This window comes from Schistocerca serialis, chromosome 1 (genome assembly GCF_023864345.2).
Source record: "Schistocerca serialis cubense isolate TAMUIC-IGC-003099 chromosome 1, iqSchSeri2.2, whole genome shotgun sequence".
NCBI lineage: Eukaryota > Metazoa > Arthropoda > Insecta > Orthoptera > Acrididae > Schistocerca > Schistocerca serialis.
Window position 1 is genome coordinate 1,106,758,097 of NC_064638.1, and position 288,358 is coordinate 1,107,046,454.

Genomic DNA, 288,358 nt, shown 5'->3' on the forward strand with positions numbered 1-288,358 from the left:
GTATTTCTATGGAGTGTAGCCATGTATGGAAGTGAAACATGGACGGTAAATAGTTTGGACAAGAAGAGAATAGAAGCTTTAGAAATGTGGTGCTACAGAAGAATGCTGAAGATTAGATGGGTAGATCACATAACTAATGAGGAAATATTGAATAGGATTGGGGAGAAGAGAAGTTTGTGGCACAACGTGACCAGAAGAAGGGATCGGTTGGTAGGACATGTTCTGAGGCATCAAGGGATCACCAATTTAGTATTGGAGGGCAGCGTGGAGGGTAAAAATCGTACGGGGGACCAAGAGATGAATACAATAAACATATTCAGAAGGATTTGCAGTAGGTACTGGGATATGAAGAAGCTTGCACAGGATAGAGTAGCATGGAGAGCTGCATCAAACCAGTCTCAGGATTGAAGACCACAACAGTGTTGACGAAGAAATCGAGAATAGGAACCCATGTCCAGAAACGTCATCCAAAGATACTACAGAGCGTCAGAGTTACTGGCACCGGCACCTAACACTAGGCCACCCCTTCGGCAGCAGAATCAACTTTGTACGCTGACGAACCGTAGGCGGAACGTCTCGCAATGTTGTCTGTTATTCAATCATCGGGACTGAATGCCACAATGGACAGTGAAAAATATGCTGGTATCTGCCTCGTGGAAAGACCTTGTCTCCTATGAATACGATGCTCTGTTGCCTCGTTGGATGACGTTTGTAGTCACTGGTTCCTATCGTCGACTTGTTCCGCAAGGCACCCTCTCCAACCCTTCAAAGTTTGTCGAAACATTTCTGGGTCAGCCTGTATTTAGTTGTCACTGACAAATCTAGATCACGCCAAGGTTCGATCTGAGAAGCATTTAACACAATTTGAGACAAATACTTTGACAATGTATGTGACTTTGAATGAAATTCTTTTAAAATTTTGCATTTTCCACAACAGAGGAACAGTGTGACCATAATTAGATGTACCTCATTATGTGAAAACGATGTGACTAGAGTTCTGCAGTGAAGCTTATTCAGTAACCAACAATTTTATTTCGCTTCGGCGAGTACTTTCCTGACACAACTGGCATTCTGAATTATTCGATAATCCATTACATCACTAAGTGCCAAATTCAACCTGTCTCAGAATAACAGCTGTTTATCGCTTTTAAGTGATTCGACAGAAGGAAACAAATGTTTCTGACGCCTCGTTGTTCGTGTATGCATTCATTATCGGTGTTATTATTCCCAAACTCAAAAATATATAAATAGTGTTAAAAATTGAACGATGGAGGATGAGACATGCGTTTTGACAACTATAATCAATTAACAAGACAAAAGACAAAAGAAAATAGAATCAAACCAGTGCTGACGGGAGAACACCGTGGATATTATAATTTCCAACTCAGATTTCTAGGACATTGGCAGCAAGTAGATATGTAGAAACAAAGACAATGATATACGATTTCATGATTGTAGACCACTTCTTACCTGTGGAACAGTTGTCCACAGGAAAGAAAACAAAAACATATCTTTTCTATAAGCTGCAGGTTAATAATATTACAAGTCACCCAGGACTGACAAGTACGCTATTCTGTAGCCTATGATCTGCATGATCTTCCAACCGAGTTTACGAAACCATTCTCGTTCCTTACATACCGACACAATCTCTTTTCAGGAGTGGTGAAAATCGAAAATCATAGAGAAAGACAGATGATTGTCTCTAGCCACACAAATTACACTTTTCTAATGTATTTAGTAATCGTGAAAACTTATTTCTCCAACATCAAGAGTCTAACACGTTTTCACAAGCCTAGCGGTATTACACAGCCATCAGTTGAATTTAGTTCTGCGCAACTGAGCAATTCTGCTATCCATTGACACGGATCAGTATGAAAGTGAACTATATATGTCTGACGTTCCATCTACAACTTTCAGCAGTGAAGAACCTTTCATTCTTTATTCTTACTTCATATTCACGACTGTGTGTTTTCCAGTAACAAACAGCAATAGACTGAGGTTGTTATGGCGTAAAGACAGCGCCGGCACGCCACTTGGGATCGACACGGAAGAGAAGGCTATGAGAAGAGGTCAGCCAATCGCACGCTGACCGACCTCTTCCAGGACGAGAACGCGACAGCAGCGGCTCCTACGTGAAGACGACATAAGCGCCGCGCCCGACTGGTGGGAGCCCACTTCGATAGCAGCTTCAACGTTGGCCACTCTATGTAACACAGACTTGTCTGTTCTGAAGAAGACTGATTATTTTGTGTGTCGCCCTCTGCTTGTCACAAATCTAGCAAAGTTAAGTATTTGTACTTGTCTTGTTTCTAATAAAACTCATTAATACGAGTTTTTTGATTGTTTGTCTAGCGAACCGCGTATACACGATTGCTAGACACAACATTGGTGACAAAAATCATGGGATAGCCATGTACACATATACAGATGGCGGTAGTATCGAGTACACAAGGTATAAAAGGGCAGTTCATAGGCGAAGCTGTCATTTGTACTAAATTTGTTCACGAGAAAATGTTCCTTACGTGCTTATGGCCGTACGACGGGAATTAACAGATTTTGAACGTGGCGTGGTAGTTAGAGGCAGTATCATGGGACTTCCATTTCGGAAATCGTAAGGGAATTCAGTATTCCGAGATCCACAGGGCAGTACCCCTCAGCATGTACGACGCATTTGCCGACGGCCTTCTCTTAAGGACCGAGAGCAGCGGCGTTTGCATAGAGTTGTCAGTGGTAACAGACAAACAACAGTGTGTGAAATAACTGCAGGAATAAATGTGGGATGTACGACAAGCGTATCCGTTAGGAAAGTGCAGAGAAATTTGGCGTTAATGGGCTATGGCAGCAGACGACTGACGTGAGCGACTTGTGCTGACAGCAGGATATCGCCTGTAGCGCCTCTCCTGGGTTCGTGCCCATATGGATTGGACCCTAGACGACTGGAAAACCATGGACTGCTCAGATGAGACCCGATTTCAACTGGTAAGCTCTTACAAGTTGGTTTCGAGCGTGGCGCAGACTACACGAAGCAATGGATGATGATGATGATGTTTGGTTTGTGGGACGCTCAACTGCACGGTCATCAGCGCCTATACAATGTCCCAATCTGTACACAAATGATGATGATGAAATGATGGGGGCAACACAAACACCAAGTCCCTGGGCAGAGAAAATCTCCAACCCAGCCGAGAATCAAACCTGGGACCCCATTATTAAGAGACAGCAACGCTAACGAAGCCATGGGCGCAAGTTGTCAATGAAGCACTGCTCAAGCTAGTAGTGGCTCGATAACGTAGTGGTCTTTGTTTACATGGAATGGACTGGGTCCTATGTTCCAATAATGTTGCAGTAATAAATGGCATTCTTAAAGATACTTCTGCTATCGTACTCATAATTAAAAGTCGTTAAAAATAGTACCTGCAGATTTTATTTGCTTGCAATCTTTCATTTATAAATTTCTATGTTATATATAAAATCCGCAATTGCCGAGTGACAGGAGCCTTCGACCATTCGAGTCATGTGTATACTGTAGACTCAGCAGTATCTGGCTTGTTATGGGGCAACTACGTATCCCAGTCCCTAGACAATGAAACCAGCCAAAACTTTTAATATTTCAACTCTGAGTCTGAGGGTACGTAGTTGAGGGTCCCCACCATCACATCATTTTATTTGAAGGCCCGCAAAATATATTGCATGAGAAAAAGAGCGACGCAAGCAGACGACATGGTTCGATGTCAATACAGTTATATACTTGTATATATAATCGGGTGGTATGTCAGTCGGTAGAGTAGTAATAGAATGTATGGGAACTTCTGGGCACGTGTATCCCTCACCAAGTTCAGGGTCGACCACGTCTCACTGCCAGAACAGAGGATCGCTGAATTGCGCACCGAGCACATTGTAATCCTTTTGCATCTGTACCTTCCATCTGAAAACAAGTAGCAGATTCCCAACACCATTGATCGGAGGCTAGCAGCAGCCGAACCAGGGTTTAGCATCCCGTGCGTTGGCTACCTGTAACAGCACAACAGAAACAGCTACGTTTGAGGAGATGCTGTGACTGGGAAGCCTTGGCTGCTGATGTATGTTGTCGAATTGTTCAGCGATGAATGATGGTTCTGCACTAACCCGGTTGCCAATCGTTGGCAACTACATCGGCGACTAGGGGAGAGGTCCCATTCTTCCAGTGTTATGGAGAGGAGCAATGGTGTTACTACTAATGCCATGGTGTGGGTAGCCGTCGGGTATGACTCAGGTCGTGGGTGCTAGCAATAGAGGCAATTCTGACGGAACAACGGTACCCCAAGGACATCCTGAATACTCATGTGTTACATCTCATGCAACAGCATTGTGGTGCCATTTTTATACATCCACAAGGCAAGTGTCTCTATTAACTGTCTGCATGTGTTGAGGTACCCCTGTGGCCAAAAAGGCGTTCAGATATGTCTCCAAAATATGTGTGGGATCAACTCGGACGTCAACTTCGTCCCAGTGTCAGGATCCTTAAAATCAAGGACCAGTTACAACAATTGTGGACCAACTTGACTTAGCAGAGGATACAACGGCTTTATGACACTCTTTGCCACGAAGTCACAATATGCACCCAGGCCAGCGGGGGTGCAACGGTCTACTGATAAGTGACCTTATACTGTCAAGTTATTTGTAAATATGGCTGTTCTTCTTTTCTTGTACCTTTCTCCAGAACTGCCACAGGGTCACATGGTTAGGAACGTATTTGGCATGGTCTTATTATCAAATTTTCCTCGAGACATTTAAGTCTCATCTTTATCTACGATTATTATGGAAGCTGAATAAGGGAATTAAATTTTGTGCCACGGCCAGGACTTGACCCATGTCTCCTTGCTTGCTAGGAAAGAATGGTGGCCATTACACGACCGCAGCACTATGACGCGCATTGCTGTATGGACTACTCAACTCCTACGCCCTCCCCAACACAAACTTCACTTCATATCTTCAGTTTATTTTACCCCTAAATTGTCACTAATGCCAGGGCTCTCCGGCACTAGAATAGCACACTAACGTTAGACTTAATGGGGAAATCCTGTACCTCAGGTGATCTTATAGAACCTATAATTAAATTTTCCTCGGGACATCTAAGTCTCACCTTTATCTACGATCACGATGGAAGTTGAATAAATGAATTTAAATCTGTGCCCCAGCCAGAACTTGAACCTTGGTTTCCTTGCTTAGAAGGCAGAAATGCTGACAATTACACCACCACAGCACCACAGCCTGCATTGCTGAATGGACTACGTAAGTTGAATTCCCTCTCCCAATACAAACTTCATTTCATATCTTCAGCTTATTCCCCCCCCCCCTCTCCCCCCAAAATCAATCGTCTCGAAGAAAATTAAATTATATTATCTATAAAATCTCCTGAAGTATGGCATTTCTCCGTTACGTCCAACATTGGAGTTCTATTCCAGTGCCAGAGAGACTCAACAGTTGTGACGATTTAGAGGGGAAAATAAACTGAAGATATGAAGTTTGTGTTGGGCAGGGCATTGGACTGGGTAGTCCGTGCAGCAGTGCTAGCCATAGTGCTGCGGTGGTGTGATTGTCAGCATGCCTTCCTACTAAGCAAGGTGATCCGCGTTCAAGCCCCGGTCGTAGCGTATACTGTAGGTCATTTATTTAGCTTCCATCACGATCGTGGATTTGGCATCGTTAGTTTAAGGGGTGGCCTGATGCCCTTTCTGCCGCCACTGTTACCTTCTGGGACGAAAATGCACTCTAAGGCAAACATAAAAAATACCGACGCACCATGAATAAATTAAATTATCCGAATGGAGACAAAATCGGCAGGCGTGATGTACATGCGCAGAAAAACAGATTATTAGAATTTCATAAAACTTGGATGATTTATTCAAGGGACCAGTCAGACTGGTCTCCCACCGCTGGCTGGGGCCACTCCAGACATATCGTCGCTGTTCATCAGGACTCAGTTCGTAGTGGAACTCATCACGAAGACTCCGGTCAATGAGATTCTAGGCCGAAGACGCGTCTGGAGAAGCCCCAGAGAGCAGTGGGATACCATCGTGACTGTCACTGACCGTACAGCCCGACAACCAGGAATGATGGTCTTGGGTGCTATTTATTTTCATAGCAGGCGTCCTGTTGTTGCCATCCGCGGTACCCCTACAACAGTCGGCATCTCGACGATATTCTGCACACCGTTTTGTTGCTCTTCATGCGAAGCCATCCTTGGCTTAAATTTCAGCAAGATAATGCCCGCCCGCATACGGCGAGAGTTTCTGCTGCTTGTTTTAGTACTTTCAAAATCCTATATTGGTCATCAGGGTCGCCGGATCTCTCTCCAGCTGAGAACGTATGGAGCATAGTGCACAGTGCCCTCCAACCAGCCGAAGATTCTGATGATCTAACGCACCAATTGGACAGAATTTGGCACGATTCTCCTCAGGAGGACATCCAACAACTCTTCCAGTCAATTTTAAGCCGAATACTTCTTACATAAGGGCCAGACATGGACCAACGCGTTATTGACTTGCTCAGATTGTGAAACCTATCTCTTGAACATACCATACAATTTTTCACAAACTTTAATCTTTTTTTTTTTTTTTTTTTTTTTTTTTTGTCTATACATCTACATCATATCCACCGATTTTCGTCCCATTTTCTTGCCTTAAAATGTAAGTGCACCTCAAATTGCCTACGTATAGTGTTATTCATGTGAAAGTGAGTGAAAGTCTTCTAAATGTTTCCGAATCGTGTAAGGGGGCGGATCGATCCGGGGCCGCCGTAACTCCCTGTCCCGGAAGCTGTGCTGTAGCTTATCCGGGGATGGAGTGGGGGAGGGGAGTGTTCGAAGTTTCATTTCATTTCATTTCCTCCTCACTTCCTGAGTGTTTCTCTATTTTTATCAGGCAGTGTACTTAAAGTAATAATTTTTACGTGGCTCCTAATCTCTCTTATTCCCACTGTCATTGCGCGAGATGTACGATAGGAACGGCATCAGTGCGCAGTATACATCACATGCCAGTTCTTTTGTATATCTGTTTAACCAAGTGTTCCATATCGTTTTCTTGCATATCAAGTCTCACTCATTGCACAGTCTTGTCTACTACAAAAACTAGACATTAAAATTTAGTTTGGCATTTTTAAGGAAGGTGGCATCACTTCAAAGGATGCCTCAAAGCGACAAAAACTTACTCGTATTTGGCTTCCCACCAGAGATCATATACGTTAGTATGCTTTTATTATCTTCACCGATGGTTGCGATACATTTTAGTAATATTCTCTACACTTTTTAGTTGTTCTGAGCACTCAATCACTATTACGGCTGAAGAGCGACAGTAAAAGGCCATGACATTAGTTAACAAGTGTATACAATTACCGTCTGTAAAGTAGTCAAACACCTGATTTGCCACACCAACGACATTTTAGTGTATGTCTACATTAAAGAAAAGTCCGCCCTGAATAAAACTGACTTTTTTCTTTCTTTTAACCATACAAGTGTAAGTAAATGGTATATGACTATTCCTTTAAATGTCCTTTCAAACTGTGTGTTAAGATTTGTAAAACTCCATTTTTATCAAAATGTTAATTTAGCGACTGCTCGTTATTTTAAGACATATGTTTTTGATTAGGTTTTTCTTTCAATGAGTGAAAGCGTGGTTATTTCAATAAAAGCAAAAAACTTACTACTTGAGTTCCATTTTATGGTGTCTGAGAGTGTTGGAAAGCAATTGCAACGTACTTTTGCTTCTGTCTTTAGTGATTTTTATGCAGTCGTAAATACATTATTGTATATTTGTATATGAAAATTTCACGACTACAGTACTTTCCACGCACTCATGTGAACCGCCATCTAGTTTACTTTGTGCTGAAGGGCTTTTTTTTTTTTTTTAGTATCTCGACAACAAAGTTTGGAGATGCTTGTGTGTGTGTGCAGTAGTATTATTGATTCATGTGCTTAGGAAAGAGAACAGACGCAATTTAGAGTGCTGTGTAGCCATCAATTTGTTCCACCTCTTTCACTACCGATGCTTTATATGCTTTGTATATTGCACGACATAAGAAATACTCGAACAGAAACATTGCCTTTCGCGCGTAATTCTCTTACCGATTGCGCTGTTCAGGCATGACTCAAACTTACCACAAATTTACCGCCCCCCTCACCCCCCCCCCCCTCGAAGCTTACACCTCACCACCTACTGTCCAAGCTCTACAGAATCTCAACTGCATATCTTACTGGACGAGCACTTCTGGGACGAAATGATATTGTAGAATTTCCATATGGCCATATGGCGTCAGTTGTGTGGAATTACCAGTGGTTACTTAACTTAGGAATTCAGTAAGACTATCAAAAATTATATGCTAATAACTTTTTACAATTTATTTGAAGCAAAAAAATATAGTTCACCGTTTGTAGCATTATTTACGTCTGTTGTCATGTCATTTTTAAAGAAAGGAATGAAAGTCGGGCGTACCCTAAGGGAAAGCTGCAGAACTGTACTTTTCACAATATTTATAAATGAACCAGTGGATATCATAACTTCCATGATGCTTTTCATGGATGATACTGTTTTATATAAAGAAATCACAGCTCTAGAAAATTGTTGTGTAATGCATGGTGTGTGTTCCTGTAGTCATGTCCTAGTTCATGAACCACGGGCAACGTATGAGTGGCCAAGTAAGTGGTCCTGACAGTCGGCATACCAGTTACTTTGGAATAAGGCTGGGCATCTCAGACATATTCTGAGTCGTGGTCACCTTTGTGCTCATACGGCAAAGACTACCAAATCCACCGGTTAGTCCCTCAACCGTTAGGGGTAAAACTCAATGGGACCCGGGGCAAGTAAGGCTAGCAACCTGCCTCCCTGGTACTTTAAATATGATGCTGGCAACAGTCAGAGCAAAATCCCTCGGAGTCCCACCTCTAACTGACAAACCAGGGACTCCTAAGATACGACTTGGCAAACAAATGGTAATGAGATGGGGAGCAATTAATATCAATGGGGGTTACTCTGGGAAGAAGGTAGAGCTGGCAGAGGCTGCAAGTAAGATGGGGCTGGACGTTTTAGCTGTTAGTGACATTCGGGCAAGGGGTGAGAAAGAAGAGGAAGTGGGAGAATACAAGGTTTACCTGTCAGGAGTCAAAGCAGGAATAGCACAATGGGGTGTAGGGCTTTACATCAGGAAAGAAATGGAACCCAACGTAGTTGCAATAAGGTATGTAAACGAACGACTGATGTGGATAGATTTGACAGTGTCTAGCAAGAAAATTAGGATTGTGAAGGACAGATCAAGATAAGATGGATAGTTTTTATGAGGCACTCGGTGATGTAGTTGTTAGAATAAAGGACAAGAACAGTGTTCTGTTCATGGGTAGTTTTAACATCAGGATTGGAAATCGAACAGAAGGGTATGAAAAGGTTATGAGTAAATTTGGTGAGGATATGGAGGCCAACAGGAACGGGAAACAATTCTTGGATTTCTGTGCCAGTATGGGCTTAGTAATCACAAACTCCTTTTTTAAACATAAGTACATTCACCGGTATACTTGGGAAGGCAGGGGAACCAGATCTGTCATTGCCTATATAATAACAGATCAGGAATTCAGGAAGGCCGTGAGGGACACACGTGTATTCAGGGGATTCTTTGATGACACTGATCATTATTTAATCTGCAGTGAAATTGGGATTGTGAGGCCAAAGTGCAGGAGGTCAGGTCCATATGTAGGAGGATAAGAGTGGAGAAACTTCAGGATAAGAAAATCAGGCACAAGCCCATAACAGCGATCTCAGAAAGGTACAAGTTAGTTGAATGTAGTCAATTACAGTCATTGGAAAAGGAATGGACAAGGCACAGGGACACAGTACTAGAAGTGTCTAAAGAAAGTCTTGGAACAGTAGTGTGTAAAAGTAGGATGAAGAAAACAGCTTGGTGGAATGACACAGTCAAGGCGGCCTGTAAAAGGAGGAAGAAGGCGTATCAAAAATGGATGCATACTAGAACTCAGGTAGATAGATAAAGTTATGTTGAAGAAAGAAACAAAGCCAAACAGATAACTGCAGCCTCCAAGAAGAAATCTTGGGAAGACTTTGGAAACACGATGGAGACTATGGGTCAAGCTGCTGGAAAACCATTCTGGAGTGTAATTAGCAGTCTTCGAAAGGGAGGTAAGAAGGAAATGACAAGTATTTTGGACAGGTCAGGAAATCTGCTGGTGAATCCTGTGGATGCCTTGGGCAGATGGAGGGAATATTTTGAAGAGTTGCTCAATGTAGGTGAAAATAAGTTCAGTAATGTTTCAGGTTTCGAGGTAGAATGGGATAGGAATGATGATAGAAATAGGATCACATTTGAGGAAGTGGAGAAAATGGTCAATAGATTGCAGTGCAATAAAGCAGCTGGGGTGGATGAAATTAAGTCGGAACTCATCAAATATAGTGGAATGTCAGGTCTTAAATGGCTACACAGGATAATTGAAATGGACTGGGAGTCGGGACAGGTTCCATCAGACTGGACAAAAGCAGTAATCACACCAATCTTTAAACATGGAAACAGAAAAGATTGTAACAACTACAGAGGTATCTCTTTAATCAGCGTTGTTGGTAAAATCTTATCAGGTATTGTTGAAAGGAAAGTGCGAGTAATAGTTGAGGACCAACTGGATGAGAATCAGTGTGGGTTTAGGCCTCTTAGAGGGTGTCAGGACCAGATCTTTAGCGTACGGCAAATATTAGAGAAGTGTTATGAGTGGAACAGGAAATTGTTCTATGCTTTATAGATCTAGAAAAGGCATATGACCGGGTTCCTAGGAGGAAGTTATTGTCTGTTCTACGAGATTATGGAATAGGAGGCAAACTTCTACAAGCAATTAAAGGGCTTTACATGGATAGTCATGCAGCAGTTACCGTTGACGGTAAATTGAGTTCATGGTTCAGAGTAGTTTCAGGGGTAAGACAAGGCTGCAACCTGTCTCCACTGTTGTTCATATTATTTATGGATCATATGTTGAAAACAATGGACTGGCTTGGTGAGATTAAGATATGTGAACACAAAATAAGCAGTCTTGCATATGCGGATGACTTAGTTGTGATGGCAGATTCGATTGAAAGTTTGCAAAGTAATATTTCAGAGCTAGATCAGAAATGTAAGGACTATGGTATGAAGATTAGCATCTCCTAAATGAAAGTAATGTCAGTGGGAAAGAAATACAAACGGATTGAGTGCCAAATAGGAGGAACAAAGTTAGAACAGGTGTACGGTTTCAAGTACTTAGGATGCATATTCTCACAGGATGGCAACATAGTGAAAGAATTGGAAGCGAGGTGTAGCAAAGCTAATGCATTGAGCGCTCAGCTACGATCTACTCTCTTCTGCAAGAAGGAAGTCAGTACCAAGACTAAGTTATCTGTGCACCGTTCAATCTTTCGACCAACTTTGTTGTATGGGAGCGAAAGCTGGATGGATTCAGGTTACCTTATCAACAAGGTTGAGGTTACGGATATGAAAGTAGCTAGGATGATTGCAGGTACTAGTAGATGGGAACAATGGCAGGAGGCTGTCCACAATGAGGAAATCAAAGAAAAACTGGGAATGAACTCTATAGATGTAGCAGTCAGGGCGAACAGGCTTAGATGGTGGGGTCATGTTACACGCATGGGAGAAGCAAGGTTACCCAAGAGACTCATGGGTTCAGCAGTAGGGGGTAAGAGGAGTCGGGGCAGACCAAGGAGAAGGTACCTGGATTCGGTTAAGAATGATTTTGAAGTAATAAGTTTAACATCAGAAGAGGCACCAATGTTAGCACTGAATATGGGATCATGGAGGAATTTTATAAGGGGGCTATGCTCCAGAGTGAACGCTGTAAGGCGTAATCAGTCTTAAATGATGATGATGATGATGATGATGCAGAAGGACATGCAGAGGGTCGACAGTTGCTGCAGAGAGTGGCAGTTGACTCCCACCGTAAACAAACCTAATGTACTGCGTGTAACTGGGTACAAAGACACATTACTGCAGGATTACTCGATAGTAGAACAATTACTGAAAGCAATCGCATCCATAAACTATGTCGGAGTTCGCGTACGGAGCGACTTATATTGGAACGACCACATAAAACTATTTGCAAAAATTTTAAAATCTACGTGAAATCTTATGGGACTTAACTGCTAAGGTTATCAGTCCCTAAGCTTCTCCACTACTTAACCTCAATTATCCTAAGGACAAACACACGCACCCATGCCCGAGGGAAGAGTTGAACCTCCGCCCGGACTAGCCGCACAGTCCACGACTGCAGCACCTAAGACCGCCCGGCTAATCCCGCGCGGCAAAGTATTTGCAGGTATGGTGGATACTAGGGTCAGATTCATTGGAAGAAACCTCAGGATTTGTAGTCACAAAGGAGGTAGCTTAAAAACCCTCGTTCTACCGATTCTTAACTATTGCTCACCAGTCTCGGATCCGCACGAGACGGAAGTAATAGAAGAAGTAGAGAAGAAGCAAACAAGTATAGGACATTCCGTTACAGGTTCATTTAGAATGCGGGAAAGCGTCACAGAGGTTCTCAGCCAACTCCAGCGGAAGACGCTACGAGAGTGGCGTTGTGCAACACGGTGTGGTTTACTAACTAAAAGTCAGAGGGTGTATGACCCTAGAAGAGTCTACCAAAGTAAGTGCCACGTACGCGAACTACAGACGTTAAAGGCTTAACGTGGTTTAATAACAAAATGTGTTAAACTGCTGATGGAACAGAGCTTGCTACAATCTCGTTAAAAAAGCTGGCGAAATGCCGACAGACAAAAGTTAGTAGAAATTCGTGCATCCATAAAAAGGTCGGGGCGCGAAGCATTCAACAATATCCTCCGCCTTAGCTAGCTAAGAGTCGCACAAATCTCTGGTCCTGTGTAAAACCATTAAGTTGATCGAAGGTTTCTAACAGTTAGTCGTCAACAATCCGATGGTGCCAATAGAAGACAGTAAAAGGAAATTTGAAGTTTTTAATTTCGCCAATGACCTTTTCAAGACTATCCACATCTGTGATGTATATATGCAGACTGAAGTGATGAATGAAAATTTGTACCTAGGCCAAGATTCGAACACTGGTATCCCAATGAATGAAAATTTTTACGAAGTCCGTGATTCGAAACCGTGTCTCCCTATGAATGTTAATTTCTGCCAAGAGTGGGATTCGAACCCAGGCTTCTCTCTGCTTTCATTAAAGCACCTACGTCTAGTTTTCAGGGAGGATATCCCGTTTCCTCCGATGCTGAGGTACTCCTCCAATGCAGTTGGAGAACCTCTGCATTGCTGTTCGAGTATAGGGTTTCTATCAAGTGGCCTGAGGTTTGGGGAGGGAAGTGTGCTTGGGAAGTCCGTACCAGTGTGCAAAGCCACCGTGACAGGTGGCGTAGTTGTTAGTTCATCTGCCTAGTGATAAGGAGACGTGGGTTCGAACCCCAGCGTCGAAACAAATTTTTATTCATCACTTCAGTCTGCATATTTACACTTTAACTTCGCATTTAAAAATCATTCACTCAAGAGGATCGTATAGTCATGCCACGATTGACCGTTGCCCAGACTGCTCTATTGAGGACATAGACGTAGGCATCCCAAAATAGTGAAGCACCTGAAAGACTTGAAAACAAATTAGTCTCCAGGTCCGGATGGAAACCCAACCCGGATTTACAAACAGCACTCTTCGTCACTGGCCTACTACTCAGCTTGTATTTCTCGCGAATATCTTGCCCAGCGCAGACACCCAAGCGTCTGGAATAAACGCGACTGACTCCTCTATACAAGAAGGGCAAAAGAATGGAACCGCAAAATTACAGTCCATTTTTCTTAACATCGGTTACCTGCAGGACTCTTGAGTATATCCTAAGTTCGAATATAATAAATTTCCTTGAGACAGAAAGATGATGGCAGCTTGCTCTAAATGTAGAAAAATGTGAGTTAATGCAGCTGAGTAGGAAAAATGTCCGACCTAAGTAACTATGGTTTTCTGCTTGACACCGGCATGTCTATTAAATGTATAGGAGAGCGAAATGAAATGAATCAAGCACGTAAGATCGGTGCTAGGAAAGGTAAATGGTCGACACAGATTTATTGGGTGAAAACTCACCCAACTCATTTACAAAGATGATTGCATATGAAACATTGGTGCGACCCATTCTAGAGAACTGCTCGAATATTTGGGATCCTCCAGCAGGTGTAATTAAGAGCAGACACCAAATCAGTTCAGAGACATGCTGCTAAATTTGTTACAAGCAGTTTCAATCAACACTATAGTGTTACGGAGATGCTTCGAGACCTCAAATGAAAATCCCGGAAAGAAAGACTTTTTTTTCGTGAAGAGCTTTTGAGAAACTTTAGAGAACTGGCATTTGTGGCTGACTTCAGAACGCTAAAACTAACAACGTAATTGTGCATACTGAATTGTCCTTTCAGTATCCTCATATACTTTCTTTGTCTTTTCGTCTTCTGCATGTGACGTTGGCATGACCTAGACTACTGTCGGCGTTGGTTGACTTTCCTATTCATAAAGAATCATACTCTCATTATACGATTTCCTGCTGCTGTGCATTTTATTCTTATTCGTTCCATCAGAACTCCTTATCATCTCTACTGGCCATTAAAATTGCTACACCAAGAAGAAATGCAAATGATAAACGGGTATTCATTGGACAAATATATTATACTAGAACTGACATGTGATTACATTTTCACGCAATTTGGGTGCATAGATCCTGAGAAATCAGTACCCAGAACAACCACCTACGGCTGTAATAACGGCCTTGATACGCCTGAGCATTGAGTCAAACAGAGCTTGGATGGCGTGTACATGTACAGCTGCCCATGCAGCTTCAACACTATACCACAGTTTACCAAGAGTAGTGACTGGTGTATTGTGACGAGCCAGTTGTCGGCCACCATTGACCAGACGTTTCCAATTGTTGAGAGATCTGGAAAATGTGCTGGCCAGGGCAGCAGTCGAACATTTCCTGTATCCAGAAAGGCCCGTACAAGACCTGCAACATGCGGTCGTGCATTATCCTGCTGAAATGTAGGGTTTCGCAGGGATCGAATGAAGGGTAGGGCCACGCGACGTAACACATCTAAAATGAACGTCCACTGTTCAAAGTGCCGTCAATACGAGCGAGAGGTGACCTAGACGTGTAACCAATGGCACCCCATACCATCACGCGGGGTGATACGTCAGTATGGCGATGACGAATACACGCTTCCAATGTGCGTTCACCGCTCTGTCGCCAAACACGGATGCGACCATCATGATGCTGTAAACAGAACCTGGATTTATCCGAAAAAATGACGTTTCGCCATTCGTGCAACCAGGTTCGTCGTTGAGTACACCATCGCAGGCGCTCTTGTCTGTGATGCAGCGTCAAGGGTAACTGCAGCCATGTCCTCCGAGATGACAGTCCATGCTGCTGCAAACGTCTTTGAACTGTTCGTGCAGATGGTTGTTGTCTTGGAAACGTCCCCATCTGTTGACTCAAGGATGGAGACGTGGGTGCACGATCCGTTACAGCCATGCGGATAAGATGCCTGTCATCTCGACTGCTAGTGATACGAGGCCGTTGGGATCCGGCACGGCGTTCCGTATTACCCTCCTGAACCCATCGATTCCATATTGTGCTAACAATCATTGGATCTCGACCAACGCGAGCAGCGATGTCGCGATACGATAAACCGCAATCGCGATAGGCTACAATCCGACCTTTATCAAAGTTGGAAACGTGATGGTACGCATTTCTCCTCCTTACACGAGGCATCACACCAACGTTTCACCAGGCAACGCCGGTCAACTGCTGTTTGTGTATGAGAAATCGGTTGGAAACTTTCCTCATGTCAGCACGTTGTAGGTGTCGCCACCGGCGCCAACCTTATGTGAATGCTCGGAAAAGCTAATCATTTGCATATCACAGCATCTTCTTCCTGTCGGTTAAATTTCGCGTCTGTAGCACGTCATCTTCGTGGTGTAGCAATTTTAATGGCCAGTAGTGTACTTCACTGGCCCCCATTATATCTATATTGAGCCTTTTCATATCTTCTAGCTTTCCTACCACGTTCACTCTGACATTCCACGCTCAGAGACGCAGAATTTTACTCTTTATTTCGTTATTCAGTCTCTTCCTCATGGTCACTACCCGCTTCGCAGTTGCCTTCTGGAGATCCGAGTGGGGGACTAATCCGGAATATTTTGCCAAATGGAGAGACCAGCATGACACTTTTTCAGTTATAGATCCCATGTAAGGTGGATATAATATGCGTGTCTAAAGCAGTGGTTTCCATTGTCTTCTGCAACCTCGTGTCGTTCATCATTGCTGACTCTTCAGCGTTTTAGGGGCAGTTTCCACCCCAAAGACAAGAGAGTGGCCTCAACCGCAGTCCGCTCCTCCGTCCTCTTTGGCAAGGTCGTTGGCATAACGACTTCCTATGCTGGAAATCGAAAAGGAAATGGTCGTGGAAGGACTGACTGAGCTCAAAAAATTCTAAGCAATCTTCAGTACAGCATACTAAAGGCTTCTGTGGGGCGGAGGAACTGTGGGATGACGTGAAATTAGAATAAATCAGACTTGACAGGCAAGAAAGAGTTTTAGAAGACTTGAGATCACATAAGGCAGAAGGGATGGATAACATTCCGCCGGAATTTCTAAAATCATTAGCAAAATGAGAACAAAATGAGTATTCGTGTTGGTGTGTGAAATCTATGAGACTGGTGACATACTATGAGACTTTCGGAAAAATATTGTCCACACAGTTCCGAAAATAGAAATATCTGATATGGGCGAGAACCATAGCATAGTCAGTTTTACAGCTCATTCATCCAAGTTTATGACAAGAATAATATAAGGAAAATGGAAAAGAAAATTGAGGATCTATTAGATGACAATCAGTTTGATTTTAGGAAAGATAAAGACACCAGAGAGGCAGTCCTGAAGTTGGGCCTAACAACAGAAGTAAGACTGAAAAAAAGATCGACGTATTCATAGGACCTGTCGACCTGGAAAAAGCGTTCGACAGTGTTCCAAATTCGAGGAAAATAGGAGTAAGCTATAGGGAAAGGTGGGTAGTATAAAACCTGTACGAGAAAGAAGAGGGATTAATAATATTCGAGAACAAAGAAAGAACTTCTCTGATTAAAAATAGTGTAATAGGGGGAAGCGAGTTTTGCCGTTACTGTTCAGTCTGCATAGAAGAAGCCATGAGGGAAGTAAAACAAAGGCTCATGAGTGGGATTAAAATTCGGGGTGAAAGTATACCAGTGATAAGATTCACTGTCGACATTGCTATCCTCTGTGAAGGTGAAGAATACTTACAGGATCTGTTGGATGGAATGAAGTCTGTTGAGTGCAGAGCATGGATTGAGAGTAAACCGAAGGAAGATGAAAGAACTGAGAGAAGAAATGAAACTAACGATAGACTTAACATCGAATCTGGTGACCACGAAGTAGACGAAGTAAAGAAATTTTGCTACCTTCGAAGCAAAATAACACATAACGAAGGCAGCATAGAGGACATAAAAGAGGACTGCCACAGAGAAAGAGGCGAAACCAGGACATAAGTAGTCTGAAAGTATTAAACACAGGTCCAAATTTGAGCGATGCATTGGAGCACAGCACTGGGTGGTAGTGAATCATCTACTGTGGGAAAATAGGAACAAAAGAGAATCGAAGCGTGTTTGAAATGTGGTGCAACCAAAATTAGGTGAATTGATAAGGTAAAAAACGAGGTGGCCCTCCCTGGAATCGGTGAAGAAACGAGCATATGGAAAACACTGACATGAAGAATGGACAGGGTGATAGAACAGGTGTTAAGATCTCAGGGAATAACTTTCATGATATTAGAGGGCTCGGCAGAGGAAAAAAAACCGTAGAGGAAGAAAAAAATAATAGATGAGACATATAGACAGTCATTTTTGAGTGAAATAGGAGAGGCAAAGACTAGTAATTGAAAAAGGTAAGCTCCCTTTTTGCAGTTTATATACGTAGGTGTACATACAAGAAGCATTAAGTAAGTGACCAAGACATTTTTTCTGGAAGCAGGTTTGCTTGGTTCAGAAGTCCAATAAAACGTATTATTCCACACTTTTTTGGCTAAAAAACCCTCTTTGTCAGTATCATCTTCGTTCAGTGCGACGGCCTTACGCCAGGTTACTGGGAGGTCCTGTATGTCCGCATAGTATCACTCAATTGGTCGAGTCGACACCGGATCCAACGTCTTGCTGCGTTACTGCCTCGCCAGAAGCCAAGTACTGCTTCCCGTGGAGCGTATCCTTCATTGAGCCGAGCAGATGGCAGTCGGAAGACACGAGATCCAGGCTGTAGAACAGAAAGAACAGTCCAATGAAGTTTTGTGAGCTCGTTTCGGGTGTCAGCACTATCAACAGAGAAGTCCAGTGCGCAGCGAGGTGTTTATTATCTATCGATCACATCGAACGAGAGTGTCACCACGTTCCAACACTGTAGGAGTCTTATCTACATACGGAACACTGGTTGGCACGATCTTGTTGCGATGATGGCAGACGTCTCTCCCAACAAAACACCGTGCTTGTTTTGTAAATAAAGCTGCCTTTTCCTGCTGCTAGTTACTTTATCTTTCCCATACGCGTTTCGCCTTAACCTGTTCTAAGGCATCATCCGTGGGATCTGTAACGATACAGTTTTGTTAGTTTTAGATTATTAAACAGTTTAATTCACGATTTTTTTGTAAAAAAATAATTACTTACGACTTTATGATCTGCGTTTCCTCACATCTGGTCTGGAGATCGCACTACCACTTTTATTACTGCGATATAATCACATCTTTGTGTTCTGGCCTTCCTCACACTGTTCACCATGTTTCTCACTCTTTTTTGTGGTGAACTATTGTTCTTTTGTTACTCGATACAACGATTTTGTCGTATACTGTTTTTCACAACATAAATATTGCGACTCCATTACGTGTTTCATCTTCATTGGTATGTTTACCTATTTGTTTCCAGCCTAACGAAGTGTATGTTCGAGACTAACTTCTATTTATGACGTTTATACCGTGTGTGTGTATGAGAGAGAGAGGAGGATACAGCCGACGACATTTTTTTGGGGTGGGGTGAGGGGCGGGGGGCTGTACTAGCTGTTAGTGAGTGGTTGAAAAATTTAGTGACAGCCGATTCGACTTTTCGCTTCAGTATTCTGTGGAGAGATTCATGGATGAGCGAATGTAAAGATAATGGGTTCTATTATTATTACATTCATACTTTTTGCGAACTTTATTCTATTATTTTATCTATTAGTGTAAATAATGAATTGCTTGGCATGTGTATGTCGTCATTCAATAGGATTTTCCCTCTGCTTTGGTTTTCTCTATGTTGCAATTTTCTTGCATGGTTAGCTTATTGTTGATTCTAATTATTTTCATGTCATCTTCTCTAGTGGTTCGTTTGCGGACATTTTCTCTTAGGTGTTCTGCTAATGTGGAGTGGTTTGTCCTGTATTTCCAGGCTCTCATGTGTTCCTTGTATCTGACATCAGATGTTCTCCCTGTTTGCCCTATGTATGTGTCTTCACAAGTGTTACACTGTAATTGATTTATACCTGCTTTGGAACTGACAAAAAAACAGAGACATATACCAGGAGGCAGGTAGTGCGACCTCCAGACCAGGTGTGAGGAAACGCAGGTCAGAAAATTGTAAGCAATTATTTTTTTTACAAAAAAAATCGCGAAGTGAACTGTTTAATAATCTAAAACTAACAAAACTGTTTCGTTATATATACCACTGATGATGACTTAGAACAGGAGAAAGGGAAACGTGTATGGGAAAAATAAAGTAACCGGGAACAGGAAAAGGCCGTTTTATTTACAAAACAAGTATTTATATGCTTGCTGCGGAGGATGGCCACACAAACAAACTTGTTAACACACCTTGCTTTTGTTAGTGCCAGGTCTTCGTAGACATTGTGCAAGCGCTTATGAATATCTGTGATGCTCTTGTTTTCTGCTAGAAGAAACTCAGTAGCAGCCCTCTGCTTGGAACGCGCCTCCACTACAGACGCAATTCTGAAGGCGGCTTATAGCGCCGCCGCCAATCAGAACTTCATGACGTCCCACAGCAAATTCCTCATTTTTACATCCACAACTGGCCGTGAAAAAAAAGTATTGCATTACTTACTGAACATCCCTCGTACATTGCTACCATCGTACCGTTTGTGGTGAAAAGACCATGAAGTAAAATTATAGAGACTCGAGCTCGTTCGGAGGCTTACCAACAATCTTTCTTGCCGAAAACGTTAGTTATTGGAACAGGAAAGGTGAGAAATGACAGGGGTACAATAAGTACACCTCCCGCCCCCCTTCCTCTCTGCAACGCCGGCACAATTTTTTGGGTATTCCCGCAAGAACTAGCAGTTCACCTGCAGCAGTGGAAGGCAGTTGGCTGACGCTAACGGACCAGCATGCCGGTCGCAACATCGGGGCTGTTTAGTCAGCATGAAGTGGACTGGGCCGCACAACACAATAGCACCGCAACAGCCGAACTTCCCTGAAATACCGCAAATTAACAAAGTGGTGTTCTTAGCGGTGATTTAGCTTTTCTTAAGGTCTTCTGAACTGCTCTAGGCATAAGTCACGATGCTTTGCAGTTGACGGCCTTGGGCTAACAGCTTCTCCACTTAACGCAGGCCTGGCCAAGATCTGAGCTGCCACAGCATGCTCGTCCAATCTGCTGAGTAGTCCGGCTTGCCCCACCGCTTCCTTATTCCGAGAGAGTGAGTGAGTGAGACGGCTGTGTTGAAGGCTATACACGCGGGAAACATAGGAAGACATGCTTGAAACACAGTGCCACTACTTCTAACACGACTATTTATTTGCAACACACATTTCAAGCACGATTTTATAACTTCTGTTTATTTTCAACTTTTTACTTTTTTGAAAAAGCAACAGCTTTTGTTACTTAATTAAATAAGTGCATAAGACAGAGCTAAAACGGTGAGCAGAAACACAAAAAACTTTGCATGCAGGCACTTAACATTAAATTGTGATTTTATGAATTTATACGTATTTCTGTTTTAGAGTATTTAACTTATCTGGAACTATGGTTCGCGATACAGTAAAAATCACCCGAACGGTGATGCGACGTCACACAGGAAACAAACGCTCTCACGCAAATGTAGAACCAAACACTAAAATAATTTTATCGGCTTATCCGAGCAGGAGAGGATATTGCCCTTGCGGTAACATTATATAAAACTCTCGTAAATTCCTGGATTGTACAAACAGGTTCCGGCCGGTGTGGCCATGTGGTTCTAGGCGCTTCAGTCTTGAACCGCGTGACCGCTACGGTCGCCGGTTCGAATCCTGCCTCGGGCATGGATGTCTGTGATGTCCTTAGGTTAGTTAGGTTTAAGTAGTTCTAAGTTCTAGGGGACTGATGACCATAGATGTTAAGTCCCATAGTACTCAGCGCCATTTGAACCATTTTACAAACAGGTCTTTGAGCTGTGTCCTACACTGTACGTCTATGAGGTCAAGTTGGAAGTAATGAGCTACATCAATAGCTTAAAGCGAGAACGGTCTGACAAATATTTCGAAATCAACTGTGCAAAGTCTGTGAAACTCTTTCAGAACTCATGATGAAATGTTTCAGTTACTGAACCGTAGTCATGTCTGATACACAAATGACTGACTTGAGTTCGGGGAAATGATCCATGTCATGAACTTTAAATCGATTTCTCCATGATGTTAAGATTTGTTTCACGTAATTAGTCTTATCCGCCATATCTGTTCCCAAAACCTACTCCCCTTTGCATTAGAAGACTTAATGAATTCAAATAATGGTTATGTCGACCATAAAAGATTTTGTCATCACTTACCCTTAATTCAGCTTTTTTCCTAATTGGACACTTACAGCATTCAATGCCGTTCATACACTCCTGGAAATGGAAAAAGAACACATTGACACCGGTGTGTCAGACCCACCATACTTGCTCCGGACACTGCGAGAGGGCTGTACAAGCAATGATCACACGCACGGCACAGCGGACACACCAGGAACCGCGGTGTTGGCCGTCGAATGGTGCTAGCTGCGCAGCATCTGTGCACCGCCGCCGTCAGTGTCAGCCAGTTTGCCGTGGCATACGGAGCTCCATCGCAGTCTTTAACACTGGTAGCATGCCGCGACAGCGTGGACGTGAACCGTATGTGCAGTTGACGGACTTTGAGCGAGGGCGTATAGTGGGCATGCGGGAGGCCGGGTGGACGTACCGCCGAATTGCTCAACACGTGGGGCGTGAGGTCTCCACAGTACATCGATGTTGTCGCCAGTGGTCGGCGGAAGGTGCACGTGCCCGTCGACCTGGGACCGGACCGCAGCGACGCACGGATGCACGCCAAGACCGTAGGATCCTACGCACCGCCACTTCCCAGCAAATTAGGGACACTGTTGCTCCTGGGGTATCGGCGAGGACCATTCGCAACCATCTCCATGTAGCTGGGCTACGGTCCCGCACACCGTTAGGCCGTCTTACGCTCACGCCCCAACATCGTGCAGCCCGCCTCCAGTGGTGTCGCGACAGGCGTGAATGGAGGGACGAATGGAGACGTGTCGTCTTCAGCGATGAGAGTCGCTTCTGCCTTGGTGCCAATGATGGTCGTATGCGTGTTGGGCGCCGTGCAGGTGAGCGCCACAATCAGGACTGCATACGACCGAGGCACACAGGGCCAACACCCGGCATCATGGTGTGGGGAGCGATCTCCTACACTGGCCGTACACCACTGGTGATCGTCGAGGGGACACTGAATAGTGCACGGTACATCCAAACCGTCATCGAACCCATCGTTCTACCATTCCTAGACCGGCAAGGGAACTTGCTGTTCCAACAGGACAATGCACGTCCGCATGTATCCCGTGCCACCCAACGTGCTCTAGAAGGTGTAAGTCAACTACCCTGGCCAGCAAGATCTCCGGATCTGTCCCCCATTGAGCATGTTTGGGACTGGATGAAGCGTCGTCTCACGCGGTCTGCACGTCCAGCAAGAACGCTGGTCCAACTGAGGCGCCAGGTGGAAATGGCATGGCAAGCCGTTCCACAGGACTACATCCAGCATCTCTACGATCGTCTCCATGGGAGAATAGCAGCCTGCATTGCTGCGAAAGGTGGATATACACTATACTAGTGCCGACATTGTGCATGCTCTGTTGCCTGTGTCTATGTGCCTGTGGTTCTGTCAGTGTGATCATGTGATGTATCTGACCCCAGGAATGTGTCAATAAAGTTTCCCCTTCCTGGGACAATGAATTCACGGTGTTCTTATTTCAATTTCCAGGAGTGTAGAAAGACAAATGCATCTTATCGTCTTTTTGGCTGGTGCTGTCACGAAATTCCAAAAAGATTTCAACTGTTCGTAACAGTGCGATGGCGTATTAAGCACTCTGTATGAACGATGTGGCTTCTCCACTCTTTCTTTTTTGGACAACTGCGTAGACGCCGTAGTATTTCTGATGCAGAAAGTAAATCTACACTGAAGAGCCAAAGAAACTGGTAATATCGTGTACGTCCCCCGTGAGCACGCAGAACTGGCGCAACAAGACGTGGCATGGTCTCGACTATTGTCTGAAGTAGTGGTGGAGGGAATTGACACCATGAATCCTGCAGGGCTGTCCATTAATCCGTAAGAGTACGAGTGGGTGGAGATCTCTTCTGAACAGCATTTTGCAAGGCATCCCAGATATGCTCAATAATGTTCATTTCTGTGGAGTTAATCTCAGAAGACTGTTCTTGGAGCCACTCTGTAGCTATTCTGGATGTGTGGAGTATCACATTGTCCTGCTGGAATTTCGCAAGTCCGTCGGAATGCACAATGGACATGAATGGATACAGGTGATCAGACGGGATGCTTACGTACGTGTCACCTGTCAGAGTTGAATCTATACGTATCAAGGGTCTCATATCACTCCAACTGAACACACCCCACACCATTACAGAGCCTCCACCAGCTTGAATAGTTCCCTGCTGACATGCGGGTTCCATGGATTGATGAGTTGTCTCCATACTCGTACGAGCCCCTTCAGTCGATACAATTTGAAACGAGAGCCGTCCGACTAGGCAACATGTTTCCAGTCATCAACAGTCCAACGTCGGTGTTGACGGGCCCAGGCGAGGTGTAAAGTTTTGTGTCGTGCAGTCATCAAGGGTACATGAGTGGCCCTCCGGCTTCGAAAGCCGATATCGATGATGTTGCGTTGAACGGTTCGCACGCTGACACTTGTCGATGGCCCAGCACTGAAATCTGCAGTTGTTTGCGGAAGGATTGCACTTCTGCCACGTTGAACGCTTCTATTCAGTCGTCCTTGGTCCCGTTCTTGCAGGGTCTTTTCCGGCCGCAGCGATGTCGGAGACTTGATGTTTTATCGGATTCCTGATATTCACAGTACACTCGTGAAATGGTCGTACGGGAAAATCCCCAATTTATCTCCAACTTGGAAATGCTGTGTCCCATCGCTCGTGTGCCGACTATAACACCACGTTGAAACTCACTTAAATCTTGATAACCTGCCATTGTAGCAGCAGTAACCGATCTAACAACTACGCCAGACACTCACTTGTTGCCTTAAATAGGCGTTGTCGACCGCAGCGCCGTATTCTGCCTGTTTATAGTCTATCTGAATACCATTGCCTATACCAGTTTCTTTGGCGTTGAGAAGGCGAACATCCAGCTTTAGCTGCATCCGGCTGCAGCACTGCTTTTCGTGTCGCTCCTCACCCCTCAACTTCACTTGCCACCACACACGGAGCGCTAGGTTGAGAACACGGTCAGAGCGCCCGCGCCCGAAGCGCTGTCTGGCTATGCCTGACTTAACGTAAATGAGTGCTTCAACTAAAGATATGTGTTAACATGGTTTTTATCCGAATGATACAACTCAAATTGACCATACATTGGTATACAATATATGAACAAGTGACACTGAAAATGTGCGCACGTTTCGCGGAGCGAACTCAGAATCAGACTATTATCTTGTGAAACGTCCCCTTAGAAAAATTATATATGACTGTGCTTAAACTGACACACAATATTTTTTAGCGCAACGCAATCTGACTTTCAATAATCCCTACTAAAGAATGGCCCTGACTAACATTAACCTATACCTTTCACAAATCACTTACCTCACAAAAATCTTCGTTACTCGAACTACTGCAATACAGCAAGCGCCACTACTGCCAGCTAAATAAAAGATTCAAACTACGGAAGGCACTAACTACTGATAGGCATAGTTAGCAAATGAAAGATTTTAATAGAGAACAAACAACGTATTTACCTTAATAGTCATAATATATATAGCAGTTCATGACACCCAGTCTTACAAATTTCAAAACTCCGCCATCTCTCTCCCCACATCCATCACTGCTGGCGGCTCACCTCCAACTGCGCAACGCTACGCGCTGTTGACATCCAGCTGCCCAACACTACAATGGCAGACAACAATGCAAACTAGCCACAGACTGCACACAGCACAACCAGTGATTATCATACAGAGCGCTACGTGGCGTTACCAATAAGAAAACAGAAACAGCCTACTTACATAGCCCCCATGCTCCCCACAAGAAATTTTACAAATTGTTTTGGGCACTGGCCAATACATATTTGTTAAAAAAAATTTCACAATTACAGTAACAAAGAAATCAAATGCACTTACTTATTGATACAATGTTGGTCAAATGCTAAAATTTTCTCACAGTCCATAAAGACCGTCCTGATCATTCATTACAGTAAAACTGCCATTTCTTTTCTCAAAGTCTGAGCAGTAAATGACAATGCACACAGAAGTAGTGGATTTCCGTGCAGTCTTGAAGAAGTAATGTTGTCCTTCCAACGGAAAGACAGTGCTGACTCTTGACATGCTGACAGGTAATGGGCCACAACAGAGCAAACCCACAGCAGAGTCATTCGACGTTTTGAAGAATATTGGTAGGTAGGTCATCACAAAGCAGACCCACTGTAGTCCTGGTAGAGATTACGGTATTGGTGGGCCACCAGAGGTGCAGACCCACTGCAGTCCTTGTAGAAATAATGGTATTGGTGGGTCATCAAAGATGCAGACCCACTGTAGTCCTTGTAGAGATGGCCAGCAGCCATCTGTTGTGACTGCAGGTACACAATCACCATTGAAGAGTCTTGCGGATAATATAACAAGTCCATAACCACCACTTGTGAACTCACAAAGTTTCTGGACTTGTCCTTAGAACCAGCAATGCTGTTATCCAGTCCCTTGCTCGATTATTAACACACGTGCAAACACTATCAGTCCCTACTTCTCACATATTGTCCATATACTATGACCAACAGAAACGTGTGCAGTGAAATGGACCTTACAAGTTAATAATATGATGAACTGGTGTCAATTACAATTTTATAACATAAGAATACAATTTACAAAGGTAAAAAATACATCATTAAAGAACATAACAATACAGATAACATTTGTAGTACAGGCTTTACAAAAGAATCGAAATAACATATACATCAGTGTTACAGGAATCGTGACATGAGTACATACATAAAAGATCAGAATAACTTTCGAAACATCAACTTCACACATGAGCATTAAAACAAAACTGAACAAATAATGTTTAAACATCTTTATAAAGTAAATAACATAGTATTAGAAAAATTCTACAACATAACAACATTAGCTAAACACATAAAGACAGGAAAAACACAAATGCACAAGGGAACATAAACACATAGTGGGATAACACAAGGAAAGGACAGTGTTTCTTTTACCGCAGTATTTTGCAAACAAAACTTTCTTTACTTCTCGGAGATCTCCCTTCGTTCTTCATTATTTCCAAAAAGTCCTATCTATACCTGCTTCCTGTACTTTTTTCGTATAACTTCTCAATGCATTTCTTCCAATTCATCATAGTTAGTTTCTTGTATAGTCTACCCCCTCTAAAGCTAACTTAAATCTACTGAGCTCAGATATATATACTAAGGGATGAGGCAATGCAGCAGTACAAAACAATTAACACAAACAGCAATGACAAAAAAAATGGAAATTGGCAGATCCAGCAGCAATAAATATAAATTAGCAGAGCAATTGCAATATTACAACTAATATAAGGCACTGTGCAGCAAACAAGAAAAATAAATCAGTAGCAAAACTGGCTTAACAGAGTAATACAAAGTCAAATTCAGTAACACTATGCTCGGAAAACAGCAGCAGCAAATGCTATAACCTATACCTAAACATGACAAAGCTCAAGCAGAAAAAATATTACACAATGCGGAAAAGGGAAACGTCTATTCACATCTTAATATGTATGTCATCAAAGTGGTGCACCACAAAACTAATTCTACAAAAGATATTACCAAGTAGTTGAAAAGAAAATTATGTATGCAGTAACTGTTATTAATCCCTTCTTACTGTTCTTTTCTTTCCAAGTGCTCCTTTTTCGAAGAATGTGGATCATAAAATTATTATTTAATAGATCTGTTGACAGAAAGTGTTCACATTAGCAAATGCATTTAATTTTATTTTATAAAACCAATGCTGCAACACAGATGGAAACCAGATATCAAATGAAATAGGCAACTATAAAAAGCAAAGCATAAAAATATCATTCAACAGTCATGTGACAATTCATAAGTTAGTAGAAATTCTCTCAACTCTTGTAGAAAGACGCTTGTCATAATCAGGTGTGCAGATGTAAGTATCTTCCCAAGTAATGAGTGTGTCGTTTTTGCGATGCTTTCTACAAAGGAATGTCAATAGCGAGGATAATGGCCTCTTTTGTTCTCCACCTAATGGCTTTCTTTTGTCAGACGGCTACCTCTCAGCTGGGCGCCCAAAACGCATTACGTCAAGGTCACTTACCATTCTTACCGAAATATTTACGACATCAGTTTCCGCTACAGTAACAGTCTCATATAAAAATTTCGCAGGTCGAAAATTTGCGTTACAAATGTGTAGAAACAAAATCCTGTAAATATAACAGTGTCCAAAAAATTTTCGTCGGCATTGTGGTACATTCACGCATTTACACACATTTCATAACTCTTAAAGTACGATTCTTGGTTTCCAACATCATTTTTCACAAGTCAGAGTCCGTAACCACTACTCATTATTCCTTATCTTATTATGCATATAAATATTCGTCGACAGTTCTTCAATATTTCATCATAATAAATATGTAGCATAATCAAATTCCTCATATAGCATCAGCTTATTGATCATAAACATACCTCAGCAGCATAATACACATCTTCGTCATAATAATAACATCATAACACCTCAGTCAAATCTCATAATCGTTGCAGCTTCCTCCAATAATTTCAAAACCTAAAAAAAAATTCTCTGCTCATTTCAATAATGTCATCTACCTCAAACGTACTTTAAAAATCATGATCCCATACCAAATACATCATTCAAAGCTCTCATAGCATCACAATGGTTCCGAAAAAATATGAACAGTTCACAAAGTACAGACAAAATACAATTTCTAAGTGTGAAGTTATACAACTGTGTAATTACGTAAGCATGTGTCACTGATGTAGTAAGAAAAATGTTTGTCTCTCTCAGTTAAATGATCAGATAGCTGCATAATTTATGTGTTAGAGAAATATGATACCGATGTGTAAAGTTGTATAAGTAAATACCATATTAGCTACGGCTCCTTGTGCTTGCCAGACACATGGTACACAAAGTAGGCGTCTACCCCCTGAGGATTAATGTAATTATACCCTCAGGTGTTATAGACTACAGCAATGGAATGAAATGTATCACGGAAAACTTTCTTTGTAATTCAAAAATCTTAAAAAATAAATGGTTTAAGTACAAAATTAATCACTCAAATGCGTGTCCTGTAGCGGTAAATGTGCGTCTTGCTGTAAGATAATTATGTGGAAGTGTCGTAGTTATCGTCCTCTGTAAGCAGAGTTCTGCTGAAGTCAATGTACTTACCTCATCATAAATGAAAGTGAAATGTTTGCGTATATATATCGTAGTTATTATGTACCTTACCGTGATCAAGAAAGTACTATAATGTGACGTATTGTTGTGCTACGAAAAAGGCTGTCTCATTGTAGCTATACCACAAAAGTTACTACTAAGACATGTTTTCTTTTCCAGAAGACTTCAGAAAAACTGTGCAGATATAAAGCAGAAACACCGCAAAAGCAACAATGTAAACTGTGTCACATATTAGTAGCGTCGTGATATAGTCATGTAGCTGTCAAATTAACTAAAAGCTAAGTCATCTTTAATCTCACAGAAAGTACTTCAAATAAGGAATATCTTTTCAAGTAAACCAAAATTTAGCATTAAAATCTCATTAGCAGTATAAGTTCTAAGTATGTAAGCCTTATAGTCGTTACGTAATCGTGCAACTAACATGCAAGAATGTACACACATAATAACACTGTGTCGTCTGTTCACTATAACAATGCATTCGTGGTTACTGTCTAAATATGTTCCCTAGGTTCTAGACTGGATAGTTAATTTTAAATCATAGTTGCATGTTAACAGTTTGTAAGTGTGACAAAGAGTACTAGTAACGTGAAGTGAAAGATTTTATGGCAAAGACTAAGTTAAAATCAGATTATCTCTCAATAAACTGTTTTACATATGAAATATGGTGCAATCTTTTACCCTTTCTAGTGCGCAGAGTTTCAACTTCAAAGCAATTATCATGTTGTATACGTCGGTAACGAATGCTAAAATTTTTCTCAAGGTTAGCGTCTATGTTATTTTTCTCTCAGCCAGCCGGCGTATGTGGCTGCCTGCAGTGCGATTCATTGTCTGTCTCGTTGTTGGCGCGCGTCGTTATTGGGATTAGGAGACCTAACTTCTACAAATTCACCTTGATGAGAAGGCCCTGCCCTGTTTGAAGCTCGCCAGTTCTGATGGATTTCAGGTCTGTCGCTTTGTCGGTAGTTTACATAGTTTCTTGTTTGTCGGTCATGTGGTGGAGAATTTGTGCCGGAATCATAACTGCGTGGTGGACCATTGCATCTGAAGTTATTCTGTCTCCCTTGATAGTAATTATTTTGGTTCCCATATTGTCTGTTTCTATGGTTATCTCTGTCATATTCATTACTACAGAAATGCGATCTTTCTCTGTAATTATTACTACTCTGCCAATGGTTGTCATATGGGTGGTGTCTGTTTTGGTCACGATTTGTGTTGTGAGAATAGCCTTGTCGTGTCCAGTTATTATTTCTTTCATCGCGGAATTGTGACGGATGTGACCTGTAATTGCTATGTTCCTGTTTTCGCGTTCCGCAATTGTCAGCATCAATTTCTAATTCTTGTAAGAGTCCCTGAAAAGCTTCAATGTCGTCTTTGCAGCGTCCTGCCAAAATAATATGTCGTAAATGTTCAGGTAATTTGATTAAGCAAATGCGGATGAGTTCTGAGGAGCTGTAAGGGTTTGACAGGTACTGATTCTTGTGCAACATGTCTTCAAAATATTTCACAAGACTGGAAAATTCAGATTGTTCGAAATGTTTCATCATTATGATGCTATGTTTTACTTGGTCTTGTGTAGCTTGAGACCAATATGCTGAGAGTAAGGCATAGAAAAATTCTCCTTCACTGTCACAATCCTGAATGACCGATCGCATTCTTACATCTACATCTACATCTACATTGATACTCCGCAAGCCACCCAACGGTGTGTGGCGGAGGGCACTTTACGTGCCACTGTCATTACCTCCCTTTCCTGTTCCAGTCGCGTATGGTTCGCGGGAAGAACGACTGTCTGAAAGCCTCCGTGCGCGCTCTAATCTCTCTAATTTTACATTCGTGATCTCCTCGGGAAGTATAAGTAGGGGGAAGCAATATATTCGATACCTCATCCAGAAACGCACCCTCTCGAAACCTGGCGAGCAAGCTACACCGCGATGCAGAGCGCCTCTCTTGCAGAGTCTGCCACTTGAGTTTATTAAACATCTCCGTAACGCTATCACGGTTACCAAATAACCCAGTGACGAAACGCACCGCTCTTCTTTGGATCTTCTCTATCTCCTCCGTCAACCCGACCTGGTACGGATCCCACACTGATGAGCAATACTCAAGTATAGGTCGAACGAGTGTTTTGTAAGCCACCTCCTTTGTTGATGGACTACATTTTCTAAGCACTCTCCCAATGAATCTCAACCTGGTACCCGCCTTACCAACAATTAGTTTTATATGATCATTCCACTTCAAATCGTTCTGTACGCATACTCCCAGATATTTTACAGAAGTAACTGCTACCAGTGTTTGTTCCGCTATCATATAATCATACAATAAAGGATCCTTCTTTCTATATATTCGCAATACATTACATTTGTCTATGTTAAGGGTCAGTTGCCACTCCCTGCACCAAGTGCCTATCCGCTGCAGATCTTCCTGTATTTCGCTACAATTTTCTAATGCAGCAACTTCTCTGTATACTACAGCATCATCCGCGAAAAGCCGCATGGAACTTCCGACACTATCTACTAAGTCATTTATATATATTGTGAAAAGCAATGGTCCCATAACACTCCCCTGTGGCACGCCAGAGGTTACTTTAACGTCTGTAGACGTCTCTCCATTGATAACAACATGCTGTGTTCTGTTTGCTAAAAACTCTTCAATCCAGCCACACAGCTGGTCTGATATTCCGTAGGCTCTTACTTTGTTTATCAGGCGACAGTGCGGAACTGTATCGAACGCTGGTTCATTCTCTAAATAGCCACACATAAATTCTGATCTGTGCTCTGATGACCAGTTGGGAGGAAAACAATGAGAGAATTGATGGAGCCACGCTTGTGGATGAATGTCGTTGCCAGAATTCTTAAATGTTTTAAATTTACGTGTAGTAATGAACAGCTTATAGTCAAAATCATCATGTCGGCCAGTCGCATATCGGTCATTGTTACGTCGTTTCGGCGGTTCCATTTCAAAATTCGGTGTACCTTGCCAATTTCTTTCATAATTTCCAAAGTGCCCTGAGTTATTATTTTGCAGCTGTTCCGTATTTCTATGTCCCTCTTCCCGTATTGGAGCGCGAGTGGCCTCTAAAATATGTAATTCCTGTATTACCTGTGTCAACTGATCTTGTACTTCCCGGATTTCTCTTTGGTGTTGCGTATTAATTTGATCCTGATTTTGTTTGAATTTCCTAATTTGTTCGCACTCTTCTGTGTCATTAAAGACTACCGGTTTTGTGTCATTCAGATTATCATCTACCTTCGTAGATAAATTAGTGAACTGATCCGAAAGTTCGGCTACTTTCTCCGATAGTGTACTTATTTTCTCAGTGTGTTTTTCTGAACCAAGTTTCAGAGTATCTACTGCGTCCTTTAAGTTTTCCTGAGTTTTTGCAAGTTGCGTAACTGAATCGGTAGATGCAACTGAGTCAATTTTAGCTTGCAAGGTGTCGTGATTCTCATGAACTATAGTTTGCAGTTCCTTTATGGCTGCTTCGTGATTCTGTAACGCATTTTCATGACGCGAAAAAATAGGTTGGAAATGCTCACAAATTTGTGTTTTTACGTCATTACAGACTTTTTGACATTTCGATCCGATTTTATGTAACTCAGTAGTTAAATCTTCACGTGTTTGTTCAAGTGTGGTGTCTAACTTTTGAAGATTTTGTTCCATTGTGTCTAACTTTTGAAGATTTTGTCCCATTTGTTTCTGATTTTGTTCAAGTGTTGTGTCCAACTTTTGAAGATTTTGTTCCATTGTGTCTAACTTTTGAAGATTTTGTTCCATTATGTCTAACTTTTGTAGCCTTTGTCCCATTTGTTGCATTAACTGTAATAACAATGCACTGGTGTCTGAAACATGTTCCTCAGTGCTTTTCGGCAGTGAAGTTGCACCAGCAACATTCACATTTTGACAAGCAGAAAATGTGTCTTGACTTATTTGAGAAAACGGTGAGGACCCAAAACCTGAATCTGCAGTAGTTGCAAAATTGTGTCCTGTCATTCCCGATTCCTGAGGCGGGCTGTTGCCGACCGATCGATCGATAATGCTTACCTGTTCACTAATTGTTTCACTGTCTACACCATTGTTTGCCGCCCACTCCATTTCCCTATCCACAATTACCAAATTACTACTTTGAACAATAGTTAATTCATTACACGGTGGTGCTAACACACTGCTTTCGTCTTCACTGTCATATCTCAGTTTACTTTGGAGCCTAGTATTACGTTTTTCACACGCCATTATTGTCACAATATTTCACACGACAACACAGAAAAGCACAATTTGAAGAGCACAATAAGAAAACACATTAACATAGCATTTAAAATGATATCTCGTTAATTGCAAGCGCAGCTGCGAAATACTTGGTGCAAATCTACATGCATGCCACACCTGTTTTACTGTACAAGAATGAAAACCTACAACTACAAAGGAAATTCTCTCTACAATTTCGCGCTAGCAATAAACAAAAGCTACACTAATTACACAAACTACAAGAAAAAATCAGAAGATTCCAGTGAGGTATCCTCGGCTAAGGGTCGACATATGAAACGTCCCCTTTGAAAAATTATACCAGGGTCGCCATATGAAACGTCCCATTAGAAAAGATATATATGACTGTGCTTAAACTGACACACAATATTTTTTAGCGCAACGCAATCTGACTTTCAATAATCCCTACTAAAGAATGGCCCTGACTAACATTAACCTATACCTTTCACAAATCACTTACCTCACAAAAATCTTCGTTACTCGAACTACTGCAATACAGCAAGCGCCACTACTGCCAGCCAAATAAAAGATTCAAACTACGGAAGGCACTAACTACTGATAGGCATAGTTAGCAAATGAAAGATTTTAATAGAGAACAAACAATGTATTTACCTTAATAGTCATAATATATATGGCAGCTCATGACATCCAGTCTTACAAATTTCAAAACTCCGCCATCTCTCTCCCCACATCCATCACTGCTGGCGGCTCACCTCCAACTGCGCAACGCTACGCGCTGTTAACATCCAGTTGCCCAACACTACAATGGCAGACAACAATGCAAACTAGCCACAGACTGCACACAGCACAGCCAGTGATTTTCATACAGAGCGCTACGTGGCGTTACCAATAAGAAAACAGAAACAGCCTACTTACACTTGCAACTGCAAAAATGAGGCACAGAATTGCTGCGGCAAACAAGGGAAAAGTAGGGGAATTTTCTAGCGAAATGTAGCCAGAGTCGAAGATAGAGATACGGATTTTGAATATCAGAATAAATGGAAACACAAACTACAGCTAGTGGATCACGTATTGACGTAGATAAAGAATGAGAATGTGTTACGAATTGAGCCGTGGCGCCGTAGAATATCGTTGGTGCCGGCCGGCGAGTTCTCTTTCCAGCTAAGCCATCTTTGGACGCTCGCGATTAGTCGAGTCTTGCTATTTAAGGAGGAAGTTGCCGTTTACGGTGAATGAACTTCCTGGGAGAATCGCGTAGCGGAGAGTGTGCCCGTGCTGTCCGCGAGAGGGCTCCGTCGCTGCGGCGGGGTTAGGAAGTCGTGGCTGAGTAGCGCTGACAAGTGGGAAAGGCAGTTGCGACGCGCTCGCTGCAGCGAAGCCTGGAGCACAGGTGTGTGGATGGTGGACGGCCTGTTATTGCCGGACTGGGCTTAGCAGTGGTCGCTGTAGCAGCCTTGATGTCAGTGGGCCATCTGTGCTGGTACACGCCGGTACGCCCCCTGCAGCCGTACACCATGTCTGATGCCTTCGCAATAGTTGTGGCCATTGGGATCATTCGAACTATGCGACTCTAAGACTGGAAAATTGTGTTAGTCGTCCATGATGATTCTCAATGGAGAGAAGTCTTCCGAAGTATGAGTGATTTCAGGTGTGCCGCAGGGGAGTGTCGTAGGACCGTTGCTATTCACAATATTTATAAATGACCTCGTGGATAACATCGGAAGTTCACTGAGGCTTTTTGCGGATGATGCTGTAGTATATCGAGAGGGTGTAACAATGGAAAATTGTACTGAAACGCAGGAGGATCTGCAACGAATTGACGCATGGTGCAGGGAATGGCAATTGAATCTCAATGTAGACAATTATAATGTGCTGCGAATACATAGAAAGAAAGATCCTTTATCATTTGGCTACAATATAGCAGGTCAGAAACTGGAAGCAGTTAATTCCATAAATTATCTGGGCGTAGGCATTAGGAGTGATTTTAAACGGAATGACCATATAAAATTAATCGTCGGTATCGAATCCTGCCTCGGGCATGGATGTGTGTGATGTCTCTAGGTCAGTTAGGTTTAAGTAGTTCTAGGGGACTGATGACCTCAGACGTTAAGTCCCATAGTGCTCAGAGCCATTTGAACCATTTGATCGTCGGTAAAGCAGATGCCAGACTGACATTCACTGGAAGAATCCTAAGGAAATGCTATCCGAAAACAAAGGAAGTAGGTTACAGTACACTTGTTCGCCCACTGCTTGAATACTGTTCACCAGTGTGGGATCCGTACCAGATAGGGTTGATAGAAGAGATAGAGAAGATGCAACGGAGAACAGCGCGCTTCGTTACAGGATCATTTAGTAATCGCGAAAGCGTTACGGAGATGGTAGATAAACTCCAGTGGAAGACTCTGCAAGAGAGACGATCAGTAGCTCGGTACGGGCCTTTGTTGAAGTTTCGAGAACATACCATCACCGCGACGTCAAGCAGTATATTGCTGCCTCCTACATATATCTCGCGAAGAGACCATGAGGATAAAATCAGAGAGATTAGAGCCCACACAGATGCATGCCGACAATCTTTCTTTCCACAAACAATGAGAGAATGGAATTGAAGGGAGAACCGATGGAGGTACTCCAAGTACCCTCCGCCACACACCGTCAGGTGGCTTGTTGAGTATGGATGTAGATGTAGATGACTTTTCATTCACGGTGCCAGAATTTACAAGTTGTGTGTCATTTTACTCAGGTGTGTTCAAACCAGAATCCTCACACTATTGTCTCTCCGTGTGTGTGTGTTTGTTTCTTTGTGTGTATTTCTTTAGGATAATTCTGTTATCCGAGAAAGGGGCATGTATTTATTGAAAGTGTTCAAAGAAACGTAATCAAAACTTCACTGCTGTATATTAATTGTTATTTTTGGTGGAACATTAAGTCCTCAGTGCCAGATTACGAATCCTAATACTGGACAATCTCTTCCGTGTTGCACTAAGTTGTAGATAAATACATTTATGTTTTTAAATTTATAGATCCACTGGTTTTCTTTTATGTACTTACTTTCCGTTTTATTTCATCACGAGTAGTTAATGGCTTGGAGGTTCAAAATAGCCTCGCCTGTATGGCCATGCATTCTCTTAAGCTAACTGTCCCGGTTTAAAGAGATAGAGTTGTATTCCGCCTAGATAATCCCACATAGCATTGTTTCCTTTCCTTTCTTAACTGTAACGGCTAAACAGTGTCACCTTTTCTTTATTTATAGAGTTCATCTAATTGCCCTGTGTGTATGATACTGTAGCTGGTGTTGTTCCTACCAGAATTGGTATAAGGGCCTCCTTGCTATTGAAAGGCGCATTGTAAGGCGTTCACCACCATAAAATCTTTACTGTTAATTAGTGTTACTTCATTAGTGTTTTTATAATTATAAAAATACTGTGTTTGTTTCCCTTAGAAGTAAGGTTTTTTTTAATAATTGTAAAGATACTGTGTTGGTTTCTCTTTTTTTCTGGCTCTTTAGGCCGAATTGGGTGCAATAGATAATATTTTAAAGGAAGTGGCCTCTGAGCAAAATAAATTAAACATGGTCACTTAGTAAGCTGATCTTTATTCAAATTTATCTCCTTTATTAATATATTTTAAGCATATTAGGGGTGGTGACCCTACTGGCTGGCTCTTGCAATTAAATCAATGATTTGCTCATTGGTTAACATGCTACAATTAATTTGATTCTATGCTTCATTTATAAAGTATTTTGGTGCAGCAATTTGCTGTCAGTTTGTTTAACGTCATTTGAACCACCTATCCAACATTTTGCCATATTGCAGATTTTCAATATATTTGTCTTAATGTTAAATTTGTTCAGGGCACAATTCTTGAGTAATTGCCAGTTACAGCTAATTTATCTTAATGAAATATATGCATGTTGTCACCAGTGTATGGGTTCAATGCTGTGATTTCAAAACTTAAGTGTTAAATACATTTTTTGTCCTCAATTGGGATTACCATTCGAAAAGCCTGTGTGCTCTGCAATCACTTTTCAAGAATAATAAGAGTGGCGAAGGATGTAAAAGGGGAATATAGATTACCTCGAAATGAGGAGTGGTATGATTATGAACGTAGATAGATGGTGCAACAGAAGAAAGAAGCAAGCCTAAAATCTCTCCAACGAAATGTGAAAATTAACCATGCTATGTATAATGAAAAGAGGCTAGAAGAGACGAGGATATTAAAAAGAATGAAAACCCTTAAAAAGAAAGCTACAAGCTATGGAAGACCATTGTAGCAGGAATGAGAGGAGAAAGCCTTATAACAAGTTAAAAAATGAAGAAAATGATATAGACCTAAAATAATACGCTGCAAGGGCAAAGATGGGAACCTGCTGAGAACAAAGTGGAAAGTGATGAGCAAATGGAGAGATACCTTAAAGGAATGCTGGAAGGTGAACGCGCTGATGGGGGGAAACTGATATACCACAGCATAGAACCAAATGATGAAATCAAATGATGGAATAATTGCTGAGCTGTTAAAGAGGGGAAGCATTACTCTACAAGACCGATATATAAACTTATCTCTCTAATCGGGAATCAAGAAATAATTCAAGAATAATGGACTACAGGTGTAATCCGGCCTATAGAGAAGAAAGATGACAAGGCATGTCACTCTAACTATACGGGGATCACTCTGCTGAACGTGACATATAAGGTTTCATCAGGAATCCTATACAGTTGGCTAGTCCCATATGTCGAGGATATATTGGGTGACTATCATTCTGACTTTGGGCCTGATAGATCAGCTGTGGACCAAATATTCATACTGAGAAAAATACAGGAAAGCAAACATATGAATATAACATAGAATACAACAGTATCTACACGGACTTCAATCAGGTCTTCGATAAAACAGGGTTGAGATGTTAGAAGATATAAAACTGATTGGCATGCTATTCAAATATATTTCAGTTATTAAGGCAATCTTGGTAGGTTCCAAGGCAATGATGAGAGTGGGTTGGGAATTAACTGAGTGTTTTAATATCAGTAAAGGAGTCAGACTCCTCTTTCCAGAATGCTTTTCAATTTGATCTTACAAGGAATTATACGGAAACTACAAACATCTGACCACATAGATAAAGAACCTCGCAGTTGGCTGATGACATTACAGTTATTAGTAGACGAAGGATGGCACTGGAGAGAATACTGGTGGAATTGAAAGAAACTGTACTGTATAGGGGACTGGAAATAACGAAGCACAAACTAAATATATGAAATTCTATAGAACAAGGGACACTATCCTGGACAACTGATCAGCAGTAAGTTTTAATTTTCAATGTGATAGGCTAATATTAATAAACTAAATTCCATGTCCACTGAAAGAAAAGCCGAGATTTTAAATGGAAATAGCAATTGTCATACATTTAAAAAGTTAATGACATCTATAATAGCAAACCGACAGCTCTAAATGAGTACATACAAGGTTATAATGAAGCCAGTGATTACATATGAATGTGAAGCACGGACGCTTACCAACACTGATGAAGAACAATTCAGAATATTTGAAACAATAACACGTCGGAAAATTTATGGAGGGATTCGTAATAATGATGGTATATGAAGAGCAAGGACCAATTATGAGTTGACAGTTGATATTTGATGGCTGGAGAGACGGCATCACAGTAACAGGTAGTCTATGTAAATCAGTTATTTGGCCACTGATGCATCGTATATACGAATGGTGGTTACCCTGTCACCATCAACTAAGGCCTGAAGATGGTGCACTGAAGCGCCGAAACTGGAAGCTACACAATGAATGACATCATAAGGACGGCTGTAGGTGTTTCATTATCTTAGCATCATGAGTTGAGCCGCCTCATACGAGTAGGTGATATGGTAAGGCTAAATGAAAGTAAAACTATAGCCTTGCCGAGACATTTCCTAAGGATGGAGGACACAAATACTACAAACAAGATATTCCAAAGGAACCAACAGGAAGAAGATAAAAAGGAAGACCGCTTAAACGATGGCTGGACTACGTGCAAGAAAACATCGGAGCCCCGGGAATGAGAGGCTGGAGAATGAAAGCAAAGGAGAGGGCAGAATGAAAGAAAATTGTTAAGAAGACAAAGACCCACGCAGGTTTGTGAACCCACAAGAGGAAGAAGAGAAGAATATTTTTAATGCTCATTTATCTCAAACATTAACTGCAATCGTCTTTGACAGAGACATTAGTCACTGACAGAACAGATCCATTTGCGTTAATAAAGTTACATACTTGTCTCTGACGTCGTTGTTCTTTCACGTTGTGCTGATGTACTGTCGAGCCAAGGAGACAAGTAACACTTCAAGTTCTACTTGCAGTTTAGAAATGGTGGTGCTTAACATTTAGCATTGACTATAGTAAATATGAAGCAATACTTCAGTCACACCAAATTTTATGGACTGATAAAGAGGAGTCAAAACAAATTTATTTTCGCTGTCAAAGGCAGGTAATAATTAAAGTAGCGTGTAATTGTTTTATCGTAGAAGTTATGTGAAAGTGTAAGATTGATTAACGAAGGGACAGCGACAGAGGTGGCGCAGTAGTTATCAGACTGGACTCACATTTGGAAAGACGACGGTTCAAACCCACGTCAGGCTATCCTGATTTATGTTTTTGATGATTTCCCTAAATCGCTTCAAGTAAATGCCAGGAAGGCTCCTTTGAAAGGGCACGGCCGACAACCCTCTCCCTCCTTCCCTAATCCGATGGGACTGATGACCTCGCTGTTTGGTCCCGTCCCCCAAACCAACGAACCAACCAACGATGGGACAGGTCGCGCGTACTCCACCATTGTATTACATAGCATAGCGCTAGAGTTACATCAACCTATGACGTAAACATAAAAGATTGTGATTACATCTCGCATCATTCTTTACTCTTGTGCCATGTGTAACACGTGCATTACATGCAACAACAGTAGAGACAGAGCAAAGTGGTGAATCAGGTAATTCAATAGAGTCTTATGAAGAAGGGTGAGGTTTAGGGTCATCATGACGATCCTGTTCGATGACGGGTGCAGTCGAGTACCGTTTAGTGCTTAATTTCAAAAGGGTATTTCGTTACAGATGATTTCTTGTTACAGAAAATACAGAAACACCTCACATACTTTATTCAGAGTTGAGCTATAGCGTTCTGCAAAATTTAAGGACGAGACAAATAAGATAAATAACATATTAACAATTCGGTGGAAATAAATGAAAGTGCAGGAGCATGATACTAGAGATTCTATAGTCATGCACAGAAAACTGTATTCCACAAGGTGTGAGATCAGCGTGACTAAAGTGCCCAATTGGTCTGACTCTGCAACATGAAACAGTGGAAGAAACGGAAAAAGTCAATATGTGTCTGTCAGCTAGTGGATACGGTGTTCATTAGAACATAGTCGGGAGACAACATCTGAATGATTTCACACGGGGAAGAATAATGGCAGACAAAGTGTGACGAGCTTAGCCCAGGACTTTGGTATTGCTCACAACTTTGGTTCACGAGAATGAGCAACATTTCAAACAAGGGATACTGCTGCCCGAAGAAGAGGAGGTGGTCGGCCACTGTCAACAATAGCAGCAGATGACCGCAACGTTGTGCAACAGACAAGAAGGGACCAACGTCAATCAGTGGGTGCAATTACAACCACATTTACCAGGACTGCAAGGCACGCCATCTCACACAGTAGCGTACCGACTGTATGGGGATGGGGGGCCCCCCACAGTGATCACAAAAGTTCGGGCCATCAAGATCGAAGACGAACTCCATGGCAGTTACAAACCGTACAGGACGTTCGGCTTGATATCCACTCATGAATAATGAGTATAGAATCAAATTGCTCTAACGGGGTGGTAGGAGCTGTTAAATGTGATAGTATGCAAGTGAATGCACAACAGGCTGTAGTGAATCTTTTCGTGAAACTGTCTATCCTTAAAGGCTTAGCTGCAGATAACGCGATACTATATTTTACAGGTGACGAAAAACTAAACATTCAGATGCAGAACTCCAGTGGTCCCAGGTGGTATAAACTGCAATGTCAAACAGTTTTCAGGAGGGATAGTTTGCTTTAAATGAGTATGATTTTACACACAGACCAAGAAACAAGTAAAAACAAGTTTTTTTTTAATTTTTCTTAAGTTCCTGTGGGACCAAACTCCTGAGGTCATCGGTCCATAGGTTTACACACTACTTAATCTAACTTGAACTAACTTACGCTAAGGACAACACACACACCCATGCGCCAGGGAGGATTCGAAACTCCGACAGAAGGAGCCCCGCGAACTGTGACAAGGTGCCCCAGACCGCGCTTCTACGCACCGCGGCAGCAAGTTATTTGACTAGCTGTTGGCCAAAAACAGTGCTCACATCGTAGTTATAGTTGTCTTACCCCCACTTTCCCACTCTTGCTTGCTGTGACGTAAATATTCCCTACTGCCATTGTACGGTCACGCAGTAGGGACAGAGCACCTCTATCTTCTCGCAGCGCAATAAATAGCCTACCAGCTAATTTATCATCCAGATTAACATTCGGCATAGCTGTATACGAATGCGTTGAGGCATTGATATTAGTTCATCTTGATACAATTCTCTTGGTATCTTTAATTTCCAGTTTTCGGGTCGATTCCGCTGTTTGCTGTGCGTCGTTAAGTTAAAGCTTTGCTCAATATTCCGTTACCTTACGTTCTTTGAATTATGCAGTCATCCACTGCTTCCCTTGAAAACATTGTAATCTATGTCGCATTCAATTTGATGTGCATAACGTAGTAGGTCACTATCACGCACATCTTGTAAACTGTATCTTTTTTTTTTTTTTAATAGGTTGGAGATGATCTCCCATGCATGTAACTATGTTTAGTGCCCGTTCCTCGGACAACGATTTTCCCTTACAACGATTGACTAGAGACGGGATTTGTGGCTCCCTGTCCGACAAGAATGGTGAACTACATAGCTCGACCCAAGTTTCAGAATCACTTTCACTTTGGCACGAATCGTCAACGTTGTACTACTCATATATACAGTCTGCGCAGTCGAGCGTATATGACATCACATGTTCCTTTGACTCAGCTTGTAGAAACAATATTTCATCAGTCATTTGTTTCTCTCTCCGTGAAATTCCTTTCATTTCTTTCTGACGAAATGTCTACTTCCGCAACCGTTGTTATTGATATAACGCAATGTCAGCTTTGTTGATCATTGTGATTGTTCTGCGTTGGATGAACACCACTAGTATTGTAGCACTGTTGTCAGTTACTCGTCGACTAAGCGGTTCATCTAAGCTTCATAACCTCATATTGTTCTCATCATTGGATACCTGCAGCCTCTCTCCTTGTTGTCATTAGCAGCCAATAGTGTGCATGCATGGTAGAAAATATGTGGGACGTCGAATGCCGTAAACATCACTGGCCTTTTGCGACCTCACACTCAAGGGTTTCCTTGTAAATAGTAAAAGCGTTTTAAATTTTCAATTTGTGCGTACATATTAAGTATCCGTGCGTCGCCAGTTATATGAAATTTGTTACTAGCGTTAGTCTCAAGTAAGCTCGTGTTCTTTTCAATATTTGTTTAACGTAAATAGTTACTCCCAGGTATTTCTGTGTTGTAGAATCCATCCAGGACAATTTTCTGCCTATAGACTCCCGATAAATTCTCAGCATACATTCAGGTTTCTTTATAGATGTGAATATACTTTCTTCAAGAGGGATTGATGTAATTATCTTACTTCTGTCAGAAATTGTCTAATACATTTCCCCAATGCTGAATTTCTAATTCAACACAGACAACATTTATAAGCTTTCGAGAGAAGGTTTAGAATAAGTAACAATCTACAAATCATCGGAAAATATAGTACGTGAAAGACCGAATTTCATCACTATTCTCCATAATTTATGTGACTATGAAAATGGAAGTGTGAAGTCAGCAACCTTGGTCCACAAATTTAGTCTGGCCTCCAGATAATCACGTGAATCGTTTTACCCCAAACAAAACGAAGGCTATATATCTGAAGCCATATTTTAAGAGATACCGAATTCAATTATATTAGGTTCAAAACTGCATTAAAAAAAACAGTGTTGCCTTAATTTGTCTCTAATAAATTTCGAATATTTGTCATGGAGTGAAATAATTCCTTCTTTGGATACTATAACTCGTCAAACACTTTGTTTGCATATCTCGAAAGCTAACCAAGTATTAGCGTAGTCTACATTGTTCGATTCCCTGTATATTGCCGTAATGGATGGCGCTTAGCTGCCGGCGTCTGGCTGAAAAAGCGAAGATGGTGATTAGTCGCAAATGAGCGTTGGAGGCACATGCTGTAATCCTTCGTTACCGTCCTCAGCAGGGACCTACTGCAGATATTTTATCGTTGTCGTCGTCGGATGTTTCATTACGTGTGTCAAGTGATTATCTGTAACGTGTCGGTTACTGTGATGATTGCCTGAAGCGTTCTGTGTTGTTCCTGTTTTTATTGATGAATGGAAGGCCGAGGTTGCAAACCAAGTTCCGACACATAGCCTAGTCCTTTCGAATAATAACAAGATGACCACCGATCTTAATGTTTCATCTGACGGACGGATCGTCGACAGCAGTTTCACTTGTCCGCTCTAAATGTGACACGGTGGAAAGGTTTGGAATTGAACTCGGGTCACTGGCGCAAAGTGTGATGGTCAGAAACTGCAGGCCATCGTCTCTCCTGTCCTTGTTGGCCAAGTGCTATCAATAAAATGATTTCTTAGATTTTTATAAGTTACTCACGCTATGTGGTGGGAGCAATCTGTTGAACTGATGAAAAGAAAGTTATTTTGAAGCTAAGATCGCTGAATAACAGTTTCATTTCACGATGACGGATTTCAGCAGAAACTTGTTATCATCATCTGATCTCCGGAAATTTAAAGTACGCTGCTTGACATTACTAAGGAATAGCTTCCAAGTTCTATGGAATAACCGACAACTGCTGCAGAACACCCGACCAACGATAGTGAAAGGAAATGTAGAGGGCGGGACGTGTTGACTATAACGAAGCCTGTGCACGAATACTCTGTATTCATTCGTCAATTTTGGAGTACAGTTTTCACGAAGGTTTTTGTAGAACAAATTAATGCCGTATTCCATGTGGTACGGCAGCATGTCAGTAAGACATCATTTGAATGCTTACGATCGTGGACGAGCAGTTGGAAGGCTCCATGCCGGTCAAAGAGTCAGTACTGTGGCACTGTAATGTGTGTGTGCAGAAGTGTCACTGCGTGATTAAAAGAGGCCACTGAAGGAAGAAATGCTACGCGAAAGTACGGCAGTGGTCGAAGACAAAGTACCACACAGCATGAGGACCGATACGTAGCCCTAGTGACGAAAAAGAACAGACATCTCATTCCTTGGCAGATAGCTGCAGACCTTGCAAGTTACCGGTACACGTGACTCTGCCAAACCACTTCGCGACGATTATATCAGGCTGGTTTTTATGATCAGTCACACCATAGTCGAGAAAGACTTCGCTGGCGTATGAAGTATGTTGACTGGGTCAGCAAGAGGGGTCCAGAGTGACGTTCTCCGATGAGTTCCGCTTCATAGTGGCAATTGATTCTGACCACCAGTTAGTGTAGAGAGAGAGAAAGAAACTCGTTGCACACCGGAGAATGTCAATGAACGTCATCGGTATGGCCTAGGCCTTATAGAGTGGGAAGGCATTATGCACAGTGGCCGAACACTGCTGCGTATCTTCGCGCGATGCATTGTTACAGTACAGAGGAATTGCAGGGATTCTAGATCATGTCCGTGTGTTCAGACTTGCCGTAGGTCCCGACTTCCTGTTTATGGACGGCAATGCCTGCCCACACAGAACCACTGGAGTTTCGGATACACTGAAAAATAAAGATATTGAATGTATTGAATGGCGTGCGCAATTCATAGACCTAAATCCCATATAGCATGCCTGGGACATTCTTTACAGACTTGTTTATCAACGAACACACCCTTCCCGAATCGTGCAGAAACAGAAAATCGCTTTGAGAGAGAATGGCACAATATGCTGCGAAGTTCGTCAACAGTTTGGTAGCCAGCATGAGTAACAGGTGCAAAATGTGCATAAGCGTCCGAGGAGGGCATATTCCTTACTGAGAGTCCGGTATCGACCTTTATGTTGGGAGCCTGACCTGTGTCAAACATGAACGTTGTTTGTATCTGTTAACCTGCTTGCCTATGTGGTGATATCTGTACCATTTTTTGTTGTAAATATATCACTCCACCTTGTAACGAAACATCCTCCTCTAGCATTGCTTTTCCTCAACAGTAGTTGTCGATACCAGTATTATTTTTCGAAGTTTGGATAGGTCAATATTATCTCAGTTGCTTTCCTCAAAACATATATATATATATATATATATATATATATATATATATATATATATATATATATATATGTGTGTGTGTGTGTGTGTGTGTGTGTGTGTGTGTGTGTGTGTTTTTCAAGCTAAAATTTACAAACTGAATTATTTTATAAAATGTTTTGGTCTCGATGTTATAAACATGTAAACGCTTTGAAGAATATAGTTATTTCCGCAAAATGTGAGAGTCGTAAGCATGCCCCTGATGTGATCGGACATATTTTTATATTATGTGCGGACAATGTAATTTCGGCTCTGTTAATGTGAAAAATCAAAAGACTGTACGATATGCTAAAAAGTGAGAAAATAGATTTACATAAAAACAAAAATTCTGCAACAACAACCTTCAAATTTAGATCTATCCAACCATGAGCACCTAAAATGTGACGTTTTCAGCTTCAAGAATCAGACCCCTGGATAAGGAGAACTGGAGCTAACTCCACATGACAAGCTAAGTAAACTAATGTGGACAATGGATGGAATTCGGAAGGAGGGGGAGATTCAACCTCCATTAAGTACGTACTGTTTTTAATGTAGTCCATCATTGTCTGTGATTATTCGTGTCCAACACTCTCTCTGTTCCTTAAGAATTTTCAAGTAGAGTACATGCATCTGATTGATACGTATGCTCTTTAAATTTCCAAAGGACAGATGACAACAGCAAACTTCTGACATAACCGGTCATCGTGAAATAAAGGATTATTCAGAGATCATGGTTTCAAAACAGTTCTCTCAGATTATTGATGTTTTTCTATTTGTTCATCCGAGTTGTTTCGATTAATGAAATGGAAACAACAACTCCACAGCACACCCAGAAGCACATCATTAACTAGTGACAAAATTTTATTTCAAAGAACAGGATTCGATCCTGCGGCCTCATAGTCGAGCGCCAATGCAAAGGCATATCTCAGGTACGGAGGCAGATGCGTCTGACGTCTGTATGTCTTAATCAGACTTACGTTTCTGTCAGTAACAGCGTGAACAACGGATAATGCTAATGTTTCGGGTGCTTCACATACCGTGTAGCTACTTTGTTGCAGAACATACACGAAGCGTTCTTTTTGGATATCATATCATCGACCCCTTCGCAGCTACGTTGATTTATCTTTAGCGAGAATACGATTTTCCTGGCTTATAGTATCAGGGAAGAATAAAACAGGATTCATTAATGTTAAGCGATTAGTTTATTTGATCTAGGTTACAACGGCACCATTAAGCAGAAGAGGCAAGCGATCACGTCCAGGCGTCTCACTTTCCATGGCCACTGAAACAAAGAAAGCAAATACATATCATTGATTTTTTTTTCAAATCTATACCGTTCGATAAAAGTATGTATTTAATGATTTAGGTTACTTTATTTTTCCGTTCAGTTCCTTCGAATACATTGCTATAACGAAATGTAGAGCACATTATGTAACTGTATAATTTTTTATGTCCTACAATATCTATCAGATGACATACTCCTATCGGCGTTAGCACTACTGAAAGTGCGTGATTGACGTTTCAGTCGTTGCTACGCGTCCACGCTTCATCCAAAAATGTATATGTATCCAAAAATGTAATGTATGTATGTGTCTTATATGTTATGAACCTAGCACCTTAAGTTAAATATTGCATTATCAATTTTACGTATATTGTAAGTTATCAATGCATTTAGAATTATCGCTTACTATTTTTGCAGAATACTTTAATATCACAGGATTCCAGCTTAATTTCTGTGGTAGTTGCAGTTGCTTAGCGTTACCAGAATACTTCGGTAATGCCTTTGTAACAGACTAATAAATGGATTGATGTTCCAACTTAGGTTTTGTCCTATCAAGTGGACGAAAATGCATATTCTTGTGTCATAATATAAAATAAGGAGCAACCATCACATTTGATTGTCATTCTTTCAAGCTTTACCTCTAAAAAGCAGTGTAACGTAACACAATAATACTCATAACATAGAATAAGATATTCATTTATGGTGGTTATAATTAAAATTGAGCTATTAATGGATGTCCAGTGTAGGCTTTATCTATCGAATGGCAGCCAAACTTGGTAAATATGCTAGTGCGTTAGTATGGAACCGATTTATGGTGGAAAAAAATTAATTCCAAGTTTAGCCACCAGGAGCATATCTTGCACTGTAGAACGTCTCGCGGACGTCTGCTGTGCTCATACGGGTCGAATTGTGTAAGTGGAGGTTTATAATAAAATCAAAATTATGCCTTTCTCACTTGTTTGACCTTTTCTGCCCATGTCCCATTCCTAATCTGTTACATACTGAAACATTTGTGTACGTCTTCTAGCGCTCACAGCGCCAGATATGCACTTAGTGGGCAAAGATGAAAATAATTTTTCCGTCGTAAATCGGTTCCTCATTAACGCATTAGAATATTTACCAAGTTTCGTTGCCATACGGTAATACAGTCCGCAATGGACCTCTGTGAATAGCTGTACTTTAATTGTAACCACCAGGTAATTGCCATCGAGTGGTTAGAGCTTCTGTAATTATCAAATTGTATGTCCATTAATTTCTATTTCTCAATCACATTCGCAGTTTTTCAAATTACAACAGCCACTACTGCTTTCGATAGTTACTGTCATCATTACGTGGCCTTCTTGCGACTTCATTCCCGTATGATCAGTTCGAAGAAATTTCGCACGTAAAACACAAAGCTGGCAAAGTGCTTCAGGTAACGATAAAGAGGATTGTGACTGATTAATAAATGTGAATAAATTTAGAATAGATAATATTTTGCTTGCGTTCCAGACAGTTCTTCTTCAATATGTTAAGTTATCTGATGTCTGCACAATGACAAATAGTTACAAGCAGAAATAGCGAATGTGTTAAAAATTGCCCCTTTACAGGAGTGAGAGAGATTTATACGGAAGGCAAATAAAACCACTCCGAATGTGCCTTCCTGTGAGTAAGGTTTTTTTTTTCAACACGTCTGTGTCGTTTGTGCAGTAGTATTAGGTGCAGGAACCGTGGGTTCTGTTACTCACAATTTGCCGCCGCCAAAGCCGCCCCCAAAGCTGCCGCTGGAGCTGGAGCTGGAGGCCTGTGAGCTGCTCTGGGAGTGGCTGCCGCTGAGACCGCCCCCAAAGCCGCCGCCCCCGTGGTGGCCGCCTCCGTGGCCGCCCCCGTGGCCGCCGCCTCCGCAAACGTTACAGCCGCCGCCTCCGCGCTTCACACGTGCTGCTGCTTCACCTGCGGGGGCAATCATGTACCGTTAAATGTGTGCGCTATAAATCACTGTGAATGCCCCATAAAGTTACTTTGAACTTCACACTGTGTGAAGGTTTGTTCCTATGACCTTGCCGTTATCTATCTATCGCTTGAGCCTTGTCCCACAGTTACGCAGGGTCAGTCATCGTTAATCGGTTTTGGCGCGTTAATGTTTAAGGGGTGGCCGTATACCCTTCCTGCCGCCAGCCCGTACCCCCCGGGACGGAATCAGTGTACCCCAACTGTCTGCGTCGTGTGTAATCCAGGGAATAGTGCGAAAGTGTTCAGATGCCTGCGAGCCATGTAACTAAGGCAGAACATTGGGACCAGCCCGGTATTCACCTAGCGGGATGTGGAAAACCGCCTAAAATCCACATCCAGACTGGCCGGCACGTCGGCCCTCGTCGTTAATCCGCCGGGCAGATTCGATCCGGGGCCGGTGTGCCTATCCGAATCCAGGAAGCAGTGCGTTAGCGCTCTCGGCTACCCTGGCGAGTGCTTGACCTTGCCGTTATCTTACCTGTGAATTGAACTCATTCTGTTACAGGAGGAAGTGCGTACAACACGATGATTTTTACGTACACAAAGCGCTATTGAAAATAAAAGAAACAAAAACTGAAAAAAAATCCAAGGACCGATTATAAAGCAAACTTCGAATCTTTTGTGTACGTGTGGAGGCTGAAGTGGCGAATGAAAATTTGTACCAAGGTCGGGATTCGGAAATGGGTGTCCTGGTCACATTTCATTCGATGCTGAGGTACTGTTCCACATGTTTTAAATGAACACTCCGCCATTTGACTGTATTTTTTATTTAATTACGACCCAGGTTTCGATGTTTTATGCCATTTTCAAGTGACTGAGTTTATGTCATTAATATACATTGCAAGACATCAAGCTCAAAATTGGCCATGTCCTGCAATATACGTTGATGACATAAACTCAATTTCTTGAAAATGGCATAAATGGCCGAAACCTTGGTTGTAATTAAATAAACAACAATACAGTCAAATGGCGATATGTTCATTAAAAAATTATTGTATGATTCCGGAATGTGGTTTTCACTCTGCAGCGGAACGTGCGCTGATATGAAACTGTGTGCCGGACCGAGACTGGAACTCGGGACCTTTGCCTTTCGCGGGCAAGTGCTCTACCATCCGAGCTACCCAAGCACGACTCACGCCCCCCTCCTCACAGCCTTACTTCTGTCAGTACCTCATCTCCTAAGTTCCAAACTTTACAGAGGCTCTCCTGCGAACCTTGCAGAACTAGCACTCCTGAAAGAAAGGCTATTGCGGAGACATGGCTTAGCCACAGCCTGGGGGATGTTTCTAGAATGAGATTTTCACTCTGCAGCGGAGTGTGCTCTGATATGAAACTTCCTGCGAAGAGCTTCTGTGAAGTTTGGAAAGTATGGGATGAGGTACTGGCGGAAGTAAGGCTGTGAGGACGGGGTGTGAGTCGTGCTTGGGTAGCTCAGATGGTAGAGCACTTTCCCGCGAAAGGCAAAGGTCCCGAGTTCGAGTCTCTGTCCGGCACACAGTTTTAATCGGCCAGCAAGTTTTATTGTATGACTGTTGCTCAGAAACATCAAAAACTGTTCCAATATAGATTTTGTTCGAGTTTAGGGGGAATACCGAGCGGGCTGAGGCGTGAATGGGAATTTTGATTGAGGAGGGAGGCTATCTAGGTTAGTTCATGGGTGCAAAACCTCTGTAGCAGGGTGGCGTAGTTGTGAGCGCATCTGCCTTGTCGGCAGGAGGCCTCGGCTCTAATCCTGGTCTCGGTACAAATTTTGTTTCATCTCTTCATTCCGCACATATATATCATGGGTATTTGAGTCCTGGAACGGTCTACGTGAACCAAATTGTTTCATCTGCCGAACCATTGGATTTATTTCGTATTTATGCCCACATCATTAATTTACTAGGGCTTTCTTTTTTTTCTGGGGTCCTTTTGGTCGCGAAATGGAAACCACAGTGAAACTCACAAATGTTTTATTTGCGACATTCAGCTACACCTTCCAGTTCCGCCCCGACTTAGACATTTGTCGGAGCGTTGTACTATCTTTCCAGTACCTTCGTCATAGAAGGTGGCCGCCTGTGCTCTTCGTCAGTTCCCCACACTGACCTGCACCTCGTTGTCTGTGCCAAAATGCTGGCCTTATAGCCTATGGATTGTGAGAGTAAAGAGATGAAAATCAAAAGCAGCCAGTTCCGGGCTGTATGGTGGTTGATCAAACACTTTCCATTGAAAACGCTGCAAGAACGTCTTTGTTGCAACTGCAGTAAGCAGACGAGTATTGTCGTGATGAAGGACAATGCCTGATGACAACATTCCTCTTAGCTTGTTCTGAACTGCTCTTTCCAGACGATCCACTCGCTGAACAAGCCCATCGCTTGACACTCACTTCCTTCTCTGACCGCTTGCAACAAGAACGTCTCTACGTCCTGCTTCAAAGTACCTGCAGCACTGCCACGCATTGCTGACACGCGTGATCTTTACGTTGTGTGGACGGTCTGAAATCAGTTGGAGACCCTCAGCATGAAGAAAGCGAATGACAGCATGCGCTTCACACTTGGTGGGGAACTCAGTTGTTCTAGACATCTTTACGTGCCCTCTGTGCGCTCAGAACTGAAAAGTGCGATCGACAGCATACTAGAGACACTGCGCAACACACCAGCACAAAGCTTTACCGGATTTTCACTGTGGTTGTTATTCCTCGACTGATCGGACCTTGAGAAAAGAACCCGTCATATAAATAATATTGGTTGTCGTTTCGTAGTTGCCTCGAGGAAGGTAACATTTGTAGGGGGAGGTCTGTTATGAGAATATAGATTCCAAATAGACAATATACCTAGAGTGGATGAGGCACATTACAAAGCACTCCGTACAGTTCCACTCAATACTATATACTCCAAAGGCATAGCATGTTTTTTTACATCCTTTTTATTTTAAAGCCTCCCTTCTTTTCAGCCAAATACCATGTTAGCTGATAGAGCACCGGAAGTGTTCGTAATTGAGAATAAACGGGAGGGTATTTCCAGTTCCAATATTTTTCTTAAATATGACGAACGCCTCCAAAAAACCTTGATCAGAACCGCAGGTTGGAACAATTTGTAAGTTATTTCTGGCACAATATTGTCCGATGCCCCAGACAGAAACAAAAAATTTGTGATATTTGTGTGTGGTACTCCAGACTGTTTGGCTTCCATATTTTATTTAATCATTCAGTAATTGTCTCCTTCAGTTTGTAATGATCGGTACAGTTGAGTATTATTTAATTTATTATAGAAATCATGCCTGACCCATAGCTTGTTTTTCCTGTTACATATACAGCTCTGCTTTGCCTGCAGTAACAGTTACTAATTTCTCCAAACAATTTGTAAACATGTAGTTATTCGTTCTTAATCATACACCTTTAAGTATAGTTTTTTATGCTGTGCAAAATTCATCGGAAAATATGTCTTACTTATGAAGAAAAGTGTACCTAAAGCAACAAATGCAGCCAATAGTAAGTAAAAAAATGAATTTTCACACGTAAAAAACTTTATTTTGTTATGTTTTTGAACTTCCACTGCTATGAATGTGAATCCTGAATTCTTCCTGCTCATGCTGACAAAATTTTATGAATTTATTTGTAAAAATATAGACAGTGGAAATTAAAAGTCCTGTTGTGCCTCTCCTGCTCTACGTCAGCCCGTCTGACGTCCTTAAGAGTTATTGCAGTGCAGTATGTGACTTGTAGGGCCGTAATATCGACACGTTAATAAAGAAACTAAGCAAATCCATCAACAATTTATTAACATGTCGTACCTTCAATCATTTTCAGAATAATATATTGCGTAGTTTCAAGGATTCCTGAGGACATATTCAGAAAATACTACTTCTATTCACATAGAATACAGTTTTGTTAGAAAAAGGTTTTATATAACAGCAATTGGCGAGATTCCGAAGAAGTACATGTCCTTCTCATACAAATTCATGAGACGAAATGCGAGCAAATTATAGGGGAATTCAGTATATCTCCCATCCAAGAAATGATAACAGCAATGAAATGTTCAGGAGATGATATGCTGTAGAATATCTGTTCTCACCAATATCTGTTTCCAAGAGAGGGATGTAGAAATTAGTAATACATGTATCTGTAAAAAGAGTTGTAAGTGTAATCTAGACAGTGTGTACACACATTTACCGTTAGCTTTTAAGCTTACCTTCTGCAGGCTGAAGAGCAGCTGGGACTTCTTCAGAGGGTACCTTCTCTTCGTGAATCTTTACCGCTTCTTCATTGGCGTCTGGCGTCGGTGCAGCATCTAGAAGATTTCATTTGTTATATGGTGAGGAAAGGTATTGAACTAACGACTATAATGTTGGGAAGTATGAGAACTGGAGATGCTGTTCAGATTTGATACCCAAATTAAGAACATAAAAAGTAGTCTCAGACTGAAATGGCGCTATTTCATGTACTCGCAGAGAAACATAACGCTATTCTAAATGTTGCTAAACTGTCAAGAAACAAATACTGTAAATCACTTATTAAGTTAAGTACTGTTTAACTTTTTTGACAACTATCAATTAGTTTCCTGAATTCAAAGCAACCTACTCACATCTTCCTTATTAACACACCATAGCAACCCAGACCCTCATACGAAATGGTGCTGGCGAACGCAGATCCACAAACACAATCACGCACAGAAACACACAAGAGGGTGAATTGTTATATCCTTGCTGAAGTCCTTAAACTGTTTTCCTTGTCTCACAGTACAGTTGTCGGACTGTGTGTATTTGCACTTCAGTGAACCACATACTCGCCTTGAGTATACTTCGCCGATTTGGTGCGACGACAAAGTAAATATAGTCCTTTTCGTGAACCATAAAATAGGCAAAAGCTTAATCAAACTGCTAACGTTCTTGTCACGTCATAAACAGAATCAATTTGATTTAATTAATTAAAGTGATACCCAAACATGTATTCAGTATCACTTAACTTTATTTCTTTACACACATTATTGTGGGCTATGCTTGTAGTAATGTTTCCTCATATTCTACAGGATGTTAATTCTGTTGATTCTCTGATAACTGAACCGTTCACTGACGTTTCTGCATGGCAAACATAAAATTTTCATCCTATCTCTATTAAGCAATAGTGCAATGAAAATATGTACTACGTTCATCATCGTAATTTAGATTATTAGTTAAAAATTACTTGATTTACGTCAAAAATATTTCGTTTCTTCTCTCCTTGCTGAGTCACGGGCCACAGAAAGACGCGTCACTTTTCACAATGCTTCATGACATTATGTTTGCCGACACCTCCATCGGAATAACAGAAGGTTAATACACGGCAAAAAAGATATTATTCGTGACAATATGCTACATTAACATATTTCTTAAATTACTTATTTACCATGTAGAAGTGATTTTAATCATATTGTGTCCAGTGCAGATAACTCTTTTTGGACACGTAGCAAAGCTCCGCCGGCATTGGCAAAGAAAGGAATACATGAGATTCTCTTGCGATCACAGATTCAATAATGACTCTACGTATGACATTGGCAACTGACAGATCACTTTAGATGTACGAGCTTACATCTGACGGATGTTCTGACGCTGCAAAATGTGCGAGTGGTGTAGTGACGAACGCCGATTTTAGTTAGTAGTCATTTGACGTGATCAGTTTAACCCCTTAATACCCTCTTTAACATCGCTCCTTAGCTACACATATACCAATCTTTTTGCATTATTGTTCCAGAAATTTAATAATAATGGTAACAATTTAAAACAAGATATAATTGAAATATGAGAAAGATTGCAATAATGAGATACAACGTTTTCTACTCCTTTCTTGCTAGAAAGAGAAAGGCAGGTTGACAACACCAGCAAACGATATGGAGGAGTCTCATGGGAAATGAGAGTAGCTGTTTCTAACGGAGTAACGGGTACTTTCGAAATCAAGGACGGAAGTCTTTCTGATTTAGGAAAGAAGCCGGTAATCGTCTTTTGACAACTGAGATGTTATTTTGCAGTGTGATAAAGTGAGGAAGATCATTTCAGAGATGGGTGATCGCTGTGAGTAAGGTCTCAGAGAAGGCAGCTGTTTGGTTAAATAGAACAGAAAGTATGTAGCTGTCATGGGATGTATTATTTGGTATATCTGTTTAAACACATTTCATTACTAATGTTCTGCTGTATGGTCTATATGTGACACTACCAGGGCGCACTTATTCGTTAACATCTGAAAATACTATCCGTTTTAATAATAACAATGTTGTATGGAAAATTACGCATTAACATTTTTCTGCTAAGAAGGATTTCGCCGTAATCTTCCACTCGTCACTTTTATTGTTAAACATTTAATATTTTGAGGTACGCAAATGAAAGGTATCTACTGATAACGGAAAAGAAGTGCTCAGAAATATTTAGGCAAAGAAAGTAAGGAGAATTTGTATTCGTAAAGAAAGGTGAAACTCAGTCCCATAATGATTCTGCAAAATACATGTACCGCACTTTAGGTCATTACTAAGCAAACGATGACTACCCGAAAATATTATTTACTCCCTTTGTTCACAAAACTCCTCATACTTTGCGTTACACTGTTTCTGTAAAAACCGTACAAATAATATAATACAGTTTCCCATATATGCCAAGGTACTAGGAAGATAAAACATGCAGTCGTGTATGCTTTTGCGTCGTATAGTATATTGTGGGAACGTCTAAGAATAATTTTTTTCAGTGAGTCTCCTAAACTGCACACAACTGAGGTATGCCATATCGTTAACATGATTCCGCTACTGCGTAACGTAACGCATTTCGAGTTTAGTTAACAATTATTTATTCAGCCTAAGAAAAACAACTACATCCTTTGCACCAGACACGAACGCTATAGGTAGTTCATGCTAAGATCGGATACTATTGGTCTAAATGCTCTTGCTGGGCAACACGTTGAACTCTAGCTGGTGACGTGCACATGAGAGCTCCATCAGTATATAACCTGAACTTCAGGTTACCGGCGGATGATCTGGGACGCCGGGAAAGATAAATATGATTTATAGGCGTTTCCTCTTACCGTTGCAGGCAAACACTGGACAGCTTCCCAATCTGCATCTCAGCAACACAACAAACAACAATAGGAGGATGGCACAGTGCTGAAACACTGGTCTCGTATTCGAAAGGATTCCAAACGCCTTTACAACAATCCAGAGTTAAACATCTTGTTGTTTTTCTAAATCGATTATAGCTGATTTCCTGGAATAGGCACGGCCGACTGCGTTTCCTTTCCTACCCTTAGCTGAGTCTGACTCTGTCTCTACGGAGGTTATCGGCGACGGAAAGCTAAACTCTAATCCTGTCTCTTGCCCTGTCCATTTCATGAAACAAAGCTTATGAGGTTCGATGTTCGATGTACACCAATGTCCCTGTCATTGTCCGGAAATTGGCGGCAAGAAATAAACGTTAACTGAAGGGGGACTAAGCTCTGTCACAAGAATAACTCTATTAAAGGAAAAAAAATCTTATAACAATGGTATATATGTGTTCTTAATCATGATCTCAAATCTCAAGGAGAATCTAGCGTGAGCAGAGCTCAATGTGCAAACATTAAACCAGCGTATGACACTTAAACATGGAATCCAAATGTATGAGGGAAATCATTTTGACAAAATTAGACTGTACATAATTAGAAGGTAAGTTCTGATCGGAATACGAATTAATATTCGGCGTCGCTCAAGAAAGCGTGATAGGACCACTTTTACTCTCAGAAGCTGTAAATGCAAGGTAAGGCGCCTGGAATTGGCTATAGCAGTGTAATCACGTCCATATAGAGCTCTCTCTCCGGGCTCCGTCGTTATATGCAGCAAAAAGGTAAGCCTACGCTGAATTTTTATCTTAGCCCTATTTTATACGATCTAGACACATGATTAGTTACGATTCTCGTAAGTGGAACTATCTGTTAACTTACAGTGGTTTTACTGAGTTTAAGTGAACGTCTTTTGTGGAACAAGTAAACAATCGAAAGGCTTGAAATAACTACGGAGTCTGGCATGGGAGCTGTAGTCGGCAGTGTTTACACTGCAATGGCCGACTGCTGCTGCCTTGCCTTTCAATTGTAGCACGTATGTGGGATACTTTCGTGAAATGTTACGTCAAAACTAAAAAGTGTTTATATATATGATAGAGATTTCAAATAAAAATAGTTTCACGCAGGAAAATAACTTCTTAGAACAAATTAATAGTATCTGTGGAACTAACTATGAAATAGACTGTTAATAAATGTTATTTTTGATCATTTGGGTAAATGGACATAGAAGTCTTAGAAGCAGACTTGGACAGAATCTGATTGACGCGAAACATTGTTCTACAGGCTTCTGTGAATGGATATCTTTTTACATCTACCAAGAATATCTGCGACAGACGTCAAACTGATGATATCTGCTCGCTGTGGGAGGCCTTACCCGTCCAGGAGAGGAGGAGGACGCAGAGCACGGCGGCGAGAGCGATCTGTGTCAGGCACCTCATGTTGCGGACTGTTGTCTGACCACGGCAGCAGCCGGCCTTTTATAGCACGGTCGCGGCGTGCGGCGTCACGCTGCCCAAGAGCGCACACGGGGTGTTGCCCCTCTACTTCTGCCTTTGCGGCGGGCATATCTACAACGACTCTGGCCTTCGACGCCAACATGTGGCCAATTAGGCTCCGCGAACTCGAGTAGTGCTTCACATATTCTGCTGATACAGACGTCAAGGCTGGACCTCGTATTCACGAGTTCCGAGAAGCCACCGTTCCCTAAAATCTTCCCTGTCATGTCGTAGTCGCACGGTCATCGTTTGGGCCGTTCGAGTCGCTGACCCACAGGCTGAGTGCTATCACGACTCAAGGCCAGAACCCGTAACGGTCGCCAACAGAGCCTCCGATTTCCTTCCGTGAATTTCCGGCTGCCAAAAACGAGTGCACTCGACACACAGCCGGCCGTGGTGGCCGAGCGGTTCTAGACGCTACAGTCTGGAACCGCGCGACCGCGACGGTCACAGGTTCGAATCCTGCCTCGGACATGGATGTGTGTGACGTCTTTAGGTTAGTTAGGTTTAAGTAGTTCTAAGTTCTAGGGGACTGATGACCTCAGAAGTTAATTCTCATAGTGCTCAGAGCCATTTTTTTCTACACACAGATTTGCAAGTGTGGCATACCTCAATAAGTATCTGGAAAAATGTGTTTCATGGTACTGAGTGTCACAAAAGTAGCTTACGAATGTACGTAAATGTACTAATACCGTACTGAAGTGTGGGATTCGTATTAAGAAATGTCGAACGTCAGACGTACATGGGATTTTGGTTTCGTCTCTGGAGCTTAGATGGGGTCTGATCTACAGTGTTTATTATAATTAAAAGTGAAAACTAATACGGTGGAACTATTTGATAATGGAAGCAAAATAGTTGCAGTAAGCACGGATCTGAAAACGAGCCTATTGAGGGATTAACTGCGAAAGCGTCATTGCTTCGGCATGAAATATTGTCCTTGTTGGTATATGAAACGATTTTGTCCCACCTAACGGTACTCAACTTCCATCCAATGGACATGCATGATGGGGCAGCATTACGAGGCACCAGCAAATTTTGCTGCTGATATAAGACGTCTAACGCACGAATATGATCCAAGGGCAGCGTCTACACCTCGCCTTCCATGATCGCCTCATCTCATCGCCTGACCTCAATCCCATGGATTTTTATGTCTGGGGTCATTTGAGAAGTGAAATGGACAACTCACCCACTGATGAGCAGCGAACTGTTCAATCTTGTCAAGCTTTACGAAATGATCCGGGTGTATTCGAAATATTTCGTAAGCCACTGCCGAGACGAGTGTACTATTGCACCTCAATGCGAGGACGACGAGTGGAGCACCTGCTTTAACAGGTGTGAGTGTACAGTAAATTGTAACGTGTAGCGTAGTGAAGTAGAATAATTATTTCGTACAGTTCAATGGCCTGGTGCAAGTCTTTCAGTTGGACACCGCTACGGCGACGTGTGTGTCCTTAACCTGTCCCGGTAATACAAGTGGGGAAAGGAGAACTGTAGTGTAATATGGAATCAGAATCCACGTGTCGTTTCTGGCGAATCTTCTCTTCGTTGAGAGGCAGACTGAGAAAATCCATAGTTCGATTGGGATTTGATACCTCAGTCTTTCGGTTTCCAAGCATACCTTTTACTGACTGACCACCAGACCTTACAAGTAAGCAGGCAGTTGCATCTTGCATAACAGCATTCCTTATAGCATATTTCTTCGTAAGTGTAGAAATAAAACACACAGTTATATCGAATGGGTAACTGTTTGGTACCATTTTATAGTACTGTCATAGGATGCAAGTATATCTGTAGCTTCTTTGAACGAGGATACAGATATGACTTTGAAGCACCGTAACTGTCCGTCTGCTGAGCTACGTGGTCAACGTTTCTGAGTGGTACTCGGACCGTGTGCTCTCAGATTCGCGACGTCAGCTGAGGAGCTACTCGACTGAGAAATAGCTATTCATGGTCTGTGAAGCCGAAAACCGGCTGGGGAGCCGCGTACTAACCCCACGCCCCCCTATACCATATCCGAGTGACGCCGAATGGCAGAGGACGACACGGCGGCTGGTCGGTGCTTCATGGCCCGTCTGAACGACGAAGCGGCGCTTTGCTTTTGACTTCGATTTGTCTTTGATTCTTATTCTCAAGAATATTTAGTGTTATCGATTCAGTTCAACGATGGACTATTGTCTTTGAAACTGGCAATTTGGAAGAAGTAGAGGGAAATATAGAAGGTGCGATGTCCTAATTTTTTCTCACATACATTTTCTATTCGTGCCTAGAATGTAGTTGGAGAGGAGTGTAATCTATTTTATTGAATGGTGTGGTCTACTTTAGAGTTATTACTGTGTAAATTTTGTATTTTATAACTCCCTATTTTTATTTTATCGCTAATTTTACCAGTATTGCAATATAATTATGTTTCGCTTTGGTGGCGTTTTCGCAGCACTTTTTCCTTACAAGTGAAGAGACTAAACGCGCAACATTTTCCAAGATAAGTTGTTTCTTTTCCTTGTCTAGCGACATATTTACAGTATTATACCGCTTCCACTGGCCACTTAAAGAATAATTTTGGTGGACACGATACAGATGTCTCGTTGGTTTCATTGTGTGTTTTCGACGGAATAGACTCATTTTTAAATAAAATAGACGGACGACGATAGGAGATGCAGAGTTCGCTCTTCACCAATTTCTCTTTTTCTACATTTCTTTAGTGCCTGTCTTTGGTAAGATTTTATTTATCTTTTTTGGTTATAAGGAAGTAAAGGGAGCTCATTTAGTCTCTCATGACTTTCGAAAAAAGCCAATAGTGTGGCATTCTTGGAAGCTTAAATTCCAACATTTCTTCTTCTTTTCGTTTTGGCTATCTGAGGACCAAGTTCGGATCAGTTTCGTTTCTTCTGGTCTTTCCGTTAGTCCAATGTTCTTTCACACTCACACTTTGCAAACTTCTTCACTCTCCTTTCATTGATAATTTTGTTTTTCGAATTTTTTGTTTAAAAATCGCCCTGCTGTATATCTCTGGGTCCTGTATTCTCATTTCTTCCAGATCTCTTGGCACTTCTTGGATCCAGCGCACTGTTGTTCGTGTGCTAACATGTCGAGGTCTATTCTAAGCATGCGTCCGGAGACAGCGGTCCTTCTTTTCCTGGTGATGTCCGATATTCCCTATGTCTTGGTATACGGTTCGTTGTTAGTTCCTTAAATGACCATCTTCTGTTCTTCGAGATCCCAATATCATTCTGTGAATCTATCGTTCCAGCGGTGTAGTCTCTTTAAGTACTCCCGTTCTTCATATATTAAGAGTTTCTGCCGCTTATAAGGTGAGTTTCATTTAGTATACTTATTTTGTAAGGGGCAGTAATGAGGGCGACGAACAGAACCCCCATTGACTTCAGGCATACCAACTTAATCCGCTATATTTACGGGATCGCCGCTCTACATGTGTGATTAAAGGTAGCATCACTGGAAACAATCCTGTGAGAAGAGGCGTCAGACAGGGAAACACAATCTCAACCATATTTTTTACTAATAGTTCATGGTTCGTCGTCTGACGTGACAGTGTTTGCCTATCGATATTACAACAACCTTGTTGGAGAGTAGCCCCCTGCCACATCTTTGGAATGGCGTTTATACTTACCATGGCAACCAGTAACTTGTAAATGGTTCTCCAACAGGCCCAGAGAGGGCAACCCACATACTGTCGAAACGATTTTCATTTACCTTATATGTTTAATATTTTTACACATTTTATCTGGCAACAGCTGTTGAACCAACTAAGTTCCATGCATTTTTATTTTACTTTCTTGTCATTGTTCTTTTAATTACGAAGATATCATTCCGTCAAAGTGGGTGGAGCCTCCAGTACATATGTAACTTTGCAATTATATATATTTGTAGCCCTCTGATCAGACTTTGTTTTGGACATGAATGTCTGAAAATGACCACAGGCATAGTCGAAACCGGTTACCAGAATACATAAATTTGTGATCAAGACTGATTTTAAAAGTAACTGTTACTAATATTATTGATCACTGTCTGCTCCCACAATGTATCCAAAAGTAATACATTTTTTGCCTTGAATTTGAAGAATATATCTAATAGCCTACCTACGGGACAGAAAGGCATCAACATAGATGCAAAATGTGTCATCTTGCCAGTAACAACGTATGGGCTCGAAACAATGATTCTCAACAACGATCTCTCAAAGGCTTTTGATTGTATAAATCATGAAATTCTGCTAGACAAGCTCAAGTATTGTGGCATGAGTGGGACAGTGCACAAATGGTTTAATTCGTACCTAACTGGAAGAGTGCTGAAAGTTGAAATAAGTAGTTCTCATAATATGCAAAGATCAGCACATTCCTCAAACTGGGGAACTATCAAGAATGGGGTTCCACAAGGGTCAGTCTTGGGTCCTTTGTTGTTCTTAATATATATTAATGACTTGCCATTCTATATTCATGAAGAGGCAAAGTTAGTTCTCTTTGCTGATGATAAAAGTATAGTAATCACACCTGACAAACAAGAATTAACTGATGAAATTGTCAATACTGTTTTCCAGAAAATTACTAAGTGGTTCCTTGTAAATGGACTCTCACTGAATTTTGATAAGACACAGTACATACAGTTCCGTACAGTGAATGGTATGACACCATTAATAAATATAGACCTTAATCAGAAGCATATAGCTAAGGCAGAATATTCCAAATTTTTAGGTGTGTCCATTGATGAGAGATTAAATTGGAAGAAACACATTGATGATCTGCTGAAACGTTTGAGTTCAGCTACTTATGCAAAAGGGTCATTGCAAATTTTGGTGATAAACATCTTAGTAAATTAGCTTACTACGCCTATTTTCACTCATTGCTTTCATAGGGCATCATATATTGGGGTAATTCATCACTAAGGAATAAAGTATTTATTGCACAAAAGCGTGTAATCAGAATAATAGCTGGAGTCCACCCAAGATCATCCTGCAGACATTTATTTAAGGATCTAGGGATATTCACAGTAGCTTCTCAGTATATATACTCTCTTATGAAATTTGTTATTAACAACCAAACCCAATTCAAAAGTAATAGCAGTGTGCATAACTATAATACTAGGAGAAAGGATGATCTTCACTATTCAAGATTAAATCTAACTTTGGCACAGAAAGGGGTGAATTATACTGGCACTAAAGACTTTGGTCACTTACCAAATAGTATCAAAAGTCTGACAGATAACCAACAAGTATTTAAGAAGAAATTAAAAGAATTTCTGAATGACAACTCCTTCTACTCCATAGATGAATTTTTAGATATAAATTAAGGAAAAAAAAATATTAAATAATAAAAAATTAAAAATTAAAAAAAATAAAAGAAATAAAAACACAAAAAATAAAAAAGTTGTTATATTAACTAAAGTATGTTGTTAAATTAACTTAATTATGTCATGTATTGGAAAATTTGACTCGTTCCGCATCATTACGAAATATCGTATTCATGATCCATGGAACTAGTATTAATCTAATCTAATCTAACCTACGAGCAGCACAAATCGCCTCTCGGTCTATCAAAGGGCAACAGGGAGAGCAATTGTTGGAGTGAGTCTGTGCGACAGAACCAAGAACCAAGAAATAGGAAGAATAACGAGAAGATGCCATGGCGTCGAGCGGATTGCGAGACTGAAGTGGCCTGGGGCAGGAAACGTAACCAGAAACAGCTTCAGATGAACCAAAACACTGATTCAGTGGCGTCCGAACGAGTCAGAAAGAGAAAGAGAGGTGCCGGCCGTCCTCTGGAGAGTTGGAGAGACGGCAACCAGCGATATTTGGAGAAAAAAAATTGAATCCGGACCTCCTAGCAAAGATCGACATGGAAATTTCTGGAACAGGCCTATGTCGAGAAATGGATATCTATAGTGTAAAGAAGAAGTAGAAAAAGGAAAAGAAGAAGAAGAAGTGTTTTCTGTGCGTTAGACTCAGTTGGTTAAACCTAAGGTACACTAATCGCTCGTCTGGCATGCTGCTGCATTCTTCAACTATTACGAAACTTCTTTGCTGAGCAAAGACGGTGAGATCATCGTCGAACGCCAAACATGAAGTAAGATAGGGTCACGGCTGGTACATTATAAATATGTTAGAGAGTAGGGGAATTAGTATGCTATCACGTGACAGGTCATTTCTTCGACTTGCCTAGCGACTACTTTGTTTTTGGAAGTCAAAATAGATACCAAGTTCACAAAAACTGTCCAAAGTGTTTTTCGAAAATGTAGTTGGTTGACGGACTTCCGGATACTTTCGTCTTCAGCTGTAACAAACACTTAAGTCAGTGTGTTATCGTTACATTACTGATGCGCTGTCACGCTGTTTGCACAGACGTCGCTTAGAACTGTGACGTAGAGTCTGGAGAAACGCATCCCAGAGTTATCTCCATACCGTTACTGTGAGATAGGTTCCTTACCTGTCCCGTGTTAACTTCACTCGAAGCTAAGCATACTCCACCGAGATATTAATTGATGGGTGAATTAGTTTCACTCGTATTAATAGGAACGTTTTTGGAACCTAACGTTATTTATAAGGTCAACAGTCACAATACAAAGAAACAAACTCCGTGCGACCAGGCCTTGAAGGCTCAACGGTACCGACCGGCCACCATGTCATCCTCACCCTTAGGCAGATACGGATGGGCATGTGGTCAGCACATCGCTGCCGGCCGGAGTGGCCGCGCGGTTAAAGGCGCTTCAGTCTGGAACCGCACGGCCGCTACGGTCGCAGGTTCGAATCCTGCCTCGGGCATGGATGTGTGTGATGTCCTTAGGTTAATTAGGTTTAAGTAGTTCTAAGTTCTAGGGGACTTATTACCACAGCAGTTGGGTCCCATAGTGCTCAGAGCCATTTGAACCATTTGAGCCATCAGCACATCGCTCTTCCGGCCGTTGTCAGTTTTAGTGACCCGTGGCGCTATTTCTCAACCCAGTAGCTCCTCAATTGGCCTCACAAGGGCTGAGTGCTCATCGCTTGCCAAGAGCATCCGGCAGACGCGGACGGTGACCCATCCAAGTGCTAACCAAGCCCGACAGCGCTTGACTTCGGTGATCTGACGGGAAGCGGGGTCACCACTGTGGCAAGGCCGTTGGCACCAGTCACAATAGAAGCCGACTTTATTTACTGCAGGTCCGGTGTCGAGTTTATAACGATTTTGAGATGGTTTGGCATTCAGTTACGTGTTTCAGCGCTCAGCGTTGGAGGTCACTGTTTGAATAAAGAACGACTAATGTGATGATGAGTAAACAGATTCAACTGAAACAACTGGAAGTTCCTAAGCGTTATGTGCTGCGAAGTCTTCTAGTGCTTACATACAGCTAGTGTATCCATGTTGATTCCTAATTATATTCATCATATTTACACGTTAACTGTATATTATAAATCATGGTAAATATTGGTCCTTCCGTGTTATGTTTCCTGTAAAGTAGATATTAACTTCAAATGGTTCAATTGGCTCTGAGCACTAAGGGACTTAACTTCTGAGGTCATCAGTCCCCTAGAACTTAGAACAACTTAAACTTAACTAACCTAAGGACATCATACACATCCATGCCCGAGGCAGGACTCGAACCTGCGACCGTAGCGGTCGCGCGGTTCCAGACTGTAGCGCATAGAACCGCTCGGTCACCCCGACCGGCATATTAACTTCAGAAGCACATACATTCGCGATATCTGACAGGATATCACAGGAAAACAGAGGTTATGGCCAAATACCTTAGATCTAAGACGTTAAAAGATTTTACACATACTGAAACATAACAGATATTACAAACTATGTAAATGCAACTGTTATATATTTATAGAATCACACTGGTATTTATAACATATGTTGTGGTGTCACCGCCAGACACCACATTTGCTAGGTGGTAGTTTTAAATCGGCCGCGGTCCATTAGTACATGTCGGACCCGCGTGTCGCCACTGTGTGATCGAGCGCCACCACAAGGCAGGTCTCGAGATACGAACTAGCACTCGCCCCAGTTGTACGGACGACTTTGCTAGCGACTACATTAACGAAGCATTGCTCATTAGCTGAGCCAATAGTTAGAATAGCCTTCAGCTAAGTCAGTGGCTACGACCTAGCAAGGCGCCATTAGTAACATTGCATGTATCTAAAGAGTCTCACTTGTATCGCCACAATCTCCAGATGTACCAAAAGGATGGATTAAAGTTAAGTATTCCAGAAGCTACATACTTTTCTTTATAGCATTCATTACGTATCCTGTTTCAGACCTCACGCCATCCTGCTTTAACTTAGCGCGTGCCTTTCGGCTTCCTCTCATTGCGTCTAGGCTGTCTTGTCTAGACACGTTTTTGGCGACGAGTCCAAAAAGGGTCTTGTTCTTTCTAATTGCTTACATTTACTTGTGTCATGGCTTCGACAGATGTACTGTCCGAATTTTATCGCTTGCAGAATCAGCAGACGCAGGCGTTATTGGATGCCCTTGGACAGCTCGTCCAGGGTCAACGTGCACTGCAAAACGATGCGGCCGCCGCCGCTTCATCGCTACCGCAGCCACAACATGCAGTTGCACCACCATTCCGTAATTTTCAAGCAGACGTGGAAACATGGACGGAGTGGTCACGCCAGTTTGGATTTCATCTCGCCGCCTACAGAATTCAAGGTAACGAGCGGCAGCCTCATTTATTGGCGTGTGTAGGGGTGCAAACGTACCATGTGATAGTGAAATTATTTCCCCGACGCGACGTAGCGACTCTGTCCTACGAAGAAATTTTGTCGGCATTGGACGCCTATTTCAAAGAAACAGTCAATGTCGTTGCAAAAAGGTATACTTTCTTTCGTACAAAACGTACGGCCGGTCAAACTAATAGGGAGTGGGTTGCAACATTGCAAGGCCTTACACGGGATTGTGCTTTTGAGTGTGAATGTGGACTCCCTTATTCAGATACTATGGTACGTGATGCAATAGCACAGAACGTTTCTGATGTTCGCATATGGGAACAGATTTTGAAACTAGTTAATCCCTCCCTTCAGCAAGTGATAGACAGATTAGATAGACAAGACACACTTGACTTTGCTCAGGACTCATTTGCAACTTCGCCAGCCGTGTGTAAGATTAACCGGCCCACCGGGCGTGCTGCACGGCCCGGTAACCTGCCCTCGCACACGTCCGTGCAGCTGCCACCACGCTCTAAACCAGGTGTGCCACGCCAGCATACAAATGCAGTGAAATCATGCCTGCGGTGTGCTACTAGACATTTGCGTAAAAATTGCCCGTCACGCCAAGCTATTTGCTTTTTCTGTAATAAGAAAGGACATGTTCAAAGTGTTTGCCAGAAAAAGCTCAGATCAGACAATCACGACCATTCCAGGCCCTTTGCTTCGCGCCGGAATCGAACCAAGAATACTCAGGCTCGTGAACCTTCGCCCATGGACATTCATGTAGTTAATTCCACTTCGTCCAGTGCCACTGTCTCTAACAGTGACTGTGTTCGTCCCACACAAAGTGTGCGTCGACGTCGCCGGAAATCACGTCAATTAGCAAGTGATGCTGTACCTGTATCAGTTCAAATTGCACGAGACAGTCGCTCTTGTCGTCAGCAAAACAATAAACTTTTTGTAGATTTGGACTTTAATGGCAAGGTCATACCATTCCAGCTCGATACTGGAGCTGCAGTTTCATTGCTCAATCACGACACATACAAACAACTGTGCAAACCTCCGTTGCGTGCCGCAAATGATCAGTTAAATAGTTATTCAGGTCAGGATATCCCTGTGTTAGGACAGTGCACTCTTCTTGCAACATACAAGGGACAAACAAAACTTGTGTCATTTTACGTTCTTCGTTCTTCTACTGCAGTGAACTTGTTTGGTTTAAATTTATTTCAGTTGTTTAACATGTCTATAGTAAATCAGGTCCTATCAGTGAATCAGACTGTGCCTTCAGACAGTATTTCTCGTCTGTGTGAAGAATTTGCAGACATTTTTGCACCGGGCTTAGGTTGCGCTCAGAACTATGAAGCACATTTGGAACTGAAAGTCAACGCGCAACGGAAATTTTTCAGAGCGCGCAATGTTCCTCACGCATTGCGTGATGAGGTCGCAAGAACATCAAACGATTTAGAATCACAGGGTGTAATTGAACGTGTGCAAGCTTCTCTCTGGGCCTCACCCTTAGTAATTTTGCCAAAACCTTCCGGAAAACTGAGACTTTGTGTGGACTTCAAGGCAACAGTGAATCCACAACTCGTGATTGCAACTTTTCCCTTACCCCGCCCGGAAGATCTTTTTGATAAACTGTGCCCGGGTAAATACTTTTCGAAGTTGGACCTAGCAGATGCGTACTTGCAAATCCCAGTGGACGCCGAATCCCAGCGCGTCTTGGTGGTTAACACGCATCTTGGTTTGTACCGATTCAAAAGACTGCCATTCGGGTGTGCATCCGCCCCTGCCTTGTTTCAGCAATATTTACAAACTGTTTGTGCGTCGGTCCCTACTGCTGCAAACTATCTGGACGATATTGTGATCTCCGGAAAGACAGCAGACGAGCATTTAGCACATCTACGAACATTATTTCAGGTATTGCGACAAAATGGTCTTCGCTTGCGGAAGGACAAATGTGTGTTTTTTGCTCGTGACTTACCATATCTGGGACATGTATTCAATGCCCAAGGCATACATCCGAGTCCAGAGCACCTCCGTGCCATACAAGACTTGCCTTCGCCGCAGAATTTGAAGCAGCTACAGAGTGTGTTGGGTAAAATTAACTATTATCATCGCTTTCTGCGCAATGCCTCTTCCATTTCAGCTCTGCTTCATAGCTTACTCCGTAAGGGTGTTCCGTTCGTCTGGAAGACGGAATGCGAACGCGCCTTTCGCCAGTTGAAATCGGCATTGCTTTCTAATACTTGCCTTACGCCATTCGATCCCCAGAAACACCTTTTGTTGACGGTAGATGCATCGGATTTCGGGATCGGTGCTGTGCTTGCGCACAAAGATGGGTCGCATGATCGCCCTATTGCCTTTGCGTCCAAATTGCTCTCGTCTGCGCAAAGAAATTATTCACAGATAGAGAAAGAAGCTTTGGCTCTCGTGTTTGGTGTTACTAAGTTCCATGATTTCTTGTATGGTCGTCACTTTACCATCATCACAGACCACAAACCTTTGACGTCGCTTTTTCATCCGAGTAAGCCTGTACCTCCGCGTACAGCGCAGAAATTCATTCGCTGGTCTATTTTCCTCTCGCAGTACCGCTACGATATCTTGTATCGGTCCACTGCTAAGCACGGAAACGCCAATGCGTTGTCCCGTTTGCCTGTTGCTGAGGATAGAGCATTCGACTCTTCCGAACTTGCTTGCATGTTCATTGATTCGGAAACCGATGACGTGGTCGAATCGTTTCCGATTGATTTTCGTCGTGTAGCTACAGCCACAGCTGCTGACCCGGTCCTTGCTACCGTTTTGCGTTTTGTTGCTACGCAATGGCCTTTTTCAAAGTCTCGGATCGAGGATCCGTTGGTTCGCCGATTTTTTGCTCACAAGGAGAGACTTTTTGTTCGACGTGGTGTTTTGTTGTTGCGTTCTGATAATGATCCGTCCAGAGTCGTGGTCACACGTTCGTTACAGTCGTCTGTCTTACGGCTTCTTCACCAAGGACATTGGGGTATAGTGCGAACGAAACAATTTGCTCGTCAGCACTGTACTTGGTTCGGAATTGATGCTGCGATTACGAATATGTGCTCTTCTTGCCTGGTGTGTGCCGAACAACAATCCGCACCGCCGCGGAAAGTCTTTGCATTGCCAAAAGCCACTTCCCCTTGGCAACGCTTGCACATCGATTTTGCTGGTCCATTCTGGAATTCTAGATGGTTGGTTGTGCTAGATGCCTTCAGTAATTTGCCTTTTGTTGCCCAGATGTCTTCCACGACGTCATCTGCCACCATCCAAGCGTTGTCTGCTATCTTTTGTATTGAGGGTCTTCCGCAGACTATTGTTTCCGACAATGGCCCACAATTCATGTCCGCAGAATTTCAATCATTCTGCACGGCCAATGGTATTCAACATCTGACATCCGCGCCGTTTGCGCCTCAGTCAAACGGTGCCGCTGAAAGATTGGTCCGGACTTTCAAGTCACAGATGTTGAAGTTGAAAGAGTCGCATTCTCGGGAGGACGCGTTGTTGCTCTTTTTGTCATCGTATCGCTCTCAGCCCCGAGATGGTCGCTCGCCGGCTGAGTTGCTCCACGGTCGTCCTCATCGAACCTTGATGTCTTTGCTGCATCCGCCGCATCAGGTTCCTGTGCAGCGGCAGACTTCTGCTTTTGCTCCAGGCGACGTTGTATTCTATCGCAACTATCGAGATTCACGGCGTTGGCTCGCAGGGCGCATTCTTCGCTGCCTCGGCCGCGCGATGTATTTGGTTTTGGGGGTCTCTGGTGAGGTGCGTCGGCATCTCAATCAGCTGCGCCTCTGTCGTCGCACGGGTTCTGCCGCTTCCCGTCTGCTTTCAGCGACGGTGCCGTCCGGTCAGCGCCCTGGGGACTCATCTACTGGCTCGCCTCATCCCCAGGTGTTACCGACGATGCCTTCCATTTTGCCCCATGGCGACGCGCCGCTGCCGCCTCCGCCGCCGCCGCCTGTCCTCCAGCCGGCGCCGCCCGCAGTGGACGTTTCGCTGCAGCCGCCAAGCGCCTCCCTGGGTCACGCGTCGCCGATCGCTTCCCGTGACCAGCTGTCCTCCGCCATGGAACTCTTGCCCGCTCCGACCACATGGCGTCTTCGCGCGTCGGGTACCCCGACGCAATGGAGGTCGACCCTTCGGCCCCTCCTGTCTCTTTACGGGCTCATACACCGCATGTTGACGTGCACCCTGGACTAGGTTTTCAGGCGTTTCCTAGCTCCCCTCGGACCGAATGGCCGGGTGCGGGTGGCACAGCCTCGCCTGTGGTTAGGATCCCCACCTCATCGCATACGTCAACATGGGGTCCTCCCCACGGCGGGCGGAAGCCTTATCACACAACCGTTCGCCGATTTGCGGGGGAGGAATGTGGTGTCACCGCCAGACACCACACTTGCTAGGTGGTAGTTTTAAATCGGCCGCGGTCCATTAGTACATGTCGGACCCGCGTGTCGCCACTGTGTGATCGAGCGCCACCACAAGGCAGGTCTCGAGATACGGACTAGCACTCGCCCCAGTTGTACAGACGACTTTGCTAGCGACTACATGGACGAAGCATTGCTCATTAGCCGAACCAATAGTTAGAACAACCTTCAGCTAAGTCAATGGCTACGACCTAGCAAGGCGCCATTAGTAACATTGCATGTATCTAAAGAGTCTCACTTGTATCGCCACAGATGTACCAAAAGGATGGATTAAAGTTAAGTATTCCAGAAGCTACGTACTTTTCTTTACAGCATTCATTACGTATCCTGTTTCAGATCTCACGCCATCCTGCCTTAACTTAGCGTGTGCCTTTCAGCTTCCTCTCATTGTGTCTAGGCTGTCTTGTCTAGACACAACATATGTAAAGTTTTCTGGCAACTTGTGTAGCATTGTAACCATCTTTTTACTAGTAAAAAGAACAAAAGTAAAAAATAAAATAATTGTAAAAACCAATGATTACAACGGTATATAATTTGCCAGCAAACAATCTATGTATTATACATGAAAGCGCGGTTCCATAACACGTAACAATTTCATTTTCATACTCTGTAATATCTGTTATGTTTATGTATGTATAACATCTCTGAACGTCTTAGATCTAAGGCCTTTGACCATAACCTCTATTTTCCTAGGTAACCACGTCAAACGTTGCGAGTGGTTCCATAATCACGTAACAATTTCATTTTCATAACCTGTAATATCTCATATGTTTCTGTATGTATAACATCTCTGAACGTCTCAGATCTAACGTCTTTGACCATAATCTCTATTTTCCTAAGTAACCACGCCAAACGTTGCGGGTGTGCGTGCTTCTGAAGTTATTAAGATATACTGTATCAAAGTCTTGGCATGGAAGTACCACTACCACTATTCACCATGACGAATAATATAAACTGAGGTGACAAGTCATGGGATAGCGATATGCCCATTTATAAAAATGGCGGTAATATCGCGTACACGAGGTATAAAAGGACAGTGGTCGAGCTGTCATTTGTACTCAGATGATTCATGTGAAAACATTTCTGACGTGATTACGGCCGCACGATGGGAATTAACAAACGGTAAACAGGGAACGGTAGTTGGAGCTAGGCGCTTAGGACATTCCATTGTTAGGAACTTCAGTATTCTGAGATCCATAGTGTCAAGAGTGTGCCTAGAATACCATATTTCTGGCATTGCCTTCGTCACGGACAACACAGTGGCCGACAGCCTTCAATTAACTGCCAAGAGAGCTGTCAGTGCTAACAGACAAAGGATGCTGCGTAAAATAACCGCAGATATCAGAAGGTGGGACATACAACGTACATATCCGTTAGGACAGTGCAGCGAAATTTGGCGTTAATGGGCTGTGGCAGTAGATGACCGACGCGAGTGCCTTTGCTAACAGCACGACATCGCCTGCAGCGCCTCTCCTGGGCTCGTGATCGTATGGATTGGACGTGAGATGACTGGAAAAACATGGCCTGGTCAGCTGAGTCCAGATTTCAGTTGGCAAGAGCTGACGGTAGGTCCGCCGGGGGCCGAAACGCAAAATAACCCTAGGTTTGGTGTGGGGCGGCGGGGGGTGAAGTGGACTGCAGTAGTCGTCGTGGGGTTGTGGACCACTGCGGCTGTGGCGGAAACGAAGCCTCTCCGTCGTTTCTAGGTCCCCGGTTAACATACAGTGCAATACGAAGCATGACGAAGTGCTTTGTATCGATTCGAAGTCATGTCGTTTGATGATGACCATTGGCCGCAACGCGTGAGAAGAAGCCATTCAACGATAAAACAAATTACGGCGAAAACGGGATAATAGTGTGATATAAACAAATTCGGAAAACTTGCTGATTCCAAAAAAAAAAAAAAAAGAATATATTGAAGGTTAAAAACCATGGTTTCCCCATTGATATAAACATTCGTCAAAATTGAAAATATAGCACACAGAGAGTTGCTTCGACTTTTTAGCCATTTTCAGCTGGTACTAGCATACAGATGAACATCCAGAACATTTATACACTGACTACCTTTTAATTTAGTCGTACATGGGCATCACCAAAAACGTCTGCACTATTACACTGGCAGGCAAGAAGTAATGACTACATTGATAGTCATATTGATGTCAAGACGCATACTGACTCTAACAAAAGTCCTCATTTGTCAGCCTGTTATAACACGTACTACTTACAATGTTACATTCTTCCATTACTTCTAGGCGCACGTGTACGGCATTGTACGTATGCTTAAGTTTCGGCTGATGCAAAAGTGTCGTCGATTCGCATCTGTGTGATGTACTGCTTGACAATGGCTCCAAAACCGAAACAAGCCTGTAGTAGACATTAATAAACTATTAATATTAATTAAAGTTGATAGCCAAGGTGAATTATGGTTGTAACATTCAATAAATTACTATTGACTCTGAAATCTCGCATAAAGAAAGTGGCTCTGGAGAAATTTGGAGTTATGCGATAATTTTGAAATGGGTCTTTAGTTAGAAATTTTACAAACAATGTCGCCTGTCCAGTGGCAGACGTTTACTTCCCCCGTAGAAGAGATTTTATACCTTATTTCGTTTCTTTTCATATCTAGCTTGACATTCAGGAAACTGAGTCACGCTCTAAATGCAACAGAGTTTACACCATGCCGCCACCACACCTTCGTTATAGCTTGTGATTGCAAATAGTCCAAAACGCCTTATATTGGATGCGCATATGCAGAGATATTGGCGCGAAGACAAAGGCATTTCTCCACACATGTCATATTTCAAGCTTCATAGGCACGTTAGGCAGAAAAATGTTCACTTCATTTGCAAAAGTGTAATATCACTTGTAGTCTTAGACCCTTTTCATTTTCCAACAGAGTATCGATTAGTAGGTAACGCCTAACATGTACCGCCCGCTGTGGCCGAGCGGTTCTAGGCGCTTCAGTCCGGAACCGCGCTGTTGCTGCGGTCGCAGGTTCGAATCCTGCCTCGGGCATGGATGTGTGTGATGTCCATAGGTCAGTTAGGTTCAAGTAGTTCTAAGTTTAGGGACTGATGACCTCAGATGTTAAGTCCCATAGTGCTTAGAGCCATTTGAACCATTTGAACCCAACATGTGTACCCGTTTTCTTAATTTGCACAACGATTACTGATTATGCCTCAGTTACAAATAAATCTGAATTTGAGTCACTAGCATTTACTGATCTATAAAGCGCTTATTTATGTGAAAAATTCCGAGTTGTAGTCACAGGGAGCTCTCTTTAAACTGAATGTCCCACCATAACTGTCAATAGCAGTCACTTCGAAGCGCATTGGAAGGCAAAGTTATAGGACCTTCACCATGAGCATGCTTTGTAAAACCTGCGGTGTTCAAAGTAACCCTATCTTTCTTAAGTCCAAATGTTACTGTGACAAAAATTTTCCGGTAGTTGTTTTTAAAGCTTTACAACCTGTAATGTAATCACGTAATATTTGTAGTAATTACTGTAAGGGAAGAATCAAAAAGTTTCCATTCGAAGGCCCTACATTCCTGAATTGGTGTCCCAATGAGACAAAATCGCCGTGAGCATCGAGGCAATCATCCTATCGACGCACCAGGTTGAACATACCCGTTTAGTAAAACAGCAAGTGCTCCTGCGTGAAGGATTCCGTAACTGTCTGCTTCACATCCTCATCCGACGGGAATCGTCGTCCCTTCTAGGCCCTATTTTAAGGGACCGAAGGATTGGTAATCGCATGGGGAGAGATTGGGAAGTAGGAAGGTGCCTGAGTGTCTGCCACTTGAGTTGGCGTATGGCAACGTGCGCCATCGTGAAGTAGTAGCAACCATTGTCCCAGTTTTCCCGAACGTGTCGCCGTAATTGTAGACATGCTGCACCCCATGTAGTCTTCACTCTCCGATGAATGTCTAGCATTGTTTGTCCTTCGGCCACCAAGAAAAGAATAACAGCACCTTGGTCCCGTTTAGAAGCATTTGGCAATAGCTTCGCCATAGTTCACGTTTCCGCATTTACCGCATGTCGGAATGTCACGAATTACACACTAATTCCTTCCTTAAACGTCTGTACTTGTACACTCGCATCGAAGTCACACTACGTTGCATACATGTTGCAGCAACGCCCTAAAACGACAATTTTTTCGTGCCCCCTCCCTCTTATATACGTGTTTTCCATCTCTTGTTTGTATTTCAGAAATATTTCACTTCAAGAAATTCGCTCGTGTTAAATTGTACCTTTATATCACCGTACATGCAAGAATTACAATAGATTACATAAGCATAAATTGTGAAAGCTAGAATATCTGGTGATATTCCAACATGAGCCACAAAACGTTAGTAAACAATCAGAGTTTAGTCTACTGCAATTCTTTATGCAATTTGCGAAACATGAGACATAAAGAAGGCTTAAAAACCACATCAGTGAACAAAATGAACCACCCCACATTCTCATTGGGCTTGATTCACTTTTTTAAAGGTATGCACATTTACTATCACTGCTCAAAAGTATCTGACCGACCTGAATTTCATTCCGCCTGATTTGCTTGCAGCCTACACAACATAGCTGTCTTGCAGGTACTGTAATTTGTTTGCAATACAGTCGTCAGGCTACACAAACGAATACCACAAGGGACCTGTAGAGAATACTGTTCTTAATGACGCCGCGCGTGGTAGCCGCGCGGTTTAGGGCGCCTTACCACGGTGCGCGCGGCTCCTCCCGTCTGAGATTCGAGTCCTCCCTCGGGCATGTGTGAGTATATGTTGTCCTTAGCCTAAGTTAGCTTAAGTTAGATCAAGTAGTGTGTAAGCCTAGGGACCGATGACCTCAGCTGTTTGGTCCCATAGGAACTTACAACAAATATCCACGCTCTTAATGGCAATCTGTCCAGACTATCGCAAATACTAGGAAAAACGTTATTAGAGACGAGACAGCCGTTAACGTTTGTAAACCACACTTTATTACAGCAAGTGATATTTCAAACACATTACCACACTCCTTAGAAACTGAGACCACTAACTTTTGACATAAATCATAGAGTAATCCTTAGACAAATCTCAATATTTTTGTGAACAAGAGATCTGGAGCCAATATATGGAATTCTGAAGTTCTACGACAGTTCGAAGTATTTTTTTCTCTCAAAAATCTTTACCCGTATCTACTAAACGTCGTTCCTGTGGCGAGTGGCAAAAATGGTCCAAATGGCTCTGAGCACTATGGGACTTAACATCTGAGGTCATCAGTCCCCTAGAACTTAGAACTACTTAAACCTAACTAACCTAAGGACATCACAGACATCCATGCCGGATGCAGGTTCAAATGGCTCTGAGCACTATGGGACTCAACTGCTGAGGTCATTAGTCCCCTAGAACTTAGAACCAGTTAAACCTAACTAACCTAAGGACATCACAAACATCCATGCCCGAGGCAGGATTCGAACCTGCGACCGTAGCGGTCTTGCGGTTCCAGACTGCAGCGCCTTTAACCGCACGGCCACTTGTTTAAAATCGATGCAGGTTTCGAACCTGTGACCGTAGCGGTCATGCGTTTCCAGACTCAAGCGCCTAGAACCGCTCGGCCACATCGGCCGGCTATGGCGAGTGGTCTTGCATAAAGTGGTAGTTGAAGTAACGAACAAAAAATAAAGAAAAGAAAAGGATTCAATTGCATCAAGGATCGTCATAGATCAATAGACGTAAAGTGACGTGAAATACCACAATATTAGTTAGAAAATCTGCATTTGAAAATATGAAAATTTTTGTATTGAACTGTGAATCCTGTCAAGACCCTTATTTCCCTGTTGATTAACTACGAAAGATGTTTAATGTAATGTCAAGTAACAAAGTGTGCACTTGTTTAAAATCGATACACAATGACGTGAAGATTTGTGACGGGGATTCGAACCCAGCACGTAATCGGATTATCAACTAAGTAAAATCAGAAATTGGCTATCCTGCTTTTTCACCAGTAGCGAGATGTTCGAATTTTTTGCCTGAGCGGTTTTCGAAAGAGGCATATGACATCGTTGTTTTCAGTCGACGAATAGACATTAGGCATCAACTGTTAGTTTACCAGTAATGAGATGTGCGCGTGTTTGATTAGAAATAACGGAACCAGTTTTACTGTTCACAACACATGAACAGTTGTTAGAAATGAGAAAGATTATTCACTGGTAACTCGGTGTCCACATGCTACGGCTTTGAATGAAGCCATGAATATTTTTGTGCTGAATCGTAATTCGAATCAAGATACGTATCTTTCCTGAAGACTTAAAGGGTTTGTAATTAGGGGGAAACAACGAAATGATCGAACTACATCATTCGGAGAGGTCAAATACCGCGAAAGAGAAGAACAGAATTCGAATCCCAGTCCAGCTCCGAAATTTTCAACGCCACAAGTTGAAGTAAAATGCACGCCCTTTGACCTTAAATGACCATTGGTACATTAAACAAAATAAAATTTATAGTGCAATTTTGCCGGCCGAAGTGGCCGTGCGGTTAAAGGCGCTGCAGTCTGGAACCGCGTGACCGCTACGGTCGCAGGTTCGGATCCTGCCTCGGGCATGGATGTGTGTGATGTCCTTAGGTTAGTTAGGTTTAACTAGTTTTAAGTTCTAGGGGACTAATGACCTCAGAAGTTAAGTCCCATAGTGCTCAGAGCCATTTGATAGTGCAATTTACAACGGTGAACGTCGCCACAAGCGCCGTCACTTGAATTTCCTCCGATGACCAGCAGCTGAAAAGAGTGCGTATTCGCAGCGACGTTCCAGTCTTTCCGCAGAGCGAGGAGGGCACTGGAATGGAAGACGTCTGCATTCGGTCGTGGACAGCGTCTTGGTCGCGGGGGGGGGGGGGGGGGTGAAGACGAGTGTTCTGATTGGCGAAGTGGGGGTGATGAAAGCTGAGTCGGTGGCCTGGGACGAATAGACCGTAGGAAGCTATTGTAGCTCAGCAGTTCAGCATTGGACGTTAGTATTATGGACCTTAGATTTCACTGGGACAACAAGTGAAGTTTAGTCGAGTGTACAACCACCATTTGCTTGAACAGTGGTCTTACGAGCCAGATCTGGTAATAACCTTGACAGCATGGTTAGACTCTTTTTTTACAGTTGCTTTATTAATCCGGTTCGGTTATCCTACATGTTTATTAACAATTACTTGCAGCTCAGACGAGTCTTGGCGTGCAGTACATTAAAGGAGGCCATGTTTACTTTCATGTTATTATAACATTTTGCCGACTGCTCCGAATTTAGTTCTATTAGTGTGACTTTATGATTTTCAGAAGATTAATTTCCATTATCTGATAAATACGTGAATTCTGTCTGCTTCCTAGTCCCGAATTCGGATTTGGCCGTTTAGCACCAGTTGAATAATTCATGGTCGCTTGGCCAATCTGTGGCCAATTGTATTAAAGAACTAACTTATATTGCGTTCTTGATGTTGTATGTATTCAAGCGTAATCGCCTCTGGCGAAGGAATTACTGTAAATATTCAGTTTACTTATTTATTACAAGTTCACCAAAATTTAGAAGTTTCGTTTCAAATTGGGTGGTAAATACATTGCAGATACCTGCGTTGTTATTTGAGTGATTAGTGCCTATTGATCAATTTCCTTATTATACGTTGTTGCGTTCTGTTCTGTGGCTGTACTGTAGTCAGACAACTAACTTACACTGCAATCTTGACGTGGGATGTATTCAAGGATAATCTCATGAGACGAAGAAATCATTCTACATATTTAATTGATTTGTTTTTTTATGTGTTTAGTAATATGTACTCATATGTTCTTATGGAACAATGTTAAAATAATTTTTATTTCTATTTTCATTTGTTTAATCCTGCGTATTTCACCCCAGCTCTACCTACACCCTCTGGGACCGAGTTCTCAGTTTAGTAGCAGAGCCAGGTTTTGGGTTGGTGAGAGGGGCAAACTATAAAATGAGTAGTATAAAGACGTTTGTGGTACATAGTTTACTGTGTTCTGGATTTTTGACATTGATATTTTTGGTGAAGTTTTGTTGTCAGCAGGCGCTACTTGCTTACCGTTGTTTTACAGGATGTCAGCAAGGGAGCTGCCCGGCGTTGCAGATGTACGTAAGGGTGAGGTGCGTTACTAGTTGGCTATCCTGGGCGAGGACGTCAGCGGAAGCGTGGCCCAGCTGACGCGGCATCCACCCTAGGCCGCCGACCGAGCCTTGGTGCCGTCTCACAAGGGAACCTCCCCATCGCAACCCCCTCAGATTTCGTTATAAGTTGGCACAGTGGATAGGCCTTGAAAAACTGAACACAGATCAATCGTGAAAACAGGAAGAAGTTGTGTGGAACTATGAAAAAAATAAGCAAAATATACAAACTGAGTAGTCCATGTGCAACATACGCAACATCAAGCACAATCTGACCTCAGCAGCGCCGTGGTCCCGTGGTTAGCGTGAGCAATTGCGGAACGAGAGGTTCTTGGTTCAAGTCTCCCTAGAGCGAAAAATTTTTCTTTATTTTCGCAAAGTTATGATCTGTCCATTTGTTCAATGACGTCTCTGTTCACTGTAATAAGTTTAGTGTTTGTGTTTTTCGACCGCACCGCAAAACCGTGCGATTAGTAGACGAAAGGACGTGACTCTTCAATGAGAACCGAAAACATTTGATCGCAAGGTCATAGGTCAACCGATTCCTCCACAGGAAAACACGTCTGATATATTCTATACGACACTGGTGACGGTATGTGCGTCACATGACAGGAATATGTTGTCCACCCACATAACTTGTACACTTGGCGAATGGGTAAAAACATTCTCCTACGTTGCCCGATTTAGGTTTTCTTGTGGATATGATAATTACTCCCAAAAAAGTGATGAAAACATCAGAGTTTGTCACATAAACTGCAACAAATGAATCCAACAGTTTCACAGTCGCTCACTTTTCCTTGTGCTATGTCAAAACATATGTTTTTAACGTTTTCAAATTTTTCCGTGTGTAGACCGACAAATACTGCATATGTCCAAGCAAATCTGAACATGTCCTGGAATTTTGGAGAGCGAAGTTGAGTATGTGTGAGTGCCTGAACTTTGATAATTGTCTGAAAATAAAAAATTAAAATTTTCGCTCGAAGGAAGACTTGAACCAAAGATTTCACGCTCCGCAGCTGCTCACGCTAACCACGGGACCATGGCGCTGCTGAGTTCAGTCTGTCCCAGATGTTGTATATCATTCGCATGGATTACTCAGTTTGTATATTTTGCTTAATTTTTCTGAGTTCTACACAACTTCTTCCTGTTTTCTCGCTTGATCTGTGTTCAGTTTTTCAAGGCCTATCCACTGTGCCAACTTATAACTAAATCTGAGGGGGGTGCGATGGGGAGGTTCCCTTGTCAGTAAAATGCGGACGAGGTGAGTGATGCTGCCTCTTCTATTTTTGTTGCTCTGCCCGAGCTCAGTTCGTCAGTGGTATTCTTTGATAGAGCCAAGCCGTTCGGTTCCATTGAATCATATTTAGGGCCTGTGTGCTGAATTAAGGGATTTACGTAGCAACGGCGTGCCGGAATCGGTTTGTGCACCATTGCAGGTGGGAGTGAACGAGTTGATTGCCAAGATACAGGTGTTGGGGCACAAGGTAGTTTAAGTTGGTGGCTAGTAATTTTAAGCAGCAGATGAATGAGTCTTTCGAGAGGGTACAGGATGTGGAGAAGATTATTCGTGAAACGACTCGAGAGGTATCTGACTCCGCGCAGATAAGGAATAACCGTAGGCAGCGCTGCAACTTTAGAAGGATTCGAGGAAATGTCAGCGAAATTTCTGAACCCTTTGATGACACTGTTACGAGAAGGAGAGAAATTATCTATCAGTTCAGCAGAGGAGACCGACCATGCAGTGATTTATCTTTTAACGCTGCAAGACTGTGGCGAGGGACTGAATATGTCTAGCAAGCAGTTATGTGAGTTGTTGGGTCACATGGTTTCTGGTAGATTGGAACGTCTGTTACGACACGCGGCCTATGATCAACATGGTGTTCGTGGACCTTAGGCGAGGAACTGCAGAGAATTTCCTGCCGTCACGTGCACGGCATGAATTAGCTGATAGAATATATTTTTCCGTTCAAGGGGAAAATGAACATTCAGGTGTTGTAATTAGGCTGCGCAACGCCGTGCGTAGTCTCGTTTTGGATTACACCGAGCGGAGGTCGTTGATAATATTGTAGGGGCATGCATACGAATGATATATCGTGGTTTACCTTTTGCAGTACGCTGACGGCCTTTGAACAAGTATCATTTGGTCAGGCTTGGTGAGACATTAAGGCAGACGGACGGAACACAGCCCTATCTTGGTAAAATGCTGAGAGTGGTGGAGGGTGTAAATCTGGATGCAGGGTTGAGGCCTGCTCTTATAGATGCTAGCAGAAGGGGCATCTAGTGAATTACTGTACTCATTCTCGTGCCGGGGAAACATCTGTAGCCAAAGGGAGGGCGCCAGTGCGAGAAGAGGATGCTGTATGCGGATCGTAGTCACGTCCGGTCCCAATGTGACGTTTGTTTGGGCTAAAAAATGGTTCAAATGGCTCTGAGCACTAAGCGACTTAACTTCTGAGATCATCAGTCGCCTAGAACTTAGAACTAATTAAACCAAACTAACCTAAGGACATCACACACAATTATGCACGAGGCAGGATTCGAACCTGCGACCGTAGCAATCGCGCGGTTCCAGACTGTAGCGCCTAGAACCGCACGGCCACTTGGACCGGCTGTTTGGGCTAATTTTAATGACGAGCCGCATTGCACCTTGTTGGACTCAACTAGTTTGTCCAGTTTACTTTAGTGATTCTTGGTATAGAGATAAGCACCAATCTATATATTACCCGATTCTGAGAGAGCTGAAGTATGAACTAAGGTGGCTAATTTGGACAAAAAGGTGTTGTTGGGCAATGTTCAAGTGAAGGCCAGGATACAGAATTTTGCTTGGAAGTTAATGATGAGGATGACGCGTCCTTTTAATGTCCAGTTACCCTGGGGCAGGGCTGATTCCTTATTGGAGTCAAGACAAGTTTTATGTCCGATCTGATGGGGTGCGTCGGCCCTTCTCTCCTTTTGTCATCAGCGTTCGGGCCGACGGGATGGAGAAATGGGTAGACTAGTTGTGACCAGAGGGAAGGGGGAGCTAGAGGCCAAATCCTTGTGTTCCAACATCTGGAGCCGGGAAAGACTAAGATTACGGGGGCTCTGTGAGGAATTTTGTAATGTGTTGCCTAATCGCCTCGTGGAGGTACAGGGAGAGGAATATGAAATCGAGTTAAGTGATAAGCCCCCAGTGAGGTGCTCGCGGTACAAATTTCCTCCCTTCCCCACTCCCCCCCCCCCCCCCCCCCCCCCTCCCGCCGACCATACTTTGTCTGGGGGGCAACATTTGGTTTAGGAATTTTCATATTGCAAACACGAGGGGGAGTGGCGATGGTGGTGGGATGGGGGGGGGGGGGGAGGCGTGTGAGAGAATAGGGAAATTGCTGCCCTGATTTAAGGAACTAGAGCAAATATTGAGATTTGTAACGCTGGTGATATTATTTGTGAAATAAGATAATACTAGCCATATATTGGGGTTGCATTTGTCACACGTGAATCCGTTTCAGGAGGACATAAATCCCGAGGGCAATTAATTGTTTAAACCGTGCCTCATTAAGCGATTCCCAGAGATGTTATTGTGTTTTATCCCTATATTTACTTTATGTTTTAATTAGTGAAGTAGAGCTATAGATCGTAAAGTCATCAGCACTAAGACGCGCTGTTTGAGTGACGAATTGCGCCCTTATTATATTGCGCTCTCCTCCCTGTGAGGAGCTGAGAAGTAGAGTTGTGAGTGTTTAAGGGTTTGTGGCCCCACCCATTTGTAGAGGACCTTAATAAGTGTGAACTAAACTGGTAAAACCGGGAGACTAAGGAGGTTGGCTTAAGTACGCTTCGAGTTCAGTATTGATCTATCAGATGGGTGCTATAGTGGCTGTGGACTTGTTTCCTTACATGCGCCTGCGTGCGCTGCGGGCGAGACCATTCGCGATGGACCTATGGTTGTCATGTCGCCTGCCCCAGGAAGATCCTTTCATGAGGGGGTTGGTGGTAGGAGAGCGTTTGGTGCCACGAACGTCATCACGAATGCCACCACTTGAACTTCCTGCAGTGGCCGGCAGCTGAGAAGAACGCGCCATCGCAGCGCGGTTCCAATCTCCCCGCAGAGAGAGAGGCCGCTGCGATGGATGGCGACTGCAACTAGGCCCTGAGCAGCGGGTCGGAGCTTTCTGGCGTCTTGGTCGTCGTATGTGAAGATGAGTGATCTGGGTTGCGGGGCAGAGAGTGGTGAAAGTTCGTTCGGAGGCTAGGGTAGAAAAAACTGTACGAAGCTTGTGGCTGATTCTGCCGGTATTGTATCGCATCAGTTCAGATTTCACTGGGACAAGTGAAGTTAGCTGAGTGTACAGCCAGCGTACGCTTGAACAGTGGTCTGCTAATAACCCTGACAGTTTGCTTAGATTATTTGTTACAGTTAGGTTTTATTGATCTGTGTTGGCCACCTCACGTACTATTTACAATTACTTTTTGCTCGGACCAGTCGTGGCGCGTGGTGCATTAAGCGTGTCCTATATAGTTTCATATCATCTTATTTTGTTTCATGATTGCTCCGATTTTAGTTGTATTGGAGCAATTTTATGAAATATTGCTATCTTGACAACGTAATCGCCCCTGGTGAAGAAAATATTGTAGTTATCCAGCTGACTTATATATTGTGAGTCTGACAAAATTTGTAAGCTTCATTTCTGTTATGTGATAAATACGTGCTAAATACCTGGTTGTGCTTTGACCAAGTAGCGTGTGCTCATCAGATTGTATATTGTCGCCTTGCCGCTCTGTGGCAGTTTTATAATCAGACGACTACTTTATATCGCATTCTTGACGTAGAATGTACGCAATGACAATCATTGTAGTTATTTAATTGGCTTGTTTATTACGAGTTTAGCATTGTGGGCTTGTATGTTCTTGGAACGGAACGGTGTCGATTGCCTGTAAAATAATAAATATTCTTTCTTTTAACCTGGGTATTTCCCACTTAACCCAGTTGCACCTACGCCCACTGAGATCCTGTTCTCGCTGCAGTAAGAATGTTTGCTGTGACATAGTTTCTACTCCCGGCTACTTCCGCCTCCGCTCCAGATGGTAGTGAAGGGATATCATGTTTAATTCTATGTATATTGAAGATGCAGAGGGGAGCAATGAAGGGGAAGGGATGATTGACTGCATCGGGACATTACACAGAATCAGTGGCTACGGATGAAAATGTGTGCCGGACTGGGATCTCCTGCTCCCCAGGCAGTCGCGTTAAAACCACTGCGCCAGCCGGAACACATTGTTTATCTACACTGCCTCACGACCGACCCACACTCCCTTCCAGCACCACGTATCCACAGTCCTTGTCCATGTTCTCCATTCTCACTAGTCAGAGATTCCCACAGGAGGTCTGACATATTTTTGGATACGCGCTGAAGGAGGTGGATTCGTTGCCCATTCAGGCGAATCAATTATATGAATGCGTGGTGTCTGTTCTCTCGCACACGTGCAAAATAACAGATGCCACACATTCATATAATCATTGTTAATGCTGATTCTGGACTACCATGCAACCCGATGGTCTTCACTTGGCATTTCCACAGGTGAAGGTGACCTGTTGTATTGGAGCAATTTTATGAAATATTGCTATCTTGACAACGTAATCGCCTGGTGTCTGTTAATAATAAATGCAACAAGCAGGAATCGAACCGATATCCCATTCATATTATTTTAGGATCAGTCGGCAAGCGCAGTATATTCAACGTTTGCAGCCGCATTATGTTGCAACGGGAGAAGAGCATTACTGTAAGAGAGGTCTGATCCCTGACTCCGTAGAAGCCTGTTCCATGCATTCATTTCCTTGCTTTATCTAATTTTTTTTGCGACTGCATCGACATTCATCAGCTGCGTCAGGTACTCAGTGCGTGCTTCCATTATGTCCAATACCTGCACAGATCCCACAAATCTATGACTTAAATGCCACCAAAACCAGTTTATAGACGGTTTAACTCTTATTCCGTTACAGTTAAATTCTGACACTAACAGTGAAAACAACTCACAAATTAGAAACGGAGAAGAAGAAGGGCTCTTATTAAGTGGCTAGTTATCGGTGAGGTTCTGACACGGAAACTGTGCCAGCTACATGTCATCGGGATATGAAGACGCTTTTTGTCATCATAGACCCAAGTGGAACCCATTTGGAAACGTTCACTATTTCAACAAATTTCTTAAATCTAGAAATACCGCCATTGATTATAAAGTTACCAGATCAATCGATTATTACTGTCAATATCTCTATTGCTTCCTTCATTCAGCTGATGCTACATGTATGGTTGAAGGAAGAATTTAACGTCTTTTGGTCATTTTTAAAAGCAGTAACAGTTAAATTAATTAGTTCTTTCTATATATAGAGAATACTTTTCTAGTTAATACCGGACATTTCTAATTATTCTTTGACTATATTAAAGCCAAATTAAATGCTGAGGACATTACCTGATAGCCGGCAGCGGTGGCCGTGCGGTTCTAGGCGCTGCAGTCCGGAGCCGCGGGACTGCTACGGTCGCAGGTTCGAATCCTGCCTCGGGCATGGATGTGTGTGATGTCCTTAGGTTAGTTAGGTTTAAGTACTTCTAAGTTCTAGGGGACTAATGACCTAAGATGTTAATTCCCATAGTGCTCAGTGCTATTTGAACCATTTGAGCCATTACCTGACAACAGAAATCACGTTGCATTTGCTCTTAGCAACGACGTCGGTAAAATGCTAATACTGTCAGTACACGCCAATTCAAAAGCTAGAGAATGTTCATTTCATCCGTTAAATACCACGGTCATTCTTTACAGATGACTTGGTTGACGTCACCTATTTCAAGTAGTATAAGAAATAAAATATTACAGAATTTCAACTGCTTTTGTTGCAATGGATTCAAATTTTAACATAGGACGTGGTCAAGGTTCACATTTTCGCAGAATTATTTTGAATTTTGTATCTACTTCAAGAATATAGAAAAATACTGCACAGTTGGAAACCTCACATCCGACTTAGGTTCCTTAATCGCCAACCAGAAATTCTAACTCTGTGGCCGGCCGCAGGGGCCGAGCGGCTCTAGACGCTTCAGTCTGCAACCGCGAGACCTCTACGGTCGCAGGTTCGAATACTGCCTCGGGCATGGATGTGTGTGATGTCCTTACGTTAGTGAGGTTTAAGTAGTTCTAAGTTCTAGGGGACTGATGACCTCATATGTTAAGAACCATAGTGCTCAGAGCCCTCTGACCCATCTAACTCTGTGGAACATGAGTTTCAATAATATGTTGTAGCGAAGACTGTTTGTTAGAGCTCTTTCTCGCCGAAAAATACGCAACTGACTTATTGCTCCTCCAGAACGACACTGTACCAGTAATTTCATCTGCAGGCAATACATATGGATTGAAAAATTTAACCGACCCGTTCCTTCCTACCGTGTGTATGCCTCACCTAAACTGGCCCTGCATCAGTTCACATACCAGGTAGTGCAGCATCATATTGACACCATCAGTGTGCTCTTACTGTCAACGTTTACTCTTCGTTTCATGTGATACTGTAATCACTGAAATCAAATCACATAATTTCCAACACAAGAGATTTCATTTCGTTCTTCCTTTCCTTCTGCCAGATCTCCTCTACGACCAGAGAAATGCGACAAAATGCGCCAGTAATCGATTCACAAACCAGTGTTTCTTTTAATATCCGCCGCAGGTGAAGGCATTTAGTATCCTCTAAAATGCCTTGAGTATCTACGTTCACGAATTTCTCTAATAAGAAAGGCTAGTTGTCCAGGTAGTAAGGAGCTTACAAACAAAGTCGGCACAGTCTGGGACAGGTCAATCGTTTGGTCTGTTAACACTGTGTAAGAATCTTGCCCCAGAGGTATCATATTTCTGTTTCTGTAGCTGCGGAAATCATTAGCTGAAACCGTGTTTAGCACCTAAGTGTATGTATCGTACTGCTAAAACTAGGATACGATTATCAACCGAAGGCTGAGTACATCCTCAAACTGAGGAAAGCCGACCTCAGTCTCCCAGAACAGATACGGGCAGAGATGGAGAAAGTTATTAGGACTAGGAAACCTGCACCAACAACGAAGGTAGCACTGTTCGAAACACTCCATGATACGTGGGAAGAGGTGTTGTAGAATAACAAAGTCATCCGGAAACTTTTTGCGTCCGTTCCCCGGCGGTTAAATGCTGTTGTACAATAGAGGAGGTTGGCAGCTAGAGACGGTACTAAGTCTGTTGTGTTCTAGGGAGAAAATTTCATTTAAGATAACTGAGTGGATTGTTTTCTCTTCAGTTAGTTTCCCGGAACATGTACGTTACTATGAAGAAAAATCAATTCTTTTGTCTTAATCTCTTTTTAAAAAAAATGGTGTAATGTAAGTTAATCACAAATGTTTGTGCTACAGCGGCCGAAATATTCATTTTAAAGAAGAGGACCAAAATATACATTTAATTTTTTCCAGTCATCCAACCGACTGCGGACTTGAAATTATTTTACAACCATGGATCAACAATACTAAGAGCAACATGGAAAAAAATCTTATCGTCTTCTATCAATATTTTTTTTATTTACGAAATGTCTCCATTCCGTCGAAAAGATACAATTTCAATCTACGAGAAAATCGTATCATGTTCCATCAGAGCTGTGATGTAGGTGGCCAGAGGAAACGATATAATGTCACTACACAAGAAACAAATTTTCTTTGGACGCTGTTGTGCGCTTAGCCTCTGCACTTTGGCAAAACTGAAGCGAAAAATCCACCAAAGCAAGACACAATTATACTGCAACACTGTTAAAATCAGAAGTTAGATAAAAATAGGGAGTTAAAAAATTATCGCCTGTAATTACGTGAAATCTTTTAATGTCCTACATCTGATATTCAAGAGCACGAACTGTTACGCAGAATTATTCTGAAAACTTTATCTTTGGCGGCTACGTTATAAGGGAACTGGGAATTGATACTCTTTCGTTTAATCACAATTGCTTTCGTAAAACTCAAGAATGATACTTTTGAACTGCAATCCAGAGTTAGTCTGGAAACAATTCGTATGGTATTTTACTGACCTTGAAAAGAAATGATATCTACTTTCGTAATAACTGCACTCAGAAAAACTATCGGACTTCGAGAAAAATAAATGACTACAGGTTCTAATGAACTTAAAAAATGCAGAAAGTAATAACACAAAATGGTTCTGAAATAATCTCGAACCAAACGAAAAGTTTACGTATTTAATTATTAAATCTATGATGAATGTAGACACTTCTGCTTTCATTATGCTAACATGGAGCTTAAACTTTATTAACGGTACTATGTTTTTTGACGAAAACACTCGTCAGTAACTATTCAATCTTTTGAAATTATTTACTCTCTAGAATTTGTGTTCCGTGCTCTTTTTATCTAAAATGAGACAGAATCTTCCAATAACGTAGTCCTAATACGCAATTAATTTTTTTATCCAATAATGAACATGCATTCTACACACGTAAATCACTCACTTTTATTAGTACACCTCAGCGACAAAGACCTAATTCCATCCAAGTTCTAACGACAAGACAACAAGAGAGCAAGAGCACGAGATAACAAGAGAGCTTTTCTCACTCGTACATATGCTTTTATAATAGTCTAACAACATAATTTTTGCGAAATGTTTCTCACTACTAGTTACAAGGTTCATGCATCGCTGCAATACATATATGTTGGTGCCAATAAAACTAAATATTGTTTCGCTTAAACGTAGTAGACACTGTCATTTAATAATTATTTCCCTTGATATGGGGCAAGCCCATTAATTCAATAATTAATTTAAAAATTAATGGGCACAAGATAGACTTGCTACGTTATGCAGATGATATTTCTATAGTCACGGAGACAAAAGAAGATCTAGAGGAAGACCTCAGAATAATGGAAAAAATTCTATGTAATCAGTATGGAATGAGAATAAACAAGAAAAAGACAAAAGTGATGGCATGCCGTACAGGAGCAGAATATGAACCTCTGAGAATGAGAATTGGAAGAGAGGAGCTGGAAATGATTAAGGAATTTACTTACCTGGGAAGCAAAATCACAAGGGATGGTAGAAGCCGGAAAGAAATTGCGAGCAGAATACAAAAGGCCAAAATTGCATTTAATCGGAGAAGGAACTTACTCACCAGCAACAACATCAGTCTGAAAATAAGGAAACGTATCTTGAAAGGTTTCGTTTGGAGTGTGGCCCCATACGGATGTGAAACTTGGACAATTGGAAGAGAAGAGAGAAGACGGCTAGAGGCCCTGGAGATGTGGTGCTATAGAAGGATGATGAAGATCAGCTGGAGAGACAAAGTAACAAATGAAGAGGTACTTAGAAGAGTACAGGGAACCTGATCTCTGTGGAGGTACATCCAAACAAGAAGATACAAACTTGTAGAGCACATCCTACGACACAACAACATCATTGGAACAATGGCAGAAGGAGCTACTGAGGGAAGGAACCGGCGGGGGCGTCCAAGGATATTATACGTGCAACAGATAATGAATGACGTTGTATGTAACACATACGTGGAAATGAAGAGGATGGCAGACAGAAGAGAGGAATGGCGCTCTGCTGGAAACCAACCTCAGGGTTGAACATCAAAAGAAGATGGAGGAATATCAGCAAAGTCTGGCTGTGACCCCACAAGTGGTTCAATGCGAAATTCTCCTAGCAATAACTCTAAAATAGATCATAGATTTCAATAAAATAGATCACACTCTTCTCCAACTACGTTCCAGGTATGAATCGGAAAAAAGGTGTGACAAAACAAATGCACATCGCGCTTTTTATACCCCCGTCGATCTCAGTTTACAATGTCGAAGATCATAGTCCGTCACTAAATTCAGCCGATAACACAAAATGTTCTCCAGAATTGGCATGACAAATAGAAGTCGTAAAACAGAGCTCCGCGTCGTGGCACTGACGGATCATTCAGCAGCGACCGGCCGCGGTATCATTCTCTGCCATGTTGCCATCTGGAATCATTCGGGTACGGTATAGAGGGCTATGGGATGAGCACACCGCTGTCTAGGTCGTCGTCGGCTTTGTAGACCTAGGAGCCGCTACTTCTCACTCAGGCACCTCCTCAGCTGACATCACGAGGCTGAGTGGAACCCGTACCAGTCCTTCCACCAAGGCAGTACCATTCAGACATGTTGGACACTTATTTATGGAGGCGGACAGTTACAGTTCTTCAAAAGTATAAATTTATACTGGCCAAAGAAGCGATAAATACACTTCCACTCTATGACACTAATCTAAAATGATATAAAGCAATTACCCTTTCGATATTGCTAAGTGTTTAGTTTCCGTACTTGCGGGATGGAAAGACAGCTATCAGGCTTATTAATGAGGCTTGGTGGTCTATCAGTAAAACGTGTGCCTGGGAACTGAAAGAATGGTGGTATCGAATCACAATCGAACTATGGACTTCTTTCAGTTTGCCTTTAACCTAACATTCGCCTCTCAATGATGCGAAGATTCGCCAGAAACATGTGGTCCGGATTCCACTTCAAATTGCAGGTGCCCTCTCCACCGTTGGATATCTCGGATAGGTTAAGAACATGCAAGTCGCCGAAGTGGCGTCCGCTTGAAACATTTGCACCAGGGCACTGAACCACACGAAGTTATTCTTCTTTTTCACCACGTTAGACGTTTAATTTACTATACAGTCGCATCTGTTATAGTAGGTGCTCCACCAGTCGTCCTCGCATTGGGATGCAATACAACACACGCCTCTAGAGTGAGTTACGAAATATTTCAAATATGCCCGGATCGTTCCGTAAATCTTTACAATTCACTACTCATCAACGGGAGAGCTGCCCGTTTCACTATTCAGTTGACCCCAGACAGAAAATTGCAAACGATTCAGGTCAGGTGATCTTGGAGGACCAGATATAGGCTCAGCTCTTGGACCATATTAGCACATCAGATGTAGTCTTAAATCAGCAGCAAAGTTTGCCACTGCTCCATCATATATGCACCGCGTGTGAAATTTGAGTGCAGTTAGACGGGGGCTTGATCGATAAGACTCATTTGGTATACTTTTGTACCGATTAGAACAATATTTCATACTGGTTCTCCCACACATTCGCAGTTATCTCCCAAACGACTTGTATGCAGACACGTGTTTACTAGAATTATTTTTTTCTATTATCGTACAATATCATCGTAGTAGCTTTAGCTGTTAATTATAGTATGCATTATAGATCACACCCAACCTACGAACCAGAGACGAACTCAAAATCGAGTACAGATTTTATATTTAATAATTATTATTGTGAATCCTACAGTGCATAATTATGCTGATGCACTTATAGACATTAACAAACTATTCTTGCGATACCCAGTACCATGAAATAAGTGTTTCCCAAGTACTTTTTAAGATTTCGTATCACACATGCGAGTCTGTGTATCTGCCGTGGCAGCTCTCAGACTTGGGGTCAGCGACTCGAACGGCCCAAATGATGAACGTGCAACCAAAATATGACAGGAGAGATTTGAGGAAATGGAGGCTTCTCGGAACTCGTGAATAGGAGCTCCAGCACTGACGTCTGTATGAGCGGGGTATGCGAAGCACTAATCGAGATCACAAAGCCAAATTGGCCCCAGCTGGGAGTCCAAGGACAGCGACGTTGCAGATAAGCCGGTCGCAGACGCTCGCCCGCCTGCGAGTAGAGGGGAAACACCCCGTGTGCTCTTGGGCAGCGTGACGGTGCAAGCCGCGACCGTTCTATAAAAGGCCGCCTACTGCACTGGTCAGACAACAGTCCGCAACATGAGGTGCCTGACACAGATCGCTCTCGCAGCCGTGCTCTGCGTCCTCCTCCTCTCCTGGACGGGTAAGACCTCCTACTGCGAGCAGTTGTCAACAGTTTGACGTCTGCCGGTGGTATTTTTGCTAAGTATAGGACATTTCTCTGCACAAACCTATAGAGTCTTCCACCAAGACTGCTATGTCCATTTAACCAAATAATCAGAGAGAATGTTTCCCAACAATCTCTCTCATACTTACGTATGGGAATACAGGCTTTTTCGGCGAATCTCGATGATGAAGTTTTCTCAGATTATAAGAATAGTGAAGGCGTTGTACAGAGGCAACTTTTCGACAAGTTTTCTACTGGTCATCTTCAAATGAAGTGGACACTGCGACTGAAGATGACGAGCAGAAAATGTGTCGAAACATTGCTCCAAAATGATACCTTGACGGCTGATAATCCGATTTTATATATATATATATATATATATATATATATATATATATATATATATATATATATATATATATATATATATATATATATATATATAAGGAATTACCATTTGTTTCAATGGAGCTGTATACTTTTTAACGGAATTCTAAAAAGGCGTAACATTGATGAAGAGAACTCTTTAATGCTATTGTAACTCTTATATAATGGTTATAATGGTTATAATGGTATTGTAACTCTTATACAAATTATCCCATAAACATGTTAAAACTGAAGTTCAAGGGTGATGGAATATACCATTACGGCGAAGACACCGCAACCTGGTGATCTCATGACAGGCTCCGTAGCTATATCAGACCTTTCGACTGTCTACTTCTTCTAACAGAAGAGTCTCATTTCAATGTGAGTACGTAAACGTAAGTTAACATTTATTTCCATCTACAAGGATCACAGTTAACAGTGTATCTAGTTCGTATAAAGTAGGGCCACGGTAAAATTCGTTTTATCTTAGTAGCGTGGTCCCACCTTCTTGTTGCATGCGACGTCATAGCCAGGCGTGAGAGCTCAATTTGGTGGTGACTGCATTGCCGTAGCCTACTCAAGGCGCCTAATCATTCATTGGTAGTTACTGGGACTACATGTGGTCCTATCACGCATCCCTGAGAGACGCCGATTGCTATTTCATATTTTAATGCGAACTTACCGTCCAATTATGTGCATTCTAATTCTATCACAATGGTTTCCTTCATACACTTGGATTCCAAGTTTGGACACTATAGCCTGATTCACTCTTTGCACGGTGAACGTTAACTGCACTAGATTTTCCTTAAGATTTCAGATGATGATTAAAAGAGAGTGAATACCAGTGTTACAGCTTCTTCATTCCTTAGAGTTGCTCTTCCGATATAAATCAGTCCCCATACATTCAACACTTAATTCTTGTCACCGAAAAGTCGCGTTTTCTAATAATGAGAGCGAAATTCGTGTAAATCTAAAAGCAATTCTCGTGCGTTTTGTTCCGTGTGCTGTAAAAGGCAGAAGATAATATTAGAGTTCAGCTTTCCATCGACGATGACGTCACTGGAGATAGACCCAAGCTCTAGGAAAGAAAAGGAAAGGCAATAAGCTATGTTCATTTTAAAGGAATCATCCCGGCAATAGCCTTAATCGATTTACAGTAGCAACAGAAAACAATTCTGGGTGGTTGGATGGGTGTTCGGAAGCCCCACGCTCCCGAATACGAGACCAGTGTGTCATCACTGCGCCATCTCCCTGTTATTGTGTGTTGTGTTGCTGCGATAAAGACGGAGAGCCGGCCGAGCGGTTCTAGGCGCTTCAGTCTGGAACCGCGCGATCGCTACGGTCGCAGGTTCGAATCCTGCCTCAGGCATGGATGTCTGTGACGTCGTTAGGCTAATTAGGTTTATGTAGTTCTAAGTTATAGTGGACTGATGACCTTAGATGTTAAGTTCCATTGTGCTCAGAACCATTTGAACCTGTCCTTCATGATTTGTAGCAGCATTTGAACCATTTTTGAAAGATGGGGAAATAGTCCAGCACTGTCCAGATGAGTATGGGGAACCACTTATAAATCACATTCAGGTTTCCCGGCGTACAAAGTCAATAGTCATTAACCTGATGTTCGCGTTATATACTGATGGAACTCACAACTGCACCTCGAAAGGTAGAGGACAATATGTCGCTCAGTACGAGCATTTAGGCCAACAGCATCTGTTCTTTCTGTAAACTGCCAATGGCGTTCGTATCTGGTGCAAAGTGTGTGGTTTAGTTCTTGTTAAGGCGACTAAAAACGTTAATTAAATTCAAAACCCTTAAGTTTACACAATAACCCTATTAAATTAACGATAAACCATATTTGTGTACAGATTAGAAGACTCACACAAATCATTACTAGTTGACACTTCCACAATGCTTTACACAACGCATATACGACTGCATGCTTCATCTTGCTTCAAGTATAACTCTGAATACCGTGGTACATATGGGAAATTATATTCAATTTTTTGCACCGTTTTCACAGAGACAACATGATCCAAAAGAAGTAATCAGTATTTTTGTATAATCATTATTGATTAGCATTGTTCGAAATAAAGTACACTTGTTTTGCAGAATGATTATGGGAATGAATTCTATCTGTTTTTAGGAATACAAATTCCCCTCCATTTTGTCGCCTGAATATGTCTAATTATTACACCATCAGTGGGTCCTTACGTTTCATTCCATACTTGAAAATATTAATTGTTCAATAGCAGACGTGATGAGTAGAGAAACAGGGTTCATTATTCCACAATAGTGAGAAAAAATTTGTACACCTAATTTTCCAAACAATAATGTCATTACCTAAACATTTAATACTTTTAGGTGTAAAAGATTATTTGCTCACTGGTCACACAGATATGCCAAGTGGCAATAAAATGTGGTTCGAAAAAGTACATAGAATCAACTACACATCCCATCATAGCAAAATCCTTTCTGTTTCATTTAATCACACAGCCACCTTCTCTATAATCTTATTCATGGTTGGCACTCAAGTTAAATGATCTCCCTGTATCTATCACACAACAGAAATACAATTCTATCGTCAAAAGAAAACTAATGGCTTATTTCCTAAATGGAAAAAATATCTGTCCTTGATTTTGAAGGCACCTTTACTCCATTAGAATGACTGCTCTCATTTCCTACTGGACGTTTACCATCTCCCTAGGTGGGCTGTTCAACTGTCATTTCTCTTTCTAACAACTTAATTTGCCGTAGTAACTCATTATTATGATTTTATTTTATTTGTGCATTAACATCTTGTTTTAAATCACTACTATTATTAATAAATTTTCTGAAGCAATAAAACAAAAAGAACGGTACGCTTGTAGCCCTGAAGCGATGTGACGAAGTCTGAAAGGCATAAACTGATCATGAGAAATAAATAAATAACCAAAATTAGCTTTCGCCTCTACACTAATCGCGCATTTCCACTGTGTCATAAAATCAAATTTAAGGTCATACTCCTTAAGAGATCTGTCAGTTGCAAATGGCGTTGTAGTCTCATTTTTGAGAATGAGCTTGCATCAGAGTCTGGTGTAGTCCTTCCTGTACCACTGTCGACGGGCCTTTGATGGGTGCCAAAATAAGTTGTCTGCGCTACCACTAACGTGATCTAAAAGTGCGACACGTCTGAAATAAAAAAAAAATACAATAAGAAATACTTTAATGTAGTATACTTTCACGAATAGTATCTTTCTTGGCATGTATTCATATTCTAATATTTCGGTGGAGATGTCAGCAAAGAGAATGTCATGGAAGCATTGTGGGAAGTGACAGGTCTTTCTGTGGCTCAGCAAGCAGAAAAGCAACGAAATATTTTCAATATAAATCACTTCATTTTGTACTAAGAATCTAAAGTAAAATATCTGCGATGATGAATGTAGTACATATTTCCATTCCACCATTACTTACAAGAGGTAGGACGAAAATAATTTGTCTGCCATGCGGAAACGTCCGTAAACGTTTCAGTTTCCAGACAATTAACAGAATTTTCTTCCTGGAGAAATGTGAAGGAACATTACTAAAAGTATAAACCACAACATTTTGTGAAATGAACCAATATTAGGTACTAGTGAAGACCTTTTAGCTATCAGTTTAATTCATTAAATCAGAATGATATTATATGGTTTTTTAATGACCTGATAAGAACATTAGCGGTTTTGTCTGTCACATATTCCATGAAATAGAATACATTTGTTTGGTCATCGCACCAAAATGTCGAAATCTAATCATGGCAAGGAACTGGATCACTACAGTACAAATACACATAATTCGATAACTGTATACTGAAGCGAGGAAAATGGTTTCAGAAACTCTTACACAAGGGCGTGGCCACTCACCCCTTTGTATATTTGCGTGTGTGATTGTGTTTGCGCATTTGCACTCGCCAGCACCCTTTCGTGTGAGGGATGAGTAGTGACATATCCGGCCTGCGTGGCCGAGCGGTTCTAGGTGCTTCAGTCTGGAACCGCGCTACCGCTACGGTCGCAGGTTCAAATCCTGCCTGGGGCGTGGATGTGTGTGATGTCCTTAGGTTGGTTAGGTTTAATTAGTTCTAAGTTCTAGGGGACTGATGACCTTAGACGTTAAGTCCCATAGTGCTCAGAGCCATCTGAACCATTTTTAGTAGTGACATGGAACCTTTGTAAGGAAGACGTGAGTGAAGTACTTTGATTGTGGCAAACTAATTGACAGTTTTTTTTTTTTAATTAAGGGAGCGAATAAGTGGAAAGTCAGTTCGCGGGAGAGACAAATAATAATAATTGATTTATAGAATTTGGATTTTGACAGTTTAGGAACATTTATATTATCATGACGTTCCTTTACGGGTAAAAGAAATTAAGCCATTTCGGTCTTACATGTGCTCATTGCATTCTTAATGTAGGTCTCAAGTTGTCAACAGCGTCTCCCTTTCTCGTTTCTCCTATCATCGAATTCGTTAACTGAATTCACTTCCTCGCTATCTAACTCACTGAACTCGCTGCTTGTCTTCCAGATGCTTCACCGACGCCAGATGTTAATGAAGAAGCCGTGAAAGTTCACGAAGAGAAGGTACCATCTGAGGAAGTACCAGCTGCTTCTCAGGCTGCAGAAGGTAAGTTCGAAAGCCACAACTCTTTTTTACAGATACATACATTAGTTATCTCTATACCCATGGTACAGTTATTGGTAAGAACAGATTCTGCAGTACATATTTTGTTTTCATTGTTGTCAACATTTCTTGGAAAAGAGATATGGTGAATTTTCTGTATAAATTATCTCACATTTCGTCTCATGCATTTATATGAAAAGGGCTTGCATTTCATTAGAATGTCCCTAACTCCTCTTATACAAAATGATCTTTCACCGGAACAGTGCCCGATATCAATAAAAGGAAAGTCTTATGAATATCTCCTCAGGAATCATCGAAACTATAAATGATTGAAGATACGACATAATAGTAATTGTTTGATGGGTTTTATTAATTTCTTCAGTAATTAATATCACCTGAAATCGCTTACTGCAGTGCAGTAGCTTTTAATAGCTATTTTACGAGACTTTCTTTCCGATAGTTGAGTCATACTGTATGCGTCATACTATAAGCGACGAAATGCTTGAGGTAATTGATGCATAGCAAACATGAAATCTCGCATAGAAAATTATTTCGTTATGTCACTAACACCTTGTACTGCAAAACTTTGGACTGATGACCATAGATGTTAAGTCCTATAGTGCTCAGAGCCATTTGCAAAACCTTGCCGCACGCAGTGGCCGCGCGGTTTGAGGTGCCATGTTACAGATTGCGCGGCCTCTCCCGCCGGAGGTTCGAGTCCTCCCTCGGGCATGGGTGTGTCTTTGTCCTTAGGATAATTTAGGTTAAGTAGTGTGTAAGCTTATGCAGTGATGACCTTAGCAGTTAAGTCCCATAAGATTTCACACGCATTTTGAACATTTGATGCGAAGATTCCGTAAACATACGTTATTATTAGTTGTGTCTACAGACCTTCAATTTTCTTCATCAGAGACATTGCATTTTGTGAACTGTCACAATAATTGCATGTTTTTATAGTTTCTTCTCTTTCGCCGTAATAATTCGTATATATGCTGTGGTTTTAATTTCTGCAGCGTGCTGTACCGATAGGGCCAGTTTCAAGGTGCTCTGTAAGTGTAGGGTATTAAATATTACATATTGATTCTTGATCTTTCTCAATATTTTATGTATTAGCCAAATAAGGAGAGTTCTCAGTTTTAGGAAGATAAATGGTCAGATGATATTCCTAATGTTGGAACTATTAGTGTCGTGAACAAAAGTGTTTTGGAGTCAACTATATTTTACACTGCTTTTATGCTACCTCTGTTCTCAGCGGCTGAAACGCTCCTGGAGTGTCTCTGCACTGGGTAAATGATGGCACCTTAAATCAGGCGGCTATTGAGGACATTCTTCTTTTGCTACAAATTATTGTGTGCGAAAACCATCTTTCCCGTGACAGATTATGCTTACTAGTACACTAAAATTTCGTATCGAACATTTGCGTTTCACAAGCATTTTGTCCACAAGGAATTCTAAGAAGGATCAGTTGCTAGAAGAGTTGGTTCGATTCCTCGTTTGTCACACAATTTATATTTGCAGAAGCTTTCACCACACAGCGCAGCAGAGCAAACGGTTGATTCAAGGCGAAGGGTTTCTTACGGTGCTTATATTTAACAGTGTACTTCATAACGACACAGTGACTGAGCAGATGCTCGGGAGAAGTGAGAGGGTACTGGCAGCAAAGCTAACAGGACGTAATAAGTCTGGTACTAAGTGACTTTACGTAATAACTGTTCAGAAAATTCCAGCTGCATTATGTGGAGCCGTAGGAACATGAAATGAGGGAAACAATTTGTTCCAACTATCACTGCATTCTCCATGCCCTATTCCCACAGTATTTAAGGTAGTTCATATTCGATACAGTAAACGGAACTGTTTCATATGATGGAACCCGTGAAGCACTGTCAATATGACTTTTAAACAGCTTTAATGCGTAAGATATTAAAACTTACAGAGATGGTCTATTCAAATCATGCTGAAATGAGTGGCATGTACACGGTATTTGAATCCATATACTGGCATGAGTCCCTATATCAACGTTTCAGTGTTGCAATGAAGGGTTTGAAGCTTCTTGACAGACGCCAGAGAGAAGATAGTAATAAGTCAGTAAGTCATGCATGGAAAAGTGTTTCGCGTATTGTACAAAAAAAAAAAAAAAATTATACGAGGTCAGGTAATCGATATTGGATAGCAGTAACTAAGGTATGTCGAAGTTTTGCTATCGTTAGAAACGTCTGCTACAATCGAAAGATGAGGACACTCAGTTCCTGGAAGATCTGTCAGTTGATTATTAAAGTTTTTGCTGTGATCAGTTATTACGGTTCGAAATTTTGTGTTCCAGGCAAATCACTACGAAGTATTTTTATATTAGTTGTGTTTAAAGATTTTCCGCTATTCCAATACGATGAATGGTGGTACTTCTGCTTACTTTACGCTAAGGCCCCATACGATGAATGTCGACACTTCCGCTTCCTTTATGCTAAGAAGGGACTTAAACTTCATTATCGTGATTATATTTTTTGAGAAAGACACTCGTCAGAAAGTATTGAATTTTTTTTAAATTATTCGTTCTCTAATACTTGTGTTTCATGCTCAACGTAGTTTGCATTCCAATGGCGTATTTGTACCCTTCTATTTTTTTCCTTTTCGTCATTATATCGTTAATCTGACCATCTTATGTTTGTTACCTCTAAGATAGAATAACCTTCGTCCCATCTTCATTATAACCAGAGGGCTGTCATTCGCCTACGGATCCTGTTTAACAGGATTTTGTCTTTTACTTCTTACGTAACAATTTTGTATGATATGATAATTGGCTGGCGACTTGCACGATTTATTAACGGGTGTGATATAAAAATCAGTCATTTGTAACAATTGACAATGGTCTGAAGCTGAAATGTAGATCGTATAATGAAACATACCAAACAATCAAATTGCGGTTGCAACTTTCCTTAAGTTTCACAACAGTTTGGTTTTACTTAAATCTTAAATATGGTGTGCTTATCATTCATTCGACGTTTACTTTAGAGGACAATTTGCATAATACAAAAGTTAAACTTTTACTGTATTGCATTCTATGCTACCCTACTGGTAGATCAGTTTTTCACATACTGATTATGTAAGTTCTAATTTTGTCAGATGACTTCCGCCGTGAACTGAGATTCCAAGTACAAGTATCATAACCCAGTATACTCCCCGTATCTTAAACTTTACGTAAGCGATCTCGAAATCACTTCCTGGTTATTTCCAATTGGGGTCACCTCCTGTCCCTCTACCAGCTAGTCTGGTATTTGGCTGAAAAGATGTTACACTTTAAAATGGGTAGGATCTTGAAAAGCCCACGCTACCTCCTTGGAGTATATAGTTCAGAGTAGTATCTCAAGGAGCGCTTTATAACGTAGCTCATCCGCTCCAGGTATACTATCTGTATGGTATCTATGAGGGACATTCAATAAATACACATACTGATTTAAATGTGAAATCTTTTGGAGGAGTTTTCTACTTTCTTGACTTTGGGTTAGCATCCGTTGGATAAGTTGAGAACAACACTGACGGATAAAAATTATTTTGCTTACAACCTTGCAAATAACGGTGGCGTGTCCTCTTAAAGTACCCACATTAGTTGAAGAATGTTTAGTTATCCGCTTTTGCTTCCTGAACGTGAAAAACCGGCTAAGATCTTTTCTCAAATTATCTTACAGTACGGTGAAAGTTTTACGGACCGCGGAAATTTTTAGTGAGTAGAAAAACCCAGAAGTGGTCGAACCTCATTGACTGGAGAGCCTCTTCCTGACTGGGCAGCTGAAGTGTTAACTCGTTCGCTTGAAACCCGCATTGACGACATCATCCATGAAGGCTGAAGTGTTACAGTTGGACGTATAGCAAAAACAGTTGCTATAGCGGTTGACACAGTCCGTAACGTTATCAGTACCTAGCACAAGTACAGCAAAACAAGTGCAAGGAGGGTTCGGAAAGAGTTAATGTTATAACACAAGTACACGAGACTTAAAGTATGTACGTACCTGAGAGAATGTAATGAAAGGTAAAGTTGCCTTTTCTGAACAATTTTTCGACCTGTAATGAAACTTGGGTTCACCATTGTGAAACAGAATCCAAAAGACATAGCAGTGAATGGAAACACACCAGCTCATCTGTCCGAAAGAAATTCCGAACACGGGCATCAAAAGTCGTCTTAACCGTCTTTTGGGATGCCCAAGATATCGTCTTTTTTGGTTAATTGGAAGACCAGCGTACAGTAAACAATATCAACTAGTCAGACATGCTGATCAATAAACTAAAGCCATCAATAAGAGAAAAACGCCACGGATCTAAAAGAAAAGGCTTGATGTTGCTACACGACAATGCTCGCCCTCGCACTGCCCAGCTGGCCCAAGGAACCACTGAGTTGGGAGGTACTACTTCATCCTTCCTACAGTCCAGATTTGCTTATTTGGATTTTCTTCTGTTTGGTCCACTCAAGGAGACATTAGGTGGAAAAACAACAAGAACTAAGTGGGTCAACGAATTTGTGGGAATGTCGCCCTAACAACACGACAAGTACTTCTTTGTATCAGGTATTAAAAAACTAGCTTATCGTTGGGACAACATTATTGATATAGGTGGGAATTTTTGAGAAGATGTAAAAGTTTAATTATGTAAAAACGCAATTTTTTTCAACATCGTTTTGTCTTTTTAAGTAATTAATGTCTCTCGTGTGCGCTCACTGTAGGCCTTCCCCACTAAAACTGTTTTCTTAGTGGCAGTAACAACGAAACACCAACCAATATTATTTATAAATTATTGACGAGGACGGAAATACGACGCTATGATGGCTGAATTGATTATTACGAAATAAACGCGTAGGTTCGAGGTTTGCTTCATAATCGGTCCTTGGATTGTTTTTCCCACTTGTTTTTTCTTTTAGTTTCGGCATAGCTTTGTGTACGTCAAAAACATCGTGTTGTACCGCGCTTCAAGTTACTCCTCTAACCATTTTCTCCTGTGAATGGATGAGATCAGTTTACAAGTAAGATGACGGCAATGTCAGAAAGAACACCGAGCCAGGAGGCGCGGTGATTAGCACACTGGACTCGCATTCGGGAGGACGACGGTTCAATCCCCCGTCCGACCATCCTGAGTTAGGTTTTCCGTGATTTCCCTAAATAAAAAAAATGGTTCAAATGGCTCTGAGCACTATGGGACTTAACATCTATGGTCATCAGTCCCCTAGAACTTAGAACTACTTAAACCTAACTAAGCTAAGGACAGCACACAACACCCAGCCATCACGAGGCAGAGAAAATCCCTGACCCCGCCGGTAATCGAACCCGGGAACCCGGACGTTTCCCTAAATCACTCCAGGAAAATGCCGGGATGGTTCCTTTGAAAGGGCACGGCCGACTTCCTTCCTCATCGTTCCCTAATCCGATGAGACCGATGACCTCGCTGTTTGGTCTCTTCCCCCAAAACAGCCCAATCCAACCTGAAAAAACAAACATATTCACATAGTGTAACTAGAAACTTTCTGGCGGCATTCAGCTCTGATTTACAGCACAGATCTCTAAGGGCGTAATAAGAGGCGGTTCTGATGACACGATTGCCTCCGCAGGTGAAGCAGCAGCACGTGTGAAGCGAGGAGGCGGCGGCTGCAAGACGTGCGGAGGCGGCGTTGGCGGCCACGGAGGCGGCCACGGAGGCGGCCTCGGAGGCGGCCATCACGGGGGCGGCGGCTTTGGGGGTGGCGGCAGCGGTAGCTACTCTCAGAGCAGCTCCCAAGCCTCCAGCTCCAGCTCCAGCGGCAGCTTTGGGGGCGGCATAGGGGGTGGCAAGCAGTGAGTATCAGCCGTCATAGTTCCTTCGCCTAATACTATATTACAGGTGACGTAGATGTATCGAAAGAAATGCTTGCTACTTACAGGGCATATTAGGAGTGGCTTTACTGATCTTCCATAGAAACCTCTCACTTCTATAGAGGGTCAATTTCTCACACATTCATGCTTCTAACTGGAACCACCCCTTAGAAAAATTTTATAAATGATAGTGCTGGAAAACCTCTATGTTATTTAATTTTCAAACAGCTGAGCAAAACTGAACGTACTCAGAAATTTCTCTCTTTACTTATTCTGATCAGCACTAAACAGACACACAATATTTTTAGCGCAACGCAGTCTGACTTCTAATAATCTCTACAAAAGAATGGCCCTAACTAACAATAACCTATATCTTTCATGAATCACTTACCTCACAAAAATCTTCGTTACTCGAACTGCTGCAATACAGCGAGCGCCAATACTGCTAGCTAAATAAAAGATTCAAACTACTGAAGGCACTAACTACTGATAGGTATAATTAGCAAATGAAAGATTTTGATAGAGAATAAACAATGTATATACCTTAATAGTGTTCAATAGTCATAATATATACTGTATATCAGTTCATGACATCCAGTCTTACAAATTTACTGACTCTGATGTACACACGTCCAGATCAACAGCTCTCAAAACTCCGCCTTCTCTCTCCCCACATCCACCACTGCTGGCGGGTCACCTCCAACTGCGCAACGCTACGCGCTGTTCACATCCAACTGAACTGCACATAGCACAGTCAGTGATTTTCATACAGAGCGCTACGTGGCGTTACCAACATAAAAACCTAAACAGCCTACTTAGATTACTTATAGCTTATTGTCACTGAGCAGTCGTCAGAATTTAACGTAACGCATTAAAGAACAATTGTGAACGTGGTAAGCAGAATGTTACCGATTCTAAATAATAAATATATTCACATTTATTTATCTGTCACAATCCTGTCCTTCATGATTTACAACAGCTTCGCTCCTTTGCGTTTACGTGTGTGACGTCTTTGGACCGATTATGGGCTAATTTAGAAGGATAATAGCACCTAATGATGACAGTAATTATCGAAACCAGCAGTGGCAGTTTTCAATTAAACAAAAAGAGCGATTAGGATTGTCAAATAAAATTTAACTGACGATATACCTGATAATTATTGAAGCTTTGGCCATTTGATGACAAATACAAACAACTGAATATTTTCGTGTTATTTTATACTGATTTGTAGAGGTAAAGCTCGACAGAAAGTCAAGACGTTTGCTCATTAGTTTATATTTTCCGAGTAAAGAAAATTTTAAAAAAAGACGCACCACGAAGTTATTATCTGAGTTTTACGCGAACCAGTAGGTGTGTTGTACATGTAGAGAAAACTATTGATGACAGTTTCAGAATAATTGTATGATTTATTCAAAATAACAATCTTCGCAAATTGAGCAAGTCAATAAAGCTTTGATCCACATCTGGCCCTTATTCAAGCATTTATTCGGCATGACGTTTATTGGTAGTTGTTGGATGTCCTCCTGAGAAATATCTTGCTAGATTCTGTCCAATCGGCGCGTTAAATCGTCGAAATCCCGAGCTGGCTGGAGGGTCGTGCCCATAAAGTTCCAAACATTCTGAATTGGGGAGAGATGCGGAGTCTTACTGGCCGCGGTAGAGTTTGGCAAGGTCGAAGGCAAGCAGTGGAAACTCTCTGCGTCTATGGGTGGGCATTATCTTTCTGAAATGTAAGCCCAGGATGTCTTCCCATGAAAAGCGTAGAGCATCGTTGACTTGCCGCTGTACTGCAAGGGTGCTGCGGATGGCAACTAAAGCGGTCCTGCTACAAACAAAAACAAATGACACTCCATACCATTACTCCTGGTTGTCGAGACGTACAGTGGGTGACAGGTTGGTACCCCACCGCTGTCTGATGTATTTCCACACACATCTTTGCTGGCAATCAGGGCTCAGTTCGTAGCGGGATACATCGCTGAAGACAATTCTACTCCGATCAATGAGATTACAGGCTGAAGATGTTTCTGGAGATTACCCGGATAGTGGTGGGATATCAGATTGACGGTCGCCCGCCATGCAACCGGACAACAAGGAGTGAAAGTCTGGGATGCTATTTTATTTCATATCACCCCTTTGGTTGAGATCCGAGGCACCCTTACAGCACGGCCATACGTCGACGATATTCTACACCCTGTTTTGTCGCCTTTCATGACAACCCCTCCTGGTATTACATTTCAGCACGAGAGCCGAGAGGTCTTACCGCTGTCTTCGTGCTTGCCACACCCTATCTTGCGCAGCAGGGTCCCCGGATCTCTCCTCAGTCGAGAACGTTTGGATGATGATGTTTGATTTGCGGTGTGCTCAACTGCGTGGTCATCAGCGTCCATACAAAGTCCAAATTTTTACTCAGACCAGTTTTTTTCACAGTCCAATCTAGCCACTGTCACGAATGATGATGATGATGAAATGCTACGTTTAGAGCATTACGAGCAGAGCACTCCAACCAGCTAGGATATTTGAGGATCTAACGCGCCAGTGGGATCTGGCACGATATGCCTCAGGAGGACATGCAATATCTCTACCAATGCCAAGCCAAATAATTGCTTGCATAAGGGCCAGAGGTGGACTGGCAAGTTATTGACTTGCTCAATTTGTAAAGCTCTTTCTCTTGTTAAATCATCAATTTTGATGACATTGTAATCACTTGTTTGTCTGTACATGTACATCACACCTACCGCTTTCCGTTGCAATAGGATAATTCCTTCGTGTTGCCTCGTTTTCTTACGTGGACTCATATTAACGATTGAAGCGTCACTGGTACTATCGCCGACAGTATTATGTGATCTGACAGATCTTGTAGGGCCTAACAAATTATGTAGTTACATAATGTTCTCCAAGTTGCACGATGTAGTCAGAGAAGAAAATAAGTAAATAAAGTATAAAATTAAGCTGCTTTTGACGTAAGTAAATTTATGTGACGGTAAAGATTTGAAACACTTTATGTAATATGTATTTACTTTCTTTGTTTCAGTGGACATGGAAAGTGAGAAGCCTGGACGTGATCGCTTGTCTCTGCTGCTCACTGATGCCATTGTAACTTGGATAAAATAAACTTCTTTCTTAATATTACTGGGTCTGTCAATGTTCTTTACTCTGTCCTGATACTGTAAGCTAAGAAAATGTATTCTCGCTAAAGACACGTACTTTAACCAGCCTTCACGAAACCAACGTAGCTACGGAGGGATCGATGATCTGAAATCCAAGAACAACGTATGTTTTGCTACAGAGTAGCCAGACGGAATGTAGAACAGCCTAAACAGTAGCATTATCCGTTGTACAAGCTGTGACTGACTGAAGCTCATGTTTGAAAAAGACATACGTACGTCAGATGTACCCTTGCCCGTAGCTGAGGTCGGTACCCCATGTGTTTGCACTGACGCTCGACTACGAGGTGGCAGGTTCGAGTCTGGTCTTGGAAGTAAAATTTAGTTGGTAGTTAATGCTGTGCTTCCGGATGTTTAGCGGAATTGTTGTTTCTCCTGTATAAACCGAAATAACTCGGCTGAACAACCTGAAACACATTATTATCCAGCCGAGAAAAACTGTGAGATCACTACATCGATAGTACGTACACAGCAAGGGTAAGAGAGATTGTGGTATACAACTTCTGATCATCACGCTTTGCGCTAATGTCCTTAGTTCTGTTTCAAACCTTTCCACAGTGTCTCACGTAGTGAGGACAAGTGAAACTATTGTCAGTGATCCTTTCGTCGGATGGAACGTTAAACTCGGCGATCACCTTGGCGCTGTTCGTAGGAACTAGGCTATGTGTTGGAACCGGATTTCTCCCTCGGCCTTAACTTCATCAAAATAAATAAATATAAATAAAAAACAACACTAAACTGTTTAAATGCACAGCATGTTACAGACGTACAACTGACACCTGTAATGACATACGGGAAATATGATAAACTACCTGCACGAGGTCTTTGCCTGGAAAGGTAATGAAAGATTAATGCATCTACCTTCAACGTTCATTTTATGAGCACTGACCAACTTCGCTTTTAGGCCAGATGTAGGCATCAAAGCACAGTCCATTACAGTAATATACACGGAATCTAAAAGCGTCGACTACCCTCATAAATTTTCGATATCCGTAGATAAAATCTTTAACAAGCAAAGAAGGAAGCTATTTTTCCAACGATAAATATTCGAAATTTTACTAGAGAGAAATTATGACAACAATGTTTTGTTCTAATGCAGCTTTTTTACCTTTTATGATTGAATTCAAGAGAGGATTCAGTTATATAGTCCTCGTAGTTTTTTGGAGTAAAATGTTTCACATAAGTATGTGGGAGCCAGACTAAATTTGAGGACCGAGGCTGCTGACGTCACACTCCTATCTTCACGGTCCTGCAAATTTCGGAGAATCGTGCAGAAATTTAGTCTTTCATATACCATATTTTCTGCTGATTTTTTGATTGCTACTTATATTAATACAAGCGAGTGAGTTGAAAACTCAGCATAGGTGAATTGTGTGAGTCACTTTCCGGCAAAAGTAGCATAATTACAACAATCCTTATAGAAGGAAGAATACTCACGTATACAAACAAATTTGAAAGTACGTTGAGAATTTATCGAGAGCTTGTAGTGAGAACATTATGCTGGAGGTGACTTCATAATTTAGACAGCCAACAGTCAACTATACCCTAGCTACTTATGTTGACAAGGGCCTAAACTCAGTTGAGAGTAACGTTGGTTACAAACTTCTGGTCACTGGCGATACTCGAATACGTAACGTGCATACACGAACTGAAAATTGGAAAGTCTTTTACCACCCAGTAGCAAATTCACTGCAATGTTTAAACTCAATGTTTTCAAAATTTCTACAAAATGTTGCAAAAGGGCGAAGCATGGAAGTTTGGAAGTTAAACATCCAACTGGCAGAGAGGTCGTTGGTGATGAAACGCTAGTTCAGTTGGACAAGGATGGTCAAGGAAACTGCATGCGGTTTACTTAAAAGAATTACCCCACCATTTGTCTGAAACAGTTTAAAGACACAACAGAAATTCTAAAACTCAGTGAATAAAACTGGTTTTTGTTATTGCTTCCACATGTCCTACACCCCTGTAAAAAGAGTTCTACGGATGAATGAAGCTACTACTACTTATACTATCACAAACGTGTTCCTTGCGTTAAACTCGTAGATGTGAAGTACTTAAAGAGCTTACCATCATTCACGGCCACAATGGAGACAGAGAGTGAAGATACATTTCACTTTTCAATGATTTAGTTGGTCGAAAACCGAATATGCGTTTAGCCGCAGTGCGCATCTTATCAGCTTTTACACTTCTCGCAAGAATAGAGCTCTGGAGGGCTGGAAAAAATTAGGTAGGACTCAAAACATTCTGTCTGCACAAAACCAGAATACTTCACGGTCTGAAGACTGTTACGCCAGACAGACAGCGATTGTTATACACCGGTGTGCAAAACTTAACGACGGAAGTCGAGGGCGTGCTCAAAAGTACAGCCTCCGAATTTTTTATGTGAACACCCTTAAAGCTTTTGAAATAAAATTACATTTAATAACATTCTACATCTTTAATCTTCTTGTCTAAACACTTATTTCTCAACAAAGTCACCCTCCCGATGTTCTCCCTTCGAAAGACCAGTTTCTTGATACTGTCACTGTAGAATTTTTGACTCTGTTGACGGAACCACAATGTCACCTCCGCTTGCACCCCTTCACAGCTATCAAAGTGAAGCCTTCGAAGATGTTCTTTAAATTTTGGAAACAGACGACATTCTAATCAGATAAAGTCGGGACTGTATGGAGGATGATCAATAACAGTGAAGCCAAGATGTCGGATTATTGCAGATGTTGCAGCGCTCGTGTGTTGTTTGGCACTGGCTAAAGGAGAGCTTCATCCATGAGTGGAAGATATCTTAAAATTCTAAACTGCACGCTGTTTCTCAGCACACTCATGTAGTTACGTTATATACCGCAACCTTAAACGCTACAGTTCGGCGCCCTCTAGCGGCAGAGTGTCACAACCTGCGTCCGGCAAGTGGTGAAGTCGGCCGACTGGTACCTCAATCGATACTGAGAACAGAATAAGAATTCGGAGGCATTACTTTTCACCATGCCCTCATAACTATTGAACGATGTGTCCACTGCCAAACAACATAGCTCAATGAAACTTGGGACATATGTAGGAGGAACTGCTGCAGTATAGTACAGAAAATAACCGAAAGATATATACAATGAGATGATGGAGATAATTATTACACTGAAGTCACCGCGATTTATTACGATGAACATAGTTTTAAATACAATACGTGATCACCTCGAACGGCATTCCAAGTGTTGCCACGCGCTACCATGCTGGGCACATGGTTAAAAAGGAGTTCTTGTGGTACGACGTCCCACTCCTCGAACAGTGTATTATCGCTGGATGGTCAACGGTGCGTATAGACGTGCTGCAGTACGTCAGTAGGGTGGGTTCGCCATTTGTGGCCGTCCTGAAGGTCATTCCCAGTTATTCTGACCTAGTTTCACTTTTAAGCAACTGCATTCCACTCTCAAAACAAATGTTATGCAATCTAATAACGCTAGTGTTCAAGGTCATATGACGTCACAAACTATTTCTCAACGACACCTAAGCTCTGGAGCTCAAAGGTTCGGGTTCGAACCCCAGTACGTGTAAATATTTTAATTTCCGTGTAATTTAATCGAAACTTCGCGACAACATTTAAGACAGGCAACTGCGCAAAGCTTCACGGTCCCTTAGGTCACCTGCCCCCCAATTTACCTGTCCTCAGGCCTTAAGTTCGAACCACGGCACCCCCAGATCCCTGCACTTCAGGCTCTAAGTTCGACACCTGCATATGCATTTATCGTTATTTTCAGCACAGTGTTTAAGCTTTGATGCCACAAGTAATTACTGTAACAAAACAGCGTATTCCTCTCAGTTTGCCAGCGCTGCAGTTGTACCATACACTACCATACACCGCTAGCTTCCGTGTCTCGACGTCTCAGACATGTGCATGTAACAACGTGTATTGCTTTAAGCTCTAGGGCTTTGAGGTTCTGAGAGCTGTAATTTAATCCGTATATTACATCTATGAGACGTTTCTAATACAGGTGTTAAGATTTTCCCCACTTCTTCAATATGCCTATTATATCCCACGGACCAATACGTGCAACTCGAGATGCATACTAACACATAATCAATTTATGAATAACCATGTACTGTTCAAAAAACTGCACTTCTTTAATAGTATGTGAAGCCATAATGTTTTGCATGAAATGCGATACCATGATACCATACAAGAATACACAAAGGGAATATCAATTGCTTGCTAACTGTTACTAACACACTTTCAGCTTTCAAGGTGTTGCAGTACGGATGTGAAAGTTGTTGTTCTCACCTTTTTATGACAGTGACCCTAACTGCTCTCTCTAGCTCTCTCAACCAATACCCCTCATGTTTCCTTGCATGATGGAACTGGGAGGGTTCCAACGCCCGTAGAGAAAAATGTTTTTATCGGATGTCTCATTCAGACAAAACAATTTCCACTCGCCACATGCCTCACTATAAAATGATTACAACACATCCATTGTAAAAAACAGTAAAGGTTATACGTTAAACTAACAACATCGAGACGACTTCCTGTCAGGCCTTAAGTGATGAACACAGTCTAGTAATATATTTATATGACTGTCAAGCAATGATTTTATAAGCAACATTATTAGTATTATTATTGCATATGATGTTGTGGGATACCCACTTACAATGAGTACACATCCTCAAGCTGAACCATTTCTTCTCTACATCACTACATATTGTTTAAACAGTAATGATCGTAAATGTTCACTCTGCACCACTACATATAGTGTAAACAGCAGTGACATAAAGCCCTGGGCTGTGCGGAGTGGCCGCACGGTTTGAGGCGCCATGTCACGGTTTGCGTGGCCTCTCCCGCAGTAGGTTCGAGTCCTCCATCGGGCATAGATGTGTGTGTTGTCCTTAACGTTAAGTTAGTTTAAATAGTGTGTAAGTCCCGGGAAGGATGACCTAAGCAGTTTGGTCCCTTAGGAATTCACACACATTTGAACATTGGACGAAATCCTGTGACTAAGTTTGTATTCGGACAATACTTTAAAAGCAAAGTGACATTAACGAGTTATAAGTATGGACAGTTCTACAGAAATTTCTCTATAATATCAGCAATTTTCTCTCTAAACGTGGGAAGTATTACACTGAGTTTGGAAAGTCATTCAATGTGCAGAGGTGACTTTCCACACTGTATAAAACTACGTAATAATAATGAAAAACCTCACATGCAGAAAGATACATTACAAAATCTGATGTGCTGTAGTCATGGTATTCAAAAAGCTATGGACCGATAGCTAACTGGTGGCTATATGTAAGTAACGTGTGCAAAAAGTTCTTGCTAATCCTGACACCCCATAAACATTGCGAATTGTAGCCAACTGAAGAGTTTGTATGTAAAAATTGTCTTAATTGCAGCATTTTCTTATGTGTTACCATACATAAGTCGCACATACAAGCCACTGGAACTGAATTAAGATCTTATTGAAAGCAAAAGATCTATCCTACCATACGTAAAAGCCTTCAGAATAAATAAAATAAAATAGCAGTATAAACTGTCTCTATATTTCATTATAAAACCTCTTATAAAGTAACGTAAGCATCTATTCTGCAAAATGAGGATGCAGGAGAAACATCCACTTGGTGAAGAATATCTTGTAACCGACTGGTTAGCACTAGCAAAAAAGAGTCTGAATAAAAATGGCCCCTTCCTACCAAACAATATAAGCTCGTTTGTATTACCTCCTTCAGATTATCGAAAAACAAATCTTACGACATTATTAAGCTATCGAGATGGACTCCGTTTCGAACACACATATATTTTCTGCAAAACACTTCCCCAGTCTACGATCAGCTATTGAAAGAAATAGTGATGGAGAGTGACGTAGTTACATTTACAGAACATAGTGATAACAAACATTATTACCACCTGATGTTCCATGTGAGAAGCAGAATCATATAAGGAATTATTTCTGCTTTCGAGGACATAGAAATATGGGGGTATTTTATATTTCACAGATATATTTGAAAATACCTGAACAATTGATTTCTAATAATGTAAGTCTTTTTTCCCTTTCAATCATGATACAACGAATATCAAGCACATTTACAAAGCATGGCAGTACAGATATGACTGAGCACATTTACAAAGATCATGGCAGTACAGATATGACTGAGCCGTGTGCGGCTCGTGTTCGTGCCGTTAATTGCTTGACTTCTTGTCTTTGCGGTACTGCCGTCCCGTTTCTTACTCGATTTACTGGCGTCACTAAGTTGCTGGCCTGCCAGCCCGTGAGTGGCAGCAGCAGCGCTATCGATAAGAGCACTTTCGTACTATGTTTGGAGCGACCGCTAGTATTTCTAGGTTGTGGTGTGCGTTGAGTTCAGTCGGGATGGAGCTCCAGTGAGGTCTGCACAGCCAATAGTTGCCCAACTGCTGGGGACACACATGCTCTGTCCGACGGAGGGAGACTAGAGCGGGGACGACCGTTGGTTGGTCGTTCGGTCTACCGTCTCATCGGGCGACGTGTATTTGGTATTCCGATCGCTTCTTAGCCCTATCAATTGATCATCTGGTGGGCCTTTGGTCGGTTCCCTCCGATGTCGGGTGGCCAATGGGCCGGTGTTCCCTCCGCATGATTGGGTCCGACCCAGTGTCTCAGGGTCGTCGTGTGTCCGAGTTGCGAACAGACATCAAGTGAGTCGGGGCAGAGCAGCAGTGAGCTCTGGACACCCATGACTAACCTGATCGTTGCCGACGCACATGGCTTGAGTGTGGACGACCTTGGTTGGTCGTTCCGTCGGTCGTCTCATCGGACGACGTGTATTTGGTGGCCGATCGCTTCTGGGTTCTCTGTGTGTGTCGACTTGTGATTCGTCCTTGTTGTTCCTCAGTGATTGGTTTTAGTATCGTTCCAGTTGTTTGTGGAAGTGCTTCAAAAAAAAAAATGGTTCAAATGGCTCTGAGCACTATGGGACTAGCTGCTGTGGTCATCAGTTCCCTAGAAGTGAGAACTATTTAAACCTAACTAACCTAAGGACATCACACACATTCATGCCCGAGGCAGGATTCGAACCTGCGACCGTAGCAGTCGCACTGTTCCGGACTGCGCGCCTAGAACCACGAGACCACCGCGGCCGGCGGAAGTGTTTCCGCGGAACAGTGTGTAAGTTGTGGTTTTGACTGACCAGTTATTGTAACAATGTCTGCATGTTGGATGCAGTCGGTCGGTTGGGATGGAACAGCAAGCAAGTCTCTGCGGCGCGAGGCCAGGCCGGGGGTCGCTGGCAGTGTGCACGCACTAGCTGCGAGAGCGACAAGTTCGTTGCCCACCGAACCTGGACGCTGAAGTTGAATAATCAGTTAATCTGTTATGAAACCTCAACTACTGTGACATCTCTTCATTTGCGGATTGTTGCCCCCTTGGCCGTTCGGGTTAGCAGCATCGTATGAAATGTTGGAGTCCGCGAAATCTTGCAGCCATCTTCCTATGTTGTGATTAATTATTAAATTGACTGTTACTTAACAGTGAAGTGCACCAGTGGTATTTTCTGCACTGTGGCCGTTAACACTCCAGTTACTTGTCCTGGTCCTTAGCGTAGTTTTTAGGCAGTGTTGTAACGTTGTTACTTTAATTTGCTATGAAAGCGGTACTGATAGACAATAAAAGCGGGTTAAAAGCTGTGAGCTGTCTGGGGAAGTTAACCTTGCATTATTGAGCAACTATTTCACCAGGTATCCAGTCTAGCTTACCAAATTCTTAACCAGACTAACATTAATTATGATCTTTTAGTACTCATCTTACGATAACCGGTGATATATATGTAAAAAGACAATTTAAATAAAAAGAAATAAATCAGTTTATATTTGGACATTTATTTTAACATTGATCATTGAAATTTCAGCATATTAAACTTGAGTCATAACTAAGCTGGTGCCTTATTTAGTATTGTGAAAATGTGAGATTGTAATCTTACGGAACACATCAAATATGGAGCCAAGATTGGGAGACTGCGTACAACACTGCATTCATAAAATAACACACGAAGAACGTTGCAACATATGCAAGAGGAAATTAACCACAACCAACCGATTCAATTTTCACCCAAAGAAGTTACGTTCGTAGCACAATCCTGTCCGTCATGTAATTACCACACACTGGTATACTAAATTCGTACTAACACTCTGTGAAATCTTCCCGAAAAGAATAGCTGAGGACTACTTTGATGATTACACCACATGCTTCACGTGGTCAACTTGGTTTACACAAAGAGTGTAACTCCACAATAATTTTGATAATTAAAATAAATTAGATCGAAAACCAATTTACAAACGAAAAACCTCGAACTGGTTACTATCGTCTTACTATTAACCTGATGGGTCAGACAATTGTATAAGCACGTGGTACTGGTCTCACAAAGTACACCCCACGTGGGTTGAACATAAAGAAAAGTTGCTATATTGAAAAATATTGTCAAGACGAGACGTTATAATCTCACGCACATTCGCATTGAAGATTGATGATGCTACTGATCAACACGTGGTTCCACTTTACTCACAAAGTAGTGACAAGGCAACTACCGGAATATATTCTGAACTTCACACTCGAATTACACTGCGTTGCAATTTAAGATAACATTAGATATTTTAGAGCTAAACCTGAAACAAAGGTGATTAAATTTTCAGTTAGGCTGAAATCCATTGTCCTACAGACTTAGCAGACACGCGCTTAGCCGGAGATCTTACCACTTCAGACGCTCGCCGCGGACAGACTGCCCTGCGCTCCTATCGAGCGTGCTTCCCAAATACAAAACGGAAGTGACCAGAGAGGCAGCTTCCTGTACGAACATGACAAGGGACGGACAGGACCACACTAAGGATAGAAACCTCTTTGCTTATAGAAAGCGTAGCTACCTGTTCCGACGTTGGTCCTACTGTTCTCTAGCAGACAGGCTTGTCTGCTACCATCCAGCATGCAACTAGAAATACATTTGCTCATTCATTCTTTCACACAGAAGGGAAGGGGGATGACAGTATCTTATCATATACAGTATATAAAAGAGAGCAGATGTAGGTTCCGTATGAGTCTGTGTGACATGAATTACATATAAACTGTGTTTTAAAGTGTAGTAGTGTGACAGATCGTTCTTGTTTATGTGTAAAAGTAACACGTTTCACTGCTCAGTCTCCTCCCAGATAGTCAGAAACACCACAGTAAATTTAGAAGAGGAATTTATGCCGTAAATGACAACATATTTAAGAAATTAACATGAAAGGAATCCAACAGAGACCTTTCAGTGTGTCTTTTCCTCGTCATGTCGTTGCTGTCCTGCACGGCGTGTAGTTGGAGAGCCCTTTAAGTTGTTTGGTTCATATTTGCTTAGAGTGTTTATTGTTCCCCTGGTTGTTTTTGGACGCCAATTTCTGGAGGCGTAGTTCTTTTCGTCTTCACCTCTTCGGTCGATATTCTCCATCATTGTGCCGTTGGTCGGATGGAAGGGAATTGGTTAAATTGTTGGCTGGTCCATGGGCCGTCCCTAGTTTGTGTTGCCTTTCGATTACCTAACTTCTGCTCTTGGCTACCTGTCTCACCCCAACTTCCCACTCCGACCCTTGGAACACTTTGGAGTACCACTTGTTCTGTTTGTTTTAAATAGTGATTTTCATTTTAGTTGAAGTATTGTGTGAGGCCTTTGGCTGGGTATTAATTCAGTTTTTTTTAAATTTACATAAAGGCCTTCAGATGTGTTAAATTAAATTTTTGAGCATTTATTGTTTTAGAATTTTTTTTTATTCTTAGAAATTGTTCTATCTGAAATTGTTTGTTATCCAGGCCCTAAGCCGTTAGTTGTTCCATGTGTTATGTGTGGCCTTCAGCCGAGGATTTGTGTGAACCGGGGCCTTCAACCATGTGCAGTCTCTAAAGGAAAAATTGTAATAAGAAGCAAGGGGTTTATTCTAAATTATCTATCTGACTTGTTGAGCCCTTCAGCCGTTGTTTCAAATTTGTTTGTAGCCTTCAGCTGTGCAATAAGTTAGTCAGGCTTCGGCCACTCTGTAATAAGTTCAAAAATACATTTTCTCGCTTAGAAAAAATTGTTTATTAATACGCCTTAATTACAGTTGTCCTTCAGACGTGTAGTGTAGACCTTCAGCTGTTATAGTTTTCATTGCCTGTTTTTTTTTAATTTACGTTATTTTTAATTGCTTTTGATTTCTAAGCCAGGCCTTCAGCTGTTCTTGTGTTTTCTGTGTGGTTCTGGGCCTTCAGCCCAGAAAGCATCTCAATTAGTTTTTAATTAGCTCTTCAGCCCTATTGTTTAACTGTGATCTTTTAAACAAATGTGTAAATAAGTCGTTCTTAGAAAACAAAGTTGTGTGTATGATTGTGCAACTGACAGTAACTGTTTACGACCCCATCCACAACCTTAACCTTATCTTGTGCGCTCTATGACTACCTGCCCGAGCAGGTCTCAATGACATTCAATGATTTCAAAAGCAGCTGTGGTGAGTAATTGATCTACAATAAGTATGGATTTCTTCTCGCTGATAAGACACCAAAACTGAATGATGGAGAGTACAGATTGCTTTATGATAATGATATGTAAACAAAACTCACTATATCTAGTAATGTCCATGAGTAATTACACCAGTAATTGGCAGGTTTGGTATGTGTTCACATACACACGCTGAGAGGCTACTGAGACAAAATTTACGTTGAAGCGAAATTCTCAATGACCGAGGAAAGTATTAAAGATTTCAATTTTAGATTATATATATCTCAGTATATGATTAGCTAGTATGCAGCAACAGTGAATCTATAAATTGATATAAATGACCATCAGGCGAAAGATAATATCAAAAAAATAAGAACGTTCAGACACCACTTGTGAAAGCTATAATCACACAAGAAACTGTAGCGAAAGCAAAAAAGCAACCCCAAACCTCATGTATAAGCTGCGTGCACTCTCTATGCCAGTTTAGTATGCACCAGAGTGTCGACAAAACAGAAAATTATCGACTTGCGTAAAGCTATACATAAGAAAATTATGGTTGTTACAAAGAGGATAGCAGACTAGAGACGAGTGTTTCAAAGAAAAATGTAAACCTTTTGCCGAAAGCATTGAGAGCATCTCACAAGTACACTCCTGGAAATTGAAATAAGAACACCGTGAATTCATTGTCCCAGGAAGGGGAAACTTTATTGACACATTCCTGGGGTCAGATACATCACATGATCACACTGACAGAACCACAGGCACATAGACACAGGCAACAGAGCATGCACAATGTCGGCACTAGTACAGTGTATATCCATCTTTCGCAGCAATGCAGGCTGCTATTCTCCCATGGAGACGATCGTAGAGATGCTGGATGTAGTCCTGTGGAACGGCTTGCCATGCCATTTCCACCTGGCGCCTCAGTTGGACCAGCGTTCGTGCTGGACGTGCAGACCGCGTGAGACGACGCTTCATCCAGTCCCAAACATGCTCAATGGGGGACAGATCCGGAGATCTTGCTGGCCAGGGTAGTTGACTTACACCTTCTAGAGCACGTTGGGTGGCACGGGATACATGTGGACGTGCATTGTCCTGTTGGAACAGCAAGTTCCCTTGCCGGTCTAGGAATGGTAGAACGATGGGTTCGATGACAGTTTGGATGTACCGTGCACTGTTCAGTGTCCCCTCGACGATCACCAGTGGTGTACGGCCAGTGTAGGAGATCGCTCCCCACACCATGATGCCGGGTGTTGGCCCTGTGTGCCCCGGTCGTATGCAGTCCTGATTGTGGCGCTCACCTGCACGGCGCCAAACACGCATACGACCATCATTGGCACCAAGGCACAATCGACTCTCATCGCTGAAGACGACACGTCTCCATTCGTCCCTCCATTCACGCCTGTCGCGACACCACTGGAGGCGGGCTGCACGATGTTGGGGCGTGAGCGGAAGACGGCCTAACGGTGTGCGGGGCCGTAGCCCAGCTTCATGGAGACGGTTGCGAATGGTCCTCGCCGATACCCCAGGAGCAACAGTGTCCCTAATTTGCTGGGAAGTGGCGGTGCGGTCCCATACGGCACTGCGTAGGATCCTACGGTCTTGGCGTGCATCCGTGCGTCGCTGCGGTCCGGTCCCAGGTCGACGGGCACGTGCACCTTCCGCCGACCACTGGCGACAACATCGATGTACTGTGGAGACCTCACGCCCCACGTGTTGAGCAATTCGGCGGTACGTCCACCCGGCCTCCCGCATGCTCATTATTACGCCCTCGTTCAAAGTCCGTCAACTGCACACACGGTTCACGTCCACGCTGTCGCGGCATGCTACCAGTGTTAAAGACTGCGATGGAGCTCCGTATGCCACGGCAAACTGGCTGACACTGACGGCGGCGGTGCACAAATGCTGCGCAGCTAGCGCCATTCGACGGCCAACACCGCGGTTCCTGGTGTGTCCGCTGTGCCGTGCGTGTGATCATTGCTTGTACAGCTCTCTCGCAGTGTCCGGAGCAAGTATGGTGGGTCTGACACACCGGTGTCAATGTGTTCTTTTTTCCATTTCCAGGAGTGTAGTTATTAATAAAGCAACCAGTCTTCAGGATGCTAAAACCATCGAGGAATATATTAAATAGCACGGAGCTGCCGATGACGATGCCTTCCCTCATATGGTACATCAACTGCATTTTGAATCGCACAACATACTTATCGCAAAGGAGAATCGTACAGGCACCTTATGATGATAAATGAGTACTTTGTGAGAATGGTATTGACATCCTTCCATACTCACACTATTCATTAAATTAATGAACATATTTATTTTGTGCGTGTGTGTGTGTGTGTGTGTGTGTGTGTGTGTGTGTGTGTAATAGTATTGCCTGTTTATCACAGTTGTATGTATTTAACGCAGATGCTGGTTATACTTTTTGAATGTTGTGATATTATCATTAACACTGCTTGAATAAAAACATATATTATAAATTACCTTTGTTTCATTAACATATGTTTCATACAGAAATGAAATAAATGTGATTATAACACATCTTATTCTTCATTCTAAAATACATCCATACAACATTTTCGAAATAGAATGAGATATTCACTCTGCAGCGGAGTGTGCGCTGATATGAAACTTCCTGGCAGATTAAAATTGTGTGCCCGACCGAGACTCGAACTCGGGACCTTTGCCTTTCGCGGGCAAGTGCTCTACCAACTGAGCTACCGAAGCACGACTCACGGCCGGTACTCACAGCTTTACTTCTGCCAGTTCCTCGTCTCCCACCTTCCAAACTTTACAGAAGCTCTCCTGCGAACCTTCTGTAAAGTTTGGAAGGTGGGAGACGAGGAACTGGCAGAAGTAAAGCTGTGAGTACCGGGCGTGAGTCGTGCTTCGGTAGCTCAGTTGGTAGAGCACTTGCCCGCGAAAGGCAAAGGTCCCGAGTTCGAGTCTCGGTCGGGCATACAGTTTTAATCTGCCAGGAAGTTTCATTTTCGAAATAGCTGATTTTTATACGCTATAAAATCTGCTCGTATAACATTCAACCAATAGGATGAATGACATTTTTCGGTATCCCACGGTAATTCTAAGTTTTACTGGGTTAATATTTGTAGGAGTTACGGTAGCAGAAACTGATACTGCATCCATTTATACATTTTTACACGGTTCCAAAGCATCCTGTATGCTATACTCACGTACGTAGTTCACAACATCATCGAGCAATACTTTCCCATAAGGTTCCACCTAGTTAGTCGATCGGTTGCAACCCATAATACACTACATAATCAATACAGATTAACTACAGTTGAATGGCGTAAACAGACACGCTGTGGATAGTCTTCTGATTATGATAACTTCAGTGTAGGAGTGCATGTCGATGATGGATGCCTTCTTGCTAAAGGTGTTGATGTCTTGATGAAGATGAGATGGATCGTACTCTGTTTGATGTACAATATTTGCCTGCACAGTTCGCAGCAGTCCATCTTGGTAAAAGGCATTTTTGTATTATGACAACCACATCAGATTTCCACTGTTACCTCACAGGCATTATCTGGTGCTAAATCGACATTTACACATTTAGAACAACAAGCATGTATTTACTGTTGAAGAGGTGAATTTTGAAATGAACTGGTAATATGATCTCTCTGTAGGGTTTATATATGTCTCTAATGACCCTGCCGCCTTAGAGTTCAACACAAAACACATTTTTACCCACACAAGCCTGGGAACCCAAAACACTTAAGCTTAGAGCACTTGATAAAATCGCAGTGTTTTTGTAAAATTGAGACGTTTACGCTTTTTTGTTATGATATTTACGGGTGGCATTAGAGACAACGTATTGTCACGAAATTACACTATTTTGTTACCTGAAATTACGTGTAAGATAATCTATTTACACATGCAAGGTGTTGAACTCAATAACTTTGGGGCTCTGAAGCTTAGACTGCGCGACACTGAGGCAGTTACGCCGTTTTGCTGCCATATTTACTTGTGGCAACAGAGCTTAAATACTCTTATGAAAATTACGATATTTACGTATGCGGGGGTCTAACGTAGAGCCTGGATGGCGGGGGCCTGGGGGTAGAAGCGTTTGACCCAAAGTTCTTAACAGCAGGGACCTTAGGAAGGCAGGTGATCTGGTGGGGAGGGGACGGGGTTGTGAAGCTTTATGTAATTGCCTGCATAAAACGTTGTCGCGAAATTTGGAATTACATTTGCACGAAAATTAAAATGTTTGAACACGCTGGGAGTCGAACCCAAAACATTCAGACTCCAGAGCTTAGGAGTTGTTGTGGAATAATTTGTGATGTCATATGTCGTTTGGCACTTGTATTGTTAGATTACATAACACTTGATTTGACAATGGAGGGCAATTGCTCAAAACTGAAAATAGGTCAGAGTAATTAGGAGTGACCCTGGGTTGGGCCAGAACCAGTAAACCCACCCTGCTAACGTCTTCCCATTGCACCCCACACGTGTTCGATGGGATTTAAGTCGGGGGAACGGACAGGTCCACTAGCTGAATATGCTCCCACTCCAAGCGTTACTTCACATGCAATTTTCGATACGGTCACGCTGAAACGTCCCCTTAGAAAAATTTATGAATTACTGTGCTAGTAAACCCCTTACGTTATTTGATTTTCAAACAGATGAGCAAAACTGAACGTGCTCAGACATTTCTCTCTTTACTTATTCTGATCATCAATAAACTGACAAACAATATTTTTAGCGCAACGCAATCTGACTTTCAATAATACCTACAAAAGAATGGCCCTGACTAACAATAACCTATACCTTTCATGAATCACTTACCTCACAAAAATCTTCATTACCTTGACTACTGCAAGACAGCGAGCGCCAATACTGCCAGATAAATAAAAGACTCTAACTACTGAAGGTACTAACTACTGATAGGCATACTTAGCAAATGAAAGATTTTGATAGAGAACAAACAATGTATTTACCTTAATAATGTCCAAAAGTCATCATATATATATATATATATATATATATATATATATATAAATTCATTATATCTAATATTACAAATCTATTCTTTCTGATGGACACACGTTCACATCGTCCGCTCTCAAAATTCTGCATCTCTCTCCCCACATCCACTACTGCTGGCGGCTCACCTCCAACTGCGCAACGCTGCGCGCTGTTCACATCCAACTGCCCAACATTACAATAGTAAATATTCCAATAATGCAAACCAACCACAGACTTCACACAGCACAGCCAGTGATTTTCATACAGAGCGCTACGTGACGTTACCAACATAAAAACCTAAACAGCCTACTTACAACGCATTGTCATCCATAAAAACGAAGTCAGGGCAGAATGCACTCCCGAAAAGGACCACATGACAAGTAGTAAAACATTGCAGTAATACTCACAAGTGAGTGTACCGTGTTTAAGCTACAGGAGATCAGTACGCCATGCAACAACACGCTTACCTACACCATCAAACCCAGACCACTGAAACCTTCATGTTCGACGGTGCTCCTTACCTGTCGCCTTGTGAAGTTACGTCCAGAATCACTACACAGACTGAATCTGCTCACATCCAAGAAGAGCATGCGTCCCCATTCTTCGTTGGTCCAGTCCATAAGCTCATGGCACCATCATAAACGGTGCCATCGATGAGCGGATATCATCAGAACACAACATGCTAAACGTAGGGCAAGGAGCCCATCCCACGCAGTTCAGAATGGTTCAAATGGCTCTGAGCACTATGGGACTTAACATCTGAGGTCATCAGTCCCCTAGAACTTATAACTACTTAAACCTAACTAACCTAAGGACATCACACACATCCATGCCCGAGGCAGGATTCGAACCTGCGACCGTAGCGGTCGCGCGGTTCCAGACTGAAACGACTAGAACCGCTCGGTCACTGCGGCCGGCTCCATCCGATGCAGTCTCCCTGCCAGTGTGGAGAGTGAGACTGCGTGCCTTCCAGTCGTATTAAATGTGCTTGCAACTAAACCTGCTGTTTGACGTGGCTATCCTTCAGGCAGCATTGCCTGTGGTCAGTAGTGCTCTCCATGCACGTAAAACAATGCTGTGAGCAGCAAAAAACACCTGGGCTACACCCACCTCACTTCGCCACTGTTCCAGTTTCCTGATGACTCTTTGCCGTGTGAAGTCATCCAGATGTTTTGTCCCTGCAATATTGTGACGAAGAACACCATCACAGTCACCATAACTACTCACTAATTGACACGCACTACCTTTTCCCGTTTCTTCAACCGCCTCGTGACGCGGGACCAGACACATTGGGCGCTGTAGACACGCTGAGCTGAGTCCTTGTGACGTCCACCGTTGTGTGCACGACTGGAGATCTCTCGCAAAATGCTCGCGCACGTTCATCATTTCCATCTGTAGCAAAATATACTTTTGAAAATAAATACTAAACCGTACTCTACTTCACCCGTCGTCTAGCGGATCATCTTAGGGATCCGAGCCTCGCCCTCCTTCATAAGAATCTATTGCATTACCTGATTAACCATTTTTCTCTCTCTACACCATTGCTGCATCTAATGCATGGAACGCCTTTTTGCGCAATGCATGGAACACCTTTTTGGGCAGTGCGTGGAACACCTTTTTGTACAAATGTACGATATGAGATGTAATCACCACTTCTGATGTTTACTGCTTCGCCATGTAATATAGTGATTGAGTACTATCACAGTATAATATATTTACAGTGATTGTATTATATATTTTATATATTATTATTTATGATTTATTGGTTGGGGTGTCTCTAATTATCGTGGGCTAGCATGAGACTTTTAATTAACTTATACCGCGATAACACTCGTACGGACATCGACTGCCACGAAGTACGTACGATACAATATTTTTAAACACAACCCCCGACTCACCGCCTTCTAATAAATAGTTTGCGTGAGCGCTGCTATTTAGAAAAGAAAATATGGGTATTCTTACGCAAACTGTAATTATTACTATGGGTCTCATGGGCTACTGGTTATTTATGTACCAAATTTCACAAAGATTAACTTAGATATTGCGGAGCTTATTGAATGGAATGATTTTATATATCTCTTGTTCATTATTTGCAAGGCAAGACTGGAGAGACTCTCATCTGCCGTTAAGCGACCAAAATTAAACATACTGAACTCCTTCAGTGCCGTGAATGAAATCTATCACTACTCTCTTTAACTTTGAAATTAATGGAAGATCAAAATTGAGAAGTCTCTCGCATTTACATTTAATATTATAACATGAATTATTAATTACAAAAGATCGTCAGCGTAATGGCCGACCAAATGCTGCTAGGGATGAAGAGCTCCCCGCAACTCGAACTTCTGAAAAAAACTTGGTTAATGATACTTAATGGTTGCGACCATGAGAAGTGACCACTAAGTCAGTAATATACACTTTCTAATAACAATTTCTATTATAATTTCCTAAAATACAGAAAAAACTTACATTATCAGACAGCGCTACAATGGCGGCCTACATCTAGACGAAACAAAACAGGAAAGAAAGTTCAATCAAAGCGTTGTCTCTGATCTTCATGGCCTATGTTACACCGAGATTATGCAAAAAACCGTTCTTTGTTAGTTACATCGATATTTATGAGTTTTGATAATACTAATTTACATTCTTTACTATTTGTTATACTTCGTGCAGACATAAGTTAGTCTTTAGACAATTTATGGTTCACACTTCTCATAACAAAAACTTCTTTTTCCTTTCTCCAAATGTACATTTATGTGACCTACCGTCACAGTACTTACGACCTGACTCGTAGTTAATGAATCTTACTCTTTCGCATCTGTTCAACAATTCAGATTTGGGGATATTGCAACAGTGAAAATAAATTTGCTTTTATTAGATCGTCAATCGATAAACTTTGATATTACAGTAGTATCGCTTCCTATTTGCTAAAGCTAAACGTTAATCTTCACCTTTCCTGCACTGAAAATATTCCCCGAATCACTCCCTGCAGGTGTGACTTTTTATTACGATAACACAGTCCGCTCTATTCCAAGCAGTCAAGAAGGCCCGACAGTACTTCAGCACAATATGGAAGGACAATATCGTAAAAGACAATTACGTAACACTATTAAGGGAAACGAAGCTCTTCTCTCGGTGACTAATGTATCTGTAAATGAAGACTGCCATTAATTTCCAAGATAAATGAGCATTTAAAATATTAAATGTTTTTAAAAATGGTAATAGATATCTATAGCTGAAGCACCTATTTTCGTTAAGTTCTACGATAGGGCGAACATTCCGACCTTGCTCTGCCTATAGGTCCGAGCGCCGCGGTAAGTGTGGCTAGAGGTTGAGGAGGGAAAGGAAAAGCAGGGATACAGCCTGAGGCAGCTGGAGTAAATCAGACGCCTTGTTAGGCGCCAAGCAGTTTGCTGACATTACCTGCGTCAAATTAGAATTATAATCTGCATTAGGAATGCTGTGACGTACACTCAGTTATCCAAAACAGAAGAAGTAAACAAGCCACATCGTTCAATGTAGAATAGCAATTGCTTTGCCTCTGATATCGTTTGAAGGCCATGGAAAGTGCTTTATATGCCATCGCAAATTTAGTAGCTGGAAAAAGATTTATTGGAACGTCACTTCAACAGACACAAAAACAATATGATACATTTGTCATCTGATAAGCGACAGTGAAGGCTGGCTGAATTATAGGCGACCATTAGGGGAAAAGTTAATTTAAGGGTAAGTAAAATGGTGACGAAATATCTTATATGGAAAATCAGGCTTTCTTAGGGGATCTCGATGATAAAGTCTCCTCATCCTATCACTCGAGTCAAGGCGTCCTTCTCTGACTACGTTTCGACGGGGTTCGTACTCAGAATGACGTTTTCACTCTGCAGCGGAGTGTGCTCTGATACGAAACTTCCTGACAGATTAAAACTGTGTACAGGACTGAGACTCGAACTCGGGACCTTTGCCTTTCGTGGGCAAGTGCTCCACCAAGAGAGCACTTGTCCGCGAAAGGCAAAGGTCCCGAGTTCAAGTCTCGGTCCGGCATACAGTTTTAATCTGTCAGGAAGTTTCATATCAGCGCACACTCCGCTGCGGAGTGAAAATCTCAGTCTGGAAACATCCCCTAGGCTGTGGCTAAGCCATGTCTCCGCAATAACCTTTCTTCCAGGAGTGCTAGTTCTGCAAGGTTCGCAGAAGAGCTTCTGTGAAGTTTGTAAGGTAGGAGACGAGGTACTGGCAGAATTGAAGCTGCGGGGACGGGCTGTGAGTCGTGCTTGGATAGCTCGGGTGGTAGAGCACTTGTCCGCGAAAGGCAAACGTCCCGAGTTAGAGTCTCGGTCCGGCACACAGTTTTAATCTGTGAGGAAGTTTCGGGTTTCGCACTCATTATCTTCAGGTAGAAAACTTATCGAAACTTACAGCAGAAAGACATCTGCACTCTCATGATAACCTGAGAAGACTTTTCATTAAAATTTCTTATGGTCCACATCACCAGTTACTTGAATTCAATAAATCTTTTAATGCAAGGCGCAACATATATGGCGGACAAGACTGATGCTATCAAACAAAACTTAACCCTATGAAAAAATCAGCTTTAAGTTCATGACATGGAACATTTCCCGAGACGGTTCTCGCTTTTGGCTGTTTCCGCTTTTGGCTTCTGATGTATCTCATTACTTCCAACTTGAACTTACAAACACACAGTGTAGCACACATGTCAACTACCTATTTGTCCAATCCAGGAATTAGCAAGTGTTTTGCAAAATGTTACCCCAACAGTATTATCCGCAAGTGCACAGACAAGCCGCTAAAATCACTGTACATCTTTTGGTTCAAAGTATCTATGCCAACTTTTCTTTTTCTTCTTTATAACGCCCTGCTTTAAATTTTAACAGATTTTAATCTTCGTAGCTCCATATTTTTGACTGTATCTCGAGCCATAGTACCAGATATGTTACATACTAGCTGAGTAACTGGAGTTACCCAAGTATGTGCACTCATCCTCATAAAATAGCTGCATTCAAAAGGAGCTGACTGTTCTACTGCAATATTGGTGAGTATGTTGCAGATCATCAGCTATACCAACGATTTCTTGTCCAGTTGTGGCTGCGCACTCGCGGATCGTGAGAGTTGTTGTGACGTTATGCCCATTGGTTGATATGAGAGGGTCCCAACCAGCTATGCCAGCCAGTACGACAGCAGGTAGCATTACTAGAGCATCACATGAATGTGCAATATGCCCAGGTGACACGTTCAGCAGCAATTATCCCAGTAAGACAAGTTCGAGAGGAGCCGTATCATGGAGCTGCAGGATGCTGGCTGGTCCTATCGCAGTATTGTGCTCCATACTAGTCGTACAGACACCATCATTGCCCTTTGTTGGTGGCACCGGATAGCTGAAGACACGCAGTGACGTGTAGGATATGGACGTTCGACATGCAACTTAAGGAGGAAGTACAGCCGGTCGCGGTGGTCTCGCGGTTCTAGGCGCGCAGTCCGGAACCGTGCCACTGCTACGGTCGCAGGTTCGAATCCTGCCTCGGGCATGGATGTGTGTGATGTCCTTAGGTTAGTTAGGTTTAAGTAGTTCTAAGTTCTAGGGGACTGATGACCACAGCTGTTAAGTCCCATAGTGCTCAGAGACAGCCAACTCTTGTCCTCATAACACTGCCTCCTATCAGGCATGCCTTGCTGCTCCGACGTGTCCAGCGGCATCTCGTGATGTCACCCTAATCGAGAATGGTGTAGAAGGAAGTAGTTTTATCATTTTAACGATTCTCACCGCAGTGATTGGGATAGGAAACGAGGAGGGTGGTTGTATGTCTGAAGTTGTACAAATATAACCTGCATTAGAATAGTAAGAGCGTTACATTTTACATGACTAATACTTCAGAAGCCATATAACTTTAACGGTACAACATTTTTAGGTGCAGAACCGTGTAGCCATAGAAGCGTGTGCTTACGCTCTATGATCATTTCATCATGCCGGTACCTTCCTAGCTCTGACTCCATACACTTGTAACATTCCCTGGCAACACACACACTATTAATAAACTAAAATTTAATTGTACTATATACGCCGCTATGAAGCAATTTGTATATACTGTAATTATTTAACAAAAAATATTATTTAATTTTGTATAAAGGACATTCGTTATTATTGTAAAATTTTCTGTAATAATATTATCGATGTATTTATGATTGTAATATTTCTATACTCATAATGTAATTACAAAATGTGTCAATATCTGCGATAAGAAAAATGTAAAACACAGCCGCAGATTGCAAAGAGACAATAACGGTTGAGAGTCGTATAAATAGGAATACATAGTGTGCATTCTTTGTCTTCTTCCTCGAGAGCTGAGAGAGAGAGGAACCTGTGACGTAGCATTTTATGAATGGGTAGACTTCATTTGTCTGTATCTAGATTTAGCCGCCATTAGAGGAGAAATTACAAACTAATGTAAGTTGAATTATTGCTGTGGTCTAAATACATTATAATTTATCAAAAGTGTGTATTACTAATGTAAATTAGCTTGCCCATGTCATCTATAATATTTCTTTAAAGAATTTTCAGCATTTTTAGCGGTGTTGCTGGGCTGCGCCGCGACCGAACGATTTGCAGCGGCGGCACATTTAAAAAATTGTTCCGCTAAGAAAAATTAACCAAACCCGTAAATCGGGAGCAGATAAAAATTAGCAGTGAATTAAGAAAATGTTTTTCTTTCACAGCGATCCTGAGACCGACGGAATTTATTACTAGTTTCACATTTGTGCATTCATAGGCGGATAGTTAACGTTGAAATTTAACAATTTGTTGGTTCTTTCAAATAACTTAAATGTATAGTGAAGTGTGTTTTATCAATGATAATTAAACGTCGGCTTGGCAATATTTAACCATTTTCTGCTCATAGAGACAGTCTTGTGTTCCATTGCTAACGCCGGGAAAGAATTCAGTAAATATTTAAAAAAAAAAAAAGCCACTGCATTTAGAAAATGTGTGCCAAGGCCGAATTATGTAAAAGATATAATTCTCAACTAAATATTCTTAATCAGTTAATATGAATTTATCAGCTTGAGAGGGTTGACTAAGTTCACGTAATTTTAAATGTACTTAATTCTGTCTAAATGAATTTTTATTACCACACGTAAAGAAGAGGTTCTACAACAAAGTTCGTACTGACTGAAAGAAAGAGCAAATAATAACTAAAAACAAATTTAAAAAGGAGGTAACTATTTGTTTATTTTTTATTATTTAATTTCATTAAATTGGCGCCCAGCGTGGGGCTCGAATATGCAGTGGCCACAAAATATCCATGAGATAACTAGGGAATTATTGTAGTCGAACTTTGTTGGAGAACAATTAATAATTTTTTCATGTATTGTATGTATTGCCTAACCAATATTGTGTGGTAATACCCGTATATGATTTTTTGCATGAGAACACTATATACCCAGAGGCAAGCTGAAGAAGAGAGCTCATTATATCGAAAAATTAATTACCAACTACAATATCAGGGGGCAGCTGCACCCAAGATAGATCACCAAAAGGTAAAGCTACAGTGTAGTTGTCCTGTGGGTAGTAAAGTAGCCTCAGTGCAGTGTTCTCGGATCATTAGTGGTGTGCTTGTTGTTAGTGTTCTTTTTTTAAAAATAAGAGGAGATTTGAGTAGTTAGTCATCGTAGTATATAATAAGTGTGTTTCAACAAATGACCATTTCTTGTGTGATTATGTCAGTGAAACCTGAGTGTTAGGATATTTGATTCAGATTTTGTTTCTTTTGTTGACTATGGTTAGATTGCGTAGTCAGAAAGATATAAACATGGATAATGAACAACAGTTAGCAAGCAGTGATACCGAGTTAGAAAGTGGGGCACAAAGTAATGTTAGTGGCGTAGTTAAGAAAGTACAATGTGAGAATCTGGGGGCAGAAGGGCAAGAAATGTTGCCACTGCCAGCCAGTGATTCAGTTGAAAGTAGAAATACTGTGCCACCTACAAGCACTAGACACGGACCAGAGAGTGGTGAGATGTCAGAAGTGCAATCATTAAGAGTTATGTTCGAGCGCATGCTCAATTTCCAAGCTACGTTTGTGCATGAACAAGCAAAGCGTGACCAGAAATTGGTAGCTGAATTTGTACGTATGCAAGCAGAACGCGAAAGAGAACGTGATGCTAAACAAGCAGGGCGTGATCGACGCCAGCATGAGAGAGACTTGCAGTTAATGCAATCTTTGGAAGCTATGCAAAGTGAGATTGTTAGTTTGAGACAAAACTATGAAACCATACCCAAAGCGGTGCAAGAACTGAGCGAAAGAGTAGATAATATCCAGGTGGCTAACGCCAGTATCGTGGGTGAAATCAGTGTACTGGCTAACAGGATGGAACAATTAGAAGTTGACACAAGTCAAGTAATTGAGCAGAAAATGTCCGAGCAAGTGCATAAAATTGAAAACCAATTCATAAAAAAAATAGACGAGAAGGTGCACGCCGCGATTGAAGCCAAAGAAGTGGGCTGCAATGCGTAAGTGCAAGACCTAAAGAAGGCGGTGCACACTGACATTCCGCTGTGGCAGCGGAATGTCAACCGTCGTCATGCGGAGCTGGAAAACAGCTTGCTGCACAGCTACGCACAGGCGTGTGTCGCGCCAGCCAGGTCCAACAATGATAGGCACATAAATACAGCAGTGAAAAATTGCGACTGCGAGACAGAACAGGCCATCAATGTTAGCGAAACAAACAAATGTCACTCCAAAATAGTGATTGAAGAAAGCCTGATTAAAAACCGACAGTTTCAGATCTTTACAACGGAGAAGAAATCTGATCACCCTGTAGTGTTTATCAAGGGATTTAGAAACATTTTGCCTAGTGTTGGGAGTCATACACAGAAAATACAGTTCGTTATGTCTTACATACAAGGAGATGCTACATTATGGGCAACTGAAGCAGCTGACAGTTGCGACACATATGAGCAATTTGAAAAGGCATTCTTGGCCAAATATTGGTCAACATGTATTCAGGAGAGATTGCGGAAAGAGGTATATAATCCAGAGCCGTATTCTCCACGATTAGGAAATTTGCGAAAATATTTTGAGAAATACATTAATAAGATCCGTTACTGGGAGGAGCAGATTTCATCCCGGGATTTGATCATACTTTTGAAATCACACTTGCCGATACACGTAAAGGAAAAACTTATACACGTACCGGAGAACGACATGGAACATTTCCTGTCTGTTCTGGACTCAATTGACCTGATTCAGGAGGATGTTAAGGCAGCCTCTGAGCAGGCTAGAAGTAACGGAAACGGTTACAGATATGGTCGAAAGAACACTCCTCCACCAAATAATGGAAACGGCGGAGGTAATAACAGGAGACAAGATTATGTACAAAACGGGAATAGAGGTAGAGACCGGAACGGCAATAGTCCGCCGGTGAATAATGATCGGAAAAGGAGGTTTGATGACCGATATGAAACAGGCCCACCAAGCAGTAGTAGATGGAAAAATGCCAGGGGGCCGTGGAACACTAATACCTATAACGATGCAAACCGAACTTGGCCACACAACCAGAGACCCAGTCCGGACCGGCAAAACAGTGAAAGATATGACAATAACCGACCGCCACCACAAAATGCGCCAATTGCGCAACCGTGGCGGCCGACGCAACACAACTTACACATAGTGGAGGTCAGCGACACAGAGCAGCCACACCCATCCACCTGAAATGATTCAACAAACTAGATTCAGCCGAGATACGCTCTCCATCGTCGGCTGAGGTTTGGAGTGAGAGCAGCCCGACACAGAACAAAACATCGAGAATCTGTATCCTCAGGTATAATGACGGGGTACAGATGGGACATGAATTAATAACTAAATCACCCACGTGCATAAAGGAGCACAAAGACAAAGTACAAGCGATAACAAATTTAAACTAAAAACAAATTTAAAAAAGAGGTAACTATTTGTTTATTTTTTATTATTTAATTTCATTAAACACTGGAATAATACTTCAGAATTGGTTTACATAAAATGTGTCAAACTCCATCTGTCTCGAGCTCCATCATTTATAAATCACATGTTTCTTCTTAACCGCCTGTTACATCACCACTGCACTCGTAAGTTTACTGCACAGGATGGAGAAAAATTGTGGCACAAAGTACCCTGGATAGCTGATGCCAGTAGGAACCAAAATTACTAATGTTGTGTGTAGGTTGACAACGCTCCGATTGGAACCAACAGCCATAGCGCTGCTTGTCAACCGACGAAGGGCAACAGGGCAATCCCACGGCCAATTGGAGTGCGTGGCGCCAAATTTCTGTAGTTTAAAAATGGTGTGTTATCGACCTACACAACATTAGTAGTTTTGGATCCTACTAGCATCAGCTACCCAGGGTTAAAATTTCGTGACACAATTTTTCTCCACCCTGCATACCAATAAAAGGTACTACCATCCGCGTCGTGCGTCCATCTGGAGCGATCTTGTGCACTTTGATGGGCTGTTGATAAGAGTGGTGCAGAAGAGTATTCACTGAACAGCAGTTACGGACACAGCTCGCTCTATTCCTTCATGAGACTTGGAATTCAATGGGTATAGGACCTTCATACTTCCAGTCAGTTGCAGTTTAAGTTGGCTAGTGTGTTGTGGGGAGGATTAGTCACGGACGATGTGGGGGGATCTGTCAGTCTCTGACTTTATCCTTCGAATGCGACAATACTTTGTGTTGCCTATCCGCATAGAGAAAGATGGCGAGTCGAAGTCGTAAATTCTGCGCTGTGACTGATGTACTGGAAATATGTAGACAACATAACTGCATTGGTATAGGGCGCTGCCTGGCATACTTTGGTGTGTATGACCAAATGGCTGTAGTGCACAATGACCTATCTGCATTTGCAATCCAGTATATGGTACTTGCAAAGTAGTGTAGTGGTGATTTAGCGATGATACAGAAATTGGGAAGCATTCTGCTGCGTCATTGGCTGGTGTTAAAATTATGGAACAGCTGGTAAAACTGCTAAAATTGATCACACTATCACCGTAATAGTGCTTTCCCATACCATACAACATTTTGTTTCTTTTGCCTGTGTCTTTTAGTATGTTAGTTAATTTCATGTTCCACAGATAATTTTCACTAATTCTGTTGATATGTTGTACAATAATAATAATTTCTTGTGGCTCAACGGTCTGGTGCAAGTCTTTCAATTAGATACCACTGCGAAGACTTGGGTGTCCTTAACCTACTTCACTATTCCTACAAGGGAAAGAGGACGTATTCTTTAACGTGAAATCGGGACCACGTGTCATTCCCCATAAATCTTCACATCACTGAAGTTGAAGGAAAACAAAAAATACATATATTAATTTTAAACTAACAGACCACCAAGTCCAACGATTCGTTGTAGAAAGTGTCATGTTTACCGGCTACATTTGCATTACGTGTTTCTGGTTTTAGTTATTCACTATCCTTTCACAGAAAACTAGTGAGCAGAGTGGATGAAATTTAAGGAAAATGCCAATAGTGAAACAATCTGAAATGCAGGAGTACATTAAAATCTTTGTCTTCTGTATTTCATATTCTACTAGTTTATAAATATTTTTGAAACTAAAGTAGTAGTCAAAACTAAATATTCGAAATTTTGAAATTAGATTTGAAATGTGATTTGCTTCTTATGAGAAATTTTATGTTAATGGAAAAATGACAATTTTTGTATTTGTATACTGAATCCTTTCTAAGTTATTGACTTCTTTACGGCATTGGTTTAACTAACGAATATATGTTTTTTCTTCCAGTATTGTAGCTGTTGATATTATTATATTATTATTCTTCTCGAATTGTGAAGTCCTTGATGTGCTGCCCCTCCAGATAATTAAATGGATAACCACCACACATGATTTTCTCTTCTCTCTCTTCCCTTCCTCTATTTTTTGTTTGTTTTTTTTTTTTTTTTTTTTTTTTTGTGCAACACACCACAAATTCCTCAGAGCAGCACTTTCACCTTACGTCCTGAATTATTTACTGGATATATTCCAATCTCTGTCTTCCGCTACAAATCTTACGTGCTAGAGATCGCTCCTTAGCTTTCTCCTGCCTGTATGAGCCACGTAACCCAGGTCAGTTGATTATTATTACGTGGTGAATCAGACTAAAATTTTATTCACTGACCGAATATGACGCAGTTTACAGATGCACCGCTTAAAACAAGCACAGCAGGAAAGTGGTATCTTTGTTACGAAAACAATCATTTGTTGCTATGTAACCACTGATAAACGAATCATTTCGTTTCACAAGTTTCTGAATCTTTTAAAGAACGTCATGACGGAAACCGCCAGAAGTTTATGTAATGGGTATATGTTCACGGAGAATCAGTGTGGGTCAAGTCAGCAACTTGAAATCTGGAATTTAAAGTACATAAGACTAAAGGAAGCTCCCTTGGTGCCTAATAATAAATTATTATCAGTTGGAGCATCCAAAAATTGCTCTGAGCACTATGGGACTTAACAGCTGAGGTCATGAGTCCCCTAGAACTTAGAACTACTTAAACCTAACTAACCTAAGGACATCACACACATCCATGCCCGAGGCAGGATTCGAACATGCGACCGTAGCGGTCGCGCGGTTCCAGACTGAAGCGCCTAGAACCGCTCGGCCACAGAGGCTGGCTGGAGCATCCAATATTCTTAATAATTTTGTACAGTGTATCACAAAGTCTTTGCATCCAACATCTAGGGGTGAAAGGTAACGTCATGAGGGACAACTTCTGGTAGAAACACAATCATCACTGATGCTTCCCGGAGACTCTAGGCACCATTTAGTATTCGGCAGCCCTGGGGCTACGAGATTTCTGTTGTATTGGCATAAGAGCCAACACCGTGTTACTAGAGGAGGCCGAAATGCACGCGTTTTAGCTCACGCAGGCTGGCGTGAGGAGGGAAGCACTATACTGACGTGAGGTCTGGAACATGACAAGGAATTAGAATTCAGAAAGCGGACATAATTAGTTTGATACTTAACTTTAATCCATTAATGATGAACGTCGCTCTTGACGGTACATGATTCACAATATTATCTGTTCAGAATAGTAACTGAATATGGCGCCTTGCTAGGTCGTAGCAAATGACGTAGCTGAAGGCTATGCTAAACTGTCGTCTCGGCAAATGAGAGCGCAAGTAGACAGTGAACCATCGCAAGCAAAGTCGGCTGTACAACTGGGGCGAGTGCTAGGGAGTCTCTCTAGACCTGCCGTGTGGCGGCGCTCGGTCTGCAATCACTGATAGTGGCGACACGCGGGACCCAAGGAAAACTAACGGACGCGGCCGATTTAAAGGCTACCACCTAGGAGGTGTGGTGTCTGGCGGTGACACCAAAATTTCACCGAACTTACAAGATGTGCTCTCATTCTGCCTACTCCAGTAAATCGATACACTGATTTCCGACAAGAATATCTTGGGAATGAGTGTGTCAAATCGAAGAAAGACAGTTTAGAAGAATTTTCTAGGCCCACCACTTTTCAAATGGCGCAGGTGACTGAATTACAGGTCACATACATGGCGTACATATGCCTACATCATATTGCCTCTGAGGAGCAGAACCCACACAAAAGAACGCCTAGCGATGCCAATAGGCGTCAGTCAACATTTTGTCTCTAGCAAAAGTTGTCCCTCATGACGTAATCTATCACCCCTAGATATTTGATCTAAAGACTTTGAAACACCAACTATTTGATGCCACGGAACTTCACTTTAACCTGATTTAACATTAATGTGTGACTTGAAGGTGGTTTCTTGTCCGAAACTGGTTACAAATATACAATATAGCACCTTATAGTGGTTTCCGCGATGCCGTTCATTAAATACATTAAAGAGCTGCAGCCCTGTTTACAGAAAATATTCGTTAGCTACTTTTAAAAACTGAAATGTCCGTGATTGAAGCAGTGCCACGATGTAAGTCCATGAAGAAGCTATGACTTCGGATGGTTAAAGTTCAGCGGACACAGAACCCAATGCGAAACTTTCTGCAACAGTTGGAAATTCGATGGAGTATGCATGCGAGGAAGACGGATTGATTTATGTGCTGCTTCTAGACATACCCAGTATAGCTGACAATCGAAGATCATAAAATTATTTATCTACGTAAATGAACTGGCGTGGCGAATATTATTCTAAAACATTCAAAAAGACAAAGAAGATTAATTACTGTTACCTAGTGGTGTCATAACTGAACTGAATTATTTGTGGTGTTCCGTTTCGTCCACCTCAGGTCCTGTTCTATTTGTCGTTGCCTGTTTTCTGCATCCGAAATAGTCAGTAATATTATATGTATCCGTTTTACCTTATCTTCTATTACTTCCTCTGTTATCTGTATTTTTTACATCAACCTGTAGATTTGTGTAATATAGGTTTTTACCAATTTTACGAGGGTTGTTGATTAAGTAATACATTTTTTTTCTGAAATCAGAATGGTTTTATTTAGGATTTCAATAAGCCATATTATTGCACACTCTTTTGGCTACCAGACCCTATTTTTCAACATAATCTCCGTTCAATGCAGCGGCCTTACTCCACCTTACTGGGAGGGCCTGTTTGCCCACGTGGTACCACTCTACTGGTCGACGTCGGAGCCAACGTCTCGCTGCATCAATAACGTCCCCATCATCCACGTAGTGCTTCCTGTGAAGTGCATCCTTCACTGAGCAAAAACATGTAAGTCGGAAGGTGAGAGTTTCAGGCTGTAGGGTGGATGAGGAAGAAAAGTCCAATGTACTTTTGTGAGCTCCTCTCGAATGCGGACAGTGGTGAGAGGCCCTGGGTTGTCACGGGCAAAGAGAAGTTTCTTTATATTGTTGTGGCGACGACCGCACTGACGTTTCTTCAATTTCGTAACGGTGGCGCAGTGAACTTCAGATTTGATCGTTGCACCATGATTGTGTCAGCACTACCAACAGAAATGTACAGCTGTGCAGCGACTAGTCTGATTGTAATCCGTCGATCGCATCAAATGAGAGTGCCCGAACGTTCCAACATGGTAGGAGTCACAGCTGCGTGAGGTCAGCCGGTCCGCAGGAAATCGTACAGGTCTGCCCGGCCTTCTTGGGATGATAACAGTCTCCTCGCTCAACGACTCACCGTGCTTTTGTTCATTGCCAGAGCTCTGTAGACATTCTGCAAATACTTATAAATATGTGCAATGCCCCAGTTTTCCGTCAAAAGAAACTCAGTGACAGCTGTCTGCTTGGAGCCCGCCTCCATAATAGGTCCCATTTTGAAGTCTACGTATTGCGCCGCCACTTGTCGGTTCATAAAACTATAGGGGCAGAAGCGGGAATATTCCACGACGTCCCTCTAGAAAAAAATGTGTTGCATGACTTATTGAACGTTTTCTTACCCTTTATTTTGTGTCCACTTTGTGCTTACCCCTGTGGCGCACCATGCCCACCGCAGTGGACAGCTGTTAGCTGTCGCTTCTTCTACGTTTCCGATCAGTCCTGAGGCTTTAAATGCAAACAGTCCACTGCAGTAGGCCCTCCCTGCTGGAGCTGTGCCCTGCGTGCACTTGCAGCCTGAGGCCTGATTACAAACGCCAAAGATACGACCATTAACGATTAATAGCTGTCCACTGCAATGGACACGGCGCACCACAGGGTTAATGTCTTCCTGTTCAGTAGTATTTCAAATTATTCTGATTTTCTGTCACATACTTTGATAGACGTACCAGCCTATCATTCCAATATATGTGTCAATGTCTCATACCAGTATCTCTTTGAGCTTCGGCAGGTGTCGCCGCTTTTCGTATGAGGCGCAGCAGCAAGTTTGGTGACTGCAGCTGTGATGCCTACGGCTACCACCCGTCAACGGCGTCTTGGGCGGTTCTGGCGAATATGGAAACAGCGGCAGAAGCCCCAGCATCTCCTAGTCGCAGGCAAACGCTACCAGCTCTTCATAATAACAGTGAGTTTCAGCGGCACACTATCTGCTAACGTTGCGCGTCCTAATTCTATATCAACAGTGTATTGTCTTCATCTGTAGCTACACAGACGAGCATTCGGACTAACTCTGAATAATGCAGTGTAGGATAAGCGTGCACGCTCGTTTGAATGCTGTCTTTCAGAGATCAGATTGCTAACCTCGCTGAGCACTTGTGTGGGTTGTTAAATAAAATATTCCACTTTTATTCCCGTGACTGACGATGGGAACAGCTGGGGATGAAGGATGTTAGTCCATGCTGAGTGCAGAGTAAGTTCGAATGCCTGCATAACGACGGTTGTGGTAGTTTATGACCATGTCAACCATCATCAGTACTACTAATCTGGAACGACAGACTCTTACATAACCCAAATGGCAAAAGATGTGAACTTTTATGAAATAGCACAGAAATAAACTTTTGTGAATGTAAGATAAACTTATTACGGTAAATGGAATGTTAGTAACCTCAAGTAACAATTATTATTATTTCGCTTGTGAGTGGAAAGGCAATAAGCATCCCGAACACTTACCATGTGTCAACCGCTGGAGAGGAGCCTTGCTGGTTGCCTACATGTAGGGGCAATGACATCAAATGCTACGGCCACACTTTGATGGCATCATCATCATCACAGACAAGTCACAACTCCTTTTAATGACGCCATTATGCCCTCCCCCTTCCCTGCTTCCCTCATCTCTTCAGACAGTCTCCGTGTAGCATTTTTGTAGGTATAAAAACAAACAGCCAGTCAATGTAACTGTCACATTACGTAAGCTTCACTTCAATTGCACATAAGTGGCATCACGTTCAAAGATACACAGTATTTTTCCACGTCGAAAAAATATGTAACCTTCAGTTGAACTTCGTTAAATGACAGCAGGTCTAAGAAAAATTACAGAAGATTTGCTTGAATTGCTTGAAGATATTGTCAGTAGTAAAATATTTCCAAAAGAATTATGTAAGCATCTTCACCTGAATTTCATGAATTGGTATCATTCAGTATACTCACACACACACACACACACACACACACACACACACACACACATACCTCTGTATTAACCATGCAACCTCTGTCTCTCACTCTCTCCCCCCCTCTCTCTCTCTCTTTTAGAAAGTACTCCATAAACTGTACGTGAGTGCTTATATCACAACCCAAAAATGAATTTCCAATAATACATCATTCCCTAAAAGTTTCCTTTCGCCTAAATTGCGTAAATTAGTGCTATTCATCACACATATACATACCGCATAACTTTCCACCTCTCTCTCTCTCTCTCTCTCTGTGTGTGTGTGTGTGTGTGTCTCTCTCTCCCTTTCTCTCTCTGTTTAAATAAAATACTGTAGTATCTCATCATTAAATTTTGTGTTAAACTGTTCACGCAACATCATTAATTATGTTCAGCATTTCAACATCTGCCTCACCTTCATCATCATGATCACAATTAGTACATCCTGTTCACCGCAAATACCTTCGTAAATTTCCTCTATTTTTCTTTCTGTTTCTCGCTCTCTCTTTCTCCCCCCCTCCCCCCTCCCCCCCTCCCCCCCCCACACACACACATACACATTGTAATTGCTATTTCACTGTGACATCAATATTATATTATAACATATTACAGAAGTAACAGGAGGAAAACTACCCAAACAAAAATACGACAGATACAAATTTTATTATTTTTTCACACTTTGAGGTACTAAATCACATTTACACACATACTCTAATATTACAGTTACTCATCTGACATGCTGTGCTGTCACACAATGGAAACACATGAATTTAAAATTTATGTTTAGGACTTTTTAGAATATCTTCTATTGAAAACAGTAGCTTCTTATATCTTGAGTAAATATTTCAGACATTTCCAATAAACAAGCAAGGTCTGACAGCTGCATTTGCCTTAATAAAATGAAAATGATAGTGAATTACATTTTGAGGGTAAACTTTGTACGATAGGAATAATATATCCTCCATGTAATAGACAACCTGTTTGTTACACTGAAACACAGATACACACAGATACAAATTTTATTATTTTTTCACACTTTGAGGTACTAAATCACATTTACACACATACTCTAATATTACAGTTACTCATCTGACATGCTGTGCTGTCACACAATGGAAACACATGAATTTAAAATTTATGTTTAGGACTTTTTAGAATATCTTCTATTGAAAACAGTAGCTTCTTATATCTTGAGTAAATATTTCAGACATTTCCAATAAACAAGCAAGGTCTGACAGCTGCATTTGCCTTAATAAAATGAAAATGATAGTGAATTACATTTTGAGGGTAAACTTTGTACGATAGGAATAATATATCCTCCATGTAATAGACAACCTGTTTGTTACACTGAAACGGAAACAGTTCAGTATAACAAGTACATTCATGTATATCATACACCTCAAAGGACAAATTCAGATGGTTCAAATGGCTCTGAGCACTATGGGACTTAATATCTGAGATCATCAATCCCCTAGTACTTAGAAATACTTAAACCTAACTAACCTAAGTACATCACACACATCCATGCCCGAGGCAGGATTCGAACCTGCGACCATAGCAGGCTGTTTTAGAAAAAAAGTGGTGGTGAACCTTTGATATATATATATATATATATATATATATATATATATATATATATATATATATATCCATTGATAGTGACGAAAAAACTACAAAGAACGAAACTCGTCTAGCTTGAAGGGGGAAACCAGATGGCGCCATGGTTGGCCCGCTAGATGGCGCTGCCATAGGTCAAACTGGTATCAACTGCGTTTTTTTAAATAGGAAACCCCATTTTTATTACATATTCGTGTGGTACGTAAAGAAATATGAATGTTTTAGTTGGACTACTTTCTTCGCTTTGTGATAGTTGGCGCTGTAATAGTCACAAAAGTATAAGTACATGGTATCACGTAACATTCCGCCAGCGCGGACGGTATTTGCTTCGTGATACATTACCCGTGTTAAAGTGGACCGTTTACCAATTGCGGAAAAGGTCGATGTGGTGTTGATGTATGGCTATTGTGATCAAAATGCCCAACGGGCGTGTGCTATGTATGCTGCTCGGAATCCTGGACGACATCATCCAAGAGTCCGGACCTTTCGCCGGATAGTTATGTTATTTAAGGAAACAGGAAGTGTTCAGCCACATGTGAAACGTCAACCACGACCTGCAACAAATGATGATGCCCAAGTAGGTGTTTTAGCTGCTGTCGTGGCTAATCCGCACATCAGTAGCAGACAACCTGCGCGAGAATCGAGAATCTCAAAAACGTCGGTATTGAGAATGCTACATCAACATCGATTGCATCGGTACCATATTTCTATGCACCTGGAATTGCATGGCGACGACTTTGAACGTCGTGTACAGTTCTGCCACTGGCCACAAGAGAAATTACGGGACCATGACAGATTTTTTGCACGCGTTCTATTTAGCGACGAAGCGTCATTCACCAACAACGATAACGTAAACCGGCATAATTTGCACTATTGGGCAACGGAAAATCCACGATGGCTGCGACAAGTGGAACATCAGCGACCTTGGTGGATTAATGTATGGTGCGGCGTTATAGAAGGAAGGATAATTGGCCCCCATTTTATCGATGCCAATCCAAATGGTGCAATGTATGCTTATTTCCTACGTAATGTTGCAGCGATGTTACTACAAGATGTTTCACTGCATGACAGAACGGCGATGTGGATGTCCGGCACATAGCTAGCGTGCGGTTGAAGCAGTATTGAATAGCATATTTCATGACAAATGAATTGGTCATCGAAGCACAATACCAAGGCCCGCACGACCGCCGGATCTGACGTCCCCGGATTTCTCTCCGTGGGGAAAGTTGAAGGATATTTGCTATCGTGACCCACCGACAACCCCTGACAACATGCGTCAGCGCATTGTCAATGCATGTGCGAACATTACGGAAGGCGAACTACTCGCTGTTGAGAGGAATGTCGTTACACGTATTGTCAAATGCATTGAAGTTGACGGTTGTCATTTTGAGCATTTATTGCATTAATGTGGTATTTACAGGTAATCACGCTGTAACAGCATGCGCTCTCAGAAATGATAAGTTCACAGAGGTACATGTATCACATTGGAACAACCGAAATAAAATGTTCAGAGGTACGTACGTTCTGTATTTTAATTTAAAAAACCTACATGTTACCAACTGTTCGTCTAAAATTGTGAGCCATATGTTTGTGACTATTACAAAGCCATCTATCACGAAGCGAAAAAAGTGGTCCATCTAAAACATTCATAATTCTTTACGTACTACACGAATATGTAATAAAAATTGGGCTTAATATTTTAAAAAACGCAGTTGATATCCGTTTGACCTATGGCAGCGCTATCTAGCGGGCCAACCATAGTGCCATCTGGTTTCCCCCTTCAAGCTAGACAAGTTTCGTTCTTTGTAGTTTTTTCGTTTGATCGTTATTTCGTGAGATATTTGGCCCGGTCACGATCAATGGACCGCCCTATATATATATATATATATATATATATATATATATATATATATTATTCACGTTTGGGCCCTACTGGACCACGCGAAGTACAATCACGGGGCATTCAGTTATTTTCTTTTAGACTTTCTCTCTGCCCAAATTGTTTTCATTCTCTCGGAATGAGCTCTTTTCCTTTCATCAGACCATGTGGTTCCAGTTTTCTTTGGTTTTTCAGCTTGACCAACTACCCAGTCATGAATTTTTTGCCTAAATAATTTTCTGTCTTGAATTTCATCTTGTTTTATATCTGCCTCTTTCATGTCCTCTTTTATAGCAGCAATCCATTTTATTGTCTCAAATTTAGCTTTACTTCGATTTTCGTAGAATTCCACTACTTGTTTAGTTAGTCTGGTAGCATCCATTCTTTTAATATGCCCATAAAATTTTAATCTGCGTTTTTTCATATCCGAATATATGCTGGTGTGTTGTTGAATTTCACTATTTGCTCTTAGCCTGTATGTTCCTTCTTCAGTATATTTTGGACCTAGAATTTTTCTGATTACTTTTCTTTCTCTTTTTTGGATTTCTTGAATGTCCTTTTTTCTGTTTAAAATTAGCGTTTCAGCCCCATAAAGGCACTCTGGTTTTATGACCGTGTTGTAATGTCTCAATTTAGAGTACCTCAAGAGACATTTTTTGTTGTAGATGTCTTTTGTAAGTCTAAAAGCTGTCTCCATCTTTTGACAACGAATTTCATTTCCAATTTTTTCTAGACCAGTCTCTGAGATTGTTTCACCTAAATATTTGAATTGCGAAACTCTTTTGATTTTTCCATACTTAGTTTCCAAAAGTTTGGGTGCCAGTTTGTTGCTAGTCATATACTGTGTTTTTTCAAATGAGATTTGGAGACCTACTCTTTCTGCTGTTTCTTTAAGAATTTCTATTTGTTTCTGAGCAATTTGGATGTCCTGCGTTAGAATAACCAAGTCGTCTGCAAAGGCCAAACAGTCTATTCGAATATTTGTTCGTCCTAATTTCACTGGTTGGTCAATTTTGAACTCCAATTTTCGTTCGCGCCACTCTTGTATGTATTACTTTTTCTAGAACGCAGTTAAATAGCAACGGAGAGAGTCCATCACCTTGCCTCACGCCTGTTTTTATTTCAAAGGATTCTGAAATTTCTCCTCTGAACTTTACTTTTGATTTTGTACCAGTTAGCGTGTCTCTGATAATTGCCGTGGTTTTAGGATCCAGGCCTTGTTCTTTCACAATTTGGAAAAGAGATTCACGATCCACTGAGTCATAAGCCTTTCTAAAATCTACAAAGGTACAAACTAGTTTTTTATTGTAAATTTTTTGATGTCTGAGAATTAGTTTGAGGACTAAAATCTGTTCTGGGCAAGATCTATTTGGCCTGAAACTTGCTTGATATTCGCCAATTTTCCATTCAAGTTGTTGTTGTGCTCGGTTCAGAAGACATTGAGAGAGGATTTTGTATGTGACTGGAAGAAGAGAAATTCCTCTGTAATTATTAACATCAGTTTTGTCTCCCTTCTTATGAAGTGGGTGAATCAAGGCGGTTTTCCATTCATCAGGAATTTTTTCAGTTTGCCAAATGTTTTGCATGATTGAAGTAATTTCTTTAACGGTTTTTGGACCAGCTGCCCTTAAAAGTTCTGCAACAATTCCATCTTCACCAGATGCTTTGTTGTTTTTCAACCTATGAATTTCTTTAATGATTTCCTCTTCATTTGGTGCAAGTGAAACTGTATTGCATTGTGAGGAATTTTTGGTGGAAATCTTTCTGTGGGCTCGGGGCAATTTAGAAGATTCTTAAAATATTTAGAAAGTTCTTTGCAATTTTCTTGGTTGTTAAGAGCCAACTGTCCATTTTCCTTCTTGAAGCAAAGATTCTGGGGTTGGTACCCCTTTATTTTGGTTTTATATATATATATATATATATATATATATATATATATATATATATATATATATATATGCTGCTCGGTATCCTGGACGACATCATCCAAGAGTCCGGACCTTATATATGGCCTCCTGACCATATCAGCCCTGAGAATTTTACCATAATTTTCAAGATCTTGTGTTGTCTCACTCCTTTCGGGGGATTTAATTTTTAACAATAGATAATAAAGTCACGTCATTCTCTAGCTCTGGTAAAAAGGGCAGCAATTTTGATCTTTGAGCGGAATAGTACTGTACAGTTCCTACAGGCTGGCGCCTGGGGATCCGAACAATGCCCCCCTGGACTGCCTTCTGCGCTACTTGGCCACATCTCCCAACTGTAGAAGATGCCCGCCAGTGACTCATGCCGGGGAAGAGTCGGGAGCAGTTCTTCCAGAACACACCTGGTCATTTTGGCACCACGGACAGGTGGCGGATTCCTAACTCAAGGGAAATGTCAAAATGCGAGTCTATTAAACCACCAGCAGTCTCATTTTGTCTCCGCTAGCGGTGCGCTGACACGTAAGCTACTTCAGTGAAGTAAGCATTGTCGCTCGCTATTACTCTACCCTTGCGGAGTACTCAATCGTTTCCACTCGGCCTAGGCCCTTCGTAGAGTAATCACTAGGGTGACTATTTGCGATTGTACCATATGTTACCTCTAGTTTTTATACTATGTGCTACCTCTAGTTTTTATATTATACCATGTGTGTGTGTGTGTGGGTGCGTGTGGATGTGTGTGTTTGTCTGTATGTATGTATGTGTGTGTGTGTGTGTGTGTGTGTGTGTGTGTGTGTGTGCGTGTGTGTGTGTGTGCTCCTTGTTTTATTCTAGTTCAGAGCACTCTCACAGTACGTGCAAACTTGAAAACAGTTAACATGGTTTTGTAGGCACCTGTTTCTCAAAAGAAATTAAACTTTATTATTGTGTTCGGTAACAGCTGTAGGGAGGAGCTACCTGATCCTTGCATGACATGGTCACCAACATAAAAAGTTTGGAAGCTAGGAGATGAGGTACGGGCGGAAGTAAAGCTGTGAGGACGAGTAGTGAGTCGTGCTTGGGTAGCTCAGCTGGGAAGGCAAAGGTCGCAGGTGCCACATTCAACTTTAGTACGGATATGTTCCTTGTATCTTGTTAGTAAGGCTCTTCCAGTTTGGCCGATGTAAAATTTCGCCAATTGGCACATGTAATCTTGTAATCTCCGGATAATGACAATTTATCTTTAGGCTTTTTAAAAGTGTGAATCAGGTTCTTCAGCAGGCTATTATTAATAGACAAAATTGTCTTGAACCCCAGGTTCCTTAGAAGACGCTCTATTTTACATGAAACTTTACCCATGAATGGAATAGGTATTGTGGCAGATGGACTAACTTCCGGCATGGTATCTAACGTGGAACTTGTCGTAGTTCTATTATTATTTACTTTCTTTTTATAGAGCCGTCTCACCATTCCAGGCTCGGCCAAACAAGGAGAGCCTTACTAACAAGATACAAGGAACATATCCCTACTAAAGTTGGAGATGGCACGCGTGGGTCGACATTCGCATGAACACCTAGTGCAAACGGCTCACGCATCCAACCCTCCGGATAATACTCAGATCTTGCATTGCGAAATGAAGGGTGCGAGGTTGGATATTTTGGAAGAAATGTAAATTTTTAAACACTTATTATATGACAAAAATAATCTTCTTAACGACCAGCTGCAGCTGCGAAACAAAAACTTTTCTGAAGGTTTTCAACCGTTATTCCATCTGCCATAATTTTAGGGAGTAATCATTATACCGTTGCCAACATGTTTTTAGCACTCCAGTTTGCTGAATAGCTGGGATTATCTGGTATTTCAAACCGGAGTTATCCTCATGCGATCAAGTTCGATGATTAGCCCGAATATGCTAGGTCGGCTTAAAATAGTAAAACGCATTGCTCCCTTCGCTTTTGACGTCCAACAAATTATTACAAATGTTAAGAAAGTCGACATATCTTAGTTCCTTACAGGATCACGTATACTTCAATTTCGTTAGCCGCACCTGCTTATTCAAAAAAATTTTAAGTTTAGGAGTACGTTTTGGTTCCAGTGTTAACAAGTACGCATGACACACTATCGCGCATCCGCTCTCGAGGCTATAGCCAGTTACAGTACAATATCCTTTGGTGCCGTACTGCGGTCGCGAAGTGGAGCCAAGGCTGTTTTTCAGATAAGTTATTACAATATGACGATGTATTACTATATTATAGTTTTTAGTTTTTGACGTTGTCCATTATGGACAAATCGCAGTTCCTTTTACTATGAAGAAGGTTGGGTTATCCCATCTGAAACCTACGTAAATCTAGCTAAACATTCCAACTGAGGCTATTGTTAATTTAAAATTAATATTTATACAGTTGCTGACATGGCCGCGAAACGTTGAAAATATTGACACTCAAGCAATGGTTAAAGCAGGACGAAGTTCCATTATAAAAGGTATAAAGCAGTCTGACGTGGACTGGTTTACCGTAATGGAGACTAGGACGAGAAATAAAAGTAAACGCGAAAATACTGCAATGGAAATACATTACGTAAAGACTGAATCGTCAGTGAGTTGTTGCTGACAGTTACAATTATCTAAAACCTTGATTCAGCCACTTTTACGGAATTAATGTTAAATATCCTTGCGGAAAATAACATTCACTACTCCTGTATCGTAAGCCAGTGTAACGAGGGCTCAAAAGTGATCAGTGACAAAGTTTCGAGAGTTGCGATCAAAATAAAAACAACTTGGGCCGACAGATTCGTTACATCCACTGCTTTAACCATCGCTTGCATTTATTAGTCATGAGAACTATCTCCGAAACGACCTTTTTGTTCTTTTTTATCAGTGCAACATATTACATGATTTCTTATACAGTGGCGGAATAGTTGCCTTGTATGGTGGAAAGAAGATTGGCCAGCTCCCCGAACAGCTTTGTTCAGGACTTAAAACGTTACTCTGAGTTAATTTGCTCATCGTAGCTGGCAATCTGTCACAGCAGAAATCCTGGAGAACAGCAGCTGTAAAATTTTACGATAAAGTAAAAGCAATATTTAATCCAGTATAGTGTTTCATCTGAATATTTATTACAATCTCAAAGTAAATAAAAGCAACTTGACAGATCTGAAATAAGTTGTATCATACTTACAATAATGAAATGAATTATACTCAACAAGTTACATGTCTTCTGTCCCAATACACACAAAGTATTGACTCACTTTGCCAACATGGCTGTAACTATTCATACTTTCTTAACTATCCGCAACAATCCTTGGCATTGGTTAGAATCGTTTTTTGATAATTAACTATTAAAATTGACATAGAACAACTGAAAATACATATATAAACGTATGTTTACACCAGAACAGCTGGTACACTACGATATTAGTAAATTTCTGTTATTTTATTCGAGAATAACTTCTCAAATATGTAATTACAATAATACATTTACATTTTTATTAATTACTAGAGACTCCCTTAATGGGAATTGTTCCCTTCATTTACAGAGATTCTACACTTTGAAGTGAATGAGATTAAACAGTTATTTTTTCAGTTACAGTTTTTCATGACGAGTAACATATTTTGTTTACATGTGCGATCCTGAATTAGACTGGAAAATGTTCGTTTTAAGTGGGTGTTAATGGGCTGTTATGTTTCATCACCCCCAAAAGGTTTTGTGAAACTAAAAGTTGAACAAAACCTTTTCTGACAGATCTTTGTAATAGTACTCATTTTATAATCAATTGGATGAATAAATAATTTGCAAAAGATATGAGCAATCAAATATGTAAAATTTTCATAAATTATTTCGTATCAGATGCAACTAGATTAAACAAAATATTAATTAATAGCGCAAAGAAAGAACAAGTTCATTCGCAGAATTTGTCTGCAGCTTGTATTACAACATGAATATGAGGTAAATTCATTTCAGTCAGAAAATTATCTATTGGAAGTTAGTTGAATTGGCCTTGTTTTTGTATATTTATGTCTGTCATTAGAGCCTCCAGGTTCTCCTGAGTGCAATGGAGACACTGGTGTGTATAGATATTTCTCAAAATTGGCGATGCATTGTGGAACAAGCATTAGTATCTGATAATACAATACTCAAAATCCATATTAGTTTGTATTTAGCCACCTCCTATCTTTGGCAAGTACACCAAGTATTCGACCATGATATAACAGACTGTTCAGTCTCTTCTATGTGCAATGAACAGCACTGAACTGAAGTACATCTCTGCATGTCAGATGTTCTTCGTTGCAAAAGTCTGAAATGTGGCTCATGCTCCACTCCTTATGATCATAAAATTTTGTGTAATTGATTGTTTTGAATAGAATAGTTCAATTCAGCAAAATTCCAACTGTTTGTACTTCTACATTTCCTGTCTTAAATCCCACATTGCAATTTTAACTTGTTCTTTGATAACATATCACTAAAATCACACTAACACAAAATTTGCAAGTTCTATGGCACTACTTTCTGCAAATTATATTGACATTTACATATAGTATTGAATAACTAGATATTTTATTATCATATAGTACAATTAAACTCTTGGAGTATAGTTCCCCAACAGTTAGCATGATTCATCCTACATGCATATAATGGAATGTCTAACCAATGTCCAATCTTTCCATTTTTCATTTGTCAAGACACTTCTGATGCTTCAATTCCGTCTTTACAAAACATATAATAATTATTTTTATGAGTATTTACGCAATTATAATCGTTGCCTATTCCTTTGCAGTATGTGTTAACATACAGGGTGTTACAAAAAGGTACGGCTAAACTTTCAGGAAACATTGCTCAAACACAAATAAAGAAAAGATGTTATGTGGACATGTGTCCGGAAAAGCTTAATTTGCAGGTTAGAGCTCATTTTAGTTTCGTCAGTATGTACTGTACTTCCTCGATTCACTGCCAGTTGGCCCAATTGAAGGAAGGTAATGTTGACTTCGGAGCTTGTGTTGACATGCGACTCATTGCTCTACAGTACTAGCATCAAGCACATCAGTACGTAGAATCAACGGGTTAGTGTTCATCACGAACGTGGTTTTGCACTCAGTGCAATGTTTACAAATGCGAAGTTGGCAGATGCCCATTTGATGTATGGATTAGGACGGGACAATAGCCGTGGCGCGGTACGTTTGTATCGAGCCACATTTCGAGAACGAAGGTGTCCCGACAGCAAGACGTTCGAAGCAATTGATCGGCGCCTTAGGGAGCACGGAACATTCCAGCACGGAACATTCCAGCCTATGACTCGCGACTGGTGGGGAAGACCTAGAACGACGAGGACACCTGCAATGGACGAGGCAATTCTTCGTGCAGTTGACGATAACCCTAATGTCAGCGTCAGAGAAGTTGTTGCTGTACAAGGTACCGTTGACCACGTCACTGTATGGAGAGTGCTACGGGAGAACCAGTTGTTTCCGTAACATGTATAGCGTGTGCAGACACTATCAGCAGCTGATGGTTCATCCAACAATGTGTCAATCCTCATTTCAGTGCAAATGTTCTCTTTATGGATGAGGCTTCATTCCAAAGTGATCAAACTGTAAATTTTCACAATCAACATGTGTGGGCTGACGAGAATCCGCATGCAATTGTGCAATCACGTCATGAACACAGATTTTCTGTGAACGTTTGGGCGGGCATTGTTGCACGTTATCATGATTTCATACAGGATAGTCTACCTGTGCTGCTAGAACATGTGCATTTACAAGTACGACCCAACATGTGGTTCATGCACGATGGAGCTCCTGCACATTTCAGTCGAAGTGTTCGTACGGTTCTCAACAACAGATTTGGTGACCGATGGATTGGTAGAGGCGGACCAATTCCATGGCCTCCACGCTCTCCTGACCTCAACCCTCTTGACTTTCATTTATGGGGGCATTTGAAAGATCTTGTCTACGCAAACCCGGTACCAAATGTAGAGACTCTTCGTGCTCGTATTGTGGACGGCTGTGATACAATACGCCATTCTCCAGGGCTGCATCAGCGCATCAGGGATTCCAGGCGACAGAGGGTGGATGCATGTATCCTCGCTAAGGGAGGACATTTTGAACATTTCCTGTAACAAAGTGTGTGAAGTCACGTTGGTACATTCTGTTGCTATGTGTTTCCATTCCATGATTAATGTGATTTGAAGAGAAGTAATAGAATGAGCTCTAACATGGAAAGTAAGCGTTTCCGGACACATGCCCATACAACATATTTTCTTTCTTTGTGTGTGAGGAATGTTTCCAGAAAGTTTGGCCGTACCTTTTTGTAACACCCTGTATAGTGATGCCATACCCCACAACAGTCATGAAATAAAGTTATGTGATAGAGAGTAGTGTAACTGATCCATTCCTCCTGATAATTGAAAAAAACGTTATGCATGGCAATAATGAGTATAATAAGTGAGCCATTCCTCATGATAATTAACAAACATTAGTAAGTGAGTCATTCCTCCCGAAATTTAACAAACATTATGCATGGTAATACAGAGTGTAGTAGGTGAGTCATTCGTCACAATAATATAATAACAGAGCATATTTGCATATAAGTAAGTGTTCACAACTTTGAGTGCTAGTATATAGCAAAGTAAATACATAAGTAAATTTTTACCATTTGGGTGACAACATACAACCAAGTCAGACATAGATAAATAATGTAGTATGGCAGAGTTAAGTTATATGTATATATTAACACAGAAATGTTAGTTTGTTTCCTGGTTCCTCCAATAAAATAGGCTTTGAGCATTTAATATGATGACACGGTAAATGAGAAGAGTATCAGCGATAAGGACATATGCATGTGGACAGAGGCAAGGATAGCTTGTTACTCCAGTGAGAAGTAAGAAATCAAATAGAAGATCGAATGCTGGTATATAGCAAAGTAAATACGTAAGTCAGTGTTTACCATTTGGGTGACAACATACAACCAAGTCATAGATAAATAATCTAGTATGAGAGAGTATAGTTATATATAGATAAACACAGAAATGTTAGCTTGTTTCCTGGAGCCTCCCATAAAACAGGCTTTAGTCACTTAATAAAGCTAACACAGTAAATCAGAAGGGTCTCAGCAATAGAAACATATGCATGTGGATAGAGGGACAGATAGCTTGGTACTCTAATGAAAAGTAAGAAATGAAATAGAAAGTTCAGAGTGTTGGAGTTGAAGAAGAACAGATGACAGACCCCAAAGACAGGAAACCCCCGTACCCAGGACCCCCACTGTTCCAGTACATCACTGTGACGCTGGAGGGCATTCCCTGCAGAACAGACCTGCCACAGCTTCACCTTCCCAGTCCCCAAAAATTAACCCCAACGCTCCCTATAGACTGATCAATGAAGGTTGAACAATTAGGATTCTGCAGATCAGAGTAAATTTTATATATAATGCTGTATTGGTTAACCCAAGTAACAAATGCTAGATCCTACCAGCTGACTTACAAGCAGTCCCTCTAGTATCTGGGTTTGATCAAACATAATCAGTTTCAAAAACGTCCGCCCCCGGTGGCTGAGTGGTCAGCGCGACAGACTGTCAATCCAAAGGGCCTGGGTTCGATTCTCGGCTGGGTCAGAGATTTTCTCCGCTCAGGGACTGGGTGTTGTGTTGTCCTAATCATCATCATTTCGTCCCCATCGACGCGCAAGTCGCCGAAGTGGCGTCAAATCGAAAGACTTGCACCAAGTGAACGGTCTACCCAACGGGAGGCCCTCGTCACACGACATTTCATTTCATTTCAGTTACAAAAACATGATATATTGAAATCTGTGATATATCTGAGACATAAATATGTGTTCCTCTGATATCTGTTGCTGCTTAAACGTAAATTATTATATAACCATGAAAATATAGAAATAAGGTAGCCAAATGCATCGAATTACAGCATATCTCATGTCAAAAAGCAAACAAAGTCAGGAGGCTCATTGGGCAGATCATCCAAGTGTTACAGTGTTCACATTATGTGAAGTACTTTTTTATGCATCAATATATTTGCTAAACACAGCAGGGGAGTCAAGTGTGATAATGACAAAAGAAATTTCTGTTACACTTTCAAAATTAAGCAGGAGTCAGGTCTGAGACATAAAATTGAAGTTACTGAAATCTGAGCCAAGTGATATATAAGTTCCCTTTCCAATTGACAAGGCATGAAGTTCAAGGACATATTTCATATGTTTATAAAGCTACAAAACTTTATATAAGGCGAAGATTATATATATATATATATATATATATATATATATATATATATATATATATATATATATATATATATATATATATATATATATATTCTTCAAGTGGCAGTATGTATAAATAAACAGTCGTTAGCAGAGTGATAGAATCAATTATAGTTATGATATTGCTGTTAATAACAGCTGGGGTAGGCTGTATGCCACAAGAAAGCAGTTTAACTCTTGGAAAATGAATGATTTCAGAGAATCAGGTTGCATGTGATTGCACATCATGGTATAATATATGTCAATACATCACTAGTTCTAATTTTGTGCCTGTAAGTTGTAGATCTAATTAAAGTAAATATATTTCTTTTGAAAGGTACAGGGTATTGATAATGTGTGGTTACTGAGAACCATGTTGCATGTAATAATATATCATTGTATTAGGTATAGGCAGAAAATATTGCAAGCAGCAGCACATACAGATGAACTCTCATAAGCTTGAGAATACATTGACAATGACTGATTAAAAGAATTGTACTGCATTTAACAGTATATCATTATATTAAGTCTAGATAAATCTGATTGAACAAAATAAATATAGTGTGCATCATATCAAGTGAAGGTGGTTGTCAAGCAACTTACAAGAAACAGTAATGATTAGTCCTTTAGACATCTAGTTTCATGGAAGAATTATGTTAGTTTTGAACTGCTGCAATGTACTTCGACATAATAACTGTACCACTTGTAGGACCTGACGTCCTTATTTCTTTACAAGTGAAACTCAGACTTTAGAGCATCTGAACCGACATGAACATATTAGGTCAGGAAACCACAAGAATGAATAGTAGAATTTGCCCACAATAACTGTCATAGACACCTTGTTCTCGTATCATAGATGTAGTCATTACAAATGTTCATCGTTTTTCAGTGGTAACTGCAAGTCAACATGATCACATGTAACTGTAAAGTTCCATTTACCCATTGATAAATTGAGTACGGCAAATTGAGTATTAGCAGGTTACTTCCAGAATACATACTGCTCAACACCTATTTGGCAGATTTCTCGTTGATCCTCATCACATTTGATATAATGCAAGTTCATCTGATCCGACAGATCACAAAACTGGGCACAGGTAAGTTAATGCCCACATAGGTTAAGGCAAAGGGTAAAGTATGAGTGGTTACATATGAATGGGTTTATATTAGGAGTAAAATGGTTAGTTCAGCCATTCCAAAGGCATGATAAATATATATTTCCTCATCAGTTATATATTAATGAATCACCTAGACTTCAATTGAAAGTAGATTTCTGTAAGAACCATAACTATACCATGAATACAAATCCTCAATCTTTAGTTTTTCCTTTGCTACTCATTACATATGATTCGTTAGTAGTTATAAAAGTATTTTCAATAAGATATTGGAGAAATTCAAGCAGTTTTCATTAAGAATCAGATTGTAAGCTACCATTTGTATATATTGAAGAGCATTGATTTGCTGTAACATACAGCAGTATTGAACAGTAGGTACTGAAATATTTTGTATGACATGTAGTTGACAGCGGAGTTGTTTGTTCAGATTTGTGTAGACCTCGTGACAAAGAACACCTCGTACCTATACTAAGAAGATAGTATGACTTATACAGATACAGCAGTATTGAACAGTAGGTACTGAAATATTTTGTATGACATGTAGTTGACAGCGGAGTTGTTTGTTCAGATTTGTGTAGACCTCGTGACAAAGAACACCTCGTACCTATACTAAGAAGATAGTATGACTTATACAGATACCAGACATGTAACAAACATTATTCGTGTCTTATAGTACTAAGATCACAAAAGAATAATTAAATAAGACTACCAATGGTTGATCATAATGGTCACTGAAGCAGTAGAAATAACACGAAAATAAAACTGTCTAAATCTTAAATCCTGGAAATCAAAAACACTTCTGTCCCAGTCACTATCTCCAACATAGACTACCATTTTATTTATGCTCCACAGATGGAACCATTTAAGTAGTACAAACATAATAAATTCCTTTCTGATAAATGTTCCTTTGCCAATTACACAGTAGATCTAATACGTGTTAAGGACAAGATCATGACAGAGTATTTTCATACTTGATAGTAAATCAATGTCTATCCAATGACTTTCACACAATAGGTATAGTAACAGGACAAACCAAATGAGAACACATATATAAGACTACAAACAGTCTAACCTAATTGTAATCACATCTAGTTGTAAAGTTACAAAGTTTTTCTATAACTACACAGACACCAAAAGTAAACTTCACATCAATTCTTCTCAAAATTCATACATGTGTCAACCTTTCACCACATTGTCAGCACAATAAGAGTATAACATTATCAGTACAACGAAAGTTTCATATCCAAAATGTAAATTAACACAACTACATTATAACTGAACAGACATCATAAGTAAATATCGGACCAACTCTCCTCAAAATTCATATGTATGTTGCATTGTCACTTTTTCTGACTACCTGCATTCATGCAAACAACATAATCATTGACTTACTAACTATTGGAGGACACAGATAGTGTAAGGAGGGTCAATTTGGACAGAAAAGTAAGAGAGGATGTGACTTGAAAAGGAAAGAGTTACACCAGCTCGGAGCCTTGGGTTCGCCACCCCCAAATTCCAAAAATAGCTTGCAACCACCTGGGGAAAGACAATTCTTGTGATATTATAAGAGTGATAAAGGCTGTTTGTACAATTTTAGCATGTAACATTCCTGAGTCCAATTAACAACAAATTCAAATGGTCCTACATAAAAATCAAACAACCCCCAATCTATACCTCATAAAAGCGTATACAAATCTTTAAATACACCCTTTTCAACCCCCACTCTATGAATAGACAAAATATAGGTAAAAATATGTAAATATGTACACATAAAAGAAATATGATTATAAACTACAAAACCATATTTTACAGTATTAGCTTCAAATGTGTTAAGTTCTTTGATTTCTCACTTGTCAGTGTTTGCATTTACAGAAAGCAGTGAACATTAAATGTACTTTTTATGATCAGTAATTTTCTTTCAATTAGTGTTTTTCTTATTATTGGGTCAGAATATTCATAACGTGTCTTAACAAGGTGTACAGAATGCGTTTGCCTGTGTGGCATAGAGTATACATTCTTCAACACAAGTTTACTATTTGCTGCTTGTTCATTTGGTTTTGCGGTACTTTCAATAAGTGGGTAATTGTTTTTGCAGAGATCCCTCAGATCTATCTGCAAGCTACTGATTTCAACACATACACTCCCTTCCTCCACTACTTGTACACATTCACTAATCATATTACCACCAGGAGACTGTTCCATAGTTTTCATGGCAATTTTACCATCCGAGTACACACTTTGACAAATTTCACTTAAGACCTTACACTTATGATCACCATACTGACATTTGCTACTATAGTCATTGACTACACTTAGTATTCTATCACTAATTAGATCTTCTTTTCCATTTTCACCAACACATTCACACACAACATCACTAACATCAACTGGCAACATTAATCCATCAGGCACTGCTCTATTAGTTTCCAACACACACCAGAATTTCCAGAATCATTCAGCATCAAATCATCAACTTTAACTTCTACATATACAGGGTGTTTCAAAAATGACCGGTATATTTGAAACGGCAATAAAAACTAAACGAGCAGCGATAGAAATACACAATTTGTTGCAATATGCTTGAGACAACAGTCCATTTTCAGGTAGACAAACTTTCGAAATTACAGTAGTTACAATTTTCAACAACAGATGGCGCTGCGGTCTGGGAAACTCTATAGTAAGATATTTTCCACATATCCAACATGTGTAGCAATAATATGGCGTAGTCTCTGAATGAAATTACCCGAAACCTTTGACAACGTGTCTGGCGGAATGGCTTCACATGCAGATGAGATGTACTGCTTCAGCTGTTCAATTGTTTCTAGATTCTGGCGGTACACCTGGTCTTTCAAGTGTCCCCACAGAAAGAAGTCACAGGGTTCATGTCTGGCGAATAGGGAGGCCAATCCACGCCGCCTCCTGTATGTTTCGGATAGCCCAAAGCAATCACACGATCATCGAAATATTCATTCAGGAAATTAAAGACGTCGGCCGTGCGATGTGGCCGGGCACCATCTTGCATAAACCACGAGGTGTTCGCAGTGTCGTCTAAGGCAGTTTGTACCGCCACAAATTCACGAAGAATGTCCAGATAGCGTGATGCAGTAATCGTTTCGGATCTGAAAAATGGGCCAATGATTCCTTTGGAAGAAATGGTGGCCCAGACCAGTACTTTTTGAGGATGCAGGGACGATGGGACTGCAACATGGGGCTTTTCGGTTCCCCATATGCGCCAGTTCTGTTCATTGACGAAGCCGTCCAGGTAAAAATAAGCTTCGTCAGTAAACCAAATGCTACCCACTTGCATATCGCCGTCATCAATCCTGTGCACTATATCGTTAGCGAATGTCTCTCGTGCAGCAATGGTAGCGGCGCTAAGGGGTTGCCGCGTTTGAATTTTGTATGGATAGAGGTGTAAACTCTGGCGCATGAGACGATACGTGGATGTTGGCGTCATTTGGACCACAGCTGCAACACGGCGAACGGAAACCCGAGGCCACTGTTTGATCACCTGCTGCACTAGCTGCGCGTTGCCCTCTGTGGTTGCCGTACGCGGTCGCCCTACCTTTCCAGCATGTTCATCCGTCACGTTCCCAGTCCGTTGAAATTTTTCAAACAGATCCTTTATTGTATCGCTTTTCGGTCCTTTGGTTACATTAAACCTCCGTTGAAAACTTCGTCTTGTTGCAACAACACTGTGTTCTAGGTGGTGGAATTCCAACACCAGAAAAATCTTCTGTTCTAAGGAGTAAACCATGTTGTCTACAGCACACTTGCACGTTGTGAACAGCACACGCTTACAGCAGAAAGACGACGTACAGAATGGCGCACCCACAGACTGCGTTGTCTTCTATATCTTTCACATCACTTGCAGCGCCATCTGTTGTTGAAAACTGTAACTACTGTAATTTCGAAAGTTTGTAAGCCTGAAAATGTACTGTTGTCCCAAGCATATTGCAACAAACGGTGTATTTCTATCGCTGCTCGTTTAGTTTTTATTGCCGTTTCAAATATACCGGTCATTTTTGAAACACCCTGTACCATCCCATCTAATTCAGTAAGAAACATATCATCATCAACATCCTTCTCATCATTATCTCAAGCATTGTCATCAGAAACATTATCATCACACTTAATATTATTTTCAACACCAAACTCATTTCTCTCTTCACACACTTCTTCAGCAACCTCAACACTGTGACTACTCTGTTCTACCACATCCTCATTTTTCTTTCTATTGTCTACTGGAATTTCATCTGGAATTACATTGTCATTCTCATTTCCATTGCCAAGCACATGACCATCAGATTCCACACTTACTGCACCAGTATCAGCTTTTTCACTCATTTCACAGTGACTAATCATTCTCACTAAACCATACTCATCAGATTTGTTCTCATTACTATTAACAACTACTACTGCATTACTATTGTCAAAGAAATTTGTCAAAGGGTTTTCTTCTAATATAAATTCATATTTTCTACTTTTTTTGTTCGTCTATGTTTTCAGACAAAAAATTTCCCAAACTTCCTATGAAACTTCATTCTGTTCAGTTCAGGTTGTATTATGGGTACAAAATTTTGGTATGTCGTATTTCTACATCTACATCTACATTTATACTCCGCAAACCACCCAACGGTGTGTGGCAGAGGGCACTTTACGTGCCACTGTCATTACCTCCCTTTTCTGTTCCAGTCGCGTATGGTTCGTGGGAAGAACGACTGTCTGAAAGCCTCCGTGCGCGCTCGAATCTCTCTAATTTTACACTCATGATCTCCTCGGGAGGTATAAGTAGGGGGAAGCAATATATCCGATAGCTCATCCAGAAACGCACCCTCTCAAAACCTGGCGAGCAAGCTACACCGCGATGCAGAGCGCCTCTCTTGCAGAGTCTGCCACTTGAGTTTGCTAAACATCTCCGTAACGCTATCACAGTTACCAAATAACCCTGTGACGAAACGCGCCGCTCTTCTTTGGATCTTCTCTATCTCCTCCGTCAACCCGATCTGGTACGGATCCCACACTGATGAGCCATACTCAAGTATAGGTCGAACGAGTGTTTTGTCAGCCACCTCCTTTGTTGATGGACTACATTTTCTAAGCACTCTCCCAATGAATCTCAACCTGGAACCCGCTTACCAACAATTAATTTTATATGATCATTCCACTTCAAATCGTTCCGCACGCATACTCCCAGATATTTTACAGAAGTAACTGCTACCAGTGTTTGTTCCGCTATCATATAATCATACAATAAAGGATCCTTCTTTCTATGTATTCGCAATACGTTACATTTGTCTATGTTAAGGGCCAGTTGCCACTTCCTGCACCAAGTGCCTATCTGCTGCAGATTTTCCTGTATTTCGCTACAATTTTCTAATGCTGCCACTTCTCTTATACTACTGCATCATCCGCGAAAAGCCGCATGGAACTTCCGACACTATCTACTAGGTCATTTATATATATTGTGAAAAGCTATGGTCCCATAACACTCCTCTGTGGCACGCCAGAGGTTACTTCAACGTCTGTAGACGTTTCTCCATTGATAACAACATGCTGTGTTCTGTTTGCTAAAAACTCTTCAATCCAGCCACACAGCTGGTCTGATATTCCGTAGGCTCTTACTTTGTTTATCAGGCGACAGTGCGGAACTGTATCGAACGCCTTCCGGAAGTCAAGGAAAATAGCATCTACCTGGGAGCCTGTATCTAATATTTTCTAGGTCTCATGAACAAATAAAGTGAGTTGGGTCTCACACAATCGCTGTTTCCGGAATCCATGTTGATTCCTACAGAGTAGATTCTTGGTTTCCAAAAACGACATGATACGCGAGCAAAAAACATGTTATAAAATTCTACAACAGATCGACGTCAGTGATATAGGTCTATATTTTTGCGCATTTGCTCGACGACCCTTCTTGAAGACTGGGACTACCTGTGCTCTTTTCCAGTCATTTGGAACCTTCCGTTCCTCTAGAGAATTGCGGTACACGGCTGTTAGAAGGGGGGCAAGTTCTTTCGCGTACTCTGTGTAGAATCGAATTGGTATCCCGTCAGGTCCAGTGGATTTTCTCTGTTGAGTGATTCCAGTTGCTTTTCTATTCCTTGGACACTTATTTCGATGTCAGCCATTTTTTCGTTTGTGCGAGGATTTAGAGAAAGAACTGTAGTGCAGTCTTCCTTTGTGAAACAGCTTTGTAAAAAGGTGTTTAGTATTTCAGCTTTACGCGTGTCATCCTCTGTTTCAATGCCATCATCATCCCGTAGTGTCTGGATATGCTGTTTCGAGCCACTTACTGATTTAACGTAAGACCAGAACTTCCTAGGATTTTCTGTCAAGTCGGTACATAGAATTTCACTTTCGAATTCATTGAACGCTTCACGCATAGCCCTCCTTACGCTAACTTAGACATCGTTTAGCTTCTGTTTGTCTGAGAGGTTTTGGCTGCGTTTAAACTTGGAGTGAAGCTCTCTTTGCTTTCGCAGTAGTTTCCTAACTTTGTTGTTGAACCACGGTGGGTTTTGCCAGTCCCTCACAGTTTTACTCGGCACGTACCTGTCTGAAACGCATTTTACGATTGCCTTAAACTTTTTCCGTAAACACTCAACATTGTCAGTGTCGGAACAGAAATTTTCGTTTTGATCTGTTACGTAGTCTGAAATCTGCCTTCTATTACTCTTGCTAAACAGATAAACCTTCCTCCCTTTTTTTATATTCCTATTAACTTCCATATTCCGGGATGCTGCAACGGCCTTATGATCACTGATTCCCTGTTCTGCACTTACAGAGTCGAAAAGTTCGGGTCTGTTTGTTATCAGTAGGTCCAAGATGTTATCTCCACGAGTCGGTTCTCTGTTTAATTGCTCGAGGTAATTTTCGGATAGTGCACTCAGTATAATGTCACTCGATGCTCTGTCCCTAACACCCGTCCTAAACATCTGAGTGTCCCAGTCTATATCTGGTAAATTGAAATCTCCACCTAAGACTATAACATGCTGAGAAAATTTATGTGAAATGTATTCCAAATTTTCTCTCAGTTGTACTGCCACTAATGCTGCTGAGCCGGGAGGTCGGTAAAAGGAGCCAATTATTAACCTAGCTCGGTTGTTGAGTGTAACCTCCACCCATAATAATTCACAGGAACTATCCACTTCTACTTCACTACAGGATAAACTACTACTAACTGCCCCTTCCCCTTCTGAAATTACTACAATGTGCCTGATTGTAATCCCATATCTATTTGCCTCATTTCACCAGGCTCTGAAAGAGGCAGGTCTTAGTTTACCAGATTATTTCTTCTATTTTCAAAATTGTTACTGTTGTTTCCCTGATTTTGCGTCCACTATTTGACGGTTCAAAATTCCTGTTCTCTGGTGTCTGCCTATCATTCCTCTCTCCATTTCTTCTGTCGTCATTTCTGAATCTGCTATTAAAATGATCATTGGAAGATCTGTTATTGTTATTCCTGCTACCATCAGGTCTGTCATTACATCTGCCCATGCTAAGTCCAGTTTATCTATACATGCATCTATCTGGATCATCACGACTAGTGGTTTATCAAGATGCACCAAAGTTCGTAATTGTTTCTCACAAAAGATTTTCATGCATCCACTACCCGGTTTGAAATTTGGCCCACTCAAAAATTCTAACTTAATTCTGGATTGTTTAGTTTCTGACCAGAATTTGTTCATGAAAACTCGTTCTACCTCATTAAACGACACTTCGGGTTTGATTGATTGGTTCACCCATGACAGAGACTCCCCATCTAAGAACTTTTAAAAAAATTTAATTTTCAAATTATCGCTCATTTTATCATTGAAAATTTCTTTTATCTGGCACATGAAATCAGCTTGATGTACGAGTATAGAGTATATTGCCCTCCCCTGAAAATGTTTTGATGTTGACATACTTCCACAATGGACAGTAACTACAGAAAGATTTCACAGCAATGGAATCTTCGATTTCTTGGAATTTAGATTTGAAGTTCGAAATTTCCCCTAAATAAGTGCCTACATCTACTTTTAACTCTGCAAAATTCTCATTTGCGATTTTAGTGAAATTTTGTATATTTTGGTCTGTTTCTGTGAATTTCTTTACGAAATTTTTGTTGAACTTCTTCAATTGTGACACTTCTACAGTAGCAACTTTTTTGAAATTTTCCACAGAATCTAGCCTCTCTTCGAATTTTTGGTACTCCTGTTTTAAGGTAACAATTTCTCCTTCTATAGTCGACACATTTTTGGTATTCTCGTCTACTTTTTCCCAGCATCTATCTAAACTCTCCTTTGCCTCACGAATTTGGGTTCCATGGTTGACTAATTTTTTATCGGTTGAATCCAAAATAGTTTTCTGTTCATCAGTTGATATTTTTCTTCTTCCATTAACTGAACTAACCTCTCTAAAGCTGATACAATTGATTCAAATCCACGAAAGGGTGCACATACACTACTGTGATCACTATCCGCTCCAATTTTATTGTCTTGATCAACTACATTATTATCAGTAATATTTATGCTATTTTGCAAGATTCCATCAACCTTCTCATTATCATCTACTTCCCTATTGTTGTAAACCCTCCTATTATCCTTCATAATGACAATGCAGACGAAAGACAATTTAGTTCTCCAAGTTGCATGTTCACATACGCATCATTTAGTCCTTTGTAGTGTTACTCACTTTCTTCATTGTTGAGTTTTCGAAAAAATGGAATAATATTTCAACAAACGAATTAACTCTGAAACAAAATAAAAGATTAGTTTACGGAATTACAGTGCATCCCAGCTCCTCCACCACATAAAACGTTACTATGCGTTAATTTACTAATCATAGCTGGCAATCTGCCGCACAGAAGTTCTGGAAACACCTACTGTAGGTTTTTACTATAAAGTAAAAAAACAATATTTAATCTAGTATGGTGTTTCATCTGAATACTTATTACAGTCTCAAAGTAAACAAAAGCATCTTGGCCAATCTGAATTAAGTTGTATCATACTTACAATAATGAAATGAATTATACTCAACAAGCTTCATGTCTTCTGTCCAAATACACACAAAGTATTGACTCACTTTGCCAACATGGCTGTAACTATTTATACTTTCTTAACAATCCCCAACAATCCTTGGCATTGTTTAGAATCATTTTTTGATTAATTAACAATTTAAACTGACATAGAAAAACTGAAAATGAATATATATAAACGTATGTTTACTCCAGAACAGCTAGTACACTACGATATTAGTACATGTCTGTTATTTTATTCGAGAATAACTTCTTTAATATTTAATTACAATAATTCATTTACATTTTTTATTGATTACTAGAGACTCTCTTCATGGGAACTGTTCCCTTCATTTACAGAGCTTCTACACTTTGAAGTGAATGAGATTAAACAGTCATTTTTTCAGTTATAATTTTTGATGACGAGTTACATATTTTGTTTCCATCTGCGATCCTGAATTAGACTGGAAAATGTTCGTTTTAAGTGGGTCTTAATGGACTGTTAAGTTTCAGATTCTTGACGGTTAAAAATAATGTGAACGAAATCCCGAACGGCCATGGCTGTGCCAAAAAAATCTTATCCATGATTCAGCCTGCAGATGAAGCTCTACAAGTCCGAAAGGCAGGACTGAAAGACGCCATAACAGTCATATAGTGCGCCCAAAATGAGATGACGAAAATGAGTTCAGATGGAATGTATCATCAAATTTTCGATAAAGCTGAGTGTATGACAAGCGGTGATTGTGAAAACAGGACCCAGACCCAGAAGAGGCAAGTCAAAAAATCGAATTGAGTGGATGACTACTTGATGTATGGCCCTTCCTACTCCTCCGCGAGGCAAAATATAGAACTCCACAATGCTCAGCATTTTAAATCTGAGTATTTCGAAACGTTGGACATACTAGTTGCTGAAGTAGAAACAAGATTTTCGGAAATAACGATCTCCTAAATTCATTAGCGAATCAATGAGGTGGAAAAATTTGGAAATTTGTGGTAAGTTCCTATAGCACCAAACTTCTGACGTCATCGGTCACTCAGCTTACACAGTACTTAATCTCACTTAAACTAACTTACACTAACGATAACACACACACCCATGCCGGAAGGAGGACTCGAATCTCCGACGGGGAGGGCGCGTGAACCGTGGCAAGGCGTGGTGGCCGAGCGGTTCTAGGCGCTTTAGTCCGGAACCGCGCTGCTGCTATGGCCCAGGTTCGAATCCTGCTTCGGGCATGGATGTGTGTGCCGTTCATAGGTTACTTAGGTTTAAGTAGTTCTAAGCCTAGGGGACTGATGACCTCAGATGTTAAGTCCCATAGTGCTCAGAGCCATTTGAACCATTTGAGTCGTCCCGATGATAAAATAGAAAACACATTTCCTACAAGCAGCGAGGCGTTCACACAAACCTAGGAACTTTGTGCATCTGTAGCGACCACAGGGTGTAGCACTGCTGTGTTGGAATCTAAGTTTACAACTTCGACAGCAATCAATAGGCGTCAGAGACCGTCAGTGAGTCTGAAAGAATGGCAGGCATGGTATTTCTGGCCTTTAAAAAAAAGTCATTTGATCTGAATGAAGTCCTTTGCATGTTAATGATATGGTGAATCGAAGAATTCAGCTGCTTTAACGAAGGACTTTTCATTATTGCATTGAATACATTATGTTTGGAGAAATAATATGGACCCAAATAAATGAATTTTTTTCTCTTCTCTATCTGTCACCTCCTCCCGACAGTTAAGTACTATCTCCCTCACTCACACACACACACACACACACACACACACACACACACACATATATATATATATATATATATATATATATATATATATATATATATATATACAAGCCAAGTTCAACGAAAATTGATTGAATAAATTAGATGAAGTAAAATTGTTACTTCTGCCCTACTTGTAACAATCACTGTCCTACCTTAAATTCAAGTCTATCTACGGCACTGGTATAAACCATTCATTTAGGGGAGCTTTTTGTTTTTTCGCGACATTACTTTCTATGCTGGACTGTTGGACAGGTGTAGTGATCATAAAAAGGAAACCTGCTTAACGTTTATTGTAATACATCTACTCTCAGTTCTTGGAAATAAGTAATGTGAACTAGTGTACACACATTTCGCAATTCATATTACCTTTCGTCTTCTACATCTACATCTACATCTACATCTACATGACTGCTCTGCAATTCACATTTAAGTGCTTGGCAGAGGGTTCATCGAACCACAATCATACTATCTATCTACCATTCCACTCCCGAACAGCCCGCGGGAAAAACGAACACCTAAACCTTTCTGTTCGAGCTCTGATTTCTCTTATTTTATTTTGATGATCATTCCTACCTAAGTTAGGTTGCGCTCAACAAAATATTTTCGCATTCGGAAGAGAAAGTTGATGACTGACATTTCGTAAATAGATCTCGCCGCGACAAAAAACGTCTGTGCTTTAATGACTTCCACCCCAACTCGCGTATCGTATCTGCCACACTCTCTCCCCTATTACGTGATAATACAAAACGAACTGCCCTTTTTTGCACCCTTTCGATGTCCTCCGTCAATCCCACCTGGAAAGGATCCCACATCGCACAGCAATATTCTAACAGAGGACGAATGAGTGTAGTGTAAGCTGTCTCTTTAGTGGACTTGTTGCATCTTCTAAGTGTCCTGCCAATGAAACGCAAGCTTTGGCTCGCCTTCCCCACAATATTATCTATGTGGTCTTTCCAGCTGAAGTTTTTCGTAATTTTAACACCCAGGTACTTAGTTGAATTGACAGCCTTGAGAATTGTACTATTTATCGAGTAATCGAATTCCAACGGATTTCTTTTGGAACTCATGTGGATCACCTCACACTTTTCGTTATTTAGCGTCAACTGCCACCTGCCACACCATACAGCAATCTTTTCTAAATCGCTTTGCAACTGATACTGGTCTTTGGATGACCTTACTAGACGGTAAATTACAGCATCATCTGCGAACAACCTAAGAGAACTGCTCAGATTGTCACCCAGGTCATTTATATAGATCGGGAACAGCAGAGGTCCCAGGACGCTTCCCTGGGGAACACCTGATATCACTTCAGTTTTACTCGATGATTTGCCGTCTATTACTACGAACTGCAACCTTCCTGACAGGAAATCACGAATCCAGTCGCACAACTGAGATGATACTCCATAGGCCCGAAGCTTGATTAGAAGTCGCTTGTGAGGAACGGTGTCAAAAGCTTTCCGGAAATCTAGAAATACGGAATCAACTTGAGATCCCCTGTCGATAGCGGCCATTACTTCGTGCGAATAAAGAGCTAGCTGCGTTGCACAAGAACGATGTTTTCTGAAACCATGCTGATTACGTATCGATAGATCGTTCCCTTCGAGGTGACTCATGATGTTTGAATAGAGTATATGCTCCAAAAACCCTACTGCAAACCGACGTCAATTATTATTATTATTATTCGTTACAGTCAACTTTGGACTACGCTAAGCATCAGTCATTTCTTGTGCTTTTTCTTGCGTTCTTCCCAGTACTTCTTCATTTTTTCTGAGTGGGCTTCTTTACGTTCTTGCGACCAGGTTGTTCCCGTCTTCTTTGATTGCGTTCGGTCTTTGAATCCCTGTATTTTGTTGATGGCATTCCTATATTCCATTCTGTTGTAAACTGTCTCTGGTATAATGTTCATTTCTGCAATGTCTTCTTTTACTTCTTTCAGCCAGTTAATTTGTGTCTTTCTGCTTTCCATGTATTCCAGGATTTTCTTTGCCGTTCTTTCTGGTGCCATTCTTTTGACATGCCCATAGAAACTCAGTCTTCTCTTTTTAAAGGATGTTGTCAGTTTTTCAATTTTCTCGTATAACTCTTTATTGGATCGCAATTTATAATCCTGTCCATCCTTTTTAGGTCCTAAGATCTTTCTCAGTATTTTTCTCTCTTTTATTTCCAATTTCTCCAACAGACGTTTTCTGTTCAGTGGGACGCATTCAATCGCATACAAACTTTCTGGTTTTATTACCGCATTGTAGTGCCTGAGCTTGGCATTGATGGAGATCGACTTTTTATTGTATACATTTCGGCATAGCTGGTATGCCGTTTCCATCTTTATTGCTCTTTCCTGTAGTGAAACATTTGGTAACCCTGTCGGTGTAATCCATTCCCCTAGATACTTAAATTTATGAACTCTCTTAATTATTCCATATTTAGTTTGCAATGTCTGTGTTGGGTCTGTTTTGTCCTGTATCATCAGTTCTGTCTTTTCATACGATATTTGTAGACCTGTCTTCTCAGCGATCTCATGCAGCATTTCTATCTGAATCTTTGCTGTTTCGATGTCATCTGCCAATATTGCCATGTCATCAGCAAATGCCAGACATTCAATTTTTGTTTTATTTCTTCCTAACGTTATCCCATTTTTCACTCCAGCTTCTGCCATCTTCTTTCTCCATTCCCTGACCACTTTTTCAAGGACAATGTTAAACAACAGCGGGGAGAGCCCATCCCCTTGTCTAACACCTGTTCCAATTACAAACGTTTGTGACAATCTACCCAAAAACTTCACTTGCGATTTTGTTCCCGTAAGGGTTTCCTGGATTAGACTTTTGCTTTTATCATCAATCCCAAATTCTTCTAATGTGTTAATCAGAGTTGGTCTATCAATAGAATCATATGCTTTTTTGAAGTCTATGAATGTAATTACTAGATTTTTCGATGTGCGTGCGCGAAGTTGTATTATGGAGAGTAGACTGAATATCTGTTCACTGCATGATCTTCCTTTTCTAAACCCAGCCTGATATTCACCCAGTTCTTTCTCTACCTGATTTTCAATCCTGTTTTGTAGTGCCTTGGATAGGATCTTATAGGCCACTGATAACAATGAGATACCTCTGTAGTTATTTGCATTTGTCTTGGTACCCTTCTTATGTAACGGATGAATCAAAGCTGTCTTCCATTCCTCCGGAATCTTCTCTGTATTCCAAATCTCTTCAAACAGCGCCTCGAAATTATTTATTAAGTTTTCTCCTGCGTATTTCAGTAGTTCCGCGACTAACGAATCTTTACCAGATGCTTTATTGTTTTTCAATCCTTTCAAGATCTCTTTAATTTCTTCTTTATTAGGTGGTTCAGAGTCTGGTAGCTTATTCTTAGGCTTCTCAAATGTCAAGGTTTCATCAGGTCTTTTGCAGCTTAGCAGCGTTTCAAAGTAGTTCGCTAGGTGTTGGCAATTTTGTTCCACGCTGGTGATCAGATTTCCTTTTTCATCTTTGAAGCAGAGTGTCGGTGGTTTATATCTTGTTATTGTAGTTCTGAATGTTTGAAAGAAATTGCGTGTATTATTCTTAGAAAATTCATCTTGTATTTTCTGTATTTGTTGTGTGTCATATTTCCTTCGTTCACTTTTAATGATTTTCGTCGTTTCACGTCTTTGCGTTTTGAACTGCTCCCAGTCAGTTGGCCTTTTGGTTGAGTTGTATTTCTCCCAAGTTCTGGCTCTTTTCTGTAGTGCTTTCTCACAGACCTCATTCCACCAGGGATGCTTTTTCTTTTTGGTTAGTAAAATTGTTTGTTCTGCTGCGTCTCGTATTGAGGTTGCAATTTCTTCCCATTTGTGACTTTTGATTTTATCTGTCTTTTCCTTGTAGTCGTCTAAGACTTGCTGATTGAGCATTAAGTCCTGTACTCTGTATTTGGCTATTTTTGTTTCGTCACTCTTGTGACTTCTTTCTGGTGTTAATTTCATCTTAATTTTGGTCAGATAATGGTCAGAATCAAAGTTGGCCCCTTTCACCACCTGTACATCTTGAATGTCCCTTGAATTATCATAACTTATTGCCACGTGATCAATCTGGAACTCGCCAAGTAATTTGTTCGGTGATTTCCATGTTGTTTGTTTTTTGGGATTCTTCTGGAATTTAGTTGTCATAATGTTCAATTTGAATTTCTCACAAAACTCTACTAATCTCTGGCCATTCATGTTAGTTTTAGTGTGTGCTGTAAACCTCCCTGTGCTTTTTGATAATTCGTTTCTTCCAATTTGTGCATTAAAGTCTCCTACAGAATTGTAGTGTGTTGCTCAGGGATCTTCCCTATTGTTTCTTCCAGTTCCTCCCAAAATGTCTGCACTTTCTCTGGATTTTGTTGGTTGTCTTTATTTATTGGTGCATGGGCATTTATAAGTGTGTACTTTTTATTTTTATTTCTGAATGTTATCAATGATATTCTTGGTGATTTAGATTTAAATTCTAGTACCTTAGTAGAAAATGAGTTATGCATCACAAATGCTGTGCCATATACCCGAAGACCTTTTGTATTCTTTACTATCTGTGCTGGTTTCCCTTTATAAATCCTGTACTGGTCTGCCTGTACTGTATCCTCATCTGGGTATCTTGTTTCTTGTATAGCCAGAACTTTTAGTTTGTGTTCATCCATTAGTTTTGTCAGTTCTTTTTGTTTACCTGTTCTCAGCATTGAGTTCACGTTCAGTGTTCCTATGAACGTTTGATGTCTGTTCCTATGTTTAGCGTTAGGGATCCTAGGACCCTCCGACTGGTCTGTTGCGCAATGATGCTGGGCCCCCGGATCCGAATGCCCAGCTTCGGCGGTATTACCACCACGGGGAGGAAACTTTCTCATTGCACCTTCCATTTCTGATACTTGGTTAAAGCTGTTGTTTCCAGAGGTATACACCTCCTTCCACTAAGACTTAGTTCGCTACACTAAGAAGTTAATTCAGGCCGCTCCTCTGGAGTACAGACGCCTTTCGCAGCCGCTTCTCTGAAGTACAGACGCTGCTGATTGAAGATAACTCTTCCGCTCCAAAAGCCGTTGGGACATATAGTGTCTTCTTCCGCCTTCTGGACCGTTGGTTAATCTTCACCTCTACCGCCAGTTCCGCCGTTCCGATGATCTTCATCTCCGCCTTCACTGCCGTTGAGGTCTTCACCGTTACCCTGGCAAGGGACCCTTACGAGGTACTATCACCCGGGCCAGGTGAACCAAGGTTTTTTAACGAGGTTGTTACTCCTCCCCCTCCTCCTTTTTCAACCGGGCTTGGGACCGGCTTTGGCGGAGTTAAACCGACGTCAATGATATAGGTCTGTAGTTCGATGGATTACTCCTACTACCCTTCTTAAACACTGGTGCGACCTGCGCAATTTTCCAATCTGTAGGTACGGATCTATCGGTGTGCGAGCGGTTGTATATGATTGCTAAGTAGGGAGCTATTGTATCAGCGTTATCTGAAGGGAACCTAATCGGTATACAATCTGGACCTGAAGACTTGCCCGTATCAAGCAATTTGAGTTGCTTCGCAATCCCTAAGGTATCTACTTCTAAGAAACTCATGCTAGCAGCTGTTCGTGTTTCAGATTCTGGAATATTCCATTCGTCTTCCCTGGTGAAGGAATTTCGGAAAACTGCGTTCAATAACTCCGCTTTAGCGGTACAGTCATCGGCAACAGTACCATCGGCACTGCGCAGCGAAGGTATTGACTGCGTCTTGCCGCTAGTGTACTTTACATACGACCAGAATTTCTTCGGATTTTCTACCAAATTTCGAGACAATGTTTCGTTGTGGAACCTATTAAAGGCATCTCGCATTGAAGTCCGTGCCAAATTTCGCGCGTCTTTGAGGTTTAGCCAATCTTCGAGATTTCGCTTTCTTCTGAACTTCGCATGCTTTTCCGTTGCCTCTGCAACAGCGTTCGGACCTGTTTTGTGTACCATGGGGGATCAGTTCCATCTCTTATCAGTTTATGAGGTATGAATCACTTAATTGCTGTTGCTACTATATCTTTGAATTTGAGCCACATTTCGTCTATATTTGCATAGTCAGTTCGGAAGGAATGGAGATTGTCTCTTAGGAAGGCTTCTAGTGACACTTTATCCGCTTTTTTAAATAAAATTATTTTGCGTTTGTTTCCGGTGGATTTGTAAGAAACGGTATTGAGCTTAGCTACAACGATCTTGTGATCACTAATCCCTGTATCAGTCATGATGCTCTCTATCAGCTCTGGATTGTTTGTGGCTAAGAGGTCAAGTGTGTTTTCGCAACCATTTACAATTCGCGTGGGTTCGTGGACTAACTGCTCGAAATAATTTTCGGAGAAAGCATTTAGGACAATCTCGGAAGATGTTTTCTGCCTACCACCGGTTTTGAACAAGTATTTTTGCCAACATATCGAGGGAAGGTTGAAGTCCCCACCAACTATAACCGTATGAGTGGGGTATTTATTTGTTAAAAGACTCAAATTTTCTCTGAACTGTTCAGCAACTATATCATCGGAGTCTGGGGGTCGGTAGAAGGAGCCAATTATTAACTTAGTTCGGCTGTTAAGTATAACCTCCACCCATACCAATTCGCACGGAGTATCTACTTCGACTTCACTACAAGATAAACCACTACTGACAGACACAAACACTCCACCACCAATTCTGCCTAATCTATCTTTCCTGAACACCGTCTGAGACTTCGTAAAAATTTCTGCAGAACTTATTTCAGGCTTTAGCCAGCTTTCTGTACCTATAACGATTTCAGCTTCTGTGCTTTCTATTAGCGCTTGAAGCTCAGGGACTTTCCCAGCACAACAATTTACAACCACAATTCCGAATGTTCCTTGATCCAAGCACGTCCTGTATTTGCCATGCACCCTTTGAGATTGCAGCCCACCCCGTACTTTCCCGAGGCCTTCTAACCTAAAAAACCGCCCAGTCCACACCAAACAGCCTCTGCTACCCGTGTAGCCGTCAGCTGAGTGTAGTGAACTCCTGACCTATTCAGCGGAACCCGAAACCCCACCACCCTATGGCGAAAGTCAAGGAATCTGCAGCCAACACGGTCGCAAAACCGTCTGAGCCTCTGATTCAGACCCTCCACCCGGCTCTGCACCAAAGGTCCGCAGTCGGTTCTGTCAACGATGCTGCAGATGGTGAGCTCTGCCTTCATCTCGTAAGAAAGACCGGCAGCCTTCACCAAATCAGCCGCTGGACTCCAGAGAGAATTTCCTCAGATCCAAAGCGACACACGTCATTACTGCCGGTATGTGCCACCACCTGCAGCTGGCTGCACCCTGTGCTCTTCATGGGATACGGAAGGACCCTTTCCACATCAGGAATGACTCCACCCGGAATGCACACGGAGTGCACACTGGATTTCTTCCCCTCCTTAGCCGCCATGTCCCTAAGGGGCCCCATTACGCGCCCAACATTAACCTTCGTGAGCTGTGATTAATGAAATGCAAATTCGTTTCTGTTTTAGGCCATTACCGAACTTAGAATTTCAGTGCCTTTGAGCCTTTATACGAGTGCTTGTTAACGCATGCTGCAGAGTAGGTTGTACTGATAGAGGATAAATTATTGGTAGAGAACGCAGTGATTGAAGTTATGCGTATGGTACGACTTAATATACATATTATGTCAGAATTTTTGTTGGTTTCTTTGTGATGGTGCATTGACGATTGACCAGATGTGTTTCACTCAGTCCGTTGAAAATCGTAGTACCGATGGCGAGATGAAATTCTCCCTCAAGTTTGTTAATGTGTCGTGTACAGTCATAGGTTAGTCATCTCGGTTTTCTGATACATAACGGTATGTTTGGGAACTTACGTCATATCTTTTGTTGGTGTGCTAGAGCCTCACTGTCTTTGTTTCATAGTATTGCATGTTGTAGAAGCATAGTTGTGTGACCGTTTCTAAGTGACTGAGTGAGGTACATGTGCGAATGTCTGCTCTTTCAAATTTTTGTCATCCCAGTCTCTCGACACTGCTCTCGTTCTTTGTTGTGCTCATGTGTAGAAATAGTGTTATGATCCCTCCTCACAGATGAAGTTACTATTCATTAATAGCAGGAACCAGTTTTATTCATTTAATATGTATGTTAGTTGTCTAATGAAGTTCCTCAACTTAATCAAGAATAAACACCAAGTAGGATTTCACAGTAATCTTTGAATGCTATCTCAGGAGTCCATAACTCAATCACTAACATAGTTAAATAATTTTAAGACTGAATCTCAAGTTATTTAAAATGTGTATTTGATTTTGGTTTGGTGAAGTCAAGACGTGCATACCTGTGATCTGCCAGGTGCATTACAAGAGAGCTATCTTCGTGAGCTGTGATTAATGAAATGCAAATTCGTTTCTGTTTTAGGCCATTAATGAAATACTTATCCTCAATAGCTTCTTTGAGAAGCCCGTCTTTTCATGTTAATGATAAGTCACCCTCAACTCTGATGAAAGCAAATTTGATAACATGAAACTCCAGATACGACGTCAGTGCGCCCCTCTCTTTCTTATTCGTGTCAGTGTGTTCTGTATGGCGACCAGTTCTTTATAGCTTACTTATACGTGTCCAAATCTACCAGGACTGCCATCTCCAACAACACTGCCTCATACAGACAGCTTATATATGGTGACCCTGCCAGGATAGGCATTAATCACTGAGATCTTCAGAAAAACATTGAGATAGGTACGAAATATTTCTGTGTATAATTAATATATTTTCCTTACAGATGTTCAGTAGTTATGCTTTCCAGGTTTTCAGTCATTGTATTGATTTACTGCAATGTGTATAACATTGCCTTCAAGTGTTTTGTATTTTTGTATTGTTGTGTGTTACAAATTTAGGGGTATAATTCTGGATCGTCTGTTTCTTATTGTGATCACAAACTGAATGTGACACATTCATTTGCAGGATAAAGTGTCTTAGGATATCGCGATTTATTGTGTGGTATAAGAAAAAGTGCATATTTTGGGGCTTTCAATTATGTTAAGTAATCTGTAGGGACGTTAGGATTTTTTGCATATAATTAGTCATTTGTAATAGTTCGTTGTATATATCGAAATACTAAACAACCAGTTGCATAAAAGAAGTATCACTTCTTTACTGGTTCTGGGCACTTAGTGCCCTTCTTCAGAAGGTTATACCTATCGCATTATTTGCGAGTGTCAACAGCAAGATGAAAATGGCAAAGAAATTAAATTTTTTATGCTACTGGTTGCTTACTATTTCGTTGTATGCAACTACAGCTGCCGAGGAGGTTACAATACTAAATATTTCGATGTGCAAAACAGAGTAGATATTGCTTGCCGTTTACTTTCAGAGATTAGCACCAGAAAAACCGATAGAGATGCTAAGTAATAGTCGCGTTACAATGTCATTATAAGCAATAAATTATTTGCGAACATGCGTCTCCATAGAGGAATAAAGTATGAGTGCAAACAGTGAATGGGTAAACATAGCTAGTCATCATGATTCTACGTCTTTAGATGGCGTTGTTACTGTAGAAATTTTAGACACACAAGCTACTCCTCAGAGCGGAGAAAGTAGAGTGCATGATATGGTCTGAATTCCAGTTGTGGCGAGCAACATTACAATTGCACAAGTCAGAACACACAACCTAGCATTTAGTGGATCTGTTAGCCAGCGATCACTCTTGGAGTACTTAAAGGACTTAGAATGGGAATGAAGCAGTTAAAAGAAATTATAGAACTGCAGACCGAATATCCAGAAGTGTAAGTGAAAAGTCAGACCAAAGAATTAAGAGAAGTAGGTAAAAAGTTGGAGGCTAATGTGGAAGAAACTAGAGATGGATGCAAAAGACACTTCACTAAGTTCACTAAGACTGACGAGGGGCAAAACACTGTGCAACGATTTCGCAAGTTTGTCACATAATTAAGAGAAGAACTTAGGAAGGAACAGGTATATGAAAGTAAGAAACTAGCAAGGTGGATTGAAACGATTCAGGGAAAAGAAGCAAACGAGCAGACAGTCGTTCTTCCCGCGAACCATACGCGACTGGAACAGGAAAGGGAGGTAATGACAGTGGCACGTAAAGTGCCCTCCGCCACACACCGTTGGGTGGCTTGCGGAGTATCAATGTAGATGTAGATGTAGATGTAATGTTACTTGACTTGCAGCTCCTGAAAAGCTAGCAGAATAAAGGTAAGCATAAGATCGTAACGGCAGTCGGCAGCGTAATTTCGGAAAGTATGATAGCGTTCATGAACAAATTTTGGGAGAAATCCAGGAATTAGTAGATAAATCTGGGACGTTGAGATTGACCGTTAATGAGACAAATATAAGTTCGAGAAAAGAATTTGAAAATCCAACAGAAAATGGTAAAGAATTAGGTCAAGTATTAGATCAGCGATTTCTGCTTTTCTCCCCTTCACCTAACTCCTCAAGGCTCTGTCTGTTCCGATTTTGCACACAGAGGTAATAAAGTAGTTATTTAAGTTCAAACAAGGGCAGTGTGAGATTAACAAGCAGAAGTGAAACTTAACCAATAAGTTCTGTTAACGGCTTGTGCACTTACAAATGAGATTAAGTCTTGAAGTGGGTGGGGAAGATAACATTTTCAGTGAAAAATGAGACGATTATCATGACTATTTGGATCTTGAAGGAGATTATAATCAAGGATCGACCCATTGTGTAATGGCACAGTAGGAGCGTATAGGGATCTTCATCATGAAGGGATATGGACAAATTCGATTATAAGCATTTGCTTACACCTAGAAAATTCCATGTGTTCCGAAACTCTTAGAACAGAATTCTCTTACAACTCTAGATTGAGCAATTTTATTCTGGTCTACCTCTGGCATGGCCAAATGGTTATCGGGTATAGCTCCTGTAAAGATATTTGAAGGCAGGACACATCATGAGAATGTGAGCAATGGCTACAGAATATATGAATTACAAGAAATTTTGCCGGACGTTCCTCGATGTGCGTTGGTCAAAGGCAGAGTAGGATCATGTGAAATACAGGATGATAATGATGCCCACCTTCTACCAGCCCAGTTTCGCCAACCTCTATCAAAATATTTGAGTACATGCTGCAACGGAACCAGTCATTGTATCAGCCATACTGTCCATCGGCTGTTGCCAGAATTTGTTTCACTAAGTTACCAATGCATCTTGAAGCACATTGTATTGACGGGTAGATACAGAGATGACCTTGAAGCCTTTCAGAATTTGCTAGAGGAGCTAGAGTATGATGCTGAAGAGTGGCCACTAAATAATAGGTGGCGAGAAAAAAAACTACACTAATTCACTTCAGAACACATGATGCAGCAACAACAGATTTAACGAAGGTGACAGAATACGAAGGCCAAGGCGATCTGAAAGACATCATCACCTATATTATAATAGAAATTGCAACTGAAACAACAGCCAAGAATGTGGCTGGGGTCACTGTAGGGAGAGTCGAAACAGGAGGAACTGGTAGAGGTCAAATTTCGGTAATGGACCACAGTGAAGACGAAAACTTTGTGGTACTGAGCAGGGTAGGAACGCGCTCAGCCAATCCAATGAGGAGCCCACCGGTAAATAGGCCATCAACGTCACGGAGGCGAGTAAAAGAGGCATAAGGTGAAGGAGAACTGGCAAAATCAGACGAATCAGTTGGAAATTTTGTTGCAGGGGAAGATATAAGAGGGGCTCTGTTTGAAGAGGCAGAGGGGTATCAGCCGTGAGTCCAGTGACTAGTCTCTGTTGGCTCGATAGCTCTTTGTAGTATTTTTGACATAGGGCAGTTCTCCACTATCAGCAACATGCTGGGAACATAGCCAGAATTCGTGTAAGGGAATTCGTGTAAGAATACGAAGGCGATAGAATCGGTCAGTTTCCAAGTGTCTGAAAGTGGAAGTAGAATTTAATTTAGTAGGCATGTTGAGGTGATTTTAGGCACTATTTCCTAATTGCCCACGTAGAGGTACCGAACCTGGGTGGAGAAGAAGATGTGGTGAATGTAAATGGCGCTGAAAAAAGAATCCGGTTTGAAGATTAAATGATGAGCAAATAGTTAAGGATAGGTTATCTGAAGGCAATTTCAGAATCAAGTTTGCCTAACAATTCCGAGGAACCTATCAGTCATATCCAGGCCGACGATTCTGGGCTGTCTGACCAATAACAAGACGTACAAATAACTAATAGTGGAAGAGAGAATACATGCCGTGTCAGAGGTGTGCCCAAAGCGGAGCAAACGGACCTATGCCAAGTACTGCAGCGGTATGGTACAGTGTTTTCAGAGGCACAAGGTTTAAGAGATTCGAGTCAAGGAACTTGTAAAGTTTTCCATGGGGACCAACCAAACCATCTAGCACAAGAGGAGAAAGTGAAAAGAGGAATTCAGGACTTGCTAAAGCACGAAATAATTGAAAGAGCTGTGTATTCCTATAATGTCCATTGGTAATTACGCTGAAACAGTCACACTGGTTTTGGAAAAGGCCAAATCCGCACCATAATACTTTCTGAAACAGGTAGCCCATAATGCTTGCGTGAGGTCTTACAAAAATTTCATGGAGTGAGAGTGCGGTCTTCCTTTGACTTGCAGTCTGGGTATTGGCAAGTTGTATTAGATCCCATGTGTAGACAATCTACAGCATTCCTCTGTCGTGCAACCTGTTGTCAATTTATGCAGCTTCCCTTGGATCTTAACATTTTGTCAACCACATTTATTAGCGCCCTGGATTCCATACTCAAGGACGAGTTATAATCAAGAGTAATTATTTATGTCGATAAGATATTAATCGCCCAGTAAACTTGGTAAGAGAACCATAGCATTTTAGATCAGCTGCTTGGTGTATTTGAGAGGGAGAGGTTACTATCAATCTTAATAATAATTTGGACAACAGAGCATGGATTTCCTAGGACGTATTGTTTCTGGGGTACTATTCGGACTGGCGCACACAAAATAACAGTAGTCAAAGATTATCCAGTTCCAAATATCAAGAGACAACTGAGAGCATATTTTGGGTTAGTTAATTTTTATAAATGGTTCATGGACTTTATAATTCTGTGGACTCCAAGGTTGTGCATCCTGACGGGAAAAGAATAGGACTGTTGATGGGACGAAACAGCACTAGGACCACCATGATCTAAACAAATCTTTTTGTATTACCACCAAACATTCGAGAACTGGTCTCAGGGTGTTGCACTTCCAAGAGACCGAAAGTAATCACCCACAATCATGGAATACAATCTCATTTGCGAGTCAGATATGTTACCTTCTTTATTTCTTGACAGAATAGGAAGCCTTGGCCACTGTAGCGGCCTCTACAGAACTTAGGTATTTCCTTTTTGGATCCACGTACGAGTCGAGCGCTGGATGCTGTATTAACAAGAAATCCAGTTCAGTACTGAACAGATCCCTGGAATGAAGAACATGACTGTGGAAGCCTTGTTGCGGACACCTGATAGTTCGCTGCATTGTAACGATGGAGATGGACAAAACAACAGCCGGCCGGAGTGGCCATGCGGTTCTAGGCGCTACAGTCTGTAGATTAGTTAGGTTTAAGTAGTTCTAAGTTCTAGGGGACTGATGACCTCAGATGTTAAGTCCCATAGTGCTCAGAGCCATTTGAACCACGCAACGTTCCAAAATTCTGTAACAACGTCTTGGGGCATTAAAGGATGTGAAAGTGAAATGGCGTGAGGTGTATCAAGCTGCCTTGTGGTAGTATTATTTAGTTAAGGGCAATGTGTTGTTCAAGAGAAGGAACCCTGGGGACTCTAGGTGGCTGCTCGTCATTCATGAGAAATTAATTAAGAAGTTGGTTTGTTCCACACGTTTGAGCTAATGCGAATATTGTGGGTAATAAGTGTTTGCAAAAACTGAGGAAGTCCTGTTATTTTAAAACGTGTGCAGGAGAGTGTGTCAAGTACTAGAGGTGGGTGAAATTTGCAAAAGCGAAGGAAGTGGGCGTGTCGTATGCAGCCCCAATGTATCCAATAATTCTGTCGAGATTATGAGAGTCGGAAGCAGTTGATCTATTTGGATCAATCCTGAGACACATTCTGAATTTCCATAAATATTAGTGACCACTGGGTTAACATCGAAGTTAGTGGTGCTTATGCTCCTACAAAAGACCACAGGAATAACGATAAGTGATGGACTTGGAAAAGCCGGCCATTGTGGCCGAGCTGATGTAGGCGCTTCAGTCGGGAGCCTGCTACGGTCGCCGGTTCGAATCCTGCCCAGGGCGTGGATGTGTGATGTCTTTAGGTTAATTAGGTTTAAGTAGTTCTAAATCTAGGGGACTGATGACCTCAAATGTTAAGTCCCATAGTGCTTAGAGCCATTTGAGCCATTTTGTACTCGGAAATTACTTTTTATCTGAGAATTTCTGACAATGAGTCCAGTTCAAATCAAAATTCTTGGTAGAAATGATGAAGTGACGAGGGACACAACCAGTTTTCATCGCTGTATAATCTGTATCATCACTCATCGAAATGACCAAAACTATAATGTATGACATAGTAAAACACTCTTGCCTATTCTGCCACAAGTAATATGGTGCGTGGAAGAAAAGTTTAAAATCATTTCCAGATATGCTCAATGAACTGCCTAATGATTCCTGTCAGCTACCCCCATTGCTAGTATTAAACAATAAGAGACCCTAGTTTGATTAAGGAATCCGTTGCATGGGCAAAGAGTGTCTTATATGTCGCACATTTATCACTGACCTCATTGTGAGAAATATACAGTAAGCAGCCAAACGTATTGAAACACCTGATCACGAAGGGAGAAGACAAATCACGTTCCATGTAGGACAGAAAGTTCTCGTGGAGTCTTGTAGACTATCTAATAAAAGAAACTTTCTGAGCAAGAAATTTTTTACGTCTTTGCAGTTGCCATATTGGACATGTCAGACCCACATCTGAATGCAATTGAAGTCGAAAATATAAGGGCCTACAATTTTTTGCGCTCCGTCTTCAGGCCACAAATGGCCCATCGGGACCATCCGACCGCCGTGTCATCCTCGGTTGAGGATGCGGATAGAACGGGCGTGTGGTCAGCACACCGCTCTCCCGGTCGTTATGATGGTTTTCTTTGACCGGAGCCGCTACTATTCGGTCGAGTAGCTCCTCAACTGGCATCACGAGGCTGAGTGCACCCCGAAAAATGGCAACGGCACAGGGCGGCCCGGATGGTCACCCATCCAAATGCCGGCCATGCCCGACAGCGCCCAACTTTGGTGATCTGACGGGAACCGGTGTATCCACGGCGGCAAGGCCGTTGCCTAAGGGCCTACAAGGCACTCTGTAGTAAATTAATTTAATGTGCTAAGCGAAAGGTCCAGTTGTGTCACGCACCACCGTCTATTTGAAATCCGTGATAAGTTTTCGTTATTCGATTTAAAAAATAATTGAGGCACATATATCCTCCTGAACATCGTTTCTGCCTGCCATCATGTAATGAGGCATTTTCTTCTAAATTACGCCATTACAGATAATAATAATAGTATTCAAATACACTTACGTGTTTATTTCACAGTGGTCCAACAGACAGCTTTTTAGTAATGATATATTCAGAACTGTTCGCTGTTTCACTTTCAGTTACATTAGCAAGCGATTGGTTTGGTGATATATCGACCTGTACACCATATACGTGCCATTATAGGCACATTTGCAGTCGTTACATCTGGAACCTTGCAGTCTAAATTTCTTGCACAAAATATTTTTTGTATGATGCAAAACATTTTATCACATCATATTTCATATTATCAAAGTCTGCCATCACCAAGCACCAGCAAACAACAACTCTGAATCGACCACTACAAAACCAGGTAATGGTAAAGTTTTATTTTGGCCAACAATAGGAGTGAATGTAACCAGAATAATCTCCTTATGATTTATCTGGCTTTGTATGCTCCTGTGATCGCTGTGATACATCCCAATTCCAAACAATATCTTTTCAGAAGAATTAAGTACATTCATTACTTTTCAGTTACATTTCTTCCTTTATTTTGAATGTGATACGGTACAGCTCCACCATATTATAAATGTAATGTTGTCGAAAGAATTGTATGATGAAACATAAAAAGAAGGAAGTCTGATTTGTACTGTAATGCGTACAGTATATGATGTGTGTGGTAAGTGATTCGTTCTTTTCCTGCATGTATAATTCTGTATGCTGTATATTGTTGCACTGATTAATAATACTATGATTAATGCCAGTAAGGAGTTATTATTATGTGCTGTACAGGGTGTTACACAGTGTCTTGACGAATTTTAGGGACGCACAAATTAATCGGTAAACAAAGTTGAACATTTTACACAAGATACTATATTATTCAAGATTACTTATGAAATACTACATCGGGCAAATGTCGACTACTTGATGCTACTCAATACTCGAGACATTTGACTCAGTTTTTGAGCACATCTTACGTTACTGCTGGAGGTATTCTGTAAATTTCATCCTGAATTCATCCTGAATTCGAACCATGGACCTTGCCGTTGGTGGGGAGGCTTGCGTGCCTCAGCGATACAGATAGCCGTACCGTAGGTGCAACCACAACGGAGGGGTATCTGTTGAGAGGCCAGACAAACGTGTGGTTCCTGAAGACGGGCAGCAGCCTTTTCAGTAGTTGCAAGGGCAACAGTCTGGATGAATGACTGATCTGGCCTTGTAACAATAACCAAAACGGCCTTGCTGTGCTGGTACTGCGAACGGCTGGAAGCTAGGGGAAACTACAGCCGTAATTTTTCCCCAGGGCATGCAGCTTTACTATATGATTAAATGATGATGGGGTCCTCTTGGGTAAAATATTCCGGAGGTAAAATAGTCCCCCATTCGGATCTCCGGGCGGGGACTACTCAAGAGGATGTCGTTATCAGGAGAAAGGAAACTGGCGTTCTACGGATCGGAGCGTGGAATGTCAGATCCCTTAATCGGGCAGGTAGGTTAGAAAATTTAAAAACGGAAATGGATAGATTAAAGTTACATATAGTGGGAATTAGTGAAGTTCGATGGCAGGAGGAACAAGACTTCTGGTCAGGTGACTACAGGGTTATAAACACCAAATCAAATAGGGGTAATGCAGGAGTAGGTTTAATAATGAATAGGAAAATAGGAATGCGGGTAAGCTACTACAAACAGCATAGTGAACGCATTATTGTGACCAAGATAGATACGAAACCCACACCTACTACAGTAGTACAAGTTTATATGCCAACTAGCTCTGCAGATGATGAAGAAATTGAAGAAATGTATGATGAAATAAAAGAAATTATTCAGATTGTGAAGGGAGACGAAAATTTAATAGTCATCGGTGACTGGAATTCGAGTGTAGGAAAAGGGAGAGAAGGAAACGTAGTAGGTGAATATGGATTGGGGCTAAGAAATGAAAGAGGAAGCCGCCTGGTAGAATTTTGCACAGAGCACAACATAATCATAGCTAACACTTGGTTTAAGAATCATGAAAGAAGGTTGTATACATGGAAGAACCCTGGAGATACTAAAAGGTATCAGATAGATTATATAATGGTAAGACAGAGATTTAGGAACCAGGTTTTAAATTGTAAGACATTTCCAGGGGCATATGTAGACTGTGACCACAATCTATTGGTTATGACCTGTAGATTAAAACTGAAGAAACTGCAAAAAGGTGGGAATTTAAGGAGATGGGACCTGGATAAACTGAACGAACCAGAGGTTGTACAGAGTTTCAGGGAGAGCATAAGGGAACAATTGACAGGAATGGGGGAAAGAAATTCAGTAGAAGAAGAATGGGTAGCTTTGAGGGATGAAGTAGTGAAGGCAGCAGAGGATCAAGTAGGTAAAAGGACGAGGGCTAGTAGAAATCCTTGGGTAACAGAAGAAATATTGAATTTAATTCATGAAAGGAGAAAATATAAAAATGCAGTAAATGAAGCAGGCAAAAAGGAATACAAACGTCTCAAAAATGATATCGACAGGAAGTGCAAAATGGTTAAGCAGGGATGGCTAGAGGACGAATGTAAGGATGTAGAGGCTTATCTCACAAGGGGTAAGATAGATACTGCCTACAGGAAAATTAAAGAGACCTTTGGAGATAAGAGAATCACTTGTATGAATATCAAGAGCTCAGATGGAAACCCAGTTCTAAGCAAAGAAGGGAAAGCAGGAAGGTGGAAGGAGTATATAGAGGGTCTATACAAGGGCGATGTACTTGAGGACAATATTATGGAAATGGAAGAGGATGTAGATGAAGATGAATTGGGAGATACGATACTGCGTGAAGAGTTTGACAGAGCACTGAAAGACCTGAGTCGAAACAAGTCCCCGGTAGTAGACAACATTCCATTGGAACTACTGAAGGCCTTGGGAGAGCCAGTCCCGACAAAACTCTACCATCTGGTGAGCAAGATGTATGAAACAGACGAAATACCCTCAGACTTCAAGAAGAATATAATAATTCCAATCCCAAAGAAAGCAGGTGTCGACAGATGTGAAAATTACCGAACAATCAGTTTGATAAGCCACAGCTGCAAAATACTAACACGAATTCTTTACAGACGAATGGAAAAACTAATAGAAGCCGACCTCGGGGAAGATCAGTTTGGATTCCGTAGAAACACTGGAACACGTGAGGCAATACTGACCTTACGACTTATCTTAGAAGAAACATTAAGGAAAGGCAAACCTACGTTTGAGCATTTGTAGACTTAGAGAAAGCTTTTGACAATGTTGATTGGAATACTCTCTTTCAAATTCTAAAGGTGGCAGGGGTAAAATACAGGGAGCGAAAGGCTATTTACAATTTGTACAGAAACCAGATGGCAGTTATAAGAGTCGAGGGACATGAAAGGGAAGCAGTGGTTGGGAAGGGAGTAAGACAGGGTTGTAGCCTCTCCCCGATGTTATTCAATCTGTATATTGAGCAAGCAGTGAAGAAAACAAAAGATAAATTCGGAGTAGGTATTAAAATTCATGGAGAAGAAATAAAAACTTTCAGGTTCGCCGATGACATTGTAATTCTGTCAGAGACAGCAAAGGACTTGGAAGAGCAGTTGAATGGAATGGACAGTCTCTTGAAAGGAGGATATAAGATGAACATCAACAAAAGCAAAACGAGGATAATGGAATGTAGTCGAATTAAGTCGGGTGATGCTGAGGGAATTAGATTAGGAAATGAGACACTTAAAGTAGTAAAGGAGTTTTGCTATTTGGGGAGCAAAATAACTGATGATGGTCGAAGTAGAGAGGATATAAAATGTAGACTGGCAATGGCAAGGAAAGCGTTTCTGAAGAAGAGAAATTTGTTAACATCGAGTATAGATTTAAGTGTCAGGAAGTTATTTCTGAAAGTATTTGTATGGAGTGTAGCCATGTATGGAAGTGAAACATGGACGATAAATAGTTTGGACAAGAAGAGAATAGAAGCTTTCGAAATGTGGTGCTACAGAAGAATGCTGAAGATTAGATGGGTAGATCACATAACTAATGAGGAAGTATTGAATAGAATTGGGGAGAAGAGAAGTTTGTGGCACAACTTGACCAGAAGAAGGGATCGGTTGGCAGGACATGTTCTGAGGCATCAAGGGATCACCAATTTAGTATTGGAGGGCAGCGTGGAGGGTAAAAATCGTAGAGGGAGACCAAGAGATGATTACACTAAGCAGATTCAGAAGGATGTAGGTTGCAGTAGGTACTGGGAGATGAAGAGGCTTTCACAGGACAGAGTAGCATGGAGAGCTGCATCAAACCAGTATCAGGACTGAAGACCTCAACAACAACAACAACAACAACAACGGTTCAAGCTTCACGTCCGGACAGAGTAAACTTTCACCTTCAAATAACCCCACAGGTAAATGTATGGCACTGTTAAATCGGTCGAGCGAGGGATGCTCTCGGGAGTTCTGACTGATTTCTGAGGGTTGACTTTCGATTAGATGCGCTGGCAGTATTGTTCCAGGAGCAGGAATTGGATATCGCGACTGAATCTTGAAATGCTTACGAAAGGCACGTTTCACGCACACGACAGATACACAGTAGCGAAAACAGCACTCCACCGAGAACGAACGATGTTGCTTCGACCAGGGTGACATGATTACTGACCTATATATGGGATGAAACTTTACACGCTGCACCACTAATAAACGGTGCCATCGTAGCTGTATCTCATTTTTCGCGCGCGTTTTTCAAATTTAAAATCATCAGAACGTTATGAAATACTCTGTATTCGGTGTGCATGTACATAATCATTAAGAAAAGTAAACAAAAATTCCGCTATTTGTTCGCAGTACAGAAACTATGGAGATTAACATGTGCGTGGATTTCAGTAAATATGGAGCAGTACAAAGCAGTAACAAAATTTACGTACGTTGATTCAAATGAGAAGGATCTAATCCAAGTAAAATCTTTTTCGCAACTGTAATATTGCCAGTTCAAAGTCTGGTGACGGTTAGTAGAATACGTTATGTGTTCGAATCGTTGAAAAAATGCGAAAATGTAAGGCTGAATAACTATAAGGTGGGCCACTCGCATTCCAATAGATTGCTACATAAATAAATGATAGATTTACATGAACCAAAGATGAATACATTTAAAATGATCATTACATGTGGTATCGTTGGTTACACTTTCCCATCCATAAAAAGTAGTACATAGATTAGCAGTTACAACAGCATAGAGAAAACAAGATGGCGCGCCAAGTAATACAAATCTTATGATATTGGTGGGGACTCAGATACTTATCTGTATGATTACGGGTGTTACCGAATACAGTTCTATACTCAGTTTCAATACCATATTTTGTTACAGATTCTTTCTTCGGAGAGTGAACGAGGATACACCCGTCGTGTTCTATCCAGAGTCGAACTACAGCGCTCTCTGACTACCCGACATAACTTCTACACCCTTACGCTGTTTTCAGATCTGCTTAATCCTTCATCATCCCCTGAAATTGTATTTTTGCTCCTTCAGTTCTATAAATAGTTCTACTAGTGTATCTGAACTTTGGTAACGTAGACGTATATTTTTTCAGTAACTGTAAAATTTTACCATGAGTGAGAAGTCTGGCTTCTGTCGTAGGTTTATGAGTAGTGAGTTACGGTGTGGGATTTGTTCAAAGTATTTTCATGGGGGGAATGCAGTGGGGAAGCCATTGGTCATTTTAGTGAGATCATCTCCAGGGAACGCAGAATCTGTAGTAGAAATAAGATAATACAGGAGCAGGAGCGTACGATCTGTGCTCTTCAGGTGCAGTTACAATGCGCAAAGGAGAAACTAGAGAGGTTTAAGAGGGTGAAGGATGGTGGGGAATGGGAACTGGCAATTGGCAAGAAGGCAACTAGGAAGAGGAGGTATTCAGACAGTTTTACTTTGCGTACATGCAATAGATTTGATCAACTGTCAGAGCTGAGTGGAGAGGAGCCTAGTGTAGCTGTAGATGTAGGGAACATGCAGCAATCCTCAGCAATTAGGAGGCCTAGGATAGTTGCAAAGTCTAGCAGAAAGAAGAAGGTTCTGCTGCTAGGTAGTTACCACGGTAGGGGTGTGAACCAGCAGTTGCAGAATTGTTGGGGAGTGAGTACCAGGTCACCAGCATCGTGAAGCCTAGCGCAGGGTTGGCTCAGGTGACTGATAGCTCAGGTGGATTATGTAAGAATTTTACGAAGGAGGAACAGATAGTGATAGTGGGTGAAGCAGGGAACAGTCTTCATAGGGACGGGGAATATGATGTAGGTGGTGACCTGGTAAAGATAGCTACTCAAACTGGCGGCACTAATTTGCATTTCGTGCAACTGTTTCAGCGTCGTGATCGGCCTCACCTTAATGCGACTGTTAACGTGGGGCTGGGGAGGGCACTGATGGCAGAGGGCTTGGGTCACATCTCAGTGGTGCCAGTTTATCAGTAGATTGGGTTTCACTAGGCATGCCCTGCACCTCAATAGGTATGGGAATGGGAGGCTGGCTAAGGTTATAGGTGACAGTGTAGTGGGTGGAGGAGGTGGTGGTGGTGGTGGTGTCACTCATGGAAAATATCCTATAGTAGTTGGTGTTAGAGCTGCACCTTTTTTAGATTGAAGTCAGCTGATAGGTATACCTGCTTAAAGGAAGTCCCTCTAACTAAGGGCTCACCTTCTGAAGGATGTAATGTTTCCAAACAGAGAAGGAATTAGCATATTTCATCAAAATATAAGAGGTATTAGAGATAAAGTTAGGGAACTGCTTGTAGATGTTGACTCTGAAATTATTAGTGTATCAGAGCACCACTTAAATAATTTGACAATTCAGAGACTTCCTTTACCAGGATACAGATTAGCTGACTGTTTCGCAAGGAGTTCCTTGAGGGGTGGGTGAGTAGCTATGTACGTAAAAAACAGTATTCCATGAGAGTCCATAGACATATCACGACACTGCACTGAACAGATATTTGAATGTTGTGCAGCGGCAGTTGAATTTAGTGAAACTAAACTTCTAATTGTTGTTTATAGGTCCCCTAACTCCGACTTCATAGCATTTCTGCTCAAGCTAGAGATGGTTCTTGATTCACTTTTTAGGAATTACCAGAAACTAGTTATATGTGGTGTCTTGAATATAAATTTTGTATATGATGGTGCAAGAAGAAGGATGTTAGTAGATCTCCTACATTTATATGATCTGATGCAGACTGTGTTTTTTCCAACTAGGGTGCAGGGGAACAGTAGCACAGAAATAGCCAATATTTTTGTTCATTCTTCATTACTAGATGGGCATTCTGTTAGTAAAAGCGTGAATGGCCTTTCAGACCAAGATTCACAAATTTTAACACTTAAAGGCTTTCGTACTCAAACCAAAGTCATATTCAATTACAAACTATGTAGGAAAGTTAATCCAACAGAAATAGATAGTTTATTAAACCTTGTCATGGAACAAGAGTGGCAGGATATTTAAGTGCCGATAACATAGAATAGATGATAAATATAATGCTCGCCTTAACACATTTCTCATGCTCTTTGAGTGTTGCTTTCCATTAGAACATTCTAAAAGGGGTGATAGTAGTAATGGGCAGCCCAGGTGGCTGACTAGTGGGGTAAGGATATCATGTAGAACAAAGTGGGAATTATATCAAAATGCTAGAAGTAGTCACAATCAAGCTACAGTGGCCCATTACAAACAGTATTGTAAGGTGCTTAAAAAATGTTATCAGGAACGCAAAGAGTATATGGTATGCAAACAGAATAGCTAATTCACAGGATAAAATTAAAACCATATGGTCAGTTGTGAAGGAAGTGTCTGGTCAGCAGCACAAGGTCGACGATATAAATTCAGTTCGTAGTAAAAATATTTCTGTTACAGATAAATCAAATATATGTACAGTATTTAACAATCATTTTCTGAGCATTGCTGGTGAATTAAATAAAAATTTAATTTCTACAGGAAATCATAGAACTTTCTTGGAAAATGTCTTTCCGAGACTGATGTCTGAAATACTCCTCTGTGATACAGACAAGAGGGAAATTGATTCAATAATTAAATCACTGAAAACTAAGGTCTCTCATGGTTATGATCTAGTATCTAGCAGAATATTAAAGTACTGTGCTGCTCATGTCAGCCCTATATTTAGCCATATTTGTAATTTTTCCTTTAGTAATGGTCAGTTTCCTGAGCGATTAAAGTACTCAGTAGTAAAGCCGCTTTATAAAAAGGGAGAAAGGCATAATGTAGATAATTTTAGACCTGTTTATATGCCATCAGTGTTTGCAAAAGCTATTGAAAAGGCTGTGTATGTAAGGATAATTGATCATTTTATATCACGCGATTTGCTATCAAATGTACAGTTTGGCTTTAGAACTTGTTTAACAACTGAAAATGCTATATTCTCTTTTCTCTGTGAGGTAATGGATGGGCTAAAGAAAAGGTTTCGAACGCTTGGCATATTTTTTGATTTAACTAAGGCATTTGATTGTGTTGATCACAAAATATTGCTACAGAAGTTGGACCACTACGGTATACTGAGAGTAACTCACAATTGGTTCACCTCTTACTGTAGCAACAGGCAGCAAAAGGTCATTATTCACAATGTTGATAACGGCTGTGATGTGTGGTCTGAGTGGGGTACTGTCAAGTGGGGGGTGCCCCAGAAATCAGTGTTGGGGTCACTCCTGTTCCTTATTTATATAAACAAAGAAACGCAAGGTATATCTATTTAAAAAAAGCTGATAAAAATGCTCCTAACGCCTTTTTAAGAGACAGTCTTCACTCCTTCCGATATGATCATGTAAGTGTAGAAAAGTTGTGGAATGTTTTCAAAGAGATAGTATCGACAGGAATTGAGAGGTATATAGCACATAAATTAATAAGTGATGGTAGTGATCCCCCATGGTACACAAAACGGGTGAGATAGTTGTTGCAGAAGCAACGAAAAAAGCATGCCAAATTTAAAAGAACGCAAAATCTCCAAGATTGGCAAAGTTTTACAGAAGTTCGAAATATGGCGCGTACTTCAATGCGCGATGCTTTTAATAATTTCAACAACGAAACTCTGTCGCGAAATCTGGCAGAAAACCCAAAGAGATTCTGGTCATACAAAAACCACACTAGTGGCAAGACACAACCAATACCTTCACTGCGCGATAACAACGGTGAAGTCACTGATGAGACTGCCACTAAAGCAAAGTTATTAAACACGGTTTTCCGAAACTTCTTCACCAAAGAAGACAAAGTAAATATTCCTGAATTCCAATCAACAACAACTGCCAAGTTGAGAAACACAGAAGTAGATACCCTCGGTGTAACGAAGTAGGTTATATCACTTAATGAAGGCAAGACCTCCGGTCCAGATTGTATACCAGTCAGGTTCCTCTCAGAGTATGCTGATAAAATAGCTCCATATTTATCAGTTATATACAACCACTCGCTCACAGAAAGATCCGTACCTAAAGACTGGAAAATTGCTCAAGTCACACCAATACCCAAAAAGGGAAGTAGGAGTAATCCGCTGAATTACAGGCCTATATCACTAACGTCGATTTGCAGTAGGGTTTTGGAACATATACTCTATTCGAACATTACGAAGTACCTCGAAGAAAACTATTTATAGACACATAGTCAGCACGGATTAAGAAAATATCGTTCTTGTGAAAAACAACTAGCTCTTTATACTCATGAAGTAATAAGTGCTATCGACATGGTATGTCAAATTGATTCCATACTTCTAGATTTCCAGAAGGCTTTCGACACCGTTCCTCACAAGCGTCTTCTAACCAAACTTCGTGCCTACGGAGTATCGCCTCAGTTGTGCGACTGGATTCGTGATTTCCTTTCAGAAAGGTCACAGTTCGTAGTAATAGACGGAAACTCAAGGAGTAAAGCAGAAGTAATATCCGGCGTTCCCCAAGGAAATGTTATAGGCCCTCTATTGTTCCTGATCTACATTGAAGACATAGGAGACAATCTGAGCAGCCGTCTTAGATTGTTTGCAGATGATGCTGTCATGCAAAGTCATCAGATGATTAAAACGACTAGCAAAATGATTGAGATATGATATCTGTATGTTGCGAAACGTGGCAATTGACCCTGAATAAGGAAAAGTGTGAAGTTATTCATATGAGTACTAAAAGAAAACAGCTAAATTTCGATTACGCGGTAAGTCACACAAATCTGAAGGCTGTAAATTCAACTAAATACTTAGGGATTACAATTACAAATAACCTAAATTGGAACGATCACATAGATAATATTGTGGGTGGAGCAAACCAAAGACTGCAATTCATTGGCAGAACACTTAGAAGGTGCAACAGGTCTACTAAAGAGACTCCTTACACCACGCTTTTCGGCCCTATTTTGGAGTATTGCTGTGCGGTGTGGGATCCGCATCAGGTGGCACTGACGGATTAAATCGAAAAAGTACAAAGAAGGGCAGCTCGTTTTGTATTATCGCGAAATAGAGGAGATAGTGTCACAGAGATAGTACGTGAATTGGAGAGGCAATCATTAAGAGAAAGGCGTTTTTCGTTGCGACGGGATCTTTTCATGATATTTCAATCACCACTTTTCTCCTCTGATTGCGAAAACATTCTGTTGGCACCCACCCACATAGGGATAAATGATCATCACGATAAAATAAGAGAAATCAGGGCTCGCACAGAAAAATTTAAGTGCTCTTTTTTCCCGTTTGCTGTTCGAGAGTGGAACGGTAGAGCGACAGTTTGAAGGCGGTTCATTGAACCCCCTGCCGGGCACTTTATTGTGAATCGCAGAGTAATCACGTAGATGTAGATGTAGATGTATGCCCTCTAGTATTACGGGTAACTCTAAAATAGTTATGTCTACTTGGTAGTAAAGGATGTTGTGTGCAACATTGGCTCGGTTTCAAATAGTGCAGTTCATGACCTAAGTTCATGGCTTGTAGAAAATAAACTAACGCTATATCACTGTAAGAATCAGTTTTTACAGATTCTAACAGACAATTGAACAAAACCTGGTGTTTTAATTTCACAGATCGGGCATATGATTAGTGAAACTGAGCAGTTCAGATTTCTAGGTGTTGAGATAGACATTAAGCTGTCGTGGAAAGCCCATATTCAGGATCTTGTTCACAAACTTAATACTGCCATTTTCGCTATTCGAACGGTATCAGAAGTGAGTGATCGTTCGACACGAAAATCAGTCTACTTTGGTTATTTTCATTCGCTTATGTCGTAAAGTATTATATTTTGAGGTAACTCTTCCCATTCTAAAAGGATATTTTTGTCTCAGAAACGGGCGGTTCTGGCAATAAGTGGTGTAAGTTCACGAACCTCTTGTCGACCTTTGTTCACGAGTCTGGGTATTTTGACATTGGCCTCTCAATATGTATATTCCTAATTGTCGTTTCTTGTTACCAATATTAGCTTATTCCCAAGAATAAGCAGCTTTCACTCGGTTAATACTCGGCAAAAATCAAACCTGCATTTGGACCGGACTTCCTTAACCCTTGTGCAAAAAGGTGTGCAGTATACTGCTGCTTCCATTTTCAGTAATCTGCCACTCGAATTCAAAAATCTGAGCAGTAATCCAAGCGCTTTCAAATCGAAACTGAAGAGTTTCCTCATGGGTCACTCCTCCTATTCTGTCGAGGAGTTCCTTGAAAAATTAAGCTGATTGTTATTGTATTGCTGATAGCATTTATTTAAACTTATGGACTGACTTTTTTCAGGTTCATGGAAATTTATTTTTATCTGTTATTACTTTTATGTTGTAATTTCATGTACTGACACTTTCCATGACCTCGGAGATTTGCTCCTCAATTTGTTCCTACGGAACTTGACGTGTAAATAAACAAATAAAATTCAGCATTTCACGTCCATGGAGTGAATACAAGCAATGGGACCTATGCATAATGATAATAACTACGGTTTGCGATCGCGTCGGCAGAGGGTTAAAAATAGGTATACAATTAAATTGGATGGCATTTCTGTCGTCTTATAGGTAACCTTCTTGTTAGATAGCGTAATAAGGTAATCGATGCATATCATAATAACAGGAAGCACCCTCAGTTAAGATGGCCCCAAAATCTTGGCACCCACATGTTTTTGTGAAACTGTTTTACCCCAAACAAGTACAAGGGCTATATTACTGGATCCATCCTTTAAGAGGTACTCAGTTCCTTTATAAAAAGTCAAAATCTAATCCACTTAATATATCTCTGAGTGAAAAAAATCGATTATTGATAAAGGTGAAATATATTAGTATCTGTGAGTACTATCAATGGTCAAAAACATTGTTTTAACATCTGGAATATTTACGAATTATTAGTGTTGCCTATCTCTGACACGTCATGACATGTTTCAAGTGTGTATCTACGATGTTTCGACGACTATGAGAAGTATATGCACAGTGCAGTATGGTGTTTGTGCTCTCATTGGTTACCGGAAGGCCGAGGGTGAAATACGGTACCTGCACGTAGCCTACTCGTTTCGAATAGCACGAAAGGGACCCATCCAATGGAGTGATCAGCGTCAATAACTTTACTTGCCCTCACTCCATGTCGCCCTGCTTAGAGGTTCATTCTACCACCCTCATCTCCTTATCGGTCATATATCGGCAATTCATTATCTTATTGAATGGCGTACATGAATAGTTCTCGTTAAGTTTCGCAACATTGAACCCATTGCATCCACACTGGTTCACCACTCAGAAGGTAATCTTGTTAAGGTCGGTTAAAATATGTGTCTTTAGCGAGATTAAGTTTTTGCTAGGTTCCAGTGTCAGGGTAGAGTGATGCACATTGATAGACTCTTTAAGTGTAAGTAAGCACTTTATTTCATCCAAGTTACAATGTCACTAATAAGTAGCACAGGCTAACGATCACGTCTGGTCTTCTCATTTTCCGTGACCACTGAAACAAAGAAAGGGAACACATATTACAAAAATTCTTCGACATTTGTACAGTCAGATAAGTCCATTTGTGTAGAATGTAGACAAATTTTTTCATTTCACTACCAAATTTTATGGGTTAGATTACTTTACTTTTTCATTCATTTTTTTGTGAATAATTCCTACAGTGCATCGTCGAGAACATAGTCTGATTGAATCATTTGTTATGCTTATAAGATGGCGTACTACTGTAGCAGCAATGAAAGTGCGTGATTGAATTTTCAACCACTACCGTGAGTCCACACATCAAACAGAAATTTATAAGCCGGGAGCTTTTGTATTATAATATTCTGAATATTAAATATTGCACTGTTTTACGCATACTGATCTCAATGTATCTATAATAAATATCGCTTACTGTTTTTCTGTGTACTTTAATATCACATGTTTAGGATTATAATTTAATTTGCGTGGTAGTTGCAGAAACTTAGCATTTTAGCACAGCAAACTACTTTGTAAGCCTTATCCAATCAACGTGGATGAAAGGAGCAAACGTCAGATTTGAGTGTATTGCTATCAAGCTTTACCTCTACAAAGCTGTATAAAACAAACATGTAAATACACAAACACAGAATAAATGATTTATATTTCTTATCAAATGATCAGAGCTTCAGTAATTTTCAGATACTATGTCCATTCACACTAATTTAGCAGTCACAATCGCGTTTTATTATTGCAACTACTACTACTGGTTTCGATAGTTACGGTTATCGTTAGGTAGCCCGTCTGCACCATAAATATACCGTGATCAGTCCAAAGTCACCTCACACGCAAAACACCAAATACCCAAACTGCTGCTAGTCATGAAAAACAGGAACGTGACTGATACTTGAATGTGAATATATTTAAAATGACAGCCTGCTTGCACCAATCACCACTGTTCTTGAATATGTTACGTTAAGCTTTGATGGCTCCTCAGAGGCATTAACTTGTAAGTAGGATACAATAGTGGAAATCAGAATAAAGGCAGGTTCCTATGAAAGTCATATACAATGTCTGAGGCATACAGGTACAGAATTTACTATGAAGGAAGGGGAAGGGTAAATTGGCTGGGGAAATAGCAGGAAAGTTAAAGGGGGGAGGCACTGTCATGAGTGGTAAAATACCAGTGGTTATAGGATTCAGAAAAGACCCTTTTTTAGGGTAGGGAGGACAGAAAGAAAACAAATTTTAAGAGAGGTTAGAACTGAGACAAACCTTCAGTTTGAGAAAGAAATCAAAAAACATAATTCCAGCTTATTACATCAACATAAACAGCCATTGGTTAAGAATTTTCAACTGTCAGCAGATATTTTAACTCCATCCAATTTTAAGTCAGTCAATGTGAAATGTCAGCTATCTTTATTGCATCAAAATATTCGAGGACTGAGAAATAAAATTAATGAATTAACTATCTGCATAGATGAATTAGAGTCTTCAAACCCAGCTGACATAATCTGCCTCTCTGAACATCATGTGACCACTGGTATAGAACTTTTAAGTGTTACAGGGTTTAGGTTAGCATCTCACTATTGTAGATCAGAAATGGAGAAAGGAGGAGTTGCCACATTCATCAGGAACTGTCATAAATTTAAGAACATAGACATTCATAAATTTTGCCTAGAACAGCATATGGAAGCATGTGCAACAGAATTAGATTTTCACAAAAAATCTTTCATAATATTAAGTGTATATCGAGCACCTGCAGGTAACTTTAATCTGTTTGTAAACCACCTTGAAGCTGTACTGGCCCATTTAACAACCAAAAACAAAGAAATAGTGGTTGCTGGTGATTTCAATGTAGATTTCCTTAAAGACTCTCCCAATAAGAACCTATTTGAGTTAGTAACACTATCATTCAACTTAATTCCCACAGTAAAGTTCCCCACTAGGATAACCACTTGCTCACAAACAGCCATTGATAATATCTTTATAGAAAAGTCAAATGAACAAAATTATATTACAAAACCAATAGTCAATGGCCTCTCAGACCATGACATGCAGTTCCTTCTGTTAAATGTTAATACTGAACAGGATATAAAATCTGTTAAATCTGAGCTCAAGAGGGTAATCAGTAAGCCAAAAATTGATTATTTTAGGACACTCCTCAGAGACATTCACTGGACTGATGTTTACAGTGCTCATGGCATGAATGAAAAATATAACATTTTTGCTAATAAAGTGCTTACCTTATTTGAACACTGCTTTCCCCCAAAACTTACCAAGGTTAGAGCAAAGTCTACAAAGAAGCCATGGATTACTCGAGGAATAGGGGTATCTTGTAAAACAAAAAGAAAACTGTATCTGTCAATCCGAAACATTTCCAATGTTGATGCTATAGCACATTATAAGAAATACTGCAAAATATTAAAGACTGTAATACGGATATCAAAGCAAATATATTACAAGGAAAAGATAGTCATATCAGATAACAAAATAAAGACAATATGGGATATAGTGAAGGAGGAGACCGGTAGAACCAGACATGAAGAGGAACAAATAGCATTAAGAGTAAATGATGCATTGGTGACAGATGTGTATAGTGTTGCAGAACTTTTTAACAAACATTTTATAACTGTTACTGAAAAGATGGGGTTGTCAGGTTCGGTAGATGCTGCTATGGATTACCTTAGACCAGACATTTCAAGTAACTTCCATAATATGAATTTGACCCTCACTACCCCAACAGAAATAATGTCCATCATAAAATCTTTAAAATCAAAAACATCTAGTGGGTATGATGAAATATCAACAAAGTTAATTAAAGAATGTGATTCTGAGCTAAGTAACATATTAAGCTATCTGTGTAACCAGTCGTTTATCAGTGGAATATTTCCCGAATGGCTGAAATATGCTGAAGTTAAGCCACTGTTTAAGAAGGGAGATAAAGAAATAGCATCAAATTTCCGTCCAATTTCACTGTTGCCAGCATTCTCAAAAATTTTCGAAAAAGTAATGTACAGTCGTCTTTATAACCATCTTATCTCAAATAACATACTGTCAAAGTCACAGTTTGGATTTCTAAAAGGTTCTGATATTGAGAAGGCTATCTACACTTACAGTGAAAATGTACTTAATTCATTAGACAAAAAATTGCAGGCAACTGGTATATTTTGTGATCTGTCAAAGGCATTTGACTGTGTAAATCACAATATCCTTTTAAGTAAACTAGAATATTATAGTGTAACAGGAAATGCTGCAAAATGGTTCAAATCTTATATCTCTGGCAGGAAACAAAGGGTGTTATTAGGAAAGAGACATGTATCAAGCTATCAGGCATCATCCAACTGGGAACTAATTACATGTGGGGTCCCACAAGGTTCCATTTTGGGGCCCTTACTTTTTCTTGTGTATATCAATGACCTTTCATCAGTAACATTACCAGATGCCAAGTTTGTTTTGTTTGCTGATGATACAAACATTGCAATAAATAGCAAATCAAGTGTAGTCTTAGAAAGATCAGCCAATAAAATATTTGTAGACATTAATCACTGGTTCCTAGCCAATTCTTTGTCACTAAACTTTGAAAAAACACACTACATGCAGTTCAGAACTTGTAAGGGGTGTCCCAAGAGTATATGTCTAACATATGATGACAAGAAGATAGAAGAAGTGGACGGTGTTAAATTCTTGGGATTACAGCTTGATAATAAATTCAACTGGGAGGAGCACACCACAGAACTGCTGAAGCGTCTTAACAAATCTCTGTTTGCAATGCGAATTTTGTCAGACATAGGGGATATAAAAATGAAAAAGCTGGCATACTATGCTTACTTTCATTCCATAATGTCATATGGGATTATTTTCTGGGGTAATTCATCAAGCCAAGCTAAAGTTTTCCGGGCACAAAAACGTGCAGTAAGAATTATATGTGGTGTGAACTCAAGAACATCCTGCAGAAGCCTGTTTAGGGAACTAGGGATCCTAACTACAGCTTCCCAATATATTTATTCCTTAATGAAATTTGTCATTAAAAATATATCACTTTTTCAAACCAACAGCTCAATTCATGGAATCAATACTAGAAATAAGAATAATCTTCACAAGGATTTAAAGTCACTTAGTCTTGTACAAAAAGGTGTGCATTATTCAGGAACACACATTTTCAATAACTTGCCAGCAGCCATAAAAAGCTTAACAACCAATGAAATTCAGTTTAAGAGAAGCCTAAAGGATTTATTGGTGGCCAACTCCTTCTACTCCATTGATGAATTTCTGAGGAAAACCAACTGATTTGTATATAAGTACAACATAACTTCTGCACAATTTCAGTGCAGTAATGTGTTCACTGAAAATTTGTGTGTGTGTGTGTGTGTGTGTGTGTGTGTGTGTGTGTGTGTGTGTGTGTGTGTAAGTATAATCTAACTTCTGCACCATTTCAGTGCAGTAATGTGTTCATTGTAAATAAGTATTACAGTAGTTGTATTACATGTTTCTTACCTTATAAATAAATATAAAACTTTTTTATTTTAAATTCAGTGCAATAGTATTTGTAAAATGACTCTTAGTGTTCATTAAAAAATGACGATCATTCCACTTGGGACCTGTGGAATGGTACACTAGCTTATTTGTTTTAGTTTAAATATTTGTCATGTATTGTTGTTTTTCTGACATGTTCCACATCCTGGAGGACCTCCTCACTACGGATCAATTGGAATGAAAGTAAATCTAATCTAATCTAATCTAATATATATAATAAATAAACAATCATGACGGAATTACACAGTTTCTTTCAGAATACGAGTTATAAAGTAATGCATTTGTATTTCCTCGATGGAAATTTGTATAAAGTCACTCACTGTCCTGTTGTGTTATTGCATTGTTAGTACTTCATCCAATCCCCGTTCTGCCTAATTTGTTAAGCTTGGTAGTTCTTGCGGTGAAACTGTCGCCCACTCTACTCGTATTGCTCTTTTCAGCTCACACACGGCCTCAAATTGCCTTATATTGCGATAAACACGCTTTGTAAGTATTTCCCAAACGTTTACTACGGGGTTGAAACCCAGGCTACGTGCAGGCCAGTTAAATATGTCGATATTATCATATTCAAACCACTTTTTTGCTGTGCAGAGATCTCCACGGGTGCATAATCTCGTTGAAACATTAGATTTTCGTCCGGTAGGTCCTCATACATTCTAATCCTTTCTGTCTTGTTTTACATATTAGAGTTCATTCTAGTGTTCGTCCAAGCAATGTGTGATTTACCCTTAGCGCAAAGTGCTGCGCAAACCATAACACTTCCACCACCAAAACTTCTGCTCATTTTTACCTGCTCCTCTGTCCTCCAGTCAAGTAAATCGTATTGAAATCCATCCGAATCATCTAAATTAAACTTCTTCTCTTCACTGAAGAGAAAGTTTCTGCAGTCGTTTCTTGAAAGTAAGGTGTTTTCATTTGATGAAATTTGTAGTAAACGTGTGGCAGTTGCTGACAATTACAAATAAGAAACAAGTTGAGGAGAAAAACTTTTGGTGACCGTTACTTTGCACAAACGTAACAGTCTCGTAGCCTGAGATAATTTTTTACTTTGCCCATATTTTCCATTCTGTCCATATCCTGCACCGAATCTAGCGTATTTATAAATCACTGTACTTGAACGGTTCAACGTCTTGGCGATATGACGATTAGAAAGTCCCGTATCCACTTAAGCACCGATTTTTGCGCTTTCATAACATGATCACAATGTCACACTCATGGTTTCAGTACACAGCACGCACTGTCACTAATGGTGCCTGTCTCCTATCTGTAGGAAACACACCCACCCACACACCCACACATACACACACATACACACACACACACACACACATACACACTAACACCGCACAGAGCCGACTGCCTTTACGCCGAGTTCCACCCTCTACCACATGAATTGTTGATATCTCGTTATACACTGTACTACTGACATCAAATGCGATACCATTTGACTGCATTTGTCACTATACTGGATTTCATACTACTCCATATACACTGCGTGCAGTTATTTCAACCAACAATACTAATTTTTCTACAAATATCAATGCCTTTATACTGACCTCCACTGCTGCATGTGAATGTATGAGTAACTGGCCTTTTACAGGAGTCAGAGAAATTTCACTAGAGAACAGATGAAACCAGTCTGAATAAACGTCGCGGTAAATACGGTGTCCGCTATGTGAATGGGTTTTGTTTGATACGTCCATATCGGCTGTAGGTGTAGGAATTCAGGCGGCTGATACTCACTACTTGCCGCCGCCGCCCCCAAAGCTGCCGCTGGAGCTGGAACTGGAGGCCTGGGAGCTGCTTTTGGAGAAGCTGCCGCTGCCACCGCCGCCGCCGCGACCGCCGCCGCCTCCGTGGCCGCCACCGCCGCCTCCGCACGTGTTGCAGCCGCCGCCGCCTCCGCGCTTCACACGTGCTGCTTCACCTGCGGGGGCAACACTGACGTCATTACCGCCTCTTACTAAGCACTTATAGCTGTGCTCTATACGTAAATGCTAAATTCTAGCAGAAAGTTACTTTTAACATTATATTGTGTGTTTTGCCTTGGTCCTCGTGACTCTACCGTCATCTTACCAGTGAACTGAACTCATCGAACTATGAGAGGAATGGTGATATGAGTAATGCGAAGCGCTTTAAATGACGTTCTTCCCATACACAACGCGCTGGCGTTATTTCACAATAATCCATACCGCCACCGAGGCATATATGGCATTTCTCGGCATAAATTTGTATGTATGATTTACTGTTCTGTCATAGTCATTCCCAGGAAAATAACCTTTGTTGTGGGGAGGCATACTATCAGAACATTGGACTAAAGAGACAGCATACCTAGTGTTACCACATCGGACTGTACACATATTCTCTACTCTAACGTGGAAGAGTTCACTCTTTGAAATCAGCTCCATTTTAGGGTGCAGTTCCTTTTCAGCCAAACACCGGACTAGTTTTGTGAAACTTCATTGTAGATGACCATCAGCTGTTTAATATTTTTTCTATGTTCAGTGCTACCGGTTTCGACCAGTAGACCATTATCAAGCCGAAACTTTGCAAAACTTCGGCTTCATAATGGTCTGCTGATCGAAACCGGTAGCAGAGGGCATAAAAATAAAGAGCTAATGATCACATACAATGGAGTTTCCCATTCATTTGACAGCTATAAAGCCCCATCTCATCCCAAATCTAAACCGGACTAGTTCTTAGACAGAGAGAGTGTGTCCCCAATTGCGAATAAATGAGAAGGAATTTCCAGCCACCGGCCGCGGTGGCCGTGCGGTTCTGGCGCTGCAGTCCGGAACCGCGAGACCGCTACGGTCGCAGGTTCGAATCCTGCCTCGGGCATGGGTGTGTGTGATGTCCTTAGGTTAGTTAGGTTTAAGTAGTTCTAAGTTCTAGGGGACTTATGACCTAAGATGTTGAGTCCCATAGTGCTCAGAGCCATTTGAACCATTTTTTTTTTTTTTTTTTTTGAATTTCCAGTTCTAGCAACTGCCTTACAGACGAGGGAGATCTCCCGAAAACCTTGTCCGAAAATACTGGACTGGAACTACGTTTAACTTATTCCTGAGCCAATAATATCCATTTGCTCCAGACAGAAATCCAAAATTTGTGCATTTTTATCTTTTATTTAGTATTTCCGTTAACTGTTTTGGAGGTTGTAGTTCATTGTTGAAAGTACCCGTGGTCTAGGGGTAGCGTCTTTGATTCATAATCAAAACGTTTTCGGTCCCGGGTTCGATCCCCGCCACTGCCTAAATTTTGATAAATAATCAGCATTGGCGGCCGAAGACTTCCGGCATAAGAAGTCAGCCTCATTCTGCCAACGGCCTTGTCAAAGAGGGCGGAGGAGCGAATAGAGATTCAGGGCACTCTCTTGTCCTAGGGGTGGGAAATTGCCCCTAAAGGTGGAAGAACCAGCAATGATCAACGACATGAGGATGCAGAAGGCAATGGAAACCACTGCATTAAAGACACGTAACATGTATCCACAGGACATGTCGCCTGTAATTGAAGAAGTGTCATGATGATCTCTCCATTGGCAAAAGATTCCGGAATAGTCCCCCATTCGGATCTCCGGGAGGGGACTGCCAAGGGGGAGGTTACCATGAGAAAAAGATTGAATAATCAACGAAGGGATAACGTTCTACGAGTCGGGGCGTGGAATGTCAGAAGCTTGAACGTGGTAGGGAAACTAGAAAATCTGAAAAGGGAAATGCAAAGGCTCAATCTAGATATACACTCCTGGAAATTGAAATAAGAACACCGTGAATTCATTGTCCCAGGAAGGGGAAACTTTATTGACACATTCCTGGGGTCAGATACATCACATGATCACACTGACAGAACCACAGGCACATAGACACAGGAACAGAGCATGCACAATGTCGGCACTAGTACAGTGTATATCCACCTTTCGCAGCAATGCAGGCTGCTATTCTCCCATGGAGACGATCGTAGAGATGCTGGATGTAGTCCTGTGGAACGGCTTGCCATGCCATTTCCACCTGGCGCCTCAGTTGGACCAGCGTTCGTGCTGGATGTGCAGACCGCGTGAGACGACGCTTCATCCAGTCCCAAACATGCTCAATGGGGGACAGATCCGGAGATCTTGCTGGCCAGGGTAGTTGACTTACACCTTCTAGAGCACGTTGGGTGGCACGGGATACATGCGGACGTGCATTGTCCTGTTGGAACAGCAAGTTCCCTTGCCGGTCTAGGAATGGTAGAACGATGGGTTCGATGACGGTTTGGATGTACCGTGCACTATTCAGTGTCCCCTCGACGATCACCAGTGGTGTACGGCCAGTGTAGGAGATCGCTCCCCACACCATGATGCCGGGTGTTGGCCCTGTGTGCCTCGGTCGTATGCAGTCCTGATTGTGGCGCTCACCTGCACGGCGCCAAACACGCATACGACCATCATTGGCACCAAGGCAGAAGCGACTCTCATCGCTGAAGACGACACGTCTCCATTCGTTCCTCCATTCACGCCTGTCGCGACACCACTGGAGGCGGGCTGCACGATGTTGGGGCGTGAGCGGAAGACGGCCTAACGGTGTGCGGGACCGCAGCCCAGCTTCATGGAGACGGTTGCGAATGGTCCTCGCCGATACCCCAGGAGCAACAGTGTCCCTAATTTGCTGGGAAGTGGCGGTGCGGTCCCCTACGGCACTGCGTAGGATCCTACGGTCTTGGCGTGCATCCGTGCGTCGCTGCGGTCCGGTCCCAGGTCGACGGGCACGTGCACCTTCCGCCGACCACTGGCGACAACATCGATGTACTGTGGAGACCTCACGCCCCACGTGTTGAGCAATTCGGCGGTACGTCCACCCGGCCTCCCGCATGCCCACTATACGCCCTCGCTCAAAGTCCGTCAACTGCACATACGGTTCACGTCCACGCTGTGGCGGCATGCTACCAGTGTTAAAGACTGCGATGGAGCTCCGTATGCCACGGCAAACTGGCTGACACTGACGGCGGCGGTGCACAAATGCTGCGCAGCTAGCGCCATTCGACGGCCAACACCGCGGTTCCTGGTGTGTCCGCTGTGCCGTGAGTGTGATCATTGCTTGTACAGCCCTCTCGCAGTGTCCGGAGCAAGTATGGTGGGTCTGACACACCGGTGTCAATGTGTTCTTTTTTCCATTTCCAGGAGTGTAGTAGGGGACAGTGAAGTGAAGTGGAAGGAAGACAAGGATTTCTGGTCAGATGAGTATCGGGTAATATCAACAGCAGCAGAAAATGATATAACAGGTGTAGGATTCGTTATGAATAGGAAGGTAGGGCAGAGGGTGTGTTACTGTGAACAGTTCAGTGACCGGGTTGTCCTAATCAGAATCGACAGCAGACAAACACCGACAACGATAGTTCAGGTATACATGCCGACGTCGCAAGCTGAAGATGAACAGATAGAGAAAGTGTTTGAGGATATTGAAAGGATAACGCAGTACGTAAAGGGGGACGAAAATCTAATAGTCATGGGCGACTGGAATGCAGTTGTAGGGGAAGGAGTAGAAGAAAAGGTTACAGGAGAATATGGGCGCGGGACAAGGAATGAAAGAGGAGAAAGACTAATTGAGTCCTCTAACAAGTTTCAGCTAGTAATAGCGAATACCCTGTTCAAGAATCACAGGAGAAGGAAGTATACTTGGTAAAGGCCGGGAGATACGGGAAGATTTTAATTAGATTACATCACGGTCAGACAGAGATTCAGAAATCAGATACTGGATTGTAAGGCGTACCCAGGAGCAGATATCGACTCAGATCACAATATAGTAGTGATGAAGAGTAGGCTGAAGTTCAAGACATTAGTCAGGAAGAACCAATACGCAAAGAAGTGGGATACGGAAGTACTAAGGAATGACGAGATACGTTTGAAGTTCTCTAACGCTATAGATACAGCAATAAGGAATAGCGCAGTAGGCAGTACAGTTGAAGAGGAATGGACATCTCTAAAAAGGGCCATCACATAAGTTGGGAAGGAAAACATAGGTACAAAGAAGGTAGCTGCGAAGAAACCATGGGTAACAGAAGAAATACTTCAGCTGATTGATGAAAGGAGGAAGTACAAACATGTTCCGGGAAAATCAGGAATACAGAAATACAAGTCGCTGAGGAATGAAAGAAATAGGAAGTGCATGGAAGCTAAGACGAAATGGCTGCAGGAAAAATGTGGAGACATCGAAAAAGATATGATTGTCGGAAGGACAGACTCAGCATACAGGAAAGTCAAAACAACCTTTGGTGACATTAAAAGCAACGGTGGTAACATTAAGAGTGCAACGGGAATTCCACTGTTAAATGCAGAGGAGAGAGCAGATAGGTGGAAAGAATACATTGAAAGCCTCTATGAGGGCGAAGATTTGTCTGATGTGATAGAAGAAGCAACAGGATTCGATTTAGAAGAGATAGGGGACCCAGTATTAGAATCGGAATTTAAAAGAGCTTTGGAGGACTTACGGTCAAATAAGGCAGAAGGGATAGATAACATTCCATCAGAATTTCTAAAATGATTGGAGGAAGTGGCAACAAAACGACTATTCTCGTTGGTGTGTAGACGGCAAGATCTGACAAGTGCGAGAATTATCGCACAATCAGCTTAACAGCTCATGCATCGAAGCTGCTTACAAGAATAATATACAGAAGAATGGAAAAGAAAATTGAGAACGCGCTAGGTGACGATCAGTTTGGCTTTAGGAAAAGTAAAGGGACGAGAGAGGCAATTCTGACGTTACGGCTAATAATGGAAGCAAGGTTAAAGAAAAATCAAGACACTTTCATAGGATTTGTCGACCTGGAAAAAGCGTTCGACAATATAAAATGGTGCAAGCTGTTCGAGATTCTGAAAAAGGTAGGGGTATGCCATAGGGAGAGACGGGTCATATACAATATGTACAACAACCAAGAGGGAATAATATGAGTGGACGATCAAGAACGAAGTGCTCGTATTAAGATGGGTGTAAGACAAGGCTGTAGCCTTTCGCCCCTACTCTTCAGTCTGTACATCGAGGAAGCAATGATGGAAATAAAAGAAAGGTTCAGGAGTGGAATTAAAATACAAGGTGAAGGGATATCACTGATACGATTCGCGGATGACATTGCTATCCTGAGTGAAAGTGAAGAAGAATTAAATGATCTGCTGAACGGAATGAACAGTCTAATGAGTACACAGTATGGTTTGAGAGTAAATCGGAGAAAGACGAAGGTAATGAGAAGTAGTAGAAATGAGACCAGCGAGAAACTTAACGTCAGGATTGATGGTCACGAAGTCAATGAAGTTAAGGAATTCTGCTACCTAGGGTGTAAAATAACCAATGACGGACGGAGCAAGGAGGACATGAAAAGCAGACTCGCTATGGCAAAAAAGACATTTCTGGCCAAGAGAAGTCTACTAATATCAAATACCGGCCTTAATTTGAGGAAGAAATTTCTGAGGATGTACGTCTGGAGTACAGCATTGTATGGTAGTGAAACATGGGCTGTGGGAAAACCGGAACAGAAGAGAATCGAAGCATTTGAGATGTGCTGCTATAGACGAATGTTGAAAATTAGGTGGACTGATAAGGTAAGGAATGAGGAGCTTCTATGCAGAATCGGAGAGGAAAGGAATACGTGGAAAACACTGATAAGGAGAAGGGACAGGATGATAGGACATCTCCTAAGACATGAGGGAATGACTTCCATGGTATTAGAGGGAGCGGTAGAGGGCAAAAACTGTAGAGGAAGACAGAGATTGGAATACGTCAAGCAAATAATTGAGGACGTAGGTTGCAAGTGCTACTCTGAGATGAAGAGGTTGGCACAGGAAAGGAATTCGTGGCGGGCCGCATCAAACCAGTCAGTAGACTGATGACCAAAAAAAAAAAAAAGAAAAGAAAGTTCATTGTTCAGTTTGTAACGTTCGTTCTCGATTAGAGTTATGCAATTTAGTATCGAAATAATTCCTTGCCCATATCCTAGGTTATCCTAGGTTTTCTACCATTCATGGAACGATGTTTCGCCTACAGTAACATTTATGAATTTCTTGAAACAGTTTGTAAACGGTTAGGTACTCATATTTAAGCACGATCTAATGTTTTAAGCAGAAACCAGTATACCTACATTTAAACGTGCAAAGAGTAAAACAGACAATGATACTTAGACTTGAAATCCAAATGTGTGAGGGAAATCGTTTTGACAAAATTAGATTCTACATAATTAGTAAGTGAAAAAAAAAACGAATCCAGAGAGAAAAAGCTTCGGTGGTAATTCTGTACAGAATACCGGGCATTCAGATTCGGTGGTTCCGAGTTTGACTTTTGTGCCATTCAAATTTTTTCTCCAATTCAGGTTCAAATGAATGTAACCACGACGTACTTACGATCCAAATAAAACTTTACTGTGTCTAGAGCGGTTCTCTCTCCACTACGTATTCTTTTTTCGTGTTGGATGTTTCTCGTGTAGAAAAGGATATACTTAGCTGAATGTTCATACTGTGTCCTGTCCTCTGAATTTTCGCTAGGTTGCTTGTGAGGGGCTGTAGTACTGCAGGATTCTAAAAGTGCTGAGAGACGAGGTACACCAAATGTTTGTCCATTATAATCAGCATTAACTTATTTTCACGCTATGGCTGTTAATTATTAACAGTTGTATATTGTCATCATCACTTTACACATCATCTACCACTTTCCTAGGGTCTTGGTCTTTTGTCTTGACTGAAAAAACATGGCGGAGTGTTGTTGTACTTGTTTCATAATCATGGCGTTGTATCCTCTATTGTATTCTGTTTCTGTGAGCTTTGTCGAGTGTAGTTGGTCTAGACATTGGTGTTCAGTTCTGTGTCGCATGGGCTCCATATCGAGGTTAACGGTCAGCCTAAAGCTATATGTAACGTGGTAAACGAGAGCCGCTACCTGCATAAGCAACATTGGTCCATATCCCTCATACGAGAGTATTTTTCTCTTATCGCACACTGACTTATGGTCAGTCTATCTGTGTAACTAACTTAACCTTTAGGAATGTTGCCTTCTAAGACATGAAGAGTGAGGAGATCTTGTTGAATACCTCAGACCGAGTAACGGATGTCGCTATGGTTCATCTCCTAACCTGACTGTAGTCTTTACGAGTCGTGTGACGGAGATTTTCGTTCCTTGCAACTAATATGTATCAATTTTACAGTATTAATGGTTTTCATAAATTACCTTTGCTTTAATTGTTATTTATTTAATGTTTTATTATTTACTTTTATTAATTCCACACGTGATATGTGCATATTTCAAATTGATTAGCAAATGTATTCTTGTGTTGTACTTTTACGTACGTTCATAGTGAAAATTCATTCTGTAAACAATTCTCCGGGTTAAAAGGCGTGTCTCCACAAAATCCTTTCTTCCAGGAGTGCTAGCCCCGCAACGTATGTAGGAGAACATGTGTGAAGTTTGGTAGGTACGAGGTGAGGTACTGCGGCAGTACTGAGAACGCATAGGGAATCTCCCTTCAACAGCTCAGTCGTAAGAGCACTTGTCCATAAAAGGCAACGGTCCCGAGTTCAAGTCTCGGTTGGGGACACAGTTTTAATCTGCCACCCATTCTCATCTGATAACTGCAGATTCGTCCTGCATCATGTTTGGTGTGTGTACACATCAACTTTTAGCAAAAGGGAAATATCCTCAATGGGCGTCTATCTTTTTTTCAGCCCCCGAGAACGAAGTTAGTACTAAGGCAGTGTTAAGTGTTGTTGATTCTAGAAGGCTTCTGTTCACGAGCCCGAATTTTGTTCCAACACTGAAAACATCACCTGTCGATTCAAATTCCTGAAACTGAAAAGAGTAACGAGCTGATCATTTCACTGATACATTAAATGACGGGAAAGAGCGATAGTCAAAGTGCTATATCTGAGACGCTTGTTTACAAAATCTTTTTATAGTGCAGTCTGATTTTACCATATCAGTACAGTGCACTGAAAAAGAAATGAAGACTAGGTCACAACGTCAAAAACCCTTGATTCGCGCTATTAGTGACGGAGAAGAATTGTAAAAAAAAAAAAAAAAAAATGCAATTATTGCGACAGTCGAAGGGACGCCATGTCGCTGATCAGGAACAATAAAGGTTTGTGAACAGGAGAATCGTGAAGATATTTAAGATATTTATATGGAAAATACGGGAAATGTTACTCTGAAACAATGAAACAAGTAGGAAATTTTGTCAGAAATTTATGGCTGTTCACAACAGCAACAGCACGTTATATGGGCAATAGCAGACGGCCGAACTACAATTATTATTATCCCCTTTAGCAACAAACAAAATTCGTTTCCATTGTAAGGTTTTGCCTCACAATTTTCTAGTGAAATAAATTATTTCGTACGTGAGATTTCGCGTTTCCAGTGCTTTAGTTACCATAGGTATTTCGTAATTTACTATATGACTTAACTGCCAGGAAGAAACTCTCGTAAAATACAAGTTGAGAACTACTGAAGAGCAGTATTTCACTTGCTTGGCCATAACCACGTCCCATTAATCAAAGAAACTAAAGAAATCCAACAACAAGTTAGTAATATGTCGCTCTGTCAATCATTTTGAGAAGAATTCATTGCCTAGTTTCAACCACTCCACAGCAAACGCTGACGGAAAAAAAATCGCAGCATCAATGTAATGTAGAGTAGTGAAATTTTTTGAATACATTCGTTTAAGTAACGTATTGAAATGGTTAACATTCCTAGATCACAAGTTAACGTACGCGCGAGGCAAGCCACTGCAAATGTGAACTGCTGGTACATTAATAACTTTTTTAAACACCAGAATGTTGAGTACAAGCATGCAAACATGCAGGTTCTGGATGTCAGTTGAGGAATGGAGTGCCACAGCTATTACACTTAGTCGATCAATACAATGACGGTTAATGCTGTTTGTGGTTGACGATGGAGTTGCCGTCCGTTCACGTACCGTATGAGCTTGATTGGAGACACATCTGGTGTTCGATGAGGCCAAGCCATCATGTGAACACTCTGTAGAGCATGTTGGATTAGAACAGGGTGATGTGGGCGAGCGTTATCCTGTTGGAAAACACACCGGAAAGCTGATGATGAATGGCAGAAAAATAGGTCGAATCACCAGACTGACGTACAAATTTGCAGTCAGGGTAAGTGAGATAACCACGAGAGAGCTCTTGCTGTCATACGAAATCGCAGGCCAGGCCGTATCTCCAGGTGTAGGTCCAGTGTGTCTAGCAAGCAGACAGGCTGGTTGCAGGCCAGCTGACCTCCTCCTAACCAGCGCATGATCATCACTGTCACCGAGGCAGAAGCGAATTTCACCAGAAAACACAACAGATCTCCACACTGCCCTCCAATGAGATCTGGCGATGGTATGGGGTCAGTGGAATAACGCTAAGGGCGTCTGACTCGGAACTGTCGTTGAAGTAACCAATGTTTAACTGTTATTTGTGTCTCTGTGGTGTCACCTGGTGTTCAGATGGCTGCTGCAGGGGCAGTGCTATGCGCCAGAGCCATATGCCGAACCCGGTGGTCTTCCGTCTCAGTAGCGAGCGCTACATGGCCGTCTGGAGACCAGTCTTTTTACGACCAAACATTGACTTGACCATGGTGCCAACAATCATGTACAGTTGCTAGATTTCTGTCAAGTCGATCCACAACATTAAAAAAGGAACATACGGCTTCTCGTCGCTCTATTACACGACCTAGTTCGAACTCATTGATAATGACGTTCTTTGTCGCCTTAAAGGCATTCTTGACTAATATCAACTCATTACGTCCAATCTCAAAGGTAACTAACGATCACGGCGGTTACAGCATTCGCAGTAAGGGGGGAACTTTGAACAGACATCACCTTTGAGATGAAGAAACATGCCTACCAAATTTCGTTTATGTGGCATAACTCCTTGGCGTTGCGGTTTTCTTTTCCGTCAGCGTGTATCCAGAAAATATTGCTACAGTCGGTTTATTGTGCTGTTACGTTGAAACAAGATTTATGTAAGAGGAATTAGGGAGATTTATAGAAATTTACGAGACGAAATTTTGATTAGCTAATGCAGTAACTGCAATGTATTTTTCTCCCATGAAGTAATGACAGCAATGAAAAGGGCATAGGATGATATTGTGTAAAATATGTGTTCCCACCAATACCTGTTTCCAAGCTGTGAGTGTAGAGATTAGGAATACAGTATAAGTAGCTGTAAAAGTGAGCGTAATCTAGAGAGAGAGTGCTCGTACTTATAGTTAGCTTTTCAGCTTACCTTCGGCAGGCTGAGGAGCAGCTGGGACTTCTTCAGAGGGCACCTTCTCTACGTGAATCTTGACCGCTCCTTCATTGGCGTCTGGCGTCGGTGCAGCATCTAGAAGACATGCAGCGGTTGTCACATGTTACATAGTTTGGAGGAGTATTGAACTAACGACTATGGTTCTAGGAACTGCGAGAAAGGGAGATGCTGTTCACAGTATGAGGGTCTTATTGAGGAAGTCTGACACCGATATGGCTCAGTTTCTTTTGCCAGCAGGGAAATATTGTGATACGATCACTGTTCCTAACCTGTCAAGAACCAAATGCTGTAATTCACTTAAGAGTTTAAATACAGACTTTTATCGTTTTTACTCCCTTCAGTATGTACACTGCTAAACAACTATCAATTAGTTGCTCACGTGCAAAGCAAGTACGTCTCCCTTATCTTCCCTATAAACAAATCACAGTCACTCAGTCATTCAAACTAACGGTGCTGGCGAGCGCAAATACACAACACAATCACACACACAAATAAACAAGCGGATGAGTGGTCACCCTATCCCGTAAGACCTTATTAAATTACTTTTTTTTACCAGCCTTACGGGTCTCAGAATATGTGTATTTATATTACGGTGACAATTTCCTCGTCTTTAATGTATTTCGTCATTTTGGTGTGATGACCGAGGAAATTTATTCCATTTCATGAGACATACGTTAAGCAAAAGAGTAATAAAAGTGCTAATGTTCATGACAGGTCATTAAGCATAAAAAGTTGATTCATTTTGATTTAATAAATTAAACTGGTATCCAAAAATGTCTTAACTAATGCATATTTTTGTTTCATTACAGCCGGTCGGTGTGGCCGAGCGGTTCTAGGCGCTTCAGTCTGGAACCGCGCGACCGCTACGGTCGCAGGTTCGAATCCTGCCTCGGGCATGGATGTGTGTGATGTCCTTAGGTTAGTTAGGTTTAAGTAGTTCTAAGTTCTAGGGGACTGCTGACCTCAGATGTTGAGTCCCATAGTGCTCAGAGCGATTTGAACCATTTGTTTCATTACTTTGATTACCGCAGGTTATCTTCTTTTTGTGCTTTTGTCCTGCCTCGACGAAGGATCGGCATGATTATGAACCCATTTGGCGTGGTTAATTTAAGAGGTTGCCGGTTGTACCTCCTTTCGCCACGCCGTTACCACCTGGGACGGAATATGTGTATCCCAACTGACTGCGGGTAGTGTTACTCATGTGAAAGTGAGAGTAAATGCTCTAAGTGTTTGCAAATCAGGGAACTGAGGTGGAACTTACAGGGAGAGGCCACAACGTAGAGATCACGTATTTACTTCAAACTTTGTACACCTTTAATAGGTCATTAAAACAACACAATGTGCCAATAGTAAGATGCACTACGCTGGCAATTCCGAGAAAATTGCAAGAAAAGTTTTACGAGTCTGTTACGTAACTGATGTATCTGTGGGAAGGTGACACACCTTTGAGTTTATGGCGGTAAGGTGGTTAGCGTTCGAGCTTCGTAAGACACACGTGTGTCAGACTACTGCTCGACTTCCGCTCATACCTTCAATTTTGTGGTACAAGTGTAAATTCTGTGATATTCAGAAATGCTGCCCGTACACTATTCGATCGTGCTACGTCATCAACGTCTCACCGCTACGCAGGCTAATTACTAAATGGAACCAGCCTTCGTGTCTGCAACCCGAAGAGTCGACGTGCAGAGTAGTTCCGAGTACCTTAGCACACTGCGTGGATAGGGGATTTTGCAAATCACTACAGACATATATTTTCAGGAAAACCCCATGCATTTCTTCGTTTACTTGTCGATAGGTATAAATTGTTTGTTGTAAAAATTAAATTTAATTAAAAATAGTAAGTAAAATAGTAAATAACACGAAATTCACTAAAACTTTATCCTAATAAACGTGGTTTTTCAGTTATATTACCTCTCAAATGTCATACAAATTAAATAATATGGCCGGTGATGAAAACAATACAGATTAAAAGTTCTAGCGAGAGTCGAACCGTCGCCTCATACACCTGCGTCTTACTTAGCTCGAAAGCTAACCACTTGCCCACCATGAATTGTGGCATCCAGTACCTACGCCAGATACATTCATTACATAATAAAAGCATAAAACTGCTCTTACGATTCTCTCGGAATTGCCATATTAGTCCACGGTACTACTAGCACAGTGTTTTAATGGACTACTGAAAGTGTACAAAGTTCGAAGTAAATCTGTGATCCCAACATCGAGGGCTCTCATTGTAGGCACAAGCTCGATATTCACCTAGTGCGGCGCCTCTCACGCACGGAAAATCGCGCGCGAGCAAAGCGAGATGCAGGGAGTGTTTGCACGGTGCGTCGTTCCAACTCGGCTTAATTCGCCTCAACTTGAATTGTTTGGTGAAGCCGCCTTAGTGGACTACCAATTGCGTTGATATACGGCTTATTGAACACTGAAACAAATAAGTGCACGACTGTTACTAGAATAATGAAACAACCTGCTCCAAAAAAAAAGCAAAGATTTCCGAAAATACATTTAAACCGCAGTAGGTATTTTTTTGTGTTTTTATAGCAGTGACGTTATCGTAGCCAGACGTCTAATCTGCAGTACGGTACTTACATGTGTAAGGAAACAGCCTGTTGAAAGACACGGCAGAAAATTGCTTTCAGTAAAGTAGAGTGACATCGTAGGTGACGCCAGAGAGGAAGAATTAAGGTAGTTGCATAGTTTTGCAGAAGAGAATTACGTATCCGCAAATGAATTTTGTTCAGCACATTTACTTTAGTCAAATCAAAGATCCTTCGAAAAGAACTGAAGTCTGTTTACATTCCTCTCAAATTTGTATTCATTTGCGTTTTCGCTTGCTTATTAACTAATTTAGGGCGAAGAAGATGAAGGGTACTGAGGAAGGATTCTTTGAGCTAGTTATAAAGTTGCTCAACGTTTGGCGAGAGATGGAACGCCGTTTAAGGAAGGGCATTTACTAAAGTATATTTTACTGGACTTGGAGAACCAGTGACTCCCACTATAGCTCCAGAATACAGCAGAATATCTCTTTCTACGACGACAATATGTCCTGCGAAACAGTGACATCTCTGGCAATTTGCACGAACAATTGGCAGCCAAAATTGAAAACCTCATAGCGTACTCCATCGTACTTGGTGAGTGCAGGGTATTAGCGACGCGATTTAGCCATTTTTTTCGAGTGGCGTGAACGATGACCTACATGTGGCGGAAGAGCTACTGATATTATTTCAGTGTAGGACGTTGGTGCAGGGTCGAATATTTTACAAGCGATCGAAATGACGGCTGAAGTAATAGGACTCACTTGGGAAAAGCTGTTTTCCGTAACCAAAGACGTGGCGCCAGCAATCCGTGGTCAAATAAAAGGGTTTAAAGGCCCACTATGGCAAAAGCTTAAAACGCCGAATTTACCTTCCGTGCATTGTTTTGCACTCCAAGAGGCTATTTGCGCAGAAGTTATCGGTGTTCTAGATGTGATGAATGTAGTTGTGCCTATCGTGAACTGTATTCGTCGTATGCGCTCATTCGTCGTCATTTCAAAGAATTTTTGGTTTTATTTGAAGAGAAGTATTCAGATATCCTTTACCATCCAGAGGTACGCTGATTGACCAAAGTAAAGGTGATTCCCAGAATCATTCGACTACGCCAAGCCGTGACTCAGTTTTTGGAGGACAAAGGACTTCCAAAGTCACTATTGCCTGACACTGAACTAGAATTCTTAGCAGACATTAAGGCTGTCCTAAATGATTTGTCTCAGAAACTCCAAAAACAAAATAGCCCCATCAACAATATGGCCGCAAAAAGAAAAGCTTTCCAAGGAAACACCACGGTAACAATTTCCTAAGCTATGTAAGCGATATTCAACTTTTTAATAATGCACCCTGATTTTTAAAAAAGTTTTATTCAAAACGGTACAATGGTTTTATTTGACAGCATCTTTACGGGAAGGAGCGCGATTTGTAAAATATGTCCAGGTGCTAACATTCCTTTGAAAATGAGTTTAGCGAGCCATTCCAGTTAACGTACCCAATATTTATTACTTCAAAGGAACTTTATACATTACTTTCACTTATTAACATTTGGTTTTGTTTCCGTTACAGGAAATTACTAACTTGCAACCGATAGTTAATGCGTTTCTAAAGCCCTTTTCGATAACAGTTTAAAGTGTGCCTCCCGATTTACGTCTTGAATTATTCTATTTGCAAACCGATGGTCACCAAAAGCATTTAATTTACATCACCAAATGTTTTCTCGAATTCTATCATTATGTGTCAGAGGAAGAATTTCCAAAGATGCACAGACAAGCAGCGAGGATTATTTCTATGTATGGTTCCCCATGTGTATGTGGAAGGATTTTTCTGTTTGTCTTATACAAAAACTAGATTGCGTGGAAGTATTTCTGATTGAAATTTAATAAATGTTGTAAGAATAGCTATCAGCCGATCTCTTGTTGCAGATCTTTGGTGCGTAACTGCGAATAAAAAAAAGGAGAAAATGGAAGAGCTAATTTTCTGTTCTAAACAAATTTAAAATTATTATTATTATTGAAATCTTTTTTGCACTGGTTATCTTGTCCCATCAAACTAAGCTGTCTAGCATTTGGCAATGACGAAGAAAACGGTGGAGAAGTTTTGGAGAAGGTTGAGAAGGCGGAGCAGGGAAGACAAGCATAAGGAAAGAAAGAGACAGCGTCATTGAGCAAAGTCGAGGAGTGTGGATTTACAGTGTCGTCAATACAACGAAGCCACCTTCTGCATTCTGAACTGCGCGATGCACTGGAGCAAACATCCCGTGAAGCCCTGACCTAGCTGGAAACCGCATAAGAACATCTAGGCTGGCCAACAGACCGACTTTGTCGTTAATCCATCGAGCAGATTCAGTCCGGGGCCAGTGCGCCTCCCCGTGCGGGAGGCGCACGGTTATTCGGTAGGTCAGGGACCGATGCGGGTATCCGTACAGTAATGATTCTTATCTTTCTACATTACGGTAATTCTCTGGAAAGTGAAACGCCCACAAAAGTTCCGCGCATGACAGATACAAAACTTTCGTCCTATCTTCTTTTAACGAATGGTACAATGGAAAGATATATTACAGTCACCATCGTAGATATCTTATTTTAGAATAACAGTACAAAATGAAGATTAACAGAATACGAAATATTAGGCAGAACAAAGATATCAATCACGAACAAATACTACATTAATATCTATCTTAGACTTCATACATTTAATCAGAGATGTAGAACTGTTTTTCATCGCCTTGTCTCCAGTTTCCTTTCTTGGTCACGTATAAAAGCTCCGTCGACATTACTGAAGGAAGGGCTACATGAGACTCTCGTGCAATCTCATGGTCAGTTATCACTCAACACATGGCACTGGCAACTGACAGATCTCTTTAAGAAGTACAACCTTGCATTTAATGTGATGACATTGCAGTAGTGCCTGACTGGTGCAGCGGCGAATGCTAATTTTAATTATTTCAGTGATCAGTTCGTGCTCTTCAGGCTCTCTGTATCATCGCTTCAGGGCAACACAACCGGTTTCCATTAGCCTTTCAAAAATTTAGTAAAAACATAAGCGATTTAAAATAGGTTGCTAAAGTAAACATGATTGGAGTTACAATAATGAAACAATATTGCATGATAAGTTCTCGGAAACAGAAATGCAAGTTGACTGCCCTAGTTAGGGCCATCGGAACGAGCTGGAGGGAAATGATGGTATCCGTTCCACTGGAATAAAGCGTGCAGTCATTATCATGCACGGATATTATTTGCGATTTAGAAGATAAACCATGAGTTCCCTTTGAACGATAGAGATATGATTTAGTTGTTTGACAGTGTGAGTGGGTTAATTTCAACGTTGGATGCCAGCTGTGAGGCGGTAGCTGTGTGACTGAATGAAACATAAACGGTTTTCCTCTGATTGGCTGTGTTGTTTGTTCCATTGTAGTTGTGAAACACATTTTATTAGTAATTTCTTTAGCATATGGCATATCTTTGTCATCATCAGTGTGCACTTATAGTTTTATGTCTGAAAATATTAAATGTTCAGTAACAAAGAGGTTTGGAAAATTATCCTAAATATTTTGTTCTTGTTAGTGATAAATCCGTAACTATAAATATTCATTCATAAAATGTATTGCTAAACAGTTAATATCTTCACGAAAGCATGAAAAGTGAGAATCCACTCATAATGGAATAAATGTGCTTAGGCGCAGAAATTAAGAAGAATTCGTATTTGGAAGAACTGAGTCCTATAATCCCTCTGCAGCACACGTTTACTTTAGCTCACTGTTAACCAAACTATGATTACATGAAAATATTATTTACTCATTTGTTCAGAAAGCTCCTTATGTTTTGCGTTGTATTGTCCCTGTCAAAACGGTACAAATAATACACCATATTCTCCCACATGTACCACGCTATTTAGAGTTACACTTAGAGCAAGATGAAGCAACAATCGTATATGCTTTTAGGTTATATAACTCCTTGTGAAAGCCTCAACTAATGACATTTCCGGGAGTCTTTTGAACTTTACACACCTGAGATATGCCACTACTGTGCAAAGTTACACCTTCTGAATTCAAGTAACTTTTTTATCTTAATTAAGTAAGAAAAACAACTGCATCCTTCACATCAGATACGAAGGCTATTCGCTGTTTACGCCAAAGACACATACTAGTGGTCTAAATTATGATGAGTAGTAGTGATACAGGGTACTATCCTCCACGCACCATAGGTGGCATGCGGAGTATGTATGTAGATGAAGATGTAGATGTACGCACTAAGAAACACGTTGTGCACTAGCTTGCGAGGTGCCTACGTGAGTTCTGTCCGTAAAGAGCACGAGCGTAGTGTTAACGACTGTTGATTTGGTACGCAAGGAAACCTGAATGCAATTATTTACTGTTTATTTACTGTTTATTTATTGTTCCTCATACCCCTCTATGCAAATTCCGTACTGTTTCCCCATCGTTATCTCAGCAACACAACACAGATGGTTGGCGCAGTCCTAATAGACTCTTATACGGAAGGACTGGGGCTCCGAACATAATGTAGCTATCCAGAGTTATGTTTTTCGTCGTTTCCCTAAATCGATTAAGATTAACGGCGGGATGATTCATTTAAGAAGGACACAACCGGTTGCCTTTCCCTTTCTTCCCTACTTAGAACTTGGCACTGTCTCTAATGACGTCATCGGCGACGGAGAACTAAACTAATCTTCTCTCCCACCTTAAATAATTAGCGAAACAAGACACACGAATTTCCCTCTCACTGTCGGAAAACGTGAGTTTGGGGATAAGAAGTAAATGTTAAATCCGTGGGGACAAAGCTCTATGCGGACAGTAGCTCAAGGAAAGAAAACAAGTAGTAACATTGATAGTTACTTGTTTTTAAGCAGGGCCTGAAATCTTATGGTGAATCCTGAGTAAACAGAATTCACCATGCATCAAGTAAATCAGGTTCTGATACTTAAACTTGGAATCCAAATATATATATGATGGATATAATTTTGACAAAACTATCATCTACATAACGAAATGGTTAGTTCTCAACAGAATATGAATTAAAATTCGCCATCCCTCAAGAAAGCATAATAGGACCACTTTTAATCTAGATAAGTATAAATAATTACTCATACGATGTTTAGAACGCATATTTTAGATGAAAGCATTATGTACAAGAAAGTTTCAGCTTCGAGAATTTCTACCAACAATTCTACACCCCGCTGTACATAAGAAAAAACTGAAGCATTTTTTTCACTCACCATGTCCTTTTAAAAATCAACATGTGTAGACGTTTCTCTCTGTCGAACAATAAAGCAAAACATTCACTTCTTCTGTGAGTTAGCCTGATCTCTCCTTTCGTTTTCCCATCAATCTCGTCATATCTTTTCTGTTCTCTTCTTTTTTTAATGATGTACGACTTCATCCCGTTTCTCCCATTTTGGCATATTTTCTCTCACAGGCATTGCTACCATGACCCATGACCTAAATCTACCTGTTAATTATTTCTGTTATTCCACTTTTCACAAACAAACGTTAAGTTTGGTCCACTCTACTGTAGTTAATATTAAAATTACCAAATATGCAGCAAACAGACGCAAAATTATGTTTTATTTATTCGATTTGCAAAAGTGAATGAATAAAACATGATTTTGCGACAGGTTCTGCATATTTCGTAATTTTATGGTTTATGGTCGTTGCACGACTTGGGAACCACATGGAGCCCACCATCCAATAGTTAATATTGTTTTTAACATTCCTGTTATAACTACATACGATATTAATCATCAGTGATATTACAATAGTTGTATCATAACTAGTGTGAAGATTTAATACGAAGAAGTAACTGGCTAAATGTAGTAGAAGAACGGCACGAATATTGTCAGCTTAAGCACGTCAACCAAAAATAAAACAAAGTAAATAACAAATACCAGAGAAATGCAAAATGAAACAGAACATCATTGTGGTTGCAATGAATAGCTCCTTGCCCCAAATACGGAAGAATGGAACATAAAATACATAGATTCGATGTCTAGAAGAAACATTTCGAAAATGAATGGAGTGCAATGTATTAAATCAATTGTAGGAAAGGGAAATACAAAAAGATTTGTTGTAAGGGGACTGAAAGGGACTAGTTCAGTAGCAAAGGGTATAGCTTGAAATATGGCCTTATGGCCGATTGTTTAGTACTGTTTGAGATCACCATATTGGTTTAAACGAAGAGACTGGAATAATCCTGAGCCACGTTGTTCATTTTTAAATGGCTAGTTACAACAGCATGAGGGTAGGATCCTTGTATACGATGCCGTTTCGCGAAGTGCTATCTTCTAGGCTTAAAAAAGCAGTATTCGAGATAAATTTTGATTTTACTATCTCCATTGTGTATCATGTGGATTATTCATTAAGTGAAGATAAGAGACAGTGTGATGCTTACGGAAGTATGTGGACAGTTTCTTTTGCTTTTCTCCATTGACGAGTGCAAAGTTAGGATATGATCAAATAATGTTTGCATGTACGCAGTTGCATACAAATATACTATATGGTGGCCAGCGGGAGAACTTTTACAGAGTCTTAGAATATCGTTGAATAACATTACACGTACTAAATTTCGTGTTTATAGTACGGTTGGAAGGGACCTACATTTTTTAATTACACGTTAATGAGAATATTAGATATGGATGTCCTTATACAATTCAATAAAATGTAAATACTTCCGTGTTCGTGTTAGTGATGTAAGGCTTGTGAATGTTATACGAGAATTGTGCTAAAACTGAAAGGCAAGGTGTCTGGACTCGGCTACGTAGTGTAATCACCGCCAAATGGAGCTCTCATACCAGCTCCGCCGTTATATGCAGCAAGAAGATAGGAGAAAATATATTTTATCTTGTCCCTACTTTCAACGACCCAGATATACGGTCAGCTACGAGCCTCGTAAATGAAACCATACTATTTCAAATATGTGTGCGTTCTCAAGTGGAAATGAACGTATTTTCGGAAACAAGTAAACAGTCGAAAGGCTAGATATAAATACGCAGCCTGGCGTTAGAGACCGAGTAATTGCGTCAGTATCTCGAACAACACAAGGGTTAAGGGGATTAACTATACAATAAATTTACATGTCCCTCTGCATACTATAATTTCCCGGCACTTCGTTTCGATATTCATGAGCAATAATTACAGGCAGGCCTATGCTGCTAATACAGATTTATTAGCATTGTTCCCTCTTTACAACAAGTTTGTTTCACCTATAGCGCCAGTCTCAAGGAAACTTCTAGATGTTATTGTTGGTGAGTATACTTAATGGTTATAAAAGTTGTATATATAGTAAAGGTCAGTTTACATGCCTGTATATATTTTTATCTGGTAGGAATAGACACCCGTATTGCATCAGCGAGTAAACTTTCGATTGTCTATATGTTGCTAGATTGTCTTGTAAGCTGTATTTGTCGGGAAATTTTTTTTCGTGAAATATATTTGACTGTTTGAATGACAGTTTACTCTAGTTGATACTTAATTATCTCAGTGTCATTTTTGCAAGTCATTGATGTTAGTTGTGTGTCACTGATATTAGAGTATTTTTATGATTTGAATCTGTGAGTACCTTTTGTTTTCGTTTCCTGCGTGTTTCCTCATGCGTTCTCGTTTTCCAAAATTTCTGTGAGATTTTCTAGGTAATTTTTGACTTTAATATCTACTTGTTGAGTAACAATATCGTTTGGGTGATTTTTGTGTGCATATATACGCCTGATTCTTCCAATCTATTAATAGCGTGTCCTTTTGTTATTTTGTGTAGCATTTGTAACGCATTTTCGATATGTTCTGCTTTGTGGTTTCGGTTTTTGAGTTTAAGTAAAAGCTTGTTTGACGGCTGTTGTAATTTATTGTGTGTTCTTTGAGTCTAATGCTAAAATTCCGTCCCGTTTGAGCGATGTAGAATTCAGCGCAATCGTTACACGAAATTTTATACATACCTGTGTTGACAAAATCAGGCATATTGGTTTTTACAGATCGAAATATCGTTTTTAGATTTTTGTTTTTCGTAGTTATATTCTTATGGTTCTTTAGTTTAATATTTGGAACAAATATCGAATAAAATAAACGAAACCTTAAATAAAGCACTCATAAAACGCGCATTCCGTATAAACAACAATCTAAAAAGGAAAATTCCATCTGCAAAATAGAAATCACAGATTTTGGCAACACAGGCATCTACAAAATTTCGTTTAACGACTGCGCTGAATTCTACATCGGTCAGATGGAACGGCATTTTAGCGTTAGCTTCAGAGAACATACAGTAAATTGCACAGCAATCAACAAAGTTTTTACCTACACCTCAAAAACCGAAACCACAAGGCCCAACATATCGGAAATGCATTACTAGTGCTACACAACTTTGAACAGCTTGGAAGAATCGGAGCTATATTCGCACAATGAAAGTCATTCAAATGATATTCTTAATGAACAAATCGATCTAAAACGTAAAAATTATCTAGAAAATATTATAGACGTTTTAGAAAACGAGTCGGATAAAAAAACACTAAGGAACGAAAAAGAATCTAATCGTAGGTACAAATCATAACAAAACTGTATTATCAATTAAACACAACTAATATCACTGACTACCTAATACTGCACTGTAATCATAATGCATGAACAAGAATAACTGTCATTCCAGCAGTTAAAAGTAACTCACGAAAAAAATTATATGCAAATAGAACTTACGTGACTATCTATCTACAAACAAACAGTCAAAAGTTTACTCATAGATACAATAGGCCGCATATTCCAACTACACGCAAGTATATATGTAAACTGTCCTTTGTATGCAGCTGTTGTAAACCCAAACATAAGTAGACTCACCAGCTGTATCATCATTGGGTTTACTTAGCCGGCTGGAGTGGCCAAGCGGTTCTAGGCGCTACAGTCTGGAACCGCGCGACCGCTACGGTCGCAGCTTCGAATCCTGCCTCGGGCATGGATGTGTGTGATGTCCTTAGGTTAATTAGGTTTAAGTAGTTCTAAGTTCTAGGAGACTGATGACCTCGGACGTTAAGTCCTATAGTGCTCAGAGCCATTTGAACCATTTTTTTTTTAGGTTTTTCTTATGAATGGCGCTATAACCGAAACAAACTCGCAGTAAAGAAGGAACAATACCAAGAAAACTTTTTGCAGTTTACCTGGGATTATGAGTTATAAAATCTCATATTATGTCGTATTCTACTCGGCAAAAATAAAACAGCCGGATATATACAACCTTGACGCAGGAAAATTAGTTCTTTGAACAAACTGATAGTGTTTGTTGACCAAAATAAGAGAAAGATGGTTGAAAAATATTCTCTCTGCTCTTTTGGCAAAATGGACACACCGGTCTTCCAAAAAGGCATAGACATAATCGGCTTGGTACGAAACATTAGACTATAGGCTTGTACGGACAGATGTCGTGTTACAGCTAGCAAGAATACCTACAACAAACGTCGCAGCAGGGGCCTTACCCGTCCAGGAGAGGAGAAGGACGCAGAGCGTCGCTGCGAGAGCGATCTGTGTCAGGCACCTCATGTTGCGGACTGTCTGACCACAGCAGTAGGCGGCTTTTTATAGGGCGATCGCGGCGTGCTCCGTCACGCTGTCCAAGAGCACACGGGGTGTTTCCCCTCTACTGTCTGCATCTGCGGCGGACATATCTGCAACGTCGCTGGCCTTGCACGCCAACCTGCAGCCAATTAGGCTTTGTGATCTCGAATAGTGTTTCACATACCCCGCTGATGCAGACGTCAAGGCTGGATCGCACATTCGCGAGTTCCGAGAAGCCACCATTTCCTCAAACCTCCCCTGCCATATCGTAGTCGCACGTTCATCGTTTCAGCCGTTCCAGTCGCTGATCCCGAGTCTGGGAGCTGTCACAACTCAAGGCCAGAACCCAGAGCGGCCGACAGGAGAGTCTCAGATTTCTTTCCGTGATGTCCCTGTTGGCAAAAACAAGTGCACATTACGCACAGATTTGCATGCGTGATACGATATCATGGAGGCGTGTCTCAAGAAGTACCTGGAAAAACCTGTTTTGCGTCACTGGGTGTCATAAAAGTAGCTTGCCAATGTCTATACGTGTATCAACATCTTTGTGCAGTAAATGATTCGCACTAACCATTGTCGAGCGTAAAATCTACATGGGATTTTGGTTTCGTCTCTTGGGCCTAGATAGGATCTGGTATACTGTGTTTATTATAATTAACATTGACAACTAATACGTTGAAAAACACTGACGGTAAGAAATCACAACACTGAAAAATAATTAACGTCGAATAGTGAAATTTCGGAATACATCTGTCTAGGTAGCTTATTTAAGTGACTAACATTGTAAGACCACAGGTTAATGTGAGCTCGAGATAACGTATTGAAAATGTGAAATGCTGCTACATTAACAACCGGTGTAATATTGAATACAAGCATACAAACGTGCATACATTGTGTTGTACAGGTGCTGGACGTCAGTTTGTGGGATGGACTTCCATGCCTGTTGCACTCGTTGGTTAATACTGGTTGTGGATGACGCTGGAGTTGTCGTCCGACGATATCCCATATGTGCTCGATTAGAGATGTTTTGATACGAGCAGGTCAGGGCAACAATCGACACTCTATAGAGCATACTGGTTTACAGTAGCGATATGTGGGCGAGCGTTATCCAGTTGGAAAACACTCCCCTGGAACGCTGTCGATGAGCGCAGAAAAGGTGAATCACCCTGGCGAACAAATTTGCAATCAGGGTGCGTGGGATAACCACAACAGTGCTGTCATGCGAAATCGGTCCCCAGACCATAACTCTAGTTGTAGGTCCAGTATGTCTAGCATGCAGACAGGTTTGAATGCAGGCACTCAACTGTCCTTCTAACCAACACACGGCCATCACTGGCACCAAGGTAGAGGCAGCTTTCATCAGGAAACACAACAGATCTCTGTCCTGTCCTCTAGTGAGCTCTCACTTGACACCATTGAAGTCGCAAATGCTGGCTGTTGGGGCTCAGTGGAACGCACGCTACTGGACGTCCGGTTCGGAGCTATCCTCGAAGTAACAGATTTGTGACGGTTCGTTGTATTGGGGTGCCTTTTGGTTGTCAGATTGCTGCTGCTGCAGAGACTCATTATCTCAATATATCGTCAACGTAGATACTAAAAAGTATCGGAGACAAACTGCATCGACTGGGTGACACAGAGACAAGACGATCTTATGAAAAGAGACAGACAGTTGAGATGTGTAGGCAGAATGGTAAGCCATCTTGATTAGTGATGTAAGAACCCAATACTCCAATAAAGAAAAAAAGTGGGAAAGAAGGTGTGCCCAGTGGATCATTTAGCGTTCTTTCAGAGACATCATTCTGAATGAAGCACCTTGGAATAATAGGCTTTGCACAGTGGAGTAAAATTTTGAAATCGTCGCTCTATGGAAAGGTGGAATGCCAGCAAGGAAGGACAGCTGATGCTGCATGTAATATGGCCACAAGGCAGAGTTAATTGCTACATGTCATCGGAGCTGGGCATCCAAGACGCAAATCCATCAGAGTGACATCGCAGGGAGAGAGGGATGCCATCATCATAATAACCACACAGAGTGATCAGAGGAGTTGACCAGACCAGAGAAACAGGCCTAGTGATATCATTGCCGCCTCACAGCAGCAAAGCACACGGGCCAGCCTTTACAAATACTGACCAGTGCGGGGTCTACTCAGTTCGCAGCAATCGAGCCTGATGGTTTTTGGATCTATGATGGTCTATTTCCAGCTTGTATAACCATCTACTACAGTCTTTGTTGGAACACCCAAGTCCCGCTGTAAGCTGCAGCGCCACCATCCGAGTCAACACTAATGGAGAACCCTTGGTGCCATCAGCCATCAGGGCTTCTGGTGAGCTAACCAGTGGGTCCACAGAGCAAACCATGATCCATCACTGTGGTGGTGCACCCTGCTGCGGTGCATGCCACTTCTGCCCCCCCCCCCCCATGCAGGTAGCCCGAGTAAGTGTGTATCTCTCGCCAATGAATGTTTACTTTATGAATGATGTTTCAGTGGCGGCTTCACGCGTCTGACACGCCATGACACACTGAGCGACTGCTCATCCACGCCGAGGGGTGCTGAACAAGCTACATCCACACCTTGACAACCTACCGTCACCACCTAACGCATCGTCCGATGCCCGAAAGCGCTATAGAGAGTTTTGGAGATTCTTGCGGCAGATTTAGCTATGGTGTCGTGATTCACATGCCATTTTCCATTCTGGTATTCTGGAGGCATGGCAGACTTGTTTCTATCGATATGAAACCAGGCAGAAAGCATCCCGCGGCCAGCTCGAGCGCACAATTTCACCTGGACGTGCACGAAGTGCTATCAAGAAGCAGGCCAAAGAAGAAGCCTTGAGAGGCAGCCCAGTCTGCCAGCGGAATCAGCCAAAGCCTCAGCAGTGTCTATAGTGGTTTCTACGACATTTTTAATGACTAGGCTCTGATAACAGACTCTCATGGACTTGCTCCGTGATGTAAAGACAGAACCAGTCGGATTACGTGCTATCATTTCTGCTTTTTGTCTCAGCCCTCACCTATTCCTCGGCACCCACCTCCGGCGTATTCAATAGTTACTACTCAAACTTGGAACCTGATTCCTGCATTTTTCCCGACGTCTGCTGTCAGTTTACAGCATCCTCAGTTTATTTTTCGTGTTGGATGGTTTTTCTTTAGATTCAGTATTTGGATCCACAAACTTTCGAATGATCTACATCTCCAAACATAATTCCGATGCCACCCTCGCTCTCTAATTACTGAAGGAAATATCCGCTGCACGTGCCGCCAACAAGTAAACTGGACGCTCTGCCCAGAACACTGTCACTGCATTGACCTCCAGTTGGCGGTTTTATCTGGACAGTATGTAGGCAGGAAGCGAGGAGCACGAAATACTTTAAGCTGCTCTGAACATCGCCTGCAACACTGCAGATGAGGAACAAGGCGCAGGCTGTCAATCACTCGCCTCTTGACACCACGCCGCCTCGCCTGGAGATAAGTTCATTACACCAGTTCACGCCAACTGCCAATGTCTTTATGCAGCGCCGAAAACCCCTAGTCGTGAGGTAAAATAGTTTTACCCACCCCCTCCGTTACACGTCCGATTACCGGGCCGTGTCCGTGCACCGTCGAACTGGTTCTGGGGGTTTTGTATTTATGATGTATACGTAATAATAAAGGTACATTTTTTGCCTCGTTTACTAAGTTTTCACGATACATTGGCGCCCAACATAGTGTCACACCATTTTTCTACAGTGGGTAGAAAAATAGGACCCTAAAACACCAAGGAAACACCTCTGGCCTTAATTATACCCTGAACTTACTGTAGTTTAAATGGTGCATTGGGCCTTTGGCGAATAGCGTCGTTTGAAAAAGAGGTGAAATTGCTACTCGTGGGGGCACACTACGCCATCTGTCAGCTACAATCCATGTTGTGAGGACGTGCAGCTTCTCATGTCGCTGTGAACAAAGGCTCCCCTCGAGGTTCCCAGGTTATAAACGCCCTTTGCATGTGCTTAGCTTCGTAATTCTCGCTCTGTAATTGGTTGAAATGTGCCTGCATTCACTGACAGTAGCCGTTCCTTCCGGGCGTGAAAGCGAGACGACAACGACAAGGCGTGACTCCCATCTCTAGCCCGTGCTCGTTATTATCTTATTACGACCACTGTTGTTACACCATGTAATACGGCTGTGAGTAGGACATCGTATTTTGTAAACACGTTGAACATCCCTCGTTCATACACCAACAAACTGGGAAACTTCGTCCCCGGTATCTGCATCGGCATGTCCGAACACGAAAGCTGCTGCCTGCAGTTCTGCCACTCCTCCATGCCGATCAACTTCACTGCACTGGTTCCATGCAAGCCACTGACACATACACACCACTTCATTGCGATGGCTAAACGTCAGAGGTTAGGGTTAACATGGCCACATGTACCAGGCAAGCGAGTGCAGTGCTCGTTGCTTACTCAAAACTATAAATAAGTTTTTCTGCATCAAAGCGACCACTGTGCTCTTTTAAAGGACTCAATACCTCTGTAACTGGTGAGCTTAAGTACAGGTAATTAAAGGACAAAGTAAAAGCACCGAGCGAGGTGGCGCAGTGGTTAGCACACTGGACTCGCATTCGGGAGGATGACGGTTCAATCCCGCGTCCGGCCATCCTGATTTAGGTTTTCCGTGATTTCCCTAAAATTTCCCCAGGCAAATGCCGGGATGGTTCCTTTGAAAGGGCACGGCCGACTTCCTTCCCCATCCTTCCCTAATCCGATGAGACCGATGACCTCGCAGTTTGGTCTCTTCCCCCAAACAACCCCCCCCCCCCCAAAGTAATAGCAACACATATTAAGTAGTAAGTTGCGATCTGTTAATACACTACTGGCCATTAAAATTGCTTCACCAAGAAGAAATGCAGATGACAAACGGGTGTTCATTGGACAAATATATTATACTAGAACTGATATGCGATTGCATTTTCACGCAATTTGGGTGCATAGATACTGAGAAATCTGTACCCAGAACAACCCCTCTGGCCGTAATAACGGCCTTGGTATGCCTGGGCATTGAGTCAAACAGAGCTTGGATGGCGTGTACAGGTACAGCTGCCCATGTAGCTTCAACACGATACCACAGTTCATCAAGAGTAGTGACTGGCGTATTATGACGAACCAGTTCCTCGGCCACCATTGACCAGCCGTTTTCAATTGGTGAGAGATCTGGAGAACGTGCCGGGCAGTGCAGCAGTCGAACATTTTCTGTATGCAGGACCTGCAACGTGCGGTCGTGCATTATCCTGGTGAAATGTAGGCTTTCGCAGGGATCGAATGAATGGTAGAACCACGGGTCGTAACGCATCTGAAATGTAACGTCCACTGACTATAGGAGCAAGAGGTGCCCGAGATGTGTACTAGTGGCACCCCATCCATCACGCCGGCTGATGGCGATGACGAATACACGCTTCCAATGTGCGTTCCCCGCGATGTCGCAAACACGGATGCGACCATCATGATGCTGTAAACGGAACCTGGATTCATCCGAAAAAACGACGTTTTGCCATTCGTGCACCCAGGTTCGTCGTTGAGTACACCATCGCAGGCGCTCCTGTCTGTGATGCAGCGTCAAGGGTAACCGCAGCCATTGTCTGCGAGCTGATAGTCCATGCTGCTGCAAACATCGTCGAACTGTTCGTGCAGATGGTTGTTGTCTTGCAAACGTCCCCATCTGTTGACTCAGGGATCGAGACGTGGCTGCACGATCCGTTACAGCCATGCGGATAAGATGCCTGTCATCTCGATTGCTAGAGATACGAGGCCGTTCGGATCCAGCACGGCGTTCCGTATTACCCTCCTGAACCCACCGATTCCATATTCTGCTAACAGTCATTGGATCTCGACCAACGCGAGCAGCAATGTCGCGATACGATAAACCGCAATCGCGATAGGTTACAATCCGACCTTTATCAAAGTCGGTAACGTGATGGTACGCATTTCTCCTCCTCACACGAGGCATCACAACAACGTTTCACCAGGCAACGACGGTCAACTGCTGTTTGTGTATGAGAAATCGGTTCGAAACTTTCCTCATATCAGCACGTTGTAGGTGTCGCCACAGGCGCCAACCTTTTGTGAATGCTCTGAAAAGTTAATCATTTGCATATCACAGCCTCTTCTTCATGTCGGTTAGATTTCACGTCTGTAGCACGTCATCTTCGTGGTGTAGCAATTTTAACGGCCAGTGGTGTAATTTATATGAACATTAATGTTATCATTTTATTTTCAGCTAGTTTCTTCTCTTTCGGATGATATGTTGCGAACAAACAGAAAAAACATACAACGTACGCTTAAGCTGAAGTAGAAAACCAACCCACCACAAGTATAACGTTGTACTTGTTTTGCTGTCTTCGGTCGTGGTGATGCAGAAGGAGGCTCAACGCTTCCTCCACATAAGCCTGACAATCTGACGACGTTTCCTATTGCTGAAACGGAACTTTATGCTCGCACGTTGACAAGTTGTTTCCACAATGGCAAAATTGGCGAACACCTACAACGACGTTTACTAAAATGAGCACTCAGACATAATTAACATATTGTTAATACTTCGTAAGCTGATGTGTGATAGAAGAAAGTAGTAGGGGAACTTGTCCACCCACAGGAAACCGATTCTGGTTAGCCTCTCTCGCCATATATGTGGTGGAGTTCTCGGTATTTTTCTCTTTCAGGATGCTTTTATTTTCTCTGCCCACTTCCTATCATTTTCATCACCTCCCCTTTTTGTAAGTATTTCGGTGTTACAAGTTATTGTTAACATCAACAGTTTCCTTACATATGGCTCCCGTGTTTGCAACAAGTTTTGGCATTTTGCAGTCGTGGCTAGACATGCCACTGCAACCAGATCTATATAGGAGCAACGTTTCTTTATTACACACTTTGTTGGAAGCGTTCGGTCCTAAAACAATTCCCACTGTGCATTTTATATATCACGTGTTGTAGCTGGTATGGTGAATTACCACTGTCTATGACCAGAAACAGAGAGGTTGCTATGTATATCCTTCTACTGCCTCTGTGTAGATGAGTCATATCCAATTCTTCGTTATTGACGTTGTAATCACTATTATCTGTTTGCCTTTATTTACTGCTTGATCCAGTTATGGCTGCTACCATTAGTTTTAAACAAGAAGTTAAATGTGATACTCATGAGTATCTAAATTATGAAGAACCTCGCGTCAGACGACGAGCTCAGATTATTTATCTACTGGAAACCTTCGAAGGTTACGACAAGTAAAAACCTTTTCGCTTTTCCGTTATGGTAGTTCTTTCAGCTCCACATAAAATTTTCATCGATCTTTAGTTCTCTCTCTCTCTCTCTCTCTCTCTCTCTCTCTCTCTCTCCTTCTCTAACTCTCTATCTCTCTCTCTCTCTATACGTCGATACTGCAAGTTTTTGGGACCAGGTGACACTGGGAGATACTCCAGATCTGTTATTCGGCGTTTCATAATTAACAGTTGTTATGAGAAATCTCGGAAATTCATACCTACTTCGCACGTAGAAACTCCAATGCAGAAATAGTCGAGAGAACACTATGTTACTCACATTGTACCGCAGTTTACTTGGAGACTTTCAAAGGTGTCATCCAGTCACACAAGTATTCAGTCTTGTCCGCCATTTCGTCACTGTGGCATTTTCAGTGGAACTGTAGTTGACGTGAGGAAGCTGTTCCCCATCTCATCCTGGTCTGTGCTGGACTGCAGCTGTACAGCTGGTGCCTTCCTAATCGAGGTGTGAACTACTTTTCCTTCCTTTCTGTCATTCTATTCTGGATTTTACTAGTAACAATGTAGATCTGAACGTATACTTTCTGCACTAACTTCCGCATTTGTTGATAATTCGATGAGTTTCAATTAAAACACGGTCTACCTGCTTCGTTTCAGGTAATTAACGCAAATCTTGGCATACTTACTCTTCTCCCGAGTAGCAATGAACCAAAGGGGTTCTCCTTTTTACCTGTTGCTTCAATAAGTGCAAACCAGCTAGGGAGTTAAAAAGAATGGACTACAAAGTCCAAGCAGTTCCCATAGGCCTCACATTTCTGCAGTCTGTGCTAAGTGGTGCTTGGGGTGGTGTGAAGAGCGCCACCACTGGACAGTGGATGACTGGAAACGCGTGAAACTTCCTGATAGATTAAAATTGTGTGCCGGACCGAGACTCGAACTCGGGACTTTGCCTTTCGGGGGCAAGAGCTCTACCAGCTGGGCTACCCAAGCACGACTCACGACCATTCCTGACAGCTTCAATTCCGCCAGTACCCGGTCTCTTACTTTACAAACTATCTGGAGAGAAATGATGATATTCGTTCTACTGGAATAAAGCGTGCAGGAGACTTTGTGTAAAGTTTGGAAGGTAGGAGACGAGATACTGGCAGAAGTAAAGCTGTGAGGAGGGGGCGTGAGTCGTGCTTGGGTAGCTCAGATGACAGAGCACTTGCCCGCGGAAGGCAAAGGTCCCGAGTTCGAGTCTCGGTCTGACACACAATTTTAATCTGCCAGGAAGTTACATATCAGCTCACACTCCGCTTCAGAGTGAAAATCTCATTCTGGAAACACGTGACTGGGAGCGATGAATCACGCTACATCCTGTGACATTGAGATGGAAAAGCTTGGACATGGCGAATGCCTGTAGAATGTCACCCGCCATCACCGATAGTGTCAACAGTGAAGTACAAACTAGGTTACCTGCAACGTGACTTTCCTCACCGATTCTGCGAGAAACCTCCTTATTCCTAATACAATCAGTCCACCTAATTCTCAACATCCCTTCGTTGTACCAAATCTCCAACGCTTCGATTCCCTTCTTTTTCGGTTTTTCCATAGTCCACGATTGACTACCATATACATTCAAGAGACAAAAAAACTGGTACACCTGCCTAATATCGCGTAGGGCAACCGCGAGCACGCAGAAATGCCGCAACACGACGTGGCATGGACTCGACTTATGTCTGAAGTAGTGCTGGAGGGAACTGACACCATGAATCCTGCAGGGCTGTCCATAAATCCGTAATAGTACGAGGAGGTGGAGCACAGCAGTTGCAGGGCATCCCAGATTTGCTCAATAAAGTTCATGTCTGAGGAGTTTGGTGGCCAGCGGAAGTGTTTAAACTCAGAAGAGTGTTCCTGGAGCCACTGTGTAGCTATTCTAGACGTGTGGGATGCCGAATTGCCGTTCTGGAATTACTCAAGTCCGTCGGACTGCACAATGGACACGAATGGATGCAGGTGATCAGATAGGATGTTCAAGTACGTGTCACCTGTCAGTGTCGTATCTAGATGTATCAGGGGTCCCATGTCCCTCCAACTGCACTAGCCCCACAGCACTGCAGAGACTCCACCAGCTTTAACAATCATCTGCTGACAAGCAAGGTTCATGGATTCATAGGTTGTCTCAATTCCCGTACACGTCCATCCGATGGGTACAATTTGAAACGAGACTCGTCCGAGCAGACAACATGTTTCCAGTTATCAACAGTCCAATATCGGTTTTGACGGGCCCAGGCGAGGCATAAAGCTTGGTGTCGTGCGGTCATGAAGGGTAGACGAGTGGTCCTACGGCTCCGAAAGCCCATATCGATGATGTTACGTTGAATGTTTCGACGCTCATATTTTGTTGATGGCTCAGCACTGAAATGGTTCAAATGGCTCTGAGCACTATGGGACTTAACTTCTGAGGTCAGCAGTCCCCTAGAACTTAGAACTACTTAAACCTAACTAACCTAAGAACATAACATCCATGCCCGAGGCAGGATTCGAACCTGCGACAGTAGCGGTCTCGCAGTTCCAGACTGTAGCGCCTAGAACCCCTCGGCCACACCGGCTGACAGCACTGGAATCTGCAGCAATTTGAGGAAGGGTTGCACTTCTGTCACGTTGAACGATTCTCTTCATTCGCGTTTGTCCCGTTCTTGTACGATCTTTTTCCGGCGTTAGCGATGTCAGAGATTTGATGTTTTACCGGATTCCTGATATCCACGGTATACTCGTGAAATAGTCGTACGGGAAAATCCCTACCTCGTCGCTATCTCGGAGGTACTGTGTTACACAGCTCGTGCGCCGACTATAACACAACGTTCAAACTCACTTAAATCTTGATAAACTGCCGTTGTAGCAGCAGTAACCGATCAAACAGCTGCGTCAGACACTTGTTGTCTTATATAGTCGTTGCCAAACGCAGCGCCGTGTTCTTGGTATTTGCACACCTCTGTATTCGAATACGCGTGCCTACACCAGTTTCTTTGGCGCTTCAGTGTAATACTATACTCGAAATGTACACTCTCAGAAATTTCTTCGTTATATTAGGAACTGTGTTTAAAACTAGTAGTCTTCTCTTGACCAGGAATGCCCTTTTTTCCAGCGCAAGTCTGTTTTTGATGTCCTCCTTGCTCCATCTGTCATGGATTATTTTGCTGCCTAGATGGCAGAGTTTCATAAATTCACTTACTTCGAGATCCTCAGTTCTGATGTAAGTTCTCACTGTTCTCATTTTTGCTACTTCTCATTACTTTCGTCTTTCTTCGATTTACTCTTACTCCATATTCTATACTCATTAGACTGTTTTTCCAATCAACAGATCCTGTAATTCTTCTTCACTTCCACTGAGGATAGCAATTTCATCACAGAATCTTTTCATTAACATCTTTTCACCTTGAATTTTAACTCCACTGTTGAACGTTTCTTTTATTTCTGTCATTGTATTACCGATATATAGATTGAACAGCATGGTTGGAAGATTACATCCTTGTCTTACAACCTTCTGAACCCGAGCACTCCGTTCTTAGTCTTCCACTTACTTTCCTCTCGGTCGTTGTATATATTGTACATCACCCGCCTTTCCCTATAGCTTACCCCTATTTTTCTCAGAATTTAGAACATTTTGCATCATTTTATATTGCCAAACTTTTTCCAGGTCAAAAAATCCTATGAACACGTCTTGATTTTTCTTCTGTTTTTCTTTCATTGTCAACAGTAAGGTTAAGAAAACGTCAAATTCAAAAGGATACGTTCACACTTTACAGCATTTTGTACTCTGCACGGTAGAGGAATAAGGACTGACCTGCTCAGAGTCGCGATCTGAACCCAATGGAACACCTCTGAGTTGAGTTACAACGCTGGCTTCGGCTCTTGAAGAATAACGGGTTGACATTGCTCCACACACTTTCCTGTACGCCACTGAAAGCGTCTTCAGCAGAATTCAAGCCTTAAGGCGAAGGGTGGATGCGCCCTGCTTCAACATCCACGTCTACTAACAGGTGTCGGGATACCTTTGGCTCGATGGTGTATGTCAACCATCGGTCTAGAGCTATATCCATGTCTTTAATGTTACACAGTGATCCAGAGACGTGTCCTAACAGCTGAAGTTACCTGGAAAAAAATGTGTTCCCTATTAAATGCGCAACTTTTATTTTTTTTTCATTAAACTTCAGTTGCTTAAAACGTAGGTATACGAAACGTTCGTCTGGAGTTCTGCTAAAGGTTTCTTCTGCTATTTCAAACCTTCTTTCCTGAAAAATGGCAGTTGAGATCATAGGTGAGCCCAACACCTGAAGCAAGACAGGGGCATGTTTTGTAAGTAGGCTGTTTAGGTTCTTATATTGGTAACGCCGCCGCCACGTAGCGCTCTGTATGAAAATCACTGGCTGCGCTGTGTGCAGTCTGTGGCTGGTTGGCATTGTTATAATACTCGCCATTGTAGCGTTGGGCAGTTGGCTGTTAACAGCGCGTAGCATTGCGCAGTTGGAGTTGAGCCGCCAGCAGTGGTGGATGTGGGGAGTGAGATGGCGGAGTTTTGGACAGAGACAGTAAATTTTTAAGACGGATGCCATGAACTGGTATATACACTCCTGGAAATTGAAATAAGAACACCGTGAATTCATTGTCCCAGGAAGGGGAAACTTTATTGACACATTCCTGGGGTCAGATACATCACATGATCACACTGACAGAACCACAGGCACATAGACACAGGCAACAGAGCATGCACAATGTCGGCACTAGTACAGTGTATATCCACCTTTCGCAGCAATGCAGGCTGCTATTCTCCCATGGAGACGATCGTAGAGATGCTGGATGTAGTCCTGTGGAACGGCTTGCCATGCCATTTCCACCTGGCGCCTCAGTTGGACCAGCGTTCGTGCTGGACGTGCAGACTGCGTGAGACGACGCTTCATCCAGTCCCAAACATGCTCAATGGGGGACAGATCCGGAGATCTTGCTGGCCAGGGTAGTTGACTTACACCTTCTAGAGCACGTTGGGTGGCACGGGATACATGCGGACGTGCATTGTCCTGTTGGAACAGCAAGTTCCCTTGCCGGTCTAGGAATGGTAGAACGATGGGTTCGATGACGGTTTGGATGTACCGTGCACTATTCAGTGTCCCCTCGACGATCACCAGTGGTGTACGGCCAGTGTAGGAGATCGCTCCCCACACCATGATGCCGGGTGTTGGCCCTGTGTGCCTCGGTCGTATGCAGTCCTGATTGTGGCGCTCACCTGCACGGCGCCAAACACGCATACGACCATCATTGGCACCAAGGCAGAAGCGACTCTCATCGCTGAAGACGACACGTCTCCATTCGTCCCTCCATTCACGCCTGTCGCGACACCACTGGAGGCGGGCTGCACGATGTTGGGGCGTGAGCGGAAGACGGCCTAACGGTGTGCGGGACCGTGGCCCAGCTTCATGGAGACGGTTGCGAATGGTCCTCGCCGATACCCCAGGAGCAACAGTGTCCCTAATTTGCTGGGAAGTGGTGGTGCGGTCCCCTACGGCACTGCGTAGGATCCTACGGTCTTGGCGTGCATCCGTGCGTCGCTGCGGTCCGGTCCCAGGTCGACGGGCACGTGCACCTTCCGCCGACCACTGGCGACAACATCGATGTACTGTGGAGACCTCACGCCCCACGTGTTGAGCAATTCGGCGGTACGTCCACCCGGCCTCCCGCATGCCCACTATACGCCCTCGCTCAAAGTCCGTCAACTGCACATACGGTTCACGTCCACGCTGTCGCGGCATGCTACCAGTGTTAAAGACTGCGATGGAGCTCCGTATGCCACGGCAAACTGGCTGACACTGACGGCGGCGGTGCACAAATGCTGCGCAGCTAGCGCCATTCAACGGCCAACACCGCGGTTCCTGGTGTGTCCGCTGTGCCGTGCGTGTGATCATTGCTTGTACAGCCCTCTCGCAGGGTCCGGAGCAAGTATAGTGGGTCTGACACACCGGTGTCAATGTGTTCTTTTTTCCATTTCCAGGAGTGTATATATATATATATATATATATATATATATATATATATATATATTATCACTTTTGAACACTATTGAGGTAAATACATTGTTTATTCTCTATCAAAATCTTTCATTTGCTAACTATGCCTATCAGTAGTTAGTGCCTTCAGTAGTTTGAATCTTTTATTTATCTGGCAGTAGTGGCGCTCGCTGTATTGCAGTAGTTCGAGTAACGAAGATTTTTGTGAGATAAGTGATCTGTGAAAGGTATAGGTTAATTTAGTCAGGGCCATTCTTTTGTAGGGATTATTGAAAGTCAGTTTAAGCACAGTCATATATAATTTTTCTAAGGGGACGTTTCAGTTTTAGTTTATAGATACGTTAGTTGCTGAATTAGCATACTATCTTGTGACCCGTCAACTGCTTGACTTTCTTAGCGACGATTTTGTTTTTGAAATTTACAATAGATGTCAAGTTCACAAAACTAACCTAACAATTTTCGGAAAATTCAGGTTGGATAGTTGGGTGATTTGGGGATGTTGCTAAACAGCGAGGTCATCGGTCCTATTAGATTAGGGAGGGATGGGGAAGGAAGCCGACTGTGCCCTTTCAAAGGAACCATCACGACATTTGCCTAAAGCGTGTTAGGGAAATCACGGAAATCCTAAATCAGGATTCCCCGAGGCGGGTCTGAACAGAAGTCCTCCCGAATGCGAGTCCAGTGTGCTAACCGCTGCGATACCTTCAGCTGAAGGTGGTTGTTCTTTATTGTTATGAGAGTAATACAGTCAGGGAAGAAACAGTCAAACAATGGATAAAATTAAGTGTACTGTCGTTGAGTTACTGATGTGCTGACTCGTTGTTTGCGCACACGGTGCTTAGAACTGCGACGTACAGTCTCGAGAGCTGAAGCCTTGAGCCGTCTCCATTCCGATACTGCAAGTCAGTATTTCTTACTTGCCCCAGGCTAAGTTAAGTCGCAGCTAAGTATATCCCATCGGAAGATTAACTGTGGGTCAGTTAGTCTTACTTATATTAACAGAAATATTAGACAACGGCCGTGCCACGTTGGTAACACCAGTTCCCGACTAATCACCGAAATTAGGCAACGTTTGGTCCCGGTAGCTGCTTTCGTTTTAAGGAGACGCAAGTCGCCGTAGTGGCGTCCAATTGAAAGATGGTTCAAATGGCTCTGAGCGTTATGGGACTTAACATCTGAGGTCATCAGTCCCCTAGAACTTAGAACTTCTTAAACCTAACTAACCTAAGGACATCACACACATCCACGCCCGAGGCAGGATTCAACCTGCGACCGCAGCGGTCGCGCGGTTCCAGACTGAAGCGCCTAGAACCGCTCTGCCACACCTGCCGGCAATTGAAAGACCTGCACTGGGCCATGGTGGCACAAAAGTTGTATTTATTTCACAGAAACTTTCTTAGAACCTATTACTATTTATTGTCGACTTCTACGGTGGTAGATATAAAAGACAAACTTTAGCAAATATCACTAGCGCAAACGGTAGTGTCACTGAAAATTTTAACTCATTACTAAATGAGACATGAGATGCAGCGGTCATTGTTGCACTTCTACAACACAGTTTCCTGTCTTGACCAGAAATATTTTATTGAATCACTTCTCCCTGTATGTTTCGGCCACTGATCTTCTTCAGAGGGCTTCTACCAGCTCGATACAATGTACGTTGTCATGGTTACTGATGCTTGCTGCTGCGCTTTGTAGTACTAACTGTGACGAAGGCTTTGTAGCAGTTCGGGTTCATATCAGGTGAAGATAGCCAGTGACCGAAAGGCGTAAGAAGAAACGTTCGATCAGAAAACAAATTGTGGCCAAGACAGAGTAATTGTGCTGCAAAGAAATTTGTGAAACTGACACGTTCTAGAGAAATGTATTGAAGGTTACAACCATGATTTCCCCGTGGCTATAAGCATTTGTCAAGATTTTTAAAAAATGTTAATACCCACTATAGAGACCTTTTCGCTCTTAAGCCATTGTTAAGTAGGAACACATACACAGGTTGGACAAAAATATGGAAACACCACGAGAAATGGATGCTTGAAAATAAACGCAGATCTTAGCCTAGTCTGCAGGTTGCGCTGTTGGATGACCACAAAAAACACCAGTGAGATGTCCTCAATACGTTGCAAGTGTCAGTCGTAAGCAGAACAATGCTCAGTGTATTTGTGAGGGCAGTACAGCGGAGCTATGTGAATTCAAACGTGGAAAAATTGTTGGCGTCCATGTGGAGGTTTCTTCCGTCACCAACGTAGTCGAAGTGCTCGGTGTTTCAAGAGGCACAGTATCAAAGATTTACTTCGCATACAAGGAAAGCACAAAGCGGATGGAAGTGTGTTCAGTGGTCGTAACGGACGGCCACTGAAGAAGACTGTGACGAAAATTAGAGGCCGACAACTGCAAAAGTCACTGCGAAACTGAATGTCGCACTCGCGAACCCTGTCAGCACCAAAATAACACGAAGGGAGATCCATAATCAGCGAATCGTAGGGAGAGCTGGAATTCCAAAACCACTCATCAGCGACTCAAACAAGAAAACGTGCTACCGAAGGCACAAAACCTGGACAGTGGAGCAATGGAAGAAATTCATTTGGTCGAGTAAGGCATGTTTCACTGGATACAACTTATGATCGAGTTTACGTCCCAAGAATTGAAACATGGTGGTGGTTCGGTAATGAGTTGGGAAGCTGTATCAATAGGCCCCATGTCGCATTATTGGCAAGGATTATTTGATCACTTGGAATAATCAGGTCCATCCAATGGCACAATGTTTGTCCCCCAGAGGTGATGTTGTGTCCGAAGACAATAGTGCCACTGTTTACATAGCTCGCATCATCCAGGACTGGTTTTGTGAGCACGAGAATAAACTGTCGCATCTGCTGTGGTCTCAACAGTCACCAGATCATGGCACAGGACAGCAGTGTACACTGTCGCTGCCCACCTCCATTATCGTTACCTGATATTGCCACTATTTTGCAGGAAGAATAATGTAAGATTCCCTTGAAAGCCATACGGGCCCTGAGTTTATCCATTCCGAGACGACTGGAAGCTGTTTTTAATGCTACATCGTATTAGACATGGTGATTTGTTGCGTCCTTGGCCTTTAAGTAGGAACTTCAGAAAGTAAGTTACACATGGCGTCCCACGCTAAGATCATTGCGCCACAAGACTGGCGCATTGTTAGAAAAAGTCCTGATCTACTGCAGAGACAATTCTCCTGCGGTACGAGTAACAGGTGCATAACGGTGTGCGACTGAAACGGCAAGGGAAAATGGAATCATCTCCCATAGTTGAACTACGTGGGGCAGTACAACCGAAACGTCTAAATCTCACACAGATGCAGAGTGAAATTGAGGCGGTATATGGACCAAATGTAATGCCATGTCCACCCGACGTGAAATGGTGCCAAAATTTGACCAACGGTGACACAGATGTGGGTAATGCTAATCGGGAAGTCTAAATGTTGCTCTACGTGATTTCCGTATTTTCGGAAAACTGAAAGGACGAGTGCGGAGATGTCCCAACTATGAAGACGTTCACACAGCTGCTTTCAAATGGCTCTGTGACGAAGGTGCGGGTTTCTATCGTGGAGGAATCAAGCGAGTCGTAGAACGTTCCGATCATGTTTATAGAGACTTGGTCACTACGATGAGAAATAGTGGCATGTCACTGCACACTTTGAAGTCTGGTGCACCATTCAATAAAAGTGACTTGGCCCGAAAAAAAATAAATCGCAGCTTACTTTCTGAAGTACTATCGCACATGCACGTGAACAACAGTTCCACTCCAACCACATTTTAATTTTGGTGTACTTATGCATCAATAGAAATTTTACAACACGTAAGTCTATACTGGCTGACAGAGAAGTAAATTCTGCATGGACAGTTCGTAACATCGATGCCAAGACGTATGCTGAGACGTACCAAGACGTGTTCATTTGCCAACCTGTTTTTTTTAACATGTTATTCACAATATCACTTACTCTCATTACTTCTTGTTGCACGTGTTCGTCAATGTACGTTTGCTTAGCTTTCTTTTGATGCATGTGTGTGTCAAAATGAGAAACCTGTCAGTGCAGAAATGATGTCGATGAGACTCTGTGTGATAGTATCGCTTCACAATGGTTCGAAAGTCGAAATCGGCGTGTAGTGAATGTTGAAGATTTTTAATTACGAGAAAATTACATGGCCAAGGTGGGGTCATGGTTGCAACAAGGAATAAATTATTATCGGCTTGCCCACAGGTATGCGTGTACTTCCCCGGTATAAGAGTTTTTGCATCTCGTTTCTTTTTTCTTCATGTCTAGCTTGCCGTTTAAGAAACTGAGTCACGCTCCAGATGTCGGCCAATTTATCTTCCATCGCTACCACGCCTTCGTAATAGCCCCTGGGTGTAAACAGTCCACAACGTCTGATACAGGTTGGCCAGATGCAGAGGTATCGGCGCAATGGCAAAAAAGTTTCTCTACACACATAATAACTAAACATACACATAATAACTAAAGCTTTACAGACATGTCATGAACAAAAAGGTTTACTCTTTTTCGAAAGTTCAATGTCGTCTGCACACTTCCGTCGTATCCATTTTCCATTGGAGTATCTCTTAGTAGGTAATATATGACATAATCGTTATATGTTTGCTTTTATTTGCACAAGGGTTACTGATTATGCCTCAGCTAAAAAAACCTAAAACTGATGTATGAACTTTTACTGCTATAAGAAACATTTCTAACCATGTCATACAGCGACATTACAGAAGCAACCGAAACAGATGCCAAATTTAAAACAACGGAAAATCCCCAAGACTGGCGAATTTTTACAGAAATTAAGCGCGGATTTCAATGTGAGATGCTTTTAGTAGCTTCCACAACGAAACTCTGTCTCTAAATCTGGCACAAAACCCAAGAGATTCTGGTCTTTTGTAATGTACACCAGTGGCAAGACGCAAATAGTACCTTCACTGCGGGATAACAATGATGATGTTATTGATGACAACGTCACTAAACACGGTTTTTCGAAATTCCATCACTTAAGAAGAGGAAGTAAATACTCCGCAATTCAAATTAAGAACAACTGCCAGTATCTTTAACATAAAAGTAGATATCCTAGGTGCAGCGATGCAGCTGAAAATGCTTATGAAAGGTAACGCTCCCGGCCCAGATTGTATAGCAGTCAGGTTGCTTTCAGAGTATGGTGATGCAACAGCTCTGTACTTAGCAACCAAATATATTCACTCGCTCTTAGAAAGATGCGTACCCAAAGGTTTGAAAGTTACACAACACACACCAATACCCAAGAAAGGAAACAGAAGTAGTCCAGTGAATTACAGACCAATATCACTAACGTTGATTTTAAGTAGGATTTTGGAATATTGCTCTAACATTATGAATCACCTTGAAGTAAGTGATTTATTGACAAATAACCAATACGGATGCAACAAAAATCGTTCTTGTGAAACAAAAGCTCTTTATTTTCACGAAGTAATGAGTGCCATCCACGGGGGACGTCAAATGGATTCCACATTTTTAGATTTCCGGAAGGCTTTTGGCACCGTTACTCACAAGCGACTTTCAATTAAACTGCGTGCCTATGGAGTATCGTCTCAGTTGTGTGAATGGATTCGAGGTTTCCTATAAGAAATGTCATAGTTAGTAACAGCTGACGGAAAGTCACCGAGCAAAACAGAAGTAGAATATGGCGTGGCCCTAGGAAATTTTGTAGGTCCTCGGTTGTTCCTGATCTACATAAGCGATCTAGGAGACAATCTGAGCAGCCCTGTTAGAGTGTTGATACGTTTTTCTCGAGAATATATAGTTTTGGAACTCAGTTATGTTATTTGTGAATTACAGCACCATTGTAGCGCAACGAGAAATGTGTTACATACGTAAGTTACATATTTTTTCCTGTAGAATTCGAATCTACAGTAAAAATGGGATGTTCCTATTTCAGATTTCAGAGTTGCCTCCCACCCTATATCTTGAAGGTAGTGTTTTCAAAAATACTGAAAAAGTATTTCTCTTGTTTTAATCCGATTCGTAGTTTTTCAGACATTCCGCGGTCTCAAGATAAAAACCTCACTCTGTACAAACGCAGTAGTAGTGTATGGAGCCTTCTGTAGAGGTCCGAGGTGACACATGTGGTTGGGAAGCTGATAGCAACTCCGTTCCTCCGCAGGACTAGGTGACGTCAGGTGACGTGAGCGGTCGACGCCATGTTTGAGATTGTCGCTCTCGCCTTCCCACACGCTTCAAGCCTCCGCCTCTGTTTTTGCTCCCCCATGCCCTGCTATATTTGTTCCCTGGTCTCTGTTAAAGTCTTTCCAAATTTCATTTTATGTCCATATTCAGCCATGACCGACTTCTCAGCTTTCCTTGATTTAACAAATCGTGAATGCCCTCAGTTTGTCCTGTGTAAATGCTACCTCATTCACAGGGAACTCTTTTCATGGCAGGATCTCGAAGATCTGCGTTGTCTTTAAGAGCACTACACACGTCGTATCTTCGAGGCGGGCCAGAACATTGGTCTCATTTCATATCTCTTTCGCATGTGTTCTCTCTTGCTAGTCGTTTCTCCTCAGTATGGAAGGAAGCACCTGCCTTGGATGTTTCCATCAGTTCATGATGCAGGTTTCGTCAGTGGCACCTGAAACCTCTTGCCATTTCTCGCTCCCAGTAACCATTTTCTCTGAATAAGCTCTTCGAATTCCAAAATTCAGATTCTGTATGGCCGTCATCAGAAATAATCTTTGCCCTGTGTACTAAACTGTTCAGGACCGTTTTCTGGTCTACTGGGTGGTGAAAACTGTTGGCATTCAAGTACCAGAGTGCACAGATTTATTGTACAGTGTATGACTAAGCTGGCCTCCTGCCTTCTGCCCAACTAAAATATCCAACAATTTAAGCTTGCCATTTCCCTTCAGCTCGACAGGAAATTTATGTTGGGACAGATACCGTTCATGTAGTTTCCAAACTGCTGCATTGCATTCTCATCATGAAGCCATACCAGGAAGGTGTCATCACGTATTGTGGGAACTAAGACGGACACAAACTGACAGAGATCAGAGCTTGCTCCTCAATGACAGCCAGTGACAGTGGGGATCCCATGGCCGGGCAGTCATCTCATAATATTTGTTGTAGTATGAGAAATGTATTAAGGCATTGTGGAACAGCGACGATCCCACGTGGAAACTATTGAGTCAAAAGATCCAGCATACTTGTACTGGCATGCCTATAAGAAGTGGCACAATCTCCAGACTAACCATTATTTCGTTTTCGGCAATCTTTATTTTCATAAGGTCTCAACAGATGAATGCAAGTTAACAATGTGATCTTCACAGTGCCCCAGTTTGAGCACTAATAACCTGACAAATGTTCTGCCAATCTGTAAGTACGCAAACTGATTGCACTAATAATATGACTCAGAGGAATGTCAACCTTTTGCATCTTCAGCAATCCATAAAGCCTGGAAAGTCTGGCAGTACATGGCATTAATTTCTTCACCATTCCTTCTGTTGTACCAGAGTCCTTCATTAATATCCTTGGCTTTCTGATGGTGATGTCTGTTGTATTGTGACCAGGCTTCCAACTTCCATCATCTTTTAATAGATGTAGCACATTCATGTGGTAGTCTTCAGTGTTCACAACTACAGTGGCATTTTATTGGCTGGCTGTGTATCAGGAAGGAAGACAGCTCTATTGGGTTAGGTCTTGTTTCAACACATATCAATAAGACTTTTTTCTGAGTCGTCAGTCTTCTGAGTGGTTTTATGCAGCCGACCATGCATCCGTCTCCTGCACTAAACTCTTCATCTCAGAGTAGCACGATAATCAAACCTGAAACAGACAAACCAGAAACATTAGACGAGTTACTTTAGATATTTTATAGGATGAAAGTTCTTCTATGGATTTGTGAACCGGTTATTGGCAGGTAGAATTGTAAACATCCTGTAGAAAATATACTCCTTTCCTGTCCTATGGAGGGAGTTTGCAATTCAATAATTACTGCTTGGTCTTAACATATTGTCTTTGGCGGTTAATAGAGCTTTGAAATTTGTGATACCAGAGACAGTACATAAGAAAATTATCCTCTACACAAAGCACTTATAGCTGAGGAATCATGGGCAGAGCACAGTAAAACATTAGACACTCTGTTGTGGGCTACCACTCTTTTATATCTCTAGAAACCTGAATAAATCCGAATTTTGGAGAAAAGAGATAAATTTCTGGGGACACATCATGTCATCAGAAAGGATCTGACTGTATCCTGACAAATGAGACACAGTTCATGAGTTCTGAATACATAATACAGAAATTCAGTTGCATGTATTTTTGGATTAGTAAATTTTTTATAAGCGTTTTATCAAAGTGGAATATGTCTTCTTGCTTATGAGGCCTGACTGGGAAGGGAATTGTGTTGGAGTGGAACGAAGAGGCTCACTCAAAATTTGAGGGATTTAAGGTTTTGCTATCCACACCACTGTTGATTCAAGAAAGAGAGATTCTAAAAAGAGTTTTGTCTGGCATCTGATAGTTCGCGGCGTGTGCTTTTTCAAATATGTAAACAAGATGATGAAATTGTACCTCTAAAAATTTTTTAAGTAATTTATCTTCTTTCTGGTGGAATGTCAGCGGTTATGTTACATTTTTAAGTAATAACATTCCCAATCACATGGTATTATAAAAAGAAATTATACCCTGTCCAGTTTCATTCACGAGTCAAGTGCTGAACAAAGCAGAAAGAAATTATGCTGTTACTGTGGGTCAGCCTGTGACCAAAATATAATGGTTCACCAAGCGTGGGTACTATCTTTATAGGCGCATGACCAAAGATACATGGACTGCATACTGAAGTGCCAAGAGTCATTAGATATCGATATGCACATACACAGATGGCGGTAGTGTCACATACATTAGGTGTAAAAGAGCAGTGCATTAGCGGAGCTGTCATTTGTACTCATTTGATTCACTTGAGAAGGTTTCCGACGAGATTGTGGCCACACAATGGGAATGAACAGACTTTGAAGATGGAATGGTAGTTGGAGCTGAACGCATGGGACATTCCATTTCGGAAATCGGTAGGAAAATCAATATTGTGAGATCCACAGTGTCAAGACTGCCGAGAATACCAAATTTCAGGTATTTCAGCTCACCAATGGTAATGCAGTGGCCAACGGCCACCCCTTAACAACTGAGAGCAGCGGCGTTTGGTTTGAGTTGTCATTGCTAGCAGACAAGCGATACTGCGTAAAATAAAGTAGAACTCAATGTGGAACGGAAGAAGGAAGTATCCGTTGGGACAGTGTCGTAAAATTTAGCGTTAATGAACTATGGCAACAGGCGACCGAAGCGAGTGCCATTGCTAACAGCACAACATCGCCTGCAGTGCCTCTTCTGGGCTTGTGACCACATCGGTTGAACCCTAGACGATTGGAAAACCGTGGCCTGGTCAGATGAGTCCCGATTTAAGTTAGTAAGAGCTAATGGTAGAGTTCGAGTGTGGCACAGATCCTACGAAGCAATGGACCCAATAAGTCAACAAGGCACTACGCAAGTGGTGATGGCTGTGCAATGATGGGGACTGTGTTTACATGGAATGGACTGGGTCCTCTGGGCTAGCTGAACCGATCTTCGACTGGAAATGGATGTGTTCAGGTACTTGGAGATCATGTGTTACCAAACAACGATTGAACATCTGAATATTCTGGATAATTCGAGCGAATGACTCGGCTACCCAGATCGCCCAACATGAATCCTACCATGCTTATATGTAGCATAAACTGGTCATCATTTCGTGCATAACATCCTGCACCGACAACACATTACCAGTTATGGAATGTCTGCAGGGACTTCCAACGAAGTCAAGATGTTGCACTAGTCTCGGAAAAAAATTCGTCCTACACGATGTTGGGAAGATTCCATGACTTTGGTCACAGTGTAAACTGCTACGGCTAAGTTGATGTATGGTCGGCTAATACAGTGGACACTGTGCCTTCGCGAATATAAATTCAAAATCGTTTGTGGTACGTAGAATGTTGTAGATGATACGCTATCCCATAGTCTGATTGGACTCACGCCACGAAGCAATGGAAAATTAGAAGTGAATAGATTTAACCTGATGTGCCTGCAGCAAGTTGCGTAAATCAGTGTACTTCAACAATATGGAGAGTGTATCAAAAGATGAAACCGCCCATTGCTTCGTATAGGGATGCTTTCTTCCCTGTTCTTCCCACTCGGTTGTGAGAATATGTAGCAACAGACTTGTTTAGCTCACTTCTGAAGTTTGAGTAGTGCAACAGCAAAAAATGTAGCGACTGTGTTCGTCTGTCATTTCCTCCCATGAGGTCGGGCACATAAGGAAGGCCATTTTTGACTATGGACCTCAGCTTTGGTTCAAGTATTGGCAAGCCATTTTAGGAGAAAGCGAATGAAACCGGTACCATCTGACCTCTAATGCAGCAGGAAAAATTGTGCTGTATTCACTGCCACAAGCAGCACCATAACTGGCATTGCTCGCTGAATGAGTTTCAGAATGCAGTGACTCAGTTACTACATGGATCTACTGGCATTTGTTCAGTAGCGATGCTACAGATCCGATATAAACATGATTGTGAAAGGTGAATAGTAGCGACATACAGAAGTCGGTCTCACTGCAGTCGAACAGCTCCAGAGGGGAGCTACGAGTAGGCAACGCTGGCAGAAGCGTCGGATTTGTACCTCAGTCTGAAAATGGATAACTGAGTATTAATTCGGTCATATAGGATTTTGAGGAAACACCAAATTCTGTGCAGTAAGTTTTTTAACGTGTACGTTGGTGGTTTCCACGTCAGGGTGGCCCATGCAAACACCACGGAAACTGAGACATTACATCATTATCACTCATTTGAAACTGCTAAAATAGTGAATGGTCTTGTAGAATAAAAGTATTACACTCTTTCCTTCAATGCTGTGTTGGTTTATCATTGCGGTGGTAGGTGGGAACGATCTTGATTTATTTAGTGTACTCTGTGATTGAATGCAATAAAGTCCATGTTGAAGACAGTAGTGTGTTTCAGTTGGTTTGGAGAGCTCTGAATATCATGGAGTGGTATGGTGCATAATTCGAAATGTATAACTTCACGAAATGAGTTGAGAATGTTGTAGCCGGTGGAGACTGATTCAGGCTGAGAGACAGGGCTTGATATATTTTCTTTTTTGTGCTGGGCTATATTTTTGCTGTTCGCTCCGGGAAAGTGATACAGGAATTTTTTGCCTCAGGGATCTTCAGGGAGCTTGAGATTAAGCTGGAGAATAAAGCAGCTGAGCCACATGATGAGAATGGAGAAACGTGGAGTCCAAATTATTGGATGACAGGGAGTACAATCAATAATTTTCTATCAATCAGAGTAGCAATTGAGGCGATTTCCATGAAAGACGTAGACTTGAGAAACTCGTGAACTAAGGACACCCTTGAGTAACTTGAATAACATGTTGTGGACAAATGCTGTGTGTTTATGTACAGGAAGAGGTGCTTATATGTGATGTCGTGAGACCTAATGCTGAGTCCATTAGCGAGAAAAGAGGAATTTTGTTTCTGGATGCTTTATTGAATGTCTCAATTTTCCTAAGAGAGTCGGAGTTGTTACCAGTATGAAGTGAAAAGAGGTTGCATGTAGCTACGAAGTTTAGCAAATTAATGTCCTTATCCAAAGAATGTTGGGAGGTAACTCAGATATATTTTTTTCTATCGATAAACTGTCGAGCAGCACTCATGTGGAATTGTACGTGGATTCACCCACACGAATCACTCCGTCCGTATAGATGATACAGGCCGGCACTTCGTTTATTTTTTATTTGATGACGTGATTTTGTGTATCTTTTATTTTGTTCTGAAGGACTGTTCGCAAGTAATGAAGTCAACTAGTTCAAAATGGAATTATCCGAAGTATAACTGCAGATTCTTGTCTTAAATGGGCATACTTCAACAATGTCGATAGAAAGAGAGAGTTTCGTATGGGAAAGTAGCAGAATGAAGACAGGAAAATAGCACGTGCAGTTAGTTGTCTAAAGACATTAATATGATGATTTTAATGATTGTGGAACATTAGATATATTACCCCTTTTCGTCCATTCGATGATGAGCCCTCTGAAGGCACGATTTTATATATATACACCTATGATTCATTGTTTGTTTATAATCTCCCTGCATACTTGTAAACACCCAAGTTGCTATGTCATTCATTGAAAAGGGTATCAGTTTCATTGTTTTGTGTTCATCTGTTGCACTTGTAAAGTAAACATTAAGGGAGGAAGGTATCATTGTTCCTATTTGGAAACATTTGTTTATTTTCATTATACTTTATTTATTCTAAATTCCCACTCCTGTAACGTCAACTTTCAAGTATGAATGTTGAGCACTGAAGACTGCTATCTTACTTAAAATGCGGCATTTTTGTTTCTCATAGCGAGCCCCCACAGTTATAAAACTAACATTTGTTGAATAGTGTGACTATTTGCAAGTATTACTATTACTTGTTACTATTTCTGTGCAACATAACTGTGTAAATTTGTCCTTACATGTATGAATGTTAAAAAGAGCCTCGATCTGGGAGTCGTGAGAGCAGTGCGAGCGGCCTTGAAAGACCATTAGCATGCGCCCAGCTGTTGCAGCAACTTACATAACGAGGAACAGCTCGGCTGGCAGCTTGGGGGCTGCGACAAGGTCCCTCTCTTTTCCAGCAGGGTCGTAACGTCTACGGGCTACGGCATTGGTGCGGTCGTCGACCCAAGCCTACTGAGGGATGAAGTGACGCCCTTTCAAGCCAAAGAAGAGGGCGACGGGAAACTCGCAGAGCCAGTACGTGATGCTGCCACCACTTTGGAGCTTACACATGCTCTTTGCGCTCCTTGGGCACTGTACCAATCAGATGTCGCTGAGAATAGCAGATGTGGAATGGGAGGCATATGTTCTGGCACTAACTGTCTCAGTACCAGAGTAGTACCATGTAATAATTGTCAACGTGTGGGTACTTGGAGAACCAGTTTCGAATAACGCTCCATTGACTGAGGATGAGACATTTTGGCTGATAGTCATAACCTCCATGATTGATAGCAGTTAGTGTTACTGGAAGGATGCTATAGACTTTCATAGGCAGTACAATCCCAAAATGTATACCTGCTTTGCTTCAAATGACAGAATGGAAGGGGCTTAATCTGAATCTGCATCCGAGGCAGAGCACCCTAGAAATTAAGGACGTAGGTATATATCAGAACAACAAGGGACAAACCAACAAGATTTCGGACCATGGTATCATCAGAAGACGAGGGGCGAGAAAGGCTGAACCAGGTGGGATGGCGAGAGTACTGATGATCCAACAAAGTGTTTCCTCTTCTGAGATATCCCTCTAAGTACCTCTGGAAGACTTGCCGTCCCAATGAGGGCCCTAGGCTACCATAGTAATACTGTGTTGTGTGTCGAGGGTACAACAGAAAGCAATGTCAAACAGGTGTATGTTGGCATGCGGTATTTTGTAAATGGGTAGTTTAATCGTACTGTGCTCATTACAGAGGTGAGCACTGGGGACAGTCTGCGCTATAAGGCATTGTAAATGCACAAGTCAAGTACTTTGGTATCATGCAGTGTGATGTCAACTTCTGGCTATCTTTTTATTTTATTTAATTTTTTTTGCGTCTCATTCATTCAATTGTCCACATATTCTGAAATGTCAGTTTTAATGTCAAAGTGATTGTGTAAATTAAGTGGTGCATAGACTGCTATGGTAAGATTTAGTTTTGATTCTAGTATGTCTCTTGAGGGTGGGGATCCCCTCTTTGGACAGTGAGTGACTCAGTGTTATACTCTGAGTGGGTTCCATAATTCAAGTGTCATCAAACTTGGTCATTTTTAAAGCCAATTCTCAACAAAGTTTAGTTTCTGATTGACAATGCTCAAGTGTATTTTTAACACACATACAATAGGCATTTCCAGTAAGAAGGTGGATTTTACTTTATATGTTTCAATATTTTTTGTTTTGTTTGTAGGTCATTAGTCTACATACAAAGAACTTCGGCCAAAGACAGTTTAAATTTTGCTAATGGTTTTTTTAATACTTTTCACACTGACATGTAACTTCAGAGCTTCCATGCACTGTGTGTGACAAATCTTGATGTAAAATTCGTTTATGTGAAAAAAGTACGGTCGCTGTGTACATTTATGTGGCTCGACTGATTATCATTGATGATACACTTCTAGTAACTATGGATTTCTTTTAACACTGTCATAAAGTATTACTTTTTATGTGAACATTTGATTTCAAACAATAATCATTGTATACATGTGTTCCTCAATCAACTATCACTGATGACACATTTTAGTACATATACATTGTTATATGAGCACTGCAATTATGCATTCTATTTTGCATAATTCATAGATATCAACCAAAAATTATTGTGTACATTGCTGACATTAAGCTCACTGGAATCACGTTTATTATTTGTGCAAGATACATTTGAACTTTGTGGTCTCCCCCTTGTTTCTATTTTTTTTAAATGCTTGATGCTGCTTTCCCATTGTAAGGGCAGTACCAGGCCATTTCCTTTCTGAGGTAGTGGGTGATGAAATGGGACACTGTATGTTTCCCCTTTCACTGTTCGTATATGATTGGTTGTAGCTGGACTGCAAATGTCAGTGTTTGCAGGAACAGAGTAGAAAGGATGGACATTAGTGTATCATGGTTGATGACAGCTACCAGATCAGGCGTGGTATCCTCCAACACCTGTTTGAAAGGGCGCCGTTGTCTTGAGGTCCGCCATGATTGGCGCTCGTTTTCCAGCATGGTAAGTGAGCAGTAACTCTGTTAGAGCGTCTGGCTGGTATTTGGAGTCAGGCATCAAAATGAGTAGCTTAGTTATAGAATCAACTAATCTATTTTATTTCAGACTTAATCTGAGTTAAAAAAGTAATATGAAGTTCCTTAGTTTTGATTATTTTCTTGTGAATTCTCTGGGGAGATTGATAACTGATGACTATACCTTTGTATGAAACTTGACCAGTTGGTGTATGCGCCCAAGAACTGCGAGTCTTCAGCTCCATGGAAAAATTTTTTGATAATGATCAGTCGTCGCCAGTCCTTGTGCGGTTTTGAAACTATTTCACTCCATTTTTGTGATCGTTTCCCGGTGAACAGTGTGTGCAGATTTTCCAGTACCCCATCTGACAATGCTTTCAGTGCCAACCGTCTGCAGCATGTAGCCTATTAATTTCTAGTTCTTACCGGTAGCCCAATTCCGTGTACAGTTTTAAGCCGTGTCCATTGTTATTTTCTGTTCAATGTGATACTCTCATTAATTTCTGTGCGTCTTTAGTTCGGGCTTCGCTGCGGTTGTTAACTCTTGTCTCTTGTCTCGCTTACCGCGCCCGGGTTCCCGGGTTCGATTCCCGGCGGGGTCAGGGATTTTCTCTGCCTCGTGATGACAGGGTGTTGTGTGCTGTCCTTAGGTTAGTTAGGTTTAAGTAGCTCTAAGTTCTAGGGGACTGATAACCATAGACGTTAAGTCCCATAGTGCTCAGAGCCATTTGAACCATTTGTTAACTCTTGTGCGCCCTACCGAAGTGTATGCACGCCACACTGGAGGCCTTCCAAAAGCCATTTACGTTTGCTCTTAGCATCTCTTTATTGTAAAAACAACTTTGATGTGAGCCTCACCTGCTATATGCTGTTCTCTGTCTCTGTCTCTCTCCCTCTCTCTCTCTCTCTCTCTCCCTCTCTCTCTCTCTCTCTCTCTCTCTCTCTCTCTCTCTCCTCTGTCTATCTATCTATCTATCTCTCCATCTCTCTCTCTCTCTCCTTCAGCATGCCCATAGCAACTAGTAGTCGATGTGGCAGCCCAGCATGCGATTAATTGCATGAGTATGAGTATGTACGAGTATGAAATATTGGAACTAGGCTGAGCATGCCGTTAATTGCATGAGTATGAGTGTGTATTAAATAATGTAACTAGGCTGTGCCTGGCCAAAATGTTCTTGTTAGATCATATCCTGCATGCCTGACCAACCAATTACAACACTGTTAACTCTAGTATGACTTGATGACTATGTAGGTTCAGTATTGTGTAATAACGGTATTTATTATGTGCAAAGTTGACCCCCCCCCATACTTTTGATTTTAAGAGACTAAACGAGGATCATAACTGAATTATAAATCCCATTTTTCATGTAAATAATTTGTCAATTGCTTTAACAACTTGAACCAATGCTAGTTCCAGCCACGTCATTTTTATCTTCTGGGTAATCAACCGTACTCCGAAACAAGATACTAATTGAATAACAATAATGAACTATGTATAACGGTCGAGAAGTGATTCCTCCTCTGAATAGTCGCATATCCCTGCGCTATTTGTTGCGTTAGTACACCATTATCCTCTTAAGAACGTTCAATTATCGGACCAGATTATAGACGTTCTAAAACAAGTGTTCAATCAGAGGATCTTATGCCTCTGGAAGCGCATCTCTAACAGTTGATCCTCGGCGTGGAGTAGCTAGGAAAGCAAGGCAAATAAACAACTGCGATATTCCGAACTTGTTTTGAACATCTATAACTGAAAGTATTTTTCGATCAATAAAAAAATCAAGGTATTGCCCGATAATGATCCGAATGAGTTTTGTGTGCAGCAGAAAATCTGAATCTTATAACAATGTGATCACATAGGAGGCCTGAACTTGTATATGGTTTCAGGAAAGGTAATGACATCAGGGAGACAGCCCTGTCGTTACGCTTGATAATGGAAGAAAGACTTAGAAGACCTTTTTATTGAATTTAAGAAGCTAAAGAAGCTTTTGATGACCGAAAATTATGCAAAATGTTTGAAATTTTTGGGAATATTAGAAAAGGTGGCTGATCTAAAATATGTACACAAACTACGAGGGAACAATAAGAATGGACGACCAAGAACGAAAGTGAAAGGAATACAGTGTTAAGATTCGCTTATGACTTTGCTCTCTTCAGTGTAAGAAACAAATTAGTACAGGTGAAGAGAGCATCCCTTGAAAAAAATTACTACTATCAAACATAGGCTTTAGTTTCAGGAAGAAGTTTCTGGGAATGTACGTTTGGACCACATGATCGTATAGCAATAAATAATGGACTGTGGGAAAACCAGAAAAGAAGAAAATCGAAGCGACTGAGATCTGGTGCTGTAGAAGAATATTGAGAATTAGATGGCCTAGTAAGACGAGAAATTAAGTTTTCCGCAATATCTCAGCAAAGAAAGGAGTATGTGGAAAACATTGACAAGGAGATATAATATGACAAGATATATGTTAAGATATCAAGGAATAACTTCCGTGCAAAGGGCAGACACTTTAGTGAAAAGCAATAACTGATGACCCTGGGTGTAGGTATTTAAAATGAAGAGACTGGAACAGGAGAAATAGTTGTGTTAGGTTGCATCAAGATAGTCATAACAGTGTTGATACAAGACAAATAATAATAATTCTTGTACAAGGCGGCTGACATTCCCAACTACCATAATAAGTCTGCCTCCTTCTCCAAACAAAGTCTTTCAGTAGCATTTCATCTAAGTTTACATATTTGTTGGTTGTGCTAAGTAAGAACTTCGTCTCTTCAACGTATCAGACCCACGATGGCCGATACGGACTTAAAATTTCAAAACCATTGTTATTCAGGCGTGTCCATCTTAACCTGCATTCAGTATGTACCTCACAAGCGGCTTGTAGTCAGACTGCTTGCTTATGGAATATCATCTCAGTTATGCGACTGGATTCTTGATTTTCTGTCGGAGAGGTCACAGTTCGTATTAACTGGTGGAAAGCCAGCGAGTAAAACAGAAGTGATTTCTGGCGTTCAGCAAGGTAGTGTTACAGGCTCTCTGCTGATCCTAATCTATAGAAATGATTTAGGAGACAATCTGAGCAGCCGTCTTAGATTGTTCCCAGTTGATGCTGTCGTTTAACGTCGAGTAGGGTCAACAGATGATCAATACAAATTGCAAAATGATTTAGAAAAGATATCTGTTTGGTGCCTAAATTGGCAGTTGACCTCAAAGAAAGATAAGTGTGCAGTCATCCACATGAGAACTAAAAGTAATCCGTTAAACTTCAGTTACACGATAAATCATTCAAACATAAATTCAAGTAAATATCTAGGAATTACAGCTACAAACAACGTAAATAGGAAAACAACCATAGAAAATGTTGTGGAGAAGGCGAACCAAGGACTGCGTTTTATTGGCAGAACACTTAGAAGATGCAGCAGATCTACGAAAGAGAATACTTCACTACACTTGTTTTGGAGCACTGCTGCGTGGTGTGCGATCCTTACCAGATAGGATGCACGGGGTACATCTGGGAAGGTCAAAGAAGAGGAGAATGTTTTGTATTACCAAGAAATAGGGGAGAGAGAGTCACCGACATGATCCATAATTTGGTGTGGATATCATTAAAAGACATCTACATCTATGTAATCTACATCTACGTGATTACTCTGCTATTCACAATAAAGTGCCTGGCAGAGGGTTCAATGAACCACCTTCAAGCTTTCTCTCTACCATTCCACTCTCGAACGGCACTTGGGGAAAACGAGCACCTAAAATTTTCGTTCATAGCCCTGATTTCTCTTATTTTATCGTGGTGATCATTTCTCCCTGTGTAGGTGGGTACCAAAAGAATGTTTTCGCAATCGGAGGAGAAAACTGGTGATTTAAATTTCATGAGAAGATCCCGTCGCAACGGAAAACGCCTTTTTTTAATGATTGCCACTCCAATCCACGTATCATGTCTGTGGCACTATCTCCCCTATTTCGCGAAATTACAAAACGAGCTCCCATTCCTTGACTTTTTCGATGTCATCTGTCAGTTCCACGTGATACGCATCCCACACCGCACAGCAATACTCCAGAATAGGGCGGACAAGCGTGGTGTAAGCAGTCTCTTTAGTAGACCTGTTGCACCTTCTAAGTGTTCTGCCAAAGAATCGCAGTCTTTGGTTTGCTCTACCTACAATATTATCTATGTGATCGTCCCAATTTAGGTTATTTGTAGTTGTAATCCCTAAGTATTTAGTTGAATTTACAGCCTTCAGATTTGTGTGACTTATCGCGTAATCGAAATTTAGCTGATTTCTTTTAGTACTCAAGTGAATAACTTTACAATTTCCTTTATTCAGGGTCAATTGCCACTTTTCGTACCATACAGATATCTTATCTAAATCATTTTGCAAGTCGTTTGATCATCTGATGACTTCACAAGACGGTAAATGACAGCATCATCTGCAAACAATCTAAGACGACTACTCAAATTGTCTCCTATGTCGTTAATATTGATCAGAAACAATAGAGGGCCTATAACACTTCCTTGGGGAACGCCGGATATTACTTCTGTTTTACTCGATGACTTTCCGTCTGTTACTACGAACTGTGACCTTCCTGACTGGATATCACGAATCCAGTCGCACAACTGAGGCGATACTCCGTAGGCACGCAGTTTGGTTAGAAGACGCTTGTGAGGAACGGTGTCGAAAGCCTTCTGGAAATCTAAAAATATGGAATCAATTTGACATCCCCTGTCGATAGCACTTATTACTTCATGAGTATAAAGAGCTAGTTGTGTTTCGCAAGAACGATATTTTCTGAAACCGGGCTTACTATGTGTCAATAAATAGTTTTCTTCGAGGTACTTCATAATGTTCGAATACAGTATATGTTCCAGAATACTACGCAAATCGACGTTAGTGATATAGGCCTGTAAGTCAGCGGATTACTCCTACTTCCCTTTTTGGATATTGGTATGACTTGAACAATTTTCCAATCTTTAGGTACGGATCTTTCTGTGAGCTAAATATGGAGCTATTTTATCAGCATACTCTGAGAGGAACCTGACTGGTATACAATCTGGAGCGGAGGCTTTGCCTTTATTAGGTAATTTAAGCTGCTTCGTTACTCTGAGCATATCTACTTCTATATTTCTCATCTTGGCAGTTGTTCTTGATTGGAATCAGGAATATTTACTTCGTCTTCTTTGTTGAAGGAGTTTCGGAAAACCGTGTTTAATAACTCTGCTTTAGTGGCACTGTCATTAGTGTCTTCACCGTTGTTATCGCGAAGTGAAGGTATTGATTGCGTCTTGCCACTGGTGTGCTATATGTATGAGCAGACTCTCTTTGGGTTTTCTGCCAGATTTCGAGACAGAATTTCGTTGTTGAAAATATTAAAAACATCTCGCGTTGAAGCAAGCACTGTATTTTGAACATCTGCAAAACTTTGCCAATCTTGGGGATTTTGTGTTCTTTTAAATTTGGCATGCTTTTTTCGTTGCTTCTACAACAACGATCTGACCCGTTTTATGTACCATGGGGGATCAGTACCATCACTTATCAATTTATGTGATATATATCTCTCAATTGCTGTCGATACTATCTCTTTGAACTCATTCCACAATTTTCTACACTTAGATGATCAGATCGGAAGTAGTGGAGACTGTCTCTTAAAAAGGCGTTAAGAGCATTTTTATCAGCTTTTTTAAATAGATATACTTTGTGTTTCTTTTTGATGGTTGTAGATGTTACGGTATTCAGCCTAGCAGCAACTGCCTTGTGGACGCTAATCCCTGTATTCATCATAATACTCACTATTTGTCCAGGATTATTTGTTGCTAAAAGTTCAAGCATACTTTCGCAACCATTCACGCTTCGAGTGGGCTCATGAACTAATTGTTCAAAATAATTTTCTGAGAAAGCATTCAGTACAATTTCGGATGACGTTTTATGCCTGCCGCCTGCTTCAAACGTATAATTTTTCCAGCATATCGAGGGTAGATTAAAGTCACTACCGACTATAATTGTATGAATGGGCTGTCTATTTGAAATGGGACTCAAGTTTTCTTTGAACTGTTCAGCAACTGTATCTTCAGAGTCGGGGGGTTTTCGTTGCGGCGGAATCTTCTCACGAAATTTCAATCACCACCTTTCTCCTCCTAACGCAAAATACATAGGGAAAAACCATCATCACAATAAAATAAGGGAAATCAGAGCTCGCACTGAATGATATAGGTGTACGTTTCTTCCACGTGCTGCTCGAGATAGGAACAACAGAGAATTATTGTCATGATGGTTCGATGAACCCTCTGTCAGGCAGTTAAGTGTGATTTGCAGAGTGTCATGTAGATGTAGATACAGATGTATGCAACATCTCTCATGTCCTACATTTCCCGTTGTAAAGCGTAGGATTAAAAGTGGTATCCTTCGTTAAACATCATTTACATTTGCACAGAGAGATTAGCTATTCTGATCTCCTCTCGGCCTCCGTCAGATTAGGATAATTACAATGATTCATGATCGCAGCAGGAAAAATAGTGTACTTAATAGTGTATGACGAGGGTTGGCGTTGCCAGAGAGCCCGTAAGTACAAAATGAACGACGCGTCAAGAGCACAAGCATCTTGTCTGGAGACTACAACATTAAGAATATGATAATTTTTTGTAATCTGAGCACTAAGAAGTCATAAGAGAAGCAGCCGCTAGTGACATGAATGAAGCATTGTAGCTTGTTATTTCTGTACATATGTGTGCAATATGTTGACACTCGAGACAGTTGGTAAACAAGATTGTTGTGATTAAGTAAACTTGTGGAGAATGCATTCTTAAGTAATCTGGATGCTCCTTCTAAGCAAGCGTTGGTCTCTTCCAGTAAATCGATCATTTAACAATTTGGTGGATGGGTAACTGGGACCCATGTCCCCTCCTGGTGTCCTACTGGCGACAAGTCTTGTAGGTAATGTGTGCCTGATGGGGAGAGTGTTGTAGCTAAGTGCACTTTTCAAACTTTCGCCTCTAGTCAGCCCTATAATAGAAGTTTATTGTAGTTTCTTATTCCATTTGTAAAAAATGGCATTTACTTTTTATGTGCTGCAGTTGAAACATCCCCTTAGAAAAATTTATGAATTACTGTGCTGGTAAACCACTTAAGTTATTTGATTTTCAGACAGCTGAGCAAAACTGAACGTACTCAGACATTTCTCTCTTTACTTATTCTGATCAACACTAAACTGACACACAATATTTTTAGCACAACGCAATCTGACTTTCAATAATCCCTACAAAAGAATGGCCCCGACTAACAATGACCTATACCTTTATGATTCACTTACCTCACAAAAAGCTTTGTTACTCGAAATACTGCAATACAGCGAGCGCCAATACTGCCAGCTAAATAAAAGAGTCTAACTACTGGAGGCACTAGTAGTCACTATCTATTGATAGGCATAGTTAGCAAATGAAAGATTTTGATAGAGAACAAACCATGTACTTACCTTAATAATGTTGAAAATTCATCATATATATATATATCAGTTCATGATATCCAGTATTACAAATTTACTCTTTCTGATGGACACACGTCCAGATCGTCCGCTCTCAAAATTCTGCCGTCTCTCTCCCAACATCCACCACTGCTGGCGGCTCACCTCCAATTGCGCAACGCTACGCGCTGTTCACATTCAACTGCCCAACACTACAATAGCAAATATTCCAACAATGCAAACCATCCACAGACTGCACACAGCACAGTCAGTGATTTTCATACAGAGCGCTACGTAGCGTTACTAACAAAAACCTAAACAGCCTACTTACACATTTTCTTTCTGAAATTATAAGAACTGACCCCAAAATTAGGGTTTTGGCCAACAGGAAAAAAAAGATACAACATGGTACGAACAGTAAACTGAAAAATAAAAGCGTTGCAGTGGCCAAAATCTTGTCACTTCTGCATTCACTCGCATATCTGTTATAGCATTATTGTACAACACACCAACGATCAGTAACTGAAATCGAATAAAGACGAAAATTTATCAAAAACCGATTACATGTTAAACAAATCTTGAAAGTGAAGTTACTGAAAAGAAATAGATATTTCCAGTTTCAATATGAATAAAATTGTTAAGGCATTAAAGAAACTGATTTGCAAGTATCACATGTTCAGTAGTAAAAGACATTCTTCTGTTCCAAGGTACACAACCGACGAAGTGTGACTTAACTACCACGCGTTATATAAAAATTTTAAAAGGAATCAGTATTTTAGGCATCATTAAATTTTTTAATTGACGAATTAACAACATATCTCAAACAAATATGTGGAGCGCGAACTATTTACGAATACTGTACTGAACACAAGCCCATTTCTATCAACAACAAAAACTGTAGAAAAAGGCGCAAACTGCTTATCGCGGACTCTCCCATGTAAACGACTCCAAAATCAGGCACTAGACTGAAGTACCGTTCTAAAACCATCATGTGCTCGTAGGTACACTATCCTTTGGGTACAAGATCTCCCCTACTGTTCTCATTTGTTTTCAATAGGTATATTCTGAACTGATTTTGTTTAACAGTTGTGTCCCATCTACTGAACATATTAATATTAGATAAAGTCTTTCAATGTCGTCCATATCACTTCTCCTCAAAAACCTTGTTAATCGATCAAACATACTTACCCCTTTTGAATCGTTTTAAATAGTTGTATGCCTTAGCTTTTCGTTCAATTAACATATTCCACAACTGACTTCTTTTCCAGGCGTTTAGAGGCACGTTAGTGGAAGATTGAATTACAGCGTTAATTGCCAGTCCCAGCACAAACATAGACGCGTGCCACTACACTTTATTTCATCTGGCAGTTGCTCTTACTTTTACCGCTTCAAGTTACCTTCCATTAGGAATGTGGGTGCACTAACCGACTGTTATATTACTTACAAGTGTAGAGCATCGCAATCAGTCTTCCTTTTCTTTCAGGTTTTATTCGGCAAATGTAGATTCCGGCTAAAGCTTAGCCATTATCAATGTACTATTTCATTGTATCAATGCATGTCCTAGAACGTCAGTCCCCTGTTGTTCGAGCTTCTGCCACAGTTAGTTCAAGACTGTGAAGTTCAGCATTCTAATATAGGGGAAGGAGTAGAAGGAAAGGTTGCAGGAGAATATGGACTTGGGACAAGGAATGAGAGAGAGGAGAAAGATTAATTGAGTTATGTAATAAATTTCAGTATTAATAGCGAATACTCTGTTCAAGAATCACAAGAGGAGAAGGTATATGTGTAAAAGGAAGATGTGATACGGGAAGATTTCAGTTGGATCATATCATGCTCAGGTAGAGATTCCGAAATCAGATATTCGATTGTAAACCGCACCCAGGAGCAGACACCGACTCAGATCACATGTAATAGTGATGAAGAGTAGGCTGAAGTTGAAGATATTCGTCGGGAGGAATCAATACCCAAAGAAGTGGGATACGGAAGTACTAAGGCCTGACGGGATAGCCTTGAAGTTCTATAAGGCTGTAGATACAGCAGTAAGGAATAGCTCAGTAGACAGCGCAGATGAAAAGGAATGGACATCTCTAAAAAGAGCAATTAGAGAAGTTGGAAAGAAAAACATTGGTACAAAGAAGATAACAGTGAAGAAACCATGGGTAACAGAACAAATACTTCATTTGATCGATAAAAGAAGGAAGTACGAAATTGTTCAAGGAAATTCAGGAATATAGAGATACAAGCCGCTGAGGAATGAAATTCATGGGAAGTGCAGGGACGCTAAGACGAAATGGCTGCGCGAAAAATGTGAAGAAATCGAAAAAGAAATGATGGTCCACAAGACTGATTCAGCATATAGGAAAGTCAAAACAACCTTCAGTGAAACTCGGCTGTAACATTAAGACTGCAACGGGAGCTCCACTGTTAAAAGCAGATGAGAGCGTATAGATGGAAAGAACACTTTAATGGTCTCTATGAGGGGGAATATATGTCTCATGTGATAGAAAAAGAAACAGCAGTCGATTTAGAAGAGACAGGGGATCCAGTAGTAGAATCAGAATTTAAGAGATCTTTGGAGGACTTACGATCAAATACGGTGGAAGGGATGGATAACATACCATCAGAATTTCTAAAAACATTGGGTGAAGTGGCAACAAAAGATTATTCACGTTGGTGTGTAGGATGTATGCGTCTGGCGACATACCATCTGACTTTCGGAAAAATATCGTGCACACAATTCCGATGACTGCAAGAGCTGACAAGTGCGAGAATTATCGCACAATCAGCTTAACAGCTCATGCACCCAAGTTACTTACAAGAATAATATACAGAAGGATAGAAAAGAAAATTGAGGATGTGTCAGATGCCGATCAGTTTGTATTTAGGAATGGTAAAGGCACCAGAGAGACAATTCTGAAGTTGCGGTTGATAGTGGAAGCAAGACAAAAAAAAAATCAAGACACGCTCATAAGATTTGTAGATATGGAAAAAGCATTCGACAATGTAAAATGGTGCAAGATGTTCGAAATTCTGAGAAAAATAGGGGTAAGCTACAGAGAGAGACGGGTAATATACAATGTGTACAAGAGGTAAGAGGGAGTAATAAAATAAAAGAAAGGTTCAGAAGTAGTATTAAAACTCAAGGTGAAAGAATATCAATGATATGATTCGCTTATGACTTTCCTATCCTGAGTGAAAGTGAAGAAGAATTACATGATCTGTTGAATGGAATGAATTTCTAATGAGTACAGAATATGGATTAAGAGCAAATCGAAGAAAGACGAAAGTAATGAGATGTAGCAAATGAGAACAGCGAGAAACTTAACATCAGGATTTATGTTCACGAAGTAGATGAAGTTAAGGAATTCTGCTACCTATGCAGAAAAATAACCAGTGACGAATGGAGCAAGGTGGACATCAAAAGCAGACAAGCACTGGGAAAAATAGCATTTGTGCCAAGAGAAGCCTGCTAGTATCAAACATAGGCCTTAATTTGAGGAAGAAATTTCTGAGAATGAACGTTTAGAGCACAGTGAAAATGGACTGTGGGAAAACCGGAACAGAAGATAATCGAAGAATTTGAGATATCATGCTACAGCCGAATGTTAAAAATCAGGTGGACCGATAAGAAATGAGGAGGTTCTACACAAAATCGGAGAAGAAAAGGGTACGTGAAAACACTGAGAAGAAGGGACAGGATGATAAGAAATCTGTTAAGACATCAGGGAATGACTTCCATGGTACTAGAGGATGCTGTAGAGGGCAAAAACTGTTGAGGAAGACGGAGATAGGAGTACATTCAACAAATAATTGAGGACGTAGTTTGCAAATGATGTCTGAGATAAAGAGGTTGGCACAGGAGACGAATTCGTGGCGGGCCGCATCAAATCACTCAGAAGACTGATGACTCAAAAAAAAAGTGACACTACTAGAGCCACATTTATCCAACCAGCGCGAAATCTGAATAGACATTATCTGTCAGATGTAGAAACACGTCTACCAACAAGTTCTTTTTTTTTTTTTTTTTTTTTTGCGTGGCCATCCTCCTTAGCAAGCACAGAAATACTTGTTCCGTAAATAAAAGCTCCTTTTCTTGCTGCAGCTTAATTTATTTTTTCCAGACGCGATTCGTCTTTTTCTTACTCCAAGGTATCTTCAATGGGATCCAAAACGACCATTACAAGAGTGTACAGTGAATATCAGGAACTCAGTAAAACATCAAATCTTCGACAACGGTGCAACCAAAAAAAGGTTTTCAAGAACAAGACCAACGACGACTGAAGACAATCGTTCAGCGTTACAGAAGTGCAACCCTTCCGCAAATTGCTGCAGATTTGAATGCTGCGCCATCAACAAGTGTCAGCGTAGGTCCCATTCAACGAAACATCATTGACATGGGCTTTCGGAACCGAAGATCAACTCGTGTACCCTTGATGACTGCACGACACAAAGCTTTACGCCTCGTCTGGGCCCATCAACACCGACATTGGACTGTTGATGACTGGAAACATGTTGCATGGTCGGACGAGTCTCGTTTCAAATTGTATCGAGCGGATGGACGTGTAAGGGTATGGAGACAATCTCATGTACCCATGGACCCTGCATGTCAGCAGGGGATTGTTCAGGCTGGTAGCGGCTCTGTCATGGTGCGGGGAGTGTGCAGTTGGGGTGATATGAGACCCCTGATACGTCTAGATACGACTCTGATAGGTGACACGTACGTAAGCATCCTGTATGTTCACCTGCATCCATTCATGTCCATTGTGCTTTTCGACGGACTTCGGCAATTCCAACAGGACAATGCGACACACCATCCATCCAGAATTGCTACAGTGTGGCTCCAAGAATACTCTACTGAGTTTAATAACTTTCGCTGGCTACCAAACTCCCAGACGTGAACATTATTGAGCATATTGCAACGTGCTGTTCAGAAGATATCTCCATCCCTCGTACTCTTACCGGTTTATGGACAGCACTGCAGGATTCATGGTGTCAGTTCCCTCCAGCACTACTTCAGACATTAGTCGAGTCCATGCCACGTCGTGTTACGGCACTTCTGCGTGCTCGCGGTGGCCCTACACGATATTAGGCAGTTGTACCAGTTTCTTTGGCTCTACAGTGCACATTCATCTACATCTACATCCACATGGATACTCTGCAAATCACATTTAAGTGCCTGGCACAGGGTTCATCGAACCATCTTCACAGTTGTCTATTATTCCAATCGCCTATAGCGCGCGGAAAGAATGAACACCAATATCTTTCCGTACGAGCTCTGATTTCCCTTATTTCATCGTGCTGATCGTTCCACCCTATGTAGGTCGGTGTCAACAAAATATTTTCCCATTCGGAGGAGAAAGCTGGTGATTGGAATTTCGTGAGAAGATTCCGTCACAACGAAAAACGCCTTTCTTTTAATGATTTCCAGCCCAAATCCTGTATCATTTCAGTGACACACTCTCCCATGTTTCGCAATAATACAGCGTTCTGCCTTTCTTTGAACTTTTTCGATGTACTCCGTCAGTCCTACCTGGTAAGGATCCCACACCGTGCAGCAATATTCTAAAAGAGGACGGACAAGCGTAGTGTAGGCAGTCTCCTTAGTAGGTATGTTACATTTTCTAATTGTCCTGCCAATAAAACACGGTCTTCGGTTAGCCTTCCCCACAACATTTTCTATGTGTTCTTCCCAATTTAAGTTGTTCGTAATTGTAATATCTAGGTATTTAGTTGAATTTACGGCTTTTAGAGTAGACTGATTTATCGAGTAACCGAAGTTTAACGAGTTTCTTTTAGCACTCATGTGGATGACCTTACACTTTTCGTTATTTAGGATCAACTGCCACTTTTCTCACAATTCAGATATTTTTTCTAAATCGTTTTGCAGTTTGTTTTGATCTTCTGATGACTTTATTAGTCGATAAACGACAGCGTCAACTGCAAACAACTGAAGACGGCTGCTCAGATTGTCTCCCAAACCGTTTATATAGAAAAGGAACAGCAAAGGGTCTATAACGCTACCTTGGGGAACGGCTGAAATCACTTCTGTTTTACTCGATGACTTTTTCGTCAATTACTATGAACTGTGACCTCACTGACACGAAATCACAAATCCAGTCACATAACTGAGACGATATTCCATTAGCACGCAATTTCACTACGAGCCGCTTGAGTGGTACAGTGTCAAAAGCCTTCCGGAAATCCAAGAATACGGAATCGATCTTAAATCCCTTGTCAATAACACTCAGCACTTCATGTAAATAAGGAGCTAGTTGTGTTTCACAGGAACGATGTTTTCTAAACCCAAGTTGACTATGTGTCAATAGACCGTTTCCTTCGAGGTAATTCATAATGTTCGAACACAATATACACTCCTGGAAATTGAAATAAGAACACCGTGAATTCATTGTCCCAGGAAGGGGAAACTTTATTGACACATTCCTGGGGTCAGATACATCACATGATCACACTGACAGAACCACAGGCACATAGACACAGGCAACAGAGCATGCACAATGTCGGCACTAGTACAGTGTATATCCACCTTTCGCAGCAATGCAGGCTGCTATTCTCCCATGGAGACGATCGTAGAGATGCTGGATGTAGTCCTGTGGAACGGCTTGCCATGCCATTTCCACCTGGCGCCTCAGTTGGACCAGCGTTCGTGCTGGACGTGCAGACCGCGTGAGACGACGCTTCATCCAGTCCCAAACATGCTCAATGGGGTACAGATCCGGAGATCTTGCTGGCCAGGGTAGTTGACTTACACCTTCTAGAGCACGTTGGGTGGCACGGGATACATGCGGACGTGCATTGTCCTGTTGGAACAGCAAGTTCCCTTGCCGGTCTAGGAATGGTAGAACGATGGGTTCGATGACGGTTTGGATGTACTGTGCACTATTCAGTGTCCCCTCGACGATCACCAGTGGTGTACGGCCAGTGTAGGAGATCGCTCCCCACACCATGATGCCGGGTGTTGGCCCTGTGTGCCTCGGTCGTATGCAGTCCTGATTGTGGCGCTCACCTGCACGGCGCCAAACACGCATACGACCATCATTGGCACCAAGGCAGAAGCGACTCTCATCGCTGAAGACGACACGTCTCCATTCGTCCCTCCACTCACGCCTGTCGCGACACCACTGGAGGCGGGCTGCACGATGTTGGGGCGTGAGCGGAAGACGGCCTAACGGTGTGCGGGACCGTAGCCCAGCTTCATGGAGACAGTTGCGAATGGTTCTCGCCGATACCCCAGGAGCAACAGTGTCCCTAATTTGCTGGGAAGTGGCGGTGCGGTCCCCTACGGCACTGCGTAGTATCCTACGGTCTTGGCGTGCATCCGTGCGTCACTGCGGTCCGGTCCCAGGTCGACGGGCACGTGCACCTTCCGCCGACCACTGGCGACAACATCGATGTACTGTGGAGACCCCACGTCCCACGTGTTGAGCAATTCGGCGGTACGTCCACCCGGCCTCCCGCATGCCCACTATACGCCCTCCCTCAAAGTCCGTCAACTGCACATACGGTTCACGTCCACGCTGTCGCGGCATGCTACCAGTGTTAAAGACTGCGATGGAGCTCCGTATGCCACGGCAAACTGGCTGACACTGACGGCGGCGGTGCACAAATGCTGCGCAGCTAGCGCCATGCGACGGCCAACACAGCGGTTCCTGGTGTGTCCGCTGTGCCGTGCGTGTGATCATTGCTTGTACAGCCCTCTCGCAGTGTCCGGAGCAAGTATGGTGGGTCTGACACACCGGTGTCAATGTGTTCTTTTTTCCATTTCCAGGAGTGTATGTTCTAAAATCGACGTTAACGAATGGGCATGTAATTTAGTGGATTGCTCCTATTACCTTTCTTGAATACTGGTGTGACCTGTGTAGCTTTCCAGTCTTTGGGTACGGATCTTTCCTCGAGCGAACGGTTGTATAAGTACTTATATTAGAAATATGTGCTTTCTATTGTCTGTGCTTTCCATCTAAGGAGGCCGAGCCGGAGCAAAGCGTGTCTGGGTACAGGTAATTGTTTGAATACAGTATTTGGCACATGGTTTTTCGCGCCTGCAGTCAGACTAACTCAGTTATCGATCAACCAAACTGTCCGACGCCTTACAATACAGATAGTGCACAATATTGTGTGTTTATTTTAATTTACTATGTGTAAATTGAAGGAGGATCACTGCTGTCAGCTGCAGTCGGACATTAACCGGAATCAGCGGCGACGAGCGGTATTGTATACTGGACTGGAATTCTAACCCGGAGTTTCTCGCTTACGATGCAAATGTGGTAACCACTACATCATCTGCGATACAGCCTTACAACTGCGTAGACTATCTTGGTACGCCTCACAACCGATCCATACTTCCCACCGAGCGCCACCTATCCCCAGTCTCTGTCCATTATACTCCCGTTCGCTATTTCTGCTTTTGATGGAAATGACACCACGCATTCAAATATACTGCACATTTGTGGTCTACGGCTTGCAGCGTCTCCCGGCCAAGCGTCATAAAAAGCGTGTGACAGAATGTTTTCCGTGTGTGTAAGACCAGTTAACATGTATCGATATAGAGCCACGCACACGGCGAAAGAGAAATAATTTAAACACGAATAAACATGACCAAGTGAAGCAATAAAGCAAGACTGTGTAAACATTTCACGAATATATTATGTGTGTGTGTAGAACATTCATAATTGTTTGACGTTTTATGCATTTTTTAACTTTGAATCCTCGACATATTATTATCTTTGAAAATTTTGTTAAATGAATTAGTGATTATGGTCTGTGCCTCAGATAAAATGGACAATTCAGTACATGTATAAACAGTAAAAAGCATTGTAATAATCTCTTTGTTCTCTTTGGAGTTCGTTACGAGTAACACTCGCGTGTTAAACAAACGTATATGCTAGCCGTGGGTCTTTTGTTCATGAAGCTTGAGATCCACCATTAGGCGAGTTGTAAAAAGGTGTGTAAAATTAATGCATTTTTGTTTGAATATATAGAGTTCGAGCAAATATGTTTTTAAAATAATTTGTAAAGTTGCCAGCCATTCGTCCCGCATATAATTTAACCATTTTCAGTATTTAATTTAGCAGAAGCCGCTGTACCAATCTGCGAGGGCAACGGCCGCAGACGCGGCACATTCAAAAAAATATTTATTTCAGGCATCGCAGTCGTCTCACCGGTAAAGCGAGGTAACATAATAATATTTAACATTTTCTTACAGCTTCCAGCAGTGCCGGCAGACTACATCATATTATTCAGTGCATTTCTCAGTTTGATTTGAAAGGTACTGTGCGACATGTTCTATACGATCACAAAAATATAACGAAAACTGTGTTATGACTTTATCATTTTCACATTTTGTGGAAAGGTCTGCTCTGTGAATCTAAAGCAATATTTTACATTTTTTTCCTGAGATTAAGAGAACGCGGGCTAGCCGCGCGCCTGTTCTAATTAACAGTATTCAGAAATTCACTGCATAACGTAATCAACATTCAGTGCTGTGACGATCATTTGAATTTCATTACTGACTTTTCTGAATACGATGCAAGGTAGTGAGTTCAGATACAGTTTTCTTTCTTTCTTGATTACGTTACAGTAGCAAGTGAATGTTTCCTACATGATTATCCAGAGCATATGTGTAAAAGCAATAATTTGATCCACGGTGTGCCACATTTGTGATAAAGGTGTTTATTCCCTCTCCCACTCCATGTCGGAACTTAACATACGTGTGCTAGTGTGACTCATACAGCCAAAGTGAAATATTTACTCAACATTACTCAAAGTTACTTGCTTTTATGAAGAAATAATTGCCAAGTAGAGACAGTGTAATAACATTGAATCAAAACCATAGCAACTTTTTACAAATAATTTTGTGTACTGCCATCAGCTCTCAGTTTCAGTTTTATATCAGTCTGAACATTGCAAATCCAAACTTTAATATCGTAAAGCAAAGTTACTAGTTACCATGTACCAATTTATTTGCTACTACACATATATAATCATATCTAAATAAATAAAACCACAAGCCGAATAAAATTAACTCCAGTAGTAAAAAAGTGAAAGGAGGAGTAAGGTAGACGGAATAGGCTGCTCACTGCGGTGCTTTGTGTTACAGATTAGGTGTTTCTCCGTGGAAATGATCCACCATAGCTGAAGTTAAGAGGGAAATATATTTGGCATACAAAAAGAACGGAGTTTTGGGATAGGTTAAGTATTGTAAATGATACAGATTGCGCCTCTGTTGGGTATGTCAGTGAAATTAAAACAATGAGATGCCCTTGACATTGCTCCAAGAATGGGAACAGTTTTTAATTGGAAGATGTTCAAAGAAATCTATATCTCCAACTTTATATTTATGGTAAACATTGTAGTTTCGGGAGGTTTCGTTGGTACTGGTACTACTCGTCCAGCAGGGACCACATCTACATTTTAGTTAATCAGTGAATCATCTAACACAGAAACCGTTTGATAATAAAGAAATCGTCATTAAAAATTCAGTATCGCAACTGACAGTGCCTGCTCTAGGCTAGACGATAATTGGAACTAAGTCAACCAGCTTCACTGACATTGCTAATCATCCAGATCCCTATGCTTGATTTCAGTAAGTAAAATAAAATTTCTTACTTGTCCACCAAAGGCTTATTGCGGTCAAAGTGCTAAACTTAAAAACATTGTAAGTATCACCGCTTTATTGGATTCCCAGGATTAATGCACCTCAACTGAACACCGTAACTGCCACCTTATTACGAAACAAAACCTCCAAATGTATTTTAAGTTCATTAGTGTCCCAGCAACAGGTCCGCTGAGAATTCAAGTTTGATACAGAAACCTAGAGAAATAACATTATTGGTCGTCAAGCAAGCAACATTAGAAAATATTTTTGGACTGGGCACACTCACATTGTTTTTAAATTGTTATTCAACACTCAATTAATGCAATCTCTTCTGAGAGACTTTGTGAAGCTATAGAAAATCCGTGTGGCTCACTCGCAGATTCCTGCTCATCTCGGATAGGTTGCGCGACAGACGATATCGTGCCTATAAACGTTTATCCATTGTACTGTGACGACTCATTAGGTCTTCACTGAATAAACTACTTGTGGCACAAGTGCATATCTTGTTGGTAATAAATACTGTTATTCTTACGCAAAATCATTTCTTCCGAGGAGGAGCAGTTCATAGCAGTATCGTTTAATAAATTCATCGTGGCTCAGAACTCACACGTGAAGAAACATGTGAATGTAAGGTTAAAATTCCGTCAGACAGGATTGAAATTCGAATTTTTCGACTTTAAAAGAGAACGCTATCCAGTCGCCTCATCCAGGTAAGTTTCAAGTCTTAGTTTAACTTCATCCCTCTAGAAGCAAGCCGCGTGGGATAGCCGTGCGGTCTGAGGCGCCTTACCACGGTCCCCGCGGCTGCCCCCGTCGGAGATTCGAGACCTCCCTCGGGCGTGTGTGTGTGTGTGTGTGTGTGTGTGTGTGTGTGTGTGTGTTGTCCTTAGCGTAAGTTAGTTTAAGTTAGATTAAGTAATGTGTAAGCTTAGGGACCGATGACTTCAGCAGTTTGGTCCCATAAGACCTTACCACAAATTCTCAAATTCTGGAAGTAAATATAACCTTATTTATTCCCGTATAACGACGAATATATCTATTTCACAAGGAAAATATGAGTATAACACGATGTACTTTTCCATCATTTTATTTAGCTCTTGTAGTACAATGTATAAAAATGGTAGAACGGTTGCATTCACTTCTTGCGGCCACTGAAACAAACGAAGTAAGACATTAGTCACTAGTAGAAATTTTAAGAATCGTTCAAAAGTGTAAATTCTTGAAAAATTATGTGGTTTCCTTAGTTGTTTCCAAATCTGTGAATTGACACATCTTATACGTTTTATGACAGTGTACAGTCAAATTATAGCTAGCTCCAGTTTCAAAATGCTGTAAAAAATAACTGCAGCCTGGGATGACGTCAAAATTGAACAGATTATTATCGAAGAATAGGGAAATGCTTTGGCAACAAAATAACGATTAACGAAAATTTTCTCATCAGATGACGCTGTAAGCGTCATGAAATAATTTTGCTCGCCGACAAATGACAACTAAATCGCAATACGACGACTATGATGTGAAGTGCACATTTGTTAATCCCACAGTGCTGTGCAATGTGCATGAGCGCACAAGTTTGGCATTGAACTCTTGCGGCACTGTTAGTTTGGTAAGAACATCCACCAAGGCAAGGTGATACCACATTGGATCGGTTTTTAGGCGTCCTCAGGCCAAGAACCGCAGAAAGCGCAGGAATGAAATGGGTTTTAACTGTCTTGAGACTGGCGCAAGACATGTTCAAAATGCTGTCCACCGTTTTCTGCTGTAAGCCGAAATCGAGAAACAGCGTGTTCCACAACAGGTGGGAGTGTCTCAGGGATCACGTTCAGAATGCGTAGGGCAGTGCTTTGCCTGCAGTTCAGCTGCGTTTGTAGTCGGAGTTCTGAACACAGTATTTTTTGGATAACCACACAGCCAAAAGTCACACTGGTTAAGATCAGGTGATTTGGACGGCCGTGCTGTAGGGAAATGAAATTTCCAGATTGTCCCTGAAGCAACTGCTTCACTGGCTGTGCAATAGGTGAACGAGCGCATCTTGCTTAAAAATGATCCTACCCATACATCTGCGCTGTTGAGGGCTTGGAATAACGTTTGTACGCTAAAGACTCTCATAGCGTTTATCAGTTGCGGTATGGGTAACAGGACACACAGTTCTATCTCATCGAAAACATACGGCCCTTCGATAATCAATGGCGTCAGTCCGCAGCACACAGTTACTTTTGCAGAATGAACGGGTGCCGGATGATGTGGGAGCGGATTTTTCATTGCCCATATTCTACATTTCTATAGAGGTACTGGCATGTCCTTGAAGATGGAAATAGGCTCCTTCGGTTTATAAAAAGTTCAATGGCTATTCGTTTTTCACTTCCAAGCGAGCGAGAAATTCTAGAGCAAAGGTTTGTCTCTCTGGTAGATCGGCATGAAGCAGTTTCTGAACGTAGTTAATTTTGTGTGGATAGCAATCCAAGATGTTTCGTAGAATTTTAAGCACCGTGCTCACAGTCTTGTTCAAAATTCTGCCAGTCCCCTGTGCACTGAAGTTCTGCATATAACTGTTCGAACCCTTCTGCATTCCTGTGGTCACATCCTCTACTGATGTCTAATCTATTGTTTCTTTCCCTCTGTCACGGTTCGCTTCCAAAGGAACCGTCATTTCGAATTTTGCAATCAACTTCTCCAGACCCTTGGTAGACATCGGAGTAACGTTTTTTTTTTTTTTTTTTTTTTTTTTTTTTTTTTTTTTTTTTTATTTTACCACTCAGTGTCCGAAACTTTTGCAGAGCTACCGGCATACAGTCACCGTTCTCGCAAAAGATTGTGACCAGCAGTGCGGGATCCTGCATTGAAACAGAAATGACGAGCGTCTCAGGCGCAAATCTCAGACGCAAACTGAGGAACAACGGTGTACCCTGCATCTTTTATTTTACACATTCTTCCGCTTAGAGTGCCACTTAGTGGAAAAATTTTCGTTATTTTTTTGCGTAATCTTTCCCCCTTCTTTTATGATATTCCGTTCAAAAAAAATTGCTCTGAGCACTATGGGACTCAACTGCTGAGGTCATAAGTCCCCTAGAACTTAGAACTACTTAAACCTAATTAACCTAAGGACATCACACACATCCATGCCCGAAGCAGGATTCGAACCTGCGACCGTAGTGGTCGCGTGGTTCCAGACTATAGCGCCTAGAAACGCTCGGCCACTCCGGCGGGCTATTCCGTTCAAAGTTTGGCGTCATTCTGAGCAGTGATTCGTTTTTTACAGTCTTCTGAAACTGGAGCTTTAATTATGATTGCACTGTATATCATATTAAAAAACTTTTGTGTTGAAAGGCATAAGAAAAATGCCGTTAGAAATGTGCGTCAGGAAAGAGCACAACCGAAAAGGATTGCCTTCAAGAGTGTGGCCAACTAAACCAGCAAGAAAGAGTATGAAATGGACGTACACAGTTTATGGCATGCATACAGTAAATTTTATTACAAATGTATGAAAATTATCCTACTTTGTAAATGAGGTTGAAGTTTTCTTCTGTAACTGCAGTAATATTTGTCGTTAGTGTGCATATCATTCTACACAAATAACAGTGAAACCAGATACTGGTTAATGTGTACCTATTATGTATGGCTACATGGTCTTGCAACCTAACTAACGAACGAGTAAGCTTACAATGTGTATCTTACAGGACATTCAGTCCATGTTAGTCATCGTAAACGGAGACAGGCATCCGCTTCATGATTTGATAGTTATTACTTAGTGGTAGAATATCCTTGCTATCGCCGGAGAAGCCAATTAACCATACGAGAAGAGGTCAAGGTAGATACAAAAACAAGCCACGTATTGAGACGCCTGCAACGACTTCAGCGGTACAAGAGGGAGCCGTGGAGGGCAAAAATTTCTGGTGAAAGCAGAGATTTGTATTTACACAACAAAAAATTGAGAACACTGGATGTAACTTCTAGTCTGTGATAAAGCCACTGGCAGTGCAGAGGAAATCGTGGCTGGTTGGGAAAAAAATCTTTTTTGCTGTACTCTACATTTCTTTGTAGCACTGCAGCTTATGTCGACTGAATTTTAATTCGAATCTAATGCTTGCTTCATGGCGTCCAATTATTACACAGAGAAAAGTGAATCACAGTCAAACAAGACAGCTCTACAATCAGGTGACAAAAGTTATGGGATACCTGCTAATTTCGCGTCTGACCTCCTTTTTCCCGGCGTAGTACAACAACTACAAGTGGTATGGACTCAACAAATAGCTCCGACTCCCCTGCAGAAATGTTGTCAAATGGTTGCCGGTGCAGCACAGTGTGGACGAACTGACCTCCCGATTATGCCTCATAAATGTTCGACGGTATTCATGTCGGGCGATTTTGGGTGACCATATCATTCGTTCGAGTTGTCCAGAATTTTCTGACATGGCGGATTGTCATTCATAAAAATTCCATCGTTGTTTGGGAACATGTGAACCATGAAGGGCTGAAAATGGTCTCCAAGTAGCCGAACATAGCAATTCCCAATCGACGATCGGTTCAATTGGACCAGAGGACCCAGATCATTCCATGTAAACATATACCACACCAATGTGGCGCCACCAACAGCTTGAACAATAGTGGCTTGTTGGCAGCTTGAGTCCACGTCTTCGAATCAGAAGCGATGTCATGCTGTTAGCAAAGACACTCGCGTCGGTCGTCCGCTGCCGTAACTCATTGACGCCAAATTTCACCACCACTGTCTTAACGGATACATTCGTTTTATGTCCCACATTGATTTCTTCGTTTATTTCATTCAGCATTGCTTGTCTGTTAGCACTGACAGATCTACTGAAACGTCGCTGCTCTCGGTCGTTAAATGAAGCCCGTCGGCCACTGCGTTGTCCGTGGTGAGAGGTACTCTCGGCACACTCTTGACACCGTGAATATCGGAATATTGAATTCCCTAATGATTTCCGACAGGAAATGTCCCATGCGTCTAGTTCCAACTACCGTTCCGTGTTCCAAGTCTGTTAAATCCCGTAGTACGGCCATAATCACGCCGAAACGTTTTCACGTAAATCACCTGAGTAAAAGTGTCAGCTCCACCAATGCACTGCCTTTGACACCTCATGTACGTGTTTCTACAGCCACTACGCGTATATCTCTATTGTCACCTCTGTGTATTTTTCCTAAATTGCGTTGCCTAGCATTAATTCCAACGCTCGTCAGTGTAGTACAGATGTAAATAACACACTATTGCCAGAATGAGATTTTCACTCTGCAGTGGAGTGTGAGTTGATGTGAAGCTTTCTGGCAGATTAAAATTGCGTGCCGGACCGAGACTCGAACTCAGGACCTTTGCCTTTCGCGGGCAAGTGCTCTACCATCTTTTTTATTTTATGCTTTTTATTGCTGATCGTTGTGTTTGGTCGTTGCGGACGTCACATGACATCCATTAAAGTTCGTTTGTTGATCATTCCACTCAGTTTTTTATTACAGATGCCAACCAGCTATCTGACCGAACACGCTGAGCTACCGTGCCGGCGCCATCTGAGCTACCAAAGCTCGACTCACAACCCGTCCTCACGGCTTCAGTTCTGCCAGTACCTCGTCTCCTACTTTCCAAACTTCACAGAAGCTCTTCTGCGAACATTGCAGAACTATCACTCGTGGAAGAAAGGTTCCGAGTTCGAGTCTCGGTCCGTCACACAGTTTTAATCTGCCAGAAAGTTTCAGTATACTGTTGATCCAGGGTCAGCACGCATAACACTAGTAGACTGTGTGCCATTGATACTTACTATGTTCCGGAAGACGCAGAGCCGGTGGAGCTTGACTGGGCGTTGCTGTAGCCTCCGCCCCCGCCCCCGCCACATCTGCCGGTTCCACAGCCACCAGTCCGGATCGGTACGTAGCCGCAGGTGCTACAGCCGTAGCCGCCACCCTTTTTGCTGCGTCTCACGCGAAGCGCGGCTATGTCTGTAGAAGCACGAAGCGTGGCTGCTATCAGCTTTGACATAGGATTAGTCAAAAAGATACTGACATTGTTATGCAACACATTAATGAGACAACCGCCTATGCTCGACCTCAACGTGCTGTAATAACCACTCACAGACGGCACGTGTCAGCACATGTAGTGTCGTTTATCTATAGTGTGTCAGGGGGACTCGGAAAACAGTGCAGTCGTTGTCGTAATGCGGAAACCGAGGGATTTGTTTTACATCTAGAAGGACATGGTCATTAGCTTTAGGAGCAATGGTGGAAAAGTTTCTGCAACGGCTAATTTTGAGTCGGCATGGTTAAAGTACACAGCGCATGGCAAAATGGTGCTATCCAAAACCGGGGCCAAGACAGATATGGTTCACCATGGGCAGTAGGTGAGAGGAGGGACGATGGGTGCAGAGATCTACTCGGGCGAGTAGTGGTGCAGATGTTGAACACGTGACCTACCAAATGGACCGATGGGCTGGCACCAGTGCCTACTCAACGACTGTTCAGCGGCCGCCACTGTGTATGGGCCTCCTCAACAGGCTCCTAGTTCATTGACTGACGCTGACTGCTGATCATCACCACGCCAGTACCACAACTGCACGTCCACTAAATGGCGAAGGTGGTCTTCTCTGATGAATCGCGTTTTATGCTCCTTCGGACAGATGGCCGTTGTCGCGTACGGCATAAAACGTCTGGGCCGAATGGGGGAGCGTTATGGTCTGGGGAAAGTTTTCATGGCGTTCCGAGGGTGATCTCATCAATCTGGAAGGCACAATGGGTCAACAACAACAGTGTGCAGCTAGCCTTGTGGACCTTTTCAAACCCTACCTGCAATGTTTTCTTCCTGAGCACGATGGCATCTTCCAGCACGACAATACAATGTGTTGCACAGCTTACAGTGTATGTGCGTGGTTCGATAAGCACCAGGACGAGTTTAACCTACTCCCTTGGTCACCAAACTCGCCGGAATTAAACCCTGTCAAGTATCCGTGGGACCACCTCGATCGGGCTCGTCGCTTCGTGGATCGTCAGCCGAGAAATTTAATTCAGTTGGGCGCAGCCCTGGAGTCGAAATGTCTCCACATGCCTGTCGGTACCTTCCAGAACCTCACTGAGTCCTTTCCTACACGTCTCGTTGCAGTGCGGCGGTTTCCAGAGGTTATTCAGTCTTTGGGATAGATAGTCACACTAATGTAACTGGACAGTGTATATGGAAATGCAAGGCGAATACATCTATCAAAGTCTGGATAGTTTAAATCACTTGAAATATTGCTAAACGGGTTGGTATTAAAGAACGAGAGAACAGAAAGAAATGGGGTAAGAAAACGTGCTGCACAGAACAGGTAGAAACTTGCATTAGTAAGAAAATAAAGACTGATGTGAAAAATTCAGTGACAGAATTAATTTGATACCGTGAGAAATAATAGAAGGTGTTATGTATAAGGTTATTAACCAAGACTGGTGCAGGTGAAGAGAACAAGGCTTGAGGTAGATGAAACAGACCACAACAATTAATCACCTCTAATGATACCACCACTAAGAATCAATAATTAATCTTCTTTGTATTTTTTCGATGTCTATTTTACTCACTACAATAATATGTGAAATGGCTGTGTGTTACTTCAGATAAATAGTTTTGTAATCTTTGACTGAGAGCTATACTGGATGCGTTTACAAGCAGCAGGAAAATCCAGCTGTGTGCCACGCAAGCTTACACCAACTGACCTCCAACAGCTATAGAAGGTTTCCCAATGGGTGACTCAATGTCCGCTGAAGTTTCATCCTGCGAAGCCACTGCGTCTTCATGGACTTCCGTCGGGGCAGCGCCTGGAACAACAATCATCCATTTTTAAAATGGTACCCGAATATTTTCTATTATCAGCGCCGCAAAGCATCGATGTATTTACATAATGGCACCTTGGAAATCACAATAAGCTGCTGTAATGTATATATGTGTATTTGTATATGGAAAACGAGTTTTGGTCAAGAAATTATCTTTAAGTCACAGATAAACATTAAATCAGGTTAAAACAAGGTTACTTAGCGTCAAAGACTTGGTGTTTCAAACGACTAGGAGTGATATCATGAGGAACAATTTTTATTAGATAAAAAATGTTCACGGATGCTTACTGGCGACTCTAGGCGTTCTTTGGTATTAGTTATGTCCCTGATAAGTGAGAGAGTTACCGCACAACCAGCTTAATAGCTCGTACATCCAAGAATAATACACAGAAGAATGAAAAAGAAAACTGAGAATGTGTTAGACGACGATTAATTTGGGTTTTGGAAAGGTAAAGGCACCAGAGCGGCAATTTCGACGTAGTGGTTGATAATACAAGGGTTGCCCAGAAAGTAAGCACCGCATTTTTTCTTCAACAATTCCTTATCGAACATAATGAGAATTACACACACGACAGAATGGTGTTTTATCTACACACTCTATTTTTCCTCGTTATCTCCATCCCGTTCTATGGCCTTCCTCCAGCTCAAAACAAGGGTGTGTATGCCCTGCCGGTACCAGTCCTTGTACTGATGGTGGAGCGAGTGTTTCACTGTATGGGTCATCTCCTCAACGTCCTCGAAACGTCTTCCACGAATGGCATCCTTCAATGGCCCAAACAAGTGGAAGCTTGCTGCAACATGTCTGGTGTGACAGCCGTGGATGGTCTCCCCGACCGCTGCAAATCGTGGAGCTCCGCCGAACCGCCTTCTGGTGACCTCACCCTCCGTGCCCAGCGACTAACTGTACTTCTGTCGACATCAGATGCTCCATAGACTTTGCACAAGCGTTTCTGAGTATTCCCCACAGTTTCTTTCTCTGCAATGAGAAAGTCAATGACGGCTCGTTGCTTGTAACATACATCACCTACAGACTCCATTTTGAAACTGTCCAACAGCTACGCTATCTCTCGGAAGTGACGGAAACGTGGCGCTCTCACTTTGGAGACTCCATATAACACATATGTAACGTTTCGCATTCGTAGCACTGTTTTCGGGTGAGAAAAAAAATGCAGTGCATTACTTTCTGGGCAACCTTCGTGCAAGTAAAAGTAAAGTAAAACCAAAACACGTTTATAGGATTTGTCGACCTACAAAAAGCGTTCGACTGTGTCAAAAGGTGCCAGATTGAAATTCTGAAAAAATATGGGTAAGCTATAGGGGAAGACGGGTAATGCATAGTACGCACAAGAGCCAATAGGGCACGAAGTACTAGGATTCAAAAGGCTTTAAGATAGGAACGTAGTCTTTCTCTCCTGCTGTTCAATCTGTACATCGAAGAAGCAATCACAGAAAGAAAAGAGAGGTTCAAGAGTGGAATCAAAATTCAAGGTGAAAGGATATCAAAATCAAGATTCGCTGATGACTTTACTTTCCTCAGTAGAGGTTGGCACAAGAGAAGAATTCGTGGCTGGCCGCATGGCCGCATCAAACCTGTCAGAAGACCGACTCAAAAAAAAAAAAAAATAAAATAAAATAAAAAATGCAAGGGAGAGAGGTGACAGATCTCAGGCACATTGCAGCATATGTACGCAATGTATGTTGTCTAGAATCCAGTCACCTGCTCCGCGTGAAAGGTGGTTGCCCGAGGAAAACTGGAGTATCTGATTCGCTTCTAAAATATCTTCGTCGGATCAGAGATACTCATTCTTAAGCTTTTCTTCTTGAAAATCACTCTAGCATTTTACTGGAATAGGTAGTACCCAGCACATTTAGTTAGTAGAACCTGCCAGTCCGGTGAAATCTCGTCCTGCGGCCGGTGAATCCCAAACAACGCATAGCGTATCTGGGAAAAATTTTGTTTCTAACGAAAGTTGTTGCCTGCGACATGATTTACACCCCTTTGCGTTCGATGCAAAGACTGAAACACCCTGAATATAATTATTATCAAAGGCAGCTGCAGCTGATAATAATTACGTATTAGACGCCAAAGAACCGTCCTTTATTCTGACGCAATGCTAACCCTTGTCTTGATGATAGCCGCTTGCCCTTAACAGGTTGTCCGTAAAGGAATACGCATCCTAACAGATTTCCGTGATATTGTGTACTGTGTTTAAAAGTTCAGAATCATCTGAAATGAGGTGACCCGGTAACTGTGTTGATACACGGCAACAAGTTTCCGTTTTCATCACAAAAACACCAGTTCCCTTCTCTTCATGTTTTAAGCATCATATCTGAGAGATGGCTCTCATTCGGTGAGTGGATAAGATTTCAGTCTTATTCACTATGTAACTACAATCAGCTGAACTGGACTAGTTAGCTCACAGAGGCGTGACATTTACGCCGTAACAGCCTGCTTATTCAGACTGATGTCCTGCCACAAGGACAACTTTACAGACAGCTTCACTTTACGACACATAAAATACCAGGGGTGCTCTCCCATAAATCTTCACTAAAGTGGATTCATGGTAGCACATTAACTTATAAATAATGTATTCGTATCTCAAAAGTGAAGAGTGATAATTATATGTGATGGTCATTCATCAAATATCTTGGGGAGGGGGGGGGGAGGAGGTGCCTCATCAAGGGGTCACAGTTGAACAAGAATATTAACGTCAACAGCTACAATACTATAAGAAAAAAGTTCTTTCGTTAGTCATAACCTAAGCTGTCAATAACCCCTCAATAAAATAAAATTTCTTATAGTATCAAATCAAATTTTAAATCTCATTTCAAATAGTTCTTTACGTTTGTGATGTCTATTTCAAAAATCTTTAAATTAAAAGAGGAGTGAAATATGGAGAACAGAACACAAAAATTTCACTGTACTCCTACATTTCAGTTTGTTTCACTTGCGGCATGAGTAGCGACACTGGCTAATATGTTAATTTTCTCGAAATTTCATGCACTCTGCTCATTAGTTATTTGTGAGAGTTTAGCATGTAGCCGTAAACAGAAACACATAATGCTAAGGTAGCCAGTAAACAGATCCCCATTGCGGACAACGGAAAAAATACGAGCGTATGGAATACCAGACACTGTTTCTAGAAAACAGAAACTGAACGGAAAGACGTCTTCAGACGTAAAAGAAACTTTGGGCTTGCGCCGTGGGAATGTTATAGGACCACTAAATTTCACTATATATATATATATATATATATATATATATATATATATATATATATATATATATATATATATATATATATATAAGAACGAAACTCGTATAGCTTGAAGGGGGAAACTAGATGGCGCTGTGGTTGGCCCGCTAGATGGCGCTGCCATAGGTCAAACGGATACCAATCGCGTTTTTTTAAGTAGGAACCCCCATTTTATTACATTTTCGTGTAGTACGTAAAGAAATATGAATGTTTTAGTTGGACCACTTTTTTCGCTTTGTAATAGATGGCGCTGTAATAGTCACAAGCGTATAAGTACGTGGTATCACGTAACATTCCGCCAGTGCGGACGGTATTTGCTTCGTGATACATCACTCGTGTTAAAATGGACCGTTTACCAATTGCGGAGAAGGTCGATATCTTGTTGATTTATGGCTATTGTGATCACAATGCCCAACGGGCGTATGCTATGCATGCTGCTCGGCATCCTGGACGACATCATCCAAGTGTCCGGACCGTTCGCCGGATAGTAACGGGATTTAAGTAAACAGAAAGTGTTCAGTCACATGTGAAACGTCAACCACGACCATATTTGTATGCACCAGGAATCGCATGGCGACGACTTTGAACGTCGTGTACAGTTCTGCCACTGGGCACAAGAGAAATTACGGAACAACAACAGATTTGTTGCACGCGTTCTATTTAGCGACGAAGCGTCATTCACCAACAGCGGTAACGTAAACCGCCATAATATTCACTATTGGGCAGCGGAAAATCCACGATGCTGCGACAAGTGGAATTTCAGAGGCCTTGGCGGGTTAATGTATGTTGCGGCATTATGGGAGGAAGGATAATTGGCCCCCATTTTAAAGATGGCAATCTAAATGGTGCTATGTTTCACTGCATGACAGTATGGCGATGTACTTCCAACATGATGGATGTCCGGCATATAGCTCGAGTGCGGTTGAAGCGGTATTGAATAGCATATTTCATGACAAGTGGATTGGTCGTCGAAGCACCATAACATGGCCCGCACGTTCACCGGATCTGACGTCTCCGGATTTCTTTCTGCGGGGAAAGTTGTAGGATGTTTACTATCGTGATCCATCGACAACGCCTGACAACATGCGTCAGCGCATTGTCAATGCATGTGCGAACATTACGGAAGGCGAACTACTCGCTATTGAGAGGACTGTCGTTACACGTATTGCCAAATGCATTTAGGATTGTTGGATATCATTTTGAGCATTTATTGCATTAATGTGGTATTTACAGGTAATCACGCTGTAACAGCATGCGTTCTCAGAAATGATAAGTTCACAAAGGTACACGTATCACACTGGAACAACGTAAATAAAATGTTCAAACGTACGTACGTTCTGTACTTTAATTTAAAAAAAACCTACCTGTTACCAACTTTTAGTCTAAAATTGTTAGCCATATGTTTGTGACTATTACAGCGCCATGTATCACAAAGCAAAACAAGTGGTCCAACTAAAACATTCATATTTCTTTACGTACTACACGAATATGTAATAAAAATGGAGGTTCCTCTTTTAAAAAAACCGCAGTTGATATCCGTTTGACATATGGCAGCGCCATCTAGCGGGCCAACCATAGCGCCATCTGGTTTCGCCCTTCAAGCTAGACAAGTTTCGTGCTTTGTAGTTTTTCGTTTGGCGCTTATTTCGTGAGATATTTGGCCCGGTCACGATCAATGGACCACCGTGTATAGTTGACTTAATAGATAACGTCGAAGTTTCAATGAGGCTTTTCGTGGATGATGCTATTGTATACAATGTAGCCTCGACGCTAGAAAATTGTTGCGAAATGCAGGAAGGCCTGCAGAGAATCAACGCTTGGTTCAGGGAGTGGCAGCTGTTCCTCAGCATAAACAAGTGTAATATATTGCAAATACACAAAGCGAAAGATCCTTTACTGTATGATTATACTACTGCAGAACAATTCCTGGAAGCAGTCAGTTGCATAAAACACGTAGGAGACTCCGTACCGAGCGAAGTGGGAACGACCACATAAGAATAATCGAGAGTAAGGTAAGTGGCAGACTCGGATTCATTGGAAAAATCCTCAGGTAAGGTGGTCCATCAACAAATTAAGTAGCTTACGAACACTCGTTCGACCAATACTAGAATGCTGCTCGTCACTATTGAACCCTCACCAGATAGGACTGACTGGAGAGACACAGAAGATCCAAAGAAGAGCGGTACATTTCGCTACAAGTTCATTTAGTAAGAGCGAACGCGTCACAGAGATGCCCAGTCAATTCTAGCGGAGCGGCGTTCCTGCGTCACGTTATGGTCTACTGTTATAGTACCGAAAACGTACATTTCTAGAAAACGCAACCAATATTTTGCTTCCTCTTACATACATCTCTCCAGAGGACCACGAAGATAAAATTTGAGAGATTCGACCTCACACGGAGGCTTACAAGCTATCGTCCTTTCCGCGAATCGTACGCGACTGGAACAGGAAAAGGGGGAAACGGCATTCTTACACAAAGCATCTTCCGCCACCGCCCGTAAGGTGGCTAGGGACTATAGATGGAGATGTAAACTTGATAGTTCTACAGAAGATCGACAGAATTAATAATGTGATAAATGGAACACTAAATTAACTGACTAAAAGAAACAAAAGAACACAAAACGCTGTTTGAACTCAGTGGAGATTAAAGCTCTACCGCTGGGGCACCTTTACATTCACAGTCATTTTATAGCGTTTTAAGTGCACGTGTAGGTCTGTATATAAATTTCAGATCGTTGTTACAGTAAATTTGGTTCGTGGTACTACCATGTCTTCCTTTGCTTTAAAAAGTAATGTAAAACTTTGGTGTATCAACAACGGAAGGAAAGAACATTAGTGTTAGCACGGTTAGGGTAGGAGAAGGAAGAAAATTTGCTGTTCCCTTTCAAAGAAACCATCCTGGTATTTGCCTTAAACGGTTTAGGGAAATCACGTAAACCATAAATCTGATCTGACGGGGGTTTGAACCGTCACTCTCCAAAATGCGAAGACAGTGTCAGATATTAGTAATACCGACAATTTGCAGTATTTCTGCTTGACCTGACAACGCTGTCTCCCTAGTCCACGCCACAGGTTTTCCGTCTTGGGGCAAAATCACTTTTGTTCTATGTTCGACAACACTGTACAGCCGGCGAAAACAAGCACACCGCAAAGCTCTAGTGACAACAAAGGTTTGGAATCCGATCCGTCTCGGCGCAGGATTCTTCTAAGCATATGGTTTGTTCACCTACCTCTTTTTTCAAACTTTTAATCCTTATCCAATGAGCGAGCGAAGTAGCGCAGTGGTTATCACATTGGACTCGCATTCGGGAAGACGACACTTCAATCCCGGCTCCGGCCATACTGATTTAGGTTTTCCGTGATTTCCCTAAATCGCTCCAGGCAAATTCCAGGATGGTTCCTCTGATAGGGTACGGCCGACTTCCTTCCCCACCCTTCCCTAATCCGATGAGACCGATGACCTCGCTGTCTGGTCTCCTCCCCCAAATAATCCAACCCCAACCCCTATCAAAGCAATTAACATTACTTTTATGAATACTGTTAGTGTCTTGTTCCGTTTTATTTCGAGAGTGGTAAGTCAAACCTAGCGATATGAACGTATACGACTCCAGTAGTCTCAGGGCCTATCTCTCACGCCGCCACATCCTGCAAGAAGCTACGCTACTCTGTTTATCGCCCTTCTATTCAGTCACAGGCCATAGTACTGCCCGTTTCCCAATGCCAGCAACGGATGAAGACCACTCAGCTCTCTGTTAGGTCACGCGACTGCTGCAGTAACCCAGGTCAGATCATGACGCTCTAGAACCTTCACAAAACACACACCTTTTGTGTGATATTCTACTTTTAAGGGGATGTTCATTTTGACATAGTAGCAAATTGAGTTTCGGTCTATAAACTATTTTCAACAATACAAAATTTAAAGTCACTGCTCCAATAAACTTCAAGTGACCGGTTAGATTGTTAATTCAACAAACCGATCAAAGTGGTGCAATGATAAACACAACGGAATCGCGTTCTGGAGAAGTGGGATTGATATGCACGCCAAGGCATTCTGGTGTAACACTGTCGAGAATTACACAAAAGTCTCAAGGCGAAAACTGGAATGGGTCCTTCAACAAATCTACTTCCATTCTCATTTCTCAGCATATATTATCTGAGTTGGTTTTTTCGTCTCTGATAGTACTCGTACGTGCGCTCAATGACAACTCCATCTAATCACGTTGTTGTTAATTGGACTCAAGACGGATGCAGTGCGCCCCAGTAGATACTTACCTGTGTGGACAACCAACAGGACGAAAAGCGCTGCGGTGAGACCAATCCACAGGTACCTGTTCATCGCGCTGGTCACTAGACAACTGCGTTCTCCCGCGTCCCTGGACGGACTTTTTATACGGTGCAGCCTCCCCTGCTGGTTGTTGCCAAAGGCATTTTCCGGAGCAGCCTCTTGTTAACATCACGTGCTTCTATGATGATGGGTTGATGTCTGCCAGTTCGTGGCCTTGACATGCCCTCTCTTGCATACGAGATGCAATTTAGGTACAACGTAGTTGTTCTCCGTATCGTGACCTTGGTAAACTTAATATCGCTTACTTTTTCTGACGATTTTACAAATAAATTTTGAACTGATCTATGCTGATAATCATCTGATATATACCGTGCAATTTGGATTTCGTTGTTTTTCCCATCTCTCTCTATATGGCTCTTGTGACGCACTCGCTGTTCTGTGGTAGCGAAGCGCATTACGCCTCAACTGCATCCGATGCCTCTATTTTGCGGAATAACAGTCATTAGCGTAGAAGCTACTAATCATAGCTGTCAAGTATTCCTCCAAACGTAGGTTACAACATGATGCAGTACGCTTTTTCCCGCTGCAATCCGTATTTAATCTCTACTGAGGATGATAAAGAGAAGGCTGAAATACTGAACTCGGTATTTCGAAATCGTTTCACAACATAAGATCGTAAACGGTACAAACTTTCATTAATCATAGCATTAACGCAGAAATAACATTTTGGCCTAATGGGATTGAGGGATTAACGCTCTTTGAACGCATGAAAAATTGATTCTTCCTTAATTTTTGTTTCAAGTAAACTAAAAACGAAATCTAAATCTGACGTTATACAGCTTTATTCCTTACAATTTTGTCTTAACGAAAGCATTTTTTCCTCGTCGGACGCTCACTGTAACCTCTGCACTAGGTGGAAGAACCTTTCACCGCCTGAACATTGGTAATCGGCGGGAATCCTCGAAAATCTTCAATTGGACGTGTAACAAAATCATTTCCTAAGTCATTCCCCCTCCCCGTGCACCTTACCGTTGGTGGGGTGGCTTGAGTGCCCCAGCGATACAGATAGTCGTATCGTTGGTGCAAACACAACGGGAGGGTGTCTCTTGAGAGGCCAAACAAACAAGTGGCTCCTGAAAAGGGCAGTAGGCTTTTCAGTGGTAAAAGGCAACAGTCTGGATGATTGACTGATCTGGCCCTGTAACAGCAACCAAAACGTCCTTGCTGTACTGATGTTATGAACAGCTGAAAGCAAGGCGAAAGTACAGACTTAATTTTTCCTGAGGGCATGCAGCTCTACAGCGTGGTTAAGTGATGGTGGCATCCTCTTGGGTAAAAAAAATCCGGAGGCAAAATAATCCCAAATTAGGATCTCCGAGAGGCGAATACTCAGGAGGATGTTGACATCGGGAGAAACAAAACTGGCGTTCTACGGGTCGGAGCGTGGAATGCTCGATCCCATAATTGGGCAGGTATGTTAGAAAATTTAAAAAGGGAAATTGATAAATTGGATATGGATATAGTGGGAATTATTGAAGTTCGGTGGCTGGAGAAACAGGAATTCTGGTCAGTTGAAAACAGGTCGATAAACACAACATCAAATAGAGGTAATCCAGAAGTAAGTTTAATAATGCATATAAAAGTAGGAATGCGGGTAAGCTACTACAAACACCACACTGAACACTTTATTGTAGCTAAAATAGACACCAAGCCACACCAAATACAGCGGCACATGTTTATATGTCAACTAGCTCAGCAGAAGGAGAAACAGAAGAAATTTATGATGAGATAAAAGAAATTATCCAAATAGTTAAGCGAGGCGAAAATTTAATTGTGGCTGACCGGAATTCGACAGTAGGAAAATGAATGAGGGGAAAGAATGAAAGAGGCAGCCGCCTGGTAGAATTTTGCACACAATGTAATCTACTCATTGATAACACGTGGTTTACAAATCATGAAATAAGGTTGTATACGCGAAGGGACCTGGAAACTCCGGAAGGTTTCAGACTGATTATACAAGGATAAGACAGACATTTCGGAACCAGATTTTAAGTTGTAAAATACTTCCAGGGGTAGATGTCGATTCTACCATTTATTGGTTATAAATTGTAGCTTAAAACTGAATAAACTGGGGGTTTAGAGGGAGCATTAGGCAACGATGGATCAGAGCAGGGAAAAGAATACAGTAGAAGACTCCTGAGAGATGAAATTGTGAAGGCAGCAGAGGATCAAGTGGGTAAAAACACAAAGCCTAATAGAAAAACTTGGATAACACAGGAGAGATTGTATTTAATTGATGAAAGAAAATACAAACATGCAATAAATGAATCAGGCGAAAGGGAATTCAAACGTTTAAAAAATGAGACTGATAGGAAGTGTGCCAAATGGCTAAGCAGGAATGGATAGAGAACAGATGTAACGATTTAGAAACATATTTCACTAGGGAAAAGATAAATGCCGCCTACAGGAAAATTAATGAGGCTTTTAAATAAAGAGAAGCAGCTATATGAATATCGAGAGCTCAGAGGAAAAACCAGGACTAACAGAGGAAGGGAAAGCTGAAACGTGGAAGGAGTGTATAGAAGGTCTGTACAACGCAGAAGGCAATATTGTAGAAGAGGAAGAGGACGTAGTTTAAGATCACTTGACTAATGCTAACGAAACTGCGGCTGTATTTGAATCCAACGTCGTTTATTCTTTTTAATACATGCTACAAGTTTCGAAATCAAGTGGTATCATCTTCAGGCCCAGAGCGTAACCTGCCATCCACAGCCGTTTCCAAGTGCAATGAAAACGGTTGTGGATAGCAGGTTAAGCTTGATATACACCACTTGCTGTCGAACCTGGTAGCTTGTATTAAAAAGAATTGGACTGAAATACAACCGCTGGTTTTGTTATCACTATTTAAGCACTACGTATCCGGCTGGCAGGCCCACGTTACTTGATGGATTACTAGAGACTAAATGAAGATGAGCTGGGAGATATGATATCGCGAGAAGAATTTGACAGGGGACTGAAAGACGTAAGTCGAAACGAGGCCACCGATCGACGTGGTGCAGTGGTGGCCATACAGGACTCGCATTCAGGAGGACGACTGCTCAAATCCGCGTTCGGCCATCCTAATTTAGGTTTACCGTGATTTCCCTCAATCCCTTCAGGCAAATGCCATGATGGTTCATTTGAATAGGCACGGCCGACTTCCTTGCCTAATCCGATGAGCCCGATGACCTCGCTGTTTGGACCCGTCCCACAAATCAACCAACCAAACAAACAAACAAGGCCCCCGGAGTAGACATTCGGTCACTACTACTGACAGCCTTAGTAGAGCCAGCCATAACAAAACTATTCCATCTGGTGTGCAAGATGTATAAGACAGGCGAAATACCCTTAGACGTCAAGAAGAATAAAATAATTCGAATTCCAAAGAAGGAGATTCTGTCAGGTGCGAATATTACCGAACTATCAGTTTAGTATCATTTTGCAAAATATTAACAAGAATTCTATACAAAATAATGGAAAAACTGGTAGAAGCTGACCACGGGGAAGATCAATTTGGATTCCGGAGAAATGTAGGAACATGCGTGGCCATACTAATCCTACGACCTCTCTTAGAAGATAGGTTAAGGAAAGGCTAACCTACGTTTATAGCTTTTGTAGACTTAGAGAAAGTTTTCAACAATGTTGACTGGAACGCTCTCTTCGAAATGCTGAGGGTAGCAGGGGTAAAATACAGGGAGCGTAAGAGTATTTACAACTTGTACAGAAACTAGACTGCAGTTGTAAGAGTCGAGGGGCATGAAGGGAAATCACTGACTGAGAAGAGAGTGGGACAGGGTTGTAGCCTATCCGAAAAGTTATTCAATCTGTGCATACAGCAAGCAGTAAAGGATATCAAAGAAAAATTTGGAATAGGAACTAAAGTCCATAGGGAAGAAATAAAAACTTTGACTTTTCCGATGACATTGTAATTCTGTCAGAGACAGTAAATGACTTGGAAGAGAAGTTGAATCAAATGTAAATTGTCTTCAAAGTAGGACATAAGATGAACATAAAGCAAAACAAAGATTATGGAATGTAGTCGAATCAAATTTGGCGATACTGACGGATCTAGATTAGGAAAGGAGACACTTAAAGAAGTAGATAAGTTTTACTATTTGAACAGCAAAGTCAATGATGATTTCCGAAGTAGATAAGACATAAAATGTAGACTGGAAATGGTAAGAGATGTGTTTCTGAAGAAGAGAAATTTGTTAACAGCGAATATAGAGTTAAAATTAGGACGTTTGCTCTGAAGGTATTTGTAAGGATTGTAGCCATGTGTAGAGGTGAAACATGAACGTCTAAAAGTTTAGGTAAGAATGAAATAGGAAGAAATGTGGACCTACAAAAGTATGCTGAAGATTGGATGGGTAGATCGCGACCTAATGAAGAGCTACTGAATATTATTCTGGAGACAAGAAATTTGTGGCACAACTTCACTAAAAGAAGGGATAGTTTGATAGGACAGACTTGAGGACATCAAGGGATGACTAGTTTAGTATTGGATGTTGGTGTGGGGGATGAAAGTTGTAGGGGGAGACCCAGATATGAATACAGTAAGCATATTCGGACACATATAGGTTGTAGTAATTAGCCGAAGAAGAGGCTTGCACAAGAGAGAGAATAGCTTGGAGAGCTGCATCAAACCAATCTTCTATCAGCATACACAGGATAGCTGAAAAATGTGAAATTTCAACAAAACTGTGGTGTACTGAAACAAATATCATTTTCTTCGCCCACAAAATCGAGTCAAAAGCGTTTGCCTAAAACTCACTTTTGATGATATCTCAAAACGGCTAAGTAGTATGCATCGCTTTCCGGTTGTCTGCCGCTAGTTTGACAAACATAAGTTTCGAGAGAAACGCGTTTTGGGTTATATGTTTCGTAGTTAAGTTAAGCAATAAACCAGTTAGCAAAAGTTGAAACAGCTTCGTCTGATCTCAAGTTCTAGGACGTTCATAATCTCCCTAATGCGTACTGGGGCGTCGTTGGTATTAAATGACGACTGTTTTGTTCCCACTATGAGTGGTTTTCGGAGACTTTTTTTCACAAATCCCATTGTAGCTCGATAATTGACTTTCTGGTTCAAAATGTTCAAATGTGTGTGAAATCTTATGGGACTTAACTGCTAAGGTCATCAGTCCCTAAGCTTACACACTACTTAACCTAAATTATCCTAAGGACAAAAACACACACCCATGCCCGAGGGAGGACTCGAACCTCCGCCGGGACCAGCCGCACAGCCCACGGCTGCAGCGACTGAGACCGCTCGGCTAATCCCGCGCGGCTGAGTTTCTGGTGAACTTGGGATGAACACTACAGTAGAATATACATCCCACAGCCTATTTTAAGGCAAAAAATAAAAATAAATCATTTTTATAATTTTCAAAGAGGGCAGTGTGCTTAAGTGGTCACGGAACAGAAAACCAACTAAAATTACTTAACAGAAGGGGTGCAACTGGACCAGTTGAGATATCTGCTCGATTATGTAAACTAACGAGTTCCTCTTCTACTCGTAGCATTAATTAATTCGTAGGTCGGTAGTACAACGAAGGGATCCAAGCAGTAGGAAAAGGCGCAGGTTCTACCTGTTCCGAAGAAGCGCTATAAGAAATAAACGGAACCACACATTATTGTTCGATTACAGTACCAGCGATCTGTGAGGAAAAGAGCCGACAGGGCATTGTTGTCAGGAAGTCGATCAGATAGAAGGGGTGACAAAAACACATCGGTTAAGACCGATACCGGTATTTTAGTTCTGAATGACCGGTATTTTTCGGTATTTGTTTGACCTCGGTTACAAGTGGTGTTTTTATTTTTCACTAATAACTGGGGAAAAAACGAAATATCAGGTATCCTTAGCAGCAGTGCTAAAATATTTCGTTTTTAATTAAACATTTTTTTTAAGAAAGAGCAATTTTTACTCGTAAAATCTGATTATTTTGAAATGTTGTGTAGTGGAAAATGGGGAAAAGCGATCAACGATATTTTAATGACAATGAATGACAATGCCGAAGGAAAAGAGCAACAAACGTATGGAATGAGAATTGGTACTGCTTTTCTGAGACAATTGTGTATTACCATGAGGCGTGGATATGATGGTACTCTCAGTGTCCAAGACTTGCGCCATCTGATCTGTATCATGGTTTCTCTCTTTCGTCGTCGAACATCAGCTGAGTTCAGAATGGCATCGTCCCTAGTCTGGAACTATTTTACAAAGTGAGGTATCAATGGTGCACAACGCTCCATTTGCTTTGAAACATTAAAACCGAGAGGAGCTACAACACACTTTCGACATAATATAATGAGAAGATTTAAAATTTAACAGTTCATTCATAATCTAATATAAAAATAGAAGCACCTGAG

The 288,358-nt window shown here is 41.6% G+C and overlaps 3 protein-coding genes and 1 non-coding gene across 6 annotated transcripts; 2 read left to right on the forward strand and 2 right to left on the reverse strand.

Moving 5' to 3' along the window:
* Nucleotides 1–46,723: 46,723 nt before the first annotated feature.
* On the reverse strand, nucleotides 46,724–220,519 carry LOC126416573 (keratin, type I cytoskeletal 10-like). Of its 3 annotated transcripts, none has more exons than XM_050084333.1 (4): nucleotides 220,362–220,516; nucleotides 52,984–53,082; nucleotides 48,550–48,754; nucleotides 46,724–46,822 (listed from the first exon to the last, which is right to left on the reverse strand). In XM_050084333.1, exons 1-4 carry the CDS (start codon nucleotides 220,423–220,425, stop codon nucleotides 46,807–46,809), a joined length of 384 nt encoding a protein of 127 aa, XP_049940290.1. In that variant the 5' UTR covers nucleotides 220,426–220,516; the 3' UTR covers nucleotides 46,724–46,806. The 3 variants fall into 3 exon arrangements, with proteins under 3 accessions (XP_049940290.1, XP_049940282.1, XP_049940297.1); XM_050084325.1 differs by lacking the exon at nucleotides 220,362–220,516 and adding an exon at nucleotides 57,220–57,373; XM_050084340.1 differs by lacking the exons at nucleotides 46,724–46,822; nucleotides 48,550–48,754; nucleotides 52,984–53,082 and adding exons at nucleotides 191,520–191,619; nucleotides 197,859–198,042; nucleotides 208,345–208,443 and having other exon boundaries at nucleotides 220,362–220,519.
* On the forward strand, nucleotides 91,237–105,371 carry LOC126416564 (holotricin-3-like). Its single transcript, XM_050084313.1, has 4 exons — nucleotides 91,237–91,394; nucleotides 96,319–96,417; nucleotides 102,002–102,224; nucleotides 105,274–105,371. Exons 1-4 carry the CDS (start codon nucleotides 91,331–91,333, stop codon nucleotides 105,287–105,289), a joined length of 402 nt encoding a protein of 133 aa, XP_049940270.1. The 5' UTR covers nucleotides 91,237–91,330; the 3' UTR covers nucleotides 105,290–105,371.
* Nucleotides 118,738–118,812, forward strand: Trnas-cga (transfer RNA serine (anticodon CGA)). The gene has a single exon. It is a non-coding gene; the product is annotated as a tRNA-Ser (tRNA).
* A 47,166-nt stretch (nucleotides 220,520–267,685) lies between the features above and the next one.
* Nucleotides 267,686–282,015, reverse strand: LOC126459277 (uncharacterized). Its single transcript, XM_050095850.1, has 4 exons — nucleotides 281,941–282,015; nucleotides 274,295–274,396; nucleotides 272,380–272,557; nucleotides 267,686–267,765 (listed from the first exon to the last, which is right to left on the reverse strand). The coding sequence occupies exons 1-4, from the start codon at nucleotides 282,002–282,004 to the stop codon at nucleotides 267,750–267,752; spliced, it is 360 nt and encodes a 119-aa protein (XP_049951807.1). The 5' UTR covers nucleotides 282,005–282,015; the 3' UTR covers nucleotides 267,686–267,749.
* Between the last annotated feature and the right edge of the window lie 6,343 nt (nucleotides 282,016–288,358).

What these genes read in the sequence shown, in the direction of transcription:
- LOC126416564 (XM_050084313.1), top strand. Translation starts at nt 91,331, where the DNA reads ATGAGGTGCCTGACACAGATCGCTCTCGCAGCCGTGCTCTGCGTCCTC. An exon ending in CCTCCTCCTCTCCTGGACGG is followed by an intron (nt 91,395 to 96,318) that starts GTAAGACCTCCT and finishes CTTGTCTTCCAG; the next exon opens with ATGCTTCACCGACGCCAGAT. An exon ending in TGCTTCTCAGGCTGCAGAAG is followed by an intron (nt 96,418 to 102,001) that starts GTAAGTTCGAAA and finishes TTGCCTCCGCAG; the next exon opens with GTGAAGCAGCAGCACGTGTG.
- LOC126416573 (XM_050084333.1), bottom strand. Translation starts at nt 220,425, where the DNA reads ATGAGGTGCCTGACACAGATCGCTCTCGCAGCGACGCTCTGCGTCCTT. An exon ending in CCTTCTCCTCTCCTGGACGG is followed by an intron (nt 53,083 to 220,361) that starts GTAAGGCCCCTG and finishes GAAATCTTCTAG; the next exon opens with ATGCTGCACCGACGCCAGAC. An exon ending in TGCTCTTCAGCCTGCAGAAG is followed by an intron (nt 48,755 to 52,983) that starts GTAAGCTTAAAA and finishes TTGCCCCCGCAG; the next exon opens with GTGAAGCAGCAGCACGTGTG.
- LOC126459277 (XM_050095850.1), bottom strand. Translation starts at nt 282,004, where the DNA reads ATGAACAGGTACCTGTGGATTGGTCTCACCGCAGCGCTTTTCGTCCTG. An exon ending in CCTGTTGGTTGTCCACACAG is followed by an intron (nt 274,397 to 281,940) that starts GTAAGTATCTAC and finishes TTGTTGTTCCAG; the next exon opens with GCGCTGCCCCGACGGAAGTC. An exon ending in ACCTTCTATAGCTGTTGGAG is followed by an intron (nt 272,558 to 274,294) that starts GTCAGTTGGTGT and finishes GTGCTTCTACAG; the next exon opens with ACATAGCCGCGCTTCGCGTG.